A 244,853-nucleotide genomic window follows, 5' to 3' on the forward strand; every position below is an offset into this window, starting at 1 on the left:
TACTCCTCCCTCACCCAACGCTGTCAAAAGAAAATTCACATTCTTCTAGTTACTCTGGATTTTGGCTTCCATTGATTTTTTTGCTTTTCCTTTTTAAAACTCAAATTTCATTTTGCAAATAAATTGAAAGTATCTTTTTTCCCTGTGTATTGGGAAAGCTGTTTTTTTTAATTGGGTCCACATCAGACACATTGCTAGAAATAAAATGGAACTTGTTGGTTAACAATTCCAAGTTCCCACAGGTCCCTCCCTGGTCCAGAGGCAATAAACACAGTGAGAACAGCTGATGAGGACCCATGCTGGCCTGACATCCAGGCTCATCTACTACAGGGTGAACTCAACAGCTTCCTGACCATCCTGTGCCTCAGTTTCCTCATAGGGTTGAGTAGAAATTGAGGAGGGAATCCATGAAGAGCCTTACCACAAGGACAGGTCTTGGGAAGGGTCATAAAGGTCTTCTCATTGCTTGATGAAAGCTGCAGTGAGCAACAGCAGTCCTTACTCAATGGTCCCCTCATCCCAGCTGTCATGACAGCGCAGTGAGCACACCCTGTGCTTGCAGTGATGGAGAGAACAAGTCAGTCACTGAGCATGCACCCGCTGCCACGTAGATAGGCTGTGCAGGCCAGAATGCAAGCAAATGCTGAGCTGAGGAACATCGTCAGTGCACAGACCCACACATACACAAATGAAGAAATCAGAAAACAACAGTGACAACAAATAAACAGATTTTAAAATTCCGTATTGCTTAGGGAGGACAGTCATCGAGTGTTCCAACAGCCATCTGAAGCCAGTAGTCCTGGTTATTAAAAATCACAAAGTTGTACATATGTTCACCTCCTTTGTGAAAATCATGCTCATTCTCTCTCCAGGAAACAGGGCTGTCTGCAAAGCCTTGAACTGACAAGGTAATCCACGGAGCCAGCTTTGGTTCATCAAAGTAATGACTGAAAAAGACAGATCATCCTTAACAAAATGGGAGATGGAGGAATGTACATTCACTGTTGAAAATGAACTTTATCACTTGGTTGGGGGGGAGGGATGTAGAGGGAGGAGTTGGGGAGGTAAGGAGGGAGGGGTAGTAGGGAAAAAACAAAGGAGTGGCTAACAATGATTGATAGGAAATGTACTCATTACCTTACTCATATAACTGTAACCTCTCCGTACAGTAGCTTTACAATTTAAAAAAAAGCAAATTAAAAAAAAAGAATCTATTCAGGATGTTCTAATGATCTTAGAATCTGGCTTTAACTTATACAAACTAGCAGGTGCAGAGTAAGTTCCTGATGCTGTATTGTAAGTTCCATAAAGATCAACACAATACAAACAAAACAAAAGTCACAGTTCTCCCCCTACTTCTGGAACACTGTCGAAGATTCAAAGAACCATGTTAGGGGTTCAGCTAAGGGTAGAACACTGTCTAGTGTGTGCAAGGCTTGGACTTGATGCTCAGTGCCACAAAACAAACCAACAATGACAAAAAAAACCCCAAACCACAAAACCCCACACAATATAAGGATGTTTCCTTCCAGTAAGAGTAGTGTTTTTAGACTGATTTGTGGAATATCACAGAGTAATTCACCAAATTCATCAAAAACTGTCCTTTTTATTGTAGAAAATGAAAGTACTAAGCTAATAAATAGAAGAAAAAAAAAGATACTGGATTTAAAAGAGAAAAACCCTCCCAGTCACAAGTGCCTCAAATTTGCAATACTAGCTACTCAGGAGGCTGAGTAGTTAGAGAAGTTTGAAGCCAGCCTGGGCAGAAAAGTTGACAAGCCTCCATTCCAATGAACAACCCAAAATTTGGGCTGGAGGAATGGTACAAGTAAAGTGGCAAGCTGAAGAACATGAGTTCAAACCACCTAGTGACTAAGACAGGGATGGGGAGAACACTGAAGACTTTCATATGAAGATATTTTAAAAGGACAGAGAAAACACTAGACAGGATAATTCTCTGTCCTCACATTAGATCCAACACACACATTGTATTTATTGTTATATATGACATCCCCACATGACAAAAAAAAAAAACAAAAAAAAAACACAAAAAACCTACCACTCTATTCAACACTTAGCATACTGTTAGTGCTTAGTGAGTCAAAGAACTCCAATGCTGGACAAATCTTAGGTATGTTTGAGCTGATCAACTCTCTTCTACCCTATTTCTGTCCACACCATTTCAGATTAAACATTTTGTACATCTCCAGTACTAAAAGTTAAATGTAATTCATCCCACATTCATTTTTGGGGGGTTTTTTTTTGAGTGATGTTCTAACTGATTGCATCAAAATGGCTCAGAGTGGAGAAGCAGGAGAAAGAGTAGCTTGTCTGCTCCAAGCCTCTGCCTACCTTTTCATTAGAACAGGTGACTGACTCTAGCACATTTCTCAGCAAAGATGACTAACTCAGATGAAACATAACATTTCTACACTAGCTCCCAGGCCAAGAAAAGGGGCATGCCGTATGCTCAGTAGGCCACTAGGGCACAAAAAAAAATGTAAAAAAGGTGCTTACCACAGCCGTTCCAGCAGGACACAGATCTTCTCTGGAAGGATGAGGCCAGTGATTGTACACAAGCAAGCCCTGGCCACCACTGTGCTTGGCTGGGGACAGCAGTAGGTTGACACAAAATTATTAGGCTCGTTATTTCTATCATGGAAAAAAAGAGGAGATATTCAGAACTACTGTGGAATCACATCCTGAGGAGTAACAAAATAAAACAGCAGGGCACAGCCCTGGCCCAATTCCCAAGTGTAGATACCTACAGGTCTGCATTACAGAAGACTGCTCCCAGCCACTCAAAGAGCTCTGGGGCACCGCAGGATGACTCTGGCTCTCCTTTAAACTCACTGCTCTGCAGCACCGGGCACTGCAAATCATTCACTGTGCTCAGCTCTACTTTAGGTTGATGCTTCTGAATTTGGTATTTGGAAAAGTATGACATCATTGTTGAATCTGTTGCACCTTCAAACACACACATATAAGACTGTGTGAAAATCACAAACAACTCTAGTGAATCCCCGGAAGTAACTTGATCCCTTTCAGCACCATGGGAGACTGGTAGAATTAACATAGCAGATGTGCAAAATTGGGTTCAACTTAGATCATTAAATCTGCTAACTGTTGCTCATACCACACTTCTGTAAACACTTAGATTCTTCCATGCTTTTCCAGGAAATACACAGTGCTTTCAGACCTGCTCTAAGGTCCAAGAAGGACATTTCAACTCTATACACAAAACCCAAGTGTATGAATATTACTGAACTACAGTATAATCTATACAGTAAACCTAAGAGACAATCAATGACAACTTCCCACAGAAAAATAGGGAATGTAGGCAACAACCTTGGGAGGTAAGAATAGGGCCCTCCACAGGACAGGGCAGCCTGCTTACTGCCCAGTCTCCCACACAGAAGCAGGTTCTCTGCCCAGTAGAAAGTGTCTTGGGTTTTTTATTCCATTCCAAGATGGAACCTTCTGTGTGTACCAGCATCACTGGCCAATTTTGTGTCATTCTGGGACCTGGGACTTGGTGAACTGCTGCAAATGCCAACTCTCACAAGATGGTGAATTTCAGGTGTCATGTTAAATGGAGAGCGGGTAAAGCACTGCCTTTGGGTGTGTGTGAGGGTATCCACACACTGCCATGGCAGTGGAGGTTCTGTCCTCAATGGAGGTGTGCATCATCTGGCTGGCTGGGGCCCAGGACAAGCAAAGGGGCAGTGGAAAGGGAAATTTGATCTCTCTTCTGGAGATGGTACATTCTGGAGTACACAAAGCCCTTCTACAATTTATTAAGAAAGGTAGAAAAATCATGAATATAACCTTGATATAACTCCAGACATACCTCCAACTTCTCTGTCCTTGGGACTCCAGGACTTGTACACATGGTCCCCTAAGTTCTCAGACCTGTGGCCTTGGATTGAGAAAGACCAACAGCTTGTCTTGAGGCTTCCAGACTTGGGTGGGCATTTCTAGTCTCTAGCTTACAGATGGCTGTGACAGACTTGTCCTCCACATGGTATAAACAGTTACTTCTATTGAGTTGGTCAGTGTCTGCCTGTCTCTCTTTCCTAGGATGACTGCTATACATTATGGTGACTGTTCCTACTGGTAGGAATGAAATCCTTTGTCTTGGACAGGAGCTCCTACTGAATCTCAGACTCCACACAGTTCCTGGAAAGCTCTGAAAGCAGTCAGAAAGCTTAGGAGCAGAAAGCCACATAAACCCCACTGTAGAGAAGACTTCAAGTGATTAAGAGTTCTGTAAATCTCTCCCCCTTTTGCCTACCACATGCTTCACTAAGTGACACAGATCTTCACAGAACTAGGATCTAGGGAAGCAACCTTGCTTGGCTGTGACCAGAAGTCTCCTAGAAGGAGCAGAAGGACATGAACATTTCTAAAATGGACCCACATGCTTCCCCAACCTCCCAAACAAGAGCACTACACCATCATACTTCCTGATGACTGGATCATATATAGTTGGCCAAAGACATAATGATTGAATAGGAACAATGGTAAACAGATTAACAAACTTAATAAAACCTAAGGAACATCAAAATTTGAACTAAATTTAGTGTTGTAGTCAACTACAAGTTACAAGTTTGAAATGACACTTAATGGTATACCTCTGTTAGTGCCACTAGCAATGAGCAAACAGACCACATAGGTCTGTATAACTAGGGGTCTTGTGAAACACTGTAGCCAAGACTACAAGGTGAGCTGGAGGAAAGGAAGCGGAGAAACAGGGGAAAGCTGCCTTCTTTGAACTCAGTTTTAGGATGTCTGAATCTACAGAGAATCCACGAAGATTTAGGCAAATGTTTTCAGACCTAGCTTATTCTGAACTATAGTTCTCAGACCAAGACAAGCAGCTTTTTAAATAATGTTTGAACAAAATACCCTTCACTAAAGTGATGAATAAAAAAAAAATCAACATTTAGTTATTAGCTTTCAAAATCATCAGTGTATTAAAAGCCTGGAGCCATAGGCTCATGCCTGTAAGTTTAGCATTCAGAATGCTAAGATTTGAGGATTGAGGTTTCAAACCCATCCAGACAGAAAAGTCCATGAGACTCTTATCTCCAGCTAACTAACAATAAGCCAGAAATGGAGCTGTGACTCACATGGCAGAGCAACAATCTTGAGCAAAAAAACATTCAGTGAGATCATGAGGCCCTGAGTTTAAGCTCTAGATTGAAACATGCACACACACACACAAATCATTATACCATTACAAATATTTATTCTTCATACCTGTAGAATGCCAAGCCAAAAGGAAATCAAACTTCAAAGGTTTCTTTTCTTTGAAGGACCAACATATTCTTTTATACTTCTTAGACTCCAACATAAAGGATGAATCCATCAAATCAATGGAAACAACTTAAAAGTAGAAAAAGAACAGATATTTCATTCTGATATACAGAGTGTGCACATTTTTACAAAGTTTATTATACTGAAAATGATGTTGCTCTTCTTCACTCCTTCAGTCTAAACTATCTTTGCAGTGGGTATTTCTAGAATAAGAGCTGTCAACAACAAGTATTATCTTTCTCAGATCAACAAACTAGAACAGGGGTCCCCTGAATCCACTGTGGATGCGGCAGCTTTAACCACTGCTATCCACACTGGATAGTCAGCTGACCAAAAGACTTAGGAAAACTAAAGGAATTCTTTATTAAGAATCAATTGTGAAGCCAGGTTGTCAGTGGCTCACAATCTAGCTACTCAGGAGGCTGGGGATTTGAAAGTCAGTTGAAAGCTGGCTCAGGTAGGAAAGTCTGAGAGACTCTTATCTCCAATAATCTACCAACAAATGTGAAAGTGGAGCTTTGGCTCAAGTGATACAGCATCAGCCTTGAGAAAAAAGCTAAACACAGTGCCTAGGTCCTTAGTTCAAATTACTGAGGCTTGAAAAAAACACAAAACATAGCAGCTGAAGCTGAAGAGAAGTTGATTCCACAGCAGTCTCCTTTTCCCTCTGTGAAGTTCAATCCACAACAGCTCAAGTCCCACTTTCACTGGCAAGAACTAAGGTCAGAGGGGTCCTAACCCCGACTGTCCTGCTATAGGAGGATGACAGCTTGGGAGCACTGCCAGTATTCTACTCACTGAACTTCCTGATTTTTCTGCCAGAATACTGAGAGGGATGACCTTGAAGTCCAGTTTCTTCATAAGTGTCTTTATCCAGGGATAAAATCAACTTCCCTATAAAACAAAGAGAAGTTCCCATAAGAGAGATGCAAAAACTACCCTGCTACCAGCATAACTATCCAAATATCAAGACCTGACTTATAACACACAGCCACATGCATATGCAGGTACATACATAGGTATTAACTTGTGTATATTCATCAGTACTATTAACAGCAGTATAGAAATTATCTAAATTTCTATTAATTATTTCTTAAAAATCATAACATACATACTATTTCAAATATTTTCTTGTGCTCTGGAAGTACTGGGGTTTGATCACAAACTTTGTATCACCTGAATCATAGAGCAGACTCTTTTTTGCTTTAGTTTTCTTTCTTTCTTTCTTTTTTATGGTGAGTCTTGAGGCTTGAACTCAGGGCCAGGGCACTGTCCCTGAGCTATTTCATTCAAGGCTATCCTTTACCACTATGAGCCACAATGCTACTTCTGGTTTTCTGGTGGTTAATTGGAGGTAAGAGTCTCCTGCAGCCAGGTGCCACTGGCTCACAGCTGTAATCCTAGCTACTCAGGAGGCTGAGATCTGAGGATCACAGTTCAAAGCCAGCCTGGGCAGGAAAGTTTGAGACTCTTATCACCAGAAAACAGGAAGTGGTGCTGTGACTCAAGTGGTAAAGAGCTCACCTTGAGTTCAAGAGCTCAGGGACAGCACCCAGGCTGAGTTCAAGCCCCATGACTGACCAAAACAAAACAAAGGTCTCATGGACTTTCCTGCCCATGCTGCCTTTGAGCCACAATCCTCAGATCTCAGCCTCTTGAGTAGCTAAGGTTACAGGCATAAGCCACCAGCGCCAGGCTACTTTAGTTGTGTTTCAGATAACATTTTTCTTTTTCCTCAGCCTTAGACAATGATCCTTCTATATTTGAATCCTGGGTAGCTGAGATTATAGACAAGAACCACATCAGTTTGTTGAGATGAGAATCTCACTAACTTCTATGCACGCTGGACTCAAATCTTAAACCTCTCCATCTCTACCTCTTGGGTAGCTGAGATTATAGGTGTGCTTTAACATAATTGGGCCTCAAATATCTTTAAAAAATTAAAATCTGTAAGTTACAATCATGTGTGGTGGTACATTTCTATTAGTCCAGCACTACAGAAGCTAAACCACAAGGGAGTTCAAGGCAGTGAAGTAAGTTCGAGGCCTTCCTGGGCTACATGGTAACTTCCTGCTCAAAAACAAACAAATTTAAAAAATTGTGAGAACTCTATGCACTGATATGGAAAGACAATTATGATGTGTAACTCCAGGAAAAAGAACGTTGAATACCAATGCAGCACAATGTAATTCAAGTATAAAAACATTTACATATGTTGATAAAATCATAGAACATGCTGGAAGAATTAACATCAAACTGTTCATTCTAAGAATGGAAGTAAGTCAGGATGATCTAGAGACCATCACTTTACTCTGTATAGATCTACATGGTTGGATCTTTTTAAAAAAATTTATTTTTTATTTTTCTTAGGTAATTCTACAAAGGAGTTATCATTCAACAAATCAGCTCGTAAGTACAATGCATCTTGAACAATAGCACCACTTTCATCGATCTCTCCTTCCCCTTCAACACAATGCCTCACTTCAGTTTTATTACTTTCATATGATATGCATTGAATACTATATGTACATTCTTCCCCCTCCCTGACCTTCTTACATACAACTTTCAAGTACCAGTTCCCTGGTACCCATTTGTTTGTATTCCTTTTTCTAAAGAATTACAATGTTGGAATGAATTCTCCCCTGAAAATATCACATTTCAGCTAATAAATTTGTATATAATTGCATATAACTCCACTTATGTGTATCTGTAACATTTCTAAATTAGTCCCAGCTTCCACATAGGAGATAAAACATGCATACTTTGGCCTGACATACTTCTTTTCCAGATCTACTCATTTCTCTACAAGTTATATAATATTATTCTTCCTAATAGATTGAGGGGCACCGTGGTTGATTCCATCCTTGGCTATGGTACATAGTCCAACAATGAACATGACTGTGCAAGTGGCTTTACTATATTCTCATTTGTAATTTTTTGGATGAATTCTCGAGTAGTATTGTTGGTATTACAGAATGCATTTTTTTGGGGGGGGTCCAGTCATGGGGCCTGAACTCTGGGTCTGGGCACTGTCCCTCAGCTCTTCAGCTCAAGGCTAGCGCTCTACCACTTGAGCCACAGTGTCCCTTCCGGCTTTTTTCTTTTTGCTTATATGGTGCTGAGGAATCGAACTCAGGGCCTCAGGCATATAAGGCAAGTGCTCTACCCACGAGCCACCTTCTCAGCCCCAGAATGCATTTTTTATAATGAAAGGGAAAAAGAAAACAATTACCATTGGGTAGCAGACCAACAGTATTATCTTCATCAATATTTGTATTGAACGTCAGTGCATAGCAGGAACCTGTAAGAGAAAGTTAGGAGGAACAATTAAAACACAGAAGATATCACAAGTTAATGCATTAATTTCATGAGGACTGCTCTTCCAGCCACCACACCCCACGTAACTCAATGACCAACACACACAAGGGAAGCTGGAAGACATGGAAGGCTGAGCTCCAGCCAGCTCACTCCCCTCCATCAAGGTTTCTATCCTCAGGCAGAAAAATAACGTCGAATGGAACTTAGTCTCTACAGGTGTTAGCAGAAAGGCACCAAGAAAAAGAGCAGGTAGGCAAATACTCCTCAGAGACAGTTCTAGGTTAATCATCAAAAGCTACTCAGTCTTTCTTCATGGGTTACACAGGGATCAGGGGCCTACCTCTTAGATGTAGGATATAAGATATTGAAAAGGGCCTGCCACAAAGTGTCCATGCCATTAACAAAATAACCTCAGACTTTACAGGAGAAAATGCTGATGTAAACAGATGACATGTCCAGCTTCACATGTAGCCCCAGAGAGACCAGTAATATAGTAACCAGACTTCACAAACAGGCAGCTACAACAGTGTAGGTCCATATATACATAGTGATTAGCTTCCGAGAGGAGGGTGGAATCCCTACAGACACTCTGAAATACGACTTCAAACAATGAATCCAAGAGAACAACTGAAACAAACTGGTCCATCGCAATTACAGCAGATAAAACTGGGACTGAGGGAAACAGAACGAGATCAGAGACACAAAATCTAAGAAGATTCTCAGGACAGTGTAATCAGAAACTACCATTTAACAGGACTGCAGCAAATGGTAGGACAGGGAAAATGAAGGACAGAGTAATACACACAGGACTACAGATCCTTTCCAAACAAGAGTGTTAGCATGGGTGGTTCATAACTATTATCCTACCTACTCAAAAGACTGCTATCACAGTGCAAAGCCAGTCCAGGCAAGAAAGTTCACGCAACTGTTATCTCTATTTAAACACCAAACATGGAGGTTTGGCTCAAATGGTAGAATGCTAGTGGAAGAAGCTGAGGAACAGTACCCAGTGGGTGAGTTCAAGCCCTGGTACAGGCACAAAAAACAAACAGAACAATAAAAAAAAACAGTCCAAATAACATGCTACAGTCTCCTTGTAGTTCCTCATCTTGCCTTGTTCATTATGTGGGATCATGGTTTGTTTTTTACCTTTCCTTACAAAAGTGTTGATGAATTCATGTGTAATTAATTCATGAAGAGGTAAATTCTTCACAGAGTAATAGGGTCCAGTTTCCATGACCAGGCTTTTCAGTTCTTTTGGTAATATCCCACATTCAGGAATGAGAAATGACACCTATTGCAATACATAATACATTTTCATGAAGATTAACCTCAGATTTTTGGAAGTGAGTGTTGCTATTTCTTCACCAGGTTTGCTGGCAACAAACCTCTGAAGTTAACAGACCAAACAGAGAAATTTAACAACTCAAGTTGTTCACTTCTGCATGGCAACCTAATAGTATAGTAAAGAAATTAAGCAGAAACTTTTTTTTTTTTTGTCGGTTGTGAGGCTTGAACCCAAGCCCTGGGCGCTGTCCCTCGGCTCTTCACCTCAAGGAGAGAGCTCTACCACTTGAGCCACAGTGCCACTTCCGGTTTAAGCAAAAACATTTTAATTGGAAGATCTTGCTTGCATTTGCATATGAGCAATATACTTCAGGTTCTGTTTCTCTTGCTACTTTGTTTTCAAAGAAATACAACTGGAGAGGCTATTTATTGCCAGGTTTACCTTGGAATCCAAGGAGCACAGGGAATTTAGGAACTCTCAATTATTAATAGGCTCCTCAGAGAGCAAAGGGCTCCTGCAGGATTCAATGTTCTAGAGACGCCACAGGTCAGCCCAGACCTTTTAGGGCAAAACAACTTGACCTACTGACTGAGATGAGCTTTACAAGCAAACCAACAACGTGAAATACCAGCAGATTCCAGCTGTTGCTCAAGTGCTCACATTGAGGTCCAGCCTTAAAGCTCCAACACCACCAATATGATTCTGAGGGAGCGGGTTACTTAATGTCTAGGACATATCAAACTAACCAATTTCAAATATAAAATGCTTAAACTCGTGCCATCTTAGTTAGGCTTGGGGAATTTCTCGATTATCAAATCGGCTCCCATCAATGGGTTAGCAAAGCAGGTGGCTTCTTGAGCCAGGGCAGCACCAGGGGCTGGGAAGAGGCGGGGGTAGACCAGCTGGCCACAGAGGGAATCGGGCAGCAGGAGGACACTGAGGCAGGAAGGAGGCGCGAGACACCAGCCAATTTCATGTGGACAGCTGCACCTCATGACAGGCACAGCTGTCCAACTGCCCCGTCCCCGCCCAGCCCCCCCACAAGACTCTCAGAAACAATACTCCGGCTGCTGGGACCCGTTGGAAGTTAAGCCGCGCTCTGGACAGCAAGAACAAGACTGCTGGGTCCTACCTCAAAGGAGCCCTGCCAGCAGGGCATCCTGGGAGTTGTAGTCCTGCACTGCAGAGCTCTACGGGGCCAGAGCACCGCAGAGACTACAACTCCCAGTACGCCTAGAGATGGCCCGCCCCTCCCCGACAGGGAAACTACCGCCACGCGAAGTGTCCTGAAACCTTTCCCCAAACCCTGTCGCGGCCTTAGGTGCACGGAGGACGCCGGCTCACCCGGTAATTGTGATAGTGCGCCTCCACTAGATGCCGGTGGCGTGACTTGTGGTGGCTGAAGTTGGATCTCTCGCAAACTAGCAAGTGCCGGGGCGCCTCTCGAAGCCTTCGCAGCGTGGCCATAGTCTCCACCACTCCTGGACTGTGTTCAGCGCCAGCTCTCGCGCTCCTCCCTTTTTCTTTTTCCCGCCCCTTAGCCACGCCCACGGGCCCCTAAGCCAATCAGTCACCGGCACCGCCTTTATGCCTCTCCCACCCAGGCCACCCTGACCATGCGCAGTGCTGCCTCGGGACGACTGTCCTGGGCCCCTGCAAAGTTGAATGCTGAGCAAGCATCCGTGCGGGATGCTCCCTGTTGGTGTCTGCAGCCGTCAATCCACTCGTGGAGAAGCACCTTTCTGGCTCGCGCGAAGCTAGTAGGAACCTTTTTAAAGCATTTCTTTTCTTCCCTCCATCCCTTAGTTCTTCTGAACCCCTTGGCTGGTGGCTGAGCTGCCCCTACTTGCTTGGGCTGGACCCCCACCCCCCACCCCCGCTCCCACCGGTCCCGGTTCCCTCGGATCGTAGAAAGAAGGACAACATTTTTGGAAAGTCCCAACACAGCCCAGAAATTCAGCCACCAAGTTCAGTGGTCGCAACGCAGTTTGGGTGTACTTTTCTGACTCCTCATGGTCTGTTTTTGCAAGATTTTCTTGTTATCCTAAAAGTCAAGACGTTTGAGAAGGAAAATAATACATGAGTTTTGAATTTTAGTCCTGAAATAAAACTCTTTTAGAACTACTTTTTAAAAAAAATTATCGCATCCTGGCTCAAGCCTGTAGTAAGCCTATCTACTCAAGAGCCTGAGATCTGAAGATGGCAGTTGAAAGCCAGGCCAAGCAGGAAAGTCCATGAGACCCTTATCTCCACTGAACCCCCAGGAAATCGGAAATTACACTTGGCTCAAAGTAATAGAGCACTGGCCTTGAGCTGAACAGGTCAGGAACAGAGCCCAGGTGCAGAGTTCAAGCCCCTCGACCGAAAAGAATAAATTTATCGTAATGATAAGTTGTTCTTCCATTTTTTAAATAAACTCCAAATATTACAACACTATATGGTTCTTAAACCAGATAGTTCATAGCTCCAATTTTGCACAGCGAGGTTGCAATTAGAATACTAATGAAACCTCATCCCAAGCTTGCAGCATTCTACAAGAGTAGGAGTAATGAAGCTAAGTAATTTACAAGGCAAATAATAAAAATATTGAAAACTGAAACCATTTTTAAAATATGTGTAATTGTATTTTTATTATTTAGATCTTTTATGGAAGGGTTACCATTGCACAAATCAGGTAATGAGTACATTTCTTTTCTGGACAATGTTACCCTTCCTTCACTTCACCCAGGTTCCTGGTATTCCCCTCCAGTCCTGCACACAATTTACATGACTCCTTTCTCACATAGTGTATACTGAACAACATGATTGTGTTTCTTCATCCTTCCTCCATTTCTGTGCCTACCTTTGTCCTCACTAAAAAGGAAAACAAAACATACCATCAACAACAATAAAAAAAAAAAAACCCACCATATTGTTTTGCGTGTTGTGAGTGTTGTTGTGGTGGTCCTGGGGCTGGAACTTGGGCCTGGGTGCTATCTCTGAGTTCCTTTATGTTCAAGGCTATGGCTCTACCATGTGAGCCACAGCACCACTTCACAAAACCCATGTTTTCATTTTTTGAATTTCACTTGGATAAATAGTAATTTAAATGTTCAGAAGAGTTACTCCTTTGAGTTCTTCTCCTGAAAGTATCTTCCTTTACTCAGACTGTATGTGAATGCCTGAAGTCCTGCATAGGTTATCATGTCCAGTTATATTTTATATGTACCTTCCACATGTGAAAGAAAATATGAGTTGTGTTTCTTTCTGAGCTTGGCTTACCTTACTTAACATGACTTATTCTAGGTCTATCCATTTCCCTGCAAGTGACATACTCTTATTCTAATTGATGAATAAAATTCCACTGTGTATATGTACCACTCTTTTTTGATCTACTCATTTATGAAACGAGTCATCTTTTCAGAAGATTATGGGAAGCAATGGCTGTGATATTAAAAAAAAAAAAGGTGTGTGTGGGGGGGAAGCACAAAAACTCAAGGCAGGTTAGATGAGGGAAAAGGAAGCATGGGAAATTGCAGCCAGGAATCAGACAAGCACTGAATCAATGAGTAACTCTATTAGAAACACACAGGCACTATTTTCTTTGCTTAAAGCATTATGTCCTCTCATATGATTCATTAGTAGTAAAGAGACGAGAAAATAAAGGAAAAGGAAGCCTGGTGCCTGTGGCTCATGCCAGTAAACCTAGCTACTCAGGAGGTTGAGGTCTCTGGATTGTGGTTCAAACCCAGCCTGGGCAAAAAATTCCGTTAACCACCAACAAACCAGACATGGCGCTATGACCGAAGTGGTAGAATGCTCGCCGCCAGCTGAAAAGCTCAGGGACAGCACCCAGGACCAGAGTTCAAGCCCCACAAAAAAAGGAAAAAGATCAGCTCTCTCCCTCTGAATCTGAACTTGCCCCCCTTGCCAAAAGTAGTGTGCTCTGGAAACTAAGGATATATGAAAGAAAGACACAAACTGGGGGGAAAAACACTCAGAAATAGGACTTCACTGGATATAAAATATGTTTTAAACAATTATCTAAAGATGGACACCTGTCTTGAAAGGAAGGTGTGGCAGAATCCATCCTGTTTGAAGGGGAATGAGCAGGCTAACCTTGACAACTCTAGCCCCAATTGATGAAACAGTAACAGCAAGACTGAAAGGATGTACCAGGTGTGGGAACCAAGGGAAATTATTCATCCTCCAGTGAACCTAAGAAATCCCCCACCCTACTATTAATAGATGTGATGTTAACTACTCATCGAACCTGCTATTCAATGTGCCACACCCACATTTGGATGTGTACTATCTTTCCTTCACTTTGCTTTACCAGGAAACTTTCTTGATCTTTACCTTGTTGTGTCCTCAAGTTGTTTTTAAAACAATATCAAGAACTCAGCACTCAATAGCCAGGCAGAGGCCTGTTCCCTTTTAGAGACCTCCTCCCAGAAGTGGTGCCTGTTAGCAATCTGGCATCAAAATGCACAGAAAGACAAACAGTGCCAGGTGCTGATGGCTCATGCCTGTAGCCCTAGCAACTCCAGAGGCTGAGATCTGAACATTGCCATTCAAAGATCTCCAGTGAACCATCAAAAAGTCTGCTCTGCTGGCAGGCTTTCCCCTCCTGCCGTGCCTCCACTCCTATTCCTCTCCTTCCTCCACACTAACTGTAAAGGGGTGTCCTCTGGACTCCCCTCTCCTCTGGTGTCCAGGTGTCGCCAGGACTCCTCTCTCCTCCCTCAGGACTATTTTCCCCCTAACCTCCCCAGCAGCCTGTATATACCCAGATAGCTGGGCCCCTCCCCCACTAATGGTTTCAAACCGCCATTCTTGCTCCTCCCCCAAGCTGCCCCTTGTCCAATCCCAATAGGCAGCTAGCCATGTGGGGCTCCACGCCCCACACCCTCCAGAACCATGCCCCGCCCCTCCAGTGGCGCCCATGGGGCCGTGACTTCAGCCCCTCAATGCCCTGATCTGTCTGGTGGCCTGGTCTGTGGAGCAGTGAGGCTCACCTCTTGATGCCCCTCCCCCTCCAGGCGCCTGACCAAGGGGCCCTGCAGACTCTTGGGCCCCACTGATTATCAGGGCCCCACCGGTTATTTCAGTATCAATGGGTACCAAAGTGCAGCTAGAGAGGGAAAAGTAGTTCCAATGTTCATAGTGTCAGGTCTACCCCGGGCCACGCAGGTCCTGTGCAGACACCTACCTACCTCTTGGCTAAGTTTCTACCAACTATCTGTTACTTAGGTAACTGGCACACCTGGAAGCAGTCACCTCCCCCTCCAGGTGGGTCACATCCTGGGCCACCTCTGGTCACAAGCCTCCCAGCTCACTTCTCAGACCCTGAGATCACATCCGGATCCAATGTGGCCACACCTTTCCCCCACCTGGCCCCACCTCTTCCTGTCACTGGCCTAGATAAGTCCTGGCCTGGGGGTGCGGGTGGGATTGGGGGTAGGGGAGGGCGGGTGGGGGAGGGTGGTTGCTCCTTTTGGCCACGCCTCTCCACCGTGCAAGGCGGGGACAGCAGTTTGGTAAATAAAATTCTTTTCCTGCCTGAACAGTGCCTGGTGTTCTCTTCATCAGCTACCTAATGAAACCTATCTACTTAATATACCTTACACATAGCACAGGAGGGTAACTATTGTCTATAACAATTATGATTTCAAATTACTCGATGAGAAATGTGTGAGGATCCTCAAGGAGGAATAATAACATATGAGGAGATGGGAATGTTAATCATCCTATTTTATCATTATTAAATGTGTACATGTATCAAATTGTAATCATGTATCCCATGAATTAATACAAGTATGTGTTAATTAAAAATAAAAATTTTAAGCTGGGTACTTGTGACTAATGCTTATAATCCTAGCTACTCAGGAGACTGAAAACGGAGTGAGAATCAGGGTTCAAAGCTAGCCTGAATTGGAAAGTCCTTGAGACTCTTGTTTCCAATTCCCCACAAACGGCTCAAGTGGTAGAGTGCTAGCCTTGAGCAAAAAGGTTCAGGGACAACACCCAGGTCCTTAGTTCAAGCTTCAGGACCAGCACAAAAATCAATCAGTCAATCCAATGTCAACATCACCTCAGACCTTGAAGACATAACTGATCCATATGGATTTGCTGAAAACAAATAATGTAGTAACAAAATTAATTTTTCTAAAACCATAGCCAATAGATTTTTGGTGAAATTGAAATGCCTTTGATCATGTGTGTATTTAGTAAATATAAAGTGACAACATTTTTCCACATCAAATTTCTGGGCCTTAAATGCTATAAAATTAGCAATAAGAGACAGTCAACTATCTAGAGGACTAAGACATTCCTTAAATTAATGCCTGGTCCAAGGTAAAATTTGAGACAATTATAGTACAGTATACGTATTGCAAAAATCTCATATCCATCCATGTGTTGGTGGCTCAAGCCTATAATCATAGCTACTCAGGGGGCTGAGATCTGAGGATCGTGGTTCAAAGCCAGCCTGGGCAGGAAAGTCCATGGGACTCTTATCTCCAGAAAACTGGAAGTAGTACTGTGGCTCAACTGGTAGAGCACTAGCCTTGAGCTGAAGAGCTGAGGGACAGCTCCTAGGCCCCGAGTTCAAGTCCCATGACAAAAAATAAAACAAAAAAAAATTCTCATATCCAGAGACATCAGAAGCATCTAGAGTGAAAGGATGGTGCTAAGCAGAACCCTGACACAGTCTTGGATCCCAATACTTTTTTTTTTTTGGCAGTCATTGGGCTAGAATTCTGGGCCTGGGTACAGTCCTTGAGCTCTTCAGCTCAAGGCGAGTGCTCCACCAGTTGAGCCTCATGGACTTTCCTTCCCAGGCTGGTTTTGAACCACAATCTTCAGACCTCAGCCTCCTGAGTGGCTAGGATTACATACATGAACCACCAAAGCCATGACCCATTACATTCTTATATTGTAGTGACAGCAACAATGCAGGGAAATAAAGCTTCTGCCACAGACTATGAATCAGAGGATTCCACCTGAGCCTGACTCTGTCTGACCTCTCTCTGCTTTGCAGCACAGGATACTAGAGAGCTGCTAGGAATCCATTAGCATTACTGAGAAGACCCAACTCAGACAGCCTAGTGGGTACTGGAACCTCCACTTCAAGGGAAACAATGACTCTGTGGCCTGAGTGCTCTGTGTCCTCTCCTCCCTCCAATCTATGTGCAGAAACTCAGCAATATATTAGGATTAGCAGTAGGGCCCTTAGGATATGATAAGTGGAATTACTGACCTTTTAGAAGTAGCACCAAGGGCTGGGAAGGTGGCTCAGTGGTAGAGTGCTTGCCTTGCATGCTTGATGCCCTGGGTTTGATTCCTCAGCACCACATAAGCAGAAAAAAAAAGCCGGAAGTGGTACTGTGGCTCAAGTGGTAGAGAGCTAGCCTTGAGCTGAAGAGCTGAGGGACAATGTCCAGGCCCAGAGTTCAAGCCCCACGACCGGACCTCCCCCCCCAAAAAAAATAAATAAATAAAAAGAAGTAGCACCAAGTCTAGTGCCAGTGGCTTATATCTGTAATCCTAGTTGCTCAGGAGGCTCAGATCTGAGGATTGTAGGTGGAAGCCAGGCCAGGCAGGAAAATCTTTGAGATTCTTATATCTCTAATTAACCACCCAAATCCATTGAAAGGATCAATGAAAGGATCCACCACATCCATGCCAGGGGACCATGCAGAGGCAACCAAGCACAGGAGAAAGATTATTATAAGGTTTATTAGAGGATCCATATTTGCCCCGGAGAGAGAGCTCAGGGCAGCCTCCACTATCTAGGTAGCAGCAGGGTCTGGGGGTAGGAAGTGAGGCAGACGGGAGTTCAGGTGGGTCTGGGTGGAGAGAGGGAGGGGCCAGCTGTATAGTGAAAACTCCAGGGCAGGGAGGGGTCAGGTCTGAGTGGAGTTGAGGACCAAAGGTGGGCATAATGCTTACATGTAGCCACTGTGGCTCAAGTAGTGGAGCACTAGCCTTAAGCACAAAAGCTCAGGAGCAGAGCCTAGGCCCTGAGTTCAAGCAGAAAAGAAAAGAAGAAAAAGGAAAATAGTTTAGATTATCAGAAGCCCAACTGCCACTATGGCCACTTGGAGGTGGGGGTGGGGGGCAGGGAGTGTTGGGAGCTTTGGACCAACAGAGAATCTATGACTGGTACTAGCACAATCCTCCATTTGCACAACAAATTATCATTATTGGTACAAACTCTCTCATTTGCATATCAGATTGTTCCATGATTGGTACCAGCATGAGGAAACTTCTGTGACTGGTGCCTGTGACCGGTGTAGATATGCTAGTCTCCTCCCACTTTGGCTATATAAACAGGCTGCTCCATTACTTTGTGAGCAGTTAGGAGACTCTGCTGCCTCCTAATGTAAACTTATATTCCAATAAAGACTTTCTATCCAGTAGTCTTGCCCACCTTTGATGAACTGGAAACATAATTGCTATTCATTCTACCACATGCAAATCCTTTCAAAGGCATGGAAAACCTGAAGGGTCTTCTGCTCACTTACCTAGGTTTCTATCTGGATAGAGCAAAAGGACCCCAGTCCTCTGGTCTGTAACAGTTCCTGGAAGCATATTCTGAACCGGATGGGTGGAATTGCAGTTATTGTTGATGAATAATTGAAGAAAGGAACCATTTTACATTCAGATTTCTGTCCCAAAGATGCAGCATCAGGTTTTTCAGCTTTGCAAAATGAAAAAAATTCTCAACAACACACAATAATGTGAAGAATATCCCTTGAATATGGTTGATTTAGTTTATTTGTATGAACACAGATGGATGAAACCTGTTGAAATTGTTTTAAGAAGGGGGATATATATAGATGGGGAAGAGTGGGGAGGTGGTCAAGTTGATTAGACCTTCAGATTGATGAAGATATATTGTATACATGAATGGAAATTTCAGACTAAAACCCCTCTATACAACTAATGTTTGTTAAAACCAACCAACAAACCCCACAATGTATTGGTAACTGCTATACAAGGTACCTAAAAATGGTCAAGAGAGTAAATTTCATTAAATGTGCATTTGACCGCAATAAAATATAAAAGAATACATTGCTAGAGATGTAGAGTTCCATCTCTTTTTTTTTGTATGTTTGCTTTGGTGCTGGGGCTGAACTCAGGACCTGGGTGCTCTCCCTGAATCTCTTTGTGCTCAAGGCTAGCAGCACCACTTAGGGCTTTTTGTGAGTAGTTAATTGGAGATAAGAGTCTCCTGGACTTTTCTACCCAGGCTGGCTTCAGACCATGATCCTCAGATCTCAGCCTCCTGAGAAGCTAGGATCTCAGGTGTGAGGCACTGCCCAGCTCATTTTTGGCTTTTTAAAGATAAACAATGTAAATCTAGTTCTGGTGGCTGAAACCTGTAATCTTAGCTACTCAGAAGGTTGAAAAGGATTGCAATTCAAAACCTGTCACAGGAGAAAAATCCATGAGATTCCATGTCCAACACAATCAGCAAACAGCCAGGTTAAAAGTGCTTTTCACGTAGGGCTGGGAAGGTGGCTCAGTGGTAGAGCATTTGCCTTGCGTGCATGAGGCCCTGGGTTCGATTCCTCAGCACCACATAAGCAAAAAGAAAAAAGCCGAAGTGGTGCTGTGGTTCAAGTGGTAGAGCGCTAGCCTTGAGCTGAAGAGCTGAGGGACAGCGCCCAGGCCCAGAGTTCAGGCCCCACGACCGGACCCCCCCCCCCACCCCAAAAAAAAAGTGCTTCTCATGTAGTAGAGCACCAACCTAAGCAAGAAAAACCAAGTAAACTCAAGGCCCTGAGATCAAACCACATTACCGAAAAAAAAAAAAGTTAACAAAATAGAAAATGAAACAAGTTACTTCCCAGGATTAATGTTCAGTAGGAAGTTTATTTTGACATGAGTATGAAGTTTATTTGGGGTGGGGGGGAAGAGGTTGTTTTTCCCCATTAAAATAAAACTTATTTATGTAATTTAAAATGTTTAGATGTTTAAGTAAAGGGAGGGTGTGAAGGAAAATACATAATAAATGACCTATACTTCAAAAAGGCCTTTATGATTTAAACTATTGTAACATTCACTATGTGTGTGTGTGTGTGTGTGTGTGTGTGTGTGTGTGTGTGTGTGTGTGTGTGTGTGTAGTTATGGATCTGAACATTTTTCAGTGATACATTTGTGAAAATGTGGATTCCATCTCCTTTTTTCCTCTTGAATTCAGATATATTCTGGAGTAGCTATCAAAGCATTATGATTTTCCAAAGTGGGTTTCTCTCCTTGAAAATATTTTTTATTGGGGGAAAAAACAGAAGTGGCCCTGAAGCAACTCATTTAATCCATCATATTTTGCTCTTGTTAATGAATGTTTATGTAGGGAGTCTCTAAAGTTTTGTTCCCTTCATAATAGGTCAGTCCTTGACAACTCTGAATTCTTTTAATTCTTTTAATCAAGTGTCACACGAGCATTCTCACAATCTAATACCTAGAGTGGACCATTGTATTGGAACATTACTAAATTTTTGAAGGTCCTGCCCCATTTCAGTAATATTCATAGCTATGAATAATGTACAGGTTGTCTCCACACTTAATTCATCATGCTCTTTCTCTCAACTGTGGCCTGTTTCTGTTGGTGTTTCTCACATTAGAAACTAAAACTACTGATACCTAAGGAAGAAAAAAAAAGTTCTGTGGTTTGTGAGAACTTTGGCCTTGATCCTGGTTGTAGGGAGGAAAATCTCTGAAAAATAGGAAAAAAGATACTACTGAAAAACTGTACCACCTAGCAGATCTTTTGTCTCTATAGTTGTTTTTTTTTTTTTAGATAGAGACAGAGACAGACAGAGAGATAGATGAACAGAGAGAGACAGATACAGAGAGACAGAGAAACTGATAGAGACAGAGACAGACAGAGTGTTCTGGATGTACTCACTGGACTTTTTCCTCTGGGATAATCCATTGCCATTCTTATATTTTTTTCTTATATTGTTCTAGCATGGACTGTTATGATCTTTTCCACATTGGCTTTAAAAAAAAAACAAAAACTTCTTACTTTCTAGCACTAGGAGATGCACCAGAAACATCTTGTATTTTCTATTACTTGGCTTAGAATAACCCCTTGGAGATTACTCATGCATTTTTAGTTTATTTCTATTTTAAGTTAATTGTGACCTGACAGCATGCTATTTATTTCCATTCACTTAAATTTATAATTTATGGCCTGGAATATAGTCCATGTTGATGAATGTCTGTGTGAGCTTGAGAAGAATGTGTACTCCGCTACTTTTGGATAACATAAATGATATTGATAGATTATACTGTTCAGTTCAACTATATCCATGCTGACTTTCTACTGTTGGATTTGTCAATTATTAGATGAATGTTGTTGAAATCTCCATCCATCATAGTAGGCTCCTCTCTTTCTCCTTGAAAGTCCCTGGTCTTCTATGTCATGATCTTTGTTGTTAGGGGAATATACATAAATGGTTATTATGCATTCTTGGAGAACAGACTCCTTTACCACTATGTAACATCATCTTGAAGTGGACACTGAGATGGAGCCCAAGCTGGAATGATTCCATGTTGAGCTTTGCCTTTGTTTTAGGGATTTTAGACTCGATGGGCCTAGTTCCTGGAATGAAAAAAAAAATGCATGTTCCCCTCCCCTTAACAACTTAACCCACCCTTGATTGTTGAGTTAAAGACTGACCAATAGAACAGATAGGTTGTAATCTGGCTCAAACTGGTGATACCACATGCTTATGGTAAACTCCACCACCTTTTGCCCACCAAAAGGTAGACCCTGCCTTACTTGCTAAATTTGTGTGCCACTTTAAACCAAGGCCATAGGCTGGTTTAAACAGCCATTTCAGACAAACTGTAACCTCATTGACCACCTGTGTGTACTCTGGTATCACTGTACAATCCCTTCTGTGTGTTACAATCCCATTGGTCACCTGCATGTGACCTGCTCCACCTCATGGATTATGCCTTTAAAAACCAAAATATGTGGGCCGCTAGGGGAGGGGGGGTCACAGTGTCAGCTCCTGAGCCTGTGCTGCGGCCTGACTGGTCAGTGTAGGAACCTTCTCAGTAAGGTTACTTCTTTGTTAACAATTTTGTTGTGGTGGGCTCTGTCACTCCGGACGACTAGGTGGGCTTGCCTGCCTGAGTATGGGTCTTCCTACTACCCAGCTTGAGACACATAGCTTCTCATTTGGATGAAGCCAGATGGTACTGACAATGCAGAAGCAAAATAAGACCTATCACCTGCTCTTGTGAGATAGAAAACTAAAAATGAAAACAATACAAAACAAAATAACAAAAACACATAAAGAGGACAATTTGGTGCCAAATCAAGTATGTGAGGAGGTCTTCAAAGAAGAGGAAATTTCAGGAGGAAAGTGGGGGTCTCAAAGTGTTGGCAATCATTAGAAGAGGACACACAATATCTCAACTATGAGAGCAATGAGGGCCATACCAAAAGCATGGTCAGTGCTAAGCCCTTGCTTTCCCTCTCCTCACTGTCTCTGTCTTTCTATGTCATGTCACCTATACATTTACATGTATCTATATATCCACATCTATCTTCCTATCTCTCTATGTATCTATATGTCTTCCTATCTCTATTACTGTATCTACTTATTTCTACCTTATTGATATCTATCTATTTGTCTGTCTGTCTATCATCTATCTATCTTGACTAGATCCAAGGCTTGGATGTGTGTCTTTCTTTCCACCTAGTCAAGCTGATCCCCAGCCTAAGGTAGTATTGACATGTTGTGGAACTGTGAAGCCTGAACAAAATATAGTAATTTTAGGTTTGGACTCCATTTTGTCCAGGAACTGTGTCAGTAATTCCCCTTGAGCCCAAATTCCAGGAAATCAGCAACTCCCCTTGATCCCCTTGAGCCCAAATTCCAGGAACAACCCCCTTTATGGAAAATTCCGCTAACCATAGCTAATCAACAGATAACAGTTGGGGTTCAGGCCATCTGCTCCAGCCAATCATTTCAAAGAGAATCAACCCCATGAACCAGCCAATCCCCAGTATCTGGTCGGGTCCCACCACTGGTTACACTAACCATCTTTTAGAATTATTTTATGATTCTCCCGCGGTGTGATATCATTTGTTAAGTGTTGCAATGATGCATAAAAACCTTACTAGAGGAATGGTCCGGGCTCTCAACTCTGACCTACTGCGACAGTGATGGTTGTGAGTCCAGGCTTAAGCTTGTAAAAAACAACCCTCATGTGCTTACATCGGAATCGGCTCCTTGGTGGTCTTTGGGGATCCTTATCTGGGCATAAGAGAACCTTTAAGAAGTAAAACCCAAGAGGAGATATTTGGCCATTGGGGATTTGCCCTTGAAGGGCACTTTCCTTATCCTCTCTTTGCTTCCTGACTGCCACTAGCTGACCAGCTCAGCTCAGTCACACATTCCCACCATGGAGTGCTGCCTTTCCACAGTCCCCAAAGCAACAAAGCAATCCAGTTGTCAGCTGAAATATCTAAAAATGTGGAAAAAAAAATCTTTCCTCTTTACACACTACTTACTTCAGGTGTGTGTTATAGTAATGGAAAGCTGACACTGGCAGTCTTCCCAGGTCAGAAAATAAAATTTAAGAAAATATAAAACACACAGAGGTACATAGTTATTGGTGTTTATTTCTAGATGCTGAGTAGTGTGCCATTGATCTGCCTGCTTATTCACATTTCTGGGACAGTTAGTACTAAGTAGCTTAGGAGCCAGGAGCCACCTTGCTGTCTTCCCTGATGCTGCCACATGAGGCCCACTTAAAAGCTTCTCCTACAAAGAAGACTTCAGTGCCTTTTAGGATTGAACCCTTCCTCATTCTCTGTCCCCCACCTGCTTGCCTAGCACTTCTTGTCTATTCTTACATTTTCACATGAACTTGAGCATGTAGTTCACAACACAATGTTTTTATTTTATTCATTTCACAGTAAACTTGTGGATTCACTTCAGAATTGACGTCTCTTTTCCGTTATCTTCTTCTATCCATAGAGCAGTCCTTCCTTTTATTTATATTTCTTTTGAGTGTTTTTCTAAAATTATTCTTGAACTTTAGACTTGAAATGATACATTTTATACATCATCATCAAATTTCTCTGTATTTTATATATTTTATGTGTGTATGAGAGTGTGTGTGTGTGAGTGTGAGTATATGTGTATATATGTGCCAGTCCTAGGGCTTTCTGCTCTTGCTTGGCTTTTGCTGCTCAAGGATGGTACTCCACACTTAAGTTATTTCCAGCTGTATATTGGTTGATTGGTGATAAGAGTCTCACAGACTTTTTCTTCCTGGGCTGTCTTCAAACCACAATCCTCAGATCTTAGATGTTGAGTAACTAGGATTATAGGGATGCGACACCAGTACCTTGCTCATATTTTACATCTTCTTTACCTTCTCCCCTAATTCTTCTTCTTCCTCCTCCTCTTCCTTCTCCTCCTCTTCCTTCTCCTCCTCCTCCTCCTCCTCCTCCTCCTCCTCCTCCTCTTCCTCTTCTTCTTCTTCTTCTTCTTCTTCTTCTTCTTCTTCTTCTTCTTCTTCTTCTTCTTCTTCTTCTTCTTCTTCTTCTTCTCCTTCTTCTTCTCCTTCTTCTTCTCCTTCTTCTTCTCCTCCTTCTCCTCCTCCTTCTCCTCCTTCTTCTTCTTCTTCTCCTCCTCCTCCTCCTCCTCCTCCTCCTCTTCCTCCTCCTCCTCCTCCTCCTCCTCCTCCTCCTCCTCCTCCTCCTCCTCCTCCTCCTCCTCCTCCTCCTCCTCCTCCTCCTTCTTCTTCTGCTTCTGCTTCTGCTTCTGCTTCTTTTTTTCTCCTTCTTCTGTGCTAGTCCTAGGTCTTGAACTCAGAGCCTAGATACAGTCTGAATTTTTCTCCTCAAGTGTGGGACACTTCAACCACAACTACATTTTCAGGTTTGGGGGACTAATTACAGGTAAGAGTCTCATGGACTTTCCTGAGCTGGCTTTGAACCACAATCCTCAGATCTTACCCTCCTGAATACCTAAATAACAAGCAAGGAAGAACCAATATACAAGGACATGTGCACCTCCATGTTTATTGCAGCACTGTTCACAATAGCTAGCATATGGAAACGACCCAGATGCCCCACCACAGATGAATGGATCCAAAAATTGTGGTATCTATACACAATGGAATATTATGCAGCCATTAGAAATGACAAAATAATGGCATTTGCAGGAAAATGGATGGAGCTAGAAGGAATCATGTTGAGCGAGGTAAGCCAAGAGCAAAGAGACAAACAGTACATGGTCTCCCTGATAAGTGGATGCTAAATCCAAAATGTTAGGCGATACAACAAAATTAACAGGACTTAAGAGACAAAGAACTCCCACTCATCTGGTCGAACCACTACTAAATATCCCCATGCTGCTGATCACATGTATGGTGTATATGTGTACACCGTTATATGTTATAGACCGTGATAGGCAATTTGCTCCAGGAAAGTTAGAATGAACTTGTGACTTTAAATGAGCATCATTATTCCACAATACTGTGAAATTTGGGAAATTATGTAATCACTTAATCACAATTTTAAAAAAAAGAACCTTGGGGAAGGTAGGGAGGGAAGGGATGGTAGGGGGAAAACAATGGAGGGGGAAACAATGCTCAATAGAAAGTGTACTCATTACCTTGCTCATGTAACTGTAACCCTCTGTATAGTATCTTTACAATAAAAAATTAAAAAAATTAAAAAAATAACAAGCAAGGGCCACTGGTGTACAGCTTTGGTTTTATTATAAAAACAAAATAAGTGTCTGTATCTGGAGGTTTAGAATCATACTTTTAACCCCTTAGGCTTTCTTTCTTAGTACATCAATTCTTTTATTTTCATTCTTTTAACTTACTTCATAGAATTTAAACTTATGTGTTTTATATTCCAAATGTTATTTGTAAGTTGTAGTAAATTCTCATGCAGTATCACACAACATATACTTCCAACATTGTCCGATGACATCCATGAATCACCAATCATGTATGAACAAGCTTTCCAGTCCCTATGAGGAAGCCAGACAGGCAGTCAGTGAACAGTTCCATTTTAGCTGAATTTCCCCCTCTGCCCATTGAACAGTGATTTCATAGTTATTTGAACAATTATATTAACTTTAATCCTTATATAAAATAATTGAATAACTCAAATAAAAGGGAGAAATTCTATTGGAAACAGAACTGAGATCAAAGTACAAATATTGTCTCTTAGACTTTTCAGGTAAGTAAGCCACATGTGTGTTCAATAACAAAGTCTAAAATGTATGAACAGATTTGAGGTCTGCATCTAATGACTTCTACTAATGACTTCTATTGCACAATCTGAAAAGATAATACAAAACAAGTGTATGACCATTGAATCTTCAAAATGCACTGACAAAAGGAAGCTTCACATTACTCTCTTCAGTAGCAATATTTTTACAACCAAGGGCTTACAGGATTCTCACAGAAAATCCACAAAAATGAGCTCACAGACAGATAATTACAATGCATTGGAGAAAATGAAGATTGTGAGCAATGGAACAGCCAGACACTATGTGTGTACATTATAGGTGTCATTCTCTAGGAATGGAGGTCTTCTCATATGTTTACATTGCTCAACTCTTGTCTTTTTATCTCTGATGTTTAATATTGGTCTTTTCCTTTTTTTCTTTCTTCGGTGTTCTCCCATTCATACTATTTTCACCATTTATATATATATATATATATATATATATATATATATATATAATAAAAGTAAAATTGATGATTGTGTATTAATCCTATGTTTAAGGTTTTGTTCTTTGTTCTTGTTGATTGTGAGGTTTGAATTTAGGGCCTGGGCTCTCTGTCCTTTATATTTAAAGGCTAGTGCTCTCCCAGTTTAAGCCACCATTCCACTTCTGGATTTCTGGTGGTTAATTTGAGATAATAGTCTCACAGACTTTCTTACCTTCACTGGCTTTAATCCACAGTCCTCAGATCTCAGCCTCCAGAGTATCTAGGATTACTAGCACCAAGGCTTCTATACTGAGGTTTTGAAAGAACCCAATCCCTACAAATGGTATACAAGAATTCCAATTCATCCACATCCTTGTTGACACCAAACTGGATTTTTGATAGTAACCATCCTAAAGGGTGTAACTGGCATGGAGAAATATGCACTAGTACTTAAAGCAGGCGGTCACTAGGGATGGGGAGGTCAGGAAGTTAGGAGAGTCCTGCCAGGTGAGGGAAGGATGGCAGGTGGGCTCCTTCCGCATGGTCCTGATCATCTTGGCAGCTGTCTAAGAGAAGGCCTTGTCTGTAATAAGTACTGCTGTGCTTCTGGACAGATTGGACAGACACCATTCCCAGGAGCTGGTTCGGTGGCCCCGAGGCCTGGGGGAGTGTGGCCAAGGGTGTAACCAATCAGTCAGGGGCATGAACTGTGGGAACCAGGAAGGATGCTGGGCATGGCATGTGAGATAAGGCCAGGGTGAGTCTGATGGAGGCTTGCCAAATCAGCCAGGAGTGAGAATTATATGCTGAGATCTTGTGGCCTCTGTGGCTGAGGCTGCTTCTCTTCCCTACTCAAGCCCAGCTTCCAGGTGCTCACAGCTAGGCTTAGGGCTGTCTTCTGATGTTAGCAACCCCTTTTCCTGGAATGCCAGTGTCTTGTGCTTGGACTGGGATACGTGCTCAAGGGCACGCCAGTCCTAGGTAGATGGGCTGGGTGGGGCCTCCATCACAGCTTGGTCTCCATCCTTAACCCACTGAGGAGTGAGAGTGCCTTGGCCAGGCCTGCCTTCAGTTGTGACCCAGCAGCCTGAGAGGATTTGGGATTGTCCAACCTGGTCAGTGCCAGGACTAGAGACCCAAGGATGTAAATTTTCTGGCCAACACCTACTAATAGTGTAAATTAGACTTTTGCCAGAAAACCACGCAAACATCCAGGTACAAAGAACAAAGAAAGGTTTATTGCTAGCAAAGGGACCAGCAAGACCCCTTCTCACGAGAGGAGTGAGAAGTACTGGCTATTGTCTGGGGTGACCTATATAATCTCCTGAGGCTGGGGGGGGACTCTAGAAGGGGCTAGGAGGCAGAGACCCCATTGTAGGATGTGTGGACCAGGGGCTTCATCATGGCAGACTAGGATTTATGGCTGCTGCCCAAGTAGTAGATAAGGGGCTCTGCAGCTGCCCAGACCTGAAGTCACTCTAACGGGCTCTTGCTGCCTTCTATGGTGGTAGCTGCCCCAGAGGAGAACCATCCCAAGTTAAAAGGGGGTTGGAGGCTGATTATTTACTGCCTTTACTAAATGGGCCCAGTGTTGCCTAGGAAGGGAGCATGCCAAGCTGTGGAAGGGGGAAGGAGCATGCTAAGCTATGGGAAGTGTGCTCATTGGGCTAACATCTACTCCCTAGGACTCCCACATTGGAGGCTATTAGCACTTTGATCTGCCCTGGAACAAGGGCAGAAAACACCCTGCTTCCAGTTGGAGAGCAGCCTTTGGGACAGTTTAATTTCTAATGAGTGAGACCTACTTGGAGTGAAGATATCTACCTCACCCCACCCCACCCCAACCCCAGGCCTGGTAGAGAAAAGCTCAGGGAACTTACTCTCTTCCAGCTTTACCAGCAGTAAGGAGCTTGCACCTCACCCATTAGAAGTTGCAGGATTCCCATAGGTTCTGTTTCTGAAGAAAAGGGGGCTGTTCCAGGTTATTGGTGAGCGTGCATGGACTTCCTGGCACAGACAACCTGCCTGGAGCCTCACTGCAAGAGAGTGAAAGATTCTGGAAAAAGAACCAGTGACTGATTTGGCTTCCAGTGAAAACAGAAGTGCTCACCCTCTTCCTGGCCATTGTGTAGGTTCTAAGCAATTGAGATTTCAGTCTCACTACATAACCAACAGGCTGGATCCATGTATCCCTTATGGCCTTGCCATCCCTGTGGCCTCAGTCAGCTCTGAAAGCTGGAAAAGTGAGCTTGATGATGGGTCACTGGGTCAATCTCCCCTCCTCTCCTTGACTTGGAAGGACCTGGGTCAAGCAGTTCTTGATACACTATGGACTAGTCAGCTTCTCAGCTTCTTTTTTTGGGGGGAGGGGAGGGGGGTCCGGTCATGGGGCGTGAACTCTGGGCCTGGGTGCTGTCCCTCAGCTCTTCAGCTAAAGGCTAGCGCTCTACCACCTGGGCCACAACTCCACTTCCAGCTTTTTTTCTTTTTGCTTATGTGGTGCTGAGAAATTGAACCCAGGGCCTCATGCATGCAAGGCAAGCACTCTACCACTGTGCCATCTTCCCAGCCCCAGCTTCTCAGCTTCATACTCCCCCAAAGAGCTAGAGTCACTTCTGTCCTTAAAGCTGCTAGATGCCTTGAGAAACTACCCTGGCAACCATGATCTTGCTCTCGTCCTGTGAGTGTTGCTTCATTGCCAACTGAGTTGCATTTGAGGGCAGGAATATCGGGATCCCTGCTACTGTTGCTGGGGAATGTGACTGAAAATCCCTGTGCATGGGGCATGAGATAAGATCCTGTGGCTGTCTGAGGGAGAAGTAGATCCTTGATGGCCAGAATTTACACCTGCTTTTGCGGTCCTGTTCCCAAAGAGGAATGCATACTGGGTGACAGGTATAGCAAGTCCTATGTCAGACTGAAGGAGGAAGAGGTCCTGCTACCTCTGTGCTCAGGCAAGCCTCGAGCCCCAATTCTCTCAGTACTCTAAACACCACCTTGGTACTAGGACAACTGTAATACTTGGATCTGGTTTGCTTTCTCCTCAAACTGCTTTTTTGCTGCTGGCACACTATTGAGAATTTGCTAACTTTAAACTGGGCCAGGGCACTGGGCACTTTTCATCCTCCTCCTCCAAACAGCAGGGATGCCATGAATTTAAAACTCCTCTTGAGCAGAAGTCCTATATTGCTAAGATTTAATCCTGAAACTTCATGCTTCAAACACATTGAAAGAATAAAAAGGATTCCAAGGAAGAATAAAGACTCAGAGTATACACTGTGTGCTTATGTATATGAGTAAGATATTTATTTTAAAGAAATATTTTAAAGAAATCCACATTTTGACTTCCCTGTCAGTGAGTCCTGACAGGCAAGGCTGAGCATGATGATCCACAGCAAGGACCCCACTGCAGGACAACAGGAGCTCGGGAAAGCACCATGCATTTGAGAAACAGTAGGCAGGCTCTGGCAGTCCAGTTGCTCTGCTAGCAATGTGAAGACTTAAACCTCTTCTTCAACCAAGTCATCTTCTTCAGCTTCCTCCTGTTCATTAGCGGTGGCATCCTGGTACTGCTGGTACTCAGACACCTGGTAGTTGATGTTGCTTTCAGCCTCAGTGATCTCAGCCATGCCCTCACTGGTGTACCAGTTTAGGAATTGCTTGTGCTGGAACATGGCGGTGAAGTGCTCGGAGATGCGTTTGAAGGGTTCCTGGATGGCGGTGTTGTTGCTGATGAAGGTGGCCGACACTGTTGGTCACACCTGGGATGTCACACGGCATCTTCACATTCTTGGGGATCCACTCTATGAAGTAGCTGCTGTTCTTGTTCTGCACATTGAACATATGCTCATCCACCTCCTTCATGGACATGTGGCCTTGGTTTCTTTTGTTTTTGTTTTTGTTTTGTTTTGACATGTGGCCTTGGAAGATGGCAGTTGCCATCAGGTAGTGGCCATGGTGAGGGTCATAGGCGACCATCGTGTTCTTGGCATTGAACATCTGCTGGGTGAGCTCGGGCACTGTGAGGGTCCGGTACTGCTGGCTGCCCCGGCTGGTCAGGGGAGTAAAGCCTGGCATGAAGAAGTGCAGGCGGGGGAAGGGCACCATGTTCACGGCCAGCTTGCGCAGGTCTGTGTTCAGCTGGCCTGGGAAGCGCAGGCAGGTGGTGACCCCACTCATGGTGGCTGACACCAGGTGGTTGAGGTTTCCATAGGTGGGCGTGGTCAGCTTCAGGGTGTGGAAGCAGATGTCATACAGGACCTCATTGTCAATACAGAAAGTTTCATCTGCCTTTTCCACCAACTGGTGGACAGACAACATGGCGTTGTAGGGTTCCACCACAGTGTCCAACACCTTGGGCGAGGGCATGACGCTGAAGATGTTCATGATGCAGTCTGGGTACTCCTCTCAGATCTTGTTGAGAATCAGGGTGCCCATGCCTGACCCGGTACCACCTCCCAGGGAGTAGGCCAGCTGGAAACCCTGGAGACAGTCACAGCTTTCTGACTCCTGCCTCACCACATCCAGCACCGACTCCACCAGCTCAGCACCTGCTGTGTGGTAACCCTTGGCCCAGTTATTGCCTGCCCTGCTCTGGCCTATCAGACACAAAGACATGATGAGACACAGACTCCAGGAATAATGGCTCTCCCATTAGTATTGTGAAGACAACTGGACTCTTCTGAGCAAACCTTTGCTATTATTTTAGGTACACTTTGGTGAAATAAAGGAAATGTTTTCAATGTATCCAGGACCCTAAAAATCACCCAGGTTCTAAAGAAAGTAAAGAGAATGTGGAGGAGGTTACTTTGTAACCCAAATGAACTACTTCTAGAAATGAAGATCAGAGCCTGCCTCAATAATGGAAATGTAAGTATTTATACAGCAGGGTCAGGAGCACAGTGTGGTCAGAGAGAAGCTAGGCTGCAAGCACTTGTCTGCACCTTGCTCACACATAGCTGTGCTTTGACTTCTGGTGTCCTGAAGTGGCTCCCTGTATTTCCAGGCCTTTGAAATGACCAGCAGCGCTGAAACCTTGTTGGAGGCTTTCCCTGCTTGCTATGCTTTCCCTTCAGAGGCTGCTTTGTCAGGGAGGCCTTGCAGACTGGCACTGATCAGAGCTGTCTGAGTGGCCAGAAGCATGACTCCTGCGTAATGAATTTGGTGTGTTAGGTGAGAACCATGTCTAGGTGGATAAAGGTTCAGCCTGGCACTGGGAACTGGAGTGCCTGGATGTTAGGAATGAGGGGTGCCAGTTAACCATTTCCCATGGACCATGATGACCTACCCAATATGAAGTTGTCTGGCATGAAGATGTGTGGCCAAATAGTCTCAATCTTACTGAGTCTAAGGTGCCAGGCTCTAGGTCCACCATGATGGCCTGAGGAACATATTTGTTGCCTATGGGAACAAGAGTGGACTTAGACTTAGGCCTATGCTTAGCAAGGAACTTAGGGGCAGAGCTTGAGATTCTATGTGGCTTGAGATTCTATGTGGCTCTCAGCATTCATTATAGAAATTGCAGCATTTGAGACATGGAAACAGAAAACAGATATCCTGAGCATGGATCACCATGCAAGAGGTTTCAGCAACTGTAAGGATATTTGCAGTTGTCTATTTCATGAATATGCATTCCTTGCCCTTTGGGCACGGTGGCTGACATCTCAGCTACTCAGCAGAGAAAGATGAGTGTCAGGGTTTGAGCCTAACTGGGGCAAAACAAAGATGGAAAAAACCTCTTTTTTTGTTAATTTCATTTTATTGTATAAATGCTGTACAGAAGGGTGACAGTTACATGAGTAAGATAATGAGCACATTTCTTGTTGGGTACTGTAACTCCCTACTTCATTGTTCTGTTACTATCACTTCCCTCCCCCTAGAACCTTTTTCAAGAATTGGGACAGGTATAGCTATTCAGCAAGTAGAGGTAGGGGGAATTCAGGTTCAAGGCTTTCATGGGTGAATTCACAATACTCAAAAAATAAAGCAAAATGGCTGGGGGTTTCTTAAGTGGTTACAGCACTAGCCTTATAAGCTCAAGGCCCCAAGTTCAAACTAGAGTACCACTTTAACAATGGCAGCAAGTCCTTGCTTGTCATTAGTATTCTGTGTATTAGTATTACTCTGCTATAGTATGGGAAGCCAGATGGGAGACCCTCACCATTTGCCTCATGGTAATACACCTCAAGTCTCTGCAATGCATGTTGTTGTCTCCGTGGCGGTTGCCAGGGCAGTCAATGTTGTGCGTATCACTTAGCCTTTCCCACAGCTGAGAAGGAAAAGAAGTGTAGTATGGCCTGGAATGTTAACTGTCCAAACAGTGCATTTTACAGGAACTATAAGAAACCCATGTCCTATTAATACAATTTTTTTTTGGTAAAAAATGATTACATTTTCTAAATGATAAAAAAAGAAAATAAAATGGTGGTATTTTGGTTTAGTTAATCTGTGCTTTCTGGATGAATAGAAGACATCTGGCTTCTCCTATGTGTATTCTATCTTATGCGGTACCATATTCTGTTTGGATTCTATGACAAGAATCTGGCCTTACATGGACATGAACTTGGAAAAGCAGTAACTTGAGGATTCAGCTAGAGGTCCAGGGGTCCTCAGAGGACACACCGACAACAACTGAGCTAGAAAACACCCAGCTTAACGGAGCTGAGATGACTCATGAAAACTCAGAGAGGTTTGCACTAAGGTAGAAAAACTGTTCTCAACTATCTGACACTCACAGGTTGACACAAAGGGGAGCCTTGGTATCTGTCAGCTCAAAGACACTGCATTCCTTTCATTCAAACCAGACCAAAACATTCATTAGTCTATTCCCAGGAAACTCTAAGCACAATTTTTTTTTCTGCGTATGTGGTGCAGAGGAATCGAACCCAGGACATCATACATGCAAGGCAAGCACTCTACCACTGAGCCAACTTCCCAGCCCTCTAAGCACAATTTTTTGAGTCTCAGGCAAATCTAATACATGCAAGGGCATTGAAACCACCCCAGCTTTGCTTAAAAAAAACCACACACCTGTGGCCACACAGATAAGGGCAATTGGAGAAACTTCCTGGGGGAACTTGACTTTCCAGGAGGTTAGGGAGCACTATGGGGTCCCATTGCCCTTAGTGTAGGCAGACTCCCACCATCTCCACCCTCTAACCCCCGTGCTCCTCCTCCTCCTCCTCCTCCTCCTCCTCCTCCTCCTCCTCCTCCTCCTCCTCCTCCTCCTCCTCTTCCTCCTCCTCCTCCTCCTCTTAAAATTGAGATGAGAATCTTAGGCCAGTGCCATGCTCACCTTTGTGCCAATCTGGTTGACACACTGACCCACCTGCATGTACACAATCTCTCCCATGTTGCAGGGCTGCGGAGTGGTTGGATGTGCTGTCCTTAGAAGTGGTGCATACAGAGGCAAAGAGGTAGGGCTGAGGAGCAGGAACCTGACACAGCCAACTCTGCTCCCCATTTATACCTCTGGGTGTTACAGGGGCAGAGGAAGTTGAGCAGACTCAATGGGTGGAGCCAGCAGGTGCTCCAACTCAGTCTCCCTACTGCTGGGTAAGCAGAGGGCCCTACCAGTACCCACCCAGCCCTGGCATCCAGCTGCCTGCTGCAAGCCCATGAGCACAGCCGCCTCTCTAGTTGGATCCTTTGGTCACACTGCCATCCCCCTTCCACTCTGACTCACAAGAGGGGCTGTACCCTGGGATCCAGGAAGCAAGAGGAGGAGCTTCCTCTACACAAGGTCCTTGTGTGCCAAGAAGCCAAGACCAAGCCTCACTTTCCATTTTAAATTGGGGAGCCTAGAACTGAAGGTGCATTTTCAGCTGTGATCCCAAGAACAAGAACACCTGCTAGATTCCATGACTGATCCACTTTCCATTCTGGGAAGAATCAGGTCATGTTAAGGGAGTTGAGGGTCGAGTGTGGTGCTGTGTGGGGAGTGGTGGGGAAGCGTCCTTGCCATGCTAACAGCTGGTCTGCATCACAGGTGGAAGGCAGAAGCCAGTCAGGAGGGTGGCATCCTTTGGGCCAGGTCACCTCTTCACCAGCCCTGCTTCAGGAAACCAGACCTCCCGAGGCTGAGCAAGTGGCACACAAGTGATAAATTCTCTCCTCCTCTTGCTGTCCAGAATGCTGGCCCCATCAGACAGCTTGTCCACTCATGCTAGTCCAGAGACCCAGGGCTTAGCCTCCACTTTTACCTTCCCCCACACCCACTTGCATCTCCACACCTTAGCTCTTCACCATCAGCTGGAGCTTTCTAGAACCTCTGCAGAGACTCTATGTTCTGGCTAGTGCTGCTGATTGCAGTGTCTCATGAATTTTTCTGAAGGTAATTGTTTGTTAGCCTTTGCTATTTTATTCAAGAGGGAGTTGGGTTCTGTTTCTGCCACCTAATATCTACTCAGGGATCAAATATCTAACCAGGCAGTCATACACATGGTTGAAATCATGCCTGCTCTGCTGAAGGCTGTGAGCTTCTGCTCCACTCTTGGTGTAAACATTCCAAACTACCACACTGTCACTGCTGTGGGTATGGTGCTGAGGACAGAAGAACAGGAGGAAATGGAGGCAATGACATTTTCCCTCCCCCAGAATAGGCCTGTGAAGAGCTTGGCTGAGGAATGGGGAAGGGATTGGACTTCCCCCTTCTCCATCTCATTTTTGGTTTTGGCATAGAACCCAGAGTCTTCCCCATGCTAGGCTGGCACTTTACCACTTGAGCCATGCTTTCAGTCTTGTTTTGTGTTACTGATTTTGGAGAAGACTCCAAAAGTTCTAGGGAGCTTTTCTGCCCAGCCTAGCCTTCAACTGGGATGATCCAGATCTCTGCTTCTGTGTAGCTAGGGTTGATACTAAAAAACTGCAACACCTGGTCTGGGCAGGTGGCTTAGTTGTAGAGTGCTTACCTAGCATGCATGAAGTCCTGGGTTTGATTTCTCAGTACCACATAAACAGAAAAACCTGGAAGTGGCCCTGTGATTCAGGGATAGCTCAGGCCCTGAGTTCAAGCCCCAGGAATGGCAAAAAAGAAAGAAAAAAAATTGCAACATATTGTAAGGTCTGCACAGGGACACCTCCCTCCCTCTTGGCTAAGTCTCCACCCAGTATCTGTTACCTAGGTAACTGGCAGACCTGGAAGCAGTCACCTTCCCCTCCTGCTAGGTCACATCCTGGGCCATCTCTGCTCACAGGCCTCCCTTCTGACCTTAGGAGGGTCCCAGACCCTGAGGTCACATCCAGATACAGTGTGACTACACTTTTCCCCCATCTGGCCACACCTCTTCCTGTCCCTAGCCTAGATAAGTCCTGGCTCAGAGGTGGGTCCGCTCCCCTCTTTCCTTTTCAGCCATGCTTCTCCACCATGCATGGTGGGGGCAGCAGTTCCGTAAATAAACTTCTGCTTGAATAGTGCATGGTATTCTCTTCATCGGCTACCTAATGAAACCTACCTATTTAATATACCTTACACATCTGTCTCTGCAATCTCAAAGAATGTAACCAGAGAGAGAAATAAAATGATGAAGATTAACTGAAGAAAATGTGGGCAGAGCTTCTGCTCAATAAGAAAGGTTCCAGGGGAGCGGCATTGTGTTGAGTTCCTTATGTAGGCATTAATAAGACGTCTCTCGGAGAGAGCTGTGTAACTCTCAAGTTTCTTTCATAGCCTATGGGCCATATCAGTGTCCTCAGACCCAATCAGAGACTCCATGCAGTCTGTAGGAGTAATGCAGTCCTTCTGACAGGGTGCTCGCCTCTGGGGTCTAACAAGCCTGGTGTTCCTGTGCAAGTCTTCCAGATTCTCAGGGCTCACTTGTGCAACTGCTTATGGCCATTTTGTTGTCATGTCCAGGGATCTCCATATGGGACTGCTCAATGACATGGTGAGGGATGCAGAATCCCTCTGGGAGGGTTGGGATCCTTAGAGGTTGATTACCTAGCTGGTCTCTTTGTCTGTCCTCCTGCTTACATCGATAAGCCCCCAAGCCTAGCTCTTTAATCTGTGTATAGAGAGCAGTCCTGTCCTTTATTGGACTGGTAATATCAGATTGCACTGATGTCCTCCAGCCATAGATACTTTCTTGCTGTAGACTGGGTGTCACCAATAAATAGTGTTTGAGTGTATTGTGGGGTAATGCTGACAACATTCAAGAGGACTAAGTTCTTACCCTTTTCTTCTGCCTAACCCTTTATGGGCATTCACAGAGCTCCAACAAAGAGAGAGAGAAAGAGAGAGAGGGGGGGGTGTTAAACACCAGGAAATAGGACATCAAATGGGGGGATGCATCAGTAGAAGGGGGTAGACAAACGAAGAGAGAAACTGGCTAGAATGCAGTTTTAAAATTCAATGCATATCCTACACAATTAAGAATATTGAGGCGAGGGGTGGGCATTGCACTCACAGACTGCTTTGTGGAGTGGCATTGAAATTTTGAAGAGATTAGTTGTAAGGTCTGCACAGGGATACCACCCTACCTCTTGGCTAAGTTTCTGCCCATTATTTGTTACCTAGGTAACTGGCAGACCTGGAAGCAGTCACCTTCCCCACCTGCTAGGTCACATCCTGGCTGCCTCTAGTTACAACCCTCCCATCTGACCTTCGGAGTGTCCTACACCCTGAGATCATGTCCAGATCCAGTGTGGCCACACCTTTCCCCCATCTGGCCACACCTCTTCCTGTCCCTGGCCTAGACAAGTCCTCGCCTGGGCTGGGTTGCCCCTTTCCTTTTCAGCCATGCCTCTCCACCATGCAGGGCAGGGGCAGCAGTTCAGTAAAAGCGCGTGGTGGTCTCTTCATCGGCTACCTAATGAAACCTACCTATTTCATATACCTTACATTAGTTTTAACATTATGCTCCCAAATTTTACAATATTTGCACCTCAGTTGATAATGTAGAGTAAATATATGCTAGTTTTTTTCTGTTACCTTCTAGAATGTGCCACATTCATTTTTGTTACAAATGCTCTTCTTGGTCTTTCAAAATAGAAGATGCTATTCCTGGTCAGATATCAAATTCATATTTAGCTGTACCAACTAAAATACCGATGTATACACACAAACTCTATATGCATTGTATACTGTATACACGTTTCTAATGATGACACTTTTTTGGGGGGGGGGGATCTGGTCATGGGGCCTGAACTCTGGGCCTGGGCGCTGTCCCTCAGCTCTTCAGCTCAAGGCTAGCACTCTACCACTTGAGCCACAGCACCACTTCCGGCTTTTTTTCTTTTTTTTTTCTTTTTGCTTACGTGGTGCTGAGGAATAGAACCCAGGGCCTCATGCATGCAAAACAAGCACTCTACCACTGAGCCACCTTCCCAGCCCATGATGACACTTAAAAACTTAGAAAGTACTAAAGATCAGGAGTGTATCTCTCCACTGTCCCTTTGTTTCTCAGTTCTGTTTGATGAATTGCTTTTTGTTTCCTACTTATAGGTTGCTCTGTGTCCTTGTTTGTGCCTTATTAGCAGAGTTCTATTTCTTTCTCTCTCTTTTTTTTTAATGATTAAGAATAAATGATTCTTTTTTGTGTGTGATACTGAGATTGAACCCAGGGTCTTGCCGATGCTGAACAATACTGAATTTTCTGAGCAACTTTTGCTTCACATAGACAAAGCTGCTCACATGATTGCCATGAGTCCCTGCTCCTCGAGTCCCTGGTTAGATAAGAGCGCAAGGGTAATACCTGGAGTAATTGCATATTTTGATTCTTCCAATTATTTGCTGTGTGACATGGAGAATTAACTTAACTGTTCTGTGTTTCCACTGTCTCCTGTATAAAGCGGGTAGACTTTGTACAGCATCTTTACAACAAAACAAAATTAAACAAAAATAAAGTGGGTAGAATAATAGTACTATCTATGCCTTGTATCTGAGAATTCATCTCCACCATATATTTGTTTCTTTTTTTTTTTTTTTTTTTGCTTATGTGGTGCTGAGGAATCGAACCCAGGGCCTCAGGCATGCAAGGCAAGCACTCTACCACTGAGCCACCTTCCTAGCCCCTCCACCATATATTTGTGAATCAAATGTATGTGGAAAACTTCTATATTGTACCAACATGTACCAACATGTTCTAGTCTTCATTGTCTGAACAATGCAGTCTCTCACATGTAATATTTGAATTGTATTTAGCATCATAGTAGTCTAGAGTTGCTCACATGTATATAAGAGAGTGTGCAGAGTTCTGTGACAATAGCACACAGTTTTATATAGTGAAGTGGACCCTGAGATGGGGCCCAAGCTGGTATGATTCCATTTTGAATTTTGCCTTTTTTAAGGACTTTAGATGCCATTTTTGAAGGGTGGTGACGAAAAACCTTTAAACAATGTTCATACTAGAAAAACAACCTTAATCACAGGGCCACATCTTGGCTAGGATGGGCTAAGTTCATGGAATGAAAAAAATGCATCTGGTCCCCCTCCTCTTAACAACCTAACCCACCCTTGATTGTTCAGGTAAAGACTGACCAATAAAGCAGATACATTGTAATCTTGCTCAACTGGCCATACCACCGGTTACTGTAAACACTGCCTTTTGTGCACCAAATTCGTGTGCCAATTCAAACCAAAATGATAGGGCAGTTTAAACAACTAGTATAAGACAGAGTGTAACTCCATTGGCCACCTGCGTGTGGCCTAACATAACTATGCAATCCTTTGTGTTGTTGGGAACCCATTGGTCATCTGCCAGGCTTGACTGCATGGATTTTGCCTTTAAAAGCCCTAGCTTGTGGGCCGTCCGGGGTCGCAGTTTCAGCTCCTGAGTCTGTGCTGCATCCCTGGCCGGGGTCAGCTATCCACTTCCCTGATAAAGTCATCTTTTTACACGAGGCTGCCTCTGACTCTTTTCCCCATAACAATAGTACATCTGAACATCTGCAGATTTTGGTATACACAGGGTTCCTGGGTCTCCCACACAGCAAGGGACAACTATATCTGCTGCTACCACATGGTATTATACTAACATATACTGTGTGCTGCTAACCTGTCATGTGTGTGTGTGTGTGTGTGTGTGTGTGTGTGTGTGTGTGTGCGCATGCGCGCACACACACGTACGTGCACACACGTGCGTGCGAGTGTATTCCTCTTCTTTCAGAAGGCACACATGTTGCTTCCAGTCATTATGATTTATCATCAAGGTCAAATTTCCCACTAGGCATCTCAAGTACAGTGATTACTAAAAGATGAGCTGTTAATTCCTTGCCCTTTGACAAGACCAGGGTTGTCTCATCCAGTAGGCCATGTTATTTCCACTGCCTAGCAAGTTGGACTTGGTAAGTAGGGTCTAAAAAGCCTATGCTTCACCTGGTCCTGGGACACACTCACCAACTCCCAAAGGTTGAATCCAACACTAGTGTAGGAACTGATATGATTCTTTCTATTCCTCCACCTCATTTGTTGTTATGTTTCTACATGTTTACATTGTATTCCAATCAGTCTCACCCCCTCTATCACTCAATTCAATTTCAACAGAGTTGACTGCTCCATTTTCATAGTTACAAACAATCTATTTTGAGGGTATTCAAGTCCCCTCAACTGTAATATGTTTTACATATAGAATACAGTTTCATATTGTTATGCAGTTGAGAATAGAGCAGCCACATTTTGAAACATTGATTGTGGAGTCTTTATTAGAGTCCTGGTGGCTTGCAGATGGACTCCTGTCCCAAAGATCTGCATCCCGACGAATACCCTTAACACTAGCAGAAAATTGAGCCATGAGAGCTGGAGAGGAAAGGAAAAACAGACAAACAATACCAACAAACCAGATCAGCTCCAATGGAGTGCTGTTGTGGGACACCATGGTGACTGGAGAAGAGCCAGGAGACAGGACATGAAGACAGGTGGCATGGTATAATGGTGCCTCAGCTGTTCTGGACCTAGATAAGGTCAGGGGGGGAGGGTCACAAGGAGCTTGAGAGTTCATGACCCAAGACTAGCAAATCCAGTAATTTATTGCCCAAGTCCTTGCCCCTGCCTCTCCTGATTCAGGCATGCTTCTCACCTGGGAAATGGGATTTCCCTGAGGCTTAACAACACAATGCATTTACATATCCTCTTTGGTTCTAAACTACACAGTTCATCTGCATTTCAAAGAATGGCTGGTCTCCTCTCTGGGCCTTGGAAGCTGGGTGAATAGCTCCTATCACCTGGTTAGGTACCAGGATGGCTGTGGAAATGAGGTGACTTACTTAGACCTAGTCTTTCCCTTACTTCAATCAATATCAGTGGATCTTAAGAAGGCCTGCATGGACTGCCTTCCTGCAAAGCTGTTCTATCTCACAGAACCTTTTTTTTTTTTTTTTTTTTTTTTGGTTGTGGGGCTTGAACTCTGGGCCTGGGTGCTGTCCCTCAGCTCTTCAGCTTAAGGTGAGCACTCTACCACTTGAGTCACAGCACCACTTCTGATTTTCTGAGTGGTTTACTGGAGATAAGAGTCTCACAGACTTTCCTGCCTGGGCTGGCTTTGAACTGCGATCCTGAGAGCTCAGCCTCTTGAATAGCTAGGCTTACAGGTGTAAGCCACCATTGCCTGGCTGCTCAGACCCTTTTCATAGAGAGAGATTTCTCCAGGTGGTGAAAGACAGGTCCACTTGGAGCAGCAATCTGAAGACACTGTTCTGATGGCCTTAATAGATGAGCTTCCTTATCATAAAGTTAGGGGAGGATGTGGAAGGAGCAGCAAGTGGCCTCCAGGGATAGAAACAACTTTAGTGAACGGCAGGGAAACAAGGGCATCAGACCTGTCCTGGTCCGGATCTTGTTGAGAAGGGGAACTAACAAAGCACCTTGAGCTCCAGATGACAGTGCAGCTGTGTCAAGTGCAGATCAGAGGACCCACCATGCCTGCCCACTCTTGATCCTGTAAGTGACACTAGGAAATGATTGTGGGAAATGACTGGGTTTGTGGTAAGTTGTTACACATTAATAGAAAACTAGCACTGTTGTAGTTGCAGATTCATGGGTCCTAGTGAAGCAGGATAATTTATGGAAACTGAGGCCTGGTCTAGGCAACTCAGAAATGTGGTATCTAGAAACTTAGAAATGCTATCTTTGCTTCAAAGAGAGGAAACTGATGCATTCTTTCCTAAGGGATGCATTTCTCACCCAAGAATTCATGACTGCCTGACAGGATGCCCCAAAATGCAGATAGCAGGGTGTCTCCTTGTATCAAGGATAAGGATCTGTTTTATGGCAGGATGCATTCTTACTTGGAAACTCAGAGAATAACACCAGGTGTGGTTAAAGCAAAGACAAAGTGCCTAGCTTTGCAAAATTTAAAGCCAGACCCACTGCCTTTACCCTATAAATTCCCAACAGCTCAAGGAGCTGGGTGTCTTTCTGGATGTCTCCTTTGTGTGTCTATATCTGTGTCTGTGTCTTTGTGTCCCTTTAAGAGCACCCACACTCTGCTAGAGTGTGTACCCTGCCCTTCTGTATGTCTGCTTTTTTGTCTGTTTGTAACCTTGTTTGTTTACTAAATAAAGCTCTGCCAAGTTTTCTTACCATTGTGACTAGTCCAGAAATTCTTATTCTGCAAAGTCAAGGACCCTAAGTGAAGAGTTTCTATATTTAAAGGGAAGCTTCACTAAACCTCACCACTGTCAGGTGACAATAGCCTTAGGAAAGCTTTGCATAGAGAATGCTGATTCTGCCTTGATTACCTCTCTAAATGGCTTGAATCACCCACTTCTAAGTAGCCTCTATGGAAGGCTGACACAAATCTTCCCTAGATGGAAAAGTTCTGCTGGTACCTGAACTTGTACCTGATTCTGTCCATAAAAAGGTCTGCTTTTGTTGTGCTTGAGTGCCTCCACCCAAAGCAAGTGACTTTTGTCTTTAAAAGCTTTGTGTAATCTCTGTTCAGGGTGCAGATCTTTGCGATCCAGGAGTCCATCTGTAAATGCTGGCCTTTTTCATAAGGACTCCTGATTCAATCTCTCAAAATGTGGCTTCTCTGTTTTCTCACCGTACAACAGTTTTAGTGGCAAATGAAAAGATGGTCTAAGTCTAAAAATGTCACAAGATGGTCATAGCCAATATAGCAAGGAGGAGAGGAATGGCGTTCAGAGGAAAGAAAGTCCAATGGGGCATCAAGTTCAGGAGAATGCTGGGGTCAACAGGACTCAACCAGGGATGAGGGTGGGAACAAATGGGCGCCTGAGAAGCTCACACTGATGAGTAGATGATGGTTGGGGAACTTAAGTCACACATGAATCTTAAGTTACATATGGGCCAATCACTGCTTCTTCCCAGCATCAGCCTTGGCTCCTATGAGTTCATGGGGAAGGAGATAGAAGGTATCTACTAGAGTGAGTAGAAGAAAATGGGCATGTAGGGGTGGTGTCACAGATTTTGTGGAAGTCCTCAGAACTGGAGAGGGTACAGAGAGCTCTAGCCTTCTGACTGATGGCTGTATCTTGTCAGCTGCTTTTTGCTGGTGTCTGTGCTGGGCCTTCAGAGTCCCTCTAGTAGATTCCCCTAGGCAACTGAACCCTTGATAGCAGTGACTTCTCAGAAGACCACAACCCTCATCCTAGGGAACCTGGGAATCTCCAGTATGAAAAGGCAGGAATGGAAGGGCAGATGGGTCAGGAGGGGAAGAAAGGAAAGGATAGGACAGAGAATTGTGTGTTGTTCTGGCCAGTTTCCTGATAGTTACACAGTGGCTTTCACAGCCTACAGCACTGGGTAGAGAGGACTCCAGCTCATAAGCACCACGGTTTCTCCACTGAGAGAGGCTGTCTGAATTAAGATATTGTTGACTCCTCGATCTGGAGGGAGTACTGGGCCCAGGGGGAGGGGATTCGCCTTCAGGAGCCACTTACCAGTCAGTCCACCTTGGTGAGGTAAATAGTGTTAGCCAGGCCTTAGGTGCTCTCAAAAAAAAAAAAAAAAAAAAAAAGGAAACCAACCATTTTCATCAGTTCTTTGGTCTTATTTCTAATTGTGGTTCAAGTTTCTGGGTCTGTGCATTGATAACATCAGTCACCCTCTAGCAAAGACTTTGTTTAATCTTATTTTTCAATAAGGTGCCTGTTTCCTTCCTCAATCTGGTGATCAGAGAGCTTAGATTCCATCTTTAGTAAGTGCTCTGAGGTTCCCGGCAGACTTTGTTGTTTTCCTTCCTAGCTTTCTCCTATTTCTCTTGTCTCTAAACCTACCACTGGGTAAGAAAGAAACTGAGGTGCTTGTGAATTTAACAGCACTTCAAGCTAGTAGTATGGGAGTGTCTTGAACTTAGTTTTCACTCCTGCTCCCAAGATGGAAAGTAAGATATGGGGAGGGCAGGAATGAGTGGAGCAAAAGGAGGAATGGTTTCCAGGCTGAGGAAAGAGAGAACATGAGTTGAACAGATGGATCTGACAGGGTGGGAGAAAAGGTGTCACCAAAAGTCTCAGCTATGGGTATCTCCATCCAGGTATGAGGCAGAGAGTAGGGTACTCAGTACTGGGCGAAGGAAGGGGAAGGAAGAAAGGGAAGAACTGAAGTCCTGGTGACCAGACTTTCACAACTGATGTCTATGAAGCCGTGGGCCTCTTCCCTGGTCTGCTTGCTTGGAGGAGGTTGGACATGATTTCTCCACCCCATACTGACCCAGGATTGGATTGCAAGTGAAATAGGAAATAGGACCAAATGAAGTAGGGCAGGATTTTGATTGACACTGCATCTCAGCTCACCAAAGATGGCAAGGTGGACTCCTTCTTCCAGATCATGATCTTCTGTAACTCTGCTCAGTGGTAATTTCTTTATTTAAGTCAAGCTCTTCGATTTAGTGATTTAATCGTGTTTATTTCATCCCTCTGATATTCTAATTCTCTTCTCAAGATTGTGGAAGAAATCAATCGAGAGTTTTTGTAGCTCTCACAATGAATAGCAGCAGTTCTTTGCAACAACTGTCAGGGAAACCTGAAGACTTTACTTTGGTGTTTTACTTTTCTCTCTAATACTCCTTAAAAATCTTCTTAGCTAATGTATGATTTGAGATCAGAGAGTGGAACTGCACATAATTCTTTAAAAAATTTTTTCTATACATTTATTAGTACACATCAATAGTACAAAGGTTTCAGTCTGATATTTCTGTACATGCATAGAATATTTTGATCATTTTCACCCCCTCTATCAATCACTTTTTTTTTTGTCGGTTGTGGGGCTTGAACTTTGGGCCTGGGAGCTGTCTCTCAGCTCTTCAGCTTAAGGCAAGACTGCATATAATTCTTAACAATAGTGAATGACATAGCATTTGATATTGAAGTTAACTGATCCTATAATTGTAGGAAGAAATGCAGTTGACAAACAAAATTTTCTAGCAGATGTCAGGATTTTATTGGGCAAAAATAAGAAATTTGTTTATTTTACATTCTCTGAAAAATTTCTCCAACAAAAACCCAAGATATTGGCGGGGAATGTGGCTTAGTAGTAGAGTGCTTGCCTAGAATGCATGAAGCCCTGGGTTCAATTCCTCAGTATCACATAAACAGAAAAAAGCTGGAAGTGGCACTGTGGCTCAAGTGGTAGAGTGCTAGCCTGGAGCAAAAGAAGCTCAGGGACAGTGCCCAAGCCCTGAGTTCAAGCCCCAGGACTTCCAGAAAAAAAAAGAAAGAAATTGAGTGAATAGATATCTGAAGTTCATGGCATGAGCTGAAAAAAAAATCTTTCTCAGGTATAGTAAGCCTGCCTAATTTGTGATTGATTACACATTATTTTAAGGAAATGCACTCAACAAAAATGAAAAACATGACAAAATCAAATAGAAATGATAAAAACAAATTCCCTTAAGAATCATAGTTGTGAGATTGGCTGTTTCCCTGCCTTAACTTTTGTGAAAATCTCCTTCACAAAAAAACAAAAGACACCCAAAGAGCAAGATAAAAATTAATGTGCTTAATTGAGATGACAGTGTGATATAATGAAAAAGCAAAAGTTCAGCAGGAAAAATGAGCCAAACATCAGCGGTATAGATCTACACCCTTAAGCATCATGAATATTGTGTGTGGTATTTTCTCCATGAAGTTCTTCTTGGAGCCATACACTCGAGCTAGCAAGGTTCTACTAGACCTCTTCTCTTTATTTCAAGACTCAATTAGTTTCTGTCTTCTTTTTTAAAAAATTGGTCTGCATCATTAAAAGATTTTTCTTATACTTTTCCTGAAAGTAGGCTGCTAGCTGTAGACTTCTCGTTCTCCAGCTCCAAAATGTATGAGATATGTCTGAAGACACAGAACGTTCCGTGGAAAGAATTCTGAACATTGTGGGCAGCATGATTCTCAGTGGGTTAGCTACTAAGAAAGGAAGGTGTTTCATGTTACCAAAGCCCCTCCAGGGGTAATTTTAGTTGACCTGTATCAAGCAATTCAGAAGGTCTCTTCTAGAACAATGATAAAGTGCCCATGCCAGCTTTCCCACTGTGGCCCTCTTATTGCCTTCCCTCATCAGCCATTTCTGGAGCATCTGGTAGACTTTTTCTCTTAGTCCATCTCGCTCATAGTCATGGTCAATTTCATCAATCTGAGACTCAGCGAAGCCCAGAATCCGGGCACAGGTTTTCCACTGCTTTCCCAGGTGGGCCCTGATTGGGTTCAGGTGTTCATCAGTCAGACTTCTAGTATCATCTGCCAAATGGAAAAGAGAAAGCAGCTATGAGCCACCCAACAATCTACCTTCCTGGACTGTGGAAAAACCAAAGTAAAGGGAAGAACATTAGGAGGTAATGAAGCAGATAACCGCTAAATATGGAGTTCTATACTTATGGGATGATACTTGACCTGCCTGCTAGCCTGTAAGAAGTCTGTGTGTGACTTAAACCATGGTACCCCTTCCTCCTGGTAGGTACAACTGAACCTAGATGATGGCATTTTTTGTGATTAAAACCTCTCAGAAGCGACTATGTTGTGTTCTCTACAGTTTGTTTTAACACCTCTTTTTTTTTGGTACCAGTATTAGGAAACAGTATTAAGCTCAAGATTACTGTTTTGCCATTTGTGTTACAGTCCCACTTATGGTTTTGTGGTGATCAATGAGAGGTAAGATTCCCATGGACTTTCTTGCCTAGCTGGTTTCAAATCAAGAGTCTCCCATCCCAGCCTTCTGAGAAGCTAGGATTACAGACATAAGCTACAGTAACCCCTCTGATGTGAACCTGAGGAAGCTATTTCTCCCAAGTCTGAATAACAACACTTATGCTGATGAAAGCTGAATGCCTTTCTAGAACTTCCTATGTGCCAGGTAGTGTTCTAAGACTTAATACACAGTGACTTAATTTTAGCAGTGAAGTCATAAAATTCTGGGACTCCCCCCATCTTAGATTTTCCCCATATTTGTAATAATAAATTACAAAGGGATTATAAAAAGAAATTGAGGAAACACGGAATAGATTTCAGTGAGAAAGTTATCACAAGAAAATATTTAATATTCCATTATATTCCCCTGAACAAGCAAGTTAGCCTGCCAGATGTTGGATTGGTTATTTACTTATTTTACTTATTTGCAGTGCTTAGGATTAAGTCTGAGCACTGTGCATGTCAGCCCAGTATTCTACTACTGATTTACCCTCCAGCCCAAAACTGGGTCCTTAAAAAAGCATCTTACCAAAGATCCCTTGGTACTTGGAATCTAATTCTTCTTTATAGTCAGTACCTGTGCTGTCTAGAAATTTTGAACTCATGCCACCAATCTCCATATAATTAGAGTTTCCAATCTGAATGCCACTGCTGTTGAATATTGTATATTTTATGGACTCATCTGAATAGAGAGAAAGATAGAGGTAAGTCAATAAGATCAAACCAAGAGAAAAATTGTAGGACTTTATTCTACATATTAAAGTGAAATGAGTGAATAAATTATCTCCTTTAAAATGTGGCTACTTTACTTCACACTATTAAGATGACTACTAGAATAAAAGTAGTGTTGGCAAAAATGTGGAGAAAACAGATCCTTGTACATAGTTGAGTGTAAGATGGTGCAAGCATGGGGGAAACTGGAATTTTCCGAACAGTAAAAATTAGATTACCATGTAATTCTGTAATTGTCTCTCAGTATTTACCCTAAAAAACTTGAATGAGAATATACTTCTACACCTAGAAGCATTATTCACAATAGCCAAAAGGTAGAAGCAACCAATGCCTGTCAACAGAACCTTTTTTTTTTTTTTTTTGGTTGGTTGTGGGGCCCGAACTCTGGGCCTGGGCGCTGTCCCTCAGCTCTTCAGCTCAAGGCTAGCGCTCTACCACTTGAGCCACAGTGCCACTTGTGGCTTTTTTCTTTTTGCTTATGTGGTGCTGAGGAATCAAACCCAGGGCCTCATGCACGCAAGCCAAGCACTCTACCACTAAGCTACCTTCCCAGCCCCAGAACTTTTTTTTTTTTTTTTTTTTTAGAGACAGAAACTCCAGCTCAATAGCAAGCCTTGCCCTTCTCAGTGCTGGGACTACAAGTGTGTGCCATCATACCTCCCCAGTCTGAGAAAGTAAGTTTTGATACCTCTTGAACCCAGAAGACATTGGCTAGGTGAATTATTAAAGGACAAACACTCTGATTCCACTCACATTAAGATACTTAGATCAGAGATAGAAACTAGAATGGTGGTTAACTGAGACTAGGGAAAAAAGTGATGGGGATTTAGTGCTTAATGGGGGAAGAACTTCAGTTTGGGAGGATGAAATGTTCTTGATATAGACAGTGACCTTGCACAACCATATGAATGTTCTCTATGCTACACAACGCAAAAAGTTAACATGGTAAATTTTTGTTATAAGTATTCTACTAGAATTAAAAAATAATGTGAACTAAGTACTGGTGGCTCACACCTGGAATCCAAGCTACTCGGGAGGCTGAGATGTGAGGGTCACTGTTTGAAGCCAGCAAAGGTAGAAAAAGTTTGTGAGACTCTCATCTCCAATTAACTACCAAAAACTAGAAGTGGAGGTATGGCTCAAGTGGTAGTATCCCTGAGTGGAAAAATCTAAGCAAGATTGCCAGGCCCTGAGTGCAAGCCCTGCTACTGGCACAAGACATAAATTTAAAAAAATATGGCCTAGCATGGCTACCCATATCACCACTATGAAGACTGAAGCTAGAGGATCTTGAGTTCAAGTTAAGCTTGGGCTATGTACTGATTAAGTCTCAAAAAAATGAACAAACAAAAATGCAGCTGCCACTAAGTCAGGAAAGAGGTGGACCAAGCAAATAAGGGCTGGCTTACTTAAGTGACTGCTAAGTGCCCTTACACTTTGTACAACTGACTCAACCTCTCAGGCCCATATTCAAAACTAGCCACAGTTCCCTGCTAATCTTTTGACACTTTCTTCTACCACCTCCTCCCTCTCTCCAGGTTAAAGGCTGGGGGCCACTAACTTTCACACAGATCCATCATAGGGTAGTCCTCCTTTGCACCAACTGTTCCCTCGGCCTGATCTGCTAGTGTCAGCTATGAGCTCCCAACAGAGGACCAGGTGAAATCACTGTCCTTCCTTGAGCCTGCACTGAAATCCGAATCCTAGACTCATTCCTCTGCCCTCAGCTGCTGGGCATCAGTCAGGTCCATGCCTTCCCCACCAGTGTGTGAGTCCTAGGTGGGCAAACACCATGCCCATTTATTTCCTAGTCCTCGTGGGAGCTTAGGGCTCACTGTAGGCTATGTACCCAGTGCCACTCATGCAGCAGTGGAGGTGTCCAATGTGTTGCACTAAAGATCATTTAGCAAATTTTTGAGGGGTACAGAGGAATGAAACAGTTTGGAGGAGAATGAAATTTAGTGAATCAGCTCAGGAGGCACCTCTGGCTTTGAAGTCCAGCCCAGTGGGAACAGATGCCACAGTGCCTGTGTTCATTTTTCTCAATGAAGCCAAGGAAACTAGTGCTCTACTGACATGTGGTGTATGATGCACACACCCAGAGGCTGAATGCCATTTTGGGTGATCCATGGAGCTACCATTTCTCTCTGAAAAAACCCTGGCTGCAGTCTCTAGAGTGTTGTCTGCTCTAAAGGCTTCAACTTCTGTAAGTGATCTTCATGAATAACAGCTACAATGAGAGCATCAGCTATCATTTATTGAACTGCCTTACCTGCTTGATCCTCCCAGCTAGCTCACTGTCCAAGGCTTGTGCTGACTGTTAACGAATAGGCTATGTTAATCACTGGCTCATAGGAGGTTAAGTCCAGACAGCACCTTAACTCAGTGCAATTTACCCCAGTATTTTACCCTGTACTTCTTCACTCCATCACGAAGCCAGTGAATTTAATTAGTGTTATATAAAATAATGGGTTTCATTATAATTTTACAATCATATTCATATTTACTTCATCTACTTCCTTGTCCTCCTACCCATGAATCTCTACTGCTAGTCATCTTCTACATGTTCCCCGCCCCCCCCCCCCTTTTTTTTGTTAGTCATGGGCCTGGGCGCTGTCCCTGAGCTCCTCAGCCCAAGGCTAGCACTCTACCGCTTGAGCCACAGAGCCACTTCCAACTTTTTCTGCTTATGTGGTGCTGAGGAATCGAACCCAGGGCCTCAAGCATGCAAGGCAAGCATTTTACCACTGAGCCACCTTCCCAGCCCCTCATGTCCTTTTTGTTTTTGTTTTTTTGCTTATGTGGTGCTGGGGAATCAAACCCAGGGCCTCATGCATTGCAAGGCAAGCACTCTGCCACTGAGCCATCTTCCCAGCCCCCCCTCATGTCCTTTTTTAGTAAAGAAACAAAACAAATGCACATGGGATAAAACATGAAATATTTGTCTTATTTTGGTTAACATAGTGATCTCCTATACAATCCATTTCCTGAAAGTGGCTTAATTTTGTTCTTCCTTATGGCTGACTAATAATCCACTGTTTATATAGCATAGTTTCTTTATCCATTCATCTAGGATAATTTTGTAACTTAACTATTGTAAATATTGTCTGCTGACTCTGATTCCTTTGAATATATATCCAGCAGTGGTATAGGCAGGATCTTAACTTTTTGTTTTTTGCTGTACTCATTTCTATAGTGGCTGGATTAAGTTGCCTTTCCAACAAGAATGTATAAGAGTTCTCTTGTCTCCTGCATCATTGTTAACTTTTGTTGTTTGTTTTCTTGATTGTTATTCTGACTGGGTGAGATAGAATTTCAAGTAGAATTTTTTTTTTTTTTTGCCAGTCCTGGAGCTTGAACTGAGGAGAGCCTTGGGTGCTGCTCAGCATTTTGTCCTCAAGGCTAGCATTCTACCACCTGAGCCACATTTCCATTTTCCACTTTTTGGTGGCTAATTGGAGATAAGAGTGTCACTGTCTTTTTTTTTTTGGGTCCGGTCGTGGGGCCTGAACTCTGGGCCTGGCCACTGTCCCTCAGCTCTTCAGCTCAAGGCTAGCACTCTACCACTTGAGCCACAGCGCCACTTCCGGCTTTTTTTCTTTTTGCTTATGTGATGCTGAGGAATCAAACCCAGGGCCTCATGCATGCAAGGCAAGCACTCTACCACTGAGCCACCTTCCCAGCCAAGAGTGTCACTGTCTTGCCTGAGCTGGCTTTCAACTGTGATCCTCTTATGTCATTCTCCTGAGTAGCTAGGATTACAGGTGTGAGCCACTGGTATCCTGTTCAATATAGTTTTGATTTGCATTTCATGCTTAAGAATAATATGAACATGGGAGGGTTTTCTCTCTTCTAGTGTCTTTCAATTTCTTCAGTGTTTCATAATCTTTATTGCAGAGGGCTTTTACTGCCTTTAGTTAAGTTTATTCCTAGGTAGTTAATATTTTAGAGGCTACTGTGAATGTGATTGTTCTTCCAGATTTTCATTAACATATTTGATATTGGCATGTAGAAAATCTATTGATTTTTATATGTTGCATTTCCTTCTACTTTGCTCAAAGTGTTATCAGGTATTGCTCTTTAAGAATAAGATCATATGTATTCAAATAGGAGATGATTTGACTTATTCATTTTCTATTTTTGTCTCTTTTTATTTCTTCTTTGGCCTTGTAACTAGTTAAGATTTGATGCACTATACTGACTAAGGTGAGAAATAATGAAAACATCTGTCTCATTCCTGATTTTAGAGGAAATATTTATAGTTCTTCCCCACTGAGTATGAGGTTGGTTATAGGTTTGTTGTAAGTAGCCTTAATTATGTTAAAGTATGATTCTTCATTTCTAGTTTCTTCAAGGCTTTTATTGTGAAGGGATGCAGAATTATGTCATGATCATGTAAACTTTTTGTTTTTGTTTTTGTTTTTGCTTTTGTCAGTCCTGGGGCTTGAACTCTGGGCTTGGGCACTGTCTCTCAGCTCTTCAGCTCAAGGCTAGCACTCTACCACTTGAGCCATAGCACCACTCTTGGTTTTCTGAGTGGTTTATTGGAGATAGTGTCATGGACTTTCCTGCTCCAGCTGGCTTTGAACCATGATCCTGAGATCTCAACCTTCAGAGTAGCTAGGAATACAGGCGTGAGACACTGGCACCTGACATAATCTTTGTCTTTAATCCTACCATATGTTATGTTTGTTGATTTGCAATTTATTGAACCATTATTGCTTCCCTGCAATGAAACCAGTTTGTTATGAGGTATCATTGTTTTTAGTGTTTTGTTGAATTTGGTTTTATTGAGGATTTCTGTACCTATGTTCATCTTTTTTGTTGTATCGTTATTTATTTAGAATCAAGGTAACACTGGCATTTTAAGGATGACTTTGCATTTATTTCTTATCTATTTTAAGGAATAGTTTTAAGGGTGTTAATGTCTGTTCTTCTTTAAATTTTGGTCAAATTCAGCAGTGAATCCATTCTGTCCTGGGCTCTTCTTTGTTGGGAGACATTTTAGAGCTATTTCAATCTCATTGCTATCTATCTATCTATCTATCTATCTATCTATCTATCTATCTATCTATCTATCTATCTATCTATCTATCTATCTATCTCTTCTTGGTCCAGTTTTGGTTGATCACAGGTAACTAGAAATGGAACCATTTCTTTTAGGTTTTCTGAAGTACTAGATTGCAAGTTTTCAAAATGTTTCCTAATGATTCACTAGATCTTATTGTACCTTTGTGTTCTTCAGAGTAGCCTCCTTTGAATATCTCACTTTTAATCTTTTTTTTTATAATTTGGATTTTCTCTTTCTTTTGATTAGTTGAATTAAGGGTTTGTCAATTTTATTTATCTTTCCAAAGAACCTTGATTTTTTGCACTGTTCTTTTAGTCCCTATTTCATTAAATTCCACCTTGATCTTTATTATTACTTTTCATTTATGAATTTTGGGCTTGGCTTGTTCTTATTTTTCTAAGACCTTTAAGTGCAATTTTCAAATGTAGGCAATCAGAGCTGTAAACTTTTCTTTTGCCTTTGCTGTATCATCAAGGTTGTAGTAAGTTGTAATTTAGTTTTCACTGATTCACAGGAAAACACACAAAAAGTTGTGGAATGAAGAAACTAATGTAGAACTAGAAACACAGAAGAGCTTCATTATGTTAACCTTTCACTGGAACATTTTCATTTATAATTGAGGGCAATGAATGGAAGGCAGGCAAAATAATTTACACAGAATGATGTAGATAGCAACTGTTATCCACAGGATTAGAACTCACATCCCCTAACTCCTGAGTGTGAGCTATTTTTTTCTAACTTAATTTGAGCAGTTCACTGACTAAAAAAAGAAAGATCTTGGGAGCTATTGTAATCAAAATAAAGAAACAGTTATTTTCATTTTGTTTTTACTACTGAGACTTACCCTACTTATTTGGCTGGCAAATTAGAAAACCCACATTTGGAGCAGAATTAGACCTAGCTGATGAAAGCAAAATCAAGTAGAAGAATGATCAGTTAAATTTTCAGGGAGAAACTCAACTAATTCCTTTGCAGGATTGTCCTTAGTATACAAACACATGTAACTTCTCTAATGACTGTGGACTAAAGACTGCCTTCCCCTACTACGAATATCTCAAAATCATGAAGTAGACAGACCCATTCTTGTACCCATGTTATTGGCACAATCAACATCAGAGGATCAGGGAGATCTAACAGAGATTTCTGGCATCTAAGTAGCTTGAGTTACTCAAAGGTGGGATTAAAAAGTATGATGCATTAAACACTGATTTGTGCTCTTTCCACACATCAGGATTTAAACTCTCAGGTTTTTTTGTTAATTGACATCTCTAGTGCGTAGAAAATTACCTGGCAGAAACCATGAAGTGCTCTAGAAATTTGTGTCACCAAATTAATCATGAATGAATAAACTCTTGGAGACACTCATGAAATATTTTAGCAGCAGACACAAAGGAAACTAAAGGACATCTCACACAGGTGATTATCCTGCTTAATGCCTAATCTAATGTTTTGCATCCCTTAAATCCTATAATAAATGCTGCAGGAGAAATCCAGAATGTTTCCACAGAAGGTTTTGGACAATTTTCTATTTTGAAAGAAAATCTGAGAAGCTTTATGGTTTTTTTCTTGCTCACTTTTGCATTGCTGGAGATTGTACTCAGGACCTCACCCAGACAGTGTGCCACTGACCCATACCCAAGCCCGGAAAGATATATGGTCATCAATGCTTCTTCTACCTAGTCTCACTTCAGGATTCCAAGGCACCAATAGCTGTGGTTAATGGAAGTTAATCAGAAATTAAGGTGGTGTTATTAAATGTTATTTGGTAAGGATGCTGGCTATTAAATTATTAGTAACTACTATCACCTAGTTTTGACATCAACTGATAGAAATATGCAAATTGAAATAAAAGTTATTTTTCTCATCACAAATGGTATTCTAGAGCCTATGGAAATAAGAAATAAAAAGTATGTGAGACTAATTTTCCTCAGGGAACAGCAAGCAAGATAAAAGAGACAAGCAAATATCTAACCATTTATCAGAGAGTGAGGTCATTCAGGGAGAATGTAAGATGCCTGTCACTTACAAAGGTTCTGAACCCTAACAATTATGGCAGCTGGGATGGGTCCTTAGCCAAATGAACTTCATTTGAAAGTTGAAGACCAGACCATATGGTAGCCTAAGGAGAGCTTGCCACATGGCCAGTTCTATTTGGGAGCTGAAGACTTTAATAAACCTGTTATTCGTCACCACTGATAATGTACAGCCTACCATAATAAAGCAAATAGGCTGCCTTACTTTCAGAAGAGAAAAAAATTAAGATTGTTTACCTGTTTGTGACATGGGGCAATATGGAATGGTGGTTGTGCTTCCTAAGATATTTGTCTCAGGCACTGGAGTTATATTCAGATTATGCATTTGGCTTGGATTTGGCCCGTACCAAACTCCTGCAGCTGCTGCTCCTGGATCAAAAACTTGTGTTCCAATCCCAGGTAAATTATGTAACTCACTGTTCCAATATGGTTCCTGGGGTTGGCTGGTGAGCCCTGTCCATTGGTGTATGGCATTACCATGACTGGTTGCACTGAGATGAGCAAGACCTTTTACCCCTGTGCTCGGCACATTCCCTGAAGATCTCTGCTGTGCAAAAGGGTCATGGGAGACCCTTCGTTTCTTTTCCTCTTCTCTGCTGTAAGGAACATTCTGTCTGGGTTGTAGTTTTGTCTGTTTGTCCATACGGTTGCCAAAGATATGATAGCTGGCCTCTTCCTGGAGTTTTCGCTGCAGGTTGGGCTCAGTGTCTTCTTGTGGGAGCTCTAGAGAAGAAGAGAACCAGGACTCCTCCACAGGACCCATCTCTAGTCCCTGAGAACTATGCAGTGAACCAGGCTGTTCTGTTACAGAGAGGAAATTACCAAGATAAGTTTCACAAAACATTTCAAACAGCAGCATCACAAATCTGTCCTTTACAGTGAAATGCTAAGAAGGAAAAGGAAAGGAATAAGTCTCTTTAGTAACTGGACCTTGTCCTACAAGTTTTACAATCAGTAAGAGAGTCTGCTGGTAGTAAGGGAGCATGGGGAAATGATCCTGGGCCACAGAAGAGTGAGTGAGCAGAGGGATGAGTTGGGAGGAAAGGGACTTGGGTTGTTGTTCCAGTGCAATGAGGGTGGACCCACAAATAAGCAGCAGAGCCCTCCGCACATGGCATAGTGCTTTCATTCTATAATGCCTTATGGGAGTGGGAGTCATCACCAGAACTTGATGGAAGATGCTTAAATGAGGTGAAGTGATTTACATCAGAGCAGACAGAAGTGGCTTAGATATTCTACACTCTGCCTTTCCCTTCTAATGAAAAGCGTCCCTGCTGGACCTCTCTGCTTACATAGATGTAGTCACCTATGACCTCAAGGACTTTGCTCTCACATATGTACCCTTCTTTCTGCTAAGCCATCACTTTCTCCCTGTCAGACACATTAGGCTTCTTGGTTTCAAGACACTTGATGACTGTGGTCACTGCAGTTATTTAATATTACAAAGACATACAATGCGTGTCCAGATTATATCTTAAATTCCTTGATAGCAGAAGCTCATTTTTATAGTTCCTTCTGCGTCCATATGGGTCTCAATAGTACCTTAGTAATAGATTTTAATTGTAGGGTTAGTTACCTGAATTTGATCTGCTAGGTGGTAATGCAACAGAATCAATTTGGAGAGACTGCATTCTCTTCAAAAGTAAATTTTGGTCTGGATATTCTTTCTATAATTAAGAACACAAATACATACTTTAGTAAATAGGAGATAATATTGAGTCCTAGAAAATTATTGTAAGAATGGATCTTAGGCTGGGCATGGTAATCCACAGACCTGCAGTTCTAGCTACTGAGAAACTACTCTAGAAATTAGGAGGATCATGGATAGGGACCAGTCTAGGCAAAAACTTCTTGATACTCTTTTTTAGCACTAAGCTAGGTATAGTGGTTTACCAGCCAACAAGCTAGGTATAGTGGTTTACACTTGTAAATCCCAGCTATGTGGGAGACATGAGTAGTAGGACAGCAGTTTGAGGCCATTCTTAGGCAAAAAAAAAAAAGCAAGAGATTAGGCTTAATTAATCAATCAATCAGGCTTAACTGATCAATTTTACCAGCCTTTAAAAGCAACACTTGCCTTTTTGTGTCCTCTAGCAGGTGTTTTCATCTTTACTAATCTATCACTACTCAGTGTCACTATTTCATTTTCATTAGGTTAATTTTGCTATCTTTAGATATGGTTGGCTAATTCAATTTTCACTACTTTTCAGCTCTTCTTTGAACTTCGCTTGCTCCCTCTCCCTCACTTCCCCTTTTTTCCACTTTCCCCTCTCCCTCCTGCTCCTTCTTCTCTTTCTCCTCTGCTTCTTCTTTCTTCTGTCTTTTTTCCTGAGCTTGAACTCAGTCTATGTGCTATCTCTGAGATTTCTTCTTTTTTCTTTTTTTGTCTTTTTTCCTCATGGCTAGCACTCTGCCACTTAAGCTACAGCTCCATGTCCAAGGTTTTGGTGGTTAATTGGATAAGAGTCTCAAAAACACTCCTGTCCAGGCTGGCTTCAAACCAAAATCATCAGATCTCAGCCTCCTAAGTAGCTACAATTTACAGGTGCGACCCACTGGCACCTGGTAGCCTTTCTTCTTTCCTGGTACATGTATCTGAGACTAAAATACTAAGTACACTAATAAAGTGCACTTTATAATTTTTAATATATAGCGTTTGGGGTTTTGTTTTGTTTTTGCTTGTAGGTCTTAGAACTCCAGACATGTGCACTGTCCCTAAGCTCTTTTTGCTCAAAGGTATTCCTCTACCACTTTGAGCCACAGCACCACCTCCAGTTTTCTGGTAGTTAACTGGAGATGAGAGTCTCATACTTTCCTGACGGTTGGCTTTGAACCATGAGCTTCGATCTTAGCCTCCTGTAGCTAGGATTACAGGCATGAGCCACCAGTGTCCAGCTTAATATTTAATGTTTTTGTTAGCTTTCAAATAAAAGTATTTTCTAAGGCTGGGCATGGCAACTCATGCCTAAAATCCATGCTACTCATGTGGTAGAGATCAGAATTACAGTTTTCATCTCAACCAATGAACAAAGCCTGGGGCATATGTGTGTTATCCTGGCTATATGGGAAGCATGAACAGGATTGTGTTGTGGTACAGGCTAACTTTGGTAAAGATGTGACACATCTAGAGAGCATGAACGAAACAATTCTGTCTTCTGATTTTTCTCTTCAGTGCTAGGAATCAAACCTAAGGCTTCATACATGCTACTACCCACAGCCTGTTTAAGAATTTCTTAAAATGGCTGGACTCTGGTGGCTCATACCTATAATACTAGCAACTTGGGAGGCTGAGATTTGAGAACTGTGGTTCAAAGCCAGCCTGGTTAGACAAATCCAGTAGAGTCTTATCTCCAATAAGTCAGCAAAAAACCAGAACTTGAGGTATGGCTCAGGACTATGGGAAGCCCTAGAACAGGTGTCTGCGCACGTGCGCGTGCATGCGCACACCCACACAATACTTCAAAATAGCAAATTCACTTATAGTACTTTCCATTTTTTTTCAGTAACTTTGTGTTTTGGCTTAACATGGACATATATATTTTTTCATTTCTTGTATTTTGATAGTGAAACAAGCTGAGTTTGTAAATATGACAGTACTTGAATACAACTGCTGAATTGGTTTTATGTGTTCACCAAGCTTTTTAACTTCAAATCTTAGCAACAATTTACACTGCTTTGTTTTTTCCAATTGATTATACATGCTTTGATATATTGATTTTTGAGCATATTACTTACCTTTAAACTTTCTACATCTGCTTCTATGTTTCCTTTCAACTGACAGTCATACAAAGGTCTAAATTTTTCATCAATACCTATGTGAGAAAATTGTCCTTTAAATTTCATATTTTGAAGACAGATAAAAAATATTTTCTTTGAATTACTTATCTTAACCTGTAATAAACGCATTAAAATAAAGTCTTAAGCTCCAAATTATCGTTTTATCCGAAACACTAGGAACAAAGAACAAGAGCCAGAGCATCAATAGAAGTTGAACCTCTGACCTAACAGTGCATGCTTGGCTCTCTCTAGGTTTAGCAAAGCCTTAGCAATGCAAGATGGGCAAACTCCAAGTTTCTGTCCGTCTGGCATCAAGTTTATGAGAGGGTTGGATACTCAGAATAAGAACTGAGGGAAAGGTTTCATTTGCTACTTTAAAAGGAATATAAGACTTCAAAAAGATGGAGCAAATGTACTTTGCTTCTTCTTCTTGCTAAGGACAACAAAAATCCCTATATATGTATATATACATATATACATATATATATATCAAACAAACCTATAGATGTCTTGTAAGCAGGAGAAAAGAAAGCAGATTAGTTGAGGCCTGAGGGTCTGAGTAAACACCAAATAGTGAGTTCCTATATTTCTTCTTTGTCTCCTAAATCCCAGAGCTGCAGAAACGCACAAACACCCAGAGGCACACACAACAATACAGCCTCTTCTTTCTAGCCACAGGACTAAGTTAGGGGCAGCCTACTAACATAGAAATCCTTTGATCCATAGTGTCTGTATTCTAGCATGAAGCAAACTGTGACTCCTCCCCAGCTCACACCAGCTCTGACTAGTGAACATCTTGGACGTTCCCCTCAGGAGAGTCAATTAACCCCCACCAGGCTGCTGTCAGAGACTGCCAAAGAGGAAGCCTGAACCTTTCAGCCTAATGGCTGGGAGTGAGTCACTCCACACCCATGGGGTCAGTAGGCCACAAGAGCAGCCTGGCACTTGTTCCCATATGACAGTAATAGGATACTCTTTTCCCGTTCTCCACAAAGGAAATGTTGGAGGAAGCCTCATGGAGATCTGGATGTCCTCTGCCATCTGGTAGGCCTGAGGGACCTCCATCTTTGGTATCAATGAGGATAACCAGAAAACCTGGATTTCTACCTCTACATGGCATTTGTAAGGTAATAACCACTATTCCTCCTGCCAGGCCAGGGTAAAACAAGTTCAGCTAAAACAGAGGAATAAGGAAGTTCAGACTCTCACCATGTAGGAAGGAAAAGTCTAAGGTACAATGGACCAGAAAGATGCTTAACCGCATGAATAAAGGCAATAGATAACAACACTGAGAATACAGAGATGTTGGTTTTATTGCCCCCCAAATGGCAAAGTAGACACAATAAAAAATGTTTACAAAGAAATTACAAACTTGCTTAAAATACTTGGAAGAATGGAAAGTCTTAGCAAAGAAGGAGGATGGGTCTAAATACAGTAGTAGAGTGTATGCTCACCATGTTCAAAGCCTGGGTTCATCCCCATCACTAACAAAAATCAACAAAATTCACCAAAAGATAGACATTTTAAGTATGAAGAATACAATATTGAGAACAAGAAACTCAGCATATAGTGCATGAGCCTAAAAGCCAAATGGAGGAAGAAAAAATAATCAGTGAAATGTAATAGAGAATGCCAGACTGCCTGATCCAAATGAGATGGAGAAAGTTAAATGAGGGACAATATGTAGAGTCTCAGAAATCTGTAGGACCTAACAAAAGATTTAGCATTTATGTCATCCTAGTTCCAGGAGGGCATAAGAAATAATACAACTGAAAAGCTAAAGCTTTTCATGGCTAAAGATTCTGAAACATGACATGCTACATAGATCTACACATTCAAGAAACTAAGCAAAACCTAAGCCAAATAAATGCCAAAAAATATCCACACCAAGGCAAAGAATAAGTAAATCTCTACAAAACAAGAAAAAGAAAACCCAAAACATGAAAAGTAATTCCAAGGGAAAGTATAGTGTATGGGAGAGAAAGCACACATGATTACAATGACAGATAAAATTTGAAACCATGGTGGCTAAAATGAAGTACCACAATATTTACCTAGTGCTGAAAAAAATAGTATTAGTATTATGCTCATCTTTGGTCCTTAGGTCCACCCACACCTGCGTCCCCTCCCATTCCTGGAGTTCCGGCCATATAGCGGGCCCCTCCCTCTCTACCCCCAGACCCACCTGAACTCCCATCTACCTTACTTCCTGTCTCTCAGACTCTCCTGCTACCTGGATAGGGATGGAGGCCCTGTGCTCCCTCTTGGGGGAAATATGGCTCCTCTAATAAACCTTATAATAATCTTCTCCTGTGCCTGCTTGCCTGCCTCTGCATGGTCCCCTGGCATGGATGTGTGGAATCCTTCAAATAGAACTGTCAATTCAGAATCTTAAAACTGTCCTTCTAAAATATCTGGAAAATCAAGACATTCTCAGAGGAAAAGTAAAAGCATTAATTACTCTAGAAGAATGGCTAAAATATCCAATTATAAAAGAAGACACCTTGGAAACTCAGGAAGGAAGAATACATGTAGTAGATTCTGTAAGCATTATGCCCACCTTTGGTCCTCAGCTCCCTGCCCTGGAGTTCTCACCATACAGCTGGCCCCTCCCTCTCTCCACACAGACCCACCAGAACTCCCATCTACCTCACTTCCTAACCCCCAGACCCTGCTGGGGAGGATGCCATGTGCTCTCTCTCCAGGGGAAATATGGCTCCTCTAATAAACCTTGTAATAATCTTTCTCCTGTGCCTTCCTGCCTCTGTGTGGTCCCCTGGCATGGATGTGATGGATCCTTTCATTAATTCTTTCAGATTACAAATAAATACTTAGCCTGTGTCCCTGATTTAATTCTTGATAGCTCCTGAATAAGTGTGTCTTTGGGGCAGTGGCTAGAAGAGTAGACAGTTTCATAACAGACTAGTCCCCAGAGACAAAGCCACATTACAGAGCTAAAACCCTTGGGTACCCTCCTTATAACTCCAAAATGATCATTGATTTAATCAATCATGCTGAAATAATACAACCTCTATAAGAAGTCAAACATTTTTTGGATTGGTATCACAGAGGGACTGAGAAGGTGATGGGTCTAATGAAGCTCTACAGACGTCACCTCTCACTCATACTTTGCTTTATTTATGCATCTTTTCTCTCTGGCTCATTCTTATATTAATATAATATGAAGATAAACATAATAAATATTTTCCTGAATCCTGTGAGTGCTTTTTAAAAATTGTTTTTCTCTTATGCATGCCAGAACATGAAATGAATTTACTAAATTTTCTGCTCCTACCTCACCATGGGCATAAAAGGAATGGGACTAACCAGCCATAGACTGAAATTAAGACAAAACTCCTTTTTCTCTTTATAAGTTGATTATTTTATACATTTTATTACAGCAATGGAAAGTTTACTAATATAAAACATCTATGAAAGCATATGTAAAAGACAGTAAGCACAAACAGAAAGCAAACTAAAATGGTAGACTTAGGTACTAATATACCAATAAGTAAATTAAATGCAAATGGTCTAAATACACGAAACAAAAGACAGGATTGGCAGAAGAGATTTAGAAAACATGACCCAAATGTATGTTGTCATAAAAAACTCACTTCACACAAAATGCCTGAGGGAACTTAAACATAGAACAATAGAAAAAGATATATTAATCAAGGGAAAAGCATAGCAGTTTGATTCATCTTGAATAACATCTTGAACTAGAGCATAAAAATAGTGCAGACAGACAGGGATATTTACATAATGACAAAAGGATCAGTCCACCAAGATGACATAAAAATTCTAAATGTGGATGCACCAACCAAGAGACAGAATTAAAAACAGAAAGATAACTTTACAATAATATGTGGAACATGAATATCCTTCTCTCTATAACTGAATGAACAGCTAGACAATAAGTCAGCAAAGACACAGAAGGATAAAACAACCAACAGGATTTAATCAAATTTAGTAGACATTTCACCAACCTGAAGAGAAGACCCAAATATTACTCTCATGTGTCTATAGAACTTATGCCAAAAACAGTCAAGACCTTGGCCATAAGGCAACCCTAACCAAATTGAAGCACATAGAACATATCTTTTCACCACAATAGAATCAAGCCCAGTAAAATGACAGGAAAATCTCCAAATAATTGGAAACAAAACATTACACTTCTAATAATACAGGAGTCAAAAAAAGTCACACAGGATATTAAAAATATTAAAAAATGTATTAAAAACACAACATGTAAAAAAAATTGTGAAACATGTTGGGTGCTAGAGGCCTGTAATCCTAGCAACTCAGGAGGCTGAGATCTGAGGATCGTGGTTCAAAGCCAGCCCAGGAAGCAAAGTCCGTGAGATTCTTATCTCCAATAAACCACCAGAAAACCGGAAGTGGCGTTGTGGCTCAGGTGGTAGAGTACTAGTCTTGAGCTAATGAGCTGAGGGACAGAGACCAGGCCCAGAGTTCAAGCCCCATGAATGACCTACCCCCCACCTCCCAAAAAAATTGTGAGACACAACTAAAGCAGGTCTGAGAGGGAAATTTATTGCAACAAATTATTAGAAAAGACATGTCTGAAACCAATATTACAAAATAAAGCCCAAAACAATCACAAAACAAGTAGAAGTAATAAAGAGCAGAAAAATGATAGACAAAAATATTCAAAATATAGCTCTTTGAGAACATTAATAAAATCCATATTGCAAGACTGAAAAGGTAAAAGTGCAGATACAAATTGTGATAATTTGAAGTGAAGGTCCATATTCCACTAGACTCTAAATATGAAAATATGAGGATATTAAAATCAACTTTATATACATAAACTTGACAACATAGATGAAACGGACCATTTGCTCAAAAAATGCTAACTTATCACAACTACCCCAATGAGAAACTGATCATCTTGGGCTGGGTGTGAGGTACATGATGGTAATCTTAGCTATGTGAGAGGCATTGGTAGGATTGTGATTTGATCGCAGTTGAAGGAATCAAGCATAAGACCATATCTAAAAACTTAACTAGAACACAAAAGAGCTTGGGAGTGTGTCTGAAGTGGTAAAATGCCTATCTGGCAAGAACAAAGCCCTAAGTTCAAACCAAAGTACTGTCACTAAGATAAAGAAAAAAGAAAGAAAAGAAAAATACAGATCATCTCAGCTCCTAATGATTTTGTATTAATGATTAAAACCTCTTGTCCCTCTCCCAAATCTCCAGGTCCATGGATCACAGGAGAATTAAAGTAACCTTTTCAAGCATTAATACCATTCTACACATTGTAAAGTTACTGAGAACTTTTCTCAGCAAATAATCTAGGTGTGGTGTTTACCAGCAAACGTTCACACTTGCAATGACATTATCTAGATTGTATATTAATTTATTTACATCAACTGATGTTACCTAATACTAACATCAACTTAACTACTTGGCATGAAAATTTTTTGAAAAAAAGAATCTTAAAACATCTAGAATAAAGGGGGTTAGAAAGACTGCTGACCAGTTTCCACACTTACCACACTGATCTATTAATCAAGACTCTGGGGAATGGTAGAGTGATGTATGTATAGATGGAAAGAAGAGAACAGAGAATCTAGAAACAGACTTGCACATTTGGGTGCCAGTGGCTCATGTTTGTAATCACAGCTACAAGCAGGCTAGATATGAGATCTGAGAACTGCAGTTCAGGCAGAAAATCAGCCAGCCTAGGCAGAGAAGTCTATGAGACTCCAATTAATTAGCAGCTGGATTGGAGGTGTACCTCGAGTAGTAGAATACCATTGTGAATGAAAAAGCCATGTGAGAGAATAGGCCCTAAGTTCAAGGCCTAGTACTAGTTCCCCATCCAAAAAAAAAAAAAAAGAAAGAAAGAAAAGAAATTGACCTGCACAAACATTCTACACTTAACCAAGAGAAAAGCAATTCAATGAAGAAAAGACTTCCAACAAATGGTGCTGGAGCAATTGGAAATTCATAGGCCAAAAAAAAAAAAAAAAAAAAAAAAGAAAGAAAGAAAGAAAGAAAAAGAGAAAAAACAAAAAGCATGCTCATCTAAAAATGTCTTAACTTTATATACAAAGTTAATGTAGAATGGATCATGGTATTTTTTTCCAATATGATATAAATCCCATAACTGGTGAGAAATATAAACACTATTTCTATGCCATTTGTTTTCTGTTAGCATGTCTTTCAAATTGACTTAACATTGATTGTTAAATGCTTAACATGGCTTAAATATAAAACTCTAAGAATTTTAAAATGAAACATAGAAGACAATCTTTGGACTCTAATCTGACAGTGTTCCATGACTTAATACAAAAACAAAATCTGGGAATGGAAGTATTAAACTAGATTTCATCAAAATGAGAACTTCTGACTCAATAAACAATCTTACTAGGAGGATGATAAAAACAATCTATAGATAGGAAGAAAACATTTGTAAACCAGAGAGCTGAGAAAGAAGTAATATATAAAATGCATGAAAACATTCAAAACAAGCCATCAATAGCCAAGTGTGGTAGCTCAAGCCTGACTACCACGTACGGAGGCAGAGATCCTACCTATTTGGGATGCATTGCTATATTCCCCCACAGAATGGCTAAAATAAAAATACTGACACCAACAAGTGCTAAGAAAGACAGAGAACCTGGGTGACTTACACATTGCTGGTAGGAATACAAGTATAGCCACTGTGGAAAACAGTATGGCAGGTTCTTATAAAACTATATACCTCAGCTACTTCATTCTTGGGTATTTGTTCCAGACAAAGAAAAATGTACATTTACACAAAAAACGTGAACATAAAATGTACATCAGCTTGGGTACCAACAGTCAAAAGCAGGCAACAAATGTTCCAAGGAGTAAGCAGTTAAACGACTTGCAGTGCATGCACACCACGGAATAGTCGGGACTTGAAGAGGAATGATGTATATCAATCCATGCAATGACCTGATGACTCACTGGAATGGAACACAGTTGAGCCGTATTCATTTAACATTAGTGTTGAAATGAAAAACATTCAAGAATGGAGAATGGGTTAGTGGGTGTCAGAGGTGGAGGGAGTAGGGCAGGAAGGAAAAAAGTAGGTTTAAAGCTACAAGGGATCTGTCTGTGGGATGGGAATGTCCCATACCTGATTGCACCAGGACACTGGCTGTGGTAGTGAATCTAGTTCTGCAAGCTGTTACCACTGTGGGGAAGTGAGTTAGTGTGTATGATACCTCTTCTCACTGTTCCCTGTGAGTGCAAATGAATTACCATCACCTCAATACCTCATTTTAGACAGTGAAAAGGCATGAGAACAGACAAAACCAAGACACAAACCAAAGGCTGATAGATAAGTGGGCAGCTAAGCCAAAGCACCCCTTGACATTTTTAGTGGTAGGAGTGGATGGGGCCTTTTATTTCTCTCACAGCAATATGACAACAAAATGTTTGCAGCTTTCTTAGTTCCTTCCCAGTATATCTGTTTTACTGATTCTTTCTTTGCCCTACTCCTAGGTAATTCAGGGGGATGGGAAGAGGTGGAAGGACATGGACAATATCCTTGCCTCCTTTCTTCTCTCTACTACAAGGCCAACTGAAATGACAAAATACATTCCTAAAGATGACAGAGAAACAAGAGTATGGGAAGGAAAAGATGAGAAGTTAGGAAATAGGAAAGCCAGCTGAGACCTTAAGTGTCTGTCAACAAATGGATAAAGAAAATGGGGTCCATACTAAAATGGAGTATTATTCATTTACAAATAGGAAATTCTGATACAGGCTACAACAGAGAAGAACCTTGAGCACTGTATGTTAAGTGAAATACATCAATGAAAAGGACAAACACCGTGTTATTCTATGTATACAAGGTTCTACAGCACTCAGACAGGAAGTAGAATATGGTTGCCAAGGGTTGCAAGGGGAATGTGGAGTTATTACTTTCGTGGTAGCTTCCATTTGGAGTGAAAAAGTACTGGAAATGGATGGTTGGTGAAGGATGTACAAGAATGGAATGGGCTTACTTCAGCAGGACTATATGCTTAAACTTAGCTATGATGTTCAATTTTATGTTATGTGCATTTCATTTTATTTTGTTATGTAGAGTTTAACACAATAAAATATGTGAACTCAGAAACAGGGAAAAGAGATGAAAGCCCCTACATATCTTTGTGCTTTGAGAGGACTGACACCTTTTCATTGAACAAAGTGCTTGATATCTAGAGATCAGTGAAGTAAAGTAGAACTCACAAGTAAAGTAAACCTTGGTTTTCTGAAGCCTCAAACCAAGATCCTGACTGGGGGCATCTTACATAGGAACAGCACCATGTATCCCACATAGTCACAAAGATATTCTCACCAGGAAATGTTGGCCGCCCTTCTGGGTCTGCCTTCCAGCAGAGCTCCATAAGGCTGATGATCTCCTTGGGGCAGTACTCAATTATGTCATTCACATCTGGCCTGTTCCCAAATTTTATACATGTTAACAGCTGCTCTGCACAGATGGCATCTAGAAAGCAAAGAGAAGCATAAGTTGAGGCTTTTAGGTCCACTTTTCTCTTAAGCAGGAATACAGAATGTAAACAGTATGTTCATTTGTCTCTGCCCAGGGTGTGCTAGGAATGGCCTGTGCCAAGGAGCTGCCCAGTCCACTGTACAGATGGTCAACAACATCTTAATTTCCATAGAAGAAAGGTAAATTACAGAACAAAACTGCTTCCTCATAAAAGAGCTGCATTTTCTGGGTAAAACAAATAGTATTATGTGATCTTAGTCAATGGAAAATGCAGGAAGTCCTTCCTTAGATAAAGCTCTGTTTAATGAGAGTGACTTAAAATACAGTACATGTGATAACTAGTCTTCTACAATTAAGCACAAGGAGTTCTGATAGCACAATCTTGTCTGGCATAGAAGGTCTAAGAAGACTTCCTTTCTTTTTTTTAAGTAACCATAATTTAACAGTGGTACCATAGAAAACCTATGTAGGCAACAAGCAAAGTATTACTGCCATAGCAGTTCAGTTGGACATAGATCTTCCATATACAATCGTCAATCCCTTTGAAGTAACTGAGATTGTATAGTATGTGTCATGCTTTTCCAAATGTTATGAATCCACAAATTCAAAATGAGAAGATTTTCTTGAGTCCAAAAAAAAAATAAACAGGCATTTTCTAGGGAAGGAACAAAGAAGGAATTCTCAGACAGGAGGATTCCACACAAAGAAAGCAAGAAAGCAACACATCAGAAGTGAGGCAGGAGAGAGATGCAATGGTCAGCTCAGAAAGGGCCTCAAACCTTGTACCAAGAAATCTGAACTGTATTGTAAAGGCTGTGGGGACTCTTGGAAAAACTTTAAATAGATAGTTAAGTTGGGCTCAGTGGCTCAAGCCTGTAATTCTAGCTACTTGGAAGGTGGAGAGCAGGGGATCACAGTTTGGCCCACAAAAGGTTCACCAGATTGCATCTGAGCCAAGGCTGAACACAGTGGCACATGCCTGTTTTCCCAGCTACAGGAGAAGCACAGTGGCGGGTTGCAATGATGAATGCCTGCCATCCTCCCCAGTGTGGGAAGCACAAGTAAGAAGATGGCAGCCTGCTCAGGCATAAAGCAAGACCCTTCATCAAAAATAAACAATGCAACTTGTTGGAGGGGACAGTGAGGGTGAATAAACATACTGGTGATACTCACTTAACACTATGTTGAAAATGAAATAAACAATCTGTGGGGGGGGGCAGGAGGGACAAACTGAGAGCTAACAAGAAAAAGGTGACACTGTTACATGACTTATATCACTGTAATCCCTCTGTATACCACCTCTACGATAACAATAACAAATAAAAACAGAAATAAACAATGAGACTTCTGGGTGCCAACATGAGGGAAAAACCTGGGAGAGAATGAGGGAAGGGGTGACATTGTCCAAAAAGAAATGTACTCATTACCTGACTTATGTAACTGTAACTCCTCTACATCACATTTATAATAGCAATTAAAAATATGAAAAAACAAAGTAAAGTCTCTGTCTGTCTGTCTGTCACACACACACACACACACACACACACACACACACACACACACACACACACACACACACACACACACACACACACACACACACACACACACACACACACACGGGGTCTTATTTGCTTTCAGGATGGAGGTATGCACATGGAGCCTGCAGCAGAAACAAGGGGTCAGAGCTAGTGGGGACAGAGAGAAGTAGGTAGATCAGGATTCTAGATATAGTCATAGTTGAATTTACAGTATCTTGGAACTTACTGCATGTGGGTGAGGAGGACAAGGTTAAGTATGAAATGATGCTAAGCTTGTGGGTAGGAACACAATGAGAAAAACAAAGCTGGAGGTACTACAAAGTAAGCACCACATGCTTAGAAACTTGTTTGGGGGATGTAAGTTATGGATATAAGTAATGGATTAAACAGGCAAGTGTCTATCGAAGCCCAGGGTAGAGATTGAACAGGTATCAATAAGAGATGGTCCTGAAACCTCAGCATCCACAGCACTGGATAATCATGCAGAAAGAAAGGGTATGAGAACATCCATTCATTCACACACTTCACAAACTGAAGAAGGACTACTTATGTATCTATTTTCCTCTTAAACTATGCTGACTGAATTGCCACACTGGTACTGGAAAAAGTTAATTCTGGAATAAAGGAGTCAGTGAATGAATGAAAGTATGTACTATGTTCTTTTGGTATAAAATTCCTCATAAGCAGAATCAAGCAGTCTCTACCCAGGAAGAATCTTGACACTTCCCAGCACTTCCCAAACTCAGCCACATTATGAAAGCTCCTATTCACCTAATCATCTCTCATTCCTAACTTGAGATCACTCATTCAAACTGAGCACCTCCTGTGTTTCAGGCACTGTGTGTGTGGCTGGTAAGGAAATGACAGTGAATAAATCAGATGTGGGAGTAGCCCAAAGAAACCACAGACTGCCATGAAAGGAACCAACAATTCTAAATCTTCAACAATTTCACTGAAGGCCATTATTTCATGCAATAGTTTTGATTAATATCAAAGTACATCCTGTACATGTGTCTTACTTTCATATGGCTCTTTATTTGCAAATATTGCCCAAAGAACGATGCCAAAGCTGTACACATCTGACTTCTCCGTGGGCTTTGTGTTGATGTCATTCAGATGCTCAGGGGCCATGTAGTAGAGGGTGCCACCATTTTTCTTAGAGGTTCTGCTTGCCTCCCTCTGTTCATTGTGTTCCTCTCTAGTCAACCTGCTCCAGGTCTTAAAGGAAGCAACACCGAGATCAGCTATCTGTAAGAGAAGTTGAGCCACTGCGGTTATTGTGTGAAGGTGACCAGCAAATTGGACTTTACTTTCAAAATATGAGTATGAGGTAAGTGGTTGCACTGGGCAGATGTAAAACAGCTTCCTCTGAACAGACTCATAGAAGTTCGTAGTATTTGCTCACATATCTGAAATTCTGTTATCTTCTATTTATATGTAATGGGAGGCAAACAGAACATAGTTCTAATTTGTTTTCTGTTTCTCAGGCTAGGCAAAAATGTGATTTTCTTCTCGGTGTATGTAGGGAACAGATGGAGATTGGGTACCACACCTTCTATTCCCATATAGGATCCAGAGGCCTTGGATGTGAGTTTCCAAAAGATCCCAGAGACACTGTGGAGGATAACAACTATGGTCTGCTTGTTTGGATTGGAGTTGGTTGCCTGAACCTAAGAAGATAGGACAGGGAAGAAGAAACCAAATGGACAGAAAAGCAGAAAATCATCAAGTTCAGACACAGAAAAGAAAAAGTATGGAACAAAATCCAGAACAGGACAGTTAAAGGAGTATCACACATGCCAGGTCCACTTTTATTTCCAAAAGTCGAAGCAGGAATTTGGAGACAAGTTATAATAGGAATATCTAAAGTGCTGATTTAAACCCAGAATAAGAGATGTCATTAATTAGTAGAAGGAACCTTCTTTCAAGGCTCTGAAATAAAAATCTTTCCAAGACTCAACATCAGAAGTAGAATCCTCCAGGCAGATGCTGAGGTCCTTGACCAGACACTTTCTTTTTCAGGTTCTTTTTTTTTTGTTATTTTGGTGTGATTTTTGGAGATGGAATTCAGGGCTCTACCAGTGATTTACACTCCTTGACTCTTTTCTAGAATTTAAGCTGCTCAAATCAGTTAGATGTGCTGCTTGCTTATCATAGTTAATCTAGACCTTAAATGGACAAAGCAAGATCCCTTTCCTTCTTCCCATATTCTACAATGGAAGCAATTTTCAAAAGGAAATAGATATTTTCCAGTGCAGATGGAAGAAAACATATAATTTAAATTAGCTGTTCATATAGCAAAGGTCTTTGTTTTGAAGTGGCAGAGTGAATTCAGGACCTCCCATGCACTAGGCAAGTGCTCATTAAACCAGAGGGTTTTGATCCCCAAGCAGTCAATTTACTTGACTCTCTCAAGCTGAGTTCTGAGGATTTTCACAACCATAGTCCACAATCTCTTGAATTCCAGAGAGGAGTCTTAGCCTCACAAATCTGGGGAAATTGACAAGGCACACAGCCCACTCCAGGGTGAACAAGGGCAACCTTCAAAGCCTGATGGAGATGGAAACAAAATCTAGCATAGAGGTTTTCTGACTTACTCCGTTCATTTCTAATCCTCCCTTAAAGATCTGACAGTTACCTCCTTGGTAATCTCCCAATTCTACAGGGCCTTGAAGCTAGGTCTTCTTTTATCATCTAGGAGAATGGATTCATAGTGGGAAGTTGGAACTGGAATTATTCAACCTTCTAGAAGCCTGTGGACCAATGCTTTACCTTAATGTGAAAGTTATTGTCAACAAGGATATTTTCAGGCTTCAGATCTTTGTGTATCACACCTTTTCCATGTAAGTAGCTCATTCCTTCAATGGTCTCCATAATTATCCTTCCTTTTAGAGAAAGTGGGATACGGACCTGAAACAAGTGACAGTAAGTCTATAAAGCAAACAAGGCAAGTATTCTATGGAAGACTGGTGGATGTAAGTGTGAGGATAGCTTCCAGGTCTCCTCCCTGGAAAGGCCTGGAAGTGCTGCTGACATGATTCACCAATAGTTCCATTTCAGAGGCTGAAGGGCATTTAGTGCTATATTTTGTCTGTTCAAAACCAAAAAGTCTATTCCAACTGTGTAGCAACTATAAAATACTATAAAATTAAGCTCCTTGCAAACAAAGACATACCATTATTACTCTTATTAGTATAATTTTGGATAGCACTTTTTTTTTCCTGTTGTAGACTTGAACTCTGGGCACTGTCCCTCAGCTCCTCAGTGCAAGGCGAGCGCTGTACCACTTGAGCTACAGCGCCACTTCCAGTTTTCTGGTGGTTTATTGGAGATAAGAGTTTCACAGACTTTCCTGCCCGGGCTGGCTTTGAATCGTGATCCTCAGATTTCAGCCTCCTCAGTAGCTAGGATTACAGGCATGAGCCACCGGTGCCTGGCCTTGGATAGCACTTTTATTACTAGAATGGTGTCTGAATATAAATGAACAAATGTACATCATTATGGCACATTCATTATAATAATGATATGGCTACTTGCATTAAATGTGTGAATAATATCAGGGAGAAGTACATGTGAAATAATGTTAAGAGAAAAAAATGAAAGAAACAAAATCACACAGATTATAAATGAAAAAATCCATGCTACATGCATAATTTGAAAGCATGATGAAGTGAATTAACATCTTTGGTGATGTGTTATCAGACAGTTTAGGTCACCATAAATGGTAGTATAAATAATTTAGATTTCTATTAGTGCTCAAATTGTAGCTTTTCTTTAAACTGAGAAACTAGTTTAAACATAAATTTTTTCCTAAAATATTTATATGTACCTAACAGGAAAAAAATGGTGAAAGCTAGATTCCCAAGTTTATCTCTGAAGCCCTATTTAACTCGTAATATAGATGAACTACAGAATCTATATAACCATCACTATGTAAAAAAACAGCAGAAGACTGAATGCCTATAGCTAGCTATTTGGAAGGCTGGGGCAGGAGGATCACTTGTGCTTTCAAGTTTGCAATCAGCATGGGGAACCAGCATAGCAAGTCCTCATTTTGAATTAACAAACAAATATCTTTTAAATGGCAGAAGAGGTTTTTTCCCCCCTGTTTTTCTTAGTACACTTTCAGAGTTGGGAAAAAATTCAAAAGTCAAAATGTCCCTCTCCCATCTCTTTTCCTGCTTCTCTCTTGGGTCCTACTCACTTGTGCTACTGCAATCTGGCTGACATTTTTTCATGAGCTCCACATAGTGTACTCTATCTGGTCTGATTCTGAATGATTTCTCTCTCAATCAAAATTTTCATTTCTTTCATGCAGCTAATCTTGTCTGGCTTAGGAGAGAAGAACAATCTGAAAATTATAATACAATGTGATCCTCTTTTGTCATTTCCATAGGGGTTTTTTGAGGTTTCCAGTGAGATCTGGGGACCTAGCTACTGTGAGTTGGAAGATGCAGATAGAAAAAGGGAAATATTGGCCATAAATTATGGCAGCCATATCCTGCATTTCTCACATGTAATCTACGCCCTATCCAAACCCATCAACTTGTATTTCTGTAAGCATGGCATTGTTCCTGCCTGAAACATGCATTCAACAGTTGTCTGCTTCAAAGCTTCTACTTGTCTTTCAGACAGGAAGCCTTTTCTATTGATCTCTGGTTGGGGTGGGCCTCTCTTCTCTATTCTACAGCAGACTATGGGTTTGTCTAACAAAACCCTTGACAGTATTTCTTTATGTACTTACCTGCCTGCTTTTTATTAGCCTGCATCATATTGGCTAAGGCTTTTCTGACTATTGTCTGTGATTTGTCTATTCTTGTTGGGGTTTATGTTCTCTATTTAACTTATAATAGGTTTTTAAAAAAATATACACAGTATACATGCTTCCCATCAACCAATGATTGTCACAGCCAAGAACAGGGCTCCCACCAATAGCGTTACAACCATCAATACTTTACATGCTTCTGTTAGTCAACAGCTTCCATCAATCAACAGCTGTCATAGTCAGATATGCATGCTTCCATCAGTCAACCCCTACTTATTAGTCACACATATACCCCATAGCATTTCATATGCTTCAGAAGACAGGCCTACCTCTGAACTGTGGATCATAAAGAGGCTGCAAGGTATGTTAAAAAGCCAACCTCAATACCAAGACACAGAAATTAGCTTAGGAATGGTGGTATAGCCAACTTCAGGGGCACTGAGAGGAGGGAGAGATAGGCTCCAGGACAGGGAGAGGTAATGAAAATCTAAGGAAGGCTGACTTCAGAAAATCCATACTATGGTGTAATCCACCAAGGGATTATTTTTTTGTAGCAAGTCACAAATGAACATCCCATTGATTGATAGCCATAACAGACGGCCAGCCCTAGTACACTGTAGATGGGGAATACAGAGAGGTATCTTCTACCTGGGCTTTCAGCACATGCATCAGGTTGCCCTTCTCCATGTATTCCATCACCAGAGAGTAGTTCCCTTCTTCTATAATGATGCCCAGCAGCTTCACTACTCGACTGTGATTCAGTTTGTGCATCATCTTCCCCTCCTCCAGGAGGGCTTGGTTGTACCTAGGGACAGAAAAGGTGGGAAGGGCCAATTCTCCCTGGTTACCATAGCTCATCACATTACACATGCTTTGATCACACCTTGGTCTGTTCTAATCTCTTTTCAGCATAGAGAGCAAGCCTTAGAAGATAGAAAGGGTTCTCCATCTTTTTATCCTTCCATCCAAGTAAATGGCAATGGTCACTCAAGACATGGAAATCAAAGAATGAAGAGCATAGGGGCAGCAGCAACATTGCTGATAAAAAAAAGGACTGTGGCCGGGCGCTGGTGGCTCATGCCTGTAATCCTAGTTACTCAGGAGGCTGAGATCTGAGGATCGCGGTTCAAAGCCAGCCTGGGCAGGAGAGACCGTGAGACTCCTATCTTCAATAAACCACCAGAAAACCAGAAGTGGCGCTGTAGCTCAAGCGGTAGAGTGCTCGCTTTGAGCTGAAGAGCTGAGGGACAGCGCCCAGGCCCAGAGTTCAAGCCCCACGACCGACAAAAAAAAAAAAAAAAAAAAAGGACTGTGCTGGACTGCAGTACACAACTAGCTCATGGAGGAAACCCTGCATTAGACACAGTTCCTGGGGCCTTTCATAGAGGAATCTCCTATTTCCTCCCTCCTCTTCCTTCCCTTTCCCCTCACCTATCCTCCCAACTCCTATCCTTCCCCATTTTCCCTCCTTCTCCTCTACCCCATTCAATTTAGGTTTGGTCCTCACCAAATGTATTTTAATTGATCTCTTCCATTTCTTCTCATTGTTTCCCTCATCACCCTTCTATCTCTTTCTCTTGATTTCCTTTACTTACATTTCTCTTCTGCTTTTGACCACTTCTTCACTAACTGCTCTCAGAATCTGAATCATAGATAATAATATTAATAAGAACTATCATCATCCCTGACCTAGAGCTGGTGTACTAAGACTCCCACCAAGATCTGCCTCATCTCGAACCTGAACTGTTCTCATTCATGCTCTGACAGTAACAACACTCTCTGTGGAAAGCTGGTGTGTGACCTTCCAACTCACTCATCACGGTTGGGCCCAGTGTACACCTTCTTCAGGATCACAAATCCATGGGTACTATGGTAACATAAGGACACCTTCCCAAAGCCTCCACTGTCTAGATCTTCTTTCTGCAGAAGGTCACTGGATTTCATCTTAATATCATCCAAGGACATGTCTGGTTGCATTCTGAATGTTCACAATCCCAAACACACCACTTCTGATTTCTCAGTGCTGTGTTCTGTGAAAAAACAAAACAAAACAGGGTACAGAGCAGCAAGATCATGATCCAAAAATACACATCTTTTTTTCCCCTTAAGATAAACATCTCTAAAATGAGCTGTTTTTCTTAAAAACACAGAATACCATGTTTAATTTCAGCAGACTTTATATTTCTGATAATATGAAGCCCTAGAAAAAACAAAGGACAGAAACATGCTGGCTAATGTAATTCAAGCATCCATCTAGATGCACAACTGGGCTCAATGGAAAGGACAAGAATTTCAGGAACATAAAACAAGAAAGAAACATAAGACAAGTGCACTAGACCATGTGGTAGTTCTGAAGACGCTGCCAATATCATCTAGACACCGGGCATTAAAGCCCCACCAGGGACAGGGCCTATTTTGAAGATATGTCCCTATAACCTGGACCTCCTCAGTGCAGGAGTAGAGGAGAAATAGAGCAGCCCACTAAGTAATGAACACGGGGTAGGCACGGGGTGGTGCCTTCTTAACCCTAGGCCTTATGTAAAATAGTCTTGAAGGATCCTGGCTAACCCCTTCAGACCTGAATTCCCCACAGGAAAAATTATGTAGAAAATTGTCACCCTTTTAGCATTATTACACCCCTCTCCCCTTGAATCTACCACATCTCTTTTGAGTACCTGTTTCCTGGTGTTTTATTTTGCTGAGCTTTGATTTTGCCTAAGGAATGACTCTATTTGAATTTTCCCTTGAAACTACCATATTTAAGTTTATTAATTGAAATTTGTATGTACTTGCATACCACCCAACATATTTATTTATAAATTTATAAGCTAAATCTAGCTTCCACATATAAGGGAAAACATGTATCCCTTATCTCTCTGGGCCTGACTTAACTTCACTTAACAGAATTCTTCCAGGTCTTTCCATTTTTTTTTACAAATGGTACAGTATCATTCTTTCTAATGGATGAGTAAAAGTTCATTGCATATATACCATATTTTCTTGATCCATTTGTCCATTGAGGGGCATCCAGGCTGCTTCTATACCTTGGCCATGGTGAATAGTGCTGCAATGAACATGGTTGTGCTGGTGGCTTTACTGTAATCCTGTTTTCAATCTTTAGGCAAATGCCCAGGAATGAAATCATAGGGTAGTTCTATGTTTAATTTTTTTTTTTTGAGGAACTTCCACACTGCTTTTCAGTGGTTGAACAAGTTTACATTTCCATCAACAGTGTAGTTGAGTTCCCTTCTGGCCACATTCCCACCAGCATTTGTTATTGTTAGTTTTCTCGATGTTATTTTGATTTGCATTTCCTTTATGGTCAGAGATATTGAACATTTCTTCATGTGTCTATTGGCCATTTTTACTTCTTCAGGGAAGACTCTCTAGCTCATTTGGTTTCTTAAGGGTTTAATTTTTAAGTTCACAGTATAGTCTGGATGTAAGGTGTCTGATGTGTAGCTAGCAAAAATCTTCTCACATGCTGTGGGCTGTCTTTTTAGTTGTCCTTTTTTGTGCCGAATTCAGTTTGCTGAAGTCCCATTTATCAAATTTTTCTTTGATTTGTGAGCCCTAATGTTTCCCCCTACTCCTTCCTGTAATAGTTTCATGGTTTCAGGTCTTACATTGAAGTTTTTAATCCATATTGAATTGATGCTGAGAAAAGGTGATGTATAAGTGTCTAGATTCAGTTTTCTGCATGTAGATATCCAGTTTTGCCAGCACCATTTGTTGAAGAGTCTTTCTTCCAGACTATGTTTTTGGCTCCCTTATCAAATAGTAAATGTTTATTTATGGGTCTTCTTATTTTGTTCCATTGATCTTTGGGCCTCACTTTGTGTTAGTACCAAGCTGGTTTCATTACTATGGCTCTGTAATGGAGTTTGAAGTTTGGTATTGTTATTCCTCCAACACTATTCTGATGTGTTTACTACTCACTGTCTTTTGTTGTTTCACATGAATTTCTGGATTGGTTTATCTCACTGAAGAGTGATTTTGATATGTATTGCAATGAATTTGTAGATTGCTTTGGGCAGTATTGTCATTTTAATACTAATTCTTCCAATGGAAAAGCATGAAAGGTCTTTCCATTTCCTTGAGTCTTCCTCAACTGCCTTCTTTAAATTTTTAAAGTTTTCACTATAGAGGTCCTTCACATCTTTGGCAAATTCCTAAGTATTTTATTCTTTGAGGTTCTCACAAATGGAGTTGCTTTCCTGATTTCGGTCTCAATCTTGTAGTCAGCATAAGGAGAAGCTAATGATTTTTGTGGGTTCATTTTATACTCTGCCACTTTACCAAACTTTTGAATCAGCTCTAGTAGCTGGTGGGAGGAATCTAAAGGGTCATTTAAGTACAAGATTATATCATCTGCAAAAAAGGAAAGTTTTTCTTCTTCTTTCCCTATTTAGATCTCCTTTATGTTTTCCTCTTGCCTTACTGCTCTGTTAGGAATTCCAGTACTATACTGAAGAAGTGTGGAGAGAGTGAACATTCTGCTTTGTTAAATGGCAACTCCTTTGTACAACTACTTAAAGAAAACAAACATGTTGGTTAGGTAGGAAAAAACATGTACAAAAAGTAACCCACTACAAGGTTAAAAAGAGAAATAAAATGCATTCAGTCTGCATAAATGAAATAAAATAAAATAGAAAACTGTCACAGGCTAATGACATCTTCAGGCTGTAAAGCCTGAAAAAATAAAAATAAAAAAAGACAGAAAAATAAAAACCTGAAATTGGGCCATAAATGCTTCTCATACACAAACAAGGCTTAATTTAACATAAGGTACCTTCCTAAAAATGATAAATCAAAAAAGAAAATAAAATGCAAGCTATAGGGTATTGGTGGTTCACACCTGTACTCCTCAGAAGTCTAAAATCTGAGGATCATGGTTTGAAGCCAGCCTGGACAGGAAAGTCTGTGGAACTTTTATCTCTAATTAACTACCAAAAAAGCCCAAAGTGGAGGTATGGCTCAAGTGGTAGAGAACAATCCTTGAGTGAACATGCTAAGGGACAGTGCCTAAGCCCCAAGTTCAAGCTCCAGTACTGGGGAACATACCAAAAAAAGCCCCAAAACCAAAAAAACCCCAAACACCTGAGTCAGATCCTCAGAAGTGCTGAGCATAAGCTAAGGACTAGTAGTAATTAAAACATACTTGAGAGTAAATACATTTAGAGTAATTATGAATAAAAGTAGGAATTAGAAGAATGAAGAATGTTGAGGTCTGAATAGAAAGATGTAAAAAATACCAAAGATTGAGACTTTGTCCATCTGTGCTATGTAGTGTACTGTGAAATCTCAAAACAACTATTCACTCCATTTTTTCCCCCTTTCATTCACTCATATTCAGTGACTTCACCGAAATGATAGGAAGAATAAAACTCCACGGAGAATCAGAACACCAATAGACACCTACCAGGACATACAAAATTAAAATGACTGACAGTGCCAAATACTGGCAAAAAACATGGAGCAAATGTAATTCTCACATTTTTTGTGGGAGTATAAACTTGGTACAACTGCTTTGGAGAAAGATCTAATCATTTCTTATAAAATTGAACATATCCCTAAATTCCCTAAACACAGCAATCCTGATCCCCAGAGAAATGAAAATGGATGTCCAAAAAAGACTCAAATGGTAGAGCACTAGCCTTGAGCTGAAGAGCAGAGGGCCAGCGCCCAGGCCCAGAGTTCAAGCCCCATGACCCACCAAAAAAGAAAAAAAGAAAAAAGAGGAAAAAAAGACTCTGTTCAGAGCTACTTTATTCATAATAATTCCAAGGGAGAAACAGCTGTCCACTACAAGGAGCATGATATACATATGCAGAGTATTCACAAAATGCAACATGACTTGATGGATTAAAAGGAATTCAACTTCTTGTACATGAAAGAGCATAGATAAGATGCAAAACAGATTGCTGAGTTAAACAATGTCAAAGAGGAAGTAGTGCTGTGGGTCAAGTGGTAGAGTGCTAGCCTTGAGCTGAAGAGGTGAGGGATAGCGCCCAGGCCCAGAGTTCAAGCCTCACAATTGACAAAAGAAGAAAGAAAGGAAGAAAGAAAGAAAGAGAGAGAGAAAGAAAGAAAGAAAGAAGGAGAGAAAGGAAGAAAGAAAGTAAGGAAGGAAGGAAGAAAGGAAGGAAGGAAGGAAGGAAGGAAGGAAGAAGGAAGGAAGGAAGGAAGGAAGGCAGGCAACAGAAAAAAAAAGAAAAAGAAAAAAGAACGTCCAAGAATAGGTACTGTATGAGCCTCTTCTTATGAAGGTATAGAATAGTATAAACTAATGTAAGGTGAGAAAAGAATACTGATTGCAAGAGGCCTAGTGATGAAATGAGTGGGATAGGACTTTTAGGATGATGATGATGCTCTACTCTATCAGAGGAGCTGGGGAGGGCAGGCATATGCATCTGCCATATTAGCAAAAATAAGTGAACCCCAAATGAACAGAAGAAGATGGGGATAATGTAGTCATAGTATTTAATGCACACCTTATGAAACTAGGAAAATTAAGGGAGGGATTGAGGTGGGAGGATGGGGAAGAATGATGAAAAGGTGATGTCAATCAAGATGCACTGTACTTATAAACTGATTTGTTGAATAGTAACCTCTTTGTACAACTACTTAATAAAAAAATACATCTGCGGGTTCTGCACTTATGAATTTATTTTTATTTTTGTGTGTGCCAGTTCTGGGGCTCAAATTTAGGGCCTAGGTTCTGTCCCTGATATTCCTTTGCTCAAATCTAGTACTACCACTTCAGCCACAGTTCCACTTCTGGCTTTTTTTTTCTAATTTATTGGAGCTAAAAAGTCTCCTACCTGGACTGGCTTTGAATGACAATTCTCTGATCTCAGCCTCCTGAGTAGCTAAGATTACAGACATGAGCTACCGGCATGTGACATTTAAAAAAATTGTTTTAACCAATAAAAAATATTCTATGAAATTACATCTGTAATAACTACAAACTTTTTCATTGCCATTATTTAAACAGTACAATTGACAACTGTATATGTAGCATTAATATAAGTAAGCTAGACACTATTTAAAGAATATGGTAAATTCTATGCAAATACTATGCCATTTTATATAAAGGATTTGAGTATCTATGAATTTTTATATCAGGCATTCTGGAACCAATCTCTTGAATACTCCAAAGGTGTATAAACTCTTAAGAACTGCAGGTAAGTTTTATATCAAAAGGAAAACGTATAAAAGTACTGAACTCTAATTCATGATATATATGCTGAAGCACTTAGGGGAATGTGTACTGGTATCTCCAATTTACTTTGAGATGTATCAAAAAAAAACAAAAAACCAGATCAATTAGTGGATAGAGAAGATGGACACCTAGTGACAAAGCAAGCCAAGTCAAGCTACCTGTACTGAATATACACAAATCCTCTGTAGTAACCTTCAACTTTTTATATCAAATGTTTTCAGAATAGAATTTTTTTCATAATAGAATGTTGAGGAACCTCCATACCGCTTTCCAAAGTGGCTAAACAAGTTAACATTCCTACCAATAGTGTAATAGTGTTCTCTTTTGGCCACATCCTCACCAGCATTTATTATTGTTAGTGTTCTTGATAATGGCCATTCTAACTGGGATGAAGCAGAATCTCAATGTTGTTTTGATTTACATTTCGTTTATGGCTAGAGATGTTGAACAATTCTTAATGTATCTACTGGTCATTCTTACTTGTTCTTCTGTGAAGTCTCTCTTTAAGTCTTTAGCCCATTTATTAATTAAGTTGTTGTTTCTTTGAGAGTTTATTTGCAGGAGGATAATTTTTTTTTCTCTGTCAGTTGTAAGGCTTGATCTCTGCTGTCTCTGCACTCTTCAGCTCAAGGCAAGCATTCTATCACTTGAGCCACAGTGCCATTTCCAGTTTTCTGGTGGTTAATTGGAGATAAAAGTTTCACAGACTTTCCATGATCCTTAGATCTCAGCCTCGTGCATACCTAGGATTACAGGTGTGAGCCAGCAGCACCCAGTTGGGAGGTTAATTTTTTTAAGCTCTAAGTATATGTTAGATATGAGGCCTTTGTCTGATGCATAGGTAGTATCTATTTATCTCGCTAGCTATGTCCTTTGCCGTGCAGAAACTCTTCAGTTTGATGCAATCCCATTTATCCAGTCTTTCTTTGATTTGTTGTGATTCTGGATCTTTACTTAGGAAGTTTTGATCTGTGCCTAGAAGCCCTAGTGTTTTCCCTACCCTTTCCTGTAATATTTTCATGGTATCTGGCCTTATATTGAGGTCTGACCCAGCAACTCCTGGGCATTTATCCAATAGAACACAAACAAGGCCACACTAAAGCTACCAGCACAACCATTTTCATTACAACATTGTTTACTCTAATCAAGCTATGAAATCAACCCAGATGCTCTTCAGGAGATGAATGGATCAAGAAAATATGGTATGTATACACAATGGAATTCTATGCCCCCATAGGAAAGAATGATATTGCACCATTCATAAGAAAATGGAAAGACGTAGAAAAAATTGTATTAAGCGAAGTAAGCCAGACCCAAAGAAACATAGGTTGCATGGTTTACCTAATTTTATTAATTAGAATGTGTCCACAAATCTAAGTAAACACAATGGATGGCAAAAGACAAAAAATTACACTTAGCCATGACAAACACTCCCACAGTGAGACAAAAAAATATTCTTCAAAGTGGATCACAAAGGCTCAATAGCTATATGCATATGCTCATATAAAATGATGTTTATTGAAATGAACTCCAAGAAAGGGAAAGAAGAGACTTCTTATTTTGCTTTTTGGTTTTTTTTTCTCCTTTGTCACTGTTTTTTGTTTCTGTACCTTTTGTCTTGTATATAAGTTTGTCTGTTGTGGGAAGGTAAGGAGGAGCATAGAAACGGTGGGACAAAGAGTGAACAAATGTAGCAGTAATGCACATCAGATACTATGTTGAAATGAACTATACAACTTGTCCATGAGAAGGGTTGGGAGGGAGAAAATAGAAGAAGTGACACTATTCAAGAAGGAATGTACTCATAACCTGACTTATGTAACTAACCTTTACAATAAAATAAAAAGAAAAATTACTACAACCAATAATAATAATAGAAAGTTGAAACATTAGTTTTGGTTTGCTTTGTTTTATGGTAGAGAGCTACCCAGTAGCAAAAAAAAAAAAAAAAAAAAAAAAAAAAAAAAGGCCAAGCAATGGCATGAGGCCTTAAGTTCAAGCCCCAGTATCAGAGAGAGAGAAGAAAAAGTACTTTGGAGAGAAGGTATTTTAGAACAGCCTAGATGCCTACAATCTTGTTTACTAGCTTGCTTTAGGTTGTTTAAGGAAGAGACCTGCTATATCTTATATTGTACACAGATGACATCCATATATCAGCACATTGGACATGTGGGCTGTCTTCACATGGTATCTGAGGGGAAAAGGTATGGCTGAAGTTGCAGGTGATATAAAAGGAGGCATGTATGACAGAACAGAATCTTTGCTTTCTCTTTTGAGTAAGATCTCTAGCTCTGTGAGGTGTTATCCCTGTGACCTTGGGGAACATGCTTAGGCCTCAATTTCTTTGGAGATCACAAGGATCTGTTTTTCACCTTCTTTATTGCTCTGGCAATGCTCTGTCTGGCTTCTCATACTTATCTTGGGCTTTGAGAGTGCCATTGGGGTCCTTCTGCCCAGTAGGTCTCTGCTGACAATCCTTGTGAGAACAAGACTGGGGGTGGAAGGATACATAAAGGATACATTTGTTCTAAGAGGACTTATTTTTCCTTACTATAGGGGCCTACAGTACCCTACAGTCCTGTGAAACTGTGTTGTAATTTTCATTCTTATCCCCTCAAACAGTTAAGACAACTGCTATTTAATAATTATCTCTAATGAAGCTCAGAGAGGGCGGCTTCCAGTGCCTAGCACAACCTAACATAAGGCATCTGATTATTAAATGGACAACTATGAGCCTTATGTTCATGTTTGTCTGTTTGCATGTTGGTACAAGGGCTTAAACTCAGGGCCCTGTACACTTGCTTGGCTATTTCACTAACAGCTAGTACTCTACCATTTGGGTTATACCTCCAGTCTAGCTTTTTTGCTGGCTCACTGGAGATGGAGTCTCTCAGACTTTTTTCTGCCCAAGATGACTTTGAACAGTACCTACAGTCATGTGGGTATAAGATTTCAACCTTATACATTTTGTTAGGTTCTGTCCTTCAACCCAGAACACATCTTTTCAAATTTGTCAATGTTGACGTGGCCTGCAGAGCCTCCAGTGAATGAAGCTGGAGGAAGGCGGCCTCCAGGTAGGCCCACTGTGCATTGTGAACTTGGTATATCCATCAGTCCTCCCTACAACCTTGTGCTTTGAAGTTTAGACTGCCTTTTTTTCTCCATGAACAATTCAACTTCATGCTGTAGTTTTCTTAAAGTGCTAGAGATTGTTTTTACACATGCTCTATCAACGAGCTACATCTCTAATGCCATTCAACTTTTAAGTACCAGATGTCTTGGAAAAGCCTTGAGAATAGTTTAGTGAGAGATGACCAAAGGCTGCAAAAATACTGACCTTAGGGTAGAAAGCCATATTATAAAGTCACATTACATAGTAGTTAATAAGGGAATGCTGACCTGTACTACCACACTATAACTCATTTCAACTAATGTAACTACAATTTAGTTAATGTAATTCAATAATGCAATTTTTAGTGGGATGTATTACATTTGAAGAAATAGGAACTAAGGGAAGTGATTTTTTTCCACTGAAAATAAGAAATTTCACAATTTACCTTCTATGATAGGATAAGTCTATATATTAAAGTATGCATATTTGCCCTTCAAGAGACAAATTTTTAATAAGTTTTTTATTGTGAAAATACCATACAGAGGGGTTACAATTACATGAGCAAGGTAATGAGTACCTTTCTTATCAAGCACTGTTGCCTCCTCCTTTGTTTTTCCCCTATTATCCCTGCCCTCCCATCTCCATGACTACACTCCCCCACTCAATAGACTAATTTTTAATATAATGCCTTCCTTTCTTCTTCCTCCCTTTCTTTCTCTCCCTTTCCCTTCCATTTCCTCTCATTCCATTTTAGTAGTATGGGACTTGAGTTCAGGGTCTTGCACTTACTAGACAGAGCTCGACCACTTGAGCCACACCCTAATCCCTTTTTATTTTAGATTATTTTTTGGATAGGATCTTACACTGCCTAGACCAGTCTGCACTTTCCCCTCAGTTTTCAATGATGATCACACATAATGAGTGTGATAAAAATGTTGATTGCCTATCACGTGCCCTGCTTTTTCCTTTCTAATAGAATTCTGACTTTACTGGGGTTTCCAACATAACCAGACGATTTCTCCAAGGTTCTCTGATCAGATGCTTTGCCCAAACAAGGGAGAACCAAATGACCAACAAAATACAAGGCTGAAATATAGTTTAAGTGAGCACGATCACATTCATTAGCAATATTATGACTCTGTGAAGTAAATATTACTGTCATTACTTCAATCTACAAATGAGGAAATAACCATTTTGGGTCAAATGAGTTATGTCACCTATAGGTCCTAGATTCAAACCTGTCCCTTCCCTAAAGCCTCTGGTATCACTTCTCTAATACATGCTAGTTCTCTAGGCAAAATCCAGATGCAAAAATCAAGTCTTAACAGCTTTGGTCTAGCATGGTGACTCATGCTTGACTCATTGCAGTACTTGGGAGGGATAGATAGGACTACAGTTCGAGATTAAAAAGCAGGAGACCCTATCTGGAAAACAGCTAAAGCAAAAAGGGCTAGAAGTATGGCTCAAAGTGGTAGAACAGGTACAATTAGTAACATGGGGGTTTATAAAGACTAAAATTTAAAACATTAAAAATATGGTTCAAAAGTCAATATTTTATACATTAATGGCTATCTCAACCAGGATACAATACCCAACCAAAACATAAACAATCAGATCAGTATTTTAGTAAGTAACAAATAGTACCTTGCTGAGTTTGGAAGTTGGTATTTTGGTCATTTTTCTTAATACTCATTAATATTCACAATCGGCTCAATATAGCGGAAAGGGGGAAACGAAAATTAGAGTTAATTGCCACTGCTGTTCCATCAGTAATAAAAATGAGACACTCCGAATTCCATTTTTAACAAGGCTAGCCTTCACTTGTTCTGTATAGAAGAGTTGCAATCGGCCACACTTCAAACGGACCACCATTCTCTCCTAACTCAGTACCTTCTTGGTGATTAAAAATGCAGTAAGTACTAAATACGGAAAGTTCAACCTGTGCCTACTCTTGTTCACATGAGGGACTAGTCAGTAGCTCTCTCAGTCGTCTTCTGTGAAGACTCTTTTTTTTTAATTTAATTTAATTTTATTTGTGAACATACTGTACAGAGGGGTTACAATTACATGGGCAGATAATGCGTACATTTCTTACCAAGCATTGCAGCCTCCTCCTTTGTTTACCCTTCACATCCCTTCCCAGCCTCCCCCCTCCCAATCCCAATCTCAATCCCAATCCTTCCCCTCCCTCCCTCCCCCCCCCCCCCCCCCGCACCGACGTTGTAAAGCTAGTTTTGGACATGACAACTTGTACTTCTCATTGTTGCAACAGGTCCACCTGTATCCTTAACCGACTTGTTTTTCCCCATCTCCTCCACAAGTTATACTGACATCAAATATAGTGAAAGCAGGGGTTATACTGTGGGGGAGGGACATACAAAGCAACAAAGAAGTAATCTTATAAATGCGTTAGAAACACATGCATGAAAGAAAAAAAACATTAAAATACATATCTAAGGGTTCATTTTCTTAACATCACATTATCTGACCTTTTCCGCTTGACTCATATATATACTAGATATTGCAAATAAGGGAAACCATGGGACCTATGTTTCTTTGGGCCTGTTAAACCAAGGTCATGCTTTCCTCAAGACAGACGGGGCTCTGAGCAAGTCAGAACCAAGTTCAGCACAGAGTCGAGGAATGAACTTCCTCTCCTCCCTCCTCCCCCCCTCCCAACACACACCCTCGTCCTTCCAAGGCTGCACCAAACGCCGCGGCGAGGAGCAGCTTCTCCAGACCCTCCAAACCCTGAAGCGGTCCGCAGTATCTCGTAAAAGCTCATCTATTCCTCTTAGATGTCTGACCTCTCGGAGGAACCTCTATCTAGGAACATTTAGGTAACCCTTCTGTGGCAAGAGGACGCACGCTTCTTTCCTTCATGATACTGCAACAACCCATCATCCTTACCAAAATAACAGAAACAAGGCAGATGAAGCGCACGCTCCCCGTCGCACCAGGCCGACCTCCGCCTTCTCCATCGCGACTAAAGCTGACCCAGGGGGACGGAGTCCCGGGCTGAGCACAACCAGCCCACCCGCTCCGGCTTCCGGGATCGCTGGAGGCCCCACCCACCGCCTGACGTCAGGCGCCGGCAGGGTCCCGCCCACTTCCCACGCGCGGACAAGAAAGCCCCGCCCTTTTCGGGAAGCGGTCGCAGAGGACGGCAGCCGCCCGAGCCGAGACGCAGGCGCGGCTAAGATTCATGTGCTTTAGCTTCCGCGGCAAAACCTCCAGACGCCCAGGTGGGGAAACACGGAGGTGGGCCGGGCAGAAGTTGCTCCGGCCTCTTCGCCAGGACGGGCCAAGGGACGACGACGACGGGTGTGCCACCCACCACGGAGCTCGGCGGGCTCGGGGGCGCCGTCCAGGCGCAGCCCGCGCCCCCGCCCCAGCTCACCGCGTCCCGTCGAGTCCACCTGCGCTCCGGTGCCGGTCGGGGTGAGGAGCCCCCGGGTGGCGCGCTCGTCGGCCGCTCCGCTCCAGAGGCCGCCCGAAGGGAGCGCGGCTGGCGCCAGGGTGTGGACTACCCTCTGCCCCCGCCCCCTGCCCGGATGGAGGACTGGGGCGCTGCCCCGAGCCTTAGTCACGGGGTTTTAATCCTGGAGGCCTGCCAATGGAACCGCGGCGGCCTCGAGTAGCTGGGAGACTCGCACCCCCTGCCTCCAGGGAGGGACTGCTTGGCCGGTCGGGAAAACGGTGGCTAGGTTTGGCGGGGTTGGAGGATCGCAGATCCTGTGGGTTAGCTGGGCTAGAACCACGGGGAATTACTGTGCATCTATACAACAGGGCTGGCGAGGAAGAAAGGGGATCTTTTTTTTTTTGTGTGCTTCTTTATTCGACAGCTGTGGGATCACAAGCAAAATAGGAAATGCTTAATTAAAAAGTATACAGTTATGTGCACAATGTTTGCATAGTGTCAAAAGATGCGTGTGCCAAGAGAATGTGACATCTGACAATAGACTCGTGTCACAACTACACAAAAAGAAAACATTAAGCGCACCAGAAAATGAGCAGCCTGATTAAAAGTGGGCACAGGTCTCAACAGACACCTCACCGTGTAGATGGACCCATAAAAAGGGTCATTAGCAAAACACTATATATATATTTTTTGGTCGGTCGTGGAGCTTGAACTCTGGGCCTAGTCGCTGTCCCTGCGCTCTTCAGCTCAAGGCTAGCGCTCTACCGCTTGAGCTACAGCACCACTTCCGGTTTTCTAGTGGTTTATTCCAGCAGGAAAATACAATTTAAAACAAGGAGATACTACATACTTTTTACAATGGCTAAAATCCAAAATACAACAAGTGCTGCTGAGGTTGTGGGGTGACAACAGTTCTCATCTATTCGTGATGGGAATGCAAAGTGTTAGGGCAACTTTGGAAAAGAGTTGGGCAGTTTTTTTTATTTTTATTTTGCACAGGTACTGGAGCTTGAACTCAGGGTCTGGACACTGTCCCTTAGCTTATTTGTTCAAGGTTGACATTGTATCAGTTGAGCCACACCTCCACTTTAGCTTCTTGGTAATTAACTGGAAATAGTTTCATGGACTTTCCCACCCAGGACTCAGGCTGGTTTCAAACTGCAGTCCTCAGGTCTCAGCCTGAGGACTGAATAGCTAAGATTATAGGTGTGAGCCACTGGCAACTGACCCAGTGTGGCAGTTTCTTACAAAGCTAAGTCTTGATGATAACAGTTGCACATTTTGATGTTTACCCAAATATAAATAATGTATTGCTAAAACTTGTATAATATTTATTTTATTCAGTTAAAAATAGCTTCTAATTTCTCTCAAGACTTCATCTTTGACTCATTTGTGTGTTACTTATGTTTATTTGTAGCATATATTGATTGTTCAAGTGGGGTTTTATTTTGAAATTTTCACACATGTAAATAATGGATCCTGATCAGCCTCACCCTCTCTATCCTTTCCTCTCATTCCCCTTTCCCAAAACAATTCCAACATATTTTGTTGTTCTGTTTTCATGCATGCAAATGAACTAGTAGACTATTCTCATTCGCCTGCTTCATTAGCCTCCCCCACCACTGGTACCCACTCCCCTCATCTGAGCCTGTTTTCATAACTGTGTATTTGACTTCCAAGTCTAAAAAAGCAAGGTTAAGTCCTTTTGGAGTTTGAGGTCAAATCAGTTTTATGCCTTTCTCTCAGTTTATAGTGATTGCGAGTAAGCTTTGGTCTTCCCTGCCTTGCAGCTGCATCATTCCTTTCTTTGGCTTTGCCCTCATATGAAAGCTCAGCCTTCTGCCTGTTCTTTCTGGATCTTCTCTTTGTCTTAAATTTCCCTCTATATCCTCTTGTAATAATGACACTAGTCATTGGATTTAGGCCTACTCCAAATCTAGGATGATCTCAAGATCCTAAATTACACCTGCAAAGCAATGATTTTTCCAAATAAAATAGCTTTCTCTAAACTGAGGATTAGAGCTTAGCCATAACTTTTTTGAGGGTGCACTTCTATCCACTATAAGGAATAATTTATGTATAATAGAATTCATGAGTTTTGAGTGGTTCATTTGAGTAGTTTTGACAAATAGATGAGTTGCATAACTGCCACTAGAGTCATGATTCAGAGTACCTCCAACAATCCAAAGAGTTACCCTTGACTCCTTTTTTGACCAGATGTTGTAGTACATACTGGCCTGAAACTCACTGTGTAGTACAGGCTGGCTTGAACTTTAAATTCTCCTATCTCTGCCCCTCTGGTAATTGAAATTACAGGCATGCCGCACAACAACTGGCATTTCCCATGAATTTTGTAGTCAGTCTCTCAATGACCTCTAGTCATTGATAACCATGTATCTGTTAGTATAGTTTTTTCCTCTCATGGTGCCCTGTAAGTGGAATACATACATATATGATATGTCAACCTTTGTATCTGGCTTCTTTGGCTTAGCACAGTGCTTTTGAGAATTCATCCATGTTATATCTATTAGTGGAATAAATAGGTTTGAAAATTTTTAAATATAAAATATGGTTGCAGGAAAGGCACAATGGTGCACAACTATGGTCATTTTGCCATTTTTGAGTCACCTTCCTCCTATTCTGTGTATACCTGCACAGATTTTGTTAAACCCTTGCCTTCTTCACCTCACTTCTGTGATAACAATATTCTGGTAGTGAACTTTTGTAAGTTACCATAAAGCTAGTCAGTGCAGCTCAGAGTCTGAATCATCCAAGTGCGCTCTCTTGTACAAGTGGAAATCCGAGTATATTCTCATGAACAAGTGTTGAAAAAGAAGAACCAAAACCAAAAGCATCGCTACTCAGACATGCATTAGCCTGCTTAATAATTGTACCAGCATTATTGATTCTCATTTCCCAGGCAAATTGAGATTTAGTAGCAATGTCAAGTATTTTTGGCCTATTATAATGAATATTTTGGACAATACAAGCTTTTATTGGAAATCTAGGAAGAATGTTATTTTTTGGTTTAGCAAGATACCAAGCTGGTTAAGTTCAAATTAGACGTTCCAGTATACAATTAGACGTTCCAGTATACATTCTGTGGACTGTGTTTCTTAAAGCCTTTGCTGTGCTATTCTGATCTGTGTGTACCCAGTGGTATTTTAGTTCTCAATGTCTTCATTATGCTGGTTGGATATATATGTATGAGGCTCAAATGAACCCCATGTTCACACACAGTTTTATGGTACTGCTTTGCTGTGCTCATTTCTCTCTGTGTGACCTCCTCAGTACTTTCTGGCTCCATGAGACTTATTCCTACTCTGCATACAGAAAGCTGAAACTTTAGTTGCCCACTATGCTGCATGCTTCTTCAAGTGCAACCTTTTCTAGAGCCAAAAGATGGGAGGAAAGAGAGAAAAAGAAACAAGAAGACTGTCCTCGTGGGACTACAGTATTCCTGTTTGGATGAGGAGGTTTTACTTTATCAGTGTTTTGGCTTTGTAGGTTTTATTTGCTGCCACAGTGGGATTTCCTACAGACTGGTTTGTGACAGAAAAGAAAGAAATATTAGGGACAATACAGAATTAAATTCCCACCATTCAAGCCAGAACTAGAATGTGTCTCTGGAGTTTTTCTGTTCTTAATCATGCCTACAGAATTTTGAGCTATAATGAGTTCATGCTTAGGAATACTAGAGTAAAAAGTCAAACTTATTGCTAGAATGGTTGTACCTTGAATTATACTTTTCTTGCCTACTTCCTGCTGATAGTTTTTAGACTCTTGATCGCAGCTCTTCAGTATTCTGTCCTGACTTTATAGCTACATTCAGTGGGAGGGGCAGGATGAGTCATGCTTATCCCAGAAACAGAATGTGGACTTTGCTTTTATTTCTATAAAATGAAACAAAACTGAATATCCAGATACTTGTACTTGTGAGTGGTTCCAATCATTGAAGCAATGAACTATTTGATTATTCATTAAGACAGCAGAGAGAAGTTTTGAGATTATACTTCATATTAAAATTTAATAAAGACAGGGTGAGAAAAATTATAAGCTAACTCAATTCATTAACACCAGTTAATAACATTTAATACAATAGAATTTATTAGGATGTAAAAAAGTAACATTAGATGACCAAAGTAACTTTCTTGGTCTTTGTTTAAAGTTTGAAAATCAGTAAAGCAGTCAACAGAATTTACTGTATTAACTGATGAAAGTTAAAAACAAGTTGGGCAGCCATGGTTTATGCCATAATTCTAGCTACTCAGGAGTCTGAAATCTGAGGATCACAATTTGAAGTCAGTCCCTGGAAAGTCCATGAGACTCTTATCTCTAATTAACCACCAAAAAGCTGAAAGTTGAGCTATGTGTTGGTAAGTCGTAAGGCAGTAGGCTTGAGCACAAGAGCTCAGGGACAGTGCCAAGGCCCTGAGTTCAAGCTCTAGCAAGGGCTACCTAGTGAAATCCTGTCTCAACAAACAAGCAAAGGGGCTGGGAAGGTGGCTCAATGGTAGAGCGCTTGCCTTGCAAGCCTGAGGCCCTGGGTTCGATTCCTCAGCACCATATAAGCAAAAAGAAAAAAGCCGGAAGTGGTGCTGTGGCTCAAGTGGTAGAGCGCTAGCCTTGAGCTGAAGAGCTGAGGGACAGCGCCCAGGCCCAGAGTTCAGGCCCCACAACCGGACCCAAAAAAAAAAAAACAAACAAGCAAATAAGACTGTCTACTCAGGTGCTGGTGGCTCTCGCCTGTAATCCTAGCTATTTAGGAGGCTGAGATCTGAGGATTATGCACAGTTCAAAGCCAGCCCAGGCAGGAAAGTCTGTGAGACTCTTATCTCCAATAACCCACCAGAAAACCAGAAGTGGTGCTATGGCTCAAGTGGCAGAGTGCTCACCTTGAGCTGAAGAGCTGAGGGACAGTGCCCAGGCCCAGAGTTCAAGCCTCAAGACCACCGCCAACAACAACAAAAGACTGTCCAGATTATGTTTTAAAATATTTGGTAGAATGTAGTAACAATTCATCATACCATGAAGCTGTAAAATCTTTTCACATTAATGAGATCAGGTAACAAGATGAGGGTGCCCATCACCACAGGAAGAGAACACTGAGCTCAGAGATTCACTGCTTTTATAGAAAGCTGTGCTTAGCCAGAGAAAATTCTTGACCCCCTTCCTTGATGATGTTCCTTGCAAACATGTTCTAAGAAATAGTTCCAATAGCATACAGTTATGTAACAACTGTATGTGCTTTATAAAAACACAGAATGGCAGAAAATGTACAAGAGTTGGAAAAGATAAAGTGATCATTATCCAAAAATGAATTATGTTGAGTGGACATGCAAGCTCCCAGAGCTGGGGGATCTCCAGGTCCTCTTGGAGAGGAAGAGGACTGCAGTGTCCACATGGATATTCAGTGCTGATCTATAGAAAAGATAGTGAACCTGAGCAGCATCTTAACAAAGGAAAGAAAACAATTCCCTTGCTTAGATTTTGAAAAGCTGGTGATGGACAGTGCTTGAGTATACACCATAATATATACGTATAGGTAATGAGAAAAAAAAAAAACCCAGGCTGCTACAATTTGGATATGGTTTGAGTGTGTCTTTCAGAAGTACGTTTGCTGGAAGCTTAGTCTTCAGTATGTTGATGTTGAAGTGGTGGAACCTTTAAGGGGTGGGGCCTGCTAGAAGGTGATTAGGTCATTGTAGTGGCTGTCCAAGGGAGGGAGAGTCTCAAGAGCAGTTTGTTATAGATTGAGCCTGGACCCTAAATCTCTCTAGCTTCCCATCTTGCCTTGTGATCCCTTCCTCACATGCTCTAGCCATTGGGATTCCATTTGCCATGAGGCACACCATGAAGACCAAACAGGAGAGGCTACCTAATCTTGGACTTTCAACCTGCAAAAAAGTGAGCTAGATAAACTTTTTTTTCTTTATAAGGTATCCAACTACAGCTATTTTCTTATAACAGAAAACAGATTAAGGACATGGGTTATAAAGTATTTTGCCACACTAGCAAAATTATTTTTCTTTTTCTTTTATAGTTCTATTCCATTTTCATGCTTCTCACCAAGTTTTTACATTGTTGTTGGGCAAGAGAGTCCACCATGGTGCTGGTCCTTCCTGCAAGTACTTGTTTTTTATAAGAAAAATACTTGATGGCACTTTTCCTCATATGCATAAGCAGCAGCCTCAAAGGATGAGTCAACAGTTCTTAGAGGCAAGGAACAGCTGGCTTCTGCTTTCTGTGAAAAAAAAAAATCAGTGACTCTCCATGCTTGGTATTCCCTTCCTGCAGTGCAGCGCCCTCATGTGCAGCCATCTGTGACAAATCTTTTGCATTTCCTTCCTGGGGCTGAGGAGAAAACTAACACAAGCGAGTATGGTTAGTGTTTGTTAAAATAAACTCTCTTATCTCTGACCCCAAAAGCTCTATCTTCTGCTAGACTCCATGAAATTGGACTCTAGCCTCTACATATCATTAAATCCTCAAACTACATAGATCTCCAATGGGTAGTTCTTATGTACATTTTTCGTTGGCAGTGTTTTATGTGCCAGCAATTTATGTTACACATGACACCACATTATTATTCTATGAAATTTATAGTGTTAAAAAGGTGATGTAGTTTGCTTAATGAAACTCATATTTTGGGGGTTTCCTTGATTAAAGAAATTCTGTTGGTGATGTGTGTGTGTGTGTGTGTGTGTGTGTGTGTGTGTGTGTGTGTGTGTGTGTGTGTGTGTGTGTGTGTGTGTGTGTGTGTGTGTGTGTGTGTGTGTGTGTGTGTTTGCCAGTCTTGAAGCTTGAACTCAGTCTGGCCTCAACGTTAGCAGTCTACCATTGAGCCACACACAACTTCACTTTCACCTTCTGGTGGTTAACTGGAGATAAGAGTCTTACAGAGTTTCCTGCCTGGGCTAACTCTGAACCGCCATCCTCAGATCCCAACCTCTTGATTACAAGTGTGATCCACCAGCACCCTGCCTTACTTGGTGATTTTTAACAATCTACTTAGGATAAATTATCAACAGTAAGGTTAAAGTAGTAAATATGATTTTGATGACATTTTTCTTTATAAATTATCTCATCACTTCTAAAAAGAAAAAAATTAGTAATAATAGAAGAAAATAAACCTGCATGTTCCAAACCATTGATAGTTTGAAGTGGAGAATTTGCTTCTTGGAAACACTGATTTGGGGGACCCAAATATAGGTAACTTCAGGATAGCTTTTAAACCCTTAGATTTGATTTTGCTGTGTAAAATATTGAAAACCAAGGTATGAAAGTTATCATTTGGCTGTTGATCACAAAGTCTTTATACACATCATTAAATCTAACAATCTGGAACTGGTAGGAGATAGAAATCAAGATGGTTAAACATAAATCTAGTATAAGGAAGTAATTATAAGCTGAACGCCATTAGCTCATGCCTGTAATCCTGGGTACTCAGGAGACTGAGAACTGAAGGTTCAAAGACAGCCTGGGCAGATAAGTCCCAGAAACTCTTATCTCCAGTTAGACAACAAAAAGCCAGAAATTGTGTGGTTCAAGTGGCAGAGCACCATCCTTGAGTGAAAAATCCAAGCCAGAGCATAAAGCCCTGAGTTCAAGCCCCAGTACCAGTGCACATGCACACACAGAAAGAGGGATCAGAAGAAGGAAAAGGAAAGAGGAGGAGGAGAAAAAAGAAGGAGGGGAGGGAGGAGGAAGAGGTGGAAGAAGAAATTGTGAGAAGTGACCATAGGCGTAAATCGAAAAGAGCCAGGCTCTGGTAATCCTAGCTACTCTGAAGGCTGACATCTGAGAATCACAGTTCATGTCCAGCCTAGGCAGGAAAATCTGAGACTACCATCTCCAATTAACCACTAAAAAGCTGGAAGCAGAGTTGTGGCTCAAGTGGTAGAGTGCTGGCCTTGAGTAAAAAAAAGCTCAGGACAGAACCCAGGCCCTGAGTTGAAGAGTTCCCCCCCCCCCCAATATCTAGAAGGCACCTTGAGGGATAAGGGAAAGCTCTCAGGAAAGGACAGGTTGGGAAGGTTCTTACTTGTTGGAGAAGATGTGGCTCAGCTCACAGTGGGCTTGCTGGGGTTGGTCTGAAGTGGCAGAGATGCAGTAGGTCACTATGGGTCATGCAGGGGTGAGTAGTCTACTGCAGAGGGCACATTTACTCTGCCAACCTCTCCAGCCCAGGTTGTAGAGCACAGTCAACATTAAAGCTTCCCAGTAGAGAGATTGGTTAGGGTCAGTTTCACCCCAACCAAGCTGCAAGGTAGCAGGCTGTGCATAGTTGGGCAGGCTTCCTGGAGGTCCTCACGCCATACCATGTCCCTCTAACTGTGCTTGAACCCACCCAGTGGGCTCTGTCCCTTGCTACCCTTCCTGACATCTCTACTCCACCATGAAGAAAGCAAATTTCTGCTTGCTTTAGAGGTGTGATTGATGGAATTTCATTGTTCATCACAGCAGTATTAGATGGAGCTAAGGAATAAACTGGTAGTCGACACCTGAAATATCCCAGCCTGCTTTTTTTATACATGTAGTTAGTTAGCTGTAGTCTTATCTGACCACTCTGCTAGTCTCCATGTGTTAAATGTTACTGGATCCAAGTCTGCAGCCAAACCTTACCAGGCCATATATTGCTGATCTTTCTTAACAATGCAGCCTTAGGAGCATGACTTAACCTCTTGAATTCCACAGAAGTACAGCTTCAGTTAGCCTCTTTCCACACTGAACCCACAGCTCCCTCAGGAAGTACAAAAGTAGATGACAACTGGTTCGAAATTCCCCCCCCCATACTCATGTAAGCAGCATGCCAAATGTCCTTTGAGAGGGTTAAATACCAAGCAACTAAAAGATCCCCTCCTCAGTGTCAGAATATCAAACCTTTCATGTAATTTCTGATTGTGGCAGAAATTCTAATTAAGGTGAAAAATTAGTAAAGAGAAAGAAGTTTCCTGTGATGGGGAAGACTGGAGCTCCTCACTTCTTGTCAGTTCTCAGAACTGCAAACCAGTCTTCTTTTCTTAATGGACACACATTCCTTTTGAAATCAATGACCATCTTTCTCTCATGCTCCCCATCCTTCATGAAGCAGTTCTAAGTGGTGCTTTGCTTTGGATTCTGAAACACTGGACTCTTTTTAGTATTTGACACCTATGCCTAGGATTTGTGCAGCAGAAAACATTGCAAAGGTTACCTTCACTTCACCCAAAAGGATGTAGTTAGTCAATGCATGAAGACCCCCTGCAAAGGTATTACCAGCTGGCATCCAACTTCACATAAGAGAAAGAGTGTTTTGTGAAATTAGGGCCATGTATTATCTGGAATTCTGGGTTTATTTCTGTGTTCAGACTAGAACTATTTTGGTAAGATGAAGGCAAAACAAATTTTAAAGTTTTATGAAATTTCCTTGATAAACTAAAGAAACCTATCCCCGGAACAATTCTGAAGGAAACCAGATTCATAGAATTTTTGTACCTTATAGGCAAATTTGGTTGGTAGCTCATGCCCATAATCCTAGCTACTCAGGAGGCTGAGCTCTGAGGATCATGGTTTGAAGCTAGTCTGAACAGGAAAAGTCCATGAACCTCTTATTTTCAAATCACCAAAAAGCTGAAGTAGAGCTGTCGCTCAAGTGGTAGTGTGTTAGCCTTGAGCGAAAAAGCTCAGGAACAATGCCCAGGCCCTGAATTCAAGCTTTAGGTTTAGCACAGAACATGCTCTCTCTCTCTCTCTCTCTCTCTCTCTCTCTCTCTCTCTCTCTCTCTCTCTCTCTCTCTCTCTCTCTCTCTCTAACTTGTCAGCCTGGCATCTGTGACCCATGCCTATAATCAACTGAGGAAGGTAAGATCAGAGAAAGTTCAAAGCCAGCCTGGAAAGAAAAGTAATTGAGATTCTATCTGCAATTAACTATCACAAAGCCAGGTTGAAGTGTGGCTCAAGTGGTAAAGCACCAGTGGGGCAATGTGCCAGGGCCTACCTGGAGGCCTTCTTCCCTCACCTTCAGTGCTGGGCATTGGCCCTGTTGGAGCTGTTTCCTCTTGATGTGTGGGCTAAATCAAGGAAGAAGAATCAGACAAATCCATGACAAAGATTGAAAGATTGTGGCCTTTTAAATACTGGGGAAAATCTGCTGCTGGCCATTTTGGATTTGATCAGACATAACTGTATCAGTTCTTATTTCTATCCCCTGAGATTCCTCTACCTAACTGATCAGTGTACATCTTCATTTTCCATATTTGTGGTAGACTCCATGCTCCACTCAGGACTCTTGAGTGTAGAAGACAGCAACACTGAGGATGAAAGATTGGGTTCTAAAGGCAAGCAGACCTGGGGCTTCATCCTAGCTCAATGGTTCTTTACCAGGAAAATATTCTTACTTCCATCAAGCTTTTCCAGAGAGGAAGAAACTGGAATATTACTACAGATTGACTATTTCTTTTTTTTGGTCGGTTGTGGGGCTTGAACTCGGGGCCTGGGCGCTGTCCCTCAGCTCTTCAGCTCAAGGCAAGCGCTCTACCACTTGAGCTACAGCGCCACTTCCGGTTTTCTGGTGGTTTATTGGAGATAGGAGTCTCACGGTCTCTCCTGCCTGGACTGACTTTGAACCGCGATCCTCAGATCTCAGCCTCCTGAGTAGCTAGGATTACAGGCATGAGCCACCAGCACCCGGCATCAGGTTGACTATTTCTTATCCAAAATGGGACCAGAAGTGTTCTATTATTTTTTTTTCTTTCAGGGTTTAGAACATTTACCCTCCAAAGTCTACACCAGAGGGCAGCAAATATACATCTGGCTCCCAGTCTTGGCACCCTTGCACTGGATTTAAAAACTTGTGATCCTGGACAGAAATAGTTTGTGAGTGCCATTTCTTGATGTACTTTGCTGAATATTACGATTTCCACACGAAATGTCCTCCACACGCTCATCTTTTGAGCAGCATACAGCAGTGTTCAAAGGTGGATCCTTGAGATGTGATTGGAACATGAAGGTTCTGAAGGCTCATAATTGAGTGAATGATTAATAGTGGAAGCGGTAGGAGGTGTGACTAGTTGGAGGAAGTCACCGAAGGCTTGTCCTCAAAGGCTGCATCTTGTCTCTTAACTCCTTCCCTGCTCTTGTCCTTCCTGGGTCTCTCTTCCTAGCTGCTGTTAGGTGAGCAGCCTGGCTCCTCACACGTTCCCTGCCATGATATTCTGCCTCACCACAGACCCAGAAACAACAGAGCCAAGTGACTATAGACTTTTAGAAACTATAGAAGTCTCTAAAAATGTTTATTTTTTGGTCAGGTATTTTGCTACAGCAATAGACAACTGACACACTTAAGTATGTGCATGGTATAATTAGAGTCCGCCACAATCCGATGATAGCTGGCTTATATTTAGAAATATTAATTGTAGCCAGATGCTGGTGGCTTATGTAATCATAGCTACTCAGGAGGCTGATATCTAGATGATCAAGGTTCGAAGCCAGCCTGGGCAGAAAAATGTGAGACAGTGTCTACAATTAACTAGCAAAATGTCAGGCTAGAAGTACAGTTCAACTGGTAAGATTGCTAGCCATGAATAATCAAGCCTAGCGAGAACATGAAGCCCTAGTATCAGCACACATAAAAAAGAAAAAAGAAATTTAATGTAACTGGCAGAGCAAAGGATGGGAAGAAGTGATATACTGAACACATAAATGGACATGCTAGATTGCAGCCCCCTTATACATAAAATATACAAATGAATAAAAATTTAAAAGAAATTTAAAAGAAATATTAAATATTTTATAGGGGGAATAAAAAGAACTGGAAAATTACTAGCCCAACTTTTCTCGAACCTCCTCATGTTCCTCAGCTATGTCCATGGCCAGACCTCATGTTTACAACTCAATTGAAGAATGTGGGATTGAAACAGTGCCTGGGAGGAGTATGCCACAACTAGGGACTGCCATCCTCAAGACTAGTCGGCAACTCAAGCAAGTCAGAGATGGTGCCTGTAGAAAGGCCTAAAATAATTTGATCCTTCCATTCCTACATTTGAGGTCTTTAAATGTGCCAGGGCCTTGGGGTTTCCAGTCTTGTTTCCCATTTGTATGACATATACAGTATAGCAGGGTGGGAAGAGGGGCTATCAAGCCAACCAGTAACATCTGTTCAGTTCTCCAGTTAACCTTATTCACAATCAGTAGCCAAAATACAATGATACAATAATGGCTGTGACACCAACAAGGGGGTATAGACATGCTGTTCTCTTGGGGAGGAGGAAGGACTTCCCAGACAGGAATATTTTTTTCTTGGCAGTAATGAGGATTGAACTCAGGGCCTCATGCTTTCTAGGCAAGTGCTTTTCCATCTGAGCCACCCTCTCTCAGAGCCTCCCTTTTAGTTTGTTTTGTTTTGTTAAGAGTCTCATGCTTTTTCTAGGCTGGCACTGCTGGTTATTTTTGCATATTTGCACTCATGTTGTTTTTTTAAAATATTAGTTTGTTGTTATTATAAAGGTTATGTAGTGGAGCGCTGGTGGCTCACACCTGTAATCCTAGCTACTCAGGAGGCTGAGATCTGAGAATCACGGTTCAAAGCCAGGCTGGGCAGGAAAGTCCGTGAGACTCTTATCTCCAATAAGACTGGAAGTGGTGTTGTGGCTCAAGTGGTAGAGCTCTTAGCCTTGAGCTGAAGAGCACAAGGACAGCACGCAAGCCCAGAGTTCAAGCCCCACGACTGACAAAAAAAAAAAAAGTGTGATGTACAGAGTGATTACAATTACACGAGTCAGGTAATGAGTATATTTCCTTTCTTTTTATTTCTTCTTTTTTTGTGCCAGTCCTGGGGCTTGAACTCAGGGCCTGGGCACTGTTCCTGAATTGCTTTTGTTAAAGGTTAGCACTCTACCACTTGAGCCACAAAGCCACTTCTGGCTTTTTCTGTTCATATGGTACTAAGGAATTGAATCCAGGGCTTCATGCATGCTAGGCACATTCCTAGCCCTACATTTCCTTTCATACAGTGTCTTCTATTCCCTCATTCTCTCCCAGTTAGTCCCTCCCATCTCCACCCACAGGTTGTATAGTTCACTTCCATCAATGTCCTGTGAGCTCCACTACTACAAATTTTCACCCTTTTCCCCTCGAGTTCTATGCCCTTTCCTCCACTCTCCTAAAGATATACATGTGGATATACACTGTATATAAAGATAATCAAAAATAATTTTTTAAAAATATATTAAAAAGGAAAAGAGGGAGATCTCCTGTTGTCTTCTTCTGTGTAATTCTGAGTCGCTTATATTAAAGTATTAATCAGGGAAATCCATACAGGCATTAGATGTCTTTTCTTCCAGAATTTCTCCTTATATTTTCCTATACCAAGAGTTGCTGTCTTTTGGAGCTTCAATTCCTTAGATTTCCTTGACTTTGTACATATGGGTGACATAAAATCAGCACAAAACTATGCAGCACGGGGAAGATATTTTCCCCTCTGTCCAGATCGGAGTAGATAGCTTGCCTGTCTCCTTTTACTTCTCTTTTTTAGAAAAATCTTCAAATAGTTATATAAAGGAGTTTCAATGAACATATCAATTTATGAGTACAAAACCTATCTCCTTTAAAAGGTAGGTGTATTTTTCTGCCTATTTCTTTTACCCGCACACACCTGTAATATGGTCTCCCTGTTTTGCCAGGTTGTTGGTCAGTGTGAGATCGAGGTTGCCTGATGGTTCACACTTGCATGCCCTCTGCTGTCAGCAACTAATTTTTTTTCTGGAAAAAGGTCTGAGAGATATGTTTGGGTATTTTCCTTATTTTATCTTGATTTTAATAACATTTAAAGGTCTATTCCTTGTGATTTAACTGACAGCTAGAAGTTTTGCTGCTATAGGAGTGTTTTCTGGAGTATCTTGTCTGCCACAGAGCAGGAAATGAAAGTCCCAGTGGAGTTTAAACCTGAAGCAGATAGCTGGCAGAAGGATCTCAGACCTACCTAGGCCAGGGAGGACAGCTCAGATTTCTCTTGCTTTCAGTGTGTACGTCCCTGTGAATTCCTTGAACAGTTTTCTAAAAATGGCTTTGTCTAGTTTTGGTCCGATTGTCCCTGCTGTAGTTTCTTAGCCCAAGTGGTCCAGAGCACAAGCTCTGGAAAAGGCTGTTTTGGTTTTACTCAGTATTACCAAGGGGGGAGGTATGTTACCTCTGTGAGTCTCTGTTTATCCATCTGTAAACTGGATAGCAAATCTGTAAAAAAATAGCAAATCCTTCTTACAGTCAGCTCATTCTAGGAGAAACCTGCCCTAAGGTCAGAGCTTTTATATCACTGATCTATATCATGATCTCTTTCTTGACAAGCTTCCTGCTTGGTATGATTTCCTGGGCCAAATGACCACGTGCATCACATTTTTAACATATCAGTCCCCCTTTACAGAAAGAAAGAAAGGAATGCAACCTGAGCCAGGGGCAGCTTCCGAGGTCCCAGACAAGATCTCCTGCTGGAGCTCCAGAAAAAGAACATGGATTGAGGTCACACAGGCACCCTGCAATATCATGTGGGGCAACAGTAGTGGGCCAGATTCTTTTTAGATCACAGGTGGGGAAACTAAGGCCTACAGAGGCTGCTGAACTTGTTCAGGACATGGACACTGTCTGTTACTACAGAACCATGTGCCATTTATTTCTCTGATCTTGGCTCATCCCGCTCAACATGATTTGTTCTAGTTCCATCCATTTCCCTGAGAATGCTATTATTTTATCCTTTCTAATGGCAGTGTAAAATTCCATTGTATATAGTTACACAATTTTTGGATCCATTTATCTGTAGTGGGGCATCTGAGTTGTTTCCATATCTTGGCTATTATGAATAGTGCAGCAATGACCATGGAAGTGCAGGTGTCCTTGTATTAGCCTGGTTCCTGTTGCTTGGTTATATGCCTAGGAGTGGTATGGCTGGGTCATAGGGTATGATTATGTTTAGTTTTCTGAGGAACCTCCAGACTGCTTTCCAGAGTAGTTGTTTACATTCCCACCAGTGCAGTAGGGTTGCTCTTTCTCCACATCCCTGCCAGCATTTGTTTTGTCTGAAATAAAGAATATAGGCTGGGATAAAGTGTTGTCTCAGGGTTGTTTTTATTTGCATTTCCTTTGCAGCCAGGGATGATGAACATTTCCTTGTGTGTTTCTTTGCCATTTTTACCTCTTCTTCTATGTCTCTCTTTAGCTCCCTTAGTGATTATTTTGTTAAATTTGGGAGGGATTAGTTTCTTGAGCTCTCTGTATATAATGGATATTAGACCTTTGTCGTATATATTGCTGGTAAATATCTTTTCCTAATTGGTTGGCTGTCTTCCTAGTTTGGTAGCTACATCTTTAGCTGTGCAGAAACTTTTTAAGGTAGTCTTATTTGTTGCATCTCTCTCCAATCTGTTGTGCCCCTGGGATTCTGTTCAGGAAGAAGTTCCTGCCTATGCCTATACGTTCTAGTGTCTCTCCTACTTTGTCCTAGTAGTTTCAGAGTTTCAGGTCTGATGTTGAGTCTTTAATCCATTTTGAGTTGATGTTAGTGCATGATGACAGTTTTCCCAGCACCAATAGTTGAAGAGGCCGTTTTTTCCACTATATGTCTTTGCCTTCTTTGTTGAATATCATCAGCTGACTGTAAATATGTGGTTTTATTTCTGGATTGTCTAATGTAGCCCATTGGTTTTGGGGTCTTGTGCCAATGCCAAGCTGTTTTTGTTATTATGGCTCTATGTAGAGCTTGGAATCTGGTATTATGATACCACCTACATTGCTGCTTTTGCCTAGAATTGCATTGGCTATTCTAGGTCTTTTGTTGTTCCTTATTAATATTTTTATTGTTTCCCCTATTTCAGTAAAGAATGTCATTGAGATTTTTATGGGAATTGTGTTGAATTTGTATATCACTTTGGGCAGTATGGTCATTTTCACAATATTGATTCTACCTATCCATGAACATGGAAAGTCTTTCCATTTCCTGGCATCCTCTTTGATATCTTTCTTTAGATTTTTATAGTTTTCACCAAATACATCCTTTACATCTTTGGTTAGGTTAATTCCTAGATATTTTACTTTTTTTGAGGCTATTGTGAATGGGGTTGTTTTCCTGATTTCCCTTTCTGCTTGTGTATTGTTGGTGTACAGAAAGGTAACTGATTTTTATGGGTTAATTTTGTGTCCTGTTACTTTGCCAAAGTGTTTTGTTAGTGCTAGGAGTTTGAAAGTGGAGTTTTCCTTGGTCGCTTAAGTATAAGGTCATGTCATCTGCAAATAGGGATAGTTTAATTTCTTCTTTCCCTATATCAATCCTTTTAATGTCCTTTCCTAGCCTTATTGCTCTGGCTAAGGATTCCAGAATTATATTGAAAAGGAGTGGAGAGAGTAGGCATCCTTGCTTTGTTACTGATTTTAGGGGTATTGGTTTTAGTTTTCCCCCATTTAGTATGATATTGGCTGTTGGTCTGTTATATATAGCTTTTATTGTTTTAAAGAATGTTCCTTCTATTCCTATTTTCTCCAGAACTTTTAAGATGCATGTTATATTTTGTCAAAAGCCTTTTCTGAATCATGGAGATAATCATGTGGTTCTGGACCTTGGCTCTATTAATGTGGTGAATTACATTTATTGATTTATGTATGTTAAAGCAGGCTTGCATCTGTGGGATGAAGCCTACTTGGCCATAATGTACAATTTTTTTTGTATCTGGATTCTGTTGGTTAATATTTTATCGAGGAGCTTTGCATCTGTGTTCATCAGAGAGATTGGTCTGTAGTTCTTTTTTAGTTGGATCCTTGCCTGGTTTTTAAACCATTTTTTATTGAATTATTTGGTTATAATTTGTTATAAGCCCTACCCCAAAACCACTTGAAACAAGAAAGGCAATATATTGCCTCATATAACTGAGCTGATTACTCACTTTCAGGCAAGGATATGGATGCATGTGTCAAAGGGTAGCATTAGGCAGTAGTCTCTAGAAAGCTGCATAAGTGCACTGGGAATGTGGCTTAGTGGTAGAATGCTTGCACGAACCTCTGAATTTGATTCCTCTATCACATAAACAGAAAAAGCCAGAAGTGGTGCTGTGACTCAAGTTGGTAGAGCTCTAGCCTTGAGCCAAAGCAGCTCAGGGACAGCACCCGGGGCCCCAAGTTCAAGCCCTAGGACTGGCAAAAAAAAAAAAAAGAAACGAAAAGAGAAAAAAGAAAGCTGGGTAAGATTTCCACACTGGGCAGCTGACCTCCATCACAGCTTCTGAATGACTTCCATTGCTACAGCTTCAAGTTCCAAAGCAAGCACAGCTTCTCTTTCCCAGTAGAGCCAATGGCCCCCTGAATTTAATCATTTTTCCTGGCATGGATTAGGCCACAGAGCACCATTACTCGTAAGGCTTGTCAGGTGCCACTCCTGAGTATAGAGGATGGGCCATCCCTATTAAAAAACAGATGGCTTAGCAAAAGATCAGCAGGTTGCTGATTACGGACAGGTGACTGTCCATAATGTCCACTATTTAACAGCACAGTGGATGGCCACGTTTTAGGTTCAAATTCCACATCTGCTCTTCTCTGGCTATAATCCTGGGGCCAGAGTCTTTAACTTACCCTGTTTCTTTACCTGTGAAGTGGGGGTAACATGTTCACAGGACTGTCATAAAGAGCAGATAAGCTACTAAGACATAAGTTTATATCACCAGCTGGCACATGAGTGTGTTTTGCTATAATTACCACTACTAAAAAAAAACACACATTTCATTTGAAAGAATATTTTCATTTTCTCTGTATTTTCCTAGAATCCATTACTGAGAATTGAATCTCCTGGTCACAGGACCACCTAGGGTCAACCTTTCTTATCATTTGCTCTCAGCAGTATAAGGCCACTTAACAGTGTCTCAGGCAACATGCCCTGTGCTGGTGAAACCCAAGTGATACTTTCCTTCAAGAGCAATCAATATAAATCACCTAGGTCAGTGGGAGGGCTTCCTGGGACACAGCAGGTTTCCCTAAAGCTTCTATACCACCCAACTACTGGGCTGCTTACAAGCCATCTCATTCCTCATGCTTGCCTTGTTGCCATTTTCTGGGGCTTGTTTTTCATCTTGAGCTCAGTGCCAGTTTCTCTCTCCTCTGGAGACAAGGCATCAACTGATCTGTCAGAATTCCCCTTAAACTCCTGCCATATTCTTATATTAAGCAATATGCTTCCTTCCTCTTTGCTTCTAACTTCTGTCCAAAGAGGCCTTTGTGCTAAGAAAAATGGGTTTTAGAACACAGCTATGGATGCAGCCATTTCCTTCCCTTTTCTTCCCCCACCCCCACCAGATCCTGCCTCAAGTTTATTGGTAGAAACAGCAAAGGACACCAGCACCCTTGAAGATGGCAGCTGGGGAGTCACACTAGTCCACCTGTCCTCACACTGGCAGACAAAGGTCTTTATTGTGGGCCCTTCCACCTTTGGGAATTTGAGCTGGAGCTGCATCTTTGGTTTGCATCTTGGCTTGAGCCTGTGCCTTGGCTTTGGGCCAGGTAAGCCTGAGACCTGTGGCAATGTAGGCACAAATACACTTCCCAAGCTTTGGGTGGGTAATAAGGGCAAGTTGTTGGAGTTTGCTGGTGGTGTGCTCTGGAATCTTGCATTTGTTATTAAGTACTTAGGGCTTCACGAAGGCCTTGATGGCCTTGACCTGTGCACACTCAATGCCTTGGCATTGTTGCCTGTATCTTATTAAAGCTCTTCTTGTGCTTCTTAGCAGAATGCTTGTTCCTCAAGAACTTGGGGTCTACTCACTTAAGAGATTCATGTCTTTGTGATCAAGGTTTCCTGATGCCATTTCTGTGCTATTTTGGGGACTGGTTGTGTATCATAGTTCTTGGATTTGGCCATGTCTGAACTGTCACCCACAGAACCTGATGTACCTGGAAATGTCTCCTTTTCTTAACCAAACAATAATTCCTATTGCCCTGGCTATGCTAAACTGTAAAGTTTAACAGCAGTAAGACTTTTTAAAAGTCACTGTCTGGTGTAGGAGGGTGCTGGGCATCTGATTAGATCAAAGCAAGCTTCAGCTGTTTAGATGCTAGTGGTTTTGTTTTAGAAGCATAATTAATACCCTGGACACATGCTAGGATGAGCTGACCCCTAAGATCTCAAGGCAGTAGGACTTCAGTTATTTGGGTAGATGTCTTGTCATAAAAATTTCCATCCTCTCACCTGACACTTTAGAATTGTAAGGGAGGATGGAGGACTTCCTACCTCTGATGCTCTGAGGTCACAAGGACCTCAGGATGAGGCTCTAAAGAGCAGTGTTGCTATCTACCAGAAGTCACTATGGCTGCAGCTTATAGAGCAACAGAGGTGGGGTGGGTGGGAGGAAGCTATGCTGCTGAATATCTTGCATTGAGTTTTTGGGGAGATATCTGCCCAGGACATTTCTTCTGGGGCTGTCTGCCCTTGCCAGGCTCCAAGTATGGCAGAAGGGACACCAGGGAAAGTAAGAAACATTAAAATCATCTGATGCATGAGAAGTCTTTTTCTTTGACCTGGTGCTTAGGAAAACATTTGCCCAGATGCCAGCACCCAACTGAGAGCCACATTCAACTTATTATGATCCAGGGCTGGGTATACAAACAGGGTGTCACCCTTGCTCTACAACTAAAGGTTGGGGAGCACATTTTTGGGATGGGGCCTATATAAAGTCTGGGCCAATCAAAAGCTGCTTCTCTTTGATAGAAACCATGCTAATTGATCTCAGAGTCCTAGAAAAATGCTAATACAGCTGGTCATTGTATTCAAACCTTTGATGGAAAGTGGTTTGGTGTCTGGAAATCCCTATCCGAGCATGGTATCTACCAAAGATGAAGTAGAAGAGACTTGGCTGAAAGGGTGGGAGTGTTCCTCTAATACTCCTGGGGGCAATAGATATTCAGTGCTCTAGTTTTATCTTGTCTTCACAAAAAGCAGTCCTTACTAAGAAATGGCATTCTTTGGACCATTCTAGTACATCTTGGATGGATACTCAAGAAGCCACAACTACAATACCACCTAAAGAACAGGTACATCTGGGGCTGGGAAGGTGGCTCAGTGGTAGAGCGCTTGCCTTGCATGCATGAGGCCCTGGGTTCGATTCCTCAGCACCACATAAGCAAAAAGAAGAAAGCCGGAAGTGGTGCTGTGGCTCAAGTGGTAGAGCGCTAGCCTTGAGCTGAAGAGTTGAGGGATAGTGCCCAGACCCAGAGTTCAGGCGCCATGACTGACAAAAAAAAAAGGAAGAAAGAAAGAAAGAAAGAAAAAGACACTTGAAAAAGCAGAAGATGGGAGGTTTTGAAGAAAATGTTTCAGATGCTAGAAGGTGACCATAGGAAAGAGGCTCAAGAAGGGACGTGACAAAAGCATAAAGATGTCTTGGAAGGAAAATCGGAAGGCTGCTTTGAAGAGCAGCTTTAAAATGACTCCATTAGATAATCAGAGAAAACAAAAAGTGGTATTGGAATTAAGAAGAAACTAGCTCTGAAAAATCACATAACAAGCTGATTATTGAGATATCTGATCTGACTGAATAAAACTGTTAAGACACTCATTCCTGGGTATCATTAACTCTATTCAGTTTGCTCTTCTGGATATGGCACCATGTTCTCCTTAAACAACTGAGTCTTTTGGTGTGCCATTCACACAACGTGCACAGGTACAAAGTGTTAGTCCCCGAAGTACCAAGGGGGAGTACAATGGATGGGTTCTTCCTTCCAGATGCCCTTCAGCCGCTGGGCCCATGATGCCACCATTGATTTTCTTTCTTCTTCTGATGAAAACTCAGGAGCAAAACTGATCTGAGGGGCAAGGACTTTAAATCCACAGAAATGGAGTGTGCCATGCTAAAGAAAAGATAGAATTGATCAGAAACCATACCTTTTATTGGCTATTCAATTAAATGATCAAAAGGGAGAATGGGTATGGAGCAAACCTTCAAAAAATTATAAACCAACTTTCCTGCTACGAGGTAACTGAAAATTTCCTTGTAACTATAACATCAGGGCTTCATTATCCAGGGGAAGCACCTGGATATGCTGGAATGTACTGATGAGATTTATCTGTTATCTTGCTACTGATTCCAACACTCAACATTACAGTTCTTTTTCAACATTACAGTTTTGACTGACCAGAAAATAATGACACATTCATACTGTGGACCATTCTAGGATTAGGTTATTCTAGTTATATGAATATGATACTGTGGAAGGCTGTTGATATTTTCTACATGAAAAAAAATAGAAGCAAGTATCTGTGATATATTATTTATATAAAAGAATAAAGAGATGGACATTATGTATATAATACTATATGAGCCATAAGAAAATAAATTATTTAAAAGTGATAATTTCAGCTGGGTGCTGGTGGTTCCTGTTTACTCAGGAAGCTGAGATCAGAGGACTGCGGTTCAATGACATCCCAGGAAAGGATGTCAGACTCTTATTTCCAATTAAACAACAACAACAAAAAGGCTGAAAGTGGAGCTGTGGCTGAAGTGGTAGAGTGCTAGCCTTGAGAAAAACAAAGTTCAGGAACAGTACCCAGGCCCTGAGTTCAAGCCCCAGGACCAACACCCCCCCCCCCACCCTGAGTAATTATTTCTGTGGAAGGGACTAAAGCAACTAATTTTATCTTTAGTTTTCATATTTTCTCCCTTTGCCTTCATATATATATATATATATCTATTTGTGTATCTTTCTTTTCTTTTTTGGCTAGTCCTGGGGCTTAAACTTAGGGCCTGGGTGTTGCCCCTAAGCTTTTTGATCAAATCTAGTGTTCTACTGCTTCTACAGCTCCATTTCTAGCTTTTTGGTGGTTAATTGGAGGTAAGAGTCTCATGGACTTTCCTTCCTGGGCTGGCTTTAAGCCACAATTCTCAGATCTCAGCCTCGTGAGTAGATAGGATTATAGGTATGAACCACTGACACCTGGCTTTTAATACATCATTTTGCAAACTAAAAGGTAATTTTCTTTTCTTTTTTGTACCAGTCCTGAGACTTGAACTCAGGACCTGGGTGCTGCCCCTGAGCTTTTTGGCTCAAGGTTAGCATTCTACCAACTGAGACACAGCTCTACTTCTGGCTCTTTTGGATTGAATCATGACCCTCAGTCTTAGTCTCGTGAGTACTTAGGATTATGGGTGTGAGCCACCAGCACCTGGCTAAAGGCAAGCAGGAATGTAGGCTTGGCTAATGACACATAAAAGAGTTGGCCTGTAGAGAAGAAAGCTCACAGCTTATAATTATTTCCTTCAACAAAGCATAAGTAATTGGAATCAGAGTTCAAAAGGGACCATTTTTCCCCAGAAATACTACACTTGTTCTTCTGCAGTACCATATCCTGGCCTATTCCATTAGGCAGAAGACCACATGCTATTTTTATATTACTTTTTCCTTGTATGATACAGGTGTACTACTGGAAATTAGCTTTAAAAAGCCAATTATATTTGGTAGAAGAAATCAGTAAACAGTCTGCGTGAAAAGAATATTAATTCAGAAACCAAAAGCCTTCAGAAATGAAAAAGAACTTTTAGAAGACATTGAAAATGATAAGATTTCCTTGAAAACAACAAAGACAAGGTATGAACTGAAAAATACATGTGTATTATCTGTATAAAGAAAATTATCACCAAGCACTAGTGACTTAAACTTGTAATCCTAGTAACTCAAGAGGCTGAGATTTGAGGATCAGGGTTCAAATCCAGCTTGGGCAGAAAAGTGTGTGACACTTTTATCTCCAGTTAACCACCAAATGGCTGGAAGTAGAGTTGTGGCTCAAATGGTAGAGTGCCACCTTGAGTGAAAAAGCTAAGAGACAGTGCCCAGACTCTAAGTTCAAGCCCTGGTACCAACAAAAGGAAAAAAGGGAGAAAAAACCTGGAGGGGAGGGGAGGGAAGGAGAGGAGAGAGGAAGGAAGAAGGAGGGGAGGGGAGGGGAGAGAAAGGAAGGGAAGGGAATGGAAGGAGAAGGGAGACCTTCAAGTTTTGAAGACAGTATAGCTAATTTGACCCCCACAGAAACATGGGCTGGGTATGTAACCTAGAATGCAAAGAAAGGGGCAATTCCTAGTGTGTGTGGTGGGATGGAATTCAGCACAAACCTTCCACTGAGGCACAACTGACCCCTACAATGTCTACACTTTTTTGAGGGAAGCTATAAACTCTTAAATATGTATTCTCCTCTTCCAGACACACCTTATAACTTCCAAGAAGAGCAGCGTTTTGATGCCCCATTGAAGTTTCTGGGTCTCCTTGAAGTCCATGCCCTGGACCCACAACCCTGCCTCCAGCTCTGCCCCAGCCAGCTTGAACTCCCTCTACCTACTGCCTTCCTTAGGCAGATAGGCATTCCTCAGCCCTTCTGAATGTTCACACTGACAACCAGGGAGATAAGAAGTGGGAGGGCCTGTGGCAGACACGGTAAGAGAGGAGCTTAGAATCCTGGGTACGAGGCACAAAGCCCGCATGAAGCCATTGAGAATATAGGGCCCTGGTGCCTCTTGTCCAGACTTCACCAAGCACTGCATGTGCGTGTACAGCTCTGCACTTTCACTACTAGGCCTCACCCTCACTCACACACACACCATATAGAACCACTGCAGAGCCATTTCCCTTCCCACAAAGCAGGCAGAAGGCCAGCCAGATTTGGCTTAGATCTGGGCCGAATACTACCAAAGGCTACAATTATGTGTTTTCTCATTAGCTAGCCTTTGTAGTATTGTCAAGGGAAAAAAATCAAGAGAGGAAGCATCAACATTTCCTAATGCAGATGGAGTCAGAATGGTGTAGGGGGTAGGTTTATATCACATCTCACTTTACATGGGAAGTTGAGGAAGGGGAGAGGTTGCAGTAGCTCATGGTCTGTTTACCTGGAGTGGCCACAGGAAGTACCGAAAATCTCCACTGACCCCAGCTTTCGTGTACATCTCGGCTGTACCTCCGGTGGTTAAGGAAAGGAGGGCTAGTTTATCCTGCAGAGGAGAGATCAAATGTGTTTGTATGGATGCCAGAGACCATCAGTGCTGCTAGGACACAAGCACAAAGGTTTCTGGAGGATCAGCCTCCTCCAGAGTATGCAGATGTAACCCTCCTACACCCCACAGGTGATGACTGTATTCCACCAGGAGGAAGGCATGGACCAACCCTTTATCTTAGTGGAAATTTCTTTTAGTAAGTGCACTCACTACCAGGTCCTGTGCATTCCTCCCTGGCAACCTAGGTGCTTTGTTGTCTTGTTGATTCACCACGCAGTTATGCAGAGCTCAGATAGGTAAACTCATGCAAGACAAGGCTGGACACAGCCGAACCTTCTATGGGGTCAGGGTTGACACCATGTTGTCTATATCAGCATCATCTCCCCACAACACCCAGCTCCATCCCTCCTTTGCTATGTGTGTGATTAGGATGGATGCGTTTGAGTCCATGAGACAAAAAGTTCCAAGAGTTCAGGAACAATGCTTTTTCTCATCTGTAAACAGCATAGAATACTGCACACCTAGTAAGTGTTTGAGTAAATATTTACTCAAAAAGAAGCAAACTAGAAATATAACTGTGGTGGCTGCACACCCTTCCCTCCCACTCAGTCTCTAGCATTCCTTATTCCCAGAGCACATACCTTGAGGAAACCGGAATCATAGAATCCTGGGATGTCGAAGGCAAATCCCTGGCACAGCACCCTGTCCATCCAGCCTTTCAGTATAGCAGGCACACTGAACCAGTACAGCGGGAACTGTACAGTGGGTACACCAAGTACAAAGAAATGTTGTGGTTTGTCTGGGGCTTTATGTTTTAATATTTTGTGAGTCAGAATGACCCCACTGTCCTCTGAAGTGGCCACAGAGTAGGTGGGGCATAGTGTGGTGGCATGGAGAGGACCTGACAGGAGTCTGGTTGCTGTTCCCCCACTGAGAACCCCTGATGCTGGTCCCCAGACAAGCAGGAAGGAGGTGAAAAGTGGACAGTGGTTTGGGGACAGTAGTCCTTATGATACAGCCAGTCAAGAAGTGGGTGGAAAATCCTTCATTCCTAGGGGTTTTGTGGAATAATGGCTACAAGGTAAGTGTTCTAACTGGTGTTGTTGCAAGTATTCACATATACCAAAAAGAAGAAAAAAACACCTTGATACCATTTCTAGGAGTGGAAAGCACAATATATAGAGTTTGTAAGGTGAACCTGATTTATTAGAGGGGAACAAACCTGAAATATCACTAGATCAGCTTCTTGCACCTTTTTCTGCTCCTCTACGATGTCGCTGGTCAGAGAGCTCTTTTTGAAGGCTTCATAAGCTTCTGCCCCATAATTGAAGAGCTCAGGATTAGAGAGGGCACCTGGTGGGGGAAGAGGCCAGATGGTTCACTAGCAGGTGAGCATCCACAGCCCATCCCGGCCATCCCCCCACCCCTAGCCACTGGCTGAGGGTTCCAGGAATCTTCACAGTAAGTCAAAGACATCTGCTGCAACCTGACCGAGTCCAGTCCTGGGGCCAGGCAAGGAAGAGAAAAAAGCCCAGGAGAGTAAATGATGGAGTGCTTCCTGCCTGCCAGGTGCTATGTTCCACACATCATCACCCCTCCTGTCTTTATAGTGACGTATGACATAACCATAATTCCTGGTCTATCAGAGAGGAAACAGACCTATGAGAAGCTAGAGGACTCACTCAATGCTATGGTGGGTCTAAAGTGACAGAGGTGGGCAGGCCTGGGGACCAGGTGTGGTCTACTGTATAGTGCCCAATGAAAAAAGGTGTGTGCAAACCCAAGGCTGATTTGAAAAGGGCTTCAGTGAAAATGGGGTAGCAGTACCTTCAGTACATTCAGAAGAAAATATCCAAGTGTTTTTTTTGTGTCTTTTAATCTACGTGTATTTGATTATACTTTACAGGGACCCTAAGAGGGAAACTACTGCTACAAGAAGCCATGTGCCTCAGGAAGGTGACCAATATTATATAACAGCCTAAACCTACTAAAATTTTAAAACAATTTTGCCTTTAATTTGTATTCATGAATTCACTTAAAACCTTTGTTTCTCCTTATCACATTGTTCTCTGTTTTTCTAGTCTTTGAACTGTTATTTACTAAGGAAAATTAGTGATTAGGTCTTAGAGCACACTGAGCAAGTGCCTTACTATGTAGGATGTAGAAAATGACATCCCCAATGCAGGTTGGTTTATTTAAAAAGCAGGAAGGCAGGGGTTGGAGACATGGCTCAGTTGGTAGAGCACCAGCCAATGAACAAAGCATCAGGTACCAACTTTGTGTCCTGGTCTCCCAACAAAAGGAGAAGAAGAAGGGAGAGAAGGAGGAGAAGAAGGAAGAGAAAGAGAAGGAGGAGGAGGAAGAAGAGGAAGTAGAGGAAAAAGAGGAAGAGGGAAAAGAAGAGGAAGAGGAAGAAGTGGAAGAGGAAGAAAAAAGAAGAGGAAGAGGAAAAAGAGGAGGAGGTAGAGGAGGAGAAGGAGGAGGAAGGCAAAAAAGAAAAGAATGAGCATTAAAGACTGTTGTGGAGATCTAGTTACCATCACTAAACAGAAAGAAAGTAGAAGGGGTTAAATCTTAGAGAAAAGAAGGTAAAATTGTTATTTGCAGATGACTTGTCTGCAGGTTTGGAAAGTCCCAGAGAATCAGCTGTGCAGTACTGCAAACAGTAAGAAAACTAGTGGTGGCTAGACAGATGGACCACACACACAGAGTCACCCGCTTCACAGAAGCATCTAACATAAATAAAGGGAACACTTAAATAAACCTGAGGATTGTAGAAGACAGGAGCAAGTGAAATGCCAGACCATCTTTTTGGAGAGAAAGAACCACCATGGTCAAAAGTAGTCTTCCAAAGTGCACAAAAAAAATCAATAGGACCTCAACTAAAATAACATCAGGCTTGCTTCTTGTTTAATCTGGAAAGCTTATTCAAAAGATTTTATGGGGAAGTAAAGTTTTTAAAAAGCTAGAAAATAAGAGAAACAAGAGTGATCCAGTGCTATCTAATATTTAATTCTATTTTTACTAAAGATAATTAAAACATATATAAGGGAAACAGCCAGATTAGGAAAAGAAAGAGTAGACTCAGACTCAATAGACTCGGTAGTGATTTAGATCACCATGAAGTTGGCATTCTGGACAGGGACAAACAGCTCGAACATATAACTGTAGGTGATGGGACAACTAGGAAAGTATGTGGAAAAAGTTGCCCAAATGGGTCAAAGACCTCAGAGTCAAAGGAGACACCCTGAAAACTACAGGAAACCCTAGGTCTCCTTGGCACAGGCTGAAATTTTCTTAATAGAGACCCAGAAACACACAAATCAAAGAAAGGTTGGACAAATGGGATTGTATGAAGCTACAGAACTTCTGCATGGCAAAGGACATAGCTAGCAACATCAATAGAAAGCCCACGAATTGGGAGAAGATCTTCCCTAGCCATACAACGGATAAGGGTCTCATATCTAAAATATACTTGGAACTTAAAAAATTACATCCCCCATCAACAAATCCTCAAACAACTGCCCCACAAATAAGTGGGCTAAAGACTTAAAGAGAAACTTCTTTGAAGAGGAAATAAGAATGGCCAATAGACATATGAAGAAATGTTCAATCTCTCTAGCCATAAAAGAAATGCAAATCAAAACAACATTGAAATTCCACGTCACCCCAGTTAGAATGGGTATAATCAAGAACTCTAATAACAACAGATGCTGGAGGGGATGTGGACAGAAGGGAACCTTACTGCATTGTTGGTGGGAGTGTAAACTTGTTCAACCACTTTGGAAAGCAGTATGGAGGTTCCTCAAAAGGCGCCACATAGAACTCCCCTATGACACAGCAATCCCACTTTTGAGCATTTACCCAAATGATCACAAACAAGGCCACACTAAAGCTACCAGCACAACTATGTTTATGGCAGCATTGTTTACCAAAGCTACGATATGGAACCAACCCAGATGCCCCCTCAGTAGATGAATGGATCAAGAAAACGTGATATATATATATATATATATATACATATACATACATATATATATATATAATGGAATTCTATGTCTCCATCAAAAAGAATGACATCACCCCATTTGTTAGAAAATGGAAAAACTTGGAAAAAATTATATTAAGTGAAGTAAGCCAGGCCCAAAGAAACATAGATCCCATGGTTTTCCTTATTTGCAATAACTAGTATATGTCTAGGACAAGCAGAAAAAGTCAAAAGCTATGCACATATAACCAGATATGATGTTAAATGAAATGAACCCCAAAATAGGGACACAAGTGGTGTTTACTTTCTTGCTGCTGTTTCTAACGTATTTATAATGTACCATGTGATTTTTTTGTTTCTTTGTATGTTCCTCCCCAATGGTATAACACCTATTTTCACTGTATTTCATGTCGGTGCCCTGCATCTTGTATATAAAGTTCTCTAATTTGGAGAGGGTAAGGGAAAAAACAAAATGCTTAAATAGGGATACAGGTTGACCCATTGTAACAATGAGATGTACAAGACACTATGTTGAAAAATGAACTTTACAATTTGGGGGATGGGAGGAGTATAGTTATGGAGGTGGGAGGGAAGGGATGGTAGGGGAAAAACAGAGGAGGAGGTAACAATGCTTGATAGGAAATGTATTCATTACCTTGTTCATGTAACTGTAACCCCTCTGTACAGTATTTTTACAATAAAAATGTATTTTAAGAAAGTTGGACCCACAGCTTACATCATGCACCAAAATAAATTCACAACAGATTAAACATTTAAAGTGCTGAACTTGTCAAATGCTATGAGAAACTACAAAACTTTTTATAAATAATCTTAGAGGAGTTCATATTACATAAAATCTAGGTTTCAAAGCAAGGAAAAAGTAATTTTAAAAACCCAAATAAGTAACAAAATGAAGTAACAAAAAGGAAGTAAAATCCTTCAGGGAAAAAGAAACCATGATAAACAAAATTGAAATAAAATTTAAACTTTGGTAAAAGCTATTTGCAATTCATATTCCAAAATAATAGGCTAATATTTAACATATAAAGAGCTCTTTAAAATTAGTCATAAAAATACAACCTAATAAAAATATACAAGGGATATGAACAGATAATTCACAAGAAAGAAGATATTTAATATTGTCTAAAATATTAATGTTGTAGAAAATACTTAATATAAATAAATGGAATATAAAATATTAAGATATTAGCCAAGCACTGGATGCTCATATAATCCTAGCTACTCAGGAGGCTGAGATCTGAGGATCATGGTTCAAAGCCAGCTCAAACATGAAAGTCCAGAAGCCTTTTATCTCCAAAGCTAGAAGTGGAGCTGTAATTCAAGTGGTGGATATTCAGCCATGAGTGAAAGAGCTAAGCGACAGTGGCCAAGTCCTAAGTTTAAGCCCCAATACTGGCACAAAAATAATAAGATACAGTGAAAGCAAGGCGAAATTAGAACTATATCAGAAGGCAATTTTTCACATACTTGACTTGCAATTATCAAAAACTTGGTAACACTGTTGGTGAAAAAGGAAATGAGCACATGTGCAAACATTGGTGATGTAAATGCCAACTGGTTCAGGATCTATGGGAAGTAAAAATGTGATTTCTAGCTGGGTACTGGTGCTCAAGCCTGTAATCCTAGCTACTCCAGAGGCTGAGATCTGAGGACTCAAAGGCAGCCCAGGCAGGAAAGTTCATGAGACTCTTACCTCCAATTAACCACTAGAATATTGAATATAGAGCTATGGCTCAAGTGAGAATGTTAGCCTTGGGCAAAAGACACAGGACAGCACCTAGACCCTGCATTCAAGCCCCATGACTGACAAAAAAAGTGATTCCCTTGGACTAGCAATTCCACTTTCAGATACTATTGGGTACATAGAAAACAAATACTTCATTACAGCATTACTTATAATAGCATTGCTTATAGCTAAGGATCAAAACAACCTAAAATTCCCTTCATTAGAGGACTACTTCATACAATAGAATGCTTAGTAAATAGAAAAGGCAATGTGCAAAAGGCAACAATATAATATAGTACTGATTTTGTAAAATGCAGAGGGAAATGGAAAATATCCTTGTCATGGTTGGATTTTGTAATGTCCCCTACAGACTTATTGTTGAAGGCTTGGTCCCCAGCCAGTGGTGCTATTTCAGGAAGTTCTGACAACTTTAACAACTTTAACTTTGGGCTTGGCTGGAGGAAGTAGGACACTGGGGAGATATCCATGGGGGTTGTGTCTGGTTGCACTCTCTGCCCCACTTTTCTCTTTGTCCTTGCTGCCATGATATGAACTGCTTTCCTGGATCATGCCTTCCTCACCATAATGGACTGAAACCATGAGTCCAAATAAAGCTTTCCTTTCTAAAAGTTGCTTAGGCCAGGTGTTTGGGCACAGTGCTAAGAAAGCTGACTAACACTATCATAGTCCAGATATCACTGAAGGAAATGGAGAAAACTGAAACTTTAGGAACAGAGAAATTGGGTGGCTAGAGGCAGGTATGGGAAAGAATCTGGCACAGTGATCTCTTGGCCTGAGACTCATATACCATAAGCAACAATTAGAATTCAAAATTTTTTTTAAATTATAAAACAAAGAGAATTTTAATGCAGCATTTATACCATGACTCACCAGTGATATCTTTCCTTGTGGCTCTTGGTTCAAAGTTCATGGCATACAAGTCAGACACGGTGACCATGCAGCCCTGCTTGCTTAGTTCTTCCACAGCTACTTTCTTCAGGGATCCATTGAAGGATCTGGGTTCTTGGTGTGCATAGATGATGAGCACTTTCTTACCTACATCAGGGGAAAAAAAGGTCTAAAGAGCCAGTCCTTCTGGTAAAAAATCAGTGTGGGGCAGGTGTGGTAGCATAATCTCTCAGAAGGCAGAGATGTGAAGATTGTAGTCTGAAGCCAGCACGGAGCAAAAGCATGAGATCCTACCTGAAGAATAAACTAATACATACACAGAATGGAGGCATGACTCAAATGGTAAAGTGCTAGCAAGTACAAGGCCCTGAGTTCAAACCTCAGTACCACCAAAAAGAACCCAAAACAAAACTGTAGATTGAAATAAATTTAAATTTTTAGATTCATCATTACAGCGGAAGCTAAGGAAATGCCAAACTTTTCTATAGGAATAGTTTAAAATAATGAATGTTGTTTAATCCAGTGATATCATAGCTCATACTTAGGACAAGAAGAATTTTAGATTTAAGGCTTTTTTTCTTTCAGATTTTAGAATATTTGCGTAGATTTGAGGGAAAATCATCCCTAATCTGAAATCAGAAATACTCTAGAATCCAAAACTTAGATTCTTATAGTTTTTGGAGTCATGTGCTGAAATATATTTTTTTTATTTTTAGGATTAATGATGCTCAACCTGTACACAGGGCCAAATAATGTTTCCTCAAAGGGAAAGAATTTCACAATAATATCCTCAAAAGCCTGTTCTGCTAGGAGCCTAGCTACTCAGGAGGCCAAGATATGAAGTCAGCATGGACAAGAAAGTTCATGATTAACTCCAATTAACCACCAAAATCCAGAAGTCAGCTATCCTCAAGTGATAACAGCACCAGCCTTGAGCAAAAAAATGAAGGTAGAGTACCCAGTCCTGTGTATAGCTCCAGAACAAGCATACTCCCCACACAGTTTGCTATTTTAATTTGGATGGCCTCTATGAGAAGTTTTAGTCTGTTCCCTAGCAACAAAATTTAGACTACTAGAATTAAATCTTTTACACCAACCCTCTCTTGGCAGGCACCCTTCTAACACATTCTATTCTATTTCCAACTGCTCCAGGTCCATGGAAACCTGACCCTCCCAGAAAAAAAGAATCTGACCCACTGGTCCCTGTGAGATGCACTGGCAGTATCATGAGCACCAGTGACCTCTGATGCAGTCTTCCTCATTCAGAACAGCCTGTGGAATCATGGACTAAATTCTGTAAGTAAGAAGTTTGGTGATTTGTACTGATAATATCTAAGACTGAAATGTTAAACTCTAAATTTAAATGTTTCAGTCTAGAGGAGAAAATGCACTTGTTAGCTGGCATCAGACAATTTCAAAGCAGTCAGCTGAATGTAAAGATTGAGTTATTTAATTTTATTTTTCTACCTCAGACTCCAGTGTTAGGTGGGAGTAGAGGACCTTTTGGTCTGCCAAGGGCCATTTGAATATCTATAACCTCATTCATGGGCCACACAAATTGATCAGTCTAGGCACGCATCCATGAATAACTCACCAGAAGCATACAAGAAGCTTATGTACCTGTCCTGTCATATACCAAATGATTTCGAGAGCCTTTCTAGATGTTGCCCATCCCTGTAAGAGTTCTATCTTGGGGCTTAACAGGAGAATGGGTACAAATTAAATACATACATGTATATTTCTCAACTGGGTACTATGTTACAGCCAGGGGACATTTGTCTAGAGCTCACAATTGGCACAGAGGTTGGTGATGGTGTTGCTACTGGCATCTAGTGGGTAAAGGTCAGGGACACTGCCAACTGCTAAACACCCTATATGACACAAGATGAATCCCTCCTCCCCTGCAACAGAAGATTATCTGGTGCCAAGGGTATAAAACCCAAATCTACACTATAACTTATGATGTAAGGAGAATCTATATATTCTAAAATGAAAGTATTTCCATGTTACATTATCAAGTAAAACAGAAAATAGGTTGCAAAACTATATATGTGTATATGCATGTGATATACAGACACAAAAGCAAAGATGGAGCTGTGCATGTAGCTCAGTGCAAGAATACTTATGAGGCCTGGGTTCCATCCTAGCACCCAAAAGAAAGGAAGGATGGGATTTTTTTGCTCAACAGTTTTGTTGTTGTTGTTCCCCCGGTGCTGGAGACCAAACTCAGGCCTCACACATGGAGGCCTTACGCCACACTCACACTCCTTTTGCTTTTTATTTTGTTTATGAGTCTTGATAACTTTCCCTGGGGTTGGCCTCCAACTTTCAATCCTTTTACCTCTCCTCTTGAGTAGCTGGGCTTACAGGCATGTACCTCTACTCCCATCTCAACAGCTATTTTTGGAAGAGCCACTAAATCTCAAGGATGATTCAGGGATAGGCAGCAGGGTAAAGACAGTGTGGGAGTAGGCTCCACTTGTAAGGAACTTAGCACATCCTGGAGGAGGTCAAAGGAAAACGAAGGATAATACCATATAGTGATCCATGTCGTTCATCAAATGTGTTTCATATACTCCTTTTTTATTTTTTGTAATAACAAAGGATGGATTCAATTTGATTAAAAGTTTGATTCCCCCATTTGGAGTCATTACCTGCCATGTTGGAAAAAGATGGAGCCTCTCTCTGATTCAGTGTAGTGGCTGGGCTTTCAGGTACAGTCACTCTCCTCCTACAGGAGAAACCTAGGGGACAGAAACAGAGGTGAGGATGTTATATCTAGTACAGGCCTCAGCTGTTGCTTCTCAAAGAACATGCAAACATATCAAGCAAAACAGTTACACAAGGGGTGCAAGGTATCCTCTGGAGAATTGGGCCTTTGGGAACCAACCATGTACCATGTTAAAATCAGTATTACTTGACTTTTTTTTTCTAGGAGAACCTTCTGTGAAGCCAGCCACATTTGAGAAATGAGCCGTGGACAAGAGCAGGAGTTGTACCTCCTCAGCCTTCCTGCTGCCCCCAGGCTTCTCCTTTAGCTAATAAATGAGACTGAAGAGATGAAAGGGAGGGGTGCTAACAGGCCACCAAACACTGCTGGGCACCTGAACTTCCTAATTACTGCTGGGAAAGCCATGGAGTGGTATTGAGATCACTAGGCCTTTTTGCTTTCTGTGCAAATGGGCGAGTTAGTTTAGATCTGGTTTCTGGCCAAAGTCTGAAAAGGTGCCTCTATGAAGGAGCCTGGGCCAATGGAGACTTCCATGTCAGAAGGCCTTGGTCCAGATTCCAGCACTCTTTGTCACTGTTGAAACCTGCAGCAAGTCCCTCCACTTCTCTTTGCTTCAGCCTTCCCATCAACAAAGTCACTGGATGGGCTCAGTAGTCAAAGGAAGATGTCTATCTATGGTGGCTGTATATGTGCCTGGGGGGAACTCAGTGGTATAGCATGTGCTTAGCATTGCAATGTGGCCCTGGGTTCATTCCCTCCCTACAAAGGATTTGGGGGAAATATTAGTTCTCTATAAAATGCCTTAGCCATTAATGGAGTTCTTTCTTGGCAACAAGGTACCTCAAACAAACTCATTCCCAATGCTAGGGGAGGGGTAGAGCTCAAGTAATGAAGCTCAACAGTAATAAAAAACCAAGGTCAACTCAAAATGGGCAAAAATCTGGACTGATTTTTCTCCAAAGAAGATATACAAATGACAAAGAAGCACATGAAAAGATACTAAATAAAAGCAGTTATCTGGGAAACCCAAACCCAAACCAAATAAGCTAGCACTTCAAAGCTATTCCAGTGGTAGCTACTACCACTAAGCCAGGAAATTGTAAGTGCTGGTGGAAGAGGAGAGACTGGAACCCTTATCATTGTTCTGGGGAGGGTTGTGTAAAATGATGCAATCACTACAGAAAACAGCATAGTGCCAAGGCTCCTCCAAAAACTATAAAGGACTAGAGGTGTGACTCAAGAGGTAGAGCACCGAAGAGTATACAGAAGGCCTAAAATTTTAAATGAAAGCATGTGATCCTTATCAGGATGCCTCCAGGCCTCACTTTGAGAATATTGGGATGAGTATTCTTTAAGTCTGCAGTAGGGCCAAGATAAATAGAAAAGATAAATAGGGCCACACCACTCTCTTGCTTAAGAGGCTCAGAGTTCAAACGCTAGTACCACCAAAAAAGAACAATAAAATTAAAAGCTAAGTAATTATGGAATCTCATAATTCCATTTCTTGTTATACACCCAAACAAATTGAAAATAGGGTCTGAAAGAACCACTCATCTGCCCACGTCCCTAAAAGCATTATTAGCAATAGCCGGGAAGTAGAAGGCTCCTTGTGGCTGGGTAGTGCACCAGGTGCTCAGGCTTTAGAGATGAGAAAAACTGTACTGAAGAGGGGTTTCTACTCTTTGGGAGAGAGAGAGATAATAAACAGGCAGCAAAGAAAACAGAGAGTGATAAATACTAATGACAGTGGTGACAGTGAAACATGTTGATCAAAAAAGATATGTTAGCAGCTAAACAGCAGAATCATTTTAGAAAGGAGGCTCAAGAAGAGGTCCCTGAATTAGCATGGAAAATGAATAGAGATATGGATCCAGCCATGTAAAAACCTGGGGAAACAGGTCCAGAGAGATAAGCAAGTAAGGCTGGATACCGGTGGCTCATATCTGTAGCAACTCAGGTGGCTGAAATCTGAGGATCGTGGTTCCAAGCCAGCCTGAGTAGGAAAGTCCATGAGACTCTTCCTTCAGTTAATCTCCCAAAAGCCAGAAGTAGAACTATGGCCCAAGTGGCAGAGTGTTAGCCTTGGATGTGTGGGGAGTAGCCAAGGGAGAGGGTATATCTCTGAGTTTAAACCCCTGGACTAGCAAAAAAAAAAAAGAAAAGTAAGGACTGAAGCCAGGTGCCAGTGGCACCTGTAATCCTAGCTACTCAGGAGGCTGAGATCTAAGGATCTCGGTTCAAAGCCAGCTAGGCAGGAAAGGCTGTGAGACTCTTATTTCCTATAAACCACTCAGAAAAACCTGAAGTGACGCAGTGTGTTAAGTGGTAGAGTGGTAGCCTTGAGCCGAAGAGCTGAGGAACAGCGTTCAAGCCCCATGGCTGACCGCCCCCCCCCCAAAAAAGGTAAGGACTGAGTTGGGAAATGACTTGGAAGTTTGCACAACAGCAAGGAAGCCTACATGGGGAGAGTGTGGCTGAAAAATAAGAGCTGGGGGTGAGATATGTGTTCAGAGAACAGTGTGGAGTTAGATAAAGCAGCCTTCATAGTGTAAGGGTGAAGCTATTACACTAAGCCTGACAGCAATGGAAGCCTCAGAAACATGTGGCCCCATTTATCTTTATCCTCACTGCAGACCTAGGGAATACTTATCCTGAGATTCCCAAAGTGAGGGCCCAGAAATATGCTGGTGTGGATCAAATGCTTTCATTTGAATGTACTGAGGCCATGCGAGAAATTCTGCAGCACCTCAGGCCTCACTATTGTCTCCCTTGGTCTGGTTCACACATTTACACTTGATGGCCACTGGAGGTATTAGAGTTGGTGACTCTGCATCTTACCCAAGTCTAGATAACAAGACACAGAAGCCCCAGAAGTCAGGGACTGGTTCAAAATAATAGATATCTCCAAAACAGGCTCTTCACCCTCAGGTACATTCCATCCACAGTTTTTTTGTTTGTCTGTTTGTTTTTTCCCCATGCACCTACCCAGAGCTACAGGAAAAAAACTGGCCATGTGTGGCAATTAGACAATATACTGCATCAGCTGTGCTCTGAATTTTAGACATATGTGCAATTTCATCTTCATTGGCATCTGCCTCTGCTTCATGATGCTGCCACACTATGCCTCTTTCCACAAGGTCAGGCCTCAGGCAGGAACTGCTAACATTTCTGTCTATAGACTTTCATGGTGTAGCTACACCATTGTTTGTCTGCCCTTTTGTATCTGTTTTCCTTCTTCAGGACACTTGGGTCCCTCCTCTCGCTCCTCCCCCGTCCCCGCCCCCTACTATACACAGCTCCACTAGAAGCCTGTGTGACTTAAATATGCTCATCTCCCTTCCGTTTGGCTGGGTTTTTCGGAGATTAAAGGTTACAGATCTTGCATTTTCAGATAAATTAATAGTTAAACAAGTTGACACCTCCCTCCACCCCTCCCCTTCAACTGCCCCAGTCTTTGAAGGAAGAGCCAAATAGCGGTAAAGGTAATCTGGCGCTCTTCTCTGTAAGTATGCAGTTAATACCAGCTCCTTCTTCACAGGGTTGGGTGAAGATTCAATGAGACCGTTCATGATGAGCCCTGGCTGGGCCTAGCATGGGGTAGCGCTCGGGGAGTCTGTTTTAAACAGTCCAAGGTCCGAGATACGAGGAGCCCCCGGCACACCCGTCCACTCGGACTGCCAAGTTTCTTTCTAAATCTTTTCCGCTTTACAATTCCTCTCACCCACCCCCAGGTGCCCAGCCGGCGGGACACTCACCCTCCGACAGAGCGGGCCCTCGGAGGCATCGGACCCGAGCGCACCTGCGCTTGGAGGAGGAGCTCGGTCCGCGACCCCGCGCGGCCCGTGGCGTACTCCCAGACCTCCACTGGGCGGTTCTGCGGCTGCGCTCCCAGGGATGGGACCCCGGCCGCCCTTGCCACGCCCATCGCCACTCCCACCAGTCAAGCCCCGCCCCGGCCCGGCCTGGAGCTCCGCCCCGCCCGCAGTAGGGATGCCTCCTCATTTCCTCACCCGGGTTCACCGAGGCGGACCCGGGGTGGTGACTGGGAAGGAAGATTGAGAAGTGAGGATGGCCGCCCACATTCTTGCTACGTATCTAGGTTAATATGTGCAGGATCAGAACATCATAAGCAATGAAAAGAAATGAGCTACCGACACAGCTCTCTGCATAGCCTGCTGAAATTTCCAGGGACTTAGTGAGAAAGCTGTTGGCCAACAGAGAGGCCCAGTTCCCAGCCAGAACAATGAAACTCTCCCTATGGGTCATCGCCATGCCCCCTGACCAGCCCAGGAGGCAGGCAGAGAGATCACAGAAGTGGCTTTTGCTGACCAAGGAGCTAGAGGACTTTGAGTTGGAGAAAGCCGCTGCTCCTAAGCCGGGTGCCAGTGGCTCAGGCCTGTAATCGTAGCTACTCAGGAGACTGAGGATCTCAGTTCAAAGCCAACCCCTGGCAGAAAAGTCCGTGAGACTCCACCTACAAGGTAACTACCAAAAAGCAGAGCTGGAGATCCTTCCCAAATGGTAGAGCACTAACGATGAGCAGCAGCACCTGGCCCTGAGTTCAAGCCCTCAACCAGCACATCAATGGGGGAAAGATAAAAGGAAAGAGCTGCTACTCAGCTGTCACAGAGGGCATCTCACCCCAACAGTGCTGACATCCACACGGTCACCCTCGTCCTCACTTGTCATGGTTGAGAGCTAGCTGCTGAGTGGCATGCTGAGCCGCTAGCTCAGTTGTGGGTGTGGGAAACTTGTGAGACTCTACACACATGAAAGAAACTGGATCCCAACTAGGCAGAAATGTGGCAAATCCTTGTGGATTTTACACAGACTAGGTTTTACACCTGCCATGCAGCATAAAAAGCTAAAAGATTTCAGTGGAGCTGGAGAAAGAGGGTTGCTCTTGCCAGAGCCCACCCTGCTCCAGGGGAACCCCACAAATCACTGGGACCTAAATGCTTCTGTGTGATTGAAAGATGAACTAAAGACTCTTGTTCGAAACTAATATAGGAAGAAAAGTCCATGAGACTCCTGTCTCCAATTAAGTAGCAACGAGCCAGAGGTGAAACTACAGTGCAAGTGGTAGAGTGCCAGACTTGAGTGAAAAACTCCAGATCCTGAGTTCAAACCCCAGTACCAGCAAAAATAAAAAATAAAAATATGGCGTTACTACCAGCATTTGCAGAAAAAGGATGGACTTGGATCTCTCACCATTGTAGTACACAATGAAGTGCTATCCAGAATCAAGGAGGAGGAGATGAAGGTAATTGGGTGATAACTCCAGAACTTGTCAGAAGTGTCAGGTATGTATGTCCTGACTGGCCTGGAAAAACCTCTCCTGTGCTGTTCTTGGGCAAGCCCACAAATTACTTGGTTATGGAAGCTAGTGGCACACTGGCAGATGCCATCAAGGAGTTTGAGGCTGGTATGATGCTCATCAGCAATGACTTCACTTAACAAGTTGTACCAGAAATTTGGCTCTGTGAAAAGTTGACAGTGGTCTGGAGACATCCTGGCCTACAAAGAGCATCTCATGTCCAAGCTACTAGATGAGGAGCCTAAGCTCACCAGAAGGATCCACATCCAGAGATACAGTGCCTGTATCTCTCCCATCCTCCTTCCAGTTCTCTCTGTTCATGTTTGGACCCATCTGGATATTCTACTCCCTAGTTGGTTACATAGCCTTGAGAGAGACACAGCAGAACTATTGGCTAGTCCCAGACCCTGGGCTCTAGATTTGGCCAACAAGATTTCAGGGGTTTGGTGATTGTAGAGGAATATTCCCTAGCCCACTTACCACTCCCATTCCTATAGTTTTGGAACTCTGGTCCAGGGCTTAATTTTGGGTAAATTTGTGTGTGTGTGTGTGTGTGTTGGCTTTTAGTCAAAGTGACACCTCACCAATCTCTGGGTTGGAACTAGTCTGCCTGCTGATGTTGCTCTTCCTGTGGGCAGAGGTAGGAGTATGACAGCACTTTAAGAACCTTCACAGCTGGGCGCCAGTGGCTCATGCCTGTAATCTGAGGATTACAGGAGGAGGCTGAGATCTGAGGATTATGGTTGGAAGCCAGCTCGGGCAAGAAAGTCTGTGAGACTGATCTCTGATTAACCACCAGAAAATTGGAAGTGGTGCTGTGGCTCAAGTGGTAGAGCACTAATCTTGAGCTGAAGAGCTGAGGGACAGTGCCCAGCCAAGTGTTCAAGCCCCACGACTGACAAAAAGTAAAAACCCTCACATACCTGAGCTCCCACCAGAGAACAGGACCACTTCCTCTTGTGATCCCAAATCTTTTATTTATTTATTTTTTTAAGATTTTTTTATTGTGAAAATACCATACAGAGGGGTTACATTACAGGATGGAATAAGAGAAACCCTACGTCTCCTTGGCTCAGGCCGAAATTTTCTTAATAGAGACCTGGAAACACAACAAATCAAAGAAAGGTTGGACAAATAGGATTGCATGAAGTTGCAGAGCTTCTGCATGGCAAAGGACATAGCAAGATCAATAGAAAGCCCACGGATTGGGAGAAGATCTTCACTAGCCATACAACAGACAAGGGTCTCATATCTAAAATATACTTGGAACTCAAAAAATTAAATCCCCCAACAACAAATCCTCAAAGAAACAACTGCCCAATAAATAAGTGGCTAAAGACTTGAAGAGAAACTTCTCTGAATAAGAAAGAAGGATGGCCAATAGACACATGAAGAAATGCTCAACCTCCCTAGCCATAAAAGAAATGCAAATCAAAACAACATTGAGATTCTACCTCACCCCAGTTAGAATGGCTATAATCAAGAACTCTAACAACAACAGATGCTGGAGGGGATGTGGACAGAAGGGAACCTTACTTCATTGTTGGTGGGAGTGTAAACTTGTTCAACCACTTTGGAAAGCAGTATGGAGGTGCCTGAAAAGACTTCACATAGAGCTCCCCTATGACCTAGCAATCCCACTTTTGGGCATTTACCCAAATGTTTACAAACAAGACCACACTAAAGCTACCAGCACAACTATGTTTATTGCAGCATTATTTACCATAGCTAAGATATGGAACCAAGCCAGATGCCCTTCAGTAGATGAATGGATCAAGAAAATGTGGTATATATACACAATGGAATTCTATGCCTCCATCAGAAAGAATGACATTTCCCCATTTGTTAGGAAATGGAAAGGCTTGGAAAAAATTATATTAAGTGAAGTAAGCCAAGCCCAAAGAAACATAGGTCCCATGGTTTCCCTTATTTGCAATATCTAGTATATGTATGAGTCAAGCAGAAAAGGTCAGATAATGTGATGTTAGGAAAATGAACCCTTAGATATGTATTTAAATGTTTTTTCTTTCATACTTTTGTTTCTAACGCATTTATAAGATTATTTCTTTGCTGCTTGGTATGTCCCTCCCCCACAGTATAACCCCTGCTTTCACTATATTTGATGTCAGTATAATTTGTGGAGGAGATGGGGAAAACAAGTCGTTTAAGGATACAGGTGGACCCGTTGCAACTATGAGAAGTACAAGTTGTCATGTTGAAAAGGAACTTTACAACTTTGGTGCCGGGGGTGGGGGGGTGGGGGGGTAGGGGGGCAGGGGGAGGCGGGGAAGGGATGTGAAGGGTAAACAAAGGAGGAGGCTGCAATGCTTGATAAGAAATGTACTCATTATCTTGCCCATGTAATTGTAACCCCTCTGTACAGTATGTTCACAAAAAATTAAAATTAAAATAAAAAAAGATTTTTTATTGTGAAAATACCATACAGAGGGGTTACAATTACATGGGCAAGATAATGAATACATTTCTTATCAAGAATTGTTGCCTTCCCATTCCTTCCTATCTTTCCCCCCCCTCTCCCCCTCCCCCCTCCCCACCCCTCCAATCCTCCCCCTCTCCCCCTTCCCCCTCCCCACCCCTCCAATCTTGAGTGAAGTCTTTGGAGTACAGCAGCAGGTGCCTGGAGCTTCTGGTCTCATTCGTGATCATACTCAACTGCAGTACAACATCCCCTCCTTGTGGCAGAAATGAGGAATCTCAGGCATAAATTGAGCAAGCAGACTAGTTTATAACCTGGGTCTCTGGAACAATGGTTATGACAGTCAATAGGACTGCTCAAGTAGGAAATAACAGAATTTCCTCCCAAACTTGTCTTGTTGCAATTATTTCAAACAGGACATGAGCATATTTATATTCTGAATTTGAAGAGGTTATGCTATCAAAGGGAGACAAAATAGCACCAAGGACAAATATCCTTGGGAATCTAGAAGATTCCCAATTTGTATTTGCTTTTTAGCTTTGAAGAAATCTAAGATGATGATTATGCACGTTAGGCAAGGAGGCAGGTAAACCAGGTTAGTGCTGTTCTTCTCACCTTCATGTATTTTATTTCCAAACAAAATAGCACATCATGGGGCTTCCTTGAGGCTAACCAAGCTAATGAAGCTATCTCCTAAAAACGTAGATCCTTTTGGTTTTCTTTAATTATATTTTATTACTGTCTTTTCTCTTCTGTCAACAATGTCTTCTTTCCTTTGGGAAGCTGATTCTTCCTAATAAGATGTTCTTTGTTCATGTGTTTGTATGTGTGTGTTTGTGTGTGTGTGTTTATGTATGTGACTGTGTGTGTGTGAGAGAGATTTGCCATTTTAACCATTTGAAGAGGGCATGTTCAGTGGCATTCATTATACACACAATAGTAGACAATGGTTATTGTGCAAAACTTTCTCATCAGCCTTAACAAAATCCGTTCATCTTTTTTTCTGCTTTGGACATTGAATGACTCCCAAAGCTTATGTTTTGAAGGCCTTGGTTGGAGGTGATAGAACCTGTAGGAGGTGTGGACTGGCAGAAGAAATTAGGTCATGGTGTGTGTGTGGGTGGCCTTAAAGGAGATATAGGGACTCTGGCCCCCTCTTTTCTCTGTCTTTGCTTACTTGCCACCATGAAGTCAGCAGCCTCTGCTCTTGATTATGTATTGCTATAATGCACTGCCTCAGCACGGGCCCCAAAGCAACAAAGCCAATCATCCATGGACTGCCCCCTCTGGAGCTGTAAGCCAAACAAACCTTTCTTTCTTTATCTCAGATGTTTTATCACAGTGATAGAAAGCTAGCACATCATTAGAAAAGAACTCATGTTTGGCAAGCTTCATCTGTGTTATGGTAAATATCAGGACTTCATTCCTTTCTATGGATAAATAATTTAGGAATGTGAACCAGCACATTTATATTTTTTCATTCACCTGGGTTTTTATTCTTTCTTATTGGTGATCGTGGGCATCTGAACTCAGGACCTCAAGCTTGCTAAGCTGACTCAATACCTCTGAACCATGCTATCAGCCCTCGTTATTTTTACAATAGGGTTTTCCTTTCCCACCTGGACATGCACTTGAGCTGCAATCTGCCTGCTACAGGTTGTTGCCTGTCATTGCCGGGGTCATAGTTGTGCATAACCACGTCCAGCTTCCCTTCCATGGAGACAGAGCCTTGAAGACTTTTCTTTCCAAGGATGGCCTGAATCTGCTGTCCTCCCAATCTCAATCTCTTCTGCAGCTTGAGATGACAATGTATGCATATCCAATTCCCCTAACTATGGAGTGGGGAGGGGAGCCTCAAATCTATGAACCTCATATTCTCAGCCTCCCAAGTAGTTAGGGTACCACATGTAAGCCACTGGGGCCCAACGTATGTGTTCTGTTTTTGTTTGTTGTGTCAGTACTGAGATTTGAACTCAGAGCCTGGGCACTATCCCTTAGCTTTTTTACTCAAGGCTTACACTCTATTACTTGATCCACAGTTCCACTTATGGCTTTTTTTGGGAGCTTAACTGGAGCTAAGAGTCTCATGAACTTTCTTGCCTGGGCTGGCTTAGAACTGTGATCCTCAGATATCAGTCTCCTAAGTAGCTAGGATTACAGGTATGAGCCACCAGTGCCTGCTTCTTTGAGCATATTGAATGCATGTGTTTTAAACTCTTTGGTAAATCTGTCTGAGCTTTGTTGGGGACAATTTCTATCAATTTATTTAGTTTCTTTCAATGCATCATATATTCTTGTTTCTTTGAAAACTTTGCAACTGATAGCATTATTAATTATTGTGCTGTTATTCTTCAGAGAGGTGAGGTAAAGTATTAGCACCTTTAGTATGGGTGGGACCAGCAAGAGCCATCTAGACAATAGACAGAACTTCTCTTTGTCAGTCACAAAGTTGTGTAGATACATTAATCTTCAGGTGATTCTAGTTTTTCCTCTGGCTGGACCTACCTACTTGGACACAACATTTCCTTAACTGTTTATATTTAATATAGATCATGAATCCACCTTCTAACATAAAGAAATCAAGTGAAAAAATTTTCAGGCAAAGTAGCCTTGTCAATATCATCTTAATTATTTATCAGCCCAATTTCTATTAAGTCTGCAAGACTTTGCCAGGCTGTGCCTCTAAATAATTTTCATGCCTAAGTTGTTTTCTATGCAATTTACAACATTTCTTTGCAATGTTTATTTTCCCTATGTGCTCAATATTTGCTACTTGTCAGTTTCTATATCCTTGCTTGTGTGTAGAAAAGGTTTTTGGATCACATGACAGGACTTAGGAGACTGAAGATCATGGTGACTGTAAAGCAAATGTATGTAGGGAAGTTGATTCTGTACCTGTGAAACACACAAGCTTTCTTTTACAGTGCAGGTTCGTGAGTTGGCAAAGTCACACCACTGACACACATCATCACAGACCTGTCATAATACATATAGTTCTTGGGGTCTAGAAGTCTCTCAAGTGACAGAAGAATATTATCTCTCTCTCTCTCTCTCTCTCTCTCTCTCTCTCTCTCTCTCTCTCTCTCTCTCTCTCTCTCTCTCTCTCTCTCTCTCTCTCTCTCTCTCTGTGTATACTGGTACTGGGACTTGAACTGAGGGCCAGGATGCCATCCCATAGGTTCTCCAGTCGGGGCTGGTGCTCTGCCACCTGAGCCACAGCTCCACTTCTGGTTAATTGTAGATAAAAATCTCATGGACTTTCCTGCCCTGGCTGGCTTCCATCCTCAGTCCTCTGATTTTAGCCTCCCGAGTAGCTAGGATATTTATTCTTTTTTTTTTTTTTTTTTTTTTGTCGGTCATGGGGCTTGAACTCTGGGCCTGAGTGCTGTCCCTCAGCTCTTCAGCTCAAGGCGAGCGCTCTACCACTTGAGCTACAGCGCCACTTCCGGTTTTCTGGTGGTTTATTGGAGATAGGAGTCTCACGGTCTCTCCTGCCCGGGCTGGCTTTGAACCGCGATCCTCAGATCTCAGCCTCCTGAGTAGCTAGGATTACAGGCGTGAGCCACCAGCGCCCGGCAGGATATTTATTCTTTTATATTTGGAAACTGCTGTAAAAGTTCTAAAGTGGAAGAAAGATCTCAAATACTTAATGAAGTGGAGTGATGGACATCAGAAAGTAGAGTGGATAAACCACCCAGTCTTAGTGTGACTTGGTGTGCATTCAATGGGTCTATCTATGGGCAAGTGTACTGGGTAGTGATCTGAAGGGGGTGGGTGAGCAGGTCAGAAGTGATGTATTTGCATGTAGGGGACACAAAGGCTTCTTCCTATGAGAACCAGTCCTGCTTTTTCTAGAGCTCCAGCTCCTGGGCCTCAGGGCTGGGCTGCTTAGGTACTGTGGAATCTAGGATCCCCAAGCACTGGCTATATTCTCCTGAAAGCTACCTTTTAGTGGAACCAGAACAAACCAACAACAAACACAAAACAGAGGTTCAGTGAAGGAAATAAAAAGGGCACTGGTGGCTCACCTCTGTAATCTTAGCTACTTAGGAGGCTGAGATCTGAGGATCAAGATTCTTAGCCAGCCTGGGCAGAAAAGTCCATGAGACTCCTATGCCATAGGATTGGGAGTGTGACTCAGTTGGTAGAGCATCAGGTACAAGTTCAAGTCCTAGTCTTGGATTTAAAAAAAAAACACAAAGGAAAAAAAGAAATTCTTATGCCCAAAGCTCGGATGTGGAGATGTGGCTCAAGTGGTAGAGTGAGTGACTTAAAAAGTTATATTAAGGGCTGGGAAGGTGGCTCAGTGGTAGAGTGCTTGCCTTGTATGCATAAAGCCCTAGGTTTGATTCCTCAGCACCACATAAGCAAAAAGAAAAAAGCCAGAAGTGGCACTGTGGCTCAAGTGGTAGAGCGCTAGCCTTGAGCTGAAGAGCTGAGGGACAGCGCCCAGGCCCCGAGTTCAGGCCCCATGACCGGACCCCCCCCCCCAAAAAAAGTTATATTAAGAGTGAGAAGCCTTGAGTTCAAGCCCTAGTTCCAGGCACACATAAAACGAACGAACCAACCATCCAAACATAATGTGAAAACAAATACATAAAGGAAACAGAAACATTAATCTTAATATAAATACATATGTATAAACAAATAAAAGCCCAGGGGTAAAAGCTAGCCCATGGATTGCCCTACAGTGTAGCAGGCATCACTCACCTGCATTTCAGGCGATCATCCCAAATGATCCTTCTCTTCTGCCCCCTTCATGGCCAGTCTCAGCGCCCCCAGCTTGGTCCCCCCCAGGCCTTAGTCCCAGGAACCACTAGGTACATTCCTGAGTCATAGCCACTCACCTCAGCCTGGTGTCCAGCCCAGCCCTCTACAGCTCCCCAGCAGCTGCATCTTCCCAGGTCTTTCCTGGGGCTGAGGATCCTGCAGGAGGCGCTGCAGGACTGGGCACTAGTATACAGCTGACCCCAGAGACATAATGGAAAGAAAGGACATCATAGGGGTGGGCAGCACTTAGAGACCCTTGCTAGAGTCCCCAACCCTGGCTGGGGAGGCTTAGGTAGTGCTTTCTGGCTTCCAGGGCACTGGGCTGGTGTTTACCAGCCTTACCTTTCTTTCCTCAAGCCTGATCGTTGTTTTTTTGTTTGTTTGTTAATAGGTATATGGTAAAGGTCTGTGGAGATCCCCTTGAAAGCCAGGCATCTTTCACTCAGGGTTTTTCCCCAAATCTTTGACTGCAAGAAAAAAAAATTCTGGACAAATCACAAGCAAAAAGCATTGTATAAGCCTGGCACTCAGAGGAAGATTTGCTGAGCTAGCCTGATGTCACTCAGGGGTATTCATGGTAACAAGACAGGGTAGGGGTTTTGTTCAACATCCCTTGAGATAAGAACTTTGTTTTATTCTGAGCCCCTGCTGTTATCCTTGTTGTTACAGTGTTTTGATATTGTTGATTGGACCAGGAATACCAAATCTGGTTAGTTAAGTAAGTTTGGATCACTGTGGCATCAATGTCTGTGGCCCTTGGACATTGCTATAAACGGGCTGGATTTCATTGGATGTTCCTTTCAAGACAGATGTCCTTTTCTTTTCTTTTCATTTTTTTGTTTTTTGTTCTTTTTGTGTGTGCTGGTACCAGGATGAACTCAAGACCTTGTGTTCTTGCTCAGCTTTTTCACTCAAGGCTAGCAGTCTACCACCTGAGCCACATCTCCACTTTTAACATTTTGCTGGTTAAGTGGAGATAAGATCTTGTGGATTTGTCTGCCCAGTCGAACTTTGAATTGTGATCCTCAGATTGCAGCCTCCTGAGTAACTAGGATCACAGTTGTGAGCCAGGCATGGCTGGCCAACTTTAACCTTCCAAACATGCACTCAGTGTCCCTGAGCTGGCATGCCCTCAAATGTGTCTACCATATTCTTTAATTATGGTCTTAAACTGAGCATGCTCAGGAATGAGCTCACCCCCTAAAGAGCTTTCTTGCACCACTATACATGGGTTCCAAGAGTAAAATACTCATGCTTTCTTTTCTCCTTCCCTGCTGTGGACAATACATACTTCTCCACCCCTTTATGTCTTGGCCATGCTTGTATCAGATTTACACTCACCAAGATGTGAGCTTACTGCATTCAATTACAAACCTTCATAGGTGTGTAGTCTAAACTGCCTCTTATTACATGGCAAAGTGATGGTAAGCTACATATTTCCAAACGTAAGTATAGTTGCAGCTTTCCCAGTATCCTGGGTTGGAATACATTCCTCCTGTGTGTGACCTGGTCAGCTCATTGATATTCTCTAGTTCTCAGTGTTAGGATCTCTGTAACACCTTTCTCACACCCTTAGACAGACTTATATGCTTACTTCCACTTGTTTTTGCCCTTTGTACTCAGCACTGTTATCACATTATATCTCACTTGTTTGCTTATTGGATTGGTATCTAGGGCTGAGTATTGTATCTTCTCTTTTCCTATCTATGGGTCCTAGTATAGCTCATGGCCTATAGTGAATGCTCAATAAAGTATGTAGAATGAAAAAAACTATTAGTCATCCTCCACCCAGGGGTTGGTTTTACTTCCCCAATGATAAGAGTTGATATAATAAAATCATTAAAATCAATTAAGCAAATATCAAGTTATCCAAGGATTGGAAGAACTTTGCCCATTAGGTTATCTGAATAACTTTCAAGATAAGGACTTCCTACATAGCCTTGAAGATCTCATGGTGTATTGGAAGTGCTGCAGTCCCGGGAAACAGAAAAGTCTATGCAAGTATTGGGGGGATGGTTACAGACAGGGGAATCAGAGATGATGGCTGTAGTGAGTGACTGGACTCGCTGCTTATCATACATCCCTTCTACCTATACCCTAGTTACTTTGTGCTTTGGGCTCTGCAAACAGACACATTCCTTGTAAGATGTTGGAGTTCTCTCCTTCAGGATAGACTAGTGCTATCCAACCAAAGTTCATGTTGAAAGTCAATGCCCAGTGTGAGGTATTAAGAGCTGGGACTAGAGCCAGTCACTGGTCCCTCACACCTGTAATCTTAGCTACTCAGGAGGTTGAGATGTGAGATTCAAGGTTCTCATTTAGCCTAGGGAAGAAAAGACCATGAAGTGCTTATCTCCAAATAATCATCAAAAAGCCACTGGTTGAACTGTTGCTCCAATGGTAGAATATGCTGTCCTGGAGTAAAAGAAAAAGGAAAAGAAAGAAAGCTAATGGACAGCACTCAGGCTGTATGTGCAAGCCCCAGTACCAACACTGAAAAAAGTAAGTAAAAGGTGGGACTAGGTGAGACCCTTAAAAAGTGACTAGGTCATGAGGGCTCTGGATTAGTGGACTGATGGACAAATCCATAGTGGGTTGTCTCAATTGTGAGTCAGATATAAAAATCAGTTTGTCTCTGTCTCTTATATGTACCCCTCTCAACACGTGATTCCTTGTTAGGCCTCTGCAGAGTGCTTTGCAGAAGTAAGAAGACCTTCACCAAATGTCCATTGGCCTTGGACTTCCCAGCTTCCAATACCATGAGATAAATAAACATCTGTATTTTTAAAAAATGCCTGGTGGGCTGGATGCTGGTGGTTCATGCCTGTGATCCTAGCTACTCAGGAGGCTGAAATCTAAGGATCATGATTTGAAGCCAGCCTGGGCAGAAAAGTCCCTGTGAGACTCTTTTTTTTGCCAGTCCTGGGGCTTGACCTCAGTCACGGGCACTGTCCCTAAGCTTCTTTTACTCAAGGCTAGCACTCTACCACTTGAGCCACAATGCTACTTCCAACCTTTTCTGTGTATGTGGTACTGAGGAATAGAACCCAGGGCTTCATACATGCTAGGAAAGCACCCCACCACTAAGTCACCTTCCCAGCCCCCTGTGAGACTCATATCTCCAATTAACCACTTAAAGACCAGAAGTAGAGCTATGGCCAAAGTGGTAGAGTGTTAGACCAGAAGTGGAACTGTGACTCAAAACGGAAGAGTGCTAGCCTTGAGCAAAATTGCTCAGGGACAGTGCCCAGGCCCTGAGTTCAAGCCCCACAACTGAAAAAAAAAACCCAAATCAAAAAAATACCTAGTGGCAGTTATATGGTTATAGTCAAGTAGGGACCAAGAAAGGTCACTGGCTACCTTTGTTTAAAAGCAATGAAAATGGAAACAAGGACACAGGATGACCCATTGTAACAATGATACTCACCAGACACTAAGTTGGAAATGAACTTTACAAGTTCGCAGGGGTGGAGGTGGAGGGATGGGTGGCTGTTAAGGGGGGATGGAGAGGAGGAGTGGGGGAGGTAGGGGAGGGAAGGGATAGTAGGAGAAAAACAAAGGAGAAGGTAATAATGTTTGACAAGAATTGTATCCATTACCTCACTCATGTAACTGTAACCTCTCTGTACAGCATCTCTATAAGAAAATAAAATATTTTAAAAAATTAATGAAAATGAAGCTGAGATCCAGTGGCTCATACCTGTTAAGCTATTCTGGAGGCTGAGATCTGAGGGTTGAGGTTGGAAATCAGCCCAGGCAAAAAGTTTTGGAGACTCTTAGCTCCAATTAACTAGCAAAAAGTCAAAGTATAGGTATAGCTCAAGTGGTAGAATGCCAGCCTTGAGGGAAAAGATCAAATGAGAGTTCAAAGTCTTGAGTTTGAGCCCCATTCCCGGCGCGCGCGCGCGCGTGCACACACACACACACACACACACAGAGTGAGCAAGTGAGAACAAGGAGTGGGGGGGGGGGGGGAGAAAATATTCTATTTTGACTTCAATTCACCAAAGAGGAATAATCACCATGACTATCTTGTGCCCCTTTCTGCTTCTCCTCTATAATACCCAAGCTGACATTTTGGAATTAAACCTCTTACCCTTGGTGTGAAAGCCAAATAAGTTTAAGGGAATTCTTTCTAGGGGGAGGTTAAGTTGGAACAGGAAGGCACCTTTCTGGAACACCAGCTGGCAGCTGGCTGTCAGGCAAGTTCCAATTTCAGTTCCTGTCTCCAGAACATTCCCCTTCCCATCTTCCCCGCCCCCTGCCCCTGCCCAGTGCTAGAATGGCAAGGTCTAGAGGAGCACTGGTCACAAACTAAATAAAATTAGCCTTCTAATCCTGGATCCCTAGTCTTAATAGCTCCCCACACACACACTTAAAAAAAAACAGTGTCAGGAGTTTCACTGTTGTGGCCAGGAGACCTCCTCTGACCTGGTCTCTAACTTGGCATTTGAAGGTATCCTGGAGTTGCTAATATAATTGCCCTAGCTTCCTTCCTCAGAAAGGCTGCTCAGGTTCAGTCCTGGTCCCAACACAATGGACACCTGCTCACCTGGCTCTACATTTGCTCTACATTTTGAAATAGGGTACCCAGTAATTTCAGAGCAGTTAAGAAGAGGGGCTTCTCTTGATGTGGGAAAAGAGTCAGAAGATGTTCCTGAACCAGGCCCATTCTGCCTATTGCACGATTTGAGGGACACTTAGACTACCAGTTTTGAAAAGATGGAATTGATCAGCAATATGGCTGAATGTGGGTGGCTGACAACCTGAGGATAGGATTTACTGGTATTTGTGAGCTAAAGAAGCTGGGTGGGCTAATGAGTGGGGAAATGCTGAATACTTGGGAGCAGATGAAGTAGTCATGGCTGCAAAGGTGAGATCTGTCTTCATGAGTTCATGGGATGCATGTACAGAATATGGCAGCCATTGGCATGACCTTCAGTGTCTGCATGCAAACATCACCCATTAGAAACTTGTGCAGCTCTGATGAGTGTCTGTATTCCAACAAAAACTGGCCTTCAAGTCCTTGAAAGTCCCATTATCACCTGCCCCACAGGGAACATATGTCACCTACAGTAGGAGACTGATAATATGTTGCTCATTGTAGGGCCTCCAAAATTAGTAATTTATTAGTATATATTAGTTATACAAGAGGGCTTTCATTGTGATATTTCCCCTATTCCTCTTCCTTCTCCTCCTCTTCCTTCTACTCCATCCTCCTCCTCCTTCTCCTTTTCTTCCTCCCCTTCTCCTCCCACTCTTCTCCATCCTCTTCCTTATTTTCCCTTCCCTTTCTTCTCCTTCTCCTTTGAGGTGCTGAGTATAGAACTCTGGACCCCATTGCACTGCATTCACTGCACCTCTGAGCTGCACACCCAGCCTGGTCTCCTTTAGTTCTAGCCTTTCTCTTCTTCTCTGTACCTCTGTTGATTGAGGTATCTATTGTTCCATTTCTATTTTTTTCTCCTTCTCAATCCTCTTTTCCATGTTCCCTTTTCCCAGCAGGCTTCTGAAATGATGGTTTGTTTTGTCATCAGTCAGAGAACCATCTTACTATATCAACTCTGCTGGGACAAGTATCCTCCCCCCTCCCCCCCAAAACATATACAACCTTCCATTTAGTGCCTATATCTTGAGCCTTGGTTTTATTCTACTGTTCCCTGGGTGGTGTCATATAGTTATTCTCAAACATGAAGAACACAGAAACAAAAGAACAAGTCAATTTCTGGATGTACAACTCTGCAAACTGATGACATTTTTAGTCTGATATAGGGTAAGTTGATAGAATCCTTGATTGTGTTGGTCAGACTTTTTGCCCCTGTGAAAAATATCTGAAACAATTAAAACAAGGAAATATTTAATTTGATTCACAGTTCCAGAGGTTTTCAGTCCATAGTCAGCTGACTCCATTGCTTCTAGGCCATTGACAAGAGAACATCATAGTGGAAGGACATGACTGAGAAAAGCTGCTCACCGCATGGTAACTAGGAAGCAGAGAGAAGTAACAGGAAGGGCTGGGGCAAAGATCAGGTCCCAATGGTTCATATCTGTAATCCTAGCTAGTCAGGAGTCTAAGATCTGAGGATCACAGTCCAAAGCCAGCCCCAGGAAAGTCTGTAAGACTTTTACCACCAATTAACCACTAAAAATCTGGAAGTGGAGCTGTGACTCAAGTGGTAGAGCCCCAGCCTTGAGCAAAAAGCTCAGAGATGGTACCCAGGCACTGTGTACAAGCCCCAGGACACCACCACACATGAAAAGATATATCCTATAGGGAACTCTGAAGCTGAGCTGTGAAACCTGGAAAAGGCTTGAGAGGTTGTAATGCCGCCTCGACAGTATGTGGAATGCTGAGAACTGGCCGTGGAAAGGTTAAAACAGACAGCTCCAGAGAGGGTTACGAGGCTGAATGCCCCCTCCTTCCTTAGTGCTGGAAGGGCTGAGAGCTAAACCTTGGAAGCTAGATAAAGTGGGAAACATGTTTGAATTATGCCTAGAATGCAGGCTTCACTCTCAAACCAGTAAGGGAGCCAGTTATTCACATAAACTCTGTTTGTCCCTGTAATGACAGTATAGATATTTTGTTTATTCCGTGTTCCCATAGTAACCTTCCCAGTACTAAACCTAATAAATAAGCTAGTTTAGAGGAACTCAGGGTGCAAGAGCCAATGAGCCTTGGATCCCTTGGGCCCTGCTGTCGCTCTATTCTCTATGTGTTTTTCTCACTTCTTCGGCTCCAGTATCCTCTCATGATGCTTTGGGTTGCAGTTAGCAACAATTCCCTTCAAAGATATGTCCTCCCAATCTATCCTTGTGACCTTTCTCCAAATAGGCTTTACTTCCTACTGTTAACATCTCCCAACAATGACATACTATGAATCTATCAAAGGATTAATCCATTGGTTATATCAGAGTCCCGATAATATAATCACCACTGTGATTGAATTCATCAGCTAGAATGAATTCACCTGCAATGCACAAATCTTTCTAATTCATGCTTATAGTCAAACCACAACATAGATAAAGCAAATACATGTATCATCTCCTATAGAATTCTTTATAGACACCACTTGTTTTGTTTTAATGTTTCCTCTTGATTATTTTACCAGTATCCATCCAAATCTCCTGAGCATGGATAGTTTGCTTTTGTTTCTTGGACAGGAATTGCCTGCTCCTAAAAGTCTTGTGAGAGGAACTGAGCCAAGCATACACTGCAAAGACGGAGCAAAGGGGCACCTTCTGACTCTCTAAGCTACTTGAAGGAATACAACAAGTTCTTTGCATTGCCATTGAAATGAATGGGAAGCTGAACTCTCTAGAAATTTCACGAGTGAGGAATGGATGTGAACTTCTGTCTGCCTTACGAGCAGTAAAGGCTGGTGTTTAGGGTCCTTGCTAATTGTCCTTAAAGAGGAAATGCAGAGAAGCCTTGGATCCCATGGGTGCCTGGGAATATCTGGCTGTTAAGAGGCAGAGGAGCTAATGAGCAGATCTTTCAATGTTGTTCTGAAGCCTTCTTTGAGTAGAAAATACAGAGTCCTGAGCCTTCCAAACACTTTACTTCTGGGAAAAGGGGCCACCACTCCCTCAGAGAAGAGGAAATGCATCCTTTACTTGCTCACTATAGATCTCTGCCACTTTCATTGAAGCCATTCATCCTAATGAACTAAAAGGTTGTTTTGCTTTTTGTTTTTTCTCTCTTCAAGTTGCATTGTTCCTGCATCCTCTCCATATTTTAATGACTAACCACAAATCAGCTAAAGCATTAACCTTTGCCATGTATATCCCTCTTCTAACACTGGCCTTCCCAACTTGATAGTTCTAGTTTGATTCATCACTGGGAATGGTGACATGATGGGAAACAGCCTATCTTCAAAGCAACATTTAATGGGAAAAATTGTTAGTAAAGAGCGTTAAAGTAAAATGAAGAGATTAACATCATGTTGGACAAGTCTAGGAAGTCTGGACAGACAAGAAGCTCTAATCGCCAACCACATAACATCTATGTTTTCAATCTTGGGACCATATTTGAGTTACTGAGAAGGCTGAGGAAATCAGCTGTTGCCATGGAATAGAATGTCTGGACCACAGATTCTCTTTCCTATTCTCCTCTGTTGTCCTCCTCAGATGGCTAGTCTGGAAGAGGAGAAAGCTTCTGTCATGGCTAACAGATTTTGTGAAATAAAGATTTAGTGACAGAATATCCCAAAGCTAACTGCTTTTTTAATATTTTGTATGATTCAACTTCTGCCTCACATTTGCCTATTTTTATCATCAAAGATGAGAGCTTTTTTTATGTTTTGAATTTCCATAGACAATCTCAGGTCCTTTGGATCTACTCATAAAAAAAACCATGTCAGGCTGTCTCACATACAAGGAGACTTTCAAGCTACATATTTAAAGATGTATTTAAAATAGAAAGAAATAGAAAAGGAAACATTTCCTGCTCTCCACAAAGAGAGTTAAAAACTCAAAATGGCAGCTACTATTGAAGTGGGATGCTTGGTTTAACTGGGGCCATTTTGCCTTCTTGGTGGAGGAAGGTGAAGTCCTACCTCCCAGGTGATGGGTGAGCCTGAATTCCTAGAGGCAGGGGTAGGGACCTGGATGATAGGTTACTAGACCTGTCAGTCCTGTGCTTCCAACTCACTCTTGAGTTTCCTGTGACCCTGTCCTCTGACCCTGACCCTAGTCCCCATTAGCTCAGATATCATTATGCCATGCCTTGTGTGCTATGTCTCCTCTCTCCTGGTTCTCCTCTGGTCACCATGGTGACGCACTTCAGCTCTCCATTGGAGCTGATTTAGTTTGTTGGTATTGTTTTTCTGTTCTTTCATCTCCTGCTTGCATGGCTCAGTTTCCTGACAATGTTAAGTGTATTTGAGGGGCTGCAGGTCTTTGTGATGAGAGTATATGTGCACTTACCAGCCTTCCAATGAAAATTCCTGGGTTCAGCCTCTCAAAATGTAGCTTCTCTGTTTCTCAGGACTAAGATAACTTACAACATTATCTGTAGCTTTCATACTTTTTAAACTGGAACATGTGGTCATGTCAGTCTTACCAATCCTAATCCTTGAACCCTGGTTTTAAGTGCTCAAGATGAGTGAGGCCCACCCCAAACCCAGGTAATCTCATTAGAACTTCCTTTTGCCAAAACTGCTTTTTATTCTTTCTGCCTATACCTATTCATTTAGAGTTCCAGAGATCTATCATTTCAAAGCAAAAGGAAGATTTTTGTCTCTCCTATGTCATTTAATCTACAATTCAGCAGTAGGTATGGTGGGAGGGAAGCTTAACTGTTCTTTTAAGTTGCTTCCTAGATTTAGCCTTTTTGGGATTTGTTAAAAAATAAGTTTCCCAGTCTCCTCATCTGTCTGTTGTGCCTTAATATGATTCTAATTGCTATACCAAAAAGATTCCTTTTCATTTTGTGTTTTTAGAGCTAAGTTGAGTTTTAAATTTGTATAGGAAAAAAGCAAGTGAGAATAGAAAAAGCTGGATGGTAATCAGGGCAAAGTCTCCCCTCCTGCAGAAGTTCTGCTTCCTTTACCATGGCCTTGAGCAATCCTATATGCTGCAGGCCTCTAGACATCACATCACCATGGCCTTGAGCAGTTATGACTATTGCCCCTTGAGCATCACATTATGGCCCATTGCCACAGGAAGACTTGAATGTGAACAATGGGCTAATTGGAACCTAAAGGAGTATACTGGAATGGGCACCCAGTCAGAGGGGCTAAAGATGCATAGAGATCAGGCTTCTTAGAGCCTCTAATTGGAGTGAGGGACTGATAGGGACCACAGGCCATTCAGTGATTTTTAGAGTTACATCTCTCTCTCTTAGAGACACTTTATTAACCCCTCACAATGTCCCCCATACAGTGTCCTCTTTTGAAATCCATTCTATTTAGCAGGAGCTCTACTTACCTTCCTTTTAATAAATCACTGCCATTTTAACCCTTCCTCTGTGCCTATGGACTCATTCTTTGGGACCCAAGAAATGAAGAAATGGATCCACTTTTCAGGATCACAAGGATAGCCAGGAAAACCTGAAACAGAACAGTAATGTGGGAGACTAGCCCTACAAGATATTAAACCATATCTTTAAACTTATAATTGAAGAATGTGAGCAATGGGACCAGATAGAAAGCCCAGAAACAGACTCAGGTATACTGGCAATATGTACTTGAAGTATGCAGTAATGGTGGAATATGCAGCCATCTGGGAAAATATGATCCTTGAATAATCAGAGCTAGAACAACTAGAAACTCATTTGGAAATGAGCTCAAATCAGATCTGTAGTTTTCAGACATCAGAATAAACTCTAAATGAGCCAGTGATTTGAATATAAGAAGTAATCAAAATAATATAATATTCAATATATTATAATATTGGAAGAAAGCAGTGGTGAACTCTAAAATCTAGAGAAAGCCTTTCTAAGCCATGGTTTAAAATTGATAAATGATAAAGAGAAAAATTACTAACTTTGACTATATTAAATAATTATATTCCAAACCCACCAGAAGCACCATCACAAACTAGGGGATGATATTCATGCCTTATATCACAAAGGATGAATTATTCTTGCCTATAAAGAGATATTAACCATAAAGAATGGCTGACTGGCAGGGGACACCTGTAATCCCAGCTAGATGGAAAGCAGAGGTAGAAGGATGGAGGTCTGAGGCAAGCCAGAGAAAAAGTGGGAGACCCCTATCTGAAAATCAAACTAAAAGCAAAAGGACTGGAAATAAGACAGGTACAGCAGCTCACATCTGTAATCCTGGCTACTCAGGAGGCTAAGATTGAGAGAATCATGGTGTAAGGCCAGGTCTGAAAGTTTACCATACCAGAAATATGCACTAGTGCTATACACTTACCATTCCAGCTATGGCAGAAAGCATAAGAGGATCACAGGCCAGGCTGGCCTGGAAAAAAAATGTAAGAACCTATCTCAAAAATAGCCAAAGCGAAACAGCCTGGAGGCATAGCTCAAATGGCAGGCTGTTTGCCTAGTGATCACTAAGCCCTGAATTCAAGTCCTAGTACCTTGAAAAAGTAGGGGTATAGCTCAAGTGGTAGAGAACTTGCCTAACAATCTTTTTTCCCCTCAGTTTAAGTTGAATATTTTTATTGAAGTTAAAAACAAACCCTTGTGTAACCAGACAGAAAGAATAAAGTAGACAAAGGTGTTCTAATCTGGCTGTATAATTAATGGGAATCTGCTTTGTTCTCATGACTCTATTTTGCTCCCATGACCCACCGACCACTCTCCCCCAGCGACCCCTTCTGGTTCTCAAGAAAACTGCACCCCTGGCCTTATCTGAAAGTGCAGCACCAGCCTTACTTGAAAGTTCAGGTAGGCTACTCCTCTCATAAAATCCTAAACAGGACAGTTTGCACCATAAATCCTCAAAAGGACAGGTCAAAGAATCCCAAAGAAGATCTCACCTTTGAATGTATAAAAATCGACTGCCCCACCCCCCCGTCCTTGTTTTTTCAATCTTGCTTGGTGTTACATGGAGTCCCTCTGCAGCAATGATTAAAACATGTTCTGGTTTGTTGAGGTCTCTGCCTTTTTTCTCTCCTTCCCTCTGCTTGATCTTTCCTAATAATAGTAATATTCTCTCCTTCACTAAAATATAACAAAGGCTTGTTCTCTGTGTTGATTTTAAGATTGTTCCATTAAACCATTATTTAGTATCTTTTGAATAGGTTAACCTCTTAACTACTCAGAGCTTCTTCTCAGAAACACTCACCTATGATGCAGGAAAATCCATCATTTATTTGGAAAACATTTATATTTTATACAGGATGCACAAATTTTTAGGTGAAACAATAGAAAACGTAATTACAGCTAGCCTACAACTAGCCTAGCTGCATTGTGATTATGCCTGTCATTTGTCTATCAGATACAGCTAGAATTTAATCACATTATTTACAGAGGGCCAATGCTCTCATCTAAAGATAAAGGGGCTCATAATCCTAGGAAAACACAATCATTATATACACTGTAAAGACTACAGGGTATGAAATCCATCTTCAACCATAAACATCAGTCTCACAGGACCAAGCATACAAGGTCTAAGGTAAGCTGCCTGTCTTTTTTTTCTTTGCATCCAATGGCTTGGATTTCCTTTTCGCTTACTTCAAATGAAAACATTTCCAGAGTCCCTGCTTGGAGATAGCCTGGAGTGAGTTCCTCAGAACATCCTTGACCATGTTAAGTCTTCATCCTTTGGGGATGGATTTGATAGGAAACAGGCATAACTTAGTCACAGCTGAGGGAGCCGAGCTGTAGGATCCCACCTTGGGTCAAGTGTGAGGCTCTACTGTAAAACTATGAGACCAGTTTTCTTGTACAGCTGGTAACAGTTTGGCAGTCCTGATGGAGTAGAGTCCCCTCAACTGAGCACTGAGAGGCAACACTCACCTGAACAGTTTAAGCATTTTCCATTTTCCATTTTTTGGCCTTTACATTGCTCTCACATAGACTTTGGAATTCCTCTCTAGTTTCACTCCCTCTTGCTTTCTTATGGATTGTTTATTAAAGATTGGCAGGCAGGAACCTAGGGATTATTGTGAAACTCTAGCTTTCAGCTCTAAGAATCCTAAGATGGCAGTACAACCATAGGGCAAGGCCTGGCAATAGGGCTTGGGATGCCACTGGCACAGAGACACATTCCATTTAACCTATTTTTCTTGTATTGCATGCAAGAATCTTCCCTATAGCTTGGATCTTGAACCCAGTGAGAACTGGCTGGCCTGCTGTTATAGTATTCAATGATAAACTTCAAAAAGCATCAGGTACACTTAAGGGCTGCTAAACTCCAGGTGGAAAGTAACTTGAATATTTTTACTGTAACTAGCAGATATGCCATGTACTGCTGAGGCTCCAGGAGCTGCTGGATTTTAAACCTGGTCTTTAGAAAGTCATGAGACATCTGCTTCTTCTGACTCGATGCCTCAAGCATTAGTACTGTATTTTCCCCCTCAGAAACTGCTGGTTTGAAGGATTTCACTGATTTATCTTTCAGATCAGATTCCCTGGCACTATCAACAGCATCTTCAAACTGCTGGGCCTCTGAGAATTTTTGTGCTGTGCTTTCATTCATCCATGAATAGTCTAACTGTGCTGACCAGGTGGCAACAACCCCACAACATCCCTGGAGGTGGCTCTTCATGGGTGCTGAAAAGAGTAGGCTGGTCTTTCTCTACCTTGGACATAGTGCTGCTAATGCACAAAGCTTCTTTTAATTCTCTGCTCAGGATTTTGGCTAGTAAGGGGCATAAGCTCTCTCCTCTCTACTTATACACTCACAGCATCTGTGGGAAGTTCAGTGGCTTGGAGACAGGTATGAGAAGAAAAAGGTAATCCATCAAGTTCATCTGTCACTTCCATAGCATACCTGTTTCTGGTTTTCATCGAAGTTTGCTGAGCTGGTTCTAATTCTGCATTGTCCAGATAGAAATTCACACCTGCTGGCAATGTGGGACAGCCCTGAGGAGCATCATCCCAGGCTGGGTCTCCAAAAGGAGAATGGGTAGCTCTTGAGGATCCACAATCCAAAGACTGCACAGGATTCACCTGAATGTGAATCACCAAGGTGCCTTGTGTGATTTTTCCAGCCTGAGTGCCATTTGCATGCAACACACTGTTGACATTTTGACAGAAGCTATTATTCTGAGACAGGCTCCCAGGCTCATGCTGGCTCTGCCATTTCAGGCACTCAGACTCCAGCCTGGCTACCATGTCAAGGACATGGACTTGAATTCCCTCTGTGGCTCACCCAGGATTTCCTCTTTCAGTGGGGTCTTCCCAAGCTCCTGTGGAAGAGAAGGGCTCAGGAGTTGGGTGCACATCTCTGGATTGGTCAGAAAAGCACAAAAGGACAGGAGAATTGTAGTTTTTGCACAGCTAGCTGGTAGGGCACTGGCTCTTTGCTCAAGGAGGGCAACCATTTGTATAATGCACAAAGACTACCCAAGATTGCCAAGGAATCTTAACATTCTGAGTTTAACACCTGCCAAAAAAGAAAAAAAAAAACAAAAAAAAACACTACTGGGAAAACAATGAAAATAAATTTTAGAAATAAAAGTTAGGACCACTCATAATAAAAATCAGATTGGAAAATACATCAATGTTACACCGTCTACTTAGTATGTATGAGGACTTGGGTTCAGCACACACACACACAAACAAACAAAAACCTAACACAATACCCACCTTATTATGAAATAACAATACCAAAAAGAAGAAACATTAATGTTCTAGTTAACTAGAACACCGAGGATAGTGTTCCTCTATCAGGTAGGTATCATTCCAAGGTTTGGCAGTAACTTTACCATTAACCACATTAGTAAAACTGGGAATATAGCTGATGAGATGTTAAAACTAAAATTATTTATTGCCAGGTGCTGGTGGCTCAGCCTGTAATCCTAGCTACACAGGATGCTGAGATCTGAGGATCTTGGTTAGGAGTTGGCTGGGGGAGAAAAACTTGATAAACTCAAGCAGCAAAAAGCCAGAAGTGGAGGTAAGGCTTAAGTGGCAGAGAGCCAGCCTTGAGCAAAAAAGCTAAGCAAGAGCAAGAAGTTCTGAGTTTGATTCCCAATATCAGCATAAAAAATAAAACAAAAAACAAAAATTATTCCATGATACTTACTTTCTTTTGCCAGTACCATTGGACTTACTTGGCCGGCTTGCTCATGGCTAGTAACTCCCACATAAGCCTTGCCTCTATCCCTCAATAATATTTGTGAAAATACCATACAGAGGGGTTACAATTACATGGGCAAGATAATGAGTACATTTCTTATCAAGCATTGTTGCCTCCTCCTTTGTTTCCCCTTTTTATCCCTTCCCATCGCCCCACCCCTTCTGCCTCCCCTACCCCTTTCCCTGTGTGTGTGTGTGTGTGTGTGTGTGTGTGTGTATGGTTTTTTTTTTTTTGGTTGGTCATGGTGTTTGAACTCGGCCTGGGTGCTGTCCCTCAGCTCTTCAGCTCAAGGCTAGCGCTCTACCACTTGAGCCACAGCACCACTTCAATATTTCTTAAGCAGAGTAAATAAAACATTAGCAAGGATCTTTGAAACAGGTATTAGGCACTATTGCATGGGAGAGAGATTGGACTTGATGTCATTACAGCATAAACAATAAGGGATTTATAGCCAAGGAGCAGTGTGTGGGATGATGGATGGAAAATAACGAAGATGAAACACTGGGGCTAAGTGGTTTTCTGTGAAATCCAGGATTAGATTTCTGGATAATTGCTGAAGACAAGCCAGGGTGACCAACATCATCAGGAAATATTGGGAAATAAGGAACTTAATCAGATAATGAGAGTGATAAGGTATCTAGGATGGGGAATTTCTGGCTAAACCAACAAGAGTCTTATTAAAACTGCATTTTATAGTACAGCATGCTGGTTCATGCCTGTAATCCCAGCACTGGTGTGGTGGAAGATGTAGGATTGGAAGTTTAAAGGCAGCTGAGGATACATAGTGAGGCCCTGTCTAAAAACAAGTAAGCAAAACAAAACAAAAACCTCTTACAAATGAAAGCTTTCAATTATCCCAAAAGATTACCTACTGGGACATGTAAAGCCACTTGTACAACCATGTTCACTTTTGTACTAGTCACCACAGCCAAGTTAAGTAATGAGCCAAGATCCCCTTCAATGGACAAATGGATCAAGAAATGCACCCCATTTTATGTACATATATATATCATATTGTATGTATATATATAGATATATATATAGATAGATAGATGAATTTTACTCATCCATCAGGAAGAATAATATTACATCATTTGCAAAGAAATGGATGATCCTGTAAAAAATTGTAAGTCAGTCTCAGAAAGACAAGGAATACATATTTTCTCCCATATGTATAAGTTTGATCTAATTTTTTTTTGTTAGTCATGGGGCTTGAACTCTGGGCCTGAATACTGTCCCTCAGCTCTTCAGCTCAAACTAGCACTCTACCACTTGAGCCACTGTGCCACTTCTGGTTTTCTGGGTGGTTTACTGGAGTCTCACTGCTTTTACTGCCTGGGCTGGCTTTGAACCACGATCCTCAGATCTCAGCCTCCTGACTAACTAGGATTACAAGCATGAGCCATGGGCTTCTGGCTTTAAATCTAATTTATAAATATATATGTGAATATATACAGGGTTATATGCACATGTACATAAATGTATTAACTGAATATGGTTTATACAGGGGAGAATTCTAATGGTGTTACTCCTCTGAACAAATAGCTTATAGTCTAAATAATGAAGATCAGAATGCTGGCACTTAAGGTGTGTGTATGGAGAGAGTGAGGTTGAAAGGGCGTGCAGATGAATGGAGAGAAGGGGGAGAATGCAATTGCAATATACATGAAAATGGAGCTGGGAAGATTGAGGAAGCGGGTGTGGTTGGGAGAGATGGGAAGAATGAGGGAAGTGGTGACATTGATCAAGATGCATTGTACTCATAAACTGGTAATTTGAATTGAAATTCCTTTGTACAGCTACTTAAAGATAATAATAATAATAAGAAAGCCCTGGATTTTCCAAGTACGTGCATAAATGGGCCTGGATCAAGATTCAGAGGTGTGATTATTTGACTAGGCACTGAACCTTTGTCAAGGACAAAATAATACAACCTCTACTGAGGGGAATTTGATAACAATTAACAAAAAATATGTGTAGTTCTCTTTTGACATGGCAATCCCCTTTCTAGAATCCTAGGAACTTGGATTATTGATATTTCTTCATGAATACAAATAATTCACAGTAAGTTCTTGCTACTATAATGTGGTCTATGGGCCAGCCCAATGAGGCACAGGGAAACTTACTAGAAATGCTCAACCTCAGGAGCTACTAAACTGACACCATGTCTGGATGATTTGAATGTGCACTACAATTTGAGGAGTTATCCATGGTGGCATTATTTGTAAGTAAGATAGAAATCAGTCTAAATGGCACACAAAGGAATACTGTGCAGCCAAGAAAAAGAATGCTGAAGATATCTATGTACTAAATCAGAGGGATATACAAAAACATATTAATGAAAAAAGTATGTTGTAGAACTATGGATAAAAAATAGAATTCTATTTGGTAAGAAGGGCAGAATTAGAATTATACATACATACCTACAGACAGACACATAATTTGTACATACACTGATTAATTTTGCAAAAGAAGACTTATTTTGTGAAGGGGATTTTTATTTTTGCAAAGGGAGAATAAGTTTGCAGCTAATAAAATTGGGGTGGAAAGTATTGTAGAGAATAAGAGTCTCATTACCTCCAAAATTAAAACTGAGGTAGAGGCTGGTTTGCTCCAGCCATCTACTAGAGGAGCCAGGGATACATTAAGTGCTACATAATGCCAGATTAGCCTCTGCAAGCAAGAAGTACCTGCCTCAAGTGGCAACATAGCCCATGTGTCACTGGAATCATTCAAATTCCCATATGAGCCACAATCAAATGTTATGGGAGCCACCACTCCCCTGGAACTGGGGCAGAGTCAAACCCAGACAGGTTCCCAGAGGGCATGAACCTCAACTCAGGGCACTTAGCTTGTGGCAGTGGGGGTGGGGGGGAGGAGCATGTTCATGACACTGATGCCCACTGAACTGGTGACATCACAAAAAGGAATTAAAACATGAAGGTGGGTAGGTATGGAGTTTATGGAAGTTTTATTTTTATTTTTGCTGATCCTGGGGCTTGAACTCAGGGCCTGGGCACTATCCCTGAGCCTTGTTGTGCTCTACCACTTGAGCACAGCTTTTTCTGAGTAGTTTATTGGCGATAAGAGTCTCATGGACATTTCTACCAAGGAGATTCTCAGATCTCAGCCTCCTGCATAGGGAGGATTATAGGCATGAGCCACTGTCACCCAGCAGGAAGTTTTATTAAAGCAGGAAGCAAAGCATATGGCAGCAAGGATAAAAAATAGGATGCTATTTTGGTAAGAAAGGCAGAATTAGAATTATACATACATGCAGAAATGTAATGTGTACTCAATCCTTTGTGGAATGCCACTATAAGTCTCAAGTCAGTTTTCAGCTGTTAGATCACATGCACCTTCCTTTCAGCGTCTGGCATTACTCATTTGCTGTGACAACTCTCTTCTCATTGGGTCTAAGGTCTTGGATTTAATAAATTTGAAGCTTCCAAATACCAAGTCTCCTCAATTGACATAAGGAATTGATGCTTAAGAATTTGCCAAGTACTTCCTTTTAGAAGATGTTTCTTTTTTCTTTTTCTCTCCTTTCCCCCCAGCTCCCTTTTCTTTTTGGTGCCTGTCCTGTGGCTTGAACTCAGGGCCTGAACATTGTCCCCAAGCTTTTTTTTTTTTTTTTTTTTTTTTTTGCTTAAGGCTAGTACTCTACCACTTGAGCCACTAGAGTTTTGGTGGTTAGAGATGTACTTTGCTTCCTGGGCTGACTTTGAACCCTAATAATCACATCTCAGTCTCCTGAGTAGCTAGTGGTATGAGCCACCTACCTGGCTAGAAGATGTTTCTTTAGAGCAGAAAAACCTATTTCCCACCCCACCACCCATACTGGGGCTTGAGTTCAGCTCTACTTCCAGCTTTTTTTGGTGATTAATTGGAGTCTCATGAACTTTCCTGCAGACTGGCTTCCAACTGTAATCCTCAGGTCTCCACGAAGTAGCTGGGATTACACAGGCAAGAGCCATTGGCACCAGGTTACTAAAGCTCATCTTTAGAAGGTATTTATTCCCCTTTACTGAGGTCTCCTTTTTGTTTAAGGATGAATTATACAGGATATTTTTCTTTCAATATTTACTCAAGATTTGTGGATGTAAGGTTAAAACTATGAGTAGCTGCTTCTGCATAATGAAGAGAGGTGAGAATTTCAAGTTATTTAGCAGTAGGATGCTTATGATAGCTTATTCTTAGCTCTAGGCTCTTAGTTCACTTTGGAATCTGCCCTCTACCCTGCCCCGCAAATGTTCTCCTGCCTTAATGTCCCTAATTTAAGATGACTCAATTACTGAGAAAACTTGTCCAAGGGCAAGGATTGAGCAGGCAGAAAGCTGTCTGAGGTTTCCAAAACTGATATATATATATATATATATATATATATATATATATATATATATATATATATGTATACATATATACACGCATACACATATACGTATGTTTGTGTATGTACCAGTCCTGGGGCTTGAACTCAGGGCCTGAGCCCTGTCCCAGAGCTTCTTTTGCTCAAGGTTAGTACTCTACCACTTGAGCCACAGCGCCACGTCCAGCTTTTTCTGTTTATGTGGTACTGAAAAATTAAACCCAGGGCTTCATGCATGCTAGGCAAGCACTCTACCACTAAGCCACATTCCCAGCCCCCAAAACAGATACTACTTTTAAGGCTGTCTATTATGGCTAGAGAAGTTGAGCATTTTTTTCATGTGTCTATTGGCCATTCTTATTTCCTCTTCAGAGAAGTCTCTCTTAAAGTCTTATTAATTAGGCAGTTGTTTCTTTGAGGATTTGTTGTTGGGGGGTTTATTTTTTTGAGTTCTAAGTATATTTTAGATATGAGACCCTTGTCCATTGTATTGCTAGGGAAGATCCTCTCCCAATCCATGGGCTTTCTATTGATCTTGCTATGCCCTTTGCCATGCAGAAGCTCTGCAATTTCATGCAATCCCATTTGTCCAACTTTTCTTTGATTTGTTGTGTTTCTGAGTCTTTATTAAGAAAATTTCGGCTTGTGTCAAGGAGTCCTAGGAGTTTCTCCTATTCCTTTCTGTAATGTTTTCAGAGTGTCTGCTTTGACTTCAAGGTCTTTGACCCATTTGGAGTTGATTCTGGTGCAGGGTGATATATAAGGATCTAGCTTTAGTTTTCTACAGGTGTGTAACCAATTTTGTCAGCACCATTTACTGAAGAGGCTGTCTTTCTCCCATTCTATTTTTTTTTAGCTCCCTTATCAAAGATTAGGTGGCTATTGGTCTGTGGGTTCAGTTCTGGATCTTCAATTCTATTCCATTGGTCCTCAGGTCTGTTCTTGTGCCAGTACCAAGCTGTTTTGATTACTATGGTTTGGTAGTAGAGTTTGAAATTTGGTATTGATATTCCTCCAGCAATGGCTATAATCAAGAAATCTAACTGAAGGGGATGTAGTCAAAAGGAAATCCTACTACATTGTTGGTGGGAGTGTAAACTTGTTCAACCACTTTGGAAAGCAGTATGGAGGTTCCTCAAAAGACTACACAAACAGCTCCCCTATAACCCAGCAATCCCACTTCTGGGTATTTACCCAAACCATCACAAACAAGGCCACACTAAAGCTACCAGCACAAATATGTTTATTGCAGCATTATTCACCATAGCTAAGATATGGAACTAACCCAGATGCCCTTCAGTAGATGAATGGATCAATAAAATGTATATGTATATACGTAATGTATACACACACAATGGAATTCTATGCTTCCACCAGAAAGAATGACACCTCCTCATTTATTAGGAAATGGAAAGACTTGGAAAAAATTCTATTAAGTCAAGTAAGCCAGGCCCAAAGAAATATAGGTCCCATGGTTTTCCTTATTTGCAATAGCTAGTATATGTCTAGGATAAGCTTACCAGACAAACAGAAAAGGTCAAAAGCTATGCACATATGACCATATAAGATGATGTTAAGCAAAATGAACCCCAAGATAGGAACAAAAAAGGTTTTATCTTTGTTGCTGTTGTTTTTAATGTATTTATAATGTACTATGTGATTTTTTTGTTTCTTTTGTATGTTTGTCCCCCATGGTATAATCCCTGTTTTCACTGTATTTGATTCTGGTACCCTGTATCTTGTATATACATATTTCTAATTTGGGGAGGGGAAGGGAAATAACAAAATGCTGAAACAAAGATACAGGTTGACCCATTGTAACAATGAGATGTACAAGACATTATGTTGAAAGCGAACTTTACAATTTGGGGGTGGGGGGGAGGAGTGGGGGGGTAGGGAGAAAAGGGATGGTGGGGGAAAACAAAGGAGGGGGTAACAATGCTTGATAGTAAATGTATTCATAACCTTACTCATGTAACTGTAACCCCTCTACAGTATGTTTACAATAAAATATATTTTAAAAAGAATTAAATTCTTTTTCATATTTTATGTTATTCTCTAGATCCCTTCCAATAAATTCATCTTTTTTGGCCAAAAAAAAAAAAAGTCTGTCTAGCATTCTTCCCCAATCCAGTGCTCTTGCTCCCCAGGGCTGCTGCCACACGGTGGATGGCGTTTACATTCTCTTCCATATAATCTATCAGGGTCTCATCTTACAACCTGTACTGGCAGTGATCACCTGAACTTTGCCCTACCCTGCCCTGCCCTTTTCTTTCCGATGCTGGGCATAGAATCCTGGGACTCATGAGCTCTTGACAATCTACCTTCAGTACAGGTGCTAAAACTCTTCTTTCTCTCTCCTCCCTCTCTCCCTCTCCCCCTTTCCTTCTTTCCACTTCTTTTGGACACGAAGGGCACATGTATGTCCACTAAGGGAACAGTAAACAAGCTGGTGGGGTAGCTCCGTGACTTCCCCATCCCCCAATGGAAAACACCCAGAAATCCAGGCCTCTGTGTGTTCCTCGCACTAGTTTTTCAGAGCAAGAAGTTAGCGAACACAAGTAGACCGGAAGGGAGCGGGCACTGCGGTCAAAGGGCGGCGGCACACCTGTGCTCACCTGGGTCCGGGGGCAGCCCTCGCGGCCCGCGATCCCCGCCCCGCAGCCCCGGGAGGGCTCGGGCCCAGCCTCGCTGGCCGAACCCCGGACTCCGCCCGCCGCCCGGCCGCCCCGCCCCGCCCCGGCCCGGCCCCGCCCGCTCGGCCCCCGTCCGTATTTGAGGCCCGCGGCGCTTCGCTTCGGACGCTCACACTCCACGGTCTCTGGCTCCAGCCCGGCTGAGACTCCAGGGTAGGTGTGTGTGTTGCCTTCTGCTCCGGCGCGCGGGGGGCGGTTGCGGCTCCAACTGCGGGGACGCCGGGGACGGGGACGCGGGGCGCCCGACGGGTGCATGGGCCCAGGGAACGGGGCCCGGGCTTCCCAGAGTGGGGCGTGGCGCTCGGGGCCGTGACCCCCACGGTCCGGCTCGGGTTGTCCCGGCTCGGATTCCCCGCCGGAGTCCCCGGGCCGCAGCGGACGGCGACGGACGCGGGGTGAGTGGTGGGCCGGAAGGTGACGACCACAGGCCCCCCGCCCAGGGATTAGGCTGCCAGAGTGGGATGGGGGCGACCCGGAGCCGGCCGGGGGGCGGCACCAGGACTTCTGGCCACAGGTGACCACGGGCCCGGTATCCCCCGAGCCCCCACCCCCGCCCTGCTCCCCACCCCTCCGCTCCGACCTCCTCCCCCGCCTCGCCACCACGCAGACGCCGCCTCCCTCCCCAGGGGACACCGGAGGGTGTGGGCCGGTGACTCGGCCAGAGGTGGCCCCGAGGCCAGGGTCGGTGCCTCGGGCGGCCTGCCTGGCTCCCCCAAGCGCCTTTTCTCGGAATGTGCGCGGGGCTCCGATGGCAGGCAGCCTGCATTCGAAACGCAGCCCTGTCCAGAGCCTCAGGCCCGCGAAGATGATCTTGAGGACCATTCCAGATCTTGTACCTTTTTTTCCCCAATTAAATTCACTGCAGGCAAAATGTACAAAATAGTGTCTTCAAGGCTAAGAAGAAAGTTTTAATTATGCTTCCGTTTGTGTGCTTGACATTTGAGTCTCCTCCCTCCCCCTTATTGTTTGTTTTGGAACCCAGGGCCTTATACTTGCTAGAGCTGTACCATCGTGCTATGTTCCTCTCTACCTTTTCTCCTTTAGTGCTCAGGTTTGAGAAGCAGAAGTCAGTGTTCACCTGGTGTCAGGTGCAGGAAATGAAGCGTAGTCTTTTTTGCTTGGGTAAGAGGCAGTTGTGCTGGTGATGGGAGTGTGCCTGGAGGCTGCTTGCTTCCTTCCTGGCGTGGCTTAGCCTCTCAGATCTGAATTATTCAGTAAGCTTTGGATCAGATGCTGTGGGCAGGCACGTGGTGCTAGGGCTCACTAATGTGCGCTCTAGTTGACACAAACGACTGCTGCTATCTGTGTCTGGGGTGTGTCCCCCTGCTTCATGACTACTTTTGAGTAATTGTATTCATCATAACGACTGCTGCTATCTGTGTCTGGGGTGTGTCCCCCTGCTTCATGACTACTTTTGAGTAATTGTATCCATCATGAGGCATTGCCATCATGGAGAAAGTGTACATGTTAGGTCATACTCGGCTCCATAAACCAAGTCCACTTGGTTCTCCATCCATAGTTGCAGGTTTTGTACCCTTGGATTGCATTTACAGCGCCAACAGGCCACAATGCTTGCAAATCAACAGCAGATAGAAAATACTGCGAGAGAAGCCAGGTGTGATGATCATGTACCAACCTGAAATCTTAGCACTGGAGAGAGCAAGACCGGAAGATTCAGAGCATACTGGGCTATGAGACCCTGTCTCAAAGTAGGAGGAAAGGAGACAATGGGGAGGAAGTGTATCTGTACATATACAGACCTTTTTCTTTGGTCATTATTCCTCAAACAATATGGTGTATAACAACTATTTAAGAAGCACTTATTTTGTATTGGGTAAGTCATCTAGAGGTAATTTAAAGTACTCAGGAGGGTGTACATCGGTTATAAAACACTGCATTATTTCATATAATGGAACTGAGCACCGGTGGATTTGGGTACCGTCAGGTATTAATTACTGTTCCTCATATCCAAGAACAACTATTTTTAAAAGTATATAAGCTGGGTGCCAGTGGATCACACCTGTAATCCTAGCTACTCAGGAGGCTGAGAGCTGAGGATCATGGTTCAAACACCTGTAATCCTAGCTACTCAGGAGGCTGAGAGCTGAGGATCATGGTTCAAAGCCAGCCTGCGCAGGAAAGCCCGTGAAACTCTTATGTTCAGTAAACCACCAGAAACCAGAAGTGGTGTTGTGGCTCAAGTGGTAGAGCCCTTGCCTTGAGCTGAAGAGCTGACAGTGCCCAAGCCCAGAGTCCAAGCCCCTGCCCCTCCCCCCAAAAGTATGTAAGACTAATTTCAATCCAAGTTCCTTGATTACACCTCAGTGAATTATGGGCATCACACACCAGTAACAGCAGGATGAAACTAGATCACACAGGATCATTTTTTTTTCCTCATAGCTGATATTAAAAGCATACAAATGATCATTGTACAAACCCATGGAGGACCACAGGGCTTATGTTTCCTAGTTTAGTGGACCTAGAATTACCCAAGAAGACACCAAAATAAGCAAATAATGTATATTTCCTCTGTTTGCATGTTAAACCACACAACACACACACACACACACACACACACACACACACACACACTGTACAGAGAAAAGTAAGAACAAAATATGAACCCACGTCTCCAGTAACGAATGATTACCACTATGGATATAGTGATAAGACTTGGCTACTTAGTGGTATTCCTAGCTACTCAGGGTTCATCTCACTCAGCATCATCTTATATGTACCTATCTTTTGGCCTTTTCTGTTTGTCCTACACATGTACTAGTTATTGCAAATAAGGAAAACCATGGACCTATGTTTCTTTGGGTCTGGCTTACTTCACTTACTATAATTGATGGAGACATAGAATTCCAGTGTGTGTGTGTGTGTGTGTGTGTGTGTGTGTGTGTGTGTGTGTGTGTGTGTGTGTGTGTGTGTGTGTGTGTGTGTATACTATATATATACTATATATATCACATTTTCTTGATCCAGTCATCTACTGAGGGGCATCTGGGTTGGTTCCATATCTTAGCTATGGTAAATAATGCTGCCATAAACATAGTTGTGCTGGTAGCCTTGGTATGGCCTGGTTTGTGATCATTTGAGTAAATGCCCCAAAGTGGGATTGCTGTGTCATAGTGGAGCTCTATGTGTAGTCTTTTGAGGAAACTCCATACTGCTTTCCAAAGTGGTTGAACAAGTTTACACTACCACCAACAATGCAGGAGGGTTCCCTTCCAGCCACATCCCCTCCAGCATCCGTTGTTATTAGAGTTCTTGATTCTAGCCATTCTAACTGGGGTGAGGTAGAATCTCAATGTTGTTTTGATTTGCATTTCTTTTATGGCTAGAGAGGTTGAACATTTCTTTGTGTGTCTATTGGCCATTCTTCTTTCCTCTTCAGAGAAGTTTCTCTTTAAGTCTTTAGCCCACTTACTTATGGGGGCAGTTGTTTCTTTGAGGATTTGTTGTTGGGGGATGTAATTTTTTGAGTTCCAAGTATATTTTAGATATGAGACCCTTGTCTGTTGTATGGCTAGTGAAGATCTCCCAATCTGTGGCAGGCAGCCTTACTCTCTTACCTTTGTAAGGAAGGGATGCCCACTTAAGATCAATTCAATCCTAGAAGCCATTAAAATAAACCTTGTTATTAAGTAATATTTGCAATAATACCTTTTGGATTTCAAGATTCCCCTTTGGTCCCCTTTCCTCCAGTGTGTGTTTAATTTGTATAGGATGCAAAATACAAAACCTGGGGTGCAAGCTTTGCTATTCTCATTTTAAATCTTTTACTCTAGAGAGCTTAGCTCTCTTGATTTTTTTCTTTTCTTTTTTTTTTGGTTGGCAGTCCCCTTTACACGACTACATGTCATTGCATTTAGGGCCCTCCTCACTTATCAAGAATAATTTTCCCATCTCCTTAATCATGGCCACAGAGTCTTTTTTTGCCATAAGAGGGAAATTCCTCAGGTCATAGGACATCTTCAGGGCTCTTTTGGAGCTCAGCACAGCTGTAATTGAAAGTCATGCTCTTTATTTGTTAAAATCCTAAAGTTAGGTTCTTCTTTCAGTCTCCTGATGATTCTGATGTTCACTTTTTTTTTCTCTTCAAACTGGGGTTTGAACTCAGAGCCTTATGCTAGCAGGGGCTTTATTGCTGGGTCACACTAGCAGCCCCCAGTGCATTCTTGCTTCCCCTTTTCCTTATTATGTGGATTCCCTCCTGTTCAGGGAAGTTATTAGAAATGTTCTCTTAGTGGGTAAGTAGGAAGTTTTAAAAAATACTTGTGGATGTTATCAGAGCAGAAGGCCCAGCTCATAACCAGCTCTGTAGCATTTGCAGACTTTCTGGCTGATTGAACCTTACCTTTGTCATGTCCTCTCACCTGGTTCCTTCTGGCTCTTTGTGAAATAAAGGACTTCTCTAACAGTATTTAAGACAAAAATTGGTCCTGAGTTAGTGGTCTGCTCCTAGATTGGCGATATCACTTACATTAACTTAATGTGTCCCATTTTAAATTGGGAGTTGTATAAAACTTTGAAGAAAGAAACTGAAGAATACACAAGGAGGTAGGAAGACTTCCCATGTTCATGGTTTGGCAGAATATCCCAAAATGGCCATACTGCCAAAGGCAATCTACAAATTCAGTGCAATGCCCATCAAAATCCCAATGTCATTCTTCACAGAGAGAAGGGAAAATAATCTCAAAATTCATATTGAATTGCCCAGGCTTTCTATCAGTCCTGTGGGGGAAGAACCAGTGTTGGAGGTATCACAAACTGTATTACAGAGCCCTAGTAAAAAAACAAAACAAGCTGGGTGCCAGTGGTTCATGCCTGTAATCCTAGCCACTCAGGAGGCTGAGATCTGAGGATCACAGTTCAAAGCCAGCCCAGGCAAGAAAGTCCATGAGACTCTTATGTCCCATAAACCACCAGAAAACCGGAAATGGTGCTGTGGCTCAAGTGGTAGAGCACTTGTCTTGAGCTGAAGAGTTGAGGGACAGCATCCAGGCCCAGAGTTCAAGCCTCATGACCACCCCCCCCCCCAAATAAAAACAACAGCTCAGTACTAGGACAAATACTGACCCTAAGACCAGAGTAACAAACTAGAAGGCCCCCAAAGAGGCCCAAACTATTAGAAAGAAAAAGTCTGTTCAATAAATGGTGTTGGGAAAACTAGATAGCGATATGCAGAAGACTTAAACTGGGTTCCTGCCTAACATCTTGTACTAATGTTAATGCAAAATGTATCAAAGACCTCAATGTAAGACTTGAAACTACTATATGAATGAGTAGGGGAGACAATAGAACTTATTGGCTTAGGTGAGAGTTCCAGGGGCTTAACAAATAGGGGAGAGAATTGACAAATAGGATCACACTAATCTACAAAGCTCTGCATAGGGAAAGATATAGTTACTTTTCTCCTCCTCCTCCTTCTCCTCTTCCTCCTTCTCTTCCTTCTTCAGCTCCTTCTTCCTTAACATCCCCCTCTCCCTCCCCCCTCTTCCTCCTCTTCCTCCTCCTCCCCCTCTTCTTCTTCCTCCTCTCCCCCTCTCTGTCCCCTCCTCCTCCTTCCCCCTTCCTGGCCCCCTCCTCCTCCTTCTCCCCCTCCTCCTCCTCCTTCTCTTCCTCCTTCTTTTCCTTCTCTTTCTCCCCTCTCCCTCCCCCCTTTCCCCTTTCCTCTTCCCTCCACCTCCTCTTTCTTCTTCTTTTTGGAGTGGGACTCAAACTTGGTACCAGGACTCCAACTCTGTGCTTGATGCGTTCTCTTATTGGCTAGAGCTCTACCAATTGAGCCATGCCTCCAACACCCAGGATATGGTTATTAAGCCAAAAAAGACAGCCGTCAGAATGGGAGAAGATCTTTGACAGCTGTATGTCTGAAAAGGGTCTAATAACCAGAATAAAGGAGCTCAGGAAACTAAACCCCTGAAGATTGAATAACCCAATTAATAAGTGGACACAGATACTAAATAGATACTTCTCAGAAGGTATAAAAATGAGGAATAGATACATTAAATGCTCACCATCCTTGGCCATAAAGGATGCAGTTCTGAACAGCTTTGATCTTCAGTTAGAATGGCCATCATCAAGAGCGCAAACAACAAATGCTGGCGAGGATGTGGGGGAAAAAGGGAGCCTATCAGACTGGTGGTGGATACATGGTGGGATACATAGTACCACTATGGAAAGGCAGTATGGAGAGTCCTTTAAAACCTACACATAGAACTACCCTGCTGAACGTTTATCTAATAAATCAGGATACAATAAAGGCACTACTGTATCTATGCTTATTACTGCATCATGTACTATAGTCAAGTTATATATGAAGAATGATGTTATGTCATTTGTAGGGAAATGGATGGATCTGGAAAAAAAATTACACTGAGTGATATCAGTCAGGCTCAGTGACACAGATGGTGCACATTTTCTCTCATAGGGAAGCTAGTTCTAAACTATAAACATGTAGGAAAATATAGGGCCATATATGTGTGTGTGTGTGTGTGTGTGTGTGTGTGTGTGTGTGTGTGTGTGTGTGTGTGTGTGTGTGTGTGTGTGTGTGTGTGTGTGTGTGTGTGTGTGTGTGTGTGTGTGTGTGTGTGTGTGTGTGTGTGTGTGTGTGTGTGTGTGTGTGTGTCCAAACTGATTAAAGCATGGTATATGCCGAGGTGGTTTTCAGTGATTTAACCCCTTTGAACAATCAATAGTTTAACAAAATAAATACCAGGAAGCCTAAATATGTCTTGCTGGGAAAGGTAGGAGTTTAGAGGAGAGAGATATATGAGTGGAGGGAAGAATGGTCATACTGTTAAATATTACTATTTCCCTTTTTCATTTAATTTAGAAATGTGTGAAATAGTCTTGAGGTCCCAAAACAGCACCAAAGATTCATGTTATCAATGAAAACCAGGACATGAAATCCTGTGTTTAAGTGATACTGATTTTATTTTAATTATTCTTGCTACTAAAGAAATACTTTCCCCTCTGTACAGTATTTTCACAATAAGAAAAAAAAAAGAAAACTTTGTTAGGAAACAGCTTGACTTTGAACAATCCAACATACGCATGATGGATTTATCTTGTTTTTCAATGTAGTTGCCAAAATAATAGAGAGCAACACCGAAAGGCTAGAAAACATCTAAGCCAAAGCAGTAAACTTTTGTCTATAAAATAATTGTGAGGGTCTGACTCTTTCAAAGTCAGGCTCGCAAAGTGTGAAAGTGTATTTGCTTTAGTGTGAACAATAAAACAAAAAAAACTTTGTTTTTTTTTAAGAAAAAATTTAACATGAGTTATCTTTGATTATTTCTAATGCTAAGGCCAATTTCTTCTATGTTCTCTCTTTTTCTTGTGATTCTGATTTTAAATCTGTCTTTCCAGACTCGTCATCATGGATCCTGTGCTGGAAGCAAATGGTACCTTTGCCCTAAACCTTTTGAAAATACTGGGCAAAGACAGCTCAAAAAATGTATTTTTCTCACCTATCAGTATCTCTTCAGCCCTGGCCATGGTCTACCTGGGAGCAAAGGGGAATACTGCAGAGCAGATGGCTCAGGTAACAAGTGACATAGCTCAAGGAAAGATCAATGCTGCTGGTTGTCTTTGTGCTGGCCCTCTGCATTTCAGATCACCAGAAGGAGCATTCTTGTTGAAAAACTAACCAGTGTGTCATAGGGGTGGGGATGGACATTCTACCCCTGCTGAGCACCTGGTGCACACACCCTTGTCTGTTAGAGGAGATAGGTTAGTGCTTTTCACTTGGGGCAAGAACTATAAAGGCATGGCACCTCAAGGCCACCCACGACCCCTGCTGTCTGTCCTGTTGCCTCTAATAGTTCACATTAGTGTACCATTAGGTACCCTAAGCCCTCCCTTTTCCCAAGACTCTAGAGTCATGGGGTCAGTCTTGGCTGGGAGTCTAGGAACAGGACTCTCTTCAGATGCTGCTTCTTAGGTGCAGATCTTTGGATGCAGAGAGATCTGTAAACTGGCTCAATATAGAAAGGTGAGATAGAGAGGGATGGCTTGAGGGCACGGTCCTTCCAGAAAGGAGGAAGCGGTGATGTATTCATCTACTAGGGCTCTGTAACAAACAACAGATACTTATTTTCTCACAGTGCTAGGGGGTAAAGTTGGCAACACATTGGCAAAAAGGAGTATCCTGTTTGAAGGATTGAGGGTCTAGCCGGCAGCCATAGTTAAGAGTCAGAATACTGTAAGCATGAAGGGGCTAGGGTTTGTAGGGGGTCTTTTCTGCCCAGAGCAAAGGCCTCAAGACACTTCATTTTTAATCAGATGCTTCTTTGAGCAGCAATAAAGATCTGCACACTTCTTAGATTGAGTTTAGTGTTTATTCATTTCCTGGAGTAAGGGCTTACAGAAGTTGTATGTTTTTATTCTGTTTCTGACTGTAGGTGCTGTCTTTCAATAAATGTGGCAATGATGGAGACGGAGATGTCCACCAGGGCTTTCAGTCACTTCTCACTGAAGTGAACAAGACTGGCACGCAGTACTTGCTTAAAGCAGCCAACAGGCTCTTTGGAGCAAAGTCTTATACTTTCCTCTCAGTAAGTCATTTTCGCTGCTTTTCACAAACATGGTGGGAAGGGTGGAGGGAATGAGAGAGCACAGAGTTCACTAGTGAGCTTCTGTTTGTTTACGTGCTTTCATGTTATTATCATTTAAAAGATTAGAAAACTATTCAAGTCATAGGTGAGCATGTTTTTAACGTACTGAAAGCAAATGAAACCAACACAGCAAGAGGTTTCATTAACCTCTCTTCCACGCACCATCATTTCTCCCGGGATAAGAGCTTTTATAGGTGTATATCTTCTTGCATATGAAGGTTTTATTTTGTGAGGATTTTCTGTGCATGAGCTACTAGGCCATTCATATTGTTTAGTAGTTGGTTTCTTTAATTATTTACATTTCAATCAATACATGTGTATCTACCTTACTATTACTATAATAGTACCATTATGTGTGTGTGTGTGTGTGTGTGTGTGTGTGTGTGTGTGTATGTGTATGTATGTATGTGTGTGAGTAGCAGTACTAGGGCTTAAACTAAGGGCCTAACATTCATTTGGTGTATTTGCTCAAGGATGCCACTACATTTTATTTTTAGCTTTTTACTGGTTAATTGGAACTAAGAATCTCATAGACTTTTTGCCCACACAGGCTTTGAACCTTGATCCTCAGAACACAGCCTCCTGAGTAGCTAGAATTGTAGATAGATATAAGCCACCAGTGCTAGGGTAACACTGATTATTTATGAGGTCAAACAAGTTTTCTTATTGAATATATACAAGCTGAGCATCCCTAAAACCTAAAAATAAATAATATAAAAAACTTCAAAACCTGAAAAATTCCAAAATGTAAACCACCTCCAATCCTGTGTGTTTAGAATAATATATATTCAACCTATATATATTTTCTGAGTGTTGTCTGCTTATATGTTCTCTGAACATTTTTCTGTTGGGATGTATTCCTTTTTCATACCTTTTTATGAGTTTTGTTTTGTTTTTTTTGGGTCGGTCTTGGGGCTTGAACTTAGGGTCTGGGTGCTCTGAGCATTTTTGCTCAAGGCTAGTACTCTACCACAGAGTCACAACATCATGGGTTTTCTGGGGGTTAATGGAGATAAGAGTCTTACAGACATTCTTGCTTGGGCTGACTTTGAACTGTGATCCTCAGATCTTAGCCTCCTTAAGTAGCAAAGATTATAGGTATGAGCCACTGGTACCTGGCTTGAATTTGGGCCTGGGCTCTTCAACTCAAGGTGAGTGCTCTACCACTCTGAGCCATAGCACCATTTCTGGTTTTCTGGTGATTATCTGGAGATAAGAGTCTCACAGAGGGCTGGGAAGGTGGCTCAGTGGTAGAGCGCTTGCCTTGCATGCATGAGGCCCTGGGTTCGATTCCTCAACACCACATAAGCAAAAAGAAAAAAGCCGGAAGTGGCGCTGCGGCTTAAGTGGTAGAGTGCTAGCCTTGAGCTGAAGAGCTGAGGGACAGTGCCCAGGCCCAGAGTTCAGGCCCCACGACCTGACCCCCCCCCCAAAAAAAAAAAAAAAAAAAGAGAGAGTCTTACAGACATTCCTGCCTGGGCTGACTTTGAACTATGATCCTCAGATCTTAGCCTCTTGAGTAGCTAGGATTATAGGTGTGAGCCACTGGCACCTGGCAAGTTTTTCTTTTTTCTTTCTTTTTATTAATGTGTTTGGGATATCAATTTTTTTTGTGATTATCATTCATTTTTGAATCCATTTTAGACTTTACATTTGTTGTTTTAAAACTAAGTGATATAAAATGAATGTAGTCAAGTATGAGGTCAAGTATTGGCAAGGTCTGTATAGTAGTGTTGTTTTTTTTTTTTTAAATGTTTTCCTAGCTGGGCATCAGTGGTTCGCATCTGTAATCTTAGATACTCAGGAGGCTGAGATCTGAGGCTTGTGGTTCAAAGCCAGTCCAGGCAGGGAAGTCCCTGAGACACTTATCTGCAGTAAAACTACCAAAAAAATCTGTAAGTAGAGCTGTGGTTCAAGTGGTAGAGTGCTAGTCTTGAGCAAAAAAAAAAAAACAGCTCAGGGACAGTGTCCAGGCCCTGAATTCAAGCATTAGGACTTGCCCAAAGGAAAAAAAAATTTTTATTTCTCTCCCCCCCCATCCTTCCTTCCTTTCTTTCTCTTTTTCCTTTTATTTCTTTATCCTTCCTTTCTCTTTTTCCTTTCATTTCTTTTTTCCTTCCTTCCTTCCTTCCTTCCTTCCTTCCTTCCTTCCTTCCTTCCTTCCTTCCTTCCTTCCTTCCTTTCTTTCCTTCCTTCCTTCCTTCTTCTTTCTTTCTTAATTTCTTAATTTCTTCTAGTACTAGTGGCTTATACCTATAATCCTAGCTACTCAGGAGGCTGAGATTAATGGATTATGGTTTAAAGCCAGCACAGGCAGATTTCAGCTCCAAGTAACCAGCAAAAAGTTGTGCTGGACATGTGGCTCAAGTGGCAAAATGAATAAGAAATGAACAGGAGCCATAAGCAAGAAAGCCAAGTGGAAACCTAGGCCTAAGTTCAAGTCCTGGTACCAGCACAAAAGAAGAAACAAACAGAAAAACCTTTTCAAATGCCAATTAGTGAAGTTAGAACACCATGAACTATGTAAGGAGTAAAGGAAATGATCTATGAAGTTCACCATTACAGTGCCTGAAGCTTACAGAGAAGTCAGAAATGTTACATAAAGTAATAATAATGAAAACCATCTATCTGGACCTCATAGTGACCTTCTGAGGTGTAGAAACCAGCCAGCTAAGAGTCTAGGACCACACAGCTTATAATCAAACAACTTGTGTTGCTTGATGCAAGTATTGCATACTTGCTCCCAAGCTGTACTAAAGGAGAAGTGAAAAATCCTATAATGTTCTCAAATGAGGAATTAAATATGTCATAAGCTGTTTTGAAAAAATTTGGCAAATTGTTACAGGGCCCGAGGGAGGGGATTCCACATTCCTCCCGGTGGGATTTTACATCCCACTAGAGTCCACCACCCAGAGACAGTGTTATGTAAAAAGATTAATTTATTGGGGAAGTGGATAGCTGACCAGCCAGGGACGCAGCACAGACTCAGGAGCTGTGACTGTGACCCCGAGAAGTCCTCAAGCTGTGGTTTTTAAGGGGTAGGTTACATAGAGTTATATAGATGAGCCATGCAAGGCAGGTTTGGCAATTTGCATTGGTTACAGTTATATGACCTTTAAATTCATTTGTTCTTTATGGTAAATATCATACGTAATAATTTGGAATAGGCTGCCCATAGTGGGACCACTTGGTGGTAGTCTTCAATTGGTGGGCTTAAGGCCCTGTTACTGAGCCAAGCCAGCAAGGTTACAGAAGCAAAACATAGCAAAAAAAAAAACATAGCTTTGAATCACAGGAGCATAGGCAAAACATAATCTTGACTTGGTCAGCATGACTTATACTATCAATGCTATTGACACTATTACAGAAGTTATTTTTATTATAAGCTTCTGACTAATACAGCAACTTAGTGCAGCTGGTAATGAGCCTAAAGGTTGTCAGCAGCCTTCTGCAAAGCTGCCAGCTTGGTAAACTTGACTGAGGGAGAGATTTCTTTTGCTTTTTAGCAAGGATGGAGAAGGGACAAAAGCTGACTACTGGCAGCCTTTGTCTGGGGTTTTTCTAACTTTCTGCCAATGATACTACAAAATCATTTCACAATGTTGTCAATGAGTTATTGGAACCCATTTCTATTCATTTAAATTTCCTTCTTTAAGCAGACTCACACCTACAATCCTGGCTACTTGGAATTGAAATCTGAGTTTAAAGCCAGCTCAGGCAGGAAAGTTTATGAGACTCTTATCTCCAATTAACCTCCAAAATTTGGAAATGGAGCTGTGCTCAAGTAGTAGAACATGAGCCTCAAGCAAAAAAGCCAAGGGACAGTGCCCAGGCCCCAAGTTCAGCCCTAGTCCTGGCACATAGAAAAAATTCTCCTTTAATATGGCAGGATTTAGATAATCATTATTATTTCATAGAATATATCATCAAAATAGTTGAACTATTTTTTTAAAAAAATTTCACTGCAGAGGGTCAAACCCTAACATGCCTTGAGCATGTTAGGCAAGTACTCGCTATAATCCCTAACCCTGAAAAGTATTTTGAGAAACAGAAGCTCAACTAAACAGCCATTCAAATAGTAACTATGAGATGCATAGCTATTTAACTTCTAACATAGTTAAAATAAAATATGCATCTTCCTAGCTACATGATTGTGTCCCATGTGCTATGGTCACAGGTGACCTGGGTTTGGATGGTGCAGATTTATAATGTTTTTACCACCACAGGAAGGCATAGTGGAAAGTCTGGTTCAGACTTGCTATTTCCCCACATCCTGCTAAGTTGGTTGCTGCAGTGTAGGAGTGCAGAGCTCTTGCAGGATTAACCCTTACTTAGCCCCTGCTGTGGTTTATCAGAGTGACACTCTTCAAATACTGCACCTCAGGATCCCCACAGTTGCTTCTTTGAGCCTCAGCTACTCCCTCAAGATCCAGTAGTCTGTGAAGTTTTATTGATATTGAGACAACTATCTTTGTTCATAAACTAAAATTAAATAGCTCAAACCTGGGATAGTGGTACATATCTGTACTCCCAGCACTTAGGAGTTTGAGGTGGGAGGATTGAGAGTTCAAGGCTAGCTTAGGCTATAAAGAGAGATCTTCTTTTTAAACAATTGAGGGCTGCAACGTAGCTCCCTGTTGGAACACCTGCCTAACAGTGCAAGAAAGACCTTGGTATTGATTCCCAACACTCCAACAAAACAGACCCCAAAAGACACTGCAAACTGAGCAGTTTTTATGTTTGTTCCTCATACTTACTTGTAAATTACATCCATAAATTATCAGTGCTTCATTTGTCACTTTGATATGTAAAGAATATGTTGTTAATGTCCATTTTCATAGCCTTGCATTTACGTTGTTCTGTGTTTAGCCTTTTAAAGATTCCTGCTACAAATTCTACCAAGCTGAGATGGAGGAGCTTGACTTTGTCAGTGATGCAGAGGAGTCCCGAAAACATATAAACAGCTGGGTAGCCAAAAAGACAGAAGGTAAAAAAAGATATCATTTTATTTTATTTGGGTGCTGGGAATTGAAGCTAGGGCTTAGAGCATGGGGAACACATGCTTGTCTACTGAGCCACACTCCTGGCCCCCATCCTGTTACTCTATTTTTTTAAAATGCAACATACAAACTTTATTTAACAAAAATAACAGGCACTCATATTATGAGAAAAAAAAACTAGAAGAAATTTTAAACACCATACAATAACCTACTTGCAGTGACATTTAACTGAGCTCTGTTGCTGTGAAGAATACAGCTCATGGCACAGGTATTGATGAATTTTTTTCAAGTATTCACTGAATAATACCTTTATATATACATATACATTTGAACAAGATTTAACTTCTGATCCCAGATAGACTTCATTTTTGTTGCTCTTTTGGAAGAGGTCATCTAAGGAGAAGAATATGGGGTTCTGGCTCATGGATCATGAAATGAACCCAGCCAAGACTCTGTTGGACACCAAGCCTCCTTCACTCTTCTTCAGACATCAGATGAGTTTTGGGTACTTGTTTAGAAAGTTCTCTAGGTAACATGACATGTGGATACTTGTAGTGCTCATCGAAGTACTTATCTGAGTAGTATATCTGCTGTGGGCCATCTTTCTGGAGTGCAGAGGTGGAAAACGAAGTCTGTGTAGAGAAACCGGGCTCAGCTCAGACACACGTCTGCTCTCAGCTGAGGAAAAGACTCGATTCTGCTGCTCTATTTTTAGTAGTAGTTAATCAGTCCCATTGTTGATTACTTCACAAGAACATTAAATATAAACAAGTACGACTTTTTTTTTCTCAGAGTATCTGACAACTTTACACATCTGCTTCTGAAGTATTGTCTGTGACATTTTCTCTAACTTTTTCTACTGTACATTCCTCAGTGTGTTTCTGATATCTCTTAATGTTTCATACTCCAGAACAATCCACACTATTTCTTTTGACTAGTCTTTCTTTCCACAGTGACATAAAGACTTTTGTGTTCTGGTTCTAGAGCTGTCTCTGCAGTGATGCTCAGGCTCCACACCTCTCTTGCCTTGCTGCAGGTGGCTGGCCAGTCCTACTTTACTAATGGTTTCTATTTTTCTGTTTTGTCAGTCATGGGGCCTGATCTCTGGGCCTGGGCGCGGTCCCTCAGCTCTTTAGCTCAAGACTAGCATTCTACCACTTGAGCCACAGCACCACTTCTGGCTTTTACTGCTTATGTGATACTGAGAAGTCAAACCCCGGGCCTCATGCATGTGAGGCAAGCGCTCTACCACTGAGCCACCTTCCCATCCCTACCAGTGGTTTCTAACAAACTTCTTATAACTAATTATATTTTGACTCTTACTAGTTTAAGTTGCTTTCATATCTTTTAAAATTATTTTTTAATTAGCTTACCTTATACAGGGAGAATGACTCATCTTTCAAAAATTTAAACTCACTGCTTTAACTGGTACATAAAACAAATTGTACAGACTTATTGAGTACTATGTGAATTTCCATACATGCATACACCATGTAATGTTTAAATCATTATGAACACAATTACCTACTGAAAGTTTTTTAAAAATGTTATTATCTTCTAATGGTTGTACAAGGGAGTTTCAGTTCAGCATGTCCATTTATGTGTATAGCAATCTTGATTAGAATCATTCCTTTCATCATTTCTTTCCCCAAATATTCATTTTAAAAACAATCCTTTAAGTTTCTTTCTTTATGGGTACAAGTTTTTTCATTCAGGTTCATGTGTTATAAACTCATCATGTAAATATTAACATCTATGCATTCTTTTTTGTGTTTTATTCAAACTGGTCCTTTTTTACCACAATTTTAAAGTTACTATTTCTTTTTTGCTTTATCTTTTTCTTTTTTTTTTTTTTTAAGGATATTATCTCCTTCCTGTGATGGTAAAACTCTTCATCCCTGTTTTTGTTTTTGTTTTTCTGTTAGTCATGGGCTTGAACTCAGGGCCTGGCATTCACTGACCCTGAGCTTTTTTGCTCAAGGCTAGCACTTTGTCACTTTGAGCCATAGCTCTACTTCTAGTTTTCTGGTGGTTATTTGGAGGTAAAAGTCTCACAGATTTTCCTGCTTGGGCTGGCTTCTAACTGTGATCCTCAGATCTTAGCCTCCTGAGTAGAATTACAGGCGTTGAGCCAGTAGTGCCTGGCTCTTCCCTTTCCTTAATTATGCAAGGAAATGGCCCCTTTGTGCCATCTTTAGCAAACTTTTAGCTAACTGGCTCTTTAATTCTTCCTTTCAGATAAAATTACAGAGTTGCTGTCTCCAGCTTCAGTGAATTCAAACACCAGACTGGTTCTCGTGAATGCCATCTACTTCAAAGGAAACTGGAAGCGTTCATTTGACAAAGAGCGGACCCAGGAGAGGCCGTTTAAAATCAGCAAGGTGAATATTGTGCAGGAACACAGGGGACTTCTGGACATAGTTCCCTTGCTTGTGTTGCTTTCTGACACTCATGAGCAGCCTGCCTTCTTAACCTATGCTTTAACCTGGACTTGGCAGTGCAGCAGCAGGGACTGCCCAAGCCTTAGGACCTTTCTCCATTTATATGTTACCACCAGTGGGAGCACACTTTTGGTCAGTCTCCTCTACTGTCTCTGGCCTTACAGTTGTCTATGTATCTGTCCACAAGGCAAATCTGATGAGGTAGTTATCAGGTTTACTTTAGATCTTTCTAGGCTCCTCAGAGCTTTTGAGATAAAGTTTAAACTTTAAATGTAGTGAGCAAGACTCTTTGTGTGCTCAGAACCTGCCCAGTTCTGCACATTCCCTGAGTCTTGACACATTGCTTTCTTCCCAGTAGTATCTGCTTAAGCTCCATCCAGGTTTGGCTCCTCCTCCCAGCTGTCACCACATACTGCTGGTTCCCATGAGACATCACAATGGATGAATGAATGCCTTTTCTTATCCAGCAGAAAACTGCCCAAGACAGATGACTGTCTTCTGTGTGCTTGGCATTGCTGCCCTGTACATACTGAAATAATGAATGATCATCTTCAGTCTTATTTTGATAATAAGGGTAGTGTAAATACAGATTTTTGTTTACAAATAAGCAAACAAAGGGACATGTACTCAGGCTAGTCTGAGTTTAACCATCTTCTGTTTGGAAGATGGTTTGGAAGATGGTGTCTTTCTCTGGCTGAATCAAGTTAATTTTTTTAAAATATTTACAGTTTTTTTTGTTTTCCCACAGGGACACCAAAGCAGACACTAGATTAATTACAGTGTATTATGAATCTCTGACCCTAACTTAGATCTCTCAAGCCAATTTGAATCTGAACCTTCCAGTTTCTCAAGAAAGGAGTTTTGTTTCAGTCTTTATTCTGAAATGAACTGTTCTGTTTTCTCCTGAGAAAACTTTTTCTCTCTTTGAAATTGCTATTTAACAAGATATAGGTTAGGACTTCATTCAACTGGGAGCAACAGAAGCTCCAGATAGTTGAACTCAGAAAGGTATGGAGCTGAGTGCAGCCTGGGATTGACTTAGCCCCAAGCGATACTCTTGGAAATTGGCTTTACTTTATTGCCATCACCATCACAGGGCCTTCTTCCTCATGTACTGCTTCCACAGTCCAGGGGGAAGGACATGTGCCAGAGAGCAAAAAGCCTTCTCCTTTGGTAGTTCTGCATGATGCCCAGAGTATTACATAGATTGAATTGTGGAACTATTTCATTTGGCTTTTACTGGGTGCAGAATGGTGAGGAAGCATGTCTTACTTTCTGTCTCTGTAGTTGGGGCTGGGGATGGGACTGTAGTGGATATTGACTACATGATTTGTTTATCAGATGAATTTATCTTGTAACACACTCATACGTATCTACTTACATTTTCTGTAATAGCAGGTTGGAGTAGTTGTGGCAGGAAGTGTGTGGGTCGCAGAGCTAGAAATTACTTTCTTGCCAGTTATAGAGAAAGCATGCCAAGTGTTGGTCAAGGACAGGACAAAGGAGCCAAGGATGGGAGCTGTTCTGCCTATGGGCAGTTCAGGCAAGTTAGAGAAAGCTGAAACAGAACAGTAACAAAATAATACCTTTGGTTCGTTCTAGTCAATACAGAATGAAGGGCAGACTGTCAGAGACCTGGGGCTCATAAAGTCACATGGCATTCAGTACCTAAACAGAAATTTCTAGAATTAAACTAGAGAGGATCAGGAGCCATGGAGGATTGTTGGATAGGATGTGGTGTCTTTTGATCTTTCTCACTGTGTGTCTGGCACATATTGGTGACAAATGCAGTTTCTTTTTTAATTCTGCCAATCATTGGTTTATTTATTTAGTCAGTAGAAGTTGAGTAAATGTCTGTTCTTTACCAGGCATTACCCAGCTAAACATGCCTGTCCTTGTAAAGCTGACCTTTTCCAGGAAGGAGAGAGTGGGAGTTACTAGGTGGTGCTAAGTGCTTCAGAGCCATACAAAAGATGGGCAGGAAGTTGTGCTGGAAGGTGCAGTTACGGAGAAGAGCTGCTGAGAGAGCCTTCACCATCAAGGTGATGTGTAAGCTGAGAAGAAGGGAAAGGATGAGTTATAGTGGAAAGATGGCAAGAACCTGATACCCTATGGACTCACAAGAAGCCTTGAGACAGTAGCAGACCAGCAAAGGCAGAATGGTAGGAGGCCAGATGGATGAAGAATAGAGAACAAGCTCTTGTTGCTAATCCAGGTAGTTTTAACCACTACTTAATTTGGATATTGCTGGCTCATGCCTCTAACCCTAGCTACTCAGGAGGCTGAGATCTGAGGATTGCAATTCAAAGCCAACCCCAATAGAGAGACCCAAGAGACTCTTATCTCCAATTAACCAGCAAAAAGCTAGAAGTAGAGATGTGGGTTTGGTGGTAGAGTGCCAGCCTTGAGTAAAAAAGCCAAGCAAGTGCATGGAACCCTGGGTTTAAGCTCTAGTACAAGCATAAACAAACAAATAAATAAGGAAGTGCCCATATAATTTGTTAATGAGTCAGATTAGGGTAGGGTATGAGGAAGTTAAAGGACATGTCATGGCTTTTGACCTCTGGAAAGATAGCATCACCATCCACTGGTTGGGTGAAACTGTAGACAGGACAAGATTTGGAAAGTAAAGAGCCCGTGGTTCTTTTTGCAGCTTTCTTTTATGTCCACACATAAGAGTCAAGGAGTCAGTAAAATATAGGGTCTAGAGTCCCGGGGAGTTTGGAATCATGCTGAAAGTCATGAGACTTAATTGAAATTACCAAGCGAACAGAAATGTTGGCACCCTAAGTGGAGGTTGCATTCATCAGCATTCTATCACTATGACAAGTCCTGTGATAATCAACTTTATAAAAGATTTATCTGAGCTGAGTTTTAGAGTTCTAGTCCCTGATAAGGCACAGTCATTGCTTGTAGGCCTGTTAGAGGCGTTAGATGGTAGTGGTGTAGAGTGAAACTATTTACCTCCTGCCAGGAAGTAAAAGAAGCCAAGGTCCCACAGTCCCTTTCAACAGTACTCTAAAAGACCTAAATGCCTATTAGGCCCTGCCTCATAGAAGTTCCATTACCTACCAATAGCAGTACTCAGAGACCAAGCCTTTTGAGAGACACTTGAGCCTTGGAGTCTGAATCATAGCAGAGGTTGAAAAAAGTTGGATGCGGATTTCTGGAAGCATAACAAGAAAGTGTTTAAGGGGCTCAAGTCTGATTCCCTTTTAGTACAGTATGTCAGTCGCGTCTTGTTTCAATTTGCTTATTGTTTTCCTTTGCAGAATGAGCAGAAACCTGTGCAAATGATGTTTATAAAGTCTACTTTTAAGCAGACTTATATAGGCGAAATTTTTACCAGGATTCTGGTGCTTCCTTATGTAGGCGAGGAGCTGAATATGATCATCATGCTTCCAGATGAACACATCGATTTGAACACGGTAATGGGGGCCAAATCTTAATGGTGACATTTTAGTGTCTTCTGCAGCAGCCCTTGCCTTGCCGGGTCCCAGTTAGCTTATTTAAATTGTTTTCTCTGTTTATTTGTGATGCTGGGGCTGGAACATAGGTTCTTGAGCATGGTAGCCAAGCACTAAACCACTTATCAGCCTGATACAATGTCCCACCATGGCCAGGCCAGCCCTGTCCTTTGCAGACCATACTTACTTCTTACATGTGACATGTGTGACAGCACTGTCCTGAGACTCAAAATATTTTAACTATCTTCTAGGTGGAAAAGGAAATCACTTATGAGAAATTTGTAGAGTGGACAATGCCGGATAACATGGATGAAGAGGAGGTAGAGGTTTCACTCCCTCGGTTTAAACTGGAAGAGAATTACGACATGAAGGATGTCCTGAGCAGTATGGGCATGGCCGATGCCTTTGAGGAGGGGAAGGCAGACTTTTCTGGAATGTCTTCCAAGAGAGATCTGTATCTCTCCAAAGTTGTGCACAAGTCTTTTGTTGAGGTCAATGAGGAGGGCACAGAGGCGGTGGCTGCCACAGCCGCCATCATGATGATGCGCTGCATGTTCACCTCTCGCTTCTATGCCAATCGCCCTTTCCTTTTCTTCATTCAGCATAGCAAGACCAAGGGGATTCTGTTCTGCGGCCGGTTTGCCTCTCCATGAGAAAAGGGTTGTCACTCTGTGTAGACCTCTACCTTGCATCCACTCCTGTGTGCCTATGACCCAAGTGCCCTTCTTAGTGTCATGATCATTAAGAAATAAAGAGCCTTATGGGGTGGGATCACACCCTCAGAACTGTGGGTCTGTGTGTCTGAATGTGAGGTGCTTTTCTAGGATCTGAAATCACCCCTTCAACTCTCTAGTCACAATCCTCCCAGTCACAGCTTCCCAAGTAAGTAGAATGAACAGATATGAGCCACTGGCATCCAGCATTATTTAGTCCTCTTTTGTTACTGTTTACAATGATTTCAAGTAACTAAAACCTTTCAGCATTGAGATGCTGGGTGCTCCATACTTGGAATATTTAGATTAAATATTCTAACCTAGTTTTGAACAAAATGCACCTGAAATTTAGAGGACTCAGTCCAAAGAAGGTCATACCATCACAGGACAGTTAGGCTAATTTAAGTTTATTTTAGGAATGGTAACTAAAAAATTGTTTTACAGACGTGCACACACAACTGCATCCTGGTTTTATTTTTAATCTTTTTTTTTTCCTTTTCTAGTCTTGGGGCTTCAGCTCAAGGCCCATACTCAGTTTTTGTTTTTGTTTTTGTTTTTGTTTTTTCTGCACATAGCTGGCACTCTACCAGTTGAGACACACCTCTATTTCTGGCCTTTGTTTTTTTTTTTTTTTTGGTTGGTTGTAGGGCTTGAACTCAGGATTTTGGCATTGTCTCTGAGTTCTTTTGTCAAGGTTAGTGCTCTACTACTTTGAGCTACATTTCCACTTTTAGTTTTCTGGTAGTTAATTGGAGATAAGAGTTTCGTGGACTTCCCTCTCAGCTGGTTTTGAGCCAGGACTGATGCTCAGATCTCAACCTCATGAGTAGCTAGGATTACAGGCATGAGACACTGGCTCTTGGCTACCTCTGGCTTTTGATAGTTAGTTGGAGATAAGAGTCTCACAAATTTGTCCATCCAGGCTGGCTTCAAACCTGGATTCTCATACTTTAAAGTCTTCTGAGTAGCTAGGATTGTAGGCATGAACCACTGGCATTTCACGTAGTTTATTTTTGACTTAACACTTCTACATGTACTCTTTGAAAATGAAAAACTAACAGAATAACAAGTCCTTTAGTCAAATGAAATTACAAGTTGCACTGCAGTTGAACTGTAGTTGCACTTGTTAGATTGAGATTTTGGTTGGCATTTTTTATAATATGTACTATATATAACTGACTTACAGCCAGTGTCTACCTCAGTGGTAGATCACATACTTATCATTTATGAGACCCTGGGCTTGATCCCCAATGCCAAAAACTGAACCAAAACTAAAAATAACTAACTTGTAGGTAATACTGGTATTTTCTTATCTTTTAGCCCCTTCTGGTTTTTACCTAGTGAGAGATAACACTGGTATCAGTAATGGGTGGTAACAGTATTTTGGTTTTCCTTAATATAATTTTGTAAATATCTTTAAGTAGTTGTACAAAGGGAATTCAATCCAACATGTCAGTTTATAAGGACAACACATCTTAAACAATGTCAGGGGCTGGGAAGGTGGCTCAGTGGTAGAGTACTTGCCCTGCATGCCTGAGGCCCTAGGTTCGATTCCTCAGCACCACATCAGCAAAAAGAAAAAAAAGCCAGAAGTGAGCTGTGGCTCAAGTGGTAGAGCGCTAGCATTGAGCTGAAGAGCTGAGGGACAGCGCCCAGGCCCAGAGTTCAGGCCCCACGACCGGACCGCCCCCCCCAAAAAAACAATGTCATCCCTTCCATCTTCTCCCCATCTTTCCCAGTCCCACTTATCCCCCCAAGTTCCTGGTTCCAGTTTCACATATGTACATTGAATATAATGACAGTATTCTCCACCCTACATTTGTTTGTCTTCCCACCTTTTGACCTCCCCTTCTTTGAATAACATGTTTCAGCTTCCTGGAATTAATTTTGAACAACAGTATTTCATGAAAATTATCCATTTCATTTCTTAAGATAGGGAAATTCAGTACTCTTTGACCTGACTGCTAAAAAGAATTATTGCAAAAATTAAATATAACATCAAATTGTGAAATAAACAGCTGTAGATTTTCACTATATAATACCACCATAGCAGAATGGAGTCTATTTACATAATACCATGTACCTCTATCTCCTTGAACTAAACTTTTCTGTTCCTATGGGTCCTGATAATGGTGGTTCTTCATACATAGCCCACAGCATTAGCCACATACAGCCACGTGGTTGTTGGGGGAAGAAGTACCAAATCTCTTCCCAGTATTAGAGTTCAGAAGGACTTAGCTGATCTAGCCAATTTCCATGTATTTGTTGACATCATTCATTTGCACAGAGTATCTACACTGTATATGCTACTCATCTTTTAGTCACTTAAAAGCTGTTTTGCTTTTTGTAATATCACAGTACTTGTGTTCAAGTTCTCATTCTACTTAGGAATAACCTGAGAGTGGAATTCAGATATGCTGAAGAGAAGTAATGAAATGGTTCCTCTAGAGCTAGGCATGGGAGTACACATCTGCAATCCTAGTACTGAGTAGGCTGAAGTGAATGAATGGCCCACATTTCTCTTTTAAGAGCATGCTAACTGGGCATTGGTGGCTCATGCCTATAATCCTAGCTTCTCAGGGGGCTGAGACCTGAGGATCATGGTTCAAAGCCAGCCCTGGCAGGGAAGTCTCTGAGATTCGTATCTCCAATTAACCATCAGAGACCAGAACTGGCTCTGTGGCTTAGTGGTAAAGCACTATCCTTGAGCAAATATGAGTTCAGGGTCAGGGACCAGGCCCCAAGTTCAAGCCCCATGACCAACAAAAAAGAAAAAAAGAGCATGTTTTCATATTTAGAGTAATGTAAACATTTTAATTTAAACTTTATTGAGTGAGTGTGTGTGTGTGTATGTGTGTGCGCGCGTGCGTGCATGCGCACACGCGCATGCTGGTACTGGTGCTTGAACTCATGGCTTCAGCACTGTCTCTTAGCTTTTTTGCTCAAGGCTGACACTCTGCCACTTGAGTCACACAGTTCCATTACGAGCTGTTTAAATTGGAGATAGTCTCACTTTCATCTCTGGTTGATGTGAATTTCAACGGACTGCACTGGTGCTAAGCAGCATTGAGACAGAACAGCTACATTAGCAGGGAAATTTGAAAATAATAATAATAATAATAATAATAATAATAATAAAGCCAAGTGCTGGTGGCTCATGCCCATAAGAGGCTGAGATCTGTGACTCACAGTTCAAAGTTAGCAAGGGCAGGAAAGTCTGTGAGATTATCATCTCTTAACAACCAAAAATCTTGGAGTGGAGCTGTGGTTAAAGTGGTAGAGTGCTAGCTAGCCTTGGGCACAAAAGCACAGGGACGGCATTCAGACCCTGAGTTCAGGGCTGGGACTGGCATATACAAAAAAAAAATCGTAATGAACTAGTAATAAAAAGTAGTAATAAGCCAGATTCTAACTGAATTTGGAACTCAAGTTGAAAATTACTGGAACAACAAGGAATGAGAAGAGTAGCAAAAAGTACTTAGATACATTCCTTCTATCATATACTTAAATGTTAAATTCGATCCAATTTTCCAGATGAATAACTGGGTCAAAAACTAGAAAGTGGGCTGGGAAGGTGGCTCAGTGGTAGAGTGCTTGCCTTGCATGCATAAGGCCCTGGGTTCGATTTCTTAGCACCACATAAGCAGAAAATGCTGGAAGTGGTGCTGTGGCTCAAGTGATAGTACGCTAGCCTTGAGCTGAAGAGCTGAGAAACAGCACCCAGGCCAAGAGTTCAGGCCTCACGACTGGCAAAACAAACAAACAAACAAAACTAGAAAGTTCCAGGTGCTGATGGCACATGCCTATAATCCTAGCTACTCAGGAGGCTGAGGATAGTTTGAAGCCAACCCAGACAGGAAAGTCTGTGAGACTCTTATCTCCAATTAACAGCCAAAAAACTGGAAGTGGAGCTGTGGCTCAAAGTGGTAGAGCACTAGCCTTGAGAAAAAACACCTCTGGGACAGTGCCCCGGCCTTGAGTTCAAGTGCCAAGAACAATAAAAACAAAAAAAAAAGCAATAAACAGCAACAAAGGAAGTGGCGCCATAGCTCAAGTGGTAGAGCACTTGCCTCGAGCTGAAGAGCTGAGGGACAGCACTCAGGCCCAGAGTTCAAGCCCCATGACTGACAAACAAACAAAAAAAGAAAATATAGTCAAAAACAGCAACAAAAAATCTAGAGAGTGTCTAGATCCGAAAGAATGCAAGAAACAGTAATAAACAGTAGTCACCTATGTCAAAAGACTCTGGCTGTAAGGCCAATTCTGACCATTATATCCATTCTTGGGTAGTACTATCAAAACAAGATAACTAAAATGTTGCTAGATGACCATATGTTTAAGTGACAAATTTACACCTTCCCCTGACCCATCTTAGGGGATATAAATATACACATTAGTAGAGTTGTATTGAATTTAATCAGCTCATCACAAAATGATTCATATCATTTCAAGTTGAAATAGCAATTTAGCTTCCGCAGAACAACATCACAGATCACAAGGAAACCCATGGTTTGGTTCAGAGCTCATCTAGAAGCAAGCCAAAAGAAAGTTGGCTGTGTCTTCCCAAGACAGTGATCTTGTAAAAGTGCTGATATCTCTGCAATGTGAATTTCAAACAAGGATGTCTGAGATCCAGAAACCATCAGTCCAATTCAGCTCGAATAGAGGGCTGAACTGAATAACCAGACAAGTCAGGAGACAAGGACACAGGACATGGTCATGGAGACACACGTGGCATGGCATTAATAGTGGCTAGGCTGGTCCTGGCCTAAATAGGGCCTCGAGACTGACCACAAAAAACCTGGAAGTGGAACTATGGCTCAACTGGTAGAGCACTAAAGCTAAAAACTTAAGGGTAGTGTTCAAGCGCTGAGTTCAAGCACCAGGACAAAATAAAATTAAAAAGGATGTGGATTAATTATAAATATATCTTTTCTTCTATTTACAAAAGCAGACATTCCTATATGCTAAGCTTTCCTGTGTGACTGTTAGCAAATTATCCAGTAAATGGTTTTGTAAAACTATAACTGATTGTCCTCACAAGAAAAAGTGTATCTTGCCCACATATAACACAAAAAGATGAAACATCAAAACTGAAAACCACTTGCTTTTTTGAAAGAGTGTAGAATTATCATTTTGAAAATATCCATTTGGAAAATCTTCCACCATTAGATGATTTTATTGCTAAAAATTATAGTCAAACTCTCATAAGACACTTTAGAGATAGCTTATTACCTTCATAAACATTTCTAAAACAAAAAGGTCTTGTGTGCATCAAGCCATAAAAACATAAAAATAAGCTTATAAATAATCGATATTCTATACTTTGAGTATTGAATGAATGTTACACAAAGACCTGTGTATTTAAGGCTTAATTCCTAGGAAGACGCTATTGTATTTAAGAGGTGGAGTCTAATGGTAGGTTTTTAAGTCATTGGGGGATAGTGAATTGTTAGCCCTTTCCTTTCTCTCTGGTTTCTGGCTGTGAGGTAAGCATGTTAAAACCTGCTCATCCCTGAGAAGTCACCTCCAAAAACTGTTAACTGAGGTCTTCAAAGGGGAGGTCTTTGTTTGACCCTTTTGTACTGTATTTGTGATACTGTTAGGGGAGAAAAAAAGAATTTACTAGCAAAGCAAAGCAAATGACAGTCTATGATTCAGACCCTGGAGTAGGGACATTTGATTAAAGGTGCAATCAGTATTCTAACATCACAGATTCTTATGGTGAAAAAGTACATTGGAGGCTTGGCTCAAATTCACCTTAGGACAAGTATTCACCTTTGACCTGACACCTAGGATACTCCAACATTCCATCACTGTCTTATCCATTGAGCCCAGAGATTTCAAAGTTGGTTTGCTCATTAACTCTGTCATTATGACAGATAGTTGATCATCTCTTCAAGCAAAGCATGAGTTCTGTCAGAGATATCCATTCTAGAAGTAAATATTTTCCTTGAAAACACATTTTGTGCCCAGATATTCCTTCCTTTCTGAGAGCTGTCTTCTTCATGTAACCCTCCCAGGGGTTCATGGTCCACTCTAAGTAGAAATTTATCCAGCAGCATAGATGGAAGCTTGAAAACCTGCTTTCTCCTGTCTCTTAACCTACACCAGTTCCCCTCCAGGCAATCCTATCTCCTACTTCTCTGCACATGGTAGTTGGCTGTGCCAGTGGCCTATCAACACATTCTTCAGTTCATTTCCTCTACCCATCTGGCCTCACCACCATTGTTGTCACAGGAAATCACAGAGGCTCCTCCTCTGGCCCTTTCTGCACGTGGGTGTTGGACCTGTGGTCTCCCATAGGTTTGGAACTCCATATTGGGACTTAAAAGCATCTAATTTCATTTCTCACCTCAACACATAAGGCAAGTCCTGCACAGACTCTCTGAGTAACCTTATATACGGGGTGTGTATGGGAAGAGGTATGGAGCAGGGATTCTCAGGCCTCCTTAGCTCCTAAGAAGAGCATAATGTCATGTACTTGGAACCAGAATACTTGTTTCCACATTCACCCTGTCACTAATCCAATGAAGACACTGAAGTAATTACCTTTGTTCACCTGTGAAAGAAAAAGTCAATCAAAGCTTCCACACTATAGTGACTTTATGATACTGAAAGCCTAGCTGCTTTGTATTGTACTGAAATTACCTTTTCAGATGAATGTATCAGGAAAGTTCATGCTGTTTAAAGTCCTAGTCATCTGCAGAACTTTAGAGGGGAGCCAGAGTAACAAGAAGAAGGGGAAAGAGAGTCATTCTTGTTTTTGTGCATCCATCTCTTTCTGACTTTCAGTTTGAACTGGCCTGGAGGAGGCACACTGTTGTGTGTGTATGTGTATGTGTGTGTAAGTGTATATGAGAGAGAGAGAGAGAGAGAGAGAGAGAGAGAGAGAGAGAGAGAGAGAGAGGTGTAATGAGAGAGGGAAGAAGAAAGGCAAGAGAAGCTACATGTCGGTGACAAAAAGGGATGAAAAGCAGTCAAAATGTAAAGAATGAAATTCCAGTTCATTCCTTTGTCTATTCAGATTGTTACCCTATTCTTTGTGTGTGTGTGTGTGTGTGTGTGTGTGTGTGTGTGTATGTGTGTGTATGTGTGTGTGTGTGTGCACGCACATGGGTGTGTGTACATGTGGGGGGGGGGAGTATGACTACAGGGAATCCTATAACTAGAGTTCTAGGCTAGAGGCCCAACTCCATGGTTTCCAGTTAGCATATCCAGCCAATCATTCTAATATGTCAAATAAAGAGAAAAGTATGCTAAAGCACAGAGAATGGAGATTTGTTACACAGCACAGACATACCATGGAAAGAGGCAAAGTAAGCAGTTGAGTACATCTTTGCGGTATAGGCATTGACATTAGGTTAAAATAGAGGAAGAACTTGGACAGAGGGTAAAATATGTATATTAAGTAAACAGTCCTGGTCAAAGTGTGGACACAGTGTGGCCTGGTTGATCATCTTGGGACTGGCAAGGACAAGAGAGTTATTGCTGCCTGGAGAGCCTCAATTCCAATCACAAGATGTTCATCTACCAGTGCTGTCCTTCCTGGATTCCAAGGCAGCTGTAGAAGAGACTGGCTTAGAGCAAAGACAGATGGAAAACAGAGATAGGGAGGCCAAACTATTATCCGGCTTCCTGTGGGCCCAAGGAAGGAGTCAAAGCTTTTAGCAAAAGCAGTTTGTAATTATCTGTTATAATAGAATTATGGACAATTTATTTTTTCATCTCCCACAAGCTCTATTCTCCAAAACACAGAAACAAGAACTCTAATCACAAATCAGATTCTTCATGTCAGGAAGTTTAGTCACAGAGACAGGATAGGAATAAGAGAAAGGGGCTAGCTTGGAGGAATAAATGGGGAATTTCCAGGAGCTATCTTTTTTCACTCCTTTTATGGTCTGGCATTTCTGGTCATAGCAGCTGATACATGTAGCCTTGAAACAGGATAAATCTAAGTCAAGTTGACCCTCTGTTATAGTTCTGGAAAAACAGGTCTTAAATGACCAGCATGTCTACACAAAGCTGAATAGAATCTGACCCCAAAATGAAGGCGGCAAAGAGGACAGGTACAATATGAAGACAGAGAATCCCAGTCCTTCTCATTCTGCTCCACTCACGCACTGGATATGTGCAGGCACAAGTCAAAGTCAGTAACCTCAATAACTTGATATCACAATTCCCACAGAAGAGACGAAACTAAGCCATTTTAAAGTTTTGTTAAATTTATACTTAAAATGGAAAGGTAGCCCTGTAATTCTTACTACTTAGGAGGCTGAAATTTGAGGATCAAGATTCAAAGCTGGCTTGGGCAGGCAAATCTGAAAAAACTCTTTTTTAGTGTGTGGGTACTATAGCTTGAATTTAGTGCCGAGGCACTGTCCCTGGGCTTTTTTTTTTTCCCTCTCAAGTCTAGTCCTCTAGCAGTTGAACCACAGCTCTACTTCTACTTTTTGGTGGTTAATTGGAAATAAGAGTCTTTTCTACCAAAACTGTCTTTGAACCCCAATCCTTAGATCTCAGTTTCCTGAATAGCTAGGATTACAGCTATAAGCCACTGGAGCCCTGCATGGAGAGACTTTTAGCTCCAATGAACCAGCAAAAAGCCAGAAGTGGAAGTGTGGCTCAAGTGGTAGAGAGTCAGCCTAAAGTGAAAAAGCTAAGGGAGAGCTTGAGGCCTTGAGTTCAAGTGCTAGTAGTGGTAAGCATATGCATGCATGCGTACATGCATGTGCACACACATACACACAAAGGAAATATAGTCATGTACATGAACTTTCTGTAAAATGGGTTATTTGTAGAATATGACTATGGGGTTGTGTCCCAGAAAAGGTGGATATATACGCATTTTTCCAGAATTATTAGAGGGGTGGAGACAGTCTCCCAGAGTGAACCCACAGACCCCAGTTGATGATCTTCTTGGGGCTGTTCCTCCCATCTCACTGGAAGAATGCTTTGGACTGGAGGTGGATGCAAGACTGAGGTGCAACTTTCATTCTGATGGAGACTCAATATTTAAATCATAGTTCAGTGTTAGGGATGTCTGAGAAATTGCTAGACTAGTAGTTCTCACCTGGTGGTGACTGTGTCCCCTTAGAGAACATTTGGCAATGCCGCGAGGTATTTTTGGTTGTTCTAATCAAATGGGGGTACTTCTTGAATCTAGTGGGTGGAGGCAAGGGATGCAAGCCAATTTCCAAGAACCTTGAATGAAATTAAATGCTCAAGGGATTTATCTCTGATTTTGATGTACAGTCATCTTTCTGCATCTGAGTTCCTTCAACTGGAGTTCTGCCAACTGTAGATTGAAAATATTCTTTAAAAATATAGCCAGGTGCTGGTGGCTCACATCTGTAGTCCTAGCTATTTGGGAGGCTGAGATCTGAGGATCATAGTTCAAAGCCAGCCTAGACAGGAAAGTCTATGAGGCGCTTATCTTCAACAAACTACTCAGAAAAAGCTGGAAGTGGTGTTGTGACTCAAGTGATAGAGCACTAGCCCTGACAAAAGCAGCTCAGGGAGGGGGAAGGGTGAGGGGAGGGAAAGTAGGAGGAAAATGAGGGAGGGGTAACAAATCTGGCAAGAAATGTACTCACAAATAAAATTTAAAAAAAGAAATGTACTCAATACCTTACTATATAACAGTAACCCCTCTGTATATCACTTTGACAATACAATTTTTTAATGTAAAAAAAAAGAGAGAGAGAAGCGGCTCAGGGACAGCACTCAGGTCCAGAGTTCAGGCCTCAGGACCTGCAAAAAAGTGTGTGTGTGTGTGTGTGTGTGTGAGAGAGAGAGAGAGAGAGAGAGAGAGAGAGAGAGAGATTGGAATTATACCTATGCTGAACATAGACTTTTGCTTGCATTATTCCTTAAATAATATATGATAGCAAATATTTACATATCATTTATGTCATACTAGGCATTGTAAGTCATCTAGAAATGATTTAAAGTATAAAAGAAAATGTGTCCATCAGAAAGAATTATACGCCCCATTTGTTAGGAAATTGAAAGACTTGGAAAAATTATATTAAGTGAAGTAAGCCAGGCCCAAAGAAACATAGGTCCCATGGTTTCCCTTATTTGCAATAACTAGTATACATCTAGGATAATTCTACCAGACAAGCAGAAAAGGTCAAAAACTATGTACATATAACCATATAAAATGATGCTAAGGGAAATGATATGGGTACAAGAGGTTATTTCTTTGTTGCTGTTGTTTTTAATGTACTATGTGGTTTTGTTGTTGTTGTTGTTGTTTCTTTTCTATGTTCTTACCCCTATGGTGTAACCCCTGTTGTCACTGTATTTGATTCTGGTGCCCTGCATCTTGTATATACATATTTATAATTTGGGGAGGGGAAGGGAAATAACAAAATGATGAAACAAGGATACAGGTTGACTCATTATAATAATGAGATGTATAATAAGACACTATGTTGTTGTTTTTTTGTTGGTTGTGAGGCTTGAACTCTGGGCCTGAGTGCTGTGCCTCAGCTCTTCAGCTCAAGGCTAGCACTCTATCACTTGAGCTGCGGCTCCACTTCTGGTTTTCTGGTGGTTTATTGGAGATAAGAGTTTCATGGACTTTCCTGTCCGGACTGGCTTTAAACCACGATCCTCAGATCTCAGCCTCCTGAGTAGCTAGGATTACAGGCGTGAGTCACTGGCGCCAGCCTCAGACGCTATGTTGAAAGCAAACTTTACAACTTGGGAGGGTAGGAGGGAGGGAGGAGATGGGGGGGGGGTGTTGAGGGAAGGGATAGTAGAGGAAAAACAAAAGAAGGAGTAACAATGCTTGATAGGAAATGTACTCATTACCTTACTCATGTAACTGTAACCTCTCTGTACAGTATCTTTATGATAAAAAAATAAAAAAAGAAAATGTGAATAGGTTATATGAAAATGCTATTGTTATTCTGTGCAAGGGACTTGAGCATCATCGACTATGGTATCCATAGGGGTCTAACTCCAAGGATTCTGAAGGGTAATTTAGCTTCCATTAACTATCTCTGCTGCTACTATCACAACTATCACCACCATCACCTCTATCCTCTGATCCTCTGATGATGGCTGTGAGAGATCTTTCCCACACCAACATATAGATGGATGATGGACTGTAGTCAGGCCCTTTCTTTTTCTTTTTTTTTGGGGGGGGGGTGTGGTCATGGGTCCTGAACTCTGGGCCTGGGCACTGTCCCTCAGCTCTTCAGCTCAAGGCTAGCGCTCTACCACTTGAGCCACAGCACCACTTCTGGCTTTTTTCTTTTTGCTTATGTGGTGCTGAGGAATCGAACCCAGGGCCTCATGCATGCAAGGCAAGCGCTCTACCGCTGAGCCACCTTCCCAGCCCTTCAGGGCCTTTCTATTCATAGCTCATTTTCTGCCTTTATGTCCTCTTTAAACCACCCTCATCTCTCTCTCTCTCTCTCTCTCTCTCTCTCTCTCTCTCTCTCTCTCTCTCTCTCTCTCTCTCTCTCTCTCTCTCTCTCTCTCTCTTCCCCTCCCCATATATACACAGATATTTCTCAGGTTGCTTTGTTACAAGGGGTAATTCTATAGAATATCAATACATCATAAGTATACAGTTTTACAAGTGAATACAAAGCAAAACCAACACAAGTATTTAAAGAAAAATAAATATGTTTAACCAGTAAGTACTTATTAGAGTCATTTCCCATGACTTTGATTGTAAATACTTGAAAGAAAGATAAAAACTCTAAAGACAAATGACTAGAATAGCCACAATTATAATTTTTAGAAGTTCAGCAACTGATAAAATGTCTAGTTTTTTTCCTATGGCATACAGAATTTTAGAATAATAATTATGATTGACACATTATGTTAGGACCATCAGCTGTCCTTTTCATCTTTTCAAAGATACACTTAAATTTTCAGTGGAAAGAATGAAAAAAAAACCTTGTCAATAATACATTATTTTAAGCATAAATAATTCAATTTTGCCTTTTAAGAATAGATGAAAAAGTCTTTAATAAAGTAGAATGAACCTGTTACTGATACATTTTCTAGGTGACTAATAGACAATCCTTCTAATTATTTAAATGGCATAGCTTGCAGAGGTATGGTTAGGCATGTCTAGTTATCTTTCCTTAGAGATGACCATCATAATACAATTAGGAGCACATGATTATAAGCCTGAAGATAGCTATGCTACTCACAATTTTAGTTTGGAATATCCCAGGTAGGGGCACTTAGAAGGCTTCCATACTTGAAAACATAAGTATATTTAAAACAAAAAGGAACCAGAAGCAATAAGTATCACAGCAATACAGAAATCTTTTTTATATATTAAATTAGCTTTTACTTTTGACCCAGAAGGAGAATGTCTGTACACCATTTACAAAAATTAAATCTTTAGACTACTTATCAGTTTAGGGTTAGAAATAAACTTATTTCCTGATGTAAACGTTCATATCAAATACACAGCAAAAGTTATTTAGAAAAAGATAGATAGAATCTAGGCTTGAAATAGTAAGGTTTTTTTTTCTCATCTGAATGATACTGATTAATTCCTCAAAAATAACACAAGTATTCTTGACCATTTTGTATACTGACTGTTCAGATGCAATGCATATTAAAGATAACATGTATTAACTTAATATACTTTAACTGTAAACTTTTGTATATTTACATAAAGTTCAGAGCTACACATTTTCAGTCATAAGTATATAGGGCATTCAATTTAGTAGAATTAAAGTAGATGTCTGCTTAACTACAGTTATAAAGAGGTCATTCAAAAGACTGATAGCTGGACATGGGTACCTCATACCTGTAATCCTAGCTACTCAGGAAGCTAAGATCTGAGGATCATAGTTCAATACCAGCTCAGGCAGAAAAGTCTATGATATTCTTATCACCAGTTAACCAGCAAAAAGCTGGAAGTAGAAGTGTGGCTCAAGTGGTAAAGCACCAGCCTCTAAGTAAAAAGCCAAGTGGGATCACAAGGCTCTGAGTTCCAGCCCAAATACTGGCACATGCACAGAAAAGGCTAACATAAATGTCACTGGAAAGTCAACACAGCTAATCAACCTCACTCCTTTTCTTTGTGTCCACTGAGTGGAATTTAGGCAATACTTGAATGTTGGAAAAGTGATAGAAAAGTTTTTTAGGTTTGAAATATAGCAGAGAAAGGAGATTACGTGGCACTGTCATGACAGAGACAATGACATTCATACTATCTTCAGCCATCTTGAGGGAACAGACATGAACATTAGGTTTGGATACAGGAAGAATAAGGGGTAGAAGTGTGTACATAATGTAAGAGTCCTAGATACATATGTAGCCTTGTTGGTCTGTATCTCAGTTTTGGTTTTCTAGGGAAAATTGTTATCGCTGTCATCACAGAAGGAAGTAATCTGATTTCCAAGAGGTGATTTCTCTGGCTCCAGGGCACAGCCTGATTTTTATAGGTAATTATCTTCACTTTGGGCTCACCTGTCCTGCAAGCCCTGCTGTTCTTAGGGATAGTTTTAGTCCTTTGTCATAAAGATATTATCAATCACCTGTCTTTCCTGGACCATAGTGACCGCAAAGTGACTTTGGAGTGAATGGTTTAGAACACAGAGACATCAGATTTATCTTCTGCTTTTACTTAATTTGTGGCAGCAAAGAGTTTAAATATAAGTACACTTTCAATAGACTGAATGTCATTAGTGAGTTATCATTAATCTTAGGGGTTTGAGTACTTACTGAGATTGAACTGAGTTTTAGACTGCAGGCCCAAGGTCCAAGAGTACCACATTAGGTCTAGCCATTTGCCTTCATATGCCAATTAAAGAGATATTGTGAAGGGCAGAGAAGCTATGGGAAGACAGCACATCTCCAGCCATCTTCAGGGAGTATAGGCTTTGGCTTCAGGTTAAACAGGAAAAATGAGGGGCAGAGATTGAGAAAGGTATGCATAATTAAAATCATCCCAGGTCACAGATATGAGCTCTGGTTGACCATTAGTTAAGTCCCTGGAGAAGGTCCAGAGACATTGTTATTTCTTCTATTTGAGGGGAGGGTAGTTTTGCCTTTTGCCACAAGGTACAGAAATGGCTCTACCTGAGCAGCAGTTCGTCTTTTGTCACGAGATGCTTACTGGTGAATCTGGTCTTTCTGGAAACCCAGGTAACTACTAAATGATGGCAGCAGGAAATGGCTTAGATTAAAAAGGACACATGAAAGCAGGGCATGATGAGTATCTAACTTTTAGTCAATTGATAGGTCCAGCAATATCAGCTTTGAAGTTGCCTCTTACAAGATTACCTGTGAGAAATTCTCATCTCCAGGCCCAGTCTACAGAAAGCTTAGTTATAAAACTTTCTCTAAAGCCTTGTGAGCTCATCTTCCATTTTAAGTTCCCTTTACATGTTCCTCATACTAACTACTCATGGCTAACTGCCTCTTATCATAAACAGGTAATTAAATATATCTAATTCAATAAAACTCAGCTTTATTCTGAGTAAAAGCCTAAAAAAATCAGCAGAAATACAAGGGACTCAGGATGAAATGTAATTTTTATTGTAAGATATTAAGAGAGGAGGCTAGTACTCTTTCCCCATGAATTAATTATGATAATCCATTGTTTTATAGATTTTCTTGAGACTAGATATGCTATCAAGCCAATTTTTGTCAAGTTGCTTTCTGGTTCCCTGTTTCATATTACAGTGATACTTTCTGCCAATTTGGTTCTCTGCTAGCAAGAAGTCATCGCCATAAATGGTCCCTCAACCTGAGAGCAGAACCAATAAACCTTTTCTTTAAAACTAACCAAGTTTGTGGTATCATGTTATTAGCAAAAATATGCTATTTGGTGTAAGTGAAGCAGAGGCATCGACATGGTTCAAATGATCAAAGATCATTTGATCTTTGACCATCACTAATCAGCACTGGAACAGGTCACTCCCTGATCAAACAGAAGCAAATGAAACCTAACCCCTAATGAAGGATATTTTCAGTCTGTGGAACTGGTTAGCCTTGAGAAAGGTTTGCAATTGACAAACCAAGCCTTTCTTGTTTCCCCTTCTAACCAAGCCTAGTAGCTTGGTTTGAATGAGAGAAATGAAAGCAGTAGAAGTTACCTTTACAGATAAAGGGAGTGGGGATAGAAACACATCTCTAGGAGGAAATGGCTCAAGTGCATGACTCAGAAAGATCTATCCATTCATTTCCCTGACACAGAGATGGTTTCAGAGTCATCAGATATGTTACAGGGTGCACTCAGGGTGGGGAAACCAAAATTCACAGTATTTAAAACAGTTGGTGTTCTACAACTCAACAATTGAAAAAATACACCCATTGACTAATAACCAATTAAAAAGCAGGTAAGGCTGGATGAAGAGGCTCAGACTTATTACTTAGAAGGCAAAAATCAAGAAGATTGAAGTTTGAAGCCTGCCCAGGAAAAAAGTTAGCCTAGACATCTCTGAAAAAATAAGCCAGGTATGGTGGTACACTGTGACCTCAGCTATGTAGGAGGGAGGCCCAAGGCCAGCCCTCACGAAAACTATGATGTGAGACCCTCTCCAAAATAGAAAGTAAAAAAATACGTGAGAGCATGATTCAGCTGATAGAGAACTTACCCAGTTGAGTTCAAATCCTAGCACTGCCTAAACAAATAAAATAAAATCAGGTAAAATCATTTTTAATAAACACCTCAGTTTTAGCACAACATCTTTAATTCTCAACATCATTACTTGTCAAGGAAATACTACTCATAACTGTGTGGAGGTACCACTACACCCATTAGAATAGCTAAAAGAAGCCAGGCAGACCACGATGGGAAAGTTGAAATTCTCATACATTGCTGGTGGGAATGTCCAGTCTCGAAGTAGCTGTGTGAAATAATTTAGTACTTCACCAAAACTCTAAATATAGTTATCCCATGACCCAGAAATTCTATTCCTACGTCTGTACCCGAGATAATGTCGATACATGAATATTCATAACAGCATTATTCATAATAGACAAGTAGCCAAAACAGCCCAAATACCTATCAATTAATGAATTAAAAATTCAAACAATATTTATATAGTCATTCAATATTATTACAAATATTCTTCAGCCAAAAATAGAAAATAATAAATAAATAATAAATTATAAATGCTACCTTGAACCATCACATTGAGTATAAAAAATAGTCACAAAAGACCATATTCTGTAAAATTCCATTTATATGGCATGTTCTCAGTGGGCACATATATGCAGACAGAAAGTTAATTAGTGGCTCCCATGTGTTGTGAAGAAATAGAGAGTAATTGCTCATAAATATCTCTCTTTCAGCTAATAGATATCCCTCCCCCCTCTCTTTTTCTGGTTCTGATACTGGGGTTTGAACTCAAACCCTCATATTATTCCTTGGATTTTTCCACTCAAGTTAGGCTTTTTACTACTTGAGCCACACTTCTTCTACTTCTAACTTTTTTGCTGGCTAATTGGATTGAATCTAAGAGTCTCATAGATTTGTTTGCCTGGGCTGGCTTGGAATTATGATCCTCCTGATTAGTTAGGATAACTCGTGTGAGCTACCAATGCCTGGCCTTTCATTTTTAAGTGACAAAATTTTGTGGCGTTAGATAATGGCTACAGCACTGTGGCTATTCAAAAAATACTCATTGAATTGTATGCTTTGAAATGATTGGCGTGGTTAAATCCAATTGAATTGTATGCTTTGAAATGAATGGCGTGGTTAAATCCAAATTTTGAGAGAGCCAGAGATCTCTAAAATAGATGGGTTTATTAAATTGTTAGAGTTGATAGTCAAAAATAAAAGGACCAGTTCTGGGATAAGTTTCTTAAGCCACCAGTAGCATGGCTATGTAGCAGTGTGAAAAGGCCCACTGGGTCCAAGAAGCCAGGCTATTTTATGATGAAAATCTAGAAGATGTAAATGGCTTACATTGGACTTACACTGGTTATAAATAAGAAGGACCAAGACAACAGATGAAAGAATGGATGCTGTCTTAATGACTAACCCTCAACATGTACAAATATGTAGTAATTTTTTTTCTTTTTTGATTTAACTTGAAGTTAAATCAAAAGAGTTTATAACTCTTACCTTTTTCTTCCCTCCATCTTCCTTCCTACTAACTTGATTTAGGATATCTTAAAGTATTCTCTTAGTGTAATGGTATGCTTATTATATCTCGATAATAAGTATATCTTTTTTTTTTTTTTTTTTGTCGGCCGTGGGGCTTGAACTCTGGGCCTGGGCGCTGTCCCTCAGCTCTTCAGCTCAAGGCGAGCGCTCTACCACTTGAGCTACAGCGCCACTTCCAGTTTTCTGGTGGTTTATTGGAGATAGGAGTCTCACGGTCTCTCCTGCCCGGGCTGGCTTTGAACCGCGATCCTCAGATCTCAGCCTCCTGAGTAGCTAGGATTACAGGCGTGAGCCACCAGCGCCCGGCTATAAGTATATCTTAAGAAATACAATAATTATATTTTCATTTTATCTTTAAAAAGATGTTATGTTTAAAAAGATGAAGTGCTGAGCCGGGCGCTGGTGGTTCATGCCTGTAATCCTAGCTACTCAGGAGGCTGAGATCTGAGGATCGCGGTTCAAAGCCAGCCCGGGCAGGAAAGACCGTGAGACTCCTATCTCCAATAAACCGCCAGAAAACCGGAAGTGGCGCTGTAGCTCAAGTGGTAGAGCGCTCGCCTTGAGCTGAAGAGCTGAAGGACAGCGCCCAGGCCCAGAGTTCAAGCCCCACGACCGAGAAAAAAAAAAAAAAGATGAAGTGCTTAGGATAATTTTTCTTGTGGCACTACTAAGGTTTAGCTAAGGGCCTTATCATGCTAGGCTGGCACTCTTCCACACTACCAGACCTGCTTTTTGCTTAGTTATTTTGGAGATGAGGTTTCAAGTGAGCCTTGAACGATTATGAGAATGCTGCAGACTTGGGGATTTTGTTGTGACATTTCCGTACAATCATATCCCTTTCTTCGATCAGTCTCTGTCTCCAGTACCAGGGCTTGAACAGAGTCTTGGCCCTGTCCCTAGGCTTTTCCCTCAAGACCACGAGAGTCGTAGCTCCACTTCTGCTTTTTGGTGGTTAATTTTTAGATATGAGTCTCACAAATTTCCTACCTAACTGGATCCCAACCAGGATCCGCAGCTCCTGCTAGGACTTCACGTGTGGGCCCAGCTCTCCCTCCTTCTGAAAACAATCTCAGCACTGCTCTAGTTTCATTCCACAGCCTCCCTCCTTCCCCTTCCCCTCTCACGCGCCCACTCCTCACCCTCAAGGCCTGCACATGTCCCCGAGGCCTCTGACGGAGGACACCGTGTCCCGGTCCAATAGCTTAGACAGCCTTCCCGGCCTGCAGCGGCCGCTCGGGTCCTGGGCTGCGACGTGAAGCCCCAGAAGCAGGTGGCGAGGGTCACGGACCCCACCCACTCACATCCGCCCCGGGCCGCAGAGCCTCGGGACCGCCAGCCAGACGCCGCCCCTTCCGGAGGCCCCGCCCTTCCCCGGGCAGCGGTGGAAGGGGGGCGGGGGGGGGGTCGGGAGGGGGCAAGGGAGGGGGGGACGGGCCGGAAAGGAGCCGGAATTCTGTTGGCCGGAGCCCGGACTCGCGCAGCTGCTGCTGGACTGACAGCCCTCTGCCTTTGGTCACGGGGACTGGAGACTGCGGGTCTGGTGAGGGCGCCCTGCGCTGGGCCTGGACGTGGAGGGGACCCGCCCTGGAGAGACTGAAGGAACTTCTGTGTGCCACCTGGAGATGGCACCGGGGACTTAGAGAATTCGGAAGGGGGGGGGGAAGAGGGAGGGAGGGAGAGAGAGGGGGAGGGAGGGAGAGGGAGAGGGAGGGAGAGGGAGAGGGAGGGAGGGAGGGAGATGAGATCCCTAGAAGGCTGAGCCACCTTGGTGCTTACCAAAGTGGCTTCTGGGGCATCCCACCTGGTCAGGGCGACCAGGCTTATACCTGGGCTGGGGCCGGCCTCAGAATCCTGCTGAGTTATCCCACACCACCCTCCTCGGTGGCCTCTCACTGTCCTCCACCTCCTCACCACCTATCCCACTTGATGATCCCTTTCCCTCTCTCCTTAGGGACCTACAGAATGATGATCTCTCTTACTTTATCTCTGTCCATCACCACTATCCATTTCAAGTCCCAACACTGTTTACCACCCAAGTATTTTCAATAATTCACCTCCTATTGATAGGCTCTCTCCTATTCGCTCCTCCCTCAGATTGAGCTACCTCCTTTTCATCCTCCTCTTCATTCTCCTTCTTCTCTGCTTGCTTTCCATCCAGACCCTGTCCTCAAAAGAAAGGAGTTGGTCCTTACCGAAACAGATTGGAATTCACCTATGCCAGCTGTGTTCTATGTGTCGTGTGTGTTGTGTGGGTGTGAGAGGGGTGCACATGTGTTCACTTACACACATGGTTGTCTACCTACCTGTGCCGATTAATCATTTCTGTGGATTTTTCTGAGGCTCTCAAGCTGGTTGTCCTGCTGTGACCATAGTTGTTAGGAAATTACCTTAATTGGGCTTCTTTGGGGAAAAAATGGATTTTTTTTGGTTCAATCTAAAATATATACACGTTGAGAGGGACTATTTCTCTTTCTTCTTTGCCTTCAGATCTGCATCATGAATCCTGTTTCTGAAGCAAATGGCACATTTGCCTTCCATCTTTTAAAGATACTCTGTCAAGACAACCCTTCTAACAACGTGTTTTATTCTCCTGTGAGCATCTCTTCTGCCTTGGCCATGGTCCTCCTCGGGGCAAAGGGAAATACTGCAGTCCAGATGGCCCAGGTAAGCTGCCTGATGCCCAGGAGGGACTAGCCTCTAGCGGTTCTATCATTATCTGCTTCCTTATCTCCAGAGCAGCTGAGGAAGTAGGTTGGGTGGGGTGCATATCATTTCTGGGAGGTAAGTGGAGGTGGGTGGCATGGGGAAAGGAAGGCTGGAAGTCTCTTCAAATCAGATTTATTTTGGGGGAAGGACAGTTTTCCCAATTATAAAGGTCTGAAAATGTTGTCCAGCACTTTGTTTAGAGAGTGGTCTGCAATTATTTGAAACATAAATTGTTAACCTCTATCTCCTTTAAGAGCAAAAGATTTTGTAGATGGAATTATTCACTGGTGAGAAAGGTTAATCTCTGCTTCTAGCTGCAAGGAGGAGCTAAACAGAAACATAAAAAGCAGGAGGAAAAGGCATGTACTTAATCACTATACCAAAAAGCACTTAGTTTAGTTTTGTTGTTGGTGGTGGTGGTGGTCGTGGGGCTTGAACTCTGGGCCTGGGTGCTGTCCCTGAGCTCTTCAGCTTAAGGTGAGCACTCTACCACTTTAGCCACAGCATCACTTCTGTTTTTTTCTGGTGGTTAATTGGAAATCAGAGTCTGGCTTTGAACTGTGATCCTCAGATCTACAGGCGAAAGCCACTGGTACCTGGCCCTTATAGGTTTTTAAAGTATATACTATATAATATATATATATATATATATATATATATATATGTACATAGTATGATGGGACCTGCCAGAAAACCATGCAGATATAGAAAGGTTTATTACCAGTAAAGGAACTGACAAGGCTACTTCTCACAGGGAGAAGTGCTGGCCTTTGTCTGAGGTGCCCTATATAATTTAGGGTGTTAGGAGACAGGGACTTTGGTATGGACATGTAGTCCAGGGACTTCATCATGGTGGTCTAGGATTTATGGCAGCTGCCCAAGTAGTAGATAAGGGGCTGGTAGCTAGCCAGACTGAAGGTCACTTTAAGGGGTCCTGTTATCTTATATGGTTGCAACTGCCCCAGTAGGGAGTCATCTCAAGGTAAAGGGGAAGGAGGATTATTTACTGCTTGTACCAAATGGGCCTAGTGTTGCCTGGGAAAGGAGCATGCTAAGCTATGAGCCTTTTGGACTAACATAGTACATTATCATTATCTATAGTACAATTTACAGGAGAATTCCTATAACTTAGTAACCACAAATCAGCCTTTTCCTGTGTTCATACTCTGACTTTTATTTAGCAATTCATAAGCTACACTTCTCTGAAAACAGTATGGTTTTCAATGTTGAATATTACCTCAGTATCCATTTCTGTAAATTCTTCTTCATCTAAAACTTCTCTTTGGGTATTTTAAATTTTCTCTTATTTGTTGGATGTTTGTTGCATATGTGTGTTTTATGTATACATGTTTTTAGTTCAATTGAGAAGAAAATTGACAGTTTGTTTTTAGTGTAAAGCGCACTATTGATAATGTTTTATGACTTTTCCTTTCCAGGCACTTTCTTTAAACACAGAGAAAGACATCCATTGTGACTTTCAGTCATTTCTCTCAGAAGTGAATAAGCCTGGTAAACACTATGTACTTAGAACAGCCAATAGGCTCTTTGGAGAGACGACTTGTGAATTCCTCCAAGTAAGTTGAATCAATGGAGTAATAAAAGTAGTACTCAAAGTACCTGGTGATGAAGTGGCCAGGAAAAAGACCCCAGAGAACTTGAAAAACTTATGGTTAACTTTCTCCCTCAAAAGACCATGGTTCTGTAATGATATCTTACATTATATCAAAATTAACTACTCTGATTATTCAAACTTAATAATACCACTTAAAACCAGTGATTGTGTGTGTGTGTGTGTGTGTGTGTGTGTGTGTGTGTGTGCATGTGTGTGTGTGCATGTGTGTGTGTGCACGTGCGCTGGTACTGGGGCTTGAACTCAGGGCTTGGCTTTTTCACTCAAAATTGGCTCTCTACCACTTGACTCACACCTCTACTTGTTTATTTTGTATTTTAATTGGAGAATAAAGTCTCTTGGGCTTTCAGCCTGGGATGGCTGGCTTCTGTGGTCCTTACAACTCAGCCTCCTGAGTAACTAGGCTCACAGGCATGAGCCACCGGTTCCTAACCCATGATATTTTATCTAATAAACTAAGATGTATTCTCTTTAAAGCAAATGTATGCTCATTTCTTTTTTTAAAAAAAAGAGGATGTAGAATTGAGAATATTTGGAATCGTGTCAACATATTATTTTTCATTCATGAACACATTTCTTTCTAGACATTTAAGACATCCTGTCTTCAATTCTACCTTGCTGAACTGGAGCAGCTGTCATTTGCCAAAGCTGCAGATACGGCCAGGAAACATATAAACACTTGGGTCTCAAAACAGACTGAAGGTGAGAATTTCAAGTTATTTCTGAATCAGCTTCTGTCTCCTCCTCTACTTCACCTTCCCCTCCTCTCCTTCATCCTTCCCTCCTTCTCCCCTTTCTTATTCCTCTCACTTTTCCCTTTATCTTCTCTTTCTGTTTATTTTTCCACTCCTCCTTCCCTTCTTCTCCTCTTTGACTAATTTCACTGGTGTTTCACCTGGTCAGCAGAGTGTTGAATGACTGGGACCCCTGGAATATTTGAACCTTGGAGAGTTCTTAGAGATTCTAATTAAATACTCGGGTTTTCAACAGGCAATTAGTTTGTCTATTCTTCCAGGCCCACAGTAGTTGATACAAATTCAAAAGAAGTAAGTCATAGGCCATGTCCCCAGTTTAACAATTTTAATAAGAATATACATTCACTGAACTATAATGTAGATATATCAGGTGAATCTGCCAATCACAGTTATTGAAATTAATCGATGTAGACATTATTCTCCAGTCATGTGCTGTGGTTGCCTACTCCCCCTCCCCCTCCCCCTCTCTCTCTCCCTCTCCTTCTCTCCCTTCCCCTCCTTCCTCTCCTCCCTCTACTCCTCTTCCTCCTCCTCCTCCTCCTTTTTGTTGCCTATGCTGGGGCTTGAACTCAGAGCTTTGTGCTCTCATTTAGCTTTTTTGCTCAAGGCTAGCCCTCTCTCACTTGAATCACATCTCTATATCTGGCTTTTTTCTCCCAGTCCTGGGACTTGAACTTGGGCCTGGGCACTGTCCCTGAGCCTCTTTTGCTCAGGGCTAGCACTCTTCCACTAGAGCTACAGTGCCACTTCCGGCTTTTTCTGTTTACGTGGTACTGAGGAATCGAACCCAGAGCTTCATGCATGCTAGACAAGCACTCTACCACTAAGCTGCATTCCCAGCTCTCTGTATCTGGCTTTTGGCTGGTTATTTGGTAATAAGATTCTCATTGACTTTTCTGCCTGGGCTCACATTGAACCTTGATCCTCCAGTCTTGAGTAGCTAGGAAACAGACATAAGCCATCAGTGTCCAGCATGAGTATCTCTCCTAAAAGACTCTGCAGCTCCCATTCTTACCCCATTTGTGTTAGGAAAGAGACATCTGCAGCTTCTCCTGTATCTTCCACTTCAGTTCCTTTAATTAGTGGTGATTGGTCGGCCTCAGGTTCTCTTTCAGTGCTTGTCAATTCCACAGACTGAAAGCATCTTCTCTTTGGGTCCTTATTTGTTTCTGTTTTAGAGAGTGACATGTTTCAATCTGTGAAACATGATTAACAGTGGTCTGGTGCTTGAGCCATTCAGATAACTCTGGATATTAGGAACTTTCCCATTTTGGCTAATAAATCAGGGAGTAAAGAATGAATAAATATTTAATGATCACTTCCCTCCCCTCCTTCTTGGAATATTTACCACCTATACCTATCAAGGCAGTGAATTAGCAAAGATGTTGCTTAGTTCATTAATAATAAAATACTTGATAGCTGTCTTGTTAGTGGTGTTGGGTTTCTACATTCGTCCAACTTACTTTCCTTGAGTTACTTAGAAGTCTTTTACTGTCCTCAGCCTGGTGGATGCTCCTCAAGTGTTATTTGCCATGAATGCCACTGTAGGTATTTTGTTTTTTGAAAATTTTTGTGTATTCAAACTTAACAAATTTTTGTACATCCAAACTCAACACATTTGCAAACAGGATGTTTGGACCTGCCAAGCCATTATGTTGTAGTTTATTCATCATGTATGTATACAAAAGCAACTGAACATACTCTCTGCTTTTCTTCAAAGGTAAAATTCAAGACATGTTGTCAAGTAACTCAGTAAGTGAGCAGACCAAGCTGATTCTTGTCAATGCCATCTATTTCAAAGGGAAGTGGGATGAAAAGTTTGAGGAAATGCTCACAAGAGAAATGCCTTTTAAAATAAACCAGGTAAAATGGAGCTTTTAAAAAACAAACCAAAAACACCATGCCGCACTGAGGAAGAAATTGAGTGAGAAAATTTAACTTTTACAAGCATAGGCCTGGCATGCAGCTCAGTGGTAGAGCTCTTCAATGTCATTTACGAAGGCCTGGATTGATCTCCAGCACTTCAAAAAAAAAGTATAAATAACTAGTTAAAAACCACGTGAAACTGAATGAATTTTTTAACTCAGGAAATAAATTGGAGGAACGAGGAATATTAGATGCCTGCAAATGTTTTACATTCTATTACTACTACTGCTTCAGAAATTTCTCTTAAATCAATGGTTGCAACGTGTTTCTGAAAACTGAAGATTTTCCTTAAATTTAAGAAGCTTAGAAAGCCATACTAGGTGTTTAAGGTAGTGTTAAATATGTATAACCAGATATAATATGGGATGGAGTAGAAGGAGGGAATGTGAAAACATATTTTCTTAGTCAAATATTTTTAAAACTGAAGTTCATTTGATTTGTTGTTAATTCTATAGCTTTCTAGTATTAAAACTAAGTGACAAAGACTTCAGTATTGATATTGAGGTATAATTTCAATTAAAATAGAAATTAGAGTAGTTTTCCAGATCTCCCTATCCCCCCAAAAGAACCAAATAATATAATTATGGTGCATATATATTCTCTTTGTTTATGTGTGTATTTTAAATGACAAGATAAAAAAGTAAACCTCTAAAAATAAATAAATAAAAAAAGAAAAAAGAAAACCTCTCATTGCAGAAGAGGAGGAGGGAATCTTTTCTAACAATAATTTTGTCAACTTAATTTTTTTTTCTTTCTTTTTTTTTTTTTTTTTGGGTCCGGTCGTGGGGCCTGAACTCTGGGCCTGGGCTCTGTCCCTCAGCTCTTCAGCTCAAGGCTAGCACTCTACCACTTGAGCCACAGTGCCACTTCCAGCTTTTTTCTTTTTGCTTATGTGGTGCTGAGGAATCGAACCCAGGGTCTCGAGCTTGCAAGGCAAGTGCTCTACCACTGAGCCACCTTCCCAGCCCCTCAACTTAATTTTTATAATAAATGCATATCAATTTATTTTAAAAAATGTTTGGTTAGTACAATACCTCAATTTCTGTACAGTGTCTTTCCTCTCTACTGAAAAATCTCATAGATTGGAACTACTAGGTTAAAATATATGAGACTACATGCATGAAGTTTTACTTCTCAAGTATTAACTAGAGCATAAATGTTGTTTCTATCATAGAAAACACTCCTTGAATTGACTGTAGTTTGTTTGGAAATTTTTATGTCTCTTTCAGTAATTTGTTTTATTTCCATCAGAAGGAACAAAGGCCAGTTCAGATGATGTATCAGGAAGCCGAGTTTAACCTCACCTATGTGAAGGAAGTGCAGGCACAGGTGCTGGAGCTGCCCTATGAGGGCAGGGAGCTGAGCATGCTGGTCCTCCTCCCAGATGATGGTGTGGATCTCAGCATGGTAAGGCAGGAGAAACTGCAGCTGTTCCCTCTCAACTGCTTTCAGGCCAGTGCAGTGACACCAACATGTCCTTTCTCACTGGAATAGAGCTCAAGCATGGCTACTACCTTGCATCTGCCTTTTGAATAGATTATGATTGTAGACTCAGCTTCAGAGTGCAGTGTGCAGGCATGTGTCTCTGGGATCACAGTTGTTTTCAAGACTGGCTTTTCAAATAACTGTGTGTGGTAACTTACCAAATGGTATGACCCATCGAAACCTCAATTTTCTCTCACTGCTAGAATGAGGCTAATGATGCTGCCTGCTCAGTTGCGTTTTTACTTGCTTGTTTGTATGGTGTGTGTGTGTGTGTGTGTGTGTGTGTGTGTGTGTGTGTGTGTGTGTGTGTGTGTGTGTGTGTGTGTGTGTGTGTGTGTGTGTGTGTGTGCATGTGCGTACGTGCGTGCGTGTGTGTGTGTGTGTGTGTGTATGTACTGGTACTGGGGCTTGAACTCAGGACCTTATGTTCTTGCTTGTCTTTTTCACTCAAGGTTGGTGTTGTATCACATGAGCCATAACTGTTCCTAGCTTTTATTATTTTAATTGTAGATAAGAGTTTCACAGAGTTTTGTGTCTAAGCTGGCTTTGAACCTCAATCCTTAGAGCTCAGATAGAAGTGTTTCAAACCTCCCACAGTAGTACACTAGCTGGGAACCAAGTGTGCAACATGTGAGTCTTTGTTGGTCCTGTGTAAACAAGCCGTACCATCCACAAAAGGAGGAAGGAAGCTGAGCGTGGAAGTGCTTGTAAGAGGCACTCAGGTCTGAATCTGAGTCTCATTCTGGCTTTTCAGGTGGAAAATGATCTCACTTTTGAAAAGTTCATATCCTGGACCAAGCCAGACCGCATGAAGAGCATTGAAGTTGAAGTTTCTCTACCACGTTTTAAACTGGAAGAGAATTATGACATGGAGTCTGTGCTTCAGCGTTTGGGAATGGTGGATGCCTTTCAACAAGGCAAGGCTGATCTGTCAGCACTGTCAACAGACAGAGAGCTGTATCTGTCCAAGTTTATGCACAAGAGTGTTGTGGAGGTGAATGAAGAAGGCACAGAGGCCGCAGCGGCCTCAGCTGTGGTAATTGTTGAATGCTGTTGCCGAGAGTCTGGACACAGGTTCTGTGCTGACCACCCCTTCCTTTTCTTCATCAGACACAACACAACCAACAGCCTTTTGTTCTGTGGCAGGTTCACCTCTCCTTGAGGGGTGTACTTAACTATGTGTAGGAGCAGTTCCTTTTCTTCAGTGTTCCATACTTCCTTCTACATTCCCATGAGGCTGGGTAAAACCCAAGTGCTGAGATGAAGGAAGATTCCTCATCCTCTGAACTCTTTGGCAGTCTAATCCCATGATACATCTCACTTATCTCTCTCCATACTTTCCACTTCTTTGTGCCTCTTTAGCAAGATCATGAGACAGCAGACAAGCATGGGTCCCTGCTGTGTTTATGCAGTACAAATCCCATAGCATAGTCTGCAAAGTTTTCACAGACACAAATGAACTTCCCACTCATTTCTTCCTGTTCCTTCACTCCATGTTAGCTATGCTGCACTTCCCTGGACTTCAGCTCTTGTCATACACTTGCCATAACCTGTTTGAACTGCAATAGATGCTACTCGATGTTATTACTACTATTGCAGTTTCCTAAGACTGGCCTTCTCAGAAATCTACACAAACCACCTACTGATGGCTCACATATGTAATCATAGCTACTCAGAAGGCTGAGATCTATGGTTCAAAGCTGTCCTACGCCAAAGGACCATCAGGTTCTTATCTTCAATTAATCAGCAAAAAGCTGGAATAGAGATGTGGCTCAATTGGTAGAATGATAGTCATGAGCAAAAAAGCCAAGGAAGCCTCATTATTGGCACAAAGAAATAGAACAATAAAACCCCCATATACTTTAATACACTTTTAACTTCTTGTTTGACATTTACCAGTCACCAGTCATGTGCCAACCCCAGTATTAGGCATTGGAGAGAGAACTGAATCATGGCTCTTTGATTTTTGGTCTTTAGTATTTTGCCCAACATATCCAGCTTTTATTTATTTATTTACTTTTGTGGGGCTTGAACTCTGGGCCTGGATGAAGTCCCTGAGCAATTTTTGCTCATGGCTAGTGCTCTTATCATGTTAAGCCATAGCTCCACTTCCCATTTGAGTAGTTGATTGGAGATAAGAGTCTCATGGGGGACTCTGCCCCAGCTAGCTTTGAACCTCCATCCTCAGATCTCAGCTTCTTGAGTAACTAGGATTACATATGTGAGCCACCAATGGCCCACCTAATCTAACAAGTAGTATTTATTTGATTTCTTTGAACTTATTAAGTGAGCTATAGAATCACATTTTACTATTTCTGCATTTCTCCATTTCTAACAGTTAAATTCCATTCAGTCTTTAAAATTCATTTCAAATATCATCTTCCAAGAAACTTCCCTTCTTCCTAACAAGATGTTCACTTTTGAACTTTCATCACAACAATGCACAGTAATGTCATTTCCTGTTAATCGTCTACATTCCTAGACAGTTCCCCAACTAGACCTAAGGGCATCCAGAGTTAGGGCTGTACTTTACAAGTCTGAATGCCGCTTATGCTATGATCATTTCTAACTTGAACATATAGCATATTATAACTTTTTATCAGTTAATGCAAATTTTTATTTTTATATTAATTCAACAGGAGCACATTAAAGCTTTTAAAAGAGAATTGACTTTTGGATATCTAGTTTTTCATTTCTAAATACTATTCTTGAATTAAGATCAGAGTTGGTGTAAAACAAGCATTTGTAGTTTGCCATAAATCACTTCACACCTTTTCTAAATTCACTTGTGCTTAACAGTCTACAGATTATCACCACAGGGTTTCTTTCTAGTCGGAATTTCTTCTTTACCATATTAGGTCAGATATAAGCTAAACCTTTCTTATATACAGAAGACAGTGACCTCACCCGAATGAGCTGGAGTCCATATTAATGAAAATTTCTTGATGTTAAATTACATTCATGGGAGTAATTACAGGAGTCATGCAAGTCCTCTAAAATAATAATAATGAGTGCTCGGTGATGTTGGCTTTTGCCTTGAATCCTAACTTTTCAGGAAGCTGAGATCTCAGGATCAAGGTTCAATGCTAGCCCAGATAAGAAAGTCCAAGAGACTCTTATCTCCAACTAACTACCAAAAAAACCTTGAAGTGGTATTGTGGCTCAAGTGGTAGAGCACTAGTTTTGAGCAAAGGCTTATAGTCCAGGCCTTGAGTTCAAGTCCCAGGACCAGCACACAAAACAAAGAAACAGAAACTTAAAATGAAAATTATACCTAAATTGGTAATGGTATATTCAAGTCATTAGTAGTGTGCGTGTGTGCGTGTGTGTGTGTGTGTGTGTGTGTGTGTGTGTGTGTGTGTGTGTGTGTGTATTGGGGCATGACTAAGAGCCTCAGGCTCACTTGGCTTTTCTGCTCAAGGCTTGTGTTTTCCCACTTGAGACACACTTCCAGTTCCAATTCTCGCTGATTGGGGCTGGGAAGGTGGCTCAGTGGTAGAGTGCTTGCCTTGCATGCAGGAGGCCCTGGGTTTGATTCCTCAGCACCACATAAGCAGAAAAGGCCAGAAGTGGTGCTGTGGCTCAAGTGGTAGAGCACTCACCTTGAGCTGAAGAGCTGAGGGACAGAGTCCAGGCCCAGAGTTCAGACCCCACGACCACCACCAACAACAAAAAAAGTGTTTAACATACCAATTCTCGCTGATTAATTGGAAAAAGGAGTTCTATGGACTTCTTAGCCCAGCTAGCTTCCAAAAGTGATATTCAGAACTTAGCCTCCTAAGAAGCTAAGATTACAAGGGTGACCCACAAGCACTTAACTTTGTAAAAGTTTTCATATGAAACAGCGTAATATTTTTAAGAGTCTTACAAAAATATTATTCTTCAGTTTCTATGTTACAAATGATTACACTAAAGCAGAGGTTACCTAGTTTAAACATCACCAAAAATATCAGCTGGCATTTACTACATGAATTATTTTTCCCATTGTAATCTGCTAGACTTTATTAGTGTTCCCAAAATGGAAGGTTTCCTTATATGGTTTATATTGGCATTTCTGCTTTCTCATCTAAATTCCACAATGCTGAACATTAGAAGATCCATGTGCCCCTCGTTTACATTTGAAATTCATTGGGCATACTGGATGACCAGATGACTCTGAATCAGGCTCTGCTTGAGAATGTTAACCATGTAAGCCAAATATCTCCTGTGGGGTATTTGTAGTTGAACTAAAGTTCAAGATTACACTGTCCAATTTCTTTCCTAAGCTGAAAAGGGAAAGAGAAACCACATTTTTTTCTGATTAGTAATGGGATATGAGGGGAGAAATCTTTGTTTCAATTTTGTCTAAAACAAAAGAAACACAGCAGATACTATCACCAGTCACGACCAGACCACTATCAGAGATGTTCTGTGTGGGAGTATAGTTCAGAGGTCGAGCATTTGATTACAGAAATTCTCTGAATTATTTGCTGGAAGGGAAGGCAGGAATGCTTCAAAGGCTAGAAAGTGAAAGCTGACAGTGACTAAGTTCATACAGCACTGCAACCCAGCACCCTGATCAGGATAGAATGAGCCCAAGGTAGAAAATCAGTGTCAGATCTCTAGGGGCCTGTGGCCTGGCCAAGGACTACTTAAGCTGTGGCTTGCCAGGTCACGCTGCCTCTGCCAGACACAGTTATGGCAAGTGCCGTAGAAAAAAGAATGGGTGGATTATTTTATTCTACTCATGTGAATTTGAAAAAGAATGGCTCAGACTTCTGAATCCCTTACATAACAGATTCCAGAAAGGACCTTTTGAAGCTGGACACTGGTGACTCCTGGCCATAATCCTGGCTTCTCAGGAGGCTGTGGCTCAAGTTCAAAAACATTCACGCTACTCTTACCTCCAATTAACGAGCAGAAAACTGGAAGTAGAGGTGTGGCTCAAGTGATAGAGAGCTAGCCTGAGTGAAAAAGCTAAGTGAGAGAGTGAGCCCTGAGTTCAAGTCCCAGTGCAGGTATTTTTGTGAGCATTATTGGCAAAGGCATTTTCCCGAGACAGATGTTGTAGGGCACGTGTGCACTGGCTCTGTCCCCCTCCTAAGTGAGTGGACCAGCGACCCTAGGGCTTCTTCAAGCTGCAGGAGGTTCCTGCACCTGCTGTTCAATCAGCTGTTCCATAGTAGAGGCCAGATACCCAGTCTCCCCTCTGTAATTGTGAATGAGACCCTAACAGCCAGAGGTTTCAGGTAAGATTAGTGGAGGGAGAATGAAGGTAGCTGAGATCTCTCCAGAAGAAGATAAATCCTGGGATGTGGAACCTGCACTACTATTCTGTTTCAGGACTCCTGGTGTTAGGTATAGGGGGAATCTTGGAGATCAGCCAAGTTTCCCCTTCAGGTTTATTCCCAGCCCTCTGGGCGATAGGCAGTGGACAGGTACAGAGCAGCTCAGGTAGAAGGAACTGGATCTCAGGGCTGTGTGCCAGCCTGGGGAAGGACAGAGGCAGGAAGGCAGATTTGCTCTCCTGGGGCTCCCAGCACTCCTCACCCAGCCTGTGGCAAGCCAGAGCCAGCTTGAAGTGGTAGAGACAGGTAACAAGTGGTAAACATCTTATACGAGTTTATGCTTGCTTTCTGTTTCCCTAGCCTTCTCTGAAAGCACCAGCTCAGAAAACCTCATGGACACAGTCATAGTGAAAGGGTTTATTGTCAGCCCCTGCTGACAGGCTAGCTCTCTCAGGATAGAGAGCAGCAGCATCTCCTTAAAAAGGGGAGGTGGTTATATAGTGTAATATAGTGTAATGTAGAAGGCAGTACAGGGAGACCAAAAGCAGGAAGTCTTGCAGCTGGACACCAGAAATAGCATGTGGCCAGAGAAAAACCTTTGCTGACACAGCTGGGGACTCAGATACTGCAGTTAGGGCTGGGAATGTGGCTTAGTGAAAGAATGCTTGCCTACCATGCATGAAGCCCTGGATTCAATTCCTCAGTGCCACATGAACAGAAAAAGCTGAAGTGGCACTGTGGCTCAAGTGGTAGAGTACTAGCCTTGAGCAAAAGAAGCTCAGAGACTGCTGAGGCCCTGAGTTCAAGCCCCAGGACTGACTGAGAAGGGGGTGGGAGGGTAAAGTTTAGGTGGGGGTGGGTGACTGTGGCCAGGTCTGGCCTGGTCACCTGATTTTGGGGAAAGAGCAGAGGATTTAGAATGGAGGTTGTCAAGCCAAAATAGGGGTGGATATGCTAATATTCTCCATAAGTGTCTCTATGGAGGTAAGTGGGGACCTAGGACAAGGCTCATTTTGGTTTTGCTGAAAGGTGCAGGAAGACCAATTGTTCTTAGGACTTGGAAATCTAGGTAGTTGCCTGAGAAAAAATATCTCAAGGCCTGTTTTCTTAAAGTTGTGGGCCCCTTGATTCTTACTTATTAACCTTGGGTTGCTAGACAGAATCTTAGAATTCTACAACAAATCTATCTATGCCCTGCATCCTCCCGCCACAGACATCTTCTCTGAGATAGGTGGCACCTTTGCCACCTACTTTTAAAGAAGTTGTTTGAACCAGGCACCAGTAGCTACTGTTACTCAGTAGACTGAGAGCTGAGGATCATGGTTTGGAGCCAGCCTAGGCAGGCAAACCAAAAAGACTATCATCTGAATTTAAACAGCAAAAAGCCAGAAGTGGAGGTGTGGCTCAAATTGTTGAGAAAAAAAGCTAAGCAAAATGAGAGGCCCAGATTTCAAGCCCCATTTCAAGCCCCAGTATTGGCAGACACACACACACACACACACACACACACACACACACACACACACACACACACACACACACACACACACACACACACACACACACACACACACACACACACACACACACACACACACACACACACACACACACACACACGAGTGTGTGGGGGAGGGAAGCTTTTTGAGGCCAAACCCTTCCAGGAGGGTTTTTCCTTCTCCTGAATAGATCCTTAGGCCTAGTCATCTTCTGCCCTGGAACACATGGTCCAGGCAAGGAGAACTTGTCCCAGTATCTTGCTTCTCCTTCTCATTTGAATAACAGCCACACCCCTCCTTTCCTTTTGCATGACCTCTCTCTATGTATTGTGGAATTATTAAAAGCTAGAGCTGGAATGGATACAAGAAACTATCTAGCCCAGGGTTTCTTAGCTTTGATAGCATTGTAAAAATTCCTTTGGGGAGCCATGACGCCCATCCAGGTCTGGCTATTTTCCTTTTCTTCTCCCAGTGTATTTTTTGTAGTTTGAATTTTTTAAGTTAATTATGCAAGTAGTCTTAACAGTCAATGTAATTAAATCAATAACAGTAATCACTTGCACATTAATGTTGGCACCTAGGTCTCCTTGGCTTTCTGGATATAGGAGTAAGGGTAGAGAGAATAATTTTTAAATCTAGCCAACTATTCAAACAAACAAATATTGCGTAACTACCATTGGGAATTCTACTTTAATTATTATTTTTTTTGGGGTCCGGTTGTGGGACCTGAACTCTGGGCCTGGGCACTGTTCCTCAGCTCTTCAGCTCAAGGCTAGCGCTCTACCACTTGAGCCACAGCGCCACTTCCGGCTTTTTTTCTTTTTGTTTATGTGGTGCTAAGGAATCAAACCCAGGGCCTCATGCATGCAAGGCAAGCGCTCTACCACTGAGCCACCTTCCCAGCCCAATTATTTTGGTTTTATATCCTGAAGACTCTTTTTTTGTCGGTCATGGGGCTTGAACTCTGGGCCTGGATGCTGTTCCTTAGCTCTTCAGCTTAAGGCTAGAGCTCTACCACTTAAGCCACGGAGCCACTTCTGGTTTTCTGGTGGTTTATTGGAGATAAGAATTTGACGGCCTTTCCTGCCCAGGCTGGCTTTGAACCTCATTCCTCAGATCTCAGCCTCCTGAGTAGCTAGGATTACAGGTGTGAGCCACAGGTACCCAGCTCCTCTCAAGGTTTTTAATAAGTGATTTCAATATATTATCAAGGTTAAAAAGCAATTTCAATATACTATCAAGGTTAAAAGGGATGAATCTAGTTTGTTGGTTCTCAAAATGTGATTTCTGAGCAGTACTGGAATTATCTGGGAACTTGTTAAAAAATGTAAATTCTTTTTTTTATTGTGAAAATACTGTACAGAGGGGTTACAATTACATGGGCAAGATAATGAGTACATTTCTTATCAAGCATTGTAGCCTCCTCCTTTATTTCCCCTTTCCATCCCATCCTCCCCCCCACACCCCCCAAAATGTAAATTCTTGAACCCCACACCAGAGTTACTACTGTATCCAGAATGAGACCCTGGAGTGGTTTGATAACCAATGATCTACTACAAGTGGTGATGAGCCTAAGGCTCAAGGGTTGATAAGATGTTATGCCCTTTCTAATTCTATCTAAGAAGTAGCACAAATTAGACTTGCTCTTTCACTGTTGTTGATCACAAAACTGGACAAGATCTATGAACCATCTACTTTTGAAACTGGGCAGAGTATAAGGTTTTGATCTTTGAGAGAAGAATAATCTGCAATATGAGTTTTACAATTTTCCCTTGATGAACTTTCCAATGAACTTTCCATGGCACAGGAAAAATGAAATCCAAATAGAAAAGAACAATCTCCCTGGGAAAAACCAACAGAGATTTGGAGAAACTCTAGCTAAAGCAAGCTAGCATTTGCAGGTTATGGAGCAAACAAAATAGGGAACATCACAGAAAAGTAGTCCTAACACACGCATGAGATTTTCTGTGTTCTTAGAACACTAAGCCTTGTAAGCACCGTATGAGATTTTGTGAGACTTGGCAGAGAATTGACATGGCCAAGAGACATGAATTGAGACTCAAGGTTGTAATGTGTTGGATTTCTGACCAGAGTTAAAATCTTGCTGAACAACTTATATATATATATATACATACATACATACATTATATATATATATATATTTGTTGTTGTTGGTGGTCGTTAGGCTTGAATTCTGGGCCTGGATGCTGTCCCTGAGCTCTTCAACTCAAGACTAGTGATCTACCACTTGAGCCACAGTGCTACTTCCAGTTTTCTGGTGGTTAATTGGAGATAAGAGTCTTAGGTTTGCTCCTGTCTGGGCTGGCTTTGAACCGTGATCCTCAGATCTCAGCCTCCTGAGTAGCTATGATTACAATCATGAGCCGCCAGCACCCAGCCAAACAACTTCAATATTCAGGTAAGAGTAAGAAAGAAAGGTTTTAGAACTATATACCTCTTAAATAAAGGATGATTAACAAGAGCTAACTTCAACAAAATTAAACAGCTACCATACAAGAAATGCCAACATGATTTAGAGGAAAATAATAATATAATCAACAATATCCAACACATAGCAAAAGTTGCTAAACATAGATAACTTTAAGGAAATATTATTATTAATATGTACCTCAAACTTAAGAATATTAGGAAGTGGGACCTTTAAGAGATGATTAGGTTGTGAGGGTTCTACCTTCAGATGTGGATTAATGCTATTTTTCATGGGAGTAGACTGCTTATCATGAGAGTGGTTCATGATGAATATCTAATTCTTACTCCTTCCTTTCTTGCTCTCTCACATGCATGTTCTCACCGTGAGATGCTTTTGCCATGTTATGACACAGTAACAAGTCCCACACCAGTCATAAGCTCCTTGACCTTTGACTTCTTAGCCTCAAGAGCTATGAGAAATAAATCTATTGTTTTTCATAAGTCACTCAATCTTTGGTATTACAGATTTTTAATTTTTTTAATTTTTTTTTAAATTTTTGCTGGTCCTGGAGCTTCAACTCAGGGCCTGGGCACTATCCTTGAGCAGCTCTGTGCTCAAGGCTCTACCACTTGAGCCACAGCACCATTTCCAGCTTTTTCTGTTTATGTGGTACTAAGGAATCAAAGCCAGGGCTTCACGCATGTTAGGCAAGCACTTTACCACTAAGCTACATTCCCAGCCCGGTATTATGTTATAGTAGCATAAAACAGAATATAATAGTAAACATAACTTAATACTCAGGAAAAAAAGCCAATAGAAATAAACATGATACAATACTGGAATTTGTTTTCAAAACTTTATGAATAGATTATATGAGATTTAAGAAATAAAGCTAAATGTGTTTGTGACTTTAAGTATCACTATCCCACAATACTGTGAAATTTACTGTACTCATTTAATCTCAATAAAAATTATTTAAAAAATAAGGCTATAATGTCTCTTAGTGGTACAAGAATTCCTAAGCATACATGAAGTTCTATTCCCAGTACCATAAAACAACCATCAAAAGATGGAAACCGTATTCCACTCAACAAAATAACCCATGTACTTTGATCTGTGTCTATAAATACATTTCTATTGTTTATAATGAGTATTTAGTGTCCCATTGGTAGCTGGTATGTAACTTATCCATCAGTCATCTAAAAATAAGTATGTAAATTACTTATGATATTTCTTACCATTAAAACATCACTTGGAAAATTAGATAAAAGGGAAATTGTGGACTCATAATTTTTTTTAATTTTTTGTTTTTAAATTTTGTATTACCTTTAATTTTACAAGGAGGCTCCGCTAATGAAGCAGTTTTACAAGGAGGCTCCACTAACGAAGCAGTTTATGAATACAATGTGCTTTGATCAGCATCACTCCCTTCACCAGTCTCATCCCCTTACGTCTACCCCTTCCCTTACTTTTCTCAATTTTATGATATATACCATGAATTCTTGATTGGATTTTGTCCACACTTCTATCTGTAAGCTGCTAAATCACTCGGAGCCTGATTCATTTAATAAGGGTAGTCATTTGATTAGCCCTCATATTTCTTCTTTTAGAGTCAGCTCTACTTTATAATTTTGTTTTTGAGGTATTAATTTTATACCTGATGTTAATTTTGCCCTTGATTTTAAGCACTCTATTAATTAAATAGATTTTCATATTGTCATATACATATTATGCCGCGGACCGGGTTCTGTCGGGACGACGAAGGATACCTAGGGGAGGAACCTGGAATAGGACGGGGAGATGGCAAACAGACAACTCACACACATTAGGAGTGGATGCTGAGTGCTGAGTGCGATTTAATGCAGAGGATAACAAACTTTTATAGCAAAAGTCTCCATAAGAAAGGGCAAAAGGTTACATAATCTTGCTGCAGGGCTTCGTCCTTGGGTGGTCACCAACTGGTCGCCTGATAGGCACTTGTTTCCAGCTTTACCTCTATTTTTAAGAAATACAATGGGTTTCGATGATTGTCACCAATTAACCACTACTTTTTTCTATAGAGGCCTTAACTGTCCCATTAAGATCTTTCCTGTTCCTTCTTTAATAGTAAACACCAAGGAGACTTAGATTTAGCAAGTCTCTTAGTAAATGAGGATGTTCTTTCTCCTAAGTAGTTATCTCAGCAATTGCCATACATTCTTTCTGTTCTAGCCGCGCCTACAACTTTTTGTAAATTTCTTACAATTCCTTCTGCTGGAGTGACTTTGTGAAACCCCCAATACTTTTACTTATAACTTGTCTACTAGCCTCCATAAGAGGGGTTTCAGGGTAGCACTGAACTCTGGTGAGTTAGTCATTTTTAAGACACTCATCAGATATTGGAGTCGTCAACACTCTTAAGAAAGAGCTTTGAATAAGGGAACGTTGACAATGAGTAAGTACAATGAGCAGTAGAAACAGTAAAAGATTAATAGGCACTCTTATGAGGAAAAGATAGGCAGAAACACATCTTTTCCAGGGGTTTTTGCCAGCCTTTTCCCAGGAGTAGGCCTCTTAGAAGCCCTATTCTCCGAGGTAGACTTCGGTGAAGTCCCAAAACTTGGAGATAGGTTTCTGTAAAGCCCCATTCTCTGAGGTAGACTTCGGTGAAGTCCCAAAACTCAGAGATGGGTCTCGAGGCCCCTATCATGGTCTGATAGATGGTTTCCCATGCTAAGCAGACTCTACTGGGGTCGGCGTGGCAATATTACAGATATTTTTCATGGCTCTTATTTACATTTTAGCCTAATTAATAATTGTTTCACATTTCTGTTTATTTTAGTAATTGTCTTTACCACCTTTTTGTAATTTATCACTTTTTATTTCTTTGAATTCAAATATTCTTAATGCTAAGACTATATAGTCTATTTGATTTTTCTTTAAAATATTTATAATGTTAATTTTTGTACTAATTCATTTGAATTTTTTTCAGACTAACATAAAAAAAACAGAAACTTTGGGTTAACAATTTTGTGGTGTGTGTGTGTGTGTGCACGCGCGCAGGCGCGCGCTCATGCGTGTGCACACATGTTTGCTTGTTAAAAATGCTATCCAGGCACTGGTGGATGATGCCTTAATCCTAGAAACTCAGGAGGCTGAGATCTGAGGATCCCAGCCAGCCCAAGAGACAAATCTGAGAGACTCTTACCTTTGATTAACCAGCATAAAGCTAGAAGCAAAGGTATGGCTCAAGTGGTAGAGCACCATCCTAGAACAAAAAAAGCCAAGCAAGACCCCAAGGGCTTGAGTTAAAGACCCAGTACCAGTACAAGAAAAAACATTAAAATATTAACTTGTTTTGTTTGCACAAAGACTGATGGGATTCCTCCCAAATACCCCATATTTGTGGATGTGCTCTGAGGAAAAAGGCAGCTTACCTTGCTAGTGCAGGGAGATCACCATGTGCTCCACTCCACGTGTCTTTTATTCATTGAGGGTAAATGGTTGGTACAAATCTATCAATAGAAGGCTTTAATACTAGCTTGTGCTCAAAGGATTAGGGAGATTCAATGTTCTACACGCTATTTTTGCTCATTATCAAATAACGCATGCATAGTGAAGTTTTTTTTTTTAAATCAAAGATTAACACTGTTGCTTTCTCTTTCTAATTTTGATAATCTATGACTGTGTTAAGTTTCCAAAGCCAGGAAAGACCAGGCAGGCAGAGTAGACGAAAAAGACTTTACTTGGTAAACTTTCACAGCTCTTTGGGAAACTGAAGGGAAATCCTTAAGGGGCTCTCCTTTTCTTTTAGAGATGAATGCTTGCTTTAAACAGCAGCAAAGACATTGACTGGGGTTTCCAGTCACTTCTCACTGACATTACCAAACTGGAAAATGAACTCATGGTTAGGAGGGCCAACAGGTTCTTTGGAGAAAAGATATATGATTTCTTTTTCATAATTCATACCAACTAAGGTCGTAACTGATAAGAAAAATAGCAATGAGTTATAGCACAGCAATGCTGTCAGCAAGTATCCTGAAAAAGGGTTTTTCTCCCCTCTTTCCTGCACCAGTCTGATACCACCTGTGTTCAGCTAGTGATCTGAAGTTAAAATGCAACCTATAAGCTAAAAGACTCAAGCTGAAGAATGCCCACACTTTAGATGCCTAGCCAACATTCCATTTAGTGGTTCTACTGAGAGCAGAAAGAGAGCCCACTAGTATTCCTGTATGTAGGCCCCTAGATACCATCTCTCCATGCCTTAGGCAGTCTCATGGGTAAGGCTCTGGGCATTACCACATGGCCTCTTGTCCCTAGAAGACTTGCATGTGAACAACAGGCTGATTGGATCCCAGAGGTGTGTGCCAGAATGGAAACCCAGTCAGAGGGACTAAGCAATGCATGGAGAGCTCCTTCAGGCTATATGGAGCCTCTGAGTCTTTGGACACATGTGTAGTTCTCTCCTAATTAACTCCTACATAACAACGCACAAGCTCTGCTCTCCACCCTCCTGTCTAACAGAAGAGCTGCTTATCTTTTTCTTCAATTAATCTTTGCCATTCTTCCTTCTTCCTCTGTGTCCATGGACTTATTCTTTGAGACCACAGAAACAAAGGGCCTAATATAGGTGTAGTAGTTTTCTGGTATCATTATTGTTCCCAACTTTAATTTGGTAAGTTTCTAGTATGACTCAGAAAACCCAAGAAAGCACCTTAGCTTACTATTTCTGGTTTTTGATAATGGACACAACTCTAGAATAGCATGTAGAGGACATGCATAGGACAAGGTAGTGGGTAGAGTGGGCCATAGCTCCCGTGGCCTCTGTGGGCACACTACCCTCTCTATGTCTCCATCTGTTCACCAACCCAGAAATTCCTGGACCCTGTCTTAGGAAATTGTATGAAAGTTCAGTAGTAGGCATGATTGAGTACATCATTGGTTATTGGTAACGGAACTCAATTTCCAGCCCTCTTCCTTCCCTAGAAGTAGGAGAGCAAAGCTGAAGATTCTAATCCAATAATCACAAGATTCCTCTGTCCCAGCCCTCATCTTAAGACTCCTTGGACCCCACCAAGAGCCACCTCATTAGCATAAACTCAGGTATAGTTAAGGAGTTTGTAATTTTTAACATGATTAACTACTCAGGATCCTAATCCAAGGTTGTTAGGATCTCTAGACCAGTAACTGGGAACAAGATAAAAAAAATAGAGAGTTTTCATTATTCTATAACCATTAATTAAAGCAGTCTTTTAGGAAGGGTGAAAAGGATGAAAATAACTAGTCAGGAGTCAAGTGCTGAAGTGGATACTATACTAGATGTTAGGGTGGTAGGGCTGGATCACAAAAATTTACCATGAACTCCAGATTTAATCACTTTAGAATCTAGTTGTGGAATATCAGTCTATTCAAACTCAGAGACTACTGTGTAAAGGACATTAGAGTCCTAGGAACTTTGAGAAAAACAAATCCAAACAGTTCTCAATCAAAGGTCTGAAGAAGGCAAGGAGGATGGGTGCTTATATGTGATTAATAACAAAGCATTGTTTGGTCAAGAAGCATCTGTTGGAATGGAGAATAGGTGAGGGCCTAGGTGACTGACAGAAGATAGAGCAAAGAATGTTTTTTTCTTAGCAAAAATGTCCCGAAGAGTCTGACAGTCTTCATGCACATCTCAGTTTCTGGGGGCCATGCAATCATCTGTTTTAAAGCCTGCAGCCAGAGGCCACCAGGTTCACACTCTAGGAAGAAGCCGGCTTCCCAATTCCATTTCCCCATTGTTTTTCTTTCATTTTCACAGGAAGTAGATGGACAAACAGGCTGCCTCCCTACCCATTTCCTGCTACTTTTCTTTATCTTCTTTGTAACAAGTATATATGGAGGCAATCTACAAATATTGAGCAATCTCTTCCTAACAATCTTTAGTGTTGTCATTTGTCAGAAAAACTGTTGCCTCTAAAACAATGATTGTTTTAACCTTGTAGTCTCCTCCAGAAGTTGAAAGAATCTTGCCAGAAATTACACCAGAGGTATTGTTCTTATTGAGATTATAAGGAGTCCAGACAACACACAAATGCTGGGCACAGATAAGTTTTTAATTTTCATGTTGCTTTCTGTTGTCACTAAGCATTCTACCACATGTAAATTGGTAATTAGACACTGAATAATATTTTACTATTTAATTATTCTGAGAAACTGAACAGAGACTACTTGAGCTTTCTAGTGTGCAGGGCCTGGGCCCATCCCCAGCATTACACACACGCACACACACACACACACACACACACACACACACACACACACACACACATTCTAGGATAGATTCTCTCATGGCCCTGGGCAGGGTCACCCCACTAGTGCTTTCACCTAGGATTTCCAGTACCCAGAATTAAGACAACATGCCTTTGATGTGCTAAATTTTTATGATAGCCTTACATCATTATGACAGCCTAACATCTTTATGTCAGCCAAGTACCAACAATCACAATTATTCCCCTTGGGGCTTTAGTGATTAAACACCAGTGTGAGTTTTCTCTTGGCTACATCATGTGGGTATTCTGAGTCAAAATGATACTTTTATCAAGTTTAACTTTTGTCTTTTTCTTTCCATAATGTGGTGGTGGGTGGCCACCTGGTTTCAGTGACATCATCTTTATGTCAGCCTAGTACCAACAGTCACAATTATTCCCCTTGGGGCTTTAGTAATTAAACACCAGTGTGGGTTTTCTCTTTGGCTACATCATGTGGGTAAGTTAAACTTTTGTCTTTTTCTTTCCATAATGTGGTGGTGGCCACCTGGTTTCAGTGACATCTGCTTGCTTGCTTTTTTTTGGTGGGGGGGAGGGGGGCCCGGTGGTGGGGCCTGAACTCTGGGCCTGGGCGCTGTCCCTCAGCTTTTCAGCTCAAGGCTAGCACTCTACCACTTGAGCCACAGCACCAGTTCCAGCTTTTTTTCTTTTTGCTTATGTGGTGCTGGGGAATTGAACCCAGGGCCTCATGCATGCAAGGCAAGCACTCTACCACTGAGCCACCTTCCCAGCCCCCATCTGCTTGCTTTCTGAAGAACAAATTGGTACAGAAGACACTTACTTGATACGGAGCTATATAAAACACATCTAAAACACCCCCTTCTTACTACCTGTTCTTGGGTGGTGGTGTTAGAATTGTGTGTGGTGTGTGTGTGCGTGTGTGTGTGTGTGTGTGTGTGTGTGTGTGCGTGCGTGCATGCGCACCATTCTTGAGGCTTGAACTCAGGGTCTGGATGCTACCCCTAAGCTTTTGTGCTTACGGCCAGTACTCTGCCACTTGAGCCACAGCTCCACTTCCAGTTTATAGGTAGTTAATTGGAGATATGAGTCTTACAGACTTTCCTGCCTTGGCTGGCTTTGAACCATGATCCTCAGATTTCAGCCTCCTGAATAGCTAAGTTTTAGGCATCAGCCACCAGTTTCCAGCTAGAAATAGTTTTGATAAAATAAAAACTTAACACATTTGAATTTTAAGACATTTCTTTGAGTATTTAGTGATTCATTAATTTGGGTTGGTACTGACTGTTAGTGACCCAGAGAGAAAATTTAGAAAATTTTTGCTTCTGCAAAAACATTTTGATTAGATAAAGTGAAAAGTTTCCAGTTAAGAGATTAGTGGGTAGTAAATCAAATTACAGGGGGGCATTTTTGGTTTTTTGTCGGTCATGGGGCTTGAACTCTGGGCCTGGGCTCTGTCCCTCAGCTCTTTAGCTCAAGGCTAGTGCTCTACGTCTTGAGCCACAGCGCCACTTCCAGTTTTCTGAGAAGTTTATTGGAGCTAAGAGTCTCACAGACTTTCCTGCTGGGGCTGGCTTTGAACCTTGATCCTCAGATCTCAGCTCCCTGATCAGCTAGGATTACTGGTGTGAGCTATTGGTGCCCAGGTTGGAGGGGGGTGCATTTTTTGAACCACATTTCAGCTTTTGCACAGGGCCCCAACAAAGCAGGCTACAACATCAGTATGGAATCACGCATACTAAAGTTCCAAGCCACCAAACCTATGCTAAGGTAGTGTGTGTGTGTGTGTGTGTGTGTGTGTGTGTGTGTGTGTGTGTGTGTGTGTGTGTGTGTGTGTGTGTGTGTGTGTGTGTGTGTGTGTGTGTGCTGAGACATGAACTCAGGGCCTAGTCACTATCCCTGCGATATTTTTGCTCAAGGACAGTGCTCTAACACTTGAGCCACAGCTCCACTTCAGGTTTTTTTTCTTGGAGTTAATTGAAGATAAGAGTCTCATACTTTCTTTTACTGTGCTGGCTTTGAACTAAGATCCTCAGATCCCAGCTTCCTGAATAGCTAACATTACAGAGATGAGTCACTGGTATCTGGCTCAAAGCTATACTTTTATCTGACCTTCAAAGAAATTAAGAGAGAGTTATCAGCCACATTTCCCAAAAAGCCAATGTCAATCTGAATAATTACATGTTTCCTTTGCTCTGATTCTTTTTTTTTTTTTTTTGCCAGTCCTGGTGCTTGAACTCAGGGCCTAGGCACTGTCCCTGAGCTTCTGTTCAAGGCTAGTACTCTAACACTTGAGCCACAGCACCACTTCCAGCCTTTTCTGGGTAGTTTATTGGAGATGAGAGTCTCATGGACTTTCCTGCTCTGGCTTGCTTTGAACCATGATCCTCAGATCTCAGCCTCCTGAGTAGCGAGCCACTGACACCTGGCTTGCTCTGATTCATATATATATATATATATATATATATATATATATATATATATATATATATATGTTTAAATGTCCTCATTATGTTAGTCAGCTTTCTGTCACTGTGACAAAATACCTGAGAGAACAGTATATTAAGAAGAAAAATGACTTTTGACTCATAGTTTCAGAGATTTCAGTCGCTGTTTTTCTTTGTTGCTTTTGGTTCTGAGGTAAGGCAGCACGTCATGGTGGGAGCCTGTGGTGGAACAAAGCTGTTTACATCACAGCCACCAGGAAGCAAAGACAGGAAGTGGCCAGGTCTCCATAGCCCCTTTGAAGCATACCCCTAATAATTTAACTTCCTCCAAATAAGCAAGGTATCCCTTTCACAACCTCTCAATCATGCCACAGGCTAGTAACCAAACCTTTGGGAAATACACCAGATTGAAACTTTAGCATGGGTGTTAACTGAGCAGTTATTTATTTTTTTCTGTCTCTGTCTATGAGGAATGTAACTTCACATTGACCAATCTGCTTTTTTACTTGGTTTTTGCTTTCTTTAGTCTTCTCTACTTATAAAACCAACCTCAGTTCTGCTCTATTTTTGTTGTTGTTGTTGTTGGTTGTGGGGCCTGAACTCTGGGCCTGGACACTGTCCCTCATCTCTTCAGCTCAAGTCTAGCACTCTATCATTTGAGCCACAGCACCACTTCCTGCTTTTCCTACTTATGTGGCGCTGAGGAATCGAACCCAAGGCCCCATGCATGCAAGGCAATTGCTCTACCACTGCCCCAGTTCTGCTCTATTTTATGTAATGAAATATCAGATTCTAAGATTGAAAATAAAACTCATCAACATTCTAACATTATATTGTATCTGTGTGTGTGTATGCCTTATTTAATTTAGTATAAGGATCTTCAGATTCATCCATAGTGGTGAAAATACACAGCTTCCTTCTTTTTAAAGGCTTTATTATATTATATGTCTACATGTTTTCTTCTGTTCATCTATTTGTAAGCACAGGTTGATTCCATGTCTTGGTTATTGTGATTAATGTTATAATAAACACAGTGGCGCAGATACCTCTTTAACAGACTGGTTTCAACTCCTTGGATACATTCCCAAGGGATTCCTGGATAATATGGCAGCTCCGTTTTAACTTTGTGTGTGTATATGTGAGTGTGCTTGAACACTTCATGATCTCGCTTTGTTTTCACACGAAGTTTGGCACTCTACCACTTAATCACACCTCCACTTTTGGCTTTTTTGCTGGTTAGTTGGAGATAAGAATCTCACAGACTTTTCTGCCCAGTCTGGCTTTTCAGTCCTCAGATCACAGCAGCCTAAGTAGCTGGAATTATAGGTGTGAGCCACCAACACTCAGCTTCTGTTTTAACTTTTAGAGGACCCTCCATCTGTTTCCTTTATGTCTATGCCAATTTACATCTCCACTAACAGTGCACAGGGTAAGTTCTTTTTCTGCATTCCTTGCCAACACTTGTTAACATTTTTGGGGGGATGGGTCCGGTCATGGGGCCTGAACTCTGGGCCTAGGCGCTGTCCCTCAGCTCTTTAGCTCAAGGCTAGCGCTCTACCACTTGAGCCACAGCACCACTTCTGGCTATTTTTTCTTTTTGCTTATGTGGTGCTGTGCCATGCCACATACACTTGGTTGAAACTTCTGGAATGAAAGGTTCTGGACCAGAGTGGAGCCTGGCATAGACTCAAGCCCCAGGCATCCCCAGGACTTGGTGGAGAACCAGATTCCCTAGAGAAGACAATCTGGTCAGACTTAACCTGTTGTTCTCTGAGAAAGAGAAGTTCCAGTGTGACTGCTGCTCACCACAGTGACCCAGGGACCAGTGGCAGGATGCCTGCCCTGTGCCCTGACAAGTCCCACCTGGGAGAGCGTCTGTCCTGCCTCCAGGCCAGTTCAGGCCTGCCATTGTACACAACAGCCCTTGTTTCCTCCTCTAACAAGCAGCTCAGTATCCAACCACCACGGGAACCCAGTCCAAGAGGCACAGGCACAATGGAGGGGAAGCTGCCAAAGCAAGTGTTTAGAAAGGAGCAGAGATCACAGCAGGCAAAGCAGCCATGAGGATGTGTCTGCAAGAAGTCCTTAGCTGAGTTCAGCAAAGAGAGGCTGGCACAGGTGGGCGGGGCACTTCCATAACCAATTTGAACATCTAATAAAGCTGCCTGTGGTGGATAGATGGCTTCTGATTTGACATCGGCAACAGAATAAGGGGCTGCAAATTCAATGAATAGTCTCTGGCCAGAGAAACAAGGTCAAACGCACTTCCAGTGGTTCCTGGTATTTCCAGCTGAGTGGACATCTTTCTGTGGCCAGTGGGTGTCACGCCACCTTCTGCAGAGTCTGCGTGAGAGATCACATTAGACAAAGAGCTTCAAGGAAGCATGCCTGCAGGAAGGTTCAAGGCTTCCCATACACTTGGCTGCACCTTTATAGCCTCTACCTTTATTCTTACTATATTCTTCTTGGCTGTACATTCATTACCTTTATTCTCGTTTTGGCTATTTTTCTATTGATCCGCGAACAGAGCATGTTGTATCTTTCCAGTCCAATAGAGACGGCTTCTCTAAGTAATCAATACTAAGACCAAAGATTAAATGTGGGCAATGCCCCAATCAATCTATCATCTGATGTGACATTACCTCCAGAAACTCCTACAACTTCACAAGCGGTTTTGCAGCTCACGCATAGTAAATACAGAGACTTAAAATTTCCAGATATGTCCAACAGACAAAATCAATAAATTAAACTAAGTTAGAAAGAGTTATCCCAGTAGTTCAGAGAGTTTTTTTAAAAAGGGGACCTCTGATTATAAAAGAAAAAGAAAGATTCTCCCAACAGTTATGATTAAGTTTAGTCCAACTTACGTTATAGGGAATCGATGGTGGTTTCACACAAAATATAAAGTTAGGAACATCATATTTCCTGAACCAACCGAAGAACCATTTCCTTATACAGGAGCTTATAAAGATGAAAATAGTTGGATAAAAATAAAAATAAAAAGAATACAATATAAGTACAGCTCTGTCTTAGGTTTGTTAATTATTAAACATAAAAAGGCTGAATAGATGATGCATTCTATTAAACAATATGCTAGACTTGTTTTGCTCCACTTAGCTTAAACAGTTGGTGGGATAGTCATCAATTTTCATGTAATTTATCAATGCTTTGCCTTTAAAAAATTGATTACATGCTTAAATAAACAAAGAATCTATGTCACAATCACACACTGTATAAAATTGTTAATTCTCCTTAATAAAGATACACTCAGATGCAACTCTTTTGAGTCTGTGTCTGTTTGTTACTTCGCCGACTCCTTGCCCACCTATCCCGAAATCCCTGTCCCATCAGTTCCAGTGCTCCAGCCGAGCTGGTCCATCGCAGATGCTGAGGAATTGAACCCAGGGGCTCATGCATGCAAGGCAAGCACTCTACCACTGAGCCACCTTCCCAGCCCCAACATTTTAAAAATATTTTTATTTTTATTATAAAGGTTACAGTTTCATGAATCTGGCAATGAGTACATTTCTTTTTGGACCTTTGCTACCTTTTCCTTCACTCTTTGCTAGTTTTTTCCCTCCCACAAGTTGTATAGTTTATAACACTTGCTGTCTTGGTTGTTTGGTTTTTATTTATTTATTTATACTTTAAAAAAAATAGTAACTTAAGCCAGGCACTGATGACTCACACCTATAATCCTAGCTACTCAGAAGACTGAGATCTGAGGATTGCAGTTTAAAGCCAGCTTGGACAGGAAAGCCCATGGGATTTTATCTCCAATAAACTAACTACTCAGAAAAAGCTGGACATGGTGCTGTGGCTCAAATGGTAGAGCGCTAGCCTTGAGCATGAAGAAGCTCAGGGATAGCATCCAGGCCCCAAGTTTAAGTCCTAGAACTGGCAAAAATAAATAAAATAAATAGCAACTTGAAACCACAGCAAGGAAAGCCCCATCGCTTTCCTTTTACAAATGAGGAACTGAGAACAAAATAATGGTTAGTAACTTGTCTAAAATCAAACTACTTGTCTTAGATCCTGCTGATCATAAACAGGTAAACAACAGAGTAGGGATTTAAATTAGGCATATGTTAAAATGGAGATGCAAACCAAAGGAGGAGGATGGAGAAGTTAACTCAAAATTCATGAAAATGGCTGATAAACTGTGTGTCCTAGCTAAGAAATGAGTGAAATGCAGGGAGAAAGCCCATAAAAATGGTCACGCAAGTGTCACAAACTAGTTGGCTGCGGTCCTTCATTCTACTCAGACAGAAGTGGATAGGAAAGGAGATGCTTCTCCAGTTATTGTGGGACCTTGGTACGATTTTTTAAAATAATCCTGTTAAGCAATGGTGGATAACAGCAGACAGCAAGCAGAGTGACATCTTGTAGTGTTGAAGCTCTTGTGGTCTGGGTCAGGGTCTGAGGGTTTTGACATCCGTGACTTTAGCAGCTCAGGTGTCTATACCTCAGGGTTTGGTTGGAGGACTTTGGTGAATCATGAGCTCCATGTTCAACCGGAAGCACTGAAGCCTTTGGTGGGAGAAAGGCTTACAGCTTTCCACATCACTGATAACAGTTTCATTCTTGTGGCTGCTTGCCTCATTTGGCCTCTGAGGGCACCCTGATTGGCCACTGATGCTGCTATTTTGTGCAAGGGTTTAGTCAGCTGCTGTTTCTACTGATGCAGGATTCTCAACCAGCCCTTCTGCTGCAGTGCTGCTACTGTTGACCACTCCTAATAAAGACCATGCTGCTTCTCAGCTCCATTGCTGGCTTTGCTGGAATGTCTACTATGGTATCGCCACTGCTCTTTTCTCCACTGCTGCTGGTTCTTCTTGTGTGTGTGTGTGTGTGTGTGTGTGTGTGTGTGTGTGTGTGTGTGTGTGTGTGTGTGTGCCCTCAGTTCAGCTGGTCTAATGATAAAAATCAAAAGTAGGCAAGGAAGCTTACTCCTCTTCCTCCTTCTTTTTCCTCTTCCCCTCCTCCTTCCTCTTCCTCTTTCCCTTCCTCTTTCCCTTCCTCTTCCCCTTCCACTCCCCCCTCCTCCTCCTCCTCCTCCTCCTCCTCCCTCCTCCTCCTCCTCCTCCTCCTCCTCCTCCTCCTCCTCCTCCTCCTCCTCCTCCTCCTCCTCCTCTTCTTCTTCTTCTTCTTCTTCTTCTTCTTCTTCTTCTTCTTCTTCTTCTTCTTCTTCTTCTTCTTCTTCTTCTTCTCCTCCTCCTCCTTCTTCTTCTCCTCCTTCTCCTTCTTCTTCTTCTCCTCCTTCTCCTTCTTCTTCTTTGCCAGTTCTGGGACTTGAATGCAGGGCATGGGTGCAGTCCCTGAGCTTTTTTTTTGGGGGGGGGGAGGGGGTCAAATCTAGAGCTCTACCACCTGAGGCACAGATCCAATTCCAACTTTTTTGGTGATTCATTGGAGATAAGGGTCTCATGGACATTCCTTCCCAGGCTGGCTTTGAACCATGATCCTCAGATCTGAGATTCCCGAGAAGTTAGGATTACAGGCATGAGCCACTGGCGCCTGTCTTAAAGAAGGTCTTTATTGGAGCTACTGATATAATATCAGAAGGAAGCCCATCATAGAATATCTCCTAGATGCTCACAAAGGAAGCCAAACCATCTATTATATAGCCAGAAAGGGGTGTGACAAGGTGTTCATACCGATCATAGTGGTTCTCTCATATAAATAATTGAATTTGTGCCTATCATGTCATAGTCTCCTTACGCAGTTCCTTATCCAAAAGTACTATACCAGTTATAGGTCTTCTGTTGAGCCAACGGCAGAGAAGTTCCCCTCCCACCCCCATCCTGGGTGGAAATGATTTTAATGTTATCTTCACAGTGACAGAAAGTTCAGTGCAAACTATTGGCTGGGGCAGTGACTTCAGAAGTTTGAGTCATGCTTTAGCTTCAAGGGGGCTGATACTGGCATGAGGGAAGCCAGGGAGTCTTCCTAGTCCCCAGAATCTTGGTGTATTTCAGGACCCCCCTCCTTCCTGTAAGCAACATAGGATTGCTTATAGTAAAGGCTTACCAGTTCTATAACAGTAATTAACAGTGCTCTACCAATGCTTACCTCCTGTACCAGTGCCCCAAGGAGAGGTGGGACTTGGTTATCCCTCTCAGAAGGGGTTGGCTACATGGCTGAGAAGAGGTAGGAGAAGCAGATACAAGGGCAGGAATTATATTGATGTTGTGTTCAGACTGAATTTCAGGGCCATTGCTGGAACATTGCTGGTTTCATTCTCTCTTGACTTCCCAGAACCCAGCCTGATTCCTGGCAGTCTTGTCATTATACATGTTTAATGAACAAACAACTAAAGTGCTGTTTCAAGGATAGTCTGGCAGTGTCAGGAAGCTGCGGAATGTGAGTAGGTCTGAACCAGAGGCCAGTTTAGGGCAGAGAAATTCATGTCAGAGAAAAGGAATGTGCTCTGTTCACCTAAGAAGAGATTTTGAATGGATTTTTGCCATAGAAATAATCTGCAGTAAATGCAAGAGAAGAAAATGAAGCCAAACTATTTTTTTTTGCAGATCATGAAGTAGAACTCTCTTTCTAGTTGCATGATAAAGAAGTAAATACAGAGAGGGGGGAGGAGGGAAGTGGGGGATGATAGATGGAAAGGAAACTCTTAAGACATTTTGCTTATTACTTTGACTTGTTTTCTATAAACAAGTCTGGGTTTCAAGAAAGGGGTATTTTCCACATTTATGTCTCCCTCCCTGGTAGTAATCACTCTTCCTCTTCTGGAGTTTATTTCTGGGCTATTTTTAGTATTGCCCTAACATTCTTGTAAAAATAGGGACATAGCTCATAGCTGATGGCTTGCATGTATTGTTCTGGGTCTTGGCCCCCGACCATGTGTCTCACAGTGTAGTCCATTCACCGAAATACTGCTGCCTCAGCTCTATTTTTGTGTTATGTTGATTCCTACTGACTCTAGTATATGTTCTATGAGATTAGAAGCAGGGCTTGTCTGGACCCCCAATTTTATTTCATTTTTCTCTTATTAATTTTTATTTCATTCCATTTCATTATTTTATTTCATAATTTCATTTAATCATTTTATCTGTTTTTATTTTTTTGTATTTTTCAGTGCTGGAGCTTGAACTCAGGGCCTTGTGCCTTCACTTAGCCTTTGTGCTCAAAGCTGGTGCTCTACCAGTTGAACCATACCTCCACATTTAGCTTTAAGCTGGTTAATTGGAGATAAGTGTTTCATGGACTTTCTTGCCTGGGCTGGCTTTCAAACTGTGATCCCCAACTCTGAGTCTTTTGAATAGCAAGGATTACAGGTGTAAGCCACCAGCACCTTTTAAATACTGTGTTTAAAATGTCTTGGCAACAGAATGAAAGGGGGCAAAGATATAATGTGGGGAAATGATGACAATTGAGGTGTTTGAGAACATGTGTACTGGATGGATCTTATACAACATTCTGAGTAGTGGGTTCGTGTGCTAGATTGTGTGTCTCCTCTTGGGTCTCATCTATTCCAGGTGAATGCCCTGATAGAGCAACCTGGCTATCATGGTTTAGATCTTAAATGACCCCAAAAGTTCCTGTTTTGAGCTTGGCACCCAGAGATGTGGATCTTGGGAAGTAGCATAAACTTTAAAGGTGGAGTCCAATGGAAGGAAGTAGGTGGAAGGGGCCTTGAGTTTTGAAAAGTGTTTGGGGACCCTTGCCCCTTTCTTTGATTCTAGAACTTCTGAAGGTGAACAGTTTTCTCCATGTGCTTGCTACCATGATGTACTGCTCTGCCACAGGTACAAAGATAGCAGGGCTGAGTAACAATGGATGAAAACATGAAATAATGAGCCAACACAAATCTTCCTTTTAAGGTACTTTGTCACACCAGAAACTTGTCATGTCTTGGTGTGCTTCTGGGAGGGAAGTGTGTGGTCACACTTCTGCTTGGGTTAACTTTCTTTCATTTCCAGTTTTTTTGAAAGGCTCAAGGCCTTCCCACAGAGCTTGACATGAAATCAAGAGCAAGGAAAGTTTGAGTTTTTCTAAATAGCAAAGGTAATCTTACCCAAGGAAGAGGAAATTTAATTTCTACAAAAATTGCTATGTTCTTACGGTTCTGATCTGTATCCACTGATGGTATTTCTAAACTTTTTTTTTGGCTTTTGACATTTCTTGAGAAGTGTTTATTCATAGTCTTCTGTCCCTTTTCAAATTGGGCTGTCTTTGCTTCTGATATTTTTACACTCCTTATATATTCTCTCTGTGTATATAGTACTCAGGTTTGAACTCAGGGTCTTGTGCTTATAGGTGAGCACTATACTCCTTGAGCTAGGCCTCCAGCCTTGCTGGACATATTTATTATAGGTATTAATATTACATCATCTCACTTTAGTTAGAATGGATATAAAAATAAGAAAACAACAAATGTTAGTGAGAGTAGCGTATTAATTCTTCTCATACAGTAACTAATGGTATATGCTCTTACTTAGATATGTTGCATATAAACATATCTAGCAATTTTTTTGCTTTTGCTTGTTTATAGTGAGATTTGAACTGAGAGCCACACTTGTTAGGCATACACTTTACCACCGAGCCATCATCTAGCCCCTTTCTGTACTAGTACCAGGACTTGAACTCAGGGCCTCACATTCTTTTTTTTTCTTTTTTTTTTTTTTAGGGTCTCACATTCTTGATTGGTATTTTTTTTATCAAGACTGGTGCTCTTCTACTTGGAGCTCCATTTCAAGCTTTTGTCTGGGTAATTGGAGAAACGATTCTCAGATATCTTACCTTTGTTTATCTTATCCTCACCTATCTTGGGCTGACTTTGAACAATGATCTTCAGATCTCAGCCTCCTTAGTAGCTAAGATTACAGCATGAGGCACTGGTGCCTGGCAGATGAAAGGATCTTGAAGTTTCCAAACTCAAATTAATGACAAGGGATAGAATCAAACTACTATGGTTTGGTCACTACATATTGTATACACTGTTGAAATATCATAACATATTCCATAAGTATGTAGGTTATATGTTGATCAAAACTGTTAAAATGTTTAAGAAGCCAGGTGCTGGTGGCTCACTCTTATAATCCTAACTCCTTAGGAGGCTGAGTTCTGAGGGTTGTGGTTCTAAGCCAGCCTAAACAGGCAAGTCTGCGAGATTCATCTCCAATTAACTACCAAAAAAGTTAGAATTGGAGGCATGGTTCAAGTAGTAGAGCAAAAAGCTGAGGGACAATGCCCAGGCTCTGAGTACAAGCCGCAGGACCATCATACACACACACACACACACACAAACACAAACACCATTTTAAGGAGACATATATTAATTGCTGTTATTTGATCCTAATATACCACATAATGTATCAAATTATTGTATTTCACCCATGGATTTATACAATTAATTTTAAAGTTTTCCATAGAGTAAGATTCAGATTCTTTTCTATAGCTGTTCAGGAAATTTTCTGAACTTTTAGAAGTGTCAAAAATTTAACAATGGCATTTCACACAAATTTTCCAAGTCACCAGGCAGAAGAAAGCCTGACACTCTCCAGGTTAGCAAGAGTAAGGAGGGGGAAGTGAAACTCCGGGGCTTTTGCTGGAGGAACTATGACGAAGGCAACAAGTCCTGCCCTGCATCTCTAAGAGTCCTCATGACTAGAATTCCCACAGTCATGTCTGAATGAGAGCTCAATAACTGAACAGTGAATGGGGCTGGTGGGAATCAGGTCTCTCACTCTTGGGGTTGGGAGGGTTATGGAAGAAATACTGAAAAATACTTCTCCAGCTAGGTGACCAAGGGACCACCAATGGTGATTAACCACACCTACATGTGAACCTTTAATATACTCTTCCTGGCAAAGCCTGTAACCCCAGCCTAACCACGGCAGATATAACAGGCAGTGGAGAGTGCCTGCAGAAGGCCAGTGATGGAAGAGGGGGAGACTGAGAAGACAGTGGGAGCCAGAACCACAGTCTAAACCTTAAGAGGCCTTACTCTGTCGCCTGATTCCTAAGCTCTTCTTAGCCACACAGCAGTTGTGCTTTGAGGTTTGTTTGGCTTTTGCCTCTTTCTTGGGCAGGCCCTAACCTTTCTGATTCCTGTTTTCTCTCTCTGACTTCCCTTCCAAGTTCAAATTCTCCTCTGACCCGTTCAGTGGGACATTCCAGCCCTTCTCACCTCTGGTTTCCTGACACTGCATGTCCCTTTCCTCATCAGCAAAGTAGAGCCTTTTGGGAAGCAGTTAATAAGTCCTTCTTTCTCTCCAGTTTTCTCTTTGGAGGTTTTGGGTCAATCTATTTTTATTCCATACAAGCCAATCAAACATTTCCCTTCCTCCTAGGGTTATTTAATAGATGTGTGGAGCTAAGTTACAAAGGCACCCGGATACAGTTGACATATCCCCCCCCTAAGCAAATGGCAGGCTCTGTGTTGCAAGGAGATTTTGCTCAGAGCTAAAACCAGTTCTCTCTTAGTCTGAATTATACTACTTTATCAGAATAACATAGTTTGTGTAATTAATGATGGACAATTTATTTGGCTCACAATTCTGGAGGCTTGCAAGTCCAAAGTCATCTAGAGAGGGCCTTTGGTCATCGTCCCATGGTAAAAGACACAATGGTAAGAGAAAGAGCAAGAGGTCAGACTCAGAGTTAGAATTTGTAATCAGCATTAGTGCATTCATGAGGGTAGAGCCCTCATGAGCTAAATATTTCTCAGGTTGTGGATTAAGTTTCAAATGTATGCTTTGGGGTGAACATTTCAGCCACAGCAATCTCATTATACTCAGTTACATACTGAGTAAAAATAATTTATACTGTGATGTGAATTTGTGAAACTATGATGTCCTGTAGAGAGATTTTATATGTTATCAGTCTACTGGGCAAGTTTGGGGCAAAGACTCTGAAGAGTCACCAGGTCTCTGAACTGGAGGATAATTAGATACCTCTGAGATGCTCAAATATTCTAATTTCAAATCTGTTTCCTGAGTCTTTTGTATCTCCAAAGAAAAGATAGCTAGTCTGACCAATACTTATTGAGTGCCTGTAGAAGCATAGCAATCCCTCTATATAGGTTAGCTATAGTATGATAGGGTCAGTTTTTGTCCCTGGCTCCTAGCATAGAGTTTAAAGAAGTCTTTGAGTTTGCTGAGTGAAGGGAGTTTTATCTTATTATTCACAAAAGCTTCTTTTGACCCTACCCAAGCACTTTATGGAAGAGACTCATGCTTGGCCTGTAGTGACTTTCAAGAGAGATGTGACCCTGCCAGAAAAGCCAAGCTTATGATTTGAGAACTTTCAGGCTCTAGGGAGGCTCATATGGCCAGTGATTTAATCAAGTGGGCCTGCATAATAATCTAGACAAGAGGTTTGGGAGTATCAGGACTGAATAGCAGCAAATATAAAAATCTGAACTGGCTTATGTATGACTCTAGAATTGCAAACACTGGATTCCATACAACAGAGTAAGTACTCCAATGAGCTTAATTGAGGAATTGGGTTGTACAGGCAGAGAGGAGCTAAAGAAAACCAGAACGAACAAAAAATAGATTGGTCATTTCAAAGTTACTTTCCCTAGGAAGAGGGAGACAGAGCAATAAAAAAATTTATTGGTAGGCTGAGAAGGTGGTGCAGTGGTAGAGTGCTTGCTTCATATGCATGAGGCCCTGGGTTCGATTCCTCAGCACCACATAAGCAGAAAAAAAAGCCAGAAGTAGCACTGTGGCTCAAGTGGTAGAGTGTTAGCCTTGAGCTGAAGTGCTGGGGGACAGCGCCCAGGCCCAGAGTTCAGGCCCCACAACTGACCAAAAAAAAAAGCTAATGGTGAACATCAGTGTATATCAGAGTACTCCAAGTTAAATTTTTTGGAAAGGATTTATTCTCATGCCAACTGAAACTGGATCATTCGGGGAATTTGAATGTCATTTCTTCCTGGTTTCTCAAATGTTTCAGTTTGGTCCTGTGGAATTTAGCATGAGTGATGCCAATTTTAGTCTAATCTATTGAAACCCAGTGCAGAAGCTTAATCCCAATCTGTAGGCTTGCGTAGTGTGTGTGTGTGTGTGTGTGTGTGTGTGTGTGTGTGTGTGTGTGTGTGTGCCAGTACTAGGCTTAAATTCAGGGCCTTCCACTCTCTTGTTGGCCTTTTGCTAAAGACTGGCACACTACCACCTTAGTCACATCTCCATTTATACTTTTTTTTCTGGTTAAATTGGAGATAAGAGTATCTTCAAGGTATCTTCCTAGGCTGGCTTTGAAATGCAATCCTCATATCTCAGTCTCCTGAGTAGCTAGGGTTACAGGGGCCATAAACACCAGACTTCTGTTGTTTTTATTTAAAAATAAAAAAAATTATTTTGGTTTGGTGAGCACATTATGGTATCTTGTTGTACAGACCTAGAATAGGTGTGGAAAGTCTGTATCTCTGTCCATTTTTAAATGAGTATACATGTCAGCATCTCAGAAAAGGATTAAAAGGATACCTCTTATATATGGGGCAAAGCCTTTTTGTTAGTTTTAAATTTCAAAAATAAATGACATCTTTAATGTGCAGATTGTGCTCTATGGTGAATGGTTTACATCATGAATAAGAGACCAAAAATGAGGGTGATGTTTCTGTTCATTGATTTCATTGCTTCTGTTTGAGGATTCTTAATTTATAATGTTTGTTAAAGTCATCCTTTAATATTTTCTTGAAGCTCACTTGATAAGGTAAATCTGTTGCTATTCTCTAGGATGAATTGGTCTAAATAAAAATTTAGGTCAAATACAGCTATGTGGCCAAAAGGGAACCCCACTGCATTGTTGGTAGGAGTATAAACTTGTCCAACCACTGGAAATCAGTATGGAGGTTCCTCAAAAGACTACACATAGAACTCCCCTATGACCCAGAAATCCTACTTCTGGGCATTTACCCAAATGATCACAAACAAGGCCATACTAAGGCTACCAGCACAACTATGTTTATTGCAGCATTATTTACCATAGCTAAGATATGGAACCAACCCAGATGCCCCTCAGTAGACAATGGTTCAAGAAAATGTGATATATATACACAATGGAATTGTATGTCTCCATCAGAAAGAACGACACCACCCCATTTGTTAGGAAATGGAAAGACTTGGAAAAAATTATATTAAGTGAACTAACCCAGTCCCAAAGAAATTTAGGTCCCAAAGTTTCCCATAAGGGAAACTTTTTATTTATTGATAATAATATCAATAAATAGTACACATATAGGATAATCTTATCAGATGATCTGAAAAGCTCAAAAGCCATATACAAATGACCATATAAAATAATGCTAAGTGAAATGAACCCCAAGATATGGACACAAGAGGTCTGTCTTTATTGTTATTGTTTTAAATGTACCACGTGATTTTTTGTTGTTTCCTTTGTATGTTCTTTCCCTTATGGCATATCCCCTGTTGTCACTGTACTTGATTTTGGTACCCTGTATCTTGTATATACACATGTCTAACTGGGGAAGGGAAGCAGAATAACAAAACACTAAAACAAGGACACAGGATGACTCATTGCAACAATACCCAGAGGACAGTACATTGGAAATGAACTTTACAACGTTGGAGGGTGGGGGTGGTGTGTGGTGGGGAGGAGTGGAGAGGGAGGGAAGGGGTAGTGTGACAACAATAAAGAAGGGAAGGGGTAACAATGATCAACAAGTAATGTGCTCATTGCCTTACTCATGTAACTGTAACCTCTCTGCACAGCACCTTTGCAATAAAAATTTCAAAACTTAGTTATTTAAAAAAACACTTAAAAATAAAGTCCACATCTCTCACCCAGCTCCCTGAGCTTGCCCTATGCACCTGCATCTCCAGCGCACAGTTGTCTACAAAGACATGCAAAAGAAACCTTCACACTCAAATGTATAAAAACCCTAACTTCCTACCCTTCCATCCCATGACTTGTTTCTCTGACTCTGCTTCATGTTGCATGGAGTCCCTCTGTGGCAATGATTAAAGCCTGATCTGGTCTGTGGAGGTCTCTGCCTCCTTTCTCATCTCTCCTGGCTTGATCTTTCCTGCCAGTCAGAGGCGTGGGTGGCTAGGGGTTGCAGCAGGTGTCTGAAGTGGAATTAGTCTGTGAAACCCATCTTCACCTACAAATCTGTGCTGATTGGCTTATAGAGTTAGAACTGAGTTAAATGAAAAGATATTCTGGTCCGGGAACTGTATTACTAGTTAGTAAATGACAAAGTGCTTTTCCAATTTGAGGACTCACCTTTGACAGAGATGAGGTGGCATGTGAAAATATTTAAATATCTTTCTGTGCATGGGTGGGGAATACAGAGACGAGAGGCAGGAGAGCATGTTCAAGGAAACTTTTTCTACCTTGCCTGTGAAGGAAATGCCAGAGGAGGTAAGGAGAGGCTACAGGGCTGCCCTTATGCATTTCAACACTGAGGTAGCAAATAAGAGATCTGATGCTGGTGCAGGTCCCAGGCATTTGCTCTGAGCCCTGTTTCATTGTTGCTGGGTGATTACCCTAGTCATTGAAAACCAGATCTTCCTTCCTTCCTTCCTTCCTTCCTTCCTTCCTTCCTTCCTTCCTTCCTTCCTTCCTTCTTTCCTTCCTTCCTTCCTTCCTTCTCTCCCTCCCTCACCCCCTCTCTCTTATTGCCCAGCTCTTTCAGAACCCAGAGGGGTGACACTGTTCAAAAAGAAATGTACTCATTACTTTTACCTGTCTTACGTGACTGTAACCCCTTGATACCTCAGCTTTAAAATAACAATAAAATTTTAAAAAGTGAGTTTTTCATTTCATAGATTGTTGAGAATTCAAAACAAGTAGAGGTTAGCACATACCTTATTTCAAGATAGAAGTTTCCTCTAAACTACCCCTAATTTATCAGATTTTATGTGCATCACCTTTCCACAGAGAATTTTTTGTTTCCTCTTCCCTCCTCCCCTCTCTCTTTCTCTTTCTCTTCTCCCTTCTCTCCTCTTTCTCTCTCTTCTTTCTCTCTTCCTTTCCTTCCTTCTTTCTTTCTTTCCTTCTTCCTTCCTTCCTTCCTTCCTTCCTTCCTTCCTTCCTTCCTTCCTTCCTTCCTTCCTTCCTTCCTTCCTTCTTTTCTTTCTTTGTACTAGGGGTTGAACTCTCACTTTGCTTTTTGCTCAAGACTGGAGATTTACCATATCTCCATTTCTGGATTCTGGATGGTTAATTGGAGATAGTTTCTCAGATTTATCTGCCTGGGCTGGCTTTGGACTGTGATTTTCAGATTTCAGCCTCATGACTTGCTACTGACATAGGGCTTGCTGTTTGTGGATTAAACAGGTCCTAAAATTGTGCTGATTCTTCCTCATTTGCGCACTGGTCCCAGAGCTGGGAGGAGGGAGCTGCCTATGCAGGGATCACACCTCACACATCAGTACTTATTGCTGGGGAAGATTGGACAGGTGGTTTCTCATTCCTATCCATGTGTTGTCAGTTGAACACCTCCTGCCTCTCTCATTCAGAAGTGTAGAGAGGGGCTAGGAAGGTGGCTCAGTGGTAGAGCGCTTGCCTTGCATGGATGAGGCCCTGGGTTCGATTCCCCAGCACCACATAAGCAAAAAGAAAAAAAAGCCGGAAGTGGCGCTGTGGCTCAAGTGGTAGAGTGCTAGCCTTGAGTTGAAGAGCTGAGGGACAGTTCCCAGGCCCAGAGTTCAGGCCCCATGACCAGACCCCCCCCCCCAAAAAAAAAAGAAGTGTAGAGAATTGGTGAGTGTCTGCCATTGAAGATGTCCTAGCGTGTGGGGTTAGAGTTTATAGTTGGTGGGAGCTATGGTTAAGCTTCCTTTTATCCTACTGGAATCACATGAACACTCTGAAGCTCCCAAATGTTAATGATAACAACCACTATTGTGTATGTGCTACATGTTAGACAGACCTCAAACCAATTGTGTTTGTCTTGTTTAGCTTGATCCTGACCTGCACAAAAATCTCCTTTAATCCACTGCCAAACCTTAGGAGCTGCTTTTGGCCTCTGTGTGTACTTGGTACAGCTGTGAGGAATGAGAGCTTGGCCTCAATGAACAGCCAGAAACTATGCTGGAAATTCAGAGCAGATCTTCTCACCACAGAGACCTCAGGGAAAACTGTCAGAATCAAAACAGTAACCAAACCAGTCAATCTGGGAAATTATAAAGGAAGCGTTCTCACGTACTATTGCTTGACGGTAACTACCTAAGACTGAGTCAAACCACAATGTTATAGAAATGTCACCACTACCTTTTACATAAAGTGTTCTGCAATGACTCTGCCCGTCAATTGTCTGTTCAACCTCAAATGGCCAAGGATTATTGTTTCAGGATGTCTTCCATAACCTTGCTCAGTTTTGTCTTTAGAACCTTGCCCTTGTTTCAATGTCTTTCACATGGTATTCTCCTTGTAGTACCCTGCTAGTGCCAAGAAATGTTTTTAGAGCTGGTATTGTAGTAAAGAATTGTTAGCCCAAAGTGGAAGTGACCTTACTTGGAAGTGTAACTTACTTGGGTATGTAGTTGGCTACCATGTACAAGGCTCTGGGTTCTCTCTCTCTCGCACTGCAAAAGTCATTCATGACTCTTCAGAAATTGCCTTTTAGATTGCTTGGATTGGTGTTTCCTTCAGATTTAGGGACTGAATCATACATGGTCTCTCTAGTGGTCTACACAATGCCCATATCAGAATGCTAACCTTGTGGAATAAGGCAAACACAATTAATTTCAGAATCCTTCCCAGAACCTCTCCCAAACCTGAGTCTGACCAGGATTGACCCATGTGGCCCCTGTCCTCTGCATGTATAGGCTTAGCTGGGGCAGCAGAGCCCTATCCCACCCGCATGGGATGAGTGTGTTTCTGTAAATAGTGAGCATCATATTGCAGTTAAAACCTTAGAGAAGTTTTTGCACAAGAACCACTACTAACACAGGCCTCCCACTTCAATCATTTACAAAACTTATTTTCTTCTTAAATATAATTTAATTAAGTAATTACTTGATTTAATTAATTAATTAATTAGGGGAGGGTGTTAGAGCTTAAACTCAGAGCCTGGACACTGTCCCTTAGCATTTTTATGCAAGGCTTGTATAATACCACTTGAGCCACAGCTCTGTGAGTGTGTGTGTGTGTGTGTGTGTGTGTGTGTGTGTGTGTGTGTGCACGTGTGATTAATTGGTGATGTTTGTCTCATGGATTTTCCTTTCTAGGCTAGTTTTAAACCATGATCCTTAGATCTCAGCATCCTGCATAACTAAGATTACCTAGCTTCTTTATATTGGTTTAAAATAATATATAGCAAATAAAATTCAAATGTTGATTTTGTTATCCTGGGAAATAGGGTTGTGTTATTTGGAAATGTGTTCTTCATTCCCCTTTATGCCTTAATCAATGTTGTTTGTGAGAAGGTAAGCTAGGACCACTCTAAAGGGGGGGGCACACTTCCGGTCATTTCTATCACATGCTAATAATTCTTTACTGTCATAGTTTCTTATCCTTGATTTTATCTTTAGAGTAAAAAGAGAAGTTTTAGTGAATGCCTCTCTCCCAGTTTTTAATTACTGAGGCAAACTTTAAAAAAAACCTGTGGTTGAGCCTTGTATATTATTGAGAAAAATTTTATATGACTGTGGAGCCCCTGTGGTCACATGTGAAATCTCATTTACTCAGGAGACTGGGTTCTGAAGGTCACAATTCAAAGCCATCCAAGGCAGAAAAGTCCATAAGACTGTTATCTCCAATTGACTAGTACAAAGTGGAAATAGAACCATTATTCAAGTGATAGAGCACCAACTTTAAGTGAAAAGGCTAAGGCACAACACCCTGACTATAAGTACTAGTAATGGCACCAAAAAAGAGAAAAAGAGAGAGAGGATAAAGAAAGAAGAAAGAAAAAAGAAAGAAGAAAAGAAGAAAGGGAGGAAGGAAGAAAAGGAGAGAAAGCCAGTGCTGAATAGTATCACAACATAAGTCTGTGTTTGCTCTTGACTAGATTCTTCATTCATTTATTTATTAGACAAAATGAGTTAAACATCTATGTGTCAGATGCTGTTCTAGTTACTGGAAGCACAGCAGTGAACTACTGGATCAAAGCCTATTGTGATAGTCCGTTGAGAAAGACAATGATTTCTGATGACACTTCATGTTGCCCAGCAAAAGGGAAGCAATTTGGGTTGAATGTGGAAATCAGCAGGCAGGAAAGAACTCAAAGAGGCTACAAATACAGAGTTAAGAGCAGGGGCTACTTACAGGGCAGAGGCCTTAACAGACACAGTGGAAGCCAGTGAGCTAAGCTAAGATGGTGAAAGCAAACCTAGCGAGGAAGGAGCAGGAGGTGAGGTCAGAGGAAATCCCAACTGGCTATGTGTAGGCGTACTTATAAGAACATCTTCAATTTAAATTGTTAGCTTCTATAGTGAGCAGAAGGAGCTTGGGGAAGAAGGAAAGTCACCGGACTTCCACAGAGGGCCTGGGGTGTGTTGTAGCCTAAAGAAGTCTGCCCCCTACAGGGAGAAGTGCACGGTGAGTTTTAGGCTTAACCTGAGGTGATTCTGTTCCCACAGGTATGGTTGGACCTCAAATTGTTCCTTGCTGGGAAATATCTGTCTCACTCAACATTCTCACACCTGTAGAGTGATTCCCAATTATTATCTTAGTAGGTTTAATGAGCTAAAACTTCTTTATTTAAAACAGTTTAGAGGCTGGTGTGGTGGTACACACCTGTAATCCCAGCATTTGTGAGGCTGAGGCACAAGGATCAGGAGCTTGAGGCCAGCATAGGCTACACAGAAAGAAGACCTTTTCTCACAGAAAGAAAAAACAAATTTACAAATCTGAGTGCTTGCCTAGTCTGAAATTCAGGGCCTTGCACTCTTGCTTAGATTTTTTTTCACTCAAGGTTACAGTTTATCAAGTGAGGCACACTTCTACTTCTGGCTTTTTATTAGCTAATTGAAGATGAGAGTCTCAGAGATTTTCCCCAGGCTGACTTCATTACTCAGTTCTCAGATCTCAGCCAACTGAGTGGCTAGCATTACAGACTCAAGCCATCAGGGTTTAGCATTGGTATTGTGTGGTGAAGCACTAGAGAAAGGCCACTCTCAAGACTCCTGAGCTGCTGAGCCACCAACATCCAACTCCAATTTGTGAAAGTACAGGACTCTAAGTCATGAAGTTGGTGTATGGGTTGCATCTACAGACACAGAGCAGGGTCTCCTTCAGCCTTGGGCATGCATTCACCAAGCCAGGGTGGCTAGCAAGTGGAGCAGGCCCAGCGGCCTGTTTAAACTGTGCCTGGATAATCACAGTTTTCATGCTCCATCATGCTATGTCCTTTCCCCTTTCAATGCATGTCTTAGGGTGGCTTGTGCTTGGGCCCCACAATGCTACACACAGGACTCCCACATTAACCTGGAAGTGCTGCCTCCCCTGCTTCCTTCCCCAATTGGATTCCATGGGTGCAGGAACCAAGGAATTCCAAAGGCCCTGCAAGTGTTTCTAGAGACATACCAGCCTTCGCGAGGTGATGAGCAATATGATCAGATGACATGCCATGTTTTAGAATAGGGCCCATAAAATCATTTGGTCTGGCCCTATCTAGTTGATTGCAGGTGGGACCAAAACTTTCTTTCATAGCCACAGAAATTTGTATGAAGTGAATCATAATAATAATGTAAAATTTGAGAGGTAAGCAAGGGACATCTCTTATGAGATAGACAGGACACATGTGAGTAGATGATGGGAAGGACAGGTGCACTTCTCATTAGTTGCCCAGGATCTGCCTATATTTCCGTGAATACCAGGACAGTGAGTGGCAGGCAGGTTGGGACTGTACATGTTGTGAGAGTGTTAGCACATTGGCAGAACTACAGGGATTCTGTGGTGATGGAATGAAGTGATATAATTCCTTTGGATGTTAATGACCTTGCCTTGATGGTCGTTGATGATGTTGACTTCTGTGTCTACACAAATGATAACTCTAATTCATCCTGTATGCACATGTGCACAATCAATAATCCTTGTGAAAACTGGATCTCAGCTGAAGGTTAAAGAAATTATAATGTACAGAAAATATACAAATTAAGATACAGGATTAGAATAGAGATTTAAAGAAATAATAACATTGTTGGACACACACACAAACATGTACACATGCACGCACGCACGCATATACACATGCATACAATTGTTATGAAAACTTAAGTGGTGTGACATCCCACAAATGCCAAGACTAAATAAAATTGATTCAGAGTACTGAGCTTTCTAAGAAAAATGGATAACTTATTTCTGGTTGTCAAGTCAAAGAGGAATCAATGCCTATTTTGTGGCAATCCTTTAGCAGTAACTTTTTTGAAAACCAAGCTGGAGCATCGTTAAAGCTCAAAATGTGGTAAACTCAGGAAGCCAAGTGCATATGGATAAAAAAAAGTCTCAGGTTGTTTGGAACCACAGAAAACCACTCTCACTAGGCCTTATTTTGGTAGAGACAACTTCATGACTTCATGTAATGAGGGAGCTATGGAAAAGAGGCTGAGGCCTCCTGTAGAGGGAGAAGTTTGGAGGAACATAGTGGCTGTTCTTGCATAGTGGCTGTTCTTGCACAGTGGCTGTTCTTGCATAGTGGCTGTTCAGAATTGTGAGCACCAAAGTAAAATTGTTTCAGAGAGCTACTTTATTTCAGAGAATTGTCTCAGGTTGGATTACTGATTTAGCACAACCCAGCAGAAAAACATCGAAGGATTCTCCAGAAAAATATCCAACTTTCTCTGTATTGTGAGAAGATAAGAGACACAAACAATGGCCAAGTGGCCATTTTTGTTCATGAAACAATGACAGAGTTTCATGTACAAGAGTGCTGTCTGTCACTGAACACCAGGTCTGGGACTATAAGAGGTGAGACTTCTTCGGAAACCTGTTTTCTGAATGAAAAATTTATAAGGTAAATGCCCTTATCATGTAATGGAGCTCTAGCCATGGCCTCTCAAGAGAAGAAAGAAAGAAGGAAAGAAAGAAAGAAAGAAAGAAAGAAAGAAAGAAAGAAAGAAAGAAAGAAAGAAAGAAAGAAAGAGAGAGAGAGAGAGAGAGAGAGAAAGAAAGAAAGAAAGAAAGAAAGAAAGAAAGAAAGAAAGAAGGAAGAAAGAAAGGAGGGAGAGAGGGAGGGAGGGAGGAAGGAAGGAAGGAAGGAAGGAAGGAAAGAAGGAAGGAAGGAAGGAAGGAAAAAGAAAGAAAGAAAGAAGAAAGAAAGGAGGGAGGGAGGGAGGAAGGAAGGAAGGAAGGAAAGAAAGAGAAAGAAAGAGAGAAAGAGAGAGAAAGAAAGAAAGAAAGAAAGAAAGAAAGAAAGAAAGAAAGAAAGAAAGAAAGAAAATTGAGAGGTGGGGGAGAGGGGGAGAGAGAGAGGAAGGAAGGAAGGAGGGAGAGAGGGAGGGAGGGGAGAAGAAGGGAGAAAGGAAGGAAAGAAAAAAAGAATTTGTCAAGAAAGAATCAGAAGAGTTTAGTATTGAAACAAGTGATTTAATTATATGCCACTGCATCATATACTGAGAAAATCTCTGTGCATTGTCATGTGACTTAACAATGTAATGTTGCCATTCATTTGTTTGTTTGTTGTTTTTGTTGTTTACTGCCAGTATCAGGGCTTAAACTCGGGCTGTGGGCTCTCCTTTGGCTTTTTTGGTTAAGGCTGGTGAACAATGTGATGTCAACCATAGTGTCATGAATAAATTTTATCAAAAGCAGAGGGTTTAGTCAGTGTACAGAGTGACTGAATGTTCTTGACTCTAGTATGGTAATGTTATTTATTACTGTGAATTACAGTGAGTGTGTCTTGGGAACATGCTTACAAGGTTTTACAAACTGTGGGACAAAGTCAAGCAAATCATGGTGAAAAGGAAAAGCCTGTGAAGAAACTACTTGATAGCAAGTGGTTATAAGATGTAGGGTTCAGGTGTACCAAGCACCTCTCGGAACTGAACATTAAGCTGCAGGACCTCAAATAGCTTCTCAGCTCCCTGTTTTCAAATGAAATCATTTGAAACTAAATAAAGGCTGCCGAAAGTGCAACTCAAAAACAAAACAAAACAAAACATGATTTATTTCCCCACTCTGGAAGGACGAATGCCATCTAAGCCACTTGAATAAGTTGGTGAATTAAAGACTGAAGGAGATGAAAAGTAAAGGAATGAAACTGAACCTCTTTGCTAGAGCATTCAATGTACAACCAGCTCATATGCTTGATAACTTACAACATGAAAGCATTCAGCTAGAAAGTGATGATGAGCTGAAAGCTAGGTACACCTTCTGTCTGTTTGAGCTCTGTAAACATTACATAACAGTGATGGATTTCCTGCTTTGAGGGAATGTATATTGAAATGTGCATCTGTGTTCAGAACATTACACAACTGCAAGCAGTTATTTTCAAGACTTTCCATTGCAAGGAGGGCACAGCACTCCAGACTGATGAACGGAAATGTGGGAAAGCAGTTGCAGTACCATGTCTTGGATTTTATCTTTAAAAACAGCTTTTTCCAATGGTCAAGTTAGGAAAACAACCCAGATGCCCTAGAATACATGAGTGGATCAAATGAATGTGGAACATACACAAAAAAGAATTTTACTCATCATTGAAAAGTAGATTATGTCCTCTGCAGGGAAATGGAGAGAGCTAGAACAAATGGTGTTGTGAGGTCATCTAAGCACATGTGTTCTCTCATATGTGGAAGCGTGATCTAAACTACAGGGACATAATAAATTATACAAATCTCTAAGCATTCCCACTCAGGGAGACCAAAAGAAGATAGTAGTGGAGAAATTAACCCAGAGGCATAATGCTGAACACATGAAATACTATTTATCAAAATGAATTACAGAAAATGAAAACAGGGGTTATTTACTTATTTTTTTAGTGGTAGTGGTAGTGGTGTTCACATGTTTTTTTTGTTGTTGTTCTTTTGTGTTATTCATTTTTTCTGCTTCTTAGTAGGGACAAAGGGGGGACAGAGAAAGGGAGAGAGGAATGGTGAACAAATGTACTCATGGTATTCAGGACACAATTATGTGTTAAATGAACCATGCAACTTTATGGGCAGGGATGGGAGGGGGAAACTGGAGAAGTGAAGGAATGGGTGACATTGTCTAAAAAAGAAATGTATGCACTATATGTGAACCGGAATAACACCTGAATAATAACACCTGAATTGCCACGCCACATACACTTGGTTGAAACTTCTGGAATGAAAGGTTCTGGACCCGAGTGGAGCCTGGCATAGACTCAAGCCCCAGGCATCCCCCAGGAGTTGGTGAAGAACCAGATTCCCTAGAGAAGACAATCTGGTCAGACTTAACCTGTTGTTCTCTGAGAAAGAGAAGTTCCAGTGTGACTGCTGCTCACCATAGTTACCCAGGGCCCAGTGGCAGGATGCCTGCCCTGTGCCCTGACAAGTCCCACCTGGGAGAGCATCTGCTCTGCCTCGGGGCCAGTTCAGGCCTGCCATTGTACACAACAGCCCTTGTTTCCTCCTCTAACAAGCAGATCAATATTCAACCAGCATGGGAACCCAGTCCAAGAGGCACAGGCACAATGGAGGGGAAGCTGCCGAAGCAAGCATTTGGAAAGGAGCAGAGATCACAGCAGGCAAAGCAGCCATGAGGATGTGTCTGCAAGGAGTCCTTAGGTGGGTTTAGCAAAGAGAGGCTGGCACAGGTGGGCGGGGCACTTCCATAACCAATTTGAACATCTAATAAAGCTGCCTGTGGTGGATAGATGGCTTCTGATTTGACATCGGCAACAGAATAAGGGGCTGCAAATTCAATGAATAGTCTCTGGCCAGAGAAACAAGGTCAAACGCACTTTCAGTGGTTCCTGGTATCTCCAGCTGAGTGGACATCTTTCTGTGGCCAGTGGGTGCCACACCACCTTCTGCGGAGTCTGGGTGAGAGAATGCGTTGGACAAAGAGCTTCAAGGAAGCATGCCTGCAGGAAGGAGGTGTTGGTTCAAGGCTTCTCATACACTTGGCTGCACCTTTATAGCCTCTACCTTTATTCTTACTATATTCTTCTTGGCTGTACATTCATTACCTTTATTCTCGTTTTGGCTATTTTTCTATTGATCCAGTCCAATAAAGACGGCTTCTCTGAGTAATAAAGACTAAGACCAAAGATTAAATGTGGGCAATGCCCCAATCAATCTATCATCTGATGTGACATTACCTCCAGAAACTCCTACAACTTCACAAGCGGTTTTTCAGCTCACGCATAGTAAATATAGAGACTTAAAATTTCCAGATATGTCCAACAGACAAAATCAATGAATCAAACTATGTTAGAAAGAGTTATCCCAGTAGTTCAGAGAGTTCTAAAAAAAAGGGGGGACCTCTGATTATAAAAGAAAAAGAAAGATTCTCCCAACAGTTATGATTAAGTTTAGTCCAACTTATGTTATAGGGAATCGATGGTGGTTTCACACAAAATATAAAGTTAGGAACATCATATTTCCTGAACCAACTGAAGAACCATTTCCTTATACAGGAGCTTATAAAGATGAAAATAGTTGGATAAAAATAAAAATAAAAAGAGTACAATATAAGTACAGCCCTGTCTTAGGTTTGTTAATTATTAAACATAAAAAGGCTGAATAGATGATGCATTCTATTAAACAATATGCTAGACTTGTTTTGCTCCACTTAGCTTAAACAGTTGGTGGGATAGTCATCAATTTTCATGTAATTCATCAATACTTTGCCTTTAAAAAATTGATTATGTGCTTAAATAAACAAAGAATCTATGTCACAATCACACACTGTATAAAAATGTTAATTCTCCTTAATAAAGATGCACTCAGATGGAACTCTTTTGAGTCTGTGTCTGTTTGTTACTTCGCCGACTCCTTGCCCACCTATCCTGAGATCCCTGTCCCGTTGGTTCCAGTGCTCTGGCCGACCTGGTCCGTCGCACTGAATAATAACAATAAAACTATATTTTTAAAGAAAACAGCCTTTTGCCCTTGATCTTCTGATCCTGAGGTCAGATTGCCCAGAAAAGTCTTTGAGACTCTTATTTCTAATTAATAAGCAAAAATCTGGATGCAGAAGTGTGGCTCAAGTGGTAAAACACCTGCCTTGAGAAAAGAAACCAAACTGACTAAGACCCTGTGTTCAAGCCCCAGTGCCAACACCAAAAACAGTGTTTATTTTTTAAAAAGAAATATTGGTTTGTTTTAATACACTATAAAACACTGTGCAAGCTTAATTTTTAAATATGTTTACTTAGCATATTCAGACTTTTAAAATGCATTTTTATTGTAAAAATGCTGTACAGAGGGGTTACAGTTACATGAGCAAGGTAATGAGTACATTTCCTATTGAGCATTGTTGCCTCCTCCTTTGTTTTCTCCCTACCATCCCTTCCCTTCCACCTCCACAACTATTCAGACTTTTGAAAGGGAATATTTCAAGGGCTTTTTATAGGGAATATTTTTGTCACCCATTACTGTGATCATCGCATACATTTTCAGTTTGTTCTTTGTTTTTGATTTTGAAAGGCAAAGGTTTGGTACAGGGCCTTGAACTCAGAGCCTCCAGGTCTTGCTTAGCATTTTTGTTCAAGGCTGAGGTATTGTCACTTGAACCGTATTTACACTTCTGGCTTTTGCTGGTTAATTGGAGATGTAAGAGTCTCAAGGTGTTTCTGCCCAGACTGACTAGCTAGAATACATGAAGGAGCCACTAGCACATAGCTAGAAACAAATTCACATATTCACAAAAAGATGACAAAACAACAAGATTTTTCTTTTTGGATATTTTTTATGATGAGGTTTTGAAGCAAGAAAAGAAGTAAGGCAACAGAGTTTCCTGCCCTTAAGAATTAACTTGGTGGAATTACATATCCAGATGTAAAAAAGGAGTCAAACTGATTTTACATGGGGAAAGATTTTCTGCAGGGAAACAGTTGTGTCCTGTGCTACTCGATCTTGACAGTTTATTTTTCATATTTGGAGGAGGATTGCATGATTGAGTAAAAAATATTTGTTCACACAGTGTGAGTCACCCAGCCAGTGCAGTCCTTAGAAAACATTAGTAGGTGGAAGGCAATGAAGACAGATGTTTGGAAAGACTCTGTGGTATTGTGGCCACTCCTCTCACCCCTACACCCCCAGTTTGCACAGAAGGCCTCAAATTGTATTTCCCCTCCACTAACCCGCCTTCCCCCAACCCCCCAAAATCCTACCCTAGCACTTGGAGAAGTAACACATTTTATCACCATCATTCACCTTAGCAACAGCTTAAAGTTATTGAAAGAAAATTGAGGAACAGTCTAGAAAAGTGGTGATGGCCTAAAGCAGGAGTCATGCAGCCCTTGTACACTTCTGCAGTTACTTAGCCAACCCTGAAAGCCCCGCCTCTCAGCAGTCACCAAAGGTAAGGGCTGAGTCCCTGGGGCCTGCCATGAAGACACACCCCTTCCAGGGACTATAAGGGCTGCAGGGCTGATCCAGGCTCCTCCTGGACCCACAACCTGGGAGCCCAAGCAGCTGTGCAGAAGGTAAGGAAGGCTGCCACAAGGGAGGTGGCCTGGGAGGGAAAGGCGGACCCCGCTGAGCCCCTCAAGGGCTCCTAGAGGCACCCACTTCTTGCCTCTGTAAGC

The 244,853-nt window shown here is 41.8% G+C and overlaps 5 protein-coding genes and 3 pseudogenes across 15 annotated transcripts in view; 2 read left to right on the top strand and 6 right to left on the bottom strand.

The window, feature by feature from the left end:
• The window catches only part of Rpp40 (ribonuclease P/MRP subunit p40), a 12,360-nt gene extending 924 nt beyond the window's left edge, over positions 1 to 11,436 (bottom strand). The window contains exons 1-8 of the mRNA XM_070024680.1: positions 11,270 to 11,436; positions 9,787 to 9,931; positions 8,552 to 8,620; positions 6,118 to 6,213; positions 5,263 to 5,388; positions 2,769 to 2,967; positions 2,518 to 2,652; positions 1 to 947 (exon numbers count right to left, since the gene is read on the bottom strand). The exon at positions 1 to 947 is cut by the window's left edge and continues 924 nt beyond it. Coding sequence (XP_069880781.1) covers positions 749 to 947; positions 2,518 to 2,652; positions 2,769 to 2,967; positions 5,263 to 5,388; positions 6,118 to 6,213; positions 8,552 to 8,620; positions 9,787 to 9,931; positions 11,270 to 11,392 — 1,092 coding nt within the window. The 5' untranslated portion in view covers positions 11,393 to 11,436 and the 3' untranslated portion in view covers positions 1 to 748. The remainder of the gene's footprint in view (positions 948 to 2,517; positions 2,653 to 2,768; positions 2,968 to 5,262; positions 5,389 to 6,117; positions 6,214 to 8,551; positions 8,621 to 9,786; positions 9,932 to 11,269) is intronic.
• An 18,684-nt stretch (positions 11,437 to 30,120) lies between these two features.
• Positions 30,121 to 33,971, bottom strand: LOC138827891 (tubulin beta-2B chain-like; annotated as a pseudogene).
• A 10,640-nt stretch (positions 33,972 to 44,611) lies between these two features.
• Positions 44,612 to 86,948, bottom strand: Ripk1 (receptor interacting serine/threonine kinase 1). 6 transcript variants are annotated; one of them, XM_070024683.1, is made up of 12 exons: positions 86,351 to 86,487; positions 85,085 to 85,149; positions 74,917 to 75,133; positions 73,752 to 73,908; positions 71,111 to 71,248; positions 69,358 to 69,586; positions 66,642 to 66,791; positions 58,259 to 58,335; positions 56,100 to 56,190; positions 54,761 to 55,324; positions 47,217 to 47,369; positions 44,615 to 46,240 (listed from the first exon to the last, which is right to left on the bottom strand). In XM_070024683.1, the coding sequence occupies exons 3-12, from the start codon at positions 75,078 to 75,080 to the stop codon at positions 45,960 to 45,962; spliced, it is 2,004 nt and encodes a 667-aa protein (XP_069880784.1). In that variant the 5' UTR covers positions 75,081 to 75,133; positions 85,085 to 85,149; positions 86,351 to 86,487; the 3' UTR covers positions 44,615 to 45,959. The 6 variants fall into 6 exon arrangements, with proteins under 6 accessions (XP_069880788.1, XP_069880785.1, XP_069880787.1 ...); XM_070024684.1 differs by lacking the exon at positions 85,085 to 85,149 and having other exon boundaries at positions 44,613 to 46,240; positions 47,265 to 47,369; XM_070024682.1 differs by lacking the exons at positions 85,085 to 85,149; positions 86,351 to 86,487 and adding an exon at positions 86,841 to 86,948.
• A 3,916-nt stretch (positions 86,949 to 90,864) lies between these two features.
• On the bottom strand, positions 90,865 to 193,091 carry Nqo2 (N-ribosyldihydronicotinamide:quinone dehydrogenase 2). 4 transcript variants are annotated; one of them, XM_070024693.1, is made up of 7 exons: positions 123,970 to 124,109; positions 120,138 to 120,227; positions 117,466 to 117,630; positions 112,062 to 112,192; positions 111,481 to 111,594; positions 110,735 to 110,836; positions 90,865 to 93,105 (listed from the first exon to the last, which is right to left on the bottom strand). In XM_070024693.1, exons 2-7 carry the CDS (start codon positions 120,142 to 120,144, stop codon positions 93,001 to 93,003), a joined length of 624 nt encoding a protein of 207 aa, XP_069880794.1. In that variant the 5' UTR covers positions 120,145 to 120,227; positions 123,970 to 124,109; the 3' UTR covers positions 90,865 to 93,000. The 4 variants fall into 4 exon arrangements, with proteins under 4 accessions (XP_069880794.1, XP_069880793.1, XP_069880792.1 ...); XM_070024692.1 differs by lacking the exons at positions 90,865 to 93,105; positions 123,970 to 124,109 and adding exons at positions 107,351 to 107,711; positions 193,012 to 193,091; XM_070024691.1 differs by lacking the exon at positions 90,865 to 93,105 and adding an exon at positions 107,351 to 107,711 and having other exon boundaries at positions 123,970 to 124,106.
• LOC138827719 (F-box only protein 34-like) lies at positions 144,564 to 147,449 on the bottom strand (annotated as a pseudogene).
• Serpinb6 (serpin family B member 6) lies at positions 154,568 to 174,845 on the top strand. Of its 3 annotated transcripts, none has more exons than XM_070024688.1 (7): positions 154,568 to 154,676; positions 161,901 to 162,075; positions 162,935 to 163,087; positions 168,017 to 168,134; positions 170,386 to 170,528; positions 173,861 to 174,016; positions 174,307 to 174,845. In XM_070024688.1, the coding sequence occupies exons 2-7, from the start codon at positions 161,911 to 161,913 to the stop codon at positions 174,706 to 174,708; spliced, it is 1,137 nt and encodes a 378-aa protein (XP_069880789.1). In that variant the 5' UTR covers positions 154,568 to 154,676; positions 161,901 to 161,910; the 3' UTR covers positions 174,709 to 174,845. The 3 variants fall into 3 exon arrangements, with proteins under 3 accessions (XP_069880789.1, XP_069880790.1, XP_069880791.1); XM_070024689.1 differs by having other exon boundaries at positions 154,601 to 154,680; XM_070024690.1 differs by lacking the exon at positions 154,568 to 154,676 and adding an exon at positions 154,898 to 154,918.
• On the bottom strand, positions 168,126 to 168,803 carry LOC138828489 (cyclin-dependent kinases regulatory subunit 2 pseudogene; annotated as a pseudogene).
• Positions 193,092 to 193,304: 213 nt separating the features above from the next.
• On the top strand, positions 193,305 to 203,040 carry Serpinb9 (serpin family B member 9). Its single transcript, XM_070024696.1, has 7 exons — positions 193,305 to 193,412; positions 194,360 to 194,536; positions 196,015 to 196,152; positions 196,793 to 196,910; positions 198,684 to 198,826; positions 200,141 to 200,296; positions 201,129 to 203,040. The coding sequence occupies exons 2-7, from the start codon at positions 194,369 to 194,371 to the stop codon at positions 201,534 to 201,536; spliced, it is 1,131 nt and encodes a 376-aa protein (XP_069880797.1). The 5' UTR covers positions 193,305 to 193,412; positions 194,360 to 194,368; the 3' UTR covers positions 201,537 to 203,040.
• Positions 203,041 to 244,853: the final 41,813 nt, after the last annotated feature.

Source organism: Dipodomys merriami, unplaced genomic scaffold (assembly GCF_024711535.1).
Source record: "Dipodomys merriami isolate MVZ:Mamm:240054 unplaced genomic scaffold, mDipMer1.0.p SCAF_16, whole genome shotgun sequence".
NCBI classification, from domain to species: domain Eukaryota; kingdom Metazoa; phylum Chordata; class Mammalia; order Rodentia; family Heteromyidae; genus Dipodomys; species Dipodomys merriami.

Coding starts and splice junctions, on each gene's coding strand:
- Ripk1 (XM_070024682.1), bottom strand. CDS start 75,080: ATGCAACCAGACATGTCCTTGGATGATATTAAGATGAAATCCAGTGAC. Junction 55,325..56,099: donor ACCTAGCAGATCAAATTCAG/GTAACTAACCCT, acceptor TCTCTGTAACAG/AACAGCCTGGTTCACTGCAT. Junction 47,370..54,760: donor TTGCCCCATGTCACAAACAG/GTAAACAATCTT, acceptor CTCTCTATTCAG/ATGAGTCCATAAAATATACA.
- Nqo2 (XM_070024692.1), bottom strand. Junction 112,193..117,465: donor CACAAGGAAAGATATCACTG/GTGAGTCATGGT, acceptor TTCCCCCACCAG/GTGCCCTCTCTAATCCTGAG. Junction 111,595..112,061: donor CTGATCTAGTGATATTTCAG/GTTTGTTCCCCT, acceptor CCCACTGTACAG/TTCCCGCTGTACTGGTTCAG.
- Serpinb6 (XM_070024688.1), top strand. CDS start 161,911: ATGGATCCTGTGCTGGAAGCAAATGGTACCTTTGCCCTAAACCTTTTG. Junction 168,135..170,385: donor GGTAGCCAAAAAGACAGAAG/GTAAAAAAAGAT, acceptor TCTTCCTTTCAG/ATAAAATTACAGAGTTGCTG. Junction 170,529..173,860: donor GGCCGTTTAAAATCAGCAAG/GTGAATATTGTG, acceptor TTTCCTTTGCAG/AATGAGCAGAAACCTGTGCA.
- Serpinb9 (XM_070024696.1), top strand. CDS start 194,369: ATGAATCCTGTTTCTGAAGCAAATGGCACATTTGCCTTCCATCTTTTA. Junction 196,911..198,683: donor GGTCTCAAAACAGACTGAAG/GTGAGAATTTCA, acceptor TTTTCTTCAAAG/GTAAAATTCAAGACATGTTG. Junction 200,297..201,128: donor ATGGTGTGGATCTCAGCATG/GTAAGGCAGGAG, acceptor CTGGCTTTTCAG/GTGGAAAATGATCTCACTTT.